The sequence below is a fragment of the Durio zibethinus genome, chromosome 10, assembly GCF_047325235.1.
Source record: "Durio zibethinus cultivar Kanyao isolate XHJ-2024 chromosome 10, ASM4732523v1, whole genome shotgun sequence".
NCBI lineage: Eukaryota > Viridiplantae > Streptophyta > Magnoliopsida > Malvales > Malvaceae > Durio > Durio zibethinus.
The window spans coordinates 26,444,105-26,687,155 of record NC_143171.1 but is presented as its reverse complement, the minus strand read 5'-3'; the positions used below and the strand labels follow the sequence as shown (position 1 = coordinate 26,687,155).

The 243,051-nt window shown below is 31.4% G+C and overlaps 20 protein-coding genes, 1 long non-coding RNA gene and 9 pseudogenes across 53 annotated transcripts; 15 read left to right on the top strand and 15 right to left on the bottom strand.

Annotated features, from left to right (window-relative positions):
- Positions 1 to 5,211: 5,211 nt before the first annotated feature.
- On the bottom strand, positions 5,212 to 7,515 carry LOC111292510 (U-box domain-containing protein 40 pseudogene; annotated as a pseudogene). The gene has a single exon (XR_016345883.1). The product of XR_016345883.1 is annotated as a U-box domain-containing protein 40 pseudogene (transcript).
- A 3,009-nt stretch (positions 7,516 to 10,524) lies between these two features.
- Positions 10,525 to 11,600, top strand: LOC111292990 (zinc finger AN1 domain-containing stress-associated protein 12-like). Its single transcript, XM_022885666.2, has 2 exons — positions 10,525 to 10,720; positions 11,087 to 11,600. The coding sequence occupies exons 1-2, from the start codon at positions 10,616 to 10,618 to the stop codon at positions 11,537 to 11,539; spliced, it is 558 nt and encodes a 185-aa protein (XP_022741401.2). The 5' UTR covers positions 10,525 to 10,615; the 3' UTR covers positions 11,540 to 11,600.
- A 30-nt stretch (positions 11,601 to 11,630) lies between these two features.
- Positions 11,631 to 14,567, bottom strand: LOC111292989 (uncharacterized). The gene is made up of 7 exons (XM_022885665.2): positions 14,192 to 14,567; positions 13,868 to 13,989; positions 13,538 to 13,587; positions 12,990 to 13,432; positions 12,748 to 12,828; positions 12,361 to 12,423; positions 11,631 to 11,949 (listed from the first exon to the last, which is right to left on the bottom strand). Exons 1-7 carry the CDS (start codon positions 14,234 to 14,236, stop codon positions 11,878 to 11,880), a joined length of 876 nt encoding a protein of 291 aa, XP_022741400.2. The 5' UTR covers positions 14,237 to 14,567; the 3' UTR covers positions 11,631 to 11,877.
- Positions 14,568 to 15,131: 564 nt separating this feature from the next.
- Positions 15,132 to 18,491, bottom strand: LOC111292112 (ferredoxin-thioredoxin reductase catalytic chain, chloroplastic-like). Its single transcript, XM_022884334.2, has 6 exons — positions 18,280 to 18,491; positions 17,847 to 17,959; positions 16,843 to 16,892; positions 16,645 to 16,716; positions 15,577 to 15,637; positions 15,132 to 15,459 (listed from the first exon to the last, which is right to left on the bottom strand). The coding sequence occupies exons 1-6, from the start codon at positions 18,374 to 18,376 to the stop codon at positions 15,415 to 15,417; spliced, it is 438 nt and encodes a 145-aa protein (XP_022740069.2). The 5' UTR covers positions 18,377 to 18,491; the 3' UTR covers positions 15,132 to 15,414.
- A 15,592-nt stretch (positions 18,492 to 34,083) lies between these two features.
- Positions 34,084 to 36,493, bottom strand: LOC111292282 (uncharacterized). Of its 2 annotated transcripts, XM_022884576.2 has the most exons (6): positions 36,216 to 36,491; positions 35,759 to 35,794; positions 35,028 to 35,229; positions 34,628 to 34,706; positions 34,419 to 34,536; positions 34,084 to 34,235 (listed from the first exon to the last, which is right to left on the bottom strand). In XM_022884576.2, the coding sequence occupies exons 1-6, from the start codon at positions 36,371 to 36,373 to the stop codon at positions 34,211 to 34,213; spliced, it is 618 nt and encodes a 205-aa protein (XP_022740311.2). In that variant the 5' UTR covers positions 36,374 to 36,491; the 3' UTR covers positions 34,084 to 34,210. The 2 variants fall into 2 exon arrangements, with proteins under 2 accessions (XP_022740311.2, XP_089623163.1); XM_089767037.1 differs by lacking the exon at positions 34,084 to 34,235 and having other exon boundaries at positions 34,415 to 34,536; positions 36,216 to 36,493.
- A 3,434-nt stretch (positions 36,494 to 39,927) lies between these two features.
- LOC111293103 (uncharacterized) lies at positions 39,928 to 41,315 on the top strand. The gene has a single exon (XM_089767035.1). The coding sequence runs from the start codon at positions 40,143 to 40,145 to the stop codon at positions 41,145 to 41,147; it is 1,005 nt and encodes a 334-aa protein (XP_089623161.1). The 5' UTR covers positions 39,928 to 40,142; the 3' UTR covers positions 41,148 to 41,315.
- Positions 41,316 to 44,382: 3,067 nt separating this feature from the next.
- On the top strand, positions 44,383 to 45,581 carry LOC111292833 (metalloendoproteinase 3-MMP pseudogene; annotated as a pseudogene).
- Positions 45,582 to 46,492: 911 nt separating this feature from the next.
- Positions 46,493 to 47,215, top strand: LOC111293417 (metalloendoproteinase 1-like). Its single transcript, XM_089766303.1, has one exon. The coding sequence runs from the start codon at positions 46,493 to 46,495 to the stop codon at positions 47,213 to 47,215; it is 723 nt and encodes a 240-aa protein (XP_089622429.1).
- A 1,412-nt stretch (positions 47,216 to 48,627) lies between these two features.
- Positions 48,628 to 49,823, top strand: LOC111292939 (metalloendoproteinase 3-MMP pseudogene; annotated as a pseudogene).
- Positions 49,824 to 51,293: 1,470 nt separating this feature from the next.
- On the top strand, positions 51,294 to 52,824 carry LOC111293021 (metalloendoproteinase 1-like). The gene has a single exon (XM_022885714.2). The coding sequence runs from the start codon at positions 51,318 to 51,320 to the stop codon at positions 52,206 to 52,208; it is 891 nt and encodes a 296-aa protein (XP_022741449.2). The 5' UTR covers positions 51,294 to 51,317; the 3' UTR covers positions 52,209 to 52,824.
- Positions 52,825 to 64,959: 12,135 nt separating this feature from the next.
- Positions 64,960 to 69,589, top strand: LOC111293416 (metalloendoproteinase 1-like; annotated as a pseudogene).
- A 59-nt stretch (positions 69,590 to 69,648) lies between these two features.
- On the bottom strand, positions 69,649 to 76,127 carry LOC111291668 (protein NRT1/ PTR FAMILY 5.9-like). 12 transcript variants are annotated; one of them, XM_089767033.1, is made up of 6 exons: positions 75,877 to 76,127; positions 74,993 to 75,242; positions 74,753 to 74,922; positions 72,676 to 72,893; positions 70,679 to 71,190; positions 69,649 to 70,598 (listed from the first exon to the last, which is right to left on the bottom strand). In XM_089767033.1, exons 4-6 carry the CDS (start codon positions 72,880 to 72,882, stop codon positions 69,764 to 69,766), a joined length of 1,554 nt encoding a protein of 517 aa, XP_089623159.1. In that variant the 5' UTR covers positions 72,883 to 72,893; positions 74,753 to 74,922; positions 74,993 to 75,242; positions 75,877 to 76,127; the 3' UTR covers positions 69,649 to 69,763. The 12 variants fall into 12 exon arrangements, with proteins under 12 accessions (XP_089623159.1, XP_089623156.1, XP_089623155.1 ...); XM_089767030.1 differs by lacking the exon at positions 75,877 to 76,127 and adding an exon at positions 73,148 to 73,243 and having other exon boundaries at positions 74,993 to 75,753; XM_089767029.1 differs by lacking the exon at positions 75,877 to 76,127 and adding an exon at positions 73,148 to 73,243 and having other exon boundaries at positions 74,753 to 74,898; positions 74,993 to 75,753.
- Positions 76,128 to 77,937: 1,810 nt separating this feature from the next.
- On the top strand, positions 77,938 to 80,963 carry LOC111291641 (putative zinc transporter MSC2). The gene has a single exon (XM_022883454.2). The coding sequence runs from the start codon at positions 78,024 to 78,026 to the stop codon at positions 80,580 to 80,582; it is 2,559 nt and encodes an 852-aa protein (XP_022739189.2). The 5' UTR covers positions 77,938 to 78,023; the 3' UTR covers positions 80,583 to 80,963.
- Positions 80,964 to 82,210: 1,247 nt separating this feature from the next.
- On the top strand, positions 82,211 to 86,512 carry LOC111291642 (uncharacterized). 7 transcript variants are annotated; one of them, XR_016345882.1, is made up of 15 exons: positions 82,211 to 82,580; positions 82,694 to 82,791; positions 83,010 to 83,110; positions 83,208 to 83,286; positions 83,477 to 83,537; positions 83,632 to 83,678; positions 83,820 to 83,912; positions 84,052 to 84,142; positions 84,400 to 84,448; positions 84,924 to 85,040; positions 85,124 to 85,271; positions 85,364 to 85,456; positions 85,544 to 85,635; positions 85,945 to 85,987; positions 86,100 to 86,512. XR_016345882.1 is itself a non-coding variant. In XM_022883459.2 (15 exons), exons 1-15 carry the CDS (start codon positions 82,523 to 82,525, stop codon positions 86,198 to 86,200), a joined length of 1,248 nt encoding a protein of 415 aa, XP_022739194.1. In that variant the 5' UTR covers positions 82,211 to 82,522; the 3' UTR covers positions 86,201 to 86,512. The 7 variants fall into 7 exon arrangements, 4 of the variants coding, with proteins under 4 accessions (XP_022739194.1, XP_022739193.1, XP_022739192.1 ...); XR_016345881.1 differs by having other exon boundaries at positions 84,921 to 85,040; XR_002690413.2 differs by having other exon boundaries at positions 84,388 to 84,448; positions 84,921 to 85,040; positions 86,100 to 86,195.
- Positions 86,513 to 86,840: 328 nt separating this feature from the next.
- On the bottom strand, positions 86,841 to 92,205 carry LOC111291640 (alpha-mannosidase 2-like). Its single transcript, XM_022883452.2, has 4 exons — positions 91,451 to 92,205; positions 90,680 to 90,829; positions 90,418 to 90,450; positions 86,841 to 90,034 (listed from the first exon to the last, which is right to left on the bottom strand). The coding sequence occupies exons 1-4, from the start codon at positions 92,021 to 92,023 to the stop codon at positions 87,293 to 87,295; spliced, it is 3,498 nt and encodes a 1,165-aa protein (XP_022739187.2). The 5' UTR covers positions 92,024 to 92,205; the 3' UTR covers positions 86,841 to 87,292.
- A 1,331-nt stretch (positions 92,206 to 93,536) lies between these two features.
- LOC111292063 (protein transport protein SEC13 homolog B) lies at positions 93,537 to 95,420 on the top strand. Its single transcript, XM_022884250.2, has 2 exons — positions 93,537 to 93,672; positions 94,361 to 95,420. Exon 2 carries the CDS (start codon positions 94,392 to 94,394, stop codon positions 95,295 to 95,297), a length of 906 nt encoding a protein of 301 aa, XP_022739985.2. The 5' UTR covers positions 93,537 to 93,672; positions 94,361 to 94,391; the 3' UTR covers positions 95,298 to 95,420.
- Positions 95,421 to 96,118: 698 nt separating this feature from the next.
- On the top strand, positions 96,119 to 100,445 carry LOC111293414 (E2F transcription factor-like E2FE). Of its 10 annotated transcripts, none has more exons than XR_016345878.1 (9): positions 96,125 to 96,561; positions 96,707 to 96,759; positions 97,691 to 97,758; positions 98,572 to 98,644; positions 98,722 to 98,783; positions 98,955 to 99,329; positions 99,547 to 99,714; positions 100,027 to 100,099; positions 100,238 to 100,445. XR_016345878.1 is itself a non-coding variant. In XM_089767026.1 (5 exons), the coding sequence occupies exons 1-5, from the start codon at positions 96,673 to 96,675 to the stop codon at positions 99,574 to 99,576; spliced, it is 627 nt and encodes a 208-aa protein (XP_089623152.1). In that variant the 5' UTR covers positions 96,119 to 96,672; the 3' UTR covers positions 99,577 to 100,445. The 10 variants fall into 10 exon arrangements, 1 of the variants encoding a protein (XP_089623152.1); XR_016345876.1 differs by having other exon boundaries at positions 96,877 to 97,758; XR_016345880.1 differs by lacking the exon at positions 97,691 to 97,758 and having other exon boundaries at positions 96,124 to 96,561.
- Positions 100,446 to 101,363: 918 nt separating this feature from the next.
- On the top strand, positions 101,364 to 103,842 carry LOC111292524 (uncharacterized). Its single transcript, XM_022884951.2, has 5 exons — positions 101,364 to 101,819; positions 101,910 to 102,177; positions 102,817 to 102,915; positions 103,032 to 103,234; positions 103,646 to 103,842. The coding sequence occupies exons 1-5, from the start codon at positions 101,407 to 101,409 to the stop codon at positions 103,719 to 103,721; spliced, it is 1,059 nt and encodes a 352-aa protein (XP_022740686.2). The 5' UTR covers positions 101,364 to 101,406; the 3' UTR covers positions 103,722 to 103,842.
- A 728-nt stretch (positions 103,843 to 104,570) lies between these two features.
- Positions 104,571 to 108,159, bottom strand: LOC111292522 (putative galacturonosyltransferase-like 10 pseudogene; annotated as a pseudogene).
- Positions 108,160 to 108,230: 71 nt separating this feature from the next.
- LOC149516623 (uncharacterized) lies at positions 108,231 to 109,277 on the bottom strand (annotated as a pseudogene).
- A 694-nt stretch (positions 109,278 to 109,971) lies between these two features.
- LOC111292521 (paired amphipathic helix protein Sin3-like 2) lies at positions 109,972 to 118,787 on the bottom strand. Of its 4 annotated transcripts, none has more exons than XM_022884949.2 (24): positions 118,554 to 118,787; positions 118,388 to 118,470; positions 117,790 to 118,047; positions 117,516 to 117,696; positions 117,340 to 117,438; positions 117,039 to 117,212; positions 116,644 to 116,917; positions 115,806 to 115,963; positions 115,580 to 115,655; positions 115,466 to 115,495; positions 115,096 to 115,289; positions 114,856 to 115,010; positions 114,474 to 114,601; positions 114,118 to 114,372; positions 113,114 to 113,752; positions 112,884 to 112,972; positions 112,042 to 112,665; positions 111,849 to 111,949; positions 111,623 to 111,761; positions 111,391 to 111,543; positions 111,086 to 111,249; positions 110,768 to 110,879; positions 110,435 to 110,596; positions 109,972 to 110,352 (listed from the first exon to the last, which is right to left on the bottom strand). In XM_022884949.2, exons 2-23 carry the CDS (start codon positions 118,459 to 118,461, stop codon positions 110,468 to 110,470), a joined length of 4,206 nt encoding a protein of 1,401 aa, XP_022740684.2. In that variant the 5' UTR covers positions 118,462 to 118,470; positions 118,554 to 118,787; the 3' UTR covers positions 109,972 to 110,352; positions 110,435 to 110,467. The 4 variants fall into 4 exon arrangements, with proteins under 4 accessions (XP_022740684.2, XP_089623151.1, XP_022740681.2 ...); XM_089767025.1 differs by having other exon boundaries at positions 118,388 to 118,463; XM_022884946.2 differs by having other exon boundaries at positions 115,806 to 115,942; positions 118,554 to 118,786.
- A 2,119-nt stretch (positions 118,788 to 120,906) lies between these two features.
- LOC111292268 (ABC transporter B family member 15-like) lies at positions 120,907 to 126,762 on the bottom strand. Its single transcript, XM_022884556.2, has 7 exons — positions 126,474 to 126,762; positions 126,279 to 126,333; positions 125,859 to 126,037; positions 125,242 to 125,699; positions 124,584 to 125,124; positions 123,351 to 124,256; positions 120,907 to 122,977 (listed from the first exon to the last, which is right to left on the bottom strand). The coding sequence occupies exons 1-7, from the start codon at positions 126,747 to 126,749 to the stop codon at positions 121,607 to 121,609; spliced, it is 3,786 nt and encodes a 1,261-aa protein (XP_022740291.2). The 5' UTR covers positions 126,750 to 126,762; the 3' UTR covers positions 120,907 to 121,606.
- A 680-nt stretch (positions 126,763 to 127,442) lies between these two features.
- On the bottom strand, positions 127,443 to 139,714 carry LOC111293413 (ABC transporter B family member 15-like; annotated as a pseudogene).
- A 6,105-nt stretch (positions 139,715 to 145,819) lies between these two features.
- Positions 145,820 to 151,520, bottom strand: LOC111293091 (ABC transporter B family member 15-like). The gene is made up of 7 exons (XM_022885815.2): positions 151,113 to 151,520; positions 150,907 to 150,961; positions 150,617 to 150,795; positions 150,059 to 150,516; positions 149,419 to 149,959; positions 147,826 to 148,740; positions 145,820 to 147,478 (listed from the first exon to the last, which is right to left on the bottom strand). The coding sequence occupies exons 1-7, from the start codon at positions 151,344 to 151,346 to the stop codon at positions 146,087 to 146,089; spliced, it is 3,774 nt and encodes a 1,257-aa protein (XP_022741550.2). The 5' UTR covers positions 151,347 to 151,520; the 3' UTR covers positions 145,820 to 146,086.
- A 17,417-nt stretch (positions 151,521 to 168,937) lies between these two features.
- On the top strand, positions 168,938 to 170,939 carry LOC111292323 (uncharacterized). The gene is made up of 5 exons (XR_002690504.2): positions 168,938 to 169,069; positions 169,258 to 169,423; positions 169,512 to 169,569; positions 170,290 to 170,351; positions 170,619 to 170,939. It is a non-coding gene; the product is annotated as an uncharacterized LOC111292323 (long non-coding RNA).
- Positions 170,940 to 171,092: 153 nt separating this feature from the next.
- On the bottom strand, positions 171,093 to 174,526 carry LOC111292321 (type I inositol polyphosphate 5-phosphatase 8-like). 2 transcript variants are annotated; one of them, XM_089767024.1, is made up of 7 exons: positions 174,003 to 174,526; positions 173,814 to 173,904; positions 173,620 to 173,733; positions 172,927 to 173,520; positions 171,849 to 172,112; positions 171,543 to 171,762; positions 171,093 to 171,313 (listed from the first exon to the last, which is right to left on the bottom strand). In XM_089767024.1, the coding sequence occupies exons 1-7, from the start codon at positions 174,115 to 174,117 to the stop codon at positions 171,290 to 171,292; spliced, it is 1,422 nt and encodes a 473-aa protein (XP_089623150.1). In that variant the 5' UTR covers positions 174,118 to 174,526; the 3' UTR covers positions 171,093 to 171,289. The 2 variants fall into 2 exon arrangements, with proteins under 2 accessions (XP_089623150.1, XP_022740370.2); XM_022884635.2 differs by having other exon boundaries at positions 171,093 to 171,464; positions 174,003 to 174,525.
- Positions 174,527 to 178,787: 4,261 nt separating this feature from the next.
- On the bottom strand, positions 178,788 to 179,550 carry LOC111293412 (Putative membrane lipoprotein). The gene has a single exon (XM_022886156.2). The coding sequence runs from the start codon at positions 179,502 to 179,504 to the stop codon at positions 178,905 to 178,907; it is 600 nt and encodes a 199-aa protein (XP_022741891.2). The 5' UTR covers positions 179,505 to 179,550; the 3' UTR covers positions 178,788 to 178,904.
- A 1,976-nt stretch (positions 179,551 to 181,526) lies between these two features.
- Positions 181,527 to 185,230, bottom strand: LOC111292287 (uncharacterized). The gene is made up of 4 exons (XM_022884582.2): positions 185,036 to 185,230; positions 184,760 to 184,936; positions 182,053 to 183,687; positions 181,527 to 181,811 (listed from the first exon to the last, which is right to left on the bottom strand). The coding sequence occupies exons 1-3, from the start codon at positions 185,048 to 185,050 to the stop codon at positions 182,077 to 182,079; spliced, it is 1,803 nt and encodes a 600-aa protein (XP_022740317.2). The 5' UTR covers positions 185,051 to 185,230; the 3' UTR covers positions 181,527 to 181,811; positions 182,053 to 182,076.
- A 7,340-nt stretch (positions 185,231 to 192,570) lies between these two features.
- Positions 192,571 to 194,666, top strand: LOC111293411 (inactive LRR receptor-like serine/threonine-protein kinase BIR2 pseudogene; annotated as a pseudogene).
- Positions 194,667 to 202,950: 8,284 nt separating this feature from the next.
- LOC149516622 (inactive LRR receptor-like serine/threonine-protein kinase BIR2 pseudogene) lies at positions 202,951 to 212,666 on the top strand (annotated as a pseudogene).
- Positions 212,667 to 243,051: the final 30,385 nt, after the last annotated feature.

Here is a 243,051-nt window from a genome sequence, read left to right as displayed (position 1 = left end):
AGAAACCATTTCCTAGAAAGCAACATGATTTGGATGCAGCTGTGGTTTTTTACTTGAGTTTGAAAACCATTCGGATGATTGGAACTTCATTGAAATTTGAAACTGCCAGCTATGCATGAACCTGACCATTACGCTTATCAGTCCTTGTCTTCAAAGCTTGTGCTTCCATGTCATGAATTGAACTGCCTTTTTACCATCACTCCATGACCCCAATTATTTCAGAATGCTAACAGCAACCACCATCCCAACAGCATTAAGGAACACAATATATTGGGAAAGAACTGATATTAATATATGTTTCTTCGTTTGTTTCTCTTTCCCATAGGAAAAATTCATTTTGAATGCTTGAACTGTTTCCTTTCCAAGCCTTGGAAAAATTCAACTTCCTAGCTATTGTTGCGCCTGAAGCAATAATCACAACAATACAGAAGCAATAGACAACAATCAATAATCAAATACGCAAGAAAAATAAAGCACACCAAGATTTACGTGAAAAACCCTCCAGTGTAGAGGGAAAAACCACGGGCCACCAGAAAAATCTTCACTATCAAATAATAGTTATACAAAGTTTTTCTCTAGCTAAAACTAGAGCTAATCAACAACTAGAGAAACAATTGGAGAAATCTCACTAAATAAGTGACTCAACAAATACACCCTGGATTTGTTCCTAGAGAGCTTCAAACCCGATCTTCACCATTCAGAATGTATAACTCTGAATCATAAACCTCCTGACAAGGTTCCAACTCAATTGGACCACGGATCGACTTCCGTTTAACCAACTCTCCCTTCTCCTTTTTCTCTCTCTGCTTTTCTTGGCTTTTCTTCTTTTTCTGCTTGGTTGTCGACACACACCTTAAACAATCCCACCTCTTTTTTATTAAGTAGCTAGGGCTCTGTGTAAAATAAAAGATCAAGGCCCATGGCCTTTACTTGGTCCAAAACCACTTATATGGGACTGGATCTCATTTTTCTAACAATCTCCCCCTCCAGCCCCATTAGGAGGAGATTCATCACCATAGCAGTTTCATTTGGAACTTACCTTGGCCAGGGAACTCATTCCGGCCAAGTTACTATAAAGCTCAAGCTTTTCCCTGAGAAGCTTAACAAGATCATAAGTATCATTCTTTCGCAATGACTCCATCTCTTCTTTCATTGCTTTTAACCAGTGCTCTCTATCCCGAGTAGCCTGCACATCTTGAAAGCTTTCTGGCTCTCCTTCACTGGTAACTAAAATAAAATCTGAACTTGGATACCTGGTAGATGGCCTGCGCTCTCTAATAGATCTCCTGGGCTGAGACTCTACATCATTTGATGCTGAAGGTAGCTCCCCCTGTTCAACACTCTTAGGTAGAAAGGATTGCTCCCCCTGCTCAAAACTAATAGCATCTGGCTCATCACCAACTATGGCTGGTTCATTCATATCCTCAAGTTCTGTTTCTGGCTCATTTTCACTATCTGTGGCTCTTTCTTGTGAAATTCCTGTCGGTGTTGAAACATCATACTCAACAGTAACTCGTGTAGTCTTCTCATTTTTCTCAAGGTCTACTATGGTTTTTTTTTCATGAAAGATCACATCTCTGCTTCTGACTGTCTTTCTCTTTATTGGATCCCATACCCTGTAGCCAAATTCCTCATCACCATATCCTACAAACACACACTGTGTAGCTTTACTATCAAGCTTTGACCTCTGCTCTTTTGGTACATGCATGAATGCTTTACACCCAAAAACTTTCAAGTGAGAGTATGAAGTATTTTTTCCTGTCCACACTCTTTCTGGAATGTCAAAGCCCAAAGGAACTGATGGTGACCTGTTAAGTAAATAACAAGCTGTGTTGACTGCTTCACCCCAGAATGGCTTTGGTAATTTTACCATCCTCAACATATATCTGACTTTTTCCACAATGGTGCGATTCATTCTTTCAGCTATACCATTATGCTACGGTGTTCCAGGTTCTGTCCTCTCATGCCTGATCCCATGCTTTGAGCAATACTCTTCAAAGCCTTTAGATGTGTATTTCCCATCATTATCAGTTCGAATACACTTCAAGGGTAACCCTGTCATCCTTTCAACCATGGCATGAAATTTTTAAAAATATTACAGTACCTGACTTTTGTATTTCAACATATACACCCAAGTCTTACGTGAAGCATCATCAATAAAAATAATAAAATATCTGCTACCACCTAATGACTCAACCTCAATGGGACCACATACGTCAGAATAAATTAATTCCAATCTATTTTCTTTTCTCTGAGAACTTTTACGAAAAGAAACTCTATGATGCTTACCAAACAAACAATAATCACATGAATCGAGAGACATACCTTTGGTCAAGAGAATGAGAGACTGTCTTGCCAAAACCTGTAACCCTTTTTCACTCATGTGTGCCAGCCTCCTGTGCCACAAGTTTGCTGAAGCATCATTTTCAACGGTATTTACCTGGTTACCGTTCAATTGCATCCATGTCTTATATATTGTGCAGCATAGTTTTCTCCTTGCAACTACCATAGATCCTTTGAGAAGCTTCCACTGTCCATTCTTTTGTCGGCTTTCATATCCCTCCTTATCAAGGACATTAATAGCAAGCAAGTTCATTCTCATATCTAGAATGTGTTTGACATCCCTCAAAGTCAACATGCAGATTGTACTAGTTTGTGCAACAATATCACCAATCCCAATAATCTGTGACACACTTTTGTTTCCCATCTTGGTACAACCAAAGTCTCCTGCTTTGTAAGTTGTAAACAACTCTCTCTTAAGAACACAATAATATACCGCTCCTGTGTCAACTATCCACTCAATGTCAGGATCATTAACATGATTACAATCACCATGTGTACAAATCAAAGTAACTGAATCACTATCTGAATTCACTACTGCAACATTGCCATCATCTGAACTCTTGCCTTTCTCATCTTTTCGCTCTTGCTTCAAGATTCTACAATTTCGTTTTATATGACCCGCCTTACCACAATGGAAACACTTCACTTTACCTCTAGACTTAGATCTATGTTTAGACTTACAAGTTGTAATCTTTTTAACAAGCATAACTTTATTCATACCTGTTTTTCTCTCATACAATGCTGTCATTTTTCTCAAACAATGTGAGCATCTGATTCCTGCGCTACATGATGGAACACGCTGATATCAACCCATTTTTTGATTGTAGCCAGTGTCTTTCTACCTAGTTTCTTCCAGCTTTTATCTTTCATATCTGCTGGTTTAGCCGAATCACCCAATACTGGCTCATACAAATCTTTACAGTATAGATGATCCTCCATCATAGGCTTCCAAATTGAATAATTTGATGCTGTCAATTTTATCATGAAACCTGTATCACCCTCCATGATCTCAAACAGAATTTACTTCTATCCTGAGTTGCTTCTGTATCAATGTCTCAAAATAACTCTCGCTCTAATACCACTTGTTGCGCCTGAAGCAATAATCACAATAATACAGAAGCAATAGACAATAATCAATAATCAAATGCGCAAAAAAAATAAAGCACACCAAGATTTACGTGGAAAACCCTCCAGTGTAGAGGGAAAAACCATGGGCCACCAGAAAAATCTTCACTATCAAATAATAGTTATACAAAGTTCTTCTCTAGCTAAAACTAGAGCTAATCAACAACTAGAGAAACAATTAGAGAAATTTCACCAAATAAGTGACTCAACAAATACACCCTGGATTTGTTCCTAGAGAGCTTCAAACTCAATCTTCACCGTTCAGAATGTATAACTCTGAATCATAAACCTCCTGACAAGGTTCCAACTCAATTGGACCACGGATCGACTTCCGTTTAACTAACTCTCCCTTCTCCTTTTTCTCTCTTTACTTTTCCTTGCTTTTCTTCTTTTTCTGCTTGATTGTCGACACACACCTTAAATAATCTCACCTCTTTTTTATTAAGTAGTTAAGGCTCTGTGTAAAATAAAAAATCAAAGCTTATGATCTTTACTTGATCCAAAATCACTTATATAAGACTGGACCCCATTTTTCTAACAGCTACATATGTTGATTCGGAATGTGTCAATTCCCTTTCACTGTTATGAGAAACCCTTCTCAGATCTTTGCAATGTATTGAAATGAAACCATACAGAAGATGCCGAACATGACAAATGGCCCTGCACCACAACCAATTAGCACTACTACTCACCTGACAACTTTGTCCCCTAGAAAGAAAGAAAACTAGCTGCAATTCTTTTGATGCTAGTGGCTATTATAGACTTGCCGACGATATTTTTTTCTTTCATGTTGTTGATTTTGAAGGGCTACAGTAAATAGTCATTACTCGGTGTTCCAAAATGTCTAAGCTCAGACCATTTCCAGACATATTTATTGTTTATCAGCCCCACAACCTCAAACCATTTGTGCTTGAAGACATGGAAAGCACAGGCTTAAATATTTTTACTGCTTGTTGCTTTTCTCACCTTAGTTAAAAAGGGGCCAAATGTACCCAGTAAAAATGGAATGAAGGAATTTCATCCAGTCAAAAGCATTACTGATTCACTTGTGGTCAATTTCACTCATTTCTTTGACGTTACAAAGCTGGAAGTTATGAATTGAAAAACCAAAGAAAAGGACTAAGCAAATATTAAATTTCAAGGTACGTTAGCATACTGCCATGACTGCACTTTTGGATGCATGATTCACCTTTTTATCTTTTGCTAATGCTTGGATATCATGGTAGGCTTTTTCACTCTTTCGGTTTGGTTTTGGTTCCCTTGCTTTGTGCTAAAGCTGATTGTTCTTTTATTCATGGGTCAACATAATTGCTGAGTGACAGATTTTGCTACTCAACTCACCAGTCATCAGCCCAAATAATGTTTTTTTACCCAAAACCTCAGCCCAATATGGCTATGTCCCAATAAAAAAGCCCACCAGGCTGCCTCATCTTTCAGTCAACAACAAAAGCCTGCTCATTTACTTGGGTTCAGCTAAGCATAAGACATTCTGTGTGGTTACGATCATGTGCCACTATGGCCTTAGGGAGGCGAACTTGTTGGGTTTCAATTTGACCCGGATCGATTTGAAATTCATTTCGAGAAATTGGTATGAAAAATACCATCCAGCTAAGAAAAAGAGTTTGCCTTCCTTTTTTTCCAGAATCAATTCTTCTTCACAAACATTTTCCTTCATTTATTTACACCTTTATCACCACCCACATTAGTTTTTGAGAGGAAATTTTATTGAAAAAAGCAAGGGAAAAAAGCAAGAAAAATCTCTATAAATGAAAAAAATTCACCAGTAATTACAAGCCCAAAAAAAAAAAAAAAAAAACTCAAAACACGGATGAGTTCACACATGACCTGGTCTTTCCTCCGCCGAGTCGAAAACGGCTGTGACTCAACCCCAACTCAAGCAAAGCCTCCCAGTCCACATCCTTTTCCTCCTCCTCCTCTTCACTCTTCCCTTTCAATATCTCCAACATCTTCCTGGCCTTCTCCCTCGCTGGCTTGCTCCCCGTCCTCTCCACCTTCAACAACTCCTCCACCGCTCCAGCTGCCTTCGCCAATCCCTTAAACCTTAACCCCCCATGACTCAGTCCATACAAAACCGCCACACAACCATCCCGAGTCGACTCATCCAACTTACTCCCCCTCAACAAACTCACTAAACACTCGACCCCACCCGAATCCAACACCGCGTACCGCCCGTCTGGACCCGAAGCCAAGTTACTTAGTATAAGCAATATCCGACCCGTCATGTGACCCGATTTAACCATATTTAACAAAACCGGAACCGATCCAATTTTAACCAATTTAATCCTATTACTCTGAACGAGTGAGAGATGATAAAGTGCCAAGGCCGAGTCATGCCGAGTCCCCTCGGTCCCTGATCTAAGCATGTGCACGAGTGGTTGCAAAGCTCCCAAAACTCCAATGGCGGTCCGATTATCATCATCTAGAGCTAAGCTGAAGAGTGCACCACAAGCATGCTCCTGCGCCTCAGGGGATCCTCCCTTCAACACATCAATCAAAACGGGAACCAATCCTGATCGTACAATCTTAACCTTATTGACTTTTTCTAACGACAAATTCACCAAAACTGCAACTGAGTTCACTTGAATGTTAAAGTACCTGGAAGTAATCAAAGACCTGAAAGCTGAAAGTACACGTGGCGTGCAAAGAACAACCCTGGAACTCTCTTGGGTTCTTGTGATCTTCCTTAATGCTACCAGTGCTTCTTCAACGTCGAAAACTTGAGGGCTGTTCAGTTTTGTAAGAAAAAACTCTTCTTCTTCGTTAGTGTTAGGGTTTAAGGTTACGATTTCGGAGGAGGATGAAGCGGATGAGTAGCAACTCGGACAAGTCGCGAGTTGCGATCGTGGTGTTACAACATTGGTGGTGGTGGTGGTGGTGGCGGCGGCGGCAGCGGCAGCAACAGATTCCTCCGAGCTTGAGTGGAAGTGAGTTGGCCTCCGAGTTAACTCAGTGACTGCATGATCCAATTTCACGGAAGGACTATCTTCAACCCCTTGAATCAACTCTTCCCCTGAAGTGGACACCTTTTTTTCTTCTTTTGCAATCTGGGTATTTGGATTACTTGCCATTAATGTACGGACAATTTTCTCAGCTGTGGAAAATTCCAGGGGTTTTGGAGGGTTTAAGGAATGATTTTGACACCAGTTGAGAATGGTGGATTGAAGGGCCAGATTAGGAATAATAGTGGAGAAATCAGGGATGGAACCATCCTGGAGATTTGGTGTAAACTCGAAGGATTTACAGGCTTCAACACAGGCTCGGTCAAAGGTGTGACCTGAGGGAACTATAACCGGGTCAGCCATTAAAGACCCTGAAATTGGACAAGAAAATTCTTTGGGAGTTTGCTTTGGTTGAGCCTGAGATGTCTTCGAAACGTTAGCTGATGATGACCTGTGAAATGAAATCCTCCATTTTTGTTTGGTAACTGCACCGTTTGTAACTTTCTCTTTTTCGTTCGCTGAAACTTGAAAAAAATCTTTATGATGAGTTGGTGTTTTATGAGCCATTAACTTCATCAAAGCTTCCTGGAACTCCATGTCGAATCTTTTCCCTGAAAGCCCAACACTTTCCCAAATCTCAATGAAACTTTAAACCTTGTATCAACGTATCAATGAGAAACATTAAGAGACGTTGCTGAGACTCCAGGATTTCAGGGAGGTGAAAAAACAGGAAACCAAAGAATCCAAGTTTTGTTGTTGAACAAAATTCAGGGGACTAAAAGGGATCAAGTAAGTTCCTCCAATGCAGATCAGGAAGACAGAATCACGAGGAGAGAGTTAAGGAACGTGTTACTATAGACCAAGTCCTATTCTGAAACCAAATGAGAGAGAGAGAGAGAGTAGAGCGGAGAGGTTGCAGTTGCCTGTTAGGATTCGGATTCCTTCTCTCGTTCCTTGAATTCAGGCCAATGATAGAGAAGAAAAAGTTGCTATAAGTAACTTCTCAAACTCTAGACTCCATACTGCTACCCTTTTTACTTGCTTTCAAGTTTGAACTTTCTTTAACTTTGATCCCTTACTTTTTCTTTTTAGATAATTTACTAATTTTATATTAGTCAGTCTTTTTCAATTGTAGATTTTTTTATAAAATTATTAAAATTAAAATTTTAATATTTTACCGACGGATCACAGGGTTCAAATAGTTTCTTTTCCTACGTGCTAGCGTATGATAATAGATGAACAGACAATTAATCATGGATTATTATTAATGAAGCATTAATTATCTGACGCGGAAACATCACATCAGTTGGTAACGTTTATTCTTTTGGAGCAGTTACTGACTAATTTCTTTTGTTCTTTTGGTCAATTTTCTTTTTTTCTAGATTGCAATTTTTTGGTACTTCAGAAGTTAGAGCTAAGCCTGAAACAATGGTTGCCAAACTTGTTGGATGTATAGGGATTTACATTTATCCATTAATTTTGAGTTATCTTCTTTTTTTAATATGATTTATCAACTTTTTTTTTTTTTTTTGTTTCTATCTAGTTATTCAAGATCAAGAGTACAACTGTTTTTGTAAAACTTTTGTAGTTATATTTGAGAAGAGGTTTTTTTAGATTACTATTGAAACTTGAATTTGACATCATCAATTTTAAAAAAAAATTCTAAGATTGCAATATTTTGCACTTTATATCATTAATTTTAGTACAACTGATTCATTTATATTTATAAAAAGTTTATAGGATTGTTATATTTTGCTTTCTAGATCATTAACATAATCTTTTTTTTTTTTAACTCAAGAACATGGTTCAATGGCAAATGCATGTAATTTGGAATCCTCTTCTCGAAATTATAAAAAAAAAAAAACCATAATTTTCATCTTTATGTAAAGGCAAATATGTATTTATACATTCTTTGTTTATTAATTAACCTGTCAGAAGCTAACAACAAAGCTTGTCAAGCCAAGTTGTTATCCTCCCATACTGCTTTAGTAAATCAAGAATCATCACTTCTCAAATCTGTTGAAGCAATTGTTAATGCTATTGAAGCACACAACAATCTTCACAGCTTTATTTGCTGTCAAATTCTCAGTATAATGATAAAAAAAAATACACTTTATCTGGCTTAAACATGGCTTTATTCCATTAGTTAATCAACAAGCCCCTTTTGCCAATATGCACAAATGAAATTATTTCCATTGTTCATCTTCAAAAGAAAGATTGGTTGTTTATGAGACAACCCATGGTGCTGCTTCAGTCTCAGTTCAATAAATTCCAAAAGGCTACCACTTTAACTTTGCATGGAGCTGATAGACAGAACATAACTAAATTATTATTGAATTCTTAATTGCTAAGTTTTTGCATAATTGGAACAGTGATTTTGACTTTTTAAGTGTTCTAGGCTGGATTATTTCTCTTTCTTTCTTTATCAAAGTGTTCATTAAAGCTCATTCGCCATACCAATCCCATTCATTTAAGAGGAATTTGTTTTCTTTCATATTTTTCTCCGTTTCACATTACATGTTTTGTTGCTCAGAGTATATACATTATGAGATTTTATGCCCTAGCTTTATGATTTCTTTTCGATATTTATCATTATGAAACATGGTCCATCTTTTTTTTATTTAAAAAAGTTAAGAGTAAGGAAGATTATCTCATTTTTAAAATTAAGATAAACCGTCGATCCAATTATAAATTTTCATTTATAAATTTTCGAACTTATAAATTACCTATCAACGAAATACCATAAAAAATTCGAACCTAAATACTAATATACCCAACATTCATCTTTTACTACTTTTTCCGATCCTTGATGGGTCAATATTCACTTTAGAATGTTTATCTTTTTCCAATTCAAAAAACCCAAACTTATTTTATGAAAATTTGCTTTTATTTTATGCTATCTTTATCATGAAAAGGGCCAGGTGTCCAAAATCAGCACAAGCAAGTGCCCAATGATATTGATACTAATAGATTGGGCATTTGGTTTTGGATTATTAGTAATTCATCTCCAAATAAAGATTGTATCTTACTGTTATTATAAATCATTCAACAATATATACTTTTATAAAAGTGGAGTTCCCTGCCTTTACAAATTGGCTGGCATCATTCACCTTTTTGCTTGTATATAAGTCAAAGAATGATACAACTTGCCAACAAACTCTTGATCGATTGATTAAAAAAAAGTTGTGATATGTTATAAGGTTTAGGTTTGAGTTCAAAAACCCTAATTTCCATCCCAATATAAGAAAGAAAAGATGATGAAGACTCCTCTTACCCAATGGTAACTAGAATCAAAAAGATGAAAAGAAAACAAAAGGAAACTAATTGATGGCTTAAAAGGCAATTAAAAGACAGAGAAACCAAAATGTCAAACTTAGAATTCTAATGATAGTTAACCAATATCTAAAAAGTATTAGCAAGACTTGACATAAAGAAAATGCACTTTTTCCTTAATCTTTATTTTTTTTTTCAGTAATTGAAGTTAATTAGAGACAAATGATTTTTTTTTTCTCCTCCTAAATTAATCCCCATTAAAAATTAATGAGGATAAAGCATGAAATTTGGTAAAACTTTGCCTAATTAATATGCTAATGAATCATCACCCTTTAATTTATTTGATTCGATAAGGTCATTAAAATTTTATCTGGGAGTGATTAAATCCAATTATTATTGGATCTTTATCATTAATAATTGAAAAAATTTTAAAATATATATAAAATTTTTTTAAAAAAAATCATCCTCTTCACCGTCCAACGAGATTAGAGGTTATCACATATTTTTATTGACTATATTAAAAAATAAAAATTAATATAACAAAAAAAATGTATATGATAATTTTTTAATATCGTTTCCGAAAAATAGGTTGATATGGGGTCTCCTAATAAATTCACGTTGACCCCAATTCAACCACCGAAGTACTTGTGTAATCATGGTTCAATCCTTTTTTCCCGGGGTGACGTGGCATTTTCTAATTGGACAGTTTACGACCTGTAGAAATATAGATAATAAGCCTACACCGGTATTTGCCCTGGAAGTTTCCAACCAACTATAAAGCACTATTCAACACGGAATTCATATTCATGCAGGAATTGGCCTAGACCACCAGGCAAGCTTTATATATAAGAAACCTCCCCCTCCTGTATGTCTCCAAACATTCAAAACTCTAATAATCTTTGTTGAAATTAATCATGGCCGGCGGAACTGAAGCTTTTCCTGATTTGGGAAAACACTGCCAACATTCAGATTGTCGTCAATTGGATTTTCTTCCTTTCCAATGCGAAGGTTGCCACAAGGTACATATACTTTTATTGTTGTTTTTTTCTTCTTCTTTTTTTTTTTTTTTTGTAATTCTATTTATATGAATCAAATAGAACAGTCTGATTAAAGAAAACCGATTCTTGATTACATTAGGAAAAGAGGGTTATGTTTTTCATATGAATCCAATAGTGTTTGATTAAAAAAAAATCGAATTCGGAATGTATTAGGAAAAAAGGGTTATGCTTTTCTAATTTTGGCTTCAACTTTGTAATGAAAAAAATCGTCATGTGAATCAAATGGAACTTGTTTGAATCTATGAAGTCGAATCCTGATTGCGATAGGAAAAGAGAGTACGTTTCTTTGTTGTTTGTTTTAACTTTGTAATGGAAAAATATATGTAGGTGTTTTGTTTGGAGCATAGGTCATATAAGTCTCATGAGTGTCCGAAATCGGATCATAAGAGCAGGAAGGTAATTGTTTGTGAAACCTGTTCGACCTCAATTGAGATAGCAGGGAAAGAGGAGGAGGAGGTGAAGATAATGTTGGAGAAGCATGAGCAGTCAGGGAATTGTGATCCAAGGAAGAAGAAGAAACCTACTTGCCCTGTTCGGAGGTGTAAAAAGACATTGACATTCTCTAATACAATCGTTTGCAAGACTTGCCAATTGAAGGTTTGTCTGAAACACAGGTTTCCAGATGATCATGCTTGCAGACAGGATTCCATCACACTGGCACCGGCTAAAGGAGGAAGGAATGAAAAGTTCTTGGCTGCTTTAGCTTCAAGGAACGGAAAAGATTGTGCCCAGAGTGGGCAGCGGCCATCACCAACTTCTCCATCTGTAAAGGCCTATTAGGACGCACATTATTTTTCTGTTTTTCTTCTGTTTAATGCACAAATTTTCTTGTTTCGTTTTAGGAGTACCGAAAACTTAAACCAGCAAGGGATCATGACAATATAATCTTCTTTGTTAGATCATAGGAAAGGAACAATATATCCTAAATACATACCAATTAGAAATTTGTCCAGATACATAGATCAATATGATAATCCACCTATTTTGCGAGACTAAAATGAAGAGAACTTTCAAATGATGGATAAAACCACCACTTAGAAATGAAAAAGCAACCTGTTACGATACGTTCTAAGATTCTCAAACTTGCAAATGAAAAACTCCACCAACTAAACAGCAAACTAAAGTCGCATGCGGAATAGATGACGCCTTGAAGGGGGTGTAAGAGCAAGGAGAAGTTTCTTTCTTGGTCCCTGGAAATCAGGCGGAACTAGTCAGAACAAAATGAACTTTTAAAATGCACATTGCTGTGAAATGATCATTATAACAGGTCATCATTCAATTAATTATTATTATATTCCAATAAGTATTAATATCTCAATCAAACGTTCCAATTCTCCATGCCGTATCTCTATTTTTCTCCTATCTTTTCATTCCCCTCCTGCGAATTTCTTTAGCAAGTTTGTTTGTCATTAAACAGTCAAATTTTGTAAGATTATGTAGAGCAATGCACTGGCGCTCTAGCTAAATGACAGGTGAAAGCAGTAAACTTATGTAATAAACCAAAAGCAGTAGTCACATAACAAAAAAAAGAATAGCTGTGAGAAGCTCTATGTTCATATACTTCTAGAATGACCAAGTACAAAAGTATGCAATGACAATACCATTGGTATACCCAACTCTTTGAGGTCCCTGTCTCCCATTTGCCTTAATGCAGTCATATCCACCTGTAATCACACAATTCAAGTGTCAAATAAGTAGTCATTAAAAGAAGGAGGCTGCAATCAACCCTGAAAATTTAGAAGAAAATAGAATTTAACATGCCATGGGACCTTCTCATCAAACAGGAAAACTACAGATTAGTTGTGGCAATGAATGTGCCTCAGGTCATTAATACAAGTCAATAAATACAGGTGTCAACTTCCTAGCTAGAACAGATAAGTTGGTTCCTTCAACATATAGCAGACACAAGAAACAAGTCAATTTGGGCTATAAGAACACATTCAGAGGCATCCTTCTTTTGAGACACTAGATAAAAGCAGTTCACTTACTTCTTCAGCCTTAAAATGATTGGTATATTGCCCCAAACCAAGTGAGTTCAACAAGGTGGCAACAGCGAAAGGTTCCTCATCCTGTGAAATTCCAAGAAAGTGAAAATAGTTTAAAGTAAGACTTGTAGCTGAAATAAAAATGCCTAATGGTCATAGCAATAATTTTACATGAGAAAAGTAGACTAACAAAAAAGATCCACCAAATTAAGGAAACTCGAAGCTACTGCAAGCAAGAAACATACAACATGTGGCTTTCTCTGCATTATGCTGCTCATTGGTGCTACATATGTGACCGGCCTGGCAGGTATCACTTTTTCTGTAAAAGGTACAAGACCGGTCTCCCTAGAAGGATAAAAAACTCCATTGCTCGAAAACAGATTAGCCCTTGCAAGGGCAGTTGGTACCATTTGTGGCATGTCAGAAAAACCTCTTGATCCATCCATATTTTGCAAGGAAAATTTATGCAAACCATCTGTAATGCCATTGTGAGTAGTTTGACCTAGATTCTCGATTCTGTTTGGTTCTAGACTACATGGATGCTTGCTAAGATTTTGCAGCGGCCTAATATCTTTTGACAGCTTTCCAGAATTCCTCTTTCTACGCTCATTAAAAGCACTCCGAAAGTGATGAAGTCCATGCTTGCGTATCAGTTTAAATCGGAGGTCATTTCCAGCAATCCGAGAACCTTCAGTAATCTCACAGCACCATAATCAGTCAACAACCATATTTAAATAGCAAAAATGAGATATATCAAGCCTAGTTGAATTCAAAAATAATAGCTAACAATTACCTTGTCCTGTACTGCCACCTGATCTGCGTTCAGTAACATTTCCTCGATGCCTGGAAAAATGACACGCAAAACTAATACATAAACCTAAACATAGAAATTTATTTTTCATCATATTTATGAAAACAAAAGATTCAAGCAAAGGAAAAATAGTCATACCCGGAATCCAATCTCAATACAAATTAATGTCAGTTAAAATAACAGATGAATTTCTCACTTACTAAGCAAATACAATCACCTAAAAGTTCAACAAGAACTAGCCAATTAAACAAAAAGTTGAACGCAGAAAACAATATGAAAATTAATAAAAAGCAGAAATAGACAACAACCAACCTTCTGTTGCTCGAAATGAAGTTGCTAGCACCACCATCACTCCAGGGTTTATCATGTCTGAATCTTTTGCTTCCACTCATTCCTCCATGATCAACCACGACATCATCTCCCTTCTTCACCACCTAAAACAAAGATCATTTTACCAGAAAAAAGTTATTCTATTTATTACTTTAGTCCATAGTTGTATACCAAAAAATATGACTCACATGTCCCAAAAGTACTAGTTTTTAACAAAAACAGAAGAAACCCACTAATAATTGAAGAACCCTTGACCCCAAATGATCATAAAAACTGAAATTTGAGAGTAAATGAGCAGATGGGTACCTTGCCTGAGCCTCCCAGGGTGATGGTAACTCTGGGTTTTGCCATATATTTGAGACCTGAGAAGTCAAGAATGAAACTTTGGGGGGGTTATATTGTCAATGTTTCTTTGCTATGTAAAATTCAACAACGTTAAAAGGAGGCATTCTTGATGGTGAAATTTGGACTTCAGGAAACTGTAAAGAAATTACACGGCAACGAAGGAGAAGAATGAAGGAAAAAGGGAAGTAAATGAGGGTATAACCTTTCTGGTTTTGCCATGTATAGAAGGAAGAAGGCAAGCGTTTGTCCTTGTGGGCTCTACAACACTTTTGGTCAAGTCAATGCCCCAGGATTATCGAATTCTCATTGTCATATAAATTTCTCACTAGTATTTTTCCTAAGGCAGTGTTTGGTAGCTAGGAAAGAGAAAGAAAAGATTAGCAAAAAGTGTAATTTTCATTATATTTTTAATTTTTGCATTAATTTCTGAAATAGAAAAAAAAAAGTCATTTTATTTTTTCTTCAAAGAATCTCTTGTGCTTCAGCTGTACTGCTTTTGTAGCAATTCTTTTAATCGAGATCATAGAATCAAATCCTGCTCTTGTTATTTTTATATCCACAAATTATTAAAAAAAGAGTTGCTTGATAATGTTTATTCCCACTACTTCACCTTGTCTAAGCTTCATACAGGATCAAATATGGAGTTGTATAATAAAACCATTATCAAGAAACTAATGCATATTTTAAGAGGTTGCTTGATCCCAACTAGTTAGGAAGTTACCGGGGGAACAATATGTAATAATTGCCAATGATGCTACAAGTTTAAAACAAAGATAACTCTCAAGACTTTGATTGTTCAAGTAACCACGTTGGCAAGAGGAACTAAAAGTCCAAGTTGTGTAGGATGGAGACTTTTGAGACCCAAAACTATAACAGCTTTAGCATTCAATAATTTGAGTACTGATTCAAAATATATTACTCATGTTTATTGCCAAAAGAATTCCAAAATCAATGCAGCAATTAGAACCATGATTGCTATAGCAGGAGTTGAAGCAAATCAGAGTAGGCTGCATCTGAACAGGGTTCATGAAGGAGGTTAAAGATCATAGATACAAAGACATGAATTTATCCCCTATTGACATACAAATATACATATGCATACAACCTCTGTTGGTTTGTCTTCTTTCTTGGGGCCAAATACAAGTTATGACTGTTTAGAGAAGTAAAATTGGAAATGTCAAGAGCTACATGTTTGCTGTTGTTTCCGTGATTTCTTCCAATGTGATGGACTGCACATCAAGAAAAAAAAAAGTATATTGTTAGAGCAAAAACAGCAAGAAAATGTCTGCTAAAGATATGATGCTTGTAATTGCTGAGAAATAAGATTTAGCAACCCAAATACGTACCTGATTCTTGCCAGCAAAATCATTATCTGGAGTGAGAAAAAGCATGCAGTGACATTCTTTCCTGCCAAACAGTTGTAAATTTGAAAAAGAGAATGTAGATTAAGTTAATGAAATTAATATAGTAACACTAGATTCACCAAAATTAAAAATATCTGAGTGATGATATCGTGGTTCTCAATCTGCATTCAAGCAACCAGCTTTTATTTTCTTTAGGGCAACAGCCCTCAACAAAGACATGTTTTAACTGTTATCCGTAATATTATGAACTGCTAACTTTCAACCCACACAATAATTTGCCTCACTAGAAAGAGTAGTAGATGTAGAACACACCAAAGTAGTTCTTAATTTTTATTTTTCAAAAGACTTTGTGCCCTTGGAAAAAGAGAAATATAGCTTGAGTTTTTCATAGTACAACTAAGAATGCAAGAAACATCAGTATGCATAAATGAATCGGAACTCCAAGCCATAGTAAATTGTTAACACCCTTTGCCATGATATTAGAGATGACACAACAAGGAAACTCATCTTCCAAGGACAATTTCAACTTCAACACAGATCTGCCTTTCTTGGCAGCAAGTTTCTTGTTCAATTATTTATATGGTAGATGAGATTCAAAAATATCCTTGCATTTGTTTTGATATTTAGAACATTGTCCTTGTAATGGGATTTACTTTAAGTAGTTAAAGATTATGGAAATCTTTCCCCACTTAATACCTTCAATACTATACCTATCTGCTGAAGGTGCTTCAAAATCAATCTCAATCATGAGATTAAAGTAATGTTACTTAATTTCAGAAGATAACTAACTAGTTCTTCAGAACAGTGAGCTCCAGTTCAGAAGTTTCCACTAAGTTAAAATCAGCAAGTTGACATGCACCGTTTTTTACAAGGGATCTCGAAAGGTTTTATGCCATATAACGTAGGCACTGGACAATGGGTTAGAAAGGCACTTATCATCTATGCCTTTTTAGGATGAATCAAATATCTTTTCACTTCCCATACAACTCTTGCAGTGAGACCATTTACATAAGGAATATAGATTAAACTATTTTGTGACAATATATTTACCTCTCTCTCATAGGAACGCATGGACAATTCCAAAAGCCTTGCCCTACCTCAGCAGCTTTGTCATCATAATGCCTGTAATTCATTTGATTTACACTTGAATGTTATTAAATCTGATATAGCTATAAATATCAAGATATGAAAGTGTAATAGGATTAACAATTCTGAACAAGATTGATAGATCACGAAGGAAATATTTACCTACAAGGGCAGAGTGGTGCACCCAATGTATCTTTATGCTCCGCCAATCCCTGTTCAAATATCGAAATGAGTTTTTTTATTTCCCCCTTTTAGAATTTTTTTTGTATCATATTTTGAACAGACGACTGAACAAGATAGATCAAATAAAGAATTAGAACTAAGATAAGGTTTACACTCTTTTCAAGTAGGAGTTAGATTCCGTAAGAAAATAATCCAACATTCAGTTTCATGTTTCCAAAAAATACTTCACAGTCAACATGATCTGAGATAGTTGGAACAGTTGAGTATAGACATATAGTTATTCTTCAATCAATCTTGTTTTATCATGAATGAACAAGTTGCAAGTCTTCCATCCATTGTTGGCACACAAAGAACTGAAAATTTTTGAATTCAACTTCTCCAGAACAACCCAGACATATGTGGAGTTCTAACAATAGAACAACTCAATTGGAATTGAGTCGAAAGGAAGATTTTTCTCACTTGTTAGCCTTAGAAGACAACATTCAGTTCCTTCCAATTGCAACCTAGGTTCACCAACTCAGAATAACTAACAATTCTGCTATGAATGGTCTAGGATAAATACTAAAGGATGGGACTTTTTCTACTTACTCTTCCCAATACCTCACTTCATGAAGCCATAGCTAAGTAATGGCCCTTGAATTTTGGTACAATATGCAGCCTAAATAATAGCTAAAACAAATTTCTTGCTCAAGGTAATATCTTGCAATTGAAAGAATATGACATTGCTTCCACCATCAACCATATTCGCCTACCTTAATAACGCTTTGCATCAACCTCTAAGACTAATATATGAAGCTTTTTGAGCTGCCATATTAGCAGATATGCTGAAGTGCGTATCCTCAGCAATTCAGCCCTTTGAATACCTCACTTAGGTGGGATCAAAACCGGGTAATGACTCATATGTGAAGATTTTCAGAATCTGAGATGCAAACTGAAATGAGAGTATGGAGTTAAATCCATAATGAGCTGAATTTAAAGAGCACCTTAATTACAACGGAAGTCACTCCCTTATCCATACAGAAATATGTTCCTGACCGACGTGCATACTGTTCTGAGAATTTCCTCATTATTTCCACAGATTTCTTTGATGGTTCCACTGAAATAGAACACAAAAAAAATAACAATAATAAATAAATAAATAAAAATAAAAAAGACAAATTTTGACTCGTATAATCACATAACATCGAGACCCATGAATGATATCAAATAGAAAACCAAATTTACGGCTCTTACTCATAAAAACAGCATCAAATTCAAGATATAAAAAGGAAGAAAGTTTAACTCACATAATCACATAACATTCAACCCCCAAGACAAAAAAACAAAAAGCAAAAAACGCAACTCAATTCATCAAATTCAAGCTAAAAGTGATGATACGAAACTTGAGTCTTCAATAAAACAAGCAAAAGTAATTACCTTTAGCTCTGATTACAAAGCGGTGACGGGAAGTATTAGGAGGGCAAAGAAGAGATGAAATGCCTCCATAGTTACATGAAGTTGCTTGAAGAGCCATGGCTTTTCTTGGCTAACGCCTTACTGCAATAGAAATTAAACTACCTCTCACTTTTCTCGAGTACAACTGACATGTGTCTATCTATTTGATTGTTTGTTGTTTTTTTTTTTTTTTAATTTTTTTTTTTATAGTTTCAAGTACTTATTTTTTCTGTCCGTTACTGTTTCGATTTTGGCATAGGACTACTTGATTTTGGGTTTTAGTTTCATTCATGATCTTTCTTTTTTACCAGGACGGCGATCTAATCCGTACCGACGAATTTCGGTCGATCGAATCTTATAAGATCGATTATTTTTTTTAAAATTTAAATTTTAGATCAAATCGAATAAGATAAAATTAAAAAATAATCAAAATCGATTCAAATTTATTTAAAATTCAATCGACTCGACTTGATATTATATAAAAAATATTTTTTAATTAATTTTAAATTTGTATTTATATATATATTTATATAATAATATTTTTAAATATTTATATTTAAAAAATAATATTTTATATTTAAAAAATAATATTTTATTAATTTCATGTCGAATCGAGTTATGTACGATTTACATAGTATCGAATCGGATTCGGATATAAAAAATTTAAAAAAAATTTAGAATAAAATCAAATTCAAATTTAATAAAACATAAAATCAAATCAGATTCGAAGAAAGTAAAACTCATCCTAAACCCGACTCGATATCGATCCTACTTTTTACTAGGGTTTTTTAAAGGGCTGCCTGCCTCCTGCGGTTGTGAAAAAATCAAGCATCAAATTGCACGAAACCACCCAGTTCTTTTTTTTTTTTTTTTTGCGAAAAAAGTTAAGACTGATAGGTTATTCAATTTTTTATATCAAGATAAAATAATATCATATTAAATAATTTTAAAACAGGTGATCGGAAATCATCAATTAAATTCAAACCTAAAATTATTTTATAAAAGAAAACAAATCTTTATCAATTAAACTAGCCTGTTTCAATTTTCAGGATTTTTGGGCCTTGTTGGGCTGTGATTTGGTTTATATTTTAGTTTGGTTGGGTTCACTTCTGAAATCGCATCAATGTCCATCGCCATCTCCAACATCTCCTAGTTGTTTAATTTGAACCATTATTGCATAAATCATTATTTTCTTTTCAATTTTGGTTCATATATGAATGTATAAAAAAATCCAACCTAGATAAATTAGTTTGGATTGGACCCATTTGAAAAAGAAATGTATTAAGCAATTCAAAAATTCTTTGTCATTAAATAAAAAAATATAAAAAATATATGTAAGAGGATAGCAAGAATTAATTTGTATGCAAATACACCATGAAAAATCATTTGAATAACTGGTTTGGATGCGATTGAGCACAAAAATTTTCACCGTACTGCTAAACTTTCACCAAAGGAAAAGAGTTCTATGAGATTTTTCATTTTTATTGCAGTGATTTTTTTCAAAATAGACTTTGCTTTAATATTTTTTTTACCTTTTAATTATATGTTAGGGACATATGATGGTTAAAAAGATATAATGATCTTTTTATCTCTCAAAGCCTTTAGCAGACAACTAAAGATATCTTGATTATTTATACCAACCTAACATGTCAGGTCAGTTTGACAGAATCAATGCCACCTCAACTCTAACATGGTTAATATCACCTCAACTCGACCTTGTTTTAATTATCTCTTTATAGTCTCATTTAGCTTACTTATAAATATGAAGATTTAAGCACCATGAAGTCAGGTTCATCTAAGTCGTACTTTTCTCTCCTTCCTACTTTTTCATTTTCTTTTCGACCTAATCCTTACTGACTTAAGCATCAGAGTATAAAACGTAGAGAACATCTCTTGCTTTTACCTCTAACCATCCCTTTCTTTTGTCTTTACAAGAATACCCTCAGATTGGAGCTCGGTATCAAAACTATAATGCATTCCTTTCATAAACTTTTCTTTGTCAAATTTTTTTTATTTTTTAAAACTTTATTTTGAATAAAAATAATTATTATTTTGATATATAAATGATTATTATTTTTTCTAAATTATCATCAATTGTGTAAAGATATTACTATCAATTTTTTTTAAAAAAAAATATTTGATATCATTTTTATTAATTTTAATTATTTTTTAATAAAATTATTATTTGACATATAGTAATTTTAATAATTTATTAATTTTATAAATATCAAATAATTTAAATTTTATATTTTATATAAATTTAAATTTAATAGATTTGATAGTTATTTTTTTCATTGCAATTCAACTCATTATCATTGTTGATATTGATATCCAAACATATATCTCACCACTAATTTTAATCTCATTATTACAATAATCAATCTCATGATTATATTAACTAATCTTATCTCAACATCTATTTTCAATATTGCTAAAATTAATTTCACTGTTCATCTTAGACCATTAGTCTTTTGAATGCAAATCCATGAAGCCAGAGTATATACTATATATTGGATTACTTAAAATGTAAAACAGCTAATAATATTGGCAACTTTCAAATTAGAGTATCAGTTTTTAGACCCTCTTTAGAGCATAATTGGCAAGATGACTGGTTATCATCCCTGAAAAAGGTCTCAAAGCACTTAATTCTTGCAGTTAATTCATTTTAGTTGATCACCCAAAGGTTTCAAAAGTGCTATCTTTCTAAGTCCAATTATTGGTACTGATCGTCAAAACGTATAAAAACCAAAGCTTGTCCATGCACTTGAAAGAATGAGAAATGATCGATGGTATCAAGATTGTACTAATTGTTCGTATATACAGGGATTGGATCTACGTAGAAGCATGTGGGGGTAGTTGCCCTCATTGAGTTCATAAAATCTTTTGGGTTTATTATAAAAAATACCAAAAGTTTTGAAAATTTAAACTTTTACCCTTATACAAAAATCTTTGTGATCATATTTGCCCTCACTAAATTAAGGTTCATACATGACATTTTTCATTATTTATCTAATAATTGAGCATTAACACTATGAGTGTAATTGAGTGGAGTCGAGACAATACAATAAGAAGCTTGAGCTCGATTCCCAACTTGTAACTCGATATTCGATTTAAACTCGATCAAGTTTTATTTTTCTAACTGAAGTTCAATTCATGATAAAAATAAAAATCTTTTATTTTTCAATACAAATATTTTGTATCAATTAAATCTGATATATTTCAAAATAATATCATAAAAATAAATAAATAACCTAATACAACAATCAATCCAACTTGAATGTGCAAATGAAAGATAAAATGACAAAGTTTAAAGCAGTCGAAAACTAGGGTCGACAAATTTACCCGAATCCGTCGGGTTCCGACCCAACCCGATAATTTAGGGTCGGGTTTTTTTCTTAAAAAACGGGTTTCGGGTCGGGTCGGGTCGGATTTAATTTTTGAAATGTCGGTTTCAGGTCGGGGTCGGGTTTATATAAAACCCGACCCGACCCGAGATATTTACTAAAATACCCTTAATATATATATATATGTAATTTTTTTTTAGGGTTTCTGAGTTTCAATTGCTTTCAATGTTTTTGTTTTTCGTCCGTCCTATCCTTATCATCTCTTTCGATTTGTTCAAAATTTCTCATCCACCTATCCAATTCTAGCCATCCCACCTGTTTTCATCCATTTAACTTCCATCTATTTAGCTTTCTTCCTTCAAATCTTTCCTCTATTTCAACAAAAAAAGCCATCAAGCTAGAAAGAGTAAAGTTAACAGGACAGAAAGACAGACGAGTCGCAACCATTTATAATCTCCACAGTGCCAGGATACCAGCAAACAGCAGTTTTGAGGTAAGCCAAAATCATCTCCTTACCCTCTACTGTTAATGTTATGTCGAGCATGTTGAGTTTTTACAGAGACTTGGATAGTTTCAATTTTGATTTCAGACAAAGCTGAAACTCTGCTAACTGGCTGTTCTGGTTCATGTTCTGTTGCAACTTGCAAACCATGTTTTGTTACAAACCATGTGCTGTTTTCGAAACCATGTTCTGTTGCAAACCATGTGCTGTTTTCGAAACCATGTTCTGTTGCAAACCATGTGCTGTTCAAAACCATGTTCTGTTGCAAACCATGTGCTTGCAAACCATGGGAGGGGTTTTAGATAAACTTTTTGCGTCTCTAAAGGAGTTGAAAAAGGTTATGTTTTAAAAATTGGTTTTGTAACTTTTCAAGAACAAAGTAATGCCCTGCAGAATCGGAAAACCTTAGCTACAATTCTAGGTTTTCCAAGAATCTTTTCGGGTTTCTTTTTCTTTAAGAACAAAAAAAATTTAAAAAATCCCTGCAGTGTAGACTTGTGGTGTATCTACCTACAACTTTTGTTTTTGTTAAATTGAAGGTGCTGGTCATGGACTAACGAATACGAATATGCACCCTCTATGACAACTGAAAAGTCCCTTCTTTCAGTTTCAATCTGAGATGTGGAAATTAAGACGAATCAATCTTTGGTTAATTGGCTTTTGCTTATGTTAATTGGCAGCAAAAACGGTGGCCTCTACTACTAATTTCCACCTTCCACAGATTAATTAAACATAGAAATTAAAATAAAAACATTGCTTTCAACTCCATGCATGAATATGAATGAAGTTAATCATACATACTTACATGTAGAAATATGTATGAAAATGACACAAATGTATGTGTTCATGAACAGGAGTTGTATAAATACAGCAATTGTGCAAAATATCTAATCTTTTTTTGTTTGCATATAGTCATCATTCCTTTCTAGGCATCCCAGTTGAAGTTTCTCTTTACAAATAAAACGTTAATTTCTACAAATGTTAACAAAAACTGATTGGAGGTTGTCTTCGAAAAGTTTTACAATTCATACCTTTTATATTATCCATCAGCATACATTCTTAGGACTCTTGCAACAGTCATTTATAACCTATTAATGCCAGTGCTAAATCCAAACTTAGTGAATATAGAAATCACTGAAAAGCAGAAAGTGTATGTTTTATTAATTGCAATTTAGCATTTTCACACCTAGTAATCCCTTTGCTCTTGCTTTTTTTCCCCATCTTTTCGAGGCTGAGCTTATATACCTAGTGTAGGTTCTACACCAGTTTATGATAACATGTATCCACCTAGAAGGTAAGATAAAAGCTAACTAAATAAATCCTTAAGATAACATATACCTCTCAGAAGTTACAGATCAACATCATACCATAGCCATGACAGTTTACTAAGTGACATATTAACTTTTATAGGGAAAAGAAGTTACAAGCAAAGGCTAAAATTGTTCCAACAGCTTGAGACTTACATGTTTATGAAAAGAAGAGCATGTTTCTGTGCAACGATCGTTGTGTTCAATAAAAGCCACTTAAGCTTTGAAATTCATTCATTACATACACATTTATCAATATACAATCTTAAACCATTTATGCCTTTTAGAAATATCTTGCTTGTAGAAATATGATTCTCTTACATTAGTGAAGACAAATGAAGATATTTTAACTTGTTTTATATGTTAATTAGCCTCCTTATTTGGCTAAAGTTGCATGTTAAGTGAACAACCTAAAGGTGCATGCTAAGTTGTTCATGGTAGGATTATCTTTTACTTTATTTTTTATGAAATGAACTTTTCTAATTTTTTTGTTACTTGGATTCTAAGTTTGTTTTTTAATTATTTCAGTAGAATTAACTCTAATTTTTTTTTTTTATGAATGAAGGTGAAATGTCTAATTTGAGAGATAATTCATGTTCCCCAACACCTCATACTTCTACCTCACATCAATCACCAATTCAGCAAGCTCTCATTCCAACATCTGATGAAAATACAACTCCATCACTAAGTGTGACTAACGATGGTATTGAAGTTGATGATAGTGGGTATAACTCAAGTAAGCTAAAATCAGAAGTATGAAAACATTTTAAAAAAGAGAAGATCAATAATGAATGGAAGGCAATATGCAATTATTGTAAGAAAAAACTTGGTGGTGCTTCTAAGAATGGAACAAGTCATTTGCGTGATCATTCAGAGAGGTGCAGCAAGCGATTTCAAATGGATATTCGTCAACAAGTGCTGCTAGCAAATCAAAGAAAGGCAGATGGAAAAGTAACACTAAAAAACTTTTTCTTTGATCAAAATGTCACAAGGAGGGAGCTTGCCAACATGATAATCATGCACAAATATCCCTTATCAATGGTTGATCATATGCAATTTAGAAAGTTTTGTTACAGTCTCTAACATTTGTTTGCTATGCCTTCTCGAAATACTATAAAGAATGATATTTTGAAGATTTTCAAAGAAGAAAAGGCAAAAACAATATCCAAATTAGAAGCTAATGAAGGGAGATTTGCTATTACCACTGATATGTGGACTGCTGATCACCAAAAAAGAGGATACATGACTGTCACTGCTCATTACATCGATAATCAATGAAACTTACAAAAACGCATCATCAGGTATATTTTATTAAATTGTCTTATTTTGATAGTATTTATTTTTTATTAAGTAATTATTACTATTGAATTAATTATTAAATTAGTGTAAATGATTGATTATTTAATTAGGTTTGAATATGTGCCAACTCCACATACGAAAGAGGTCATTGCTTCAAGTTTGATGAAATGTTTCTTAGATTGAAATATTGATAGAAAACTTTCATCCATTACAGTGGATAATTGTAGTGTGAATGATGGTGTTATTGAGTTGTTAATTGATAGAATTGGTTGTGATGCACTTTTGCTTAATGGGAATTTTTTTCATATGCGTTGTTGTGCACACATCTTGCATTTGATTGTGAAAGACGGATTGAGTATGATTGGAGATGGAATTGAAAGAATTCATGATAGTGTCCTTTTTTGGGGTGCTACACCAAAGAGGTGGGAAAAATTTGAAGAGGCAGCACGTTAATTACGTATTCCAACTTTAAAAAAGTTGTGTGTTGATGTCAAAACACGATGGAACTCTACTTACTTGATGCTTCAAACAGCTTTATTTTATAAAGATGTTTTTCCTCGTTGTGTGCAATTACATGGTGATCCTTTATATAAATATTTACCAACTGAAAATGATTGGATCATTGCAACTGAGGTTTATGAGAAGTTGAAATTATTTTATGATATCACTGAAGGGTTTTCTGGCACAAAATATGCTACTGCAAATCTCTATTTTCCTAATATTTACAAAATCAGATTGGCATTGAATGAATGGATTATGCATTCCAATAGAATTATTTCATGTATGGCTGTGAGTATGTTAGGCAAATTTGAAAAATATTAGAATGATGTGCATGGTATAATGGGTGTTGCCACAATTTTAGATCCAAGGTACAAAACAGAGTTGTTGGAGTATTACTTTGAAAAGATTTATGGAGAAAATGCTGAATTTGAAATTGAAAGGATTGTGCAAGTATGTCGGGATTTGCTTAAGGAGTATGAGGAGAAATTGGTTTTGGAAAAGGAAGACGGACCTTCTATTTCAAGCTTTTCATCTTTAGATTGTGTTGGTGCTACTGAATTGGGAAATCTGGGAGACTATGATGATTTTGTTTCAAGGAAAAAAAAGAAGAAATCAAAAGTAAAATCAGAGTTAGATCGTTATTTGGATGAAGAAGTCATACCAAGAAAAGAGAATTTTGATATATTGAATTGGTGGAAACTAACTGGACCTCAATTTCTGATCTTACAACTTATTGTTAGAGATATTTATGCCATACCAATTTCTACTGTTGCTTCAGAGTCTACTTTTAGTACTGGAGGGAGGTTGGTGAGTGCACAACGCAATAAACTTCATCCATCAACTATAGAAGCTTTAACATGTTGTCAAAATTGGTTATAGGCTAAAAAAGAAGGTACAGTAATGCATCTCATGCAATTTTATTTTTTATTTTAACATATTGTTAGTTATTATATTTTGTTGTTATATATTATTTGTTAATATTTTATTATTTCATTTGTAGGGTCAATTTCATTAGAAGAAAAGTCTTTCTATGAAGATATTGATGAGAGTGAGATTGAGGAAAAAATAACTAGTTTGGTAAATAATATTATCCTTTTTGACTAATTCATTTTTTATGTTATTATTTTTAAATATATTATTTTATGAGATTTATTTATTCATCTTATTGTTTTATTTTATAGGACTAGTGTGGTTAGAGGAGAATGATGATATGGAGCTTAGTGATGATGAAATGATTTATTGTGATTTGAAAAAAAGGTACATGACACTTCTATTGCTATTGGTCATGCCGATGAACTAGGTGAATATTATATAGTGTATCACATCCAGCTTTACTGCTTTAGCCTTTTTCTCATTATTTATTGGTAATCTAAAAACTGATCATGCATTTCTGTTATTTAGTGGATAATAAATGGTGTGCATTCTCCTTTTAATAATGTTTAAAATGAGCTTCATTTATTTCCATATTTTTTAAGAATAATACAATATTTTTAATAATAATATTCTCAAAATGGTTAGTTTATTGCAGAGAAGGTGTTCTTTAGAAGATTGGATAGAAAAACTTTTATCAGATATTAATATTTCCAGAAGTGCCTTAGTGACAACATTTTTTGAGTTGAAAGCTGTTGTGTTTGAATTGGAAGCTGTTGTGTTTGAACTGAAAGCTGTTTTGTTTGAATTGAAAGCTGTTATGTTTGAACTGGAAGCTGTTGTTGTGTTTGAATTGGAAAACTGGAAGCTGTTGTTGTGTTTGAACTGGAAGCTATTGTGTTTGAACTGAAAGTTGTTGTGAGGTCTTGTAAGTTTTTACTTGATGCCTTTTGTAATTGGATGAATATATACTTGTATTTTTAACTGCAGTTATAGTTAGAATTTGACTATAAATTCATATTAAATTATGCTTCATGATCTAAATGTGTTTGTCTATTACAGCATTTGAAAATTTAAATTTAACTATTTTTATGGTTAGAATTTGACTTAAATCCACATTAAATTATGCTCTATGTTCTAAATATGTTTATCTGTTACAAATGATGTTTTCATTTGAAAATTTAAATTGGTAATAAACTGAATTCGGGTCGGGTCGGATTTTATTCGGGTAAATAATATTTGTAACGGGTCGGAGTCAGATTTTTCACTAAAACCTCCGAACGGGGACGGATCGGGTATCGGGTAGAAGCACTAAGGCTTCGGGTCGGAGACGGGGAAAGCAAAAATTCGACCCGCCCCGCCCCGCTGCCATCCCTATCGAAAACTAACAAAATTGGAAGTTTATAAATTTTTATAAGGTGATTCAAGGTATTTTTGGATAAAAATACTTTCAATAATCCTCAAAAAATTTTTAATGGAGTTATTGAAGGCAGTTCTGGCAAAAAAGTCTTCAATAATGCCTTTATAAATTTTTATGAAGTGATTACTTAATACGTTTTTGGTCAAAAATGCCTTGAATAATCTCCTTCATTTTTATATTAAAGATTATTTAAGGCATTTTTTTTTTCAGAAAACACTGAATAATCCATTACAAAAACAAAAATGGGGTTATTCAAGGCTTTTTGGCTAAAAACGCCTTTAATAATCTTTAGTAAAAAAAATTAATAGGATTATTGAATGTGTTTTTTGGGTTTTTTGCCAAAAACGCCTTCAATAATCCCATTTAATTTGTTGTATGGGATTATTCAAGATATTTTTTGGTCAAAAATATCTTGAATAATTCATAAAAAAAATTACGAGGGGATTATTGAAAATGTTTTTGATCAGAAACAACTTAAATAATCCTATTCAAATTTTTTAAAGGGAATATTTAAGGTATTTTTTGCCTTAAAATTTTTTCATAAAAATTAATGAGGATTATTCAAGGTGTCTTTGGCCAGAAACGCCTTCTATAACCTTATTCAATTTTTTAAGGGATTATTCAAGGCATTTTTAGGCAAAAAATGCCTTGAATAATCCATAAAAAAAATACAAGATGATTATTTAAGCATTTTTAGTCAGAAATACCCTGAATTATGCAATTCAATTTTTTAAGAAAATATTCAAGGTATTATTTACCAAAATATCTTGAATAACCCCATTCAATTGTATAGGATTATTTGAGGTATTTTTTGAGCAAAAATGCTTTAAATATTTTTTTACAAAAAATTAAATAGGATTATTAAATTGACGAAAGTTATTGAAGATGTTTTTCATAAAATTTTTTTGTAATGATTATTCAAAATATTTTCGAGTTTAAACACCATCAATAATCCCATTTAATTAAAAATTGGATTATTTAAGTTTTCATCATATATGTCAAGGATATTACAGTAATTATTCAGGATTTAGTATATGTGAATTCTTCCAAACTAAACGAGTGAATTTGAACACAATATATCCTAAAATTGGAGGAAAATCTTGGGTATTACATTTTTTCGAGGATCATACTTTTCTTCGGAATCTACGATTCCTCGAACTAAATGTTCCCTTATGGTTTTTTAGGTTAACGGTAAGATAGTAATTTTATAAATAAAATAATAAAAAATATATATAATAGAAAAGCTTGATTAAGCTTGCGAGTTATTCGAGTCGGGTACTAATATGCTCAAACTCAACTCATTCGATAAGTTAAGTTGCTTGAACTTAAGCTTGGCTTGACAATTATCAAATTGAATTTGAGTTTTAATCGAATTGAATTGAATCCGAGTAACTTGTAAATACTAATGTATTATTTACATCCTTAATTAATACTTTAAGTGCTAAGCAATATCATTATAATATATATATTTATATACATATTTTTTGAGTTTGCAAAAAATAAAATAAATTACTTTTAAAGAGTTTAAAATTGCTAAATTTTTAATTTATTATAATAATTTGTTTAGATTTATGCGAGCTAATCTTATAGGGATAATGAGATATGAAGCTTGCACTGCTTAAATGATTTAACCACTTTTTATCACAAAAAAATAACATAAATATATGAAGTAATAAAATAAATAATTATCTTCAATCTTATTTTAATTGTACGTGAGAAAAGAATAATTTTTTTATTTTTTAAATTATAATGAATAAAAATTAAATATATTTGTTTATTAAATGTAAATGATAAAACTAAACATATTAAAAGTAAATAATAAAATTAGACATGCTAAATTTTATTTCATTTTTTCTTATATTATATTTATTTTTAAGAATTTTGTAAGTAAAATTTTATTAAATTAATATATTTATATATGTGTGTATCTATTATGATAAATAATTTATCTAAATATTATTTAAGCTATGTTCGTAAAAAATCATATAATTAATTATGCAAATATTATTTATATTGCAAAAAATATTATACATACTAATTTTATTTGGAATTTTTAAAATAATTTATAATTCAATAAAAAAATTTTAAATTAATTTAAAATATTTATCCCCACTAAACATAAATCTCAGCTCCGTCCCTGCGTACATAGAATTACTTAGTACAGACATGTAAGGTAAGAGTTTGAGATATTAAAACTGTATATTATGAATTTAAATTTAATTTAATTAATATATAAAATCAATTTTAAGAGATGTATCTAATTTATCTAAAATCTAAATTTTCTATTGTTTCTTTTGTTTTCATTCTGCGATATTCTTTAGTAAAAAAAATAATTTTCTTTTTCACCTTTAATAATGGATGGAGTGTTAGAAAAGAATATAAAAAGGACAACTGGATATACATGCATGGCCTCTGCTGTTGGTGTCTCTTCAAAAGGATGATTAACCATCAGATTAGAAAAGACATAGCTTTGAGGATCTAGTTAAGTTTCTTTTCATGTACTTAATTTACAATGTTGCAATTAGAGCAGGAGTTGCCTGAAATGTCTATAGGTTAATAACCTGAAGCCCATCCTCATCATCAAACAACATTTGAAGTTGTGCAAATTATTAAGAATAACTTTGTTCAGGGAAAATTTTCCCTCAAGATGCATAGTATTACCATTTAGACAAATATTAACATATTTTTGAATCTCCTGTTTGATAGAGAAGAGTGAAAAAAAAAAAAAATCAAAGGGAAAGAAATCATCCTACATGGTCTATTAAGGGAGCAAACATGATCAGATAGCTAAACATATGTGTGATCTTTTTCCTCTTAAGTGGATCAAGATACATCATAAGCAAGTGAAAATATGTCAAACCCTGTGGAAGTATAGTTTCCATTTTCTCCAAACTCAGAAGAAAATATGTGTACTTGAATCAACAATTGCTTAAAAAAATTCAATCCTTTAAATTTGAAGGTACTTTAATGTTGTAGCTTCTCAAAAAGAGAATAGATGGCTACTCAAAAACAAAATTAAATGAAAAATAAGTTACTATACCAAATAAGATTATTTTCTGGAGCTTAGATAAACCATATATATATCATCCAAGAGTTTCTTCTCCAATACATATGATCTATTTCAATATAGACAAAAAGAAGGAAAAACAAATGCATAAAAGCAAAACTGATGGTCAAATGATTGTATATTACCTTTGTTTTCTTAATTTATTGATTATGGCAAGCTCATGATGTGAGTTCAATAATAAGATCAAGACAGTACTTTTGTAAGAAATTTTTGGCAGGGGATAGGACTTGGATGGTACAAACTGAAAAACCCTAATACAAGAAAAGCTAGTCTAACATGGTAGATCTGCTTGATAAAGCCATTGAAAGACAGATCAATATAGGTAAATATTTCTATCTTAACTAAAAGATCAGCATGGAAGAAGAATAGAAGATGAAAGTAGGATGAAAAAAAGTTCATATATAGAAACAAGATCAAGTAAAGAGAGAGATCTCTTAAAGAACCTTGTGAAAACACACAAGGTTTTGCACTTAGTTGTCTTCAATAACCTTGAAAACCATACAAACCAATAAAAGCTAGTATTAATAAATTTGCTTTGATCGAGCAAAGCTTTCGGACCAAGATGCTTGATTCCCCCGAGAAGTTAGAGAAAGAAAGAAAAAAGACTTGGAAAGTCTGGAGAAGAGAAACGACCCATCACTCAAAACCAAGAACAAAGCTCAAAAACAAGAAAAGCAATAGCTTGAAAAATCGTTATTCTTTGCTTTCTTCCTGATGGTCTCTCCCCACTTGAAAGCAGATGTCATTCGATAGAGCTTCTGACTTCTTTTTCTCATCTTTTTCGTTTGATGAAATGATGACATGCTTTGAAGATTGTGGAAGGTAATGATGATAAAAGGCAGTGGGTTCCTGTGGGAACAACGATTGCAATGGAGAAGATACAGAGAAAGAGAACATCATGATTGCCGTTGGGGCCTCTCTCTCTGGCGTTGAAAGAAAGAAAAGAAAGAAAATTCAAGGTTTTTGTGCTGTCTCTCTCGTTTGTCAAATGAGACGGACGAGAAAGAGAGAGATATCCAAACCCAAGATCCCTCCATAATAAAATAGCCCATAATGTGTACAGTTTAATTTTTTTTTTAATGAGTTGACGAAATAGTTAAAATTTAAGCATAAATGTAATGTATTTAGATTTAAATTTTATGATGTTGACAGGTAATTTATAAATTAAAAAAAATTATAAATTTATAAATTTTTCCATGAATTAATGATTTATCTTAACTTTAAAATGAAATAAATTTTTTTACTCTTAATTTTTTTTATCCAAAAATTTTTTTTATATTATTTACAGCCAAAGAAAAAATATTGACCAGGGAAATAGTTGAAGAATTTTCTTGGTTTCTGAGCCAATCTTAGACAACTGATTTTGCTTCACATCATCCTGTCCTGCCTTTCGAATATCCATTCTTTGCTCATGTATTTTGGGTATTTTATCATGCAAGAAACCAAGAATAATCATAATGTTATCCGGTGCAATTCCCTGTTTGGTGCTGAAACTTGAAGATCCCTTTGGTACAAGGTGAAAATCAAGTGATCCTATCAAACATCAACTTTAACTCTAGAACATGAATTCAACCTCTCCTTGCTACACTGCATATAGGCATGTTAAATGTGGGTCATTGGGAGGATGGAGGGCTGAAATCTCAGAAGTATATACTAATCAAATATTACTCCTGATGGCTACTTTTATCATTCTTCAATGCTCAAATAGTGTAATTATTGGATTTATTCACTTAAATACTTATCTATAAAGAGTGATTGAGCAGCAGAAGGCAACGAGAGGAATCTGGAAGCTTTGGAATTGGGAAATGGTCACTTGGCCTTGAAAAAGTTGCAAAAGATTATTTGTTTATTTGGTTACAAATTGAAAGTTAAAAATTTATTTGAAGTATAATAAAAATAAAGGAATATGTTTTAATTTTGGCCAAATTCGTTGAATGATCAGTTTGACAACTAAGAAGTTTGATGCACATAATTGGTGAAAAACATGACAGAAGCAAGTTAAATATGGAACCAAATATTCAAAATTGACAACCAGCTTATTCAAAAGAATTAAAGTCCTGAGAACGTCTAACAAGAATTTTTCTCAGGTTTTGAAAATAATGGTTACAAACAAACGAATTGGACAAAGACTTAGACTTGATAATTCAACTATGCTACACAGAGTGGATGATAGACTCATGCACTTCATCCATTATCGACTTTATTGACAATGGGGCATCAAAAAGGATCTCTAATTTTGAAGCATAGAGCAAGATGTCAAAATCACTTGATGTTATGCATGTGGTAAGTGGCCGGAAAGCAGTGAGAACACACCGAATTATTTGAAGATGTAAGATCGCAATCTTGTTCGTCGATGCAAACAAGTGGAGAGTGCATGCGGAGAGCAGTACCAAGACAACTAGAACCAGACAAGTGTCCTTACATTCTAGTTGAAGAATGATGAATATATCTGCACGTGCACGGTACTGATAGAACCACCCGCTAATATTTATAGCATAAAAAGATATCCATAACAGGCTGATTGTTAATTTTCTGAATTGAAGACCCTCTTACATATTAACTTGGAATCCAAAATGGAGTCTGCAGGATAAAAAATTTACAGCCATAGCTTTTCCAATGAGCTTGGAATGACCATTGGATTAATGTTGCGTGCATTAAAAAGCATTCATCTTATATCACCGGCCTGTGTTATCTTATGCCACATGCATCCTGGAACCGCATATCCCTGGCTTCTTGCAAGGCAAATTTAGATACTAAATTGCGATTTTGGTTATTAATCCTATGCCCTTTCCTTCTTTTTTCTCAATAAATCTCTTTAGCTTTGCAGATAACCATTATTAAACTTGTACAACTCATTCTGTTCAATATCCGTATTCGAAATCCTCAACCCTAATCTGATGAGAATTCATGGCTGCCAAAGTCTAGCAAAGTAGAAGATAACACTGCCCAAAAATGCAGGGCTCAGCCACTAGAAGATAAAGAAGAAGATCCTGCTGTTTCTTATGGCAGGATCAGTATGGCAGGATCAGAACAGGGTGGAAAGTGTGTGTGTGTGTGAAAGCATAGGTTTGAAATAGAAAGCTATAAACTTTCGAATTCAAGTATATTAAGTAGCAAAAATGCATCAGAGATTAACTCAGAAATTTAGAACAATGATAAACTATCTGATATGATCATGCAAAGGGAACATTTGCTTTCGAATACTACGGCATACTGATCTATATGCTGCCTGCATATCAGGCATCGGTTCAAACTTTATTACTGATCCCTCAAAGGTAAATTCTCACTTGTTCTATAACAGCAATGACTTACATTTAAAAAGTTACAGGTAATCACATAAATCAACCGCATGCTATTAATTCAAAAGAGCAAACAACTTCATGTTTTCCAGATTATGATTAAATAAAAAGAAAGCCATAGAAAAATTCTTATATTAACCGTTTTATTGCTTTTGATTGTTTCAGAATGCAATAGGATTAACCATAAATAATAAGAGCAACTGTATTGGATTTATTTACAAGATAGTTTTCATTATACACAGTTTAAATTCACGTACATATAGAACCATGTAAAAGAATGGAGTTTAGTATTAAGTTTCACTTTTCACAGGCTGACGCCAAATTTGTTCCTGTAGATGGCAAAGACCCACATCAGGGAGGAAAAATTAATTAGCAAACATCAAATAACAACTACCGCATGAAGTTAGGTTTATTCATTATGACTGATGATTTGACAGTACAAAGCATATACTTGGGGGAACTTTTAGCATACAATTGCAAAAGCAAACATGGTATACAGCTTTGATACTCACATTTTGTAGTTGAGATACTGTTCAACTGTGAGAGGCTTAGGGCCACCAAACCAGTTAATCATAAATATGTCTTCGATCTCCAGTTTGAAGATCTCAAAGTCATGACCCTTAGGCCACCCTGTCCACCAACCAATGCAAACTTGGTTACTACAAGTCTAGACTAAAGAAAGGAACCCAAGTGAATACCAATTATATGGGTTAAGAATTACCCTTCATCTCGGGATGCTTTGTGAACAGGGCAGTTTGAGCAAATTCTGCCTCTTCAGAGTTAGCATCAACTAGTACCAACTATAACACCACAAGGCACAATAAAATTAAGTTTAAAAATCATTTAAAAGTCATTTCATTCATCTTTTCTTCTTTCTTTTTCATTCCAATGGTTCTAGTAATAAAAAACCAGTATAACTTTATCATATGAATCAGATTACCATACATAATTTAATATTTATAAATCACACAAGTGAGACAAAAGCAAATAACAATAAGAAACATGAGAGTGAATGTATATAGACACCAAACAGGACACAATAATATTTTCCAAATGGTGACTTGAGAAAAACTAAAAGCATTAAGTTCTATGAGGATAAAGTACTAGATTTAGCAACGAACCCTTCCCGTGAGTGTGATTTTTGCACAAACAGGGCTCTCTGGATCTGCTTTGCCACAAGTTCCAAGTGGATACTCACTGATTGTAAGTGACGACCTATGGTCTTGCAATGCATTTCTTGCTGTTGGATCAAGGGTTGTCAAATAGAAATATGGGATGCCAGTACTTTTGTCAGGTAACCCATCACTAAATGAAACAACATTCCTGCAGCACAAGTTAACATTCTTGTTGAGCAGGGAAAAGGCAGGACCATGAGAGAGTGTCATGACATGTTCAAACAACTACCTTTGAATACCGAAGGTTTATGGAAACCTATTGTTTAATTGTGAGACATTACATTGCAAATATGCATCTCAGAAGAAAATGTAAAGATAAACACCATGCCAATTTTCAACCATAGGTACATAATTATATATCAATGTCCACAGTTAAAGCATTCTTCTGCTTTCTCAATGATCGTGTGTTGGTGAATTGTAAATGAAAGCTCCTAAAATTCTTAAAACAGTAATCATATCTTTTCGAACTCTATTCCCAACTAATAAAACCAGAGATTTGAAATAAGAGTCAGGTTAGCTGAGATCCTTTCATTCCAAGAAGTTTTCCAACTTGGCTTATAAAGAAGGAGAAAATACAAGTACAAGCCAAAGAAAGGAACATAAAGTTTTGAGCTTAAACAGGAGGAATAGCCTCATTTTATTAACTGACTATAAGATAATATGTCAGAAAAGCTTACCCAAATGGTGCTCCTTCCAACTCAATTGATATTGTACTGCAAAATTAAAATGAGAAATGAGCCAGGCCTACAAAATCAATGAATTCTAAGCTGTTGATGCCAAGCAACAAATATGATCCATGGAAAGTAAAAGCCAATAGAAATTATTAAAACAAGCCCCAATATTAAAAGATACATAGGCAAAAGCATTTTATTATATACTGCAAATTTTGCATTTTTTCCTTCATTTCCCCCTTGTGTCAGCAAGCATAGAATTAATCTTTAAGCAAAAAACAAAAAGAAGTCAAAGAAATTGCTTAGAAAATTTTTACAATATCAATCAATTGGGTCATCTAATCAAAAGTTAAAAGTATACAAACAAACACAGAATCCAATTTACAATCTCAAAACAAGAATCACAACAACAAATTGGAACAACAAAAAGTAGCAGAAACCAGAGAGAGAAAAAAAGTATTACTTTAAAATCCCCCAAGAATTCTGGGACACCAACCAACGAGCATATGCAGCAGCATCATCTCTGTCAGGTTTTGATGCTGCTAACAACCTTCCCTGAACACAATCTTGAAAACCCAGAAAAAACAAGACCAAAAAACAGTAAAGGCCTTTGGTTTTCATCTTCTTTGTTTCTCTACGACTCTTTTCCGACAAAAACTGCGTAGGAAGATGAAGATAATCAGGACAGTATCTGTATATATATAAAAAGTTTTGGAGATTGAGGCAGCAAATCTATCGTTTAGGTTGTGTCAGCTTGCAAGTTTTCTACACCAAAGGGATGGGTTGTTTTAATCCTACGCAGTCAAGCACACGTTATGAAACAATCTTTTGGCATTGAATAATTGTACCTTTTGTCTAACTCAACAACTTAGCCCAAGATTTACAAGCTTAAATACTTATATGTTAAACTTGTCTGATATGTTGTACTTCCAGGTCGATGTCTACCGTTGTATCTCTTGTAGTGAATTGTAGCAGATTTGGTAGTGGAAACTTAAAAGGATTAACTTGAGCTGGATTTCAGGGTCCCAACATCATTGGTAGCTATCTTGTTATTGGCTTTTCAATCTTTATTATAGGTTAATGACAAGGATTAAATTCGATGCGGTTTATTCGGTTAATTTTAAATTATATTAATTATTATTTTATTTTTATTAATTGAATATAATTTTTTAATTTTAAAAATTAATTAATCTAAATTTCGAACAATTCAATTAATTTTTTCAATAATATAATAATAAAATTATTAAACTAGTTTTTTAACCCGAACAATGTACCGAAATTTTTATTAAATTTTTTATAATTTTAAATTTATTTTTTAATTATTTATCTAATATATAATTATATATTTATAAATGTTAAGTTACAATTAAATGATAATTTATACATAATATATTATAAAATGATATTTTTCATTTAAAAGAAGTTTAAATTTTTGTAAATTTTTAAAAATTATAAAATTTTTTCATTAAAAATTATTTTCTTCAATTTATTTGCTAAATATTAAAAATTTTGCTATCACTTTTTTCTTATTTGATAAAAAATCAAAAATCAATATTTAAATAGTTAAGATTAATAATTGTTTTTATCGTAATCTTGATTGGGTAGTATGTGTATATATATATATATATATATATATTTGATCGAATAACAAATCACAATTATTAATTTTGCTATAATCATTTGCTTTTTATTAGTTTTTATTTTTGACATACTTCAAGTAATTATTACACAAATATATTAGACTAACAATTATTTCTATATATGTCAACAAATAAAGTTATTTTTTAGATAAAAGGGAAACAATAATTCTTTATGTTATGCTTAAAAAACTTTTTGAAATATTTTTTATTTTTAATCATTTTTAACATAATTGATAGTATTTTTTGTGAATTAGATATGATAATAATCATCATTCTTCTCATATCATCCACTGTAAATAAAGAAATTCAATAATAAAAGGTAAAGCAAAAGAAAATAGAGAATATAAATTTACATGTTAATTTGTCAAGGTTAAATATATACAATAATAAAAGCAAATATATTAATAAATTAACAAAGAATAAAAATATTGAAAAAATGAATAAAAGAAAAAATATATATAATACAAAAAATTAATTATAATAAATCTAAGCAAAATTAAAAAAAGTTATGGACTAAAAATAAACAAATAAATTAACCAAATATATAATATAAAAATATTGAATTATAACATAAATAAAATATTATATTTGTTTTCAAAGCAAAAATATATTTTTTATCTAATTTTTTTATTAACATTCAAATGTCTAATATTTTGATATAAAGATGTAAAAATTTTATTACTTTAAAAATACATACTTTCTAGTCAATAATTCATTAACTTATCTAAAAATATTAAATTTAAATAATCTATTAAATAATTTTCAATTTTTGATAAATTTTTATTTAAATTTAAATAATTATCTAAAAATATTAAATTTAAATAATTTATTAAATAGAATTATTTGATAGAAAATAAAATTCTATTAAGTATATATATTTGGAATTGTTATTAAATTAAAAAAAGATAAATTATGATTTAATATATTTGAATTTAAATCTTAGGCAAAAATTTTAATCTTGGATAGATTTTAATTTCAATTTAAATAATTATCCAAAATATTCAATTTAAATAATTTATTAAAAATTTTTATTTGATAAATAAAATAATATAAATATTATCTTATGTGTCATTAAAAGAAATTATCCGCTTAAACAATCACATAAGCAATTTTGATCATGTAACCTTGTATATTGTAATATAATATATATTAGATTAAATTTTATTTTAAAATTTTATTTTTTCATATGTGAAATAAATTAAATAAAATTATTCAATAAAAATATTAAAATATTAAAATATTAAATTAAAAACTCTAATAACTTGAAATGAAATAAACAAATTCATATATTTTTAGTTTTATATATAGGTTTTATAATATTTTGGTTAAATTTCGAATAATTTGACATTTACATTTTTTCCTCATTTTTGTTTGGATATCTTCAAGTAAAGCACCAATGGTTTTTTTTCTTTCTTTTTTCCTTTGTTTTTTCCTCTTTCACGAGCTGGTATCTCCATTGGTTTCATGCCAAAATCCTCCTTCTTGTGAAGAAGAAAGCCATCAAAATATCTATTTAAGATTAAACCAAAGTCTTAAGATTCAATCTCATCAAAGGGTCAAATTTTTTTTTTAATTTTTAATTCAAAAAACAATTTTTAGCCATTAAATTAAAATTTTTTATGAAATTTAATGATCCATATTATTTATTGTAAAGGTTGATTAATTTAGTTTTTAAACCAAATTAAAAAAAAATTTAAAATTTTAAAAAATTATTTTCAATAATCGATCAAAATTAATTTAATAACTGATTGATTAATTGAATTAAATCAATTTTATCGATTAATTCAATTAAAACCAAATTATGAACATTTTTATGGACCATCCACCCATTGAGCTTCTTGAGTGTACATTCTTTATATTACCTTTGGTTACAATCAATAGATAAGTATGTAAAGACAAAAGTTTCAAAAAAAAAAAATGTATATATATAAAAGCATGTTGAATTAATATAAAATAAATTTAAAAATAAATTAAATGATTGTAAGTGTTAATATTTAAATTATTAATTTATTAAATATTATTTTAAAAAAAATAATTATAGAAACCAGTTAATTTAAATATTTTTAACTTATAGGTGAAGGATAGCTTTTCCTTGCCTTGTATATTTAGTAGCAGAGATAAGCAATAATCTTATAATTCCAAAAGAGCTACAAATCTATCAAGAACCGAAATAAGCTGCTTTATTTATCTCATTTTGTAATTTCTTCTAATTATCTTATTATTCAAATTGATGAAAAGTCATTTTCTATTAACAATTTGAATTTAATTTTTTTTAAAAGTTTCAATTCAATATGTTACTCTTTGTCAGTGGATGAACATACTATGAAAAAAAAAATTAAAAACTTATTTTTCTTTATATTATTCACGAAATTAGTTATTATTTGCATTTTTTTTTAATTTTAGTGAATTAATTTCTACAATTAGTAGCACAAAGGAAAAGCAACAGGCCCAACTCAAAAACAATTGGGCTTTGGTCAGACCGGATCCAGGGAAGTTTCCAAGAATCGACATTTTCTTGAACCAAAAAACCAAACAAAAAAGTCAACTACAAGAAATCAGTCATCCAACAACCAACACCAATGTTGGACTTCATCATTTGTTTCAGAATCTGGTTTTCCCAGGAAAACGAAACCCAACATTGAAGATCTTAAAAATTGTTCAGACAGAAAGCGAAAAAGCAGCAAAGCTTGCACAAATTCAAAGAAAAAAGGCCAGAAAAAGAAGGTTTGCAACTTTGTACAACAACAAATATGGAATTTTTCACCTACGCCGTTACCGGCGTTGGTTTCATCGTGATCGGATTCTGGGAATCCATCAATTCCTTAGACCCGACCCGAAACCCGAATCCAACTCCATCTTCTTCACCTTCAACCCAGATAAAGTCTGCCTCTATTTCAAAAACTAAAGAAAACTCATTTCTCTGTTCATCATCTTTTATCTTTGTATCAGTCTTCTCCATGTTGATCCTCTTAAATTCTCTGGTTTCAATCTTTGATGCTTTCAGTTCAAAGGATCGGGTGGGGTTGGTGCTCCAATTACAAGTACTCTCAATTGCTCTGCTTTTATTGCTTTACTCTGCTTTGGGTCTTTTAAATAATAAGAAAAGCTTATGTTTTTGGCCTGATTCTATCCTTGAATTAGTTCTGCTTTTAGCTTTTTTTGAAGAGTTTTTGTTATATTACTTGCAAAGGAAAGATAAAAGTGGAATTGAGAATAGATATTTTGATCTTTTATGTGTTCCGATAGCAATTTGTGTGGTTTCTACAATGCTAGAGTTGAGGTCAAAAAGGTCGGTTTACTCGAAATTGGTACGAGGCATTGGGTTGATTTTACAAGGAACATGGTTTGTGCAAATGGGATTATCATTTTACACTAATTTGATTGTTCATGGATGTAGTTTACATGAAAAAAGTAGAGGGAATTATACTATTAAGTGCAAAGGTCACCCTGAGTATCATAGAGGGAGAGCCATTGCGACGTTGCAATTTAATTGCCATCTTGCTTTACTTGTGGTTTTGGTTGTTGGGATGTTGTCAATTATGGGTAAAAGAAATGGTGTTGGTGTTTCGGGGGATGGTTTGCCGTATAGGCCACTAGGGGAAGAAATGCAGAATATGGATAATAATGTGGCGAATTTTACTTTGAATTCTGATGATGATCTCGATGATTGGATTAACGAAGAAGAAGATGATAGGGGGAAAGAAAAGGCAACTGTTGTGGAATTGAGTGTCAGTGGTCATGGTTCACATGCTTGAGGTAAAATGTTTAGTGGTTTCATTTTTAGTCGCTGGCTAAAAGCATTATAGTTTATTCTTTTGTAATGTTATTATTGAGGAAGCGATGATTCACTTTGCATAAACAAATTGGGATCAGTTTGTGTGTTGAAATTTTGTTCAATGAGATATTAGTTCTTTTTCTTGTTCTATCTGTTTCTTATTAGTTATTGTAGTTTTCTAGTTTAAAAATAGCACTTAGTGGTTGCCTGTATCAAAGTATTTTGACATAACTGGAATTCTTTTGCCTAACAATATAAGCAGGATAGTTGAACATTTGCTAATATCCAGTCGCTAGAATAGTTGTAAGTATCATATGCACATTTCATCATTCGATTTTTTCTGGATTTGAACTTAGCTTTTATATTTTCATGATTCGATGCATCTGTATTACCTTCATTGAAATTAGGAGGTGTCTTATATCAAATTGTCAGGCTAATTACTGGAAAAAAAAAAAAAAAGTTCTTTATATCATGATTTGACCACATTTTGGATTTTTGTTATGTCAACATAATTACAATTTCTTCCATTACGACGTCCTAAAATTTTCTGGGCAACTGTTACGGGAGCTTGGCATTTCATGATAAAATGAAGGACTTTACTTTAAACAATAGGATGGTAAAATTATCATCATCATTTAGCTTTTTTGGAATCTTTTAACTCTTTTGAGCTCTGTTTCTGCATGGTTGTCACCTGCATATATTTAAATTCTTAAACGTGCCCTGTCTAGATACAAATTACAAGGGTATGCTGGTCAGTGGAAGTCCAGCGAGATATCTGATCTTGTTGAATTAATCAAGAGCTCATAATTACCTAAAAGCTGTCAAGATGTGTACACCTTGGCTGTGGTTAGCATCCAGTGGTGTGCGATGGGCTATCATGTACTTAGGATGCACATAACACCATTTCTATATATGAGTCATTTGTTGTGAGCCTTCATTAAGTGGAAGATTAGAGTTCAAGACCACTTATTCTGCCAGCCTTTGAATCTGCTGGGCTTTGAATGCTTAATCTCAATGTCAAGCTGTATCCAATCATAATGAAAGGATAGAAGAGTTAGACGTTAGGAATGCCTCCTTGGTTTATGAAGATCTTGGGATCATAAAATTGGATGTTACGGTTTGAAATGATGCTCTTTTTGTTTCGGAAGTTTTATGTTTATGGCCTAACCTGTTTTGACCTCTTGCATCTTGGATGTGTATTGGCACTAAGGGTTCTGCATGCTCCTGGCTATCATGATTCTCTTGAAGTTGCATTCTTTCCATCGTGCATATTTGACACTACAACAGGCATTTTTATATTATTCTGTTTTTCCTAAGATGTTGAACTTGGAAAGCCTCCCTTTCTTTACTGGTATTTTGATGGTTATGCAAAAAGTGTTGTGGTTGTTTGTCGTAAAACATGCAATTATAGTATGTGCAATTTAAAGTTCTTTTGAGAAGGAAAGAAACCAATGGAAGTAGTTATTATACCAAATACCAATGGAGTGTAAATTTCAGAATACATAGTTAGCAGGCTGTACTCAAGGCTGCATCACCTTGTGTAAAATGATTCTATTGTTTTATTTAATGTATCTAATCCAAAATTTTGATGGAGTTGGAATGGTTCTTGAAGTGGTTTTCCTGTAATGTTGATGATGTATTTGACAACTTTGGCTTGTACTATTGTTTTTCTAGAGTCCTTATCTCTTTTTTTTTTTTTTTTAATTTTTTTATTTTTCTGGAAAGAGGGTGTCAAATTTTCGCATTTGTTTATGTCGGTAAATCAATTATTCAGCATGTTTGAATCCACTATCAGGTTATTAATCCAAGAGTGAAAAACCTATTATAACATGTCAGGCAATTTCAAAGCAAAGAAATAAATGGCAAAAAAAAACAAAGTTACTGATCCAAGAACAACACAGAATTTGTTGTTTTGTTTTCTTATTTTCCTCGACGATGTTTAAATTCTTTCGTTCATGATGAAAACAAGCTGATTACTCTATTTTTTTTTTTTTTCAAGTCTGCCTGCATGTTTTTGAAGAAAAGATCTCCCTTCAAGTGTGTGAAAAACTCAGGGTTAATTTGTTTTAGCTTGAGCATGGATATTGGATATTATATAGAAATGAAACACCATAAAAACCAGACGAATTTTTACAATGAAATGCCCAACGTATACTCCAAAAATTTAGCCTCCTGCAATGGGTGATCACCATCAAAGTTTTAATTTTTATATTTCCTGGAAATAAAGCTTAAGGTAAAATTTTGGCAATGTCCAAATACGAAAACCCTGGGAGTACTCTAAAACTCTGAAGTTGCAGTTTCCGATACCCTTTTCACTATTGAAGGGAGGCAGAACTTATATGCAAATTTTTAAGTGAAATTTATTAAGTTTTTTTTAAAAAATAATTTAATAAAAGCTTTATTAATTGATAAAATTCAATGTGAAATTTAATAATATATAAAAATATTTTTAAATTTAATCAATACTTATTCAACAGTAAAAATTTCGTTAACATTTTTACTAAAAATATCTATCTAAAAATATTTATCAAAATTTATTAAATTTTTTTCAAATTTTATACATTTGATTTATGTAATAAAACATTTTAATTTATTGATTTTGATTTTTGATTTTAATTTTTATTTTAAGAACTTCGTCTAAAAAACTTCAAATAAATCTTTTACCTTAGAATGGATGCCAAAAGGGGACAGACTGCAATGAAACTTGACTTTCCTTGCATCACTTTTTGTTCACATTTGAAATAAACAATTCTAAACTTGTAATCTAACAATCAAGTCAAAATTATGTTTCGTTCAAAGTCTTTGGGAACCAAATGTCTGTTTTTTCCTTGTAATTTTCGTCATTACCAATGTGTTATGTATGTGCCTATGGTTGAGGAGATGGAAACTTCTTCCTTCTTTTTTTTAATGAATTTTTTAAACTAATTTCAACTCCGGGGTCTTCCATGGATGGTTTCTTCCTTTGAAATGTCATTAGACTCCTGTACACCAGTTCTATAGGTTGAGAATTCGTCAGCTGATGAATTTTATATGAAGCGTTTACTCTTTCCGGGGGGAGAAAGTAAATATTGAGAGTCTTTTCTTCACATATTAAATGTTGTCTTCATTTGCATGACCTCGTAAAATCCTATTACAAACAAAGACTGACTCAAGATCTCTGATTTTCTGCTCAGACTATTCAAGCTATTTATGGCTATAAATAGGCAAAAAATATGAGCTCATTTCACAACAGCTAGAAAGATTTCTCTATAGCTAAACAAAATCATGGGATCAAAAGCTTTTCCATTCTTCTCATTTACCCTCCTCCTTCTCCTTCCCTTGTTGTTTCAGGTTGGTTTAGCAGACTTGAAAGACAAAAAGCCATCCCCATTTGAGTTTCTCCAGCACCTGCAAGGATGTCACAAGGGAGAAAAGGTTAAAGACATACATAAACTCAAAAAGTATCTGGAAAATTTTGGTTACTTGAGCTATAAGAACAAGACTACTCATGCCAATGATGATGATTTCGATGATTTCTTGGAGTCTGCAATCAAAACTTACCAACTCAATTATCATTTGAAGGCAACTGGGACTTTGGATGCGCAAACAGTGTCAAAGATGATGACCCCGCGATGTGCGGTAGCAGATATCATCAATGGTACTTCTAGGATGCGTTCTGGAAAGAAAAGGCACCACCATTCAGGCTCTAAATATGTCCATACAGTCTCTCACTATTCATTTTTTCCAGGAGAACCCAGATGGCCAGCTTCCCAGTCCCATCTCACCTACGCATTCCTTCCAGGGACCCGAGCTGATGCCATTAGCCCTGTCGCTAAAGCTTTCCAAACATGGGCTGCAAATACACACTTTAGCTTTTCAAGGACTGAGGACTATGTCAATGCTGATATCAAAGTTAGCTTTGAAAGGGGTGATCATGGAGATGGATTCCCTTTTGATGGCCCTGATGGAACCTTAGCTCATGCTTATGCACCAACTGATGGGAGATTCCACTATGACGCAGATGAACAATGGTCTGTAATTGCAACCCCTGGGGCATATCACTTGGAAACTCTGGCATTGCATGAAATTGGACACCTTCTTGGTTTGGAGCACAGCTCCATTGAGGGGGCCATCATGTATCCCACCTTCATGCCAGGAGAAAGCAAGGGTTTGCATGGGGATGATATTCAAGGAATCAAGGCTTTATATAACTATTGAGGAAGCTATAGAGCAAGTGAAATCCGTAAATCAATGTAGAACAGCATTGTTGCATTTTTGGTATGCCAACATTTATTTGGTTTTCAGATCATATAGAGATTAAGTTTAGTCCACTAGAATAAGTCTTCTCGAACAAAAAATAAAATAGAGATGAGGAGAAAAGTCTTTGTATTTTCCGGTTCGGTCGTAATAATTACTAGTACGATTTTACTTGCTAGTTTGCTTCTGCTGCAGTTCTCTATCCTGGTTATTTTATTTGCAAATTGGAACTCTAAGGGTTAGTTTGAATTTCTGATCTTATCAATCAAGCTTGGGTGAACTTAAAATAAATGTTTCAAGAAAAAAAACAACAAAAGCAGACAGCCCAACATGATTAATCAAGGTGTATATAATGTTGTCAAGCCAACAAGCAGTAGAAGATAATAAACAATTATAGAAGTAATTAGTTCATGTAGGAAATGGATGATCATTTCATAACTGATTGACATGTGATTTTTGAGAGGGCTAATCAAATCAACATCATCAATTTATAAACTGTATTTTGAGGCTGACAGAGATATTTCTTTGCAAGGCATCTAGTAATCTTTTTTTTTTTTTTGGTATAATGATATAATAAAGTTTTCATACAGAGTTTTCTTCGGCGTAGATAATTAGGCAACTTGATCATGATGGATATAGAGAAAGGAAACAATTTCATGGCCTTAGAATCATATTTGAAGATGAACATGTCAACTCAAATGGCCCCATTACTAAAAAATAAAGCCAAATAAGGTTCCATGGCTCTAAAATCTTTTTGCAGGAAACAATTTCAACAAATTCAGGCCAAAAGGAAAAATCAGACGTGATTGATTAAGTTGCCTGATGTGTATAAATTAATAGCCAATAGAAAGAAAATTCTCCAATGCAAAAGTAAAACTTGCATATGACACCTAAATTCTCTCATCTTTAGGAGTTTTCTGTGTCCTCTTCCTTGTACTGTTTCTTGTAGAGGTTAGGTGTAGAACTCTAAAACCAGCTGAGTTTCAATTTTCCAATCTTCTCCAAAATTTGGAGGGATCCAGCAAAGGGTAGACCCTGAAAGAGCTTCATCAGGTCAAGCAATATCTCAATGCCTTTGGATACTATCAGATGGAAGAAGAAATCAATCTGACTGCTGAATCTGATGAACAATTGGAGTCTGCTCTAAAAACATACCAGAAAAACTATCATATCAAGAAAACAGGGAAGATTGACACTGATACCATTAAAGCAACGAAGATTCCTATATGTGGTGTCCCTGATATCATCAGTACAGGCATTGGTGAAACTAAAAGTAGCCATAAGACTATGAAGTTCCACTTGATTTCTGTTTATAATTTTTTCAATGGAAAGCCTAGATGGAGTACATATAAAGTCACCTATACTTTTCGTTCCAGCGTCCAAGTCATTGATTTGCAGGAACTAAGGTCTGTTTGCAAAAGTGCATTCAAAAGATGGGCGGCTGTTTCCCCATTCCAATTCCAGGAGGCACCACAAGGCACTCGAGCTGACATCGTAATCGGATTTTACAGCTATGATCATGGGGATGGTCTACCTTTCAATGGTCCACGCAACATTTTGGCTCATGCTTTTCTGCCAAAAGAGAGAAGATTCCATATTGATGCAGATGAGAAATGGAGTACTACTAATAATCCTGGATCGTATCAGGTGGACCTGGAATCAGTAGCTGTTCATGAAATTGGACACCTTCTTTGGCTTGCATATAGCCAGTATCCAAATGCCATTATGCATCAAGGACTTCCACCAAGAACTCTTAGAAGGGAGCTGATACAGGATGATATTGATGGCATTCATGCTTCATATTCTAGCTGATAGCATAACCTTGCACTAGTGAATGTGAGGCATGTAGGATTGTGATCAAGGTAAATAAAATGTGTTCAAGAAAAATTGTATTGTAGGAAAGTGATGTATTTAGATGCTGTACTCACTGTGTAAAAGAGACATTTTTTATTCAACAAAAATCCAAGGTACAAAGATAGAAACCAGAAGAAACTGATCATATTACATAAACATAACTGCTAGTGTGGTTTCAACTTATTTTCGAAGATCAAATCAACAAGTAGTCCCTGTTTGTTTTCCTGTCAGAAATGATAATGTAAGTGGTCTTATGTTTAGCTGTTTACTTTGTTTGTAAAGTGAGCAGAGAGCCCTCTCTTTTATTCATCTTGGTGATTAGCAGTCCTTGACAGATTAAAATAAAGACTAGCTATTTATTTTTCTGTACAAAAGAAGCCTCAGCCTGGGGATAAGGGAGAAGGGGTTGTAGGTACTGAGATTTTAACCCCAGACCCGTTGGACGTAAGTTCCCGGTTTAAAGGCTAGTTATTTTGTCAGGGAGATATCTCTTTCTTTGACAGAGTAACTTAATAACTGTAGTTTATGTCAATCCCTTGAGTTTTCTTCTTGCTTTTGTCCATATGGTATATGACAATTTTGACGGTTTCTTGCCTGCAAAATTGTTGTTTCTCAAATTTTAATGCCTACAAAGGAACACAAAATGAGCATTCATCTAGACTAGACCGTGAAATCAATAATAGGGCAAGACAATGCGAATATTCAAAGTGACAATCACATAGAGAATGTTAGATTGTAGAAGAGTTTCAATGTAAGTGTGTTGAAATGAGTGTTAAAGAAAGTATTATAGGTCTCAATTGGAGCTTAAGACACCTTTTAATAAATAATCATGTCTTACATGAACAATCACAAATATTGGAATGAAATATTATGTCCATCGGACATAAATTTCAATTTCCAGGTAGGGAAATCAATTGCGGTAAGCCGGCAGTGGGCAACCTGTAGATATCCTACATGACATTTTTGAAGCTTTGCTTGCCTGCAAACTTTTTCTTTCTGAAATTTTAATGCCTGCAGCAAGTGAATGAGCATTTCATCTAGTATTTAGCTGGAAAATGGGGAAATGACAATGTGTCATTGTGAAAACAATTTTCTGAATATTTAAAGTGAAAATCAAATAAAAATTCAATTCTAAAATCTGCAAACCAATGAATTTCTCAAGTAAAATGCATTGCACCAAGGGTAACTTGACTTGCAGGCCGGGGCTTCCATGTGGAAAGCATCTTCCTTCTCGAAAGAGAAACGTTTTGACTGACTTCCATGTGGAAAGCATTCTTCCAAGGAATTAGGTGGCTTTTTCTGCCACTTAGAAGACCTTGTAAAGTCATATTTCCAACAAAGACTGGCTAATGACTTCTGTTCATAATCTTTGAGACGTTTTTCTTTTGGTTTCTGTTGCATAAGATGGCTATAAATAGGCAACAAAATATGAGCAAATGCCACATCCACCAAAGAGAGCTTTTTCTTATAGCTTAATCATGGCATACAATGCAATTTCATTCTTCTCATTCTGCACTCTCCTCCTTGTCCTTCCCCTGCTGTTTCAGGCTGTTTTAGCAGACTCAAAAGACAAAAAGACATCCCCATTTGAGTTTCTCCAACATCTCCAAGGATGTCACAAGGGTGACAAGGTTAGAGACATATATAAGCTCAAGAAGTATCTGGAAAAACTCGGTTATTTGAGCTATAGAAAGAACAAAACTCATGCCCATGATGATGATTTTGATGAGCTCTTGGAGTCTGCCATGAAAATTTACCAGCTCAATTTCCATTTGAATTCCACTGGAACTTTGGATGCCCAAACAGTGTCAAAGATGATGATGCCTCGATGTGGGGTGCCAGATATCGTCAATGGTACATCCTGGATGCGTTCTGGCAAGAAAAAGCACCACCCTGGAGGCTCTAAATCTATCCATCAAGTCTCCCATTTTTCCTTCTTCCCTCGAAGCCCCAGATGGCCGGCTTCCCAGTCTCATCTCACCTATGCGTTTCTTCCAGGGACTCGTGGTGATGCCATGAGCCCCGTTGCAAGAGCTTTCCAAACATGGGCTGCAAATACACACTTCAGGTTTTCAAGAATTGAGAACTACAGAGATGCCGATCTCACTATTAGTTTCGAACGTCGTGATCATAGAGATGGGAACCCTTTTGACGGTCCTGGTGGAACCATAGCTCATGCTTTTGCACCAACTAATGGGAGATTCCACTATGATGCAGATGAACCCTGGTCCGCAAGTGTCAGCCCCGGTGCCTTTCACTTGGAGACTGTTGCATTGCATGAAATCGGACACCTTCTTGGTTTGGGGCACAGCTCAGTTGAGAATGCCATTATGTACCCATCCATCTCGAATGGAAGATCCAAGGGTCTGGATAGGGATGATATTCAAGGAATCAGAGCTCTATATAACAGATGAAGAGTTAAAAAAGTGAAAACCTATGCATTGATATTGATCAATATTAATGCATCAAAAGTTTTCATCGTTTTTCACTTTGGTTTCAAGTCATATAGAAAAGAATTGGCCATGAGAATAAGTCTTGTTCGACAAAACAAGTTAGGGAAGAAATAAGGAAGTCTTTGTATTTTCCTGTTTTGTTATACTTAATTAAGTTAATCTACTGTTTTCTATATTAATTTCCAAACTCATTTGGTACTTTAATCTTAGGTTATCAACTTTATTTCTTCATCTTTATCACATTAAAATAAAAAAAATTAATTTTATCATTTGATCAAAGTATACAGACGATCGTATAATTTTAAAAAAAATAAAATAATACCAACATGGTAAAAAATTGTCAAGTTATCACAAAAATTATTACATTTTTGTTTTTCCCTTTTATTTTTAACATATTAAAACCAAAATTATTACATCTTGCAACTAGCACAAGAGAAAACCAAACTAAAGGGATTCTAGAGTTGTTCAAGAGTTCATTGTTCAACCAATTCCATTGGAGGTTTAGTCATAAACCTAATTAATGATAATTATAGAGGAAATGTGTGTTGAGACAAGTAATTAGTTATTAATAATAATTTTTTTAATGATAATTATAAAAAAAAATTAAAATAATATACCTTATCTTAGACATAAATATACCTCCACAAATAGCTCAGCTTGTACACAATATCAAACATGTTAAAACATAGGGTTTGGTTAATAGGTGTCTATAATTTAACACTTTTCAAGAGATCAGTTAAATTGAAATTTTAGACATCATTATCATTTAACACTTTTTTTTTTTACCAAAATTCAAGAAAAACCAATACTTTAATTGCTAAAATACTAAGAAGATCCCCATACTTTTGTAAATTTCTCAAACAAATTATTAAACTTCTATTGTATCCAATTAAGTCTTTGAAATATCATTTTATTTAATTAAGTCCTTATTTTACATAAAAATCACTAAAATCCGTGCACAAGTAAATGTTTAATTTTAAAAAATAGTACTTTATGGGTTAGGGTTTAATTAGATAGAATAAGTGATTTGAAGATTTAATTAAACAAAAATAATATTTTAAGAATATAATTGAGTACAATAAATAAATATAAACTTATTCAAGAAATTTAGAAAAGAGCAATTTTTTTTTTAGTATTTTAGCAAAAAATAAAAAAATCATTGTATTTCCCTAAACCTTTGAACTAATTTTTTAAATTCATATTTAGAAAAATACATGAATTTTAAAAAATAGTATTACTTTGATATGTGAATAAAATATATAGAACTTATGGTTCATATCTAATATGTTTGGATTCGAATTTTAGCACATGTGATTCATTTCTCTATATGTGATTACGATTTTTTTTATTAAATAAGATAAATAATTTGTGTCCACTTCAGTGAAAAATTATCCAAACTTACATCTAGAGGCCTACTGGCCATTAAATTTTCTTTTGATTGTCTTTCATCATGAAAAAGTAAAATTGAAGGCAAACCTAACTTAATCAATTCTATACTCAATTTGTGTAAAATAAAGTTATGAACGTTCCCCAAACATTTAATAAAGACAAGCACCAAATTTGAGTATAAATAATAGATTCTTCTTCTATTCATTCTATCAAAAGCAATGGCCCCTAAGCTTTCTCATCATCTAATTTCATATGCTTTCTTTCTTCTCCCCCTCCTAGTTCAAGCTTCAGTGGTCAAGTCTGAATCCCAATTTTCCAAATCCCTTCATTTTTTACAGGGAGCTCAAATAGGTCATGCATTCAAAGGGCTCAATCAGGTCAAGCAATACTTCAACGCCTTTGGCTATTACCCCAGTGGCATCAATCTCACCGATGATTTTGATGATTTGTTAGAATCTGCCCTGAAAATTTACCAAAAACAATACCGTCTCGAGGTAACAGGGAAACTCGACTCTGATACCATCGAAAATATGTTGATCCCAAGATGTGGCGTCCAAGATGTTTTCAATAAACCAAACGATCTTGTCGAGTTTGACATGGTTGCAAACTATACTTTTTTCAATGGGATGCCTAGATGGAACACTCGTCAACTCACCTACACGTTCCGTTCTAGTGCACAAGTGATTAGTGTTCAACAATTGAGGCCTATCATTGCCAGGGCATTCCAGAGATGGGCAGCTGTTTCCGGATTTACATTCCAGGAGGCTCCTCTATTCACCCAAGCCGATATCGTAATTGGATTTCACCGACTTTTTCATTGGGACGGCTACCCATTTGATGGCCCTGGAAACGTTCTGGCTCATGCTTTTGCTCCACAAGATGGGAGGCTTCATTATGATGCAGACGAGAATTGGAGTACTACTAATCTTACTACAATAAACCAAATCGACTTGGAATCCGTAGCTGTTCATGAAATAGGACACATACTAGGCCTTGGACATAGTCAGGATCCAAGGGCGATTATGTTTGCATATTACATGCCAGGAACCATCAAAAGGAATCTAGGCCAAGATGATATTGATGGCATACGAGCATTATACTTAGGCTAGTAATAAAATGAGCTTTTATACTTTTTCTTTGGTGTTTCAGGCTACAACCGAAGTTCGAATTCAATACCCTTAACTTTGGAGATGAACTGACTCCATTGCCACAGAGCTAACAGTTTGTTGGTAGCTTTTTATACTTTGGTTAGTAATAAAATGAGCTTCCATGGGTTGGGGCAGATTAAGATCCTCTTCCTTATTTTTTTTACTTGTTTCTAGGCTGAAAATGAGCTGAATCCTGGGGAGATAGGAATTTTTTTTATTGCAAGAAAGAGGGAAAAAAAAAGAGAATTAATAAAAAAATAAGTTGTAATTAAAAGTTTGGAAATTGCGATAATATTTCATTAAATGTTTGCTCAACTTTGCTTAAATAAATAGTTTATTCAAGTTCTCATATAGATCAAACATTGTTTGAATAACATAAACTTAGTTTGTACACTTGGTTTGATATGAGTATGAATCACTATAAATTTAAATCAAGTTCGAAATTTGAGTTCAATTTCAACCTTATCATCATGGGATATGACTAAACATTTAATAATCCAATTACTTTTTTCTCTTCATTAATTGTTAACCTTAAATTAGTGTATAGTACGAGTTCTTTACCTCTTGATAAGTGTCCTTTATCTCTAACTTTGAATCATGAATTAACGTTATGACTTGCAGAATGGGACATTGTACAAAAGTAGATACGGGGAAAAAAAATCTTCGTTTTAAAAGTTTATTTTTAAGATGTAGGAAGCATTTTATTTATAATTTTTTTATTATAATTTTATAATTGGTCAGTTATAATTAAAAATTATAGAAGGGTCTGTTACTTAAAAGTATTGTCTCGACATAATATTTTGATAGACTTTATATAATTTTAAATTATAATTAATTAATTATAATAAAATAATTTAAGTATGCTCTTTATATGCAGATATGGTAAATAGTTTATTTTTAGTTCCATACATGGTTTCCATTGAACAAATTATCTAATAATAACCTTAGTATATATGTGGGCAACTAAAAGTTTAAAATTGGGTAAGACTTAGGTAAATTTTTTAAGTGAAGTTTTTAAAGTTTTTTTAATAAAAATAATTATATAAATATTTTTGTTGAAAATTAAAATTTATAAATTGAAATATTTTCATGAGAAGATTAATAATATATAAAAAAATTATTAAAAATATTATTTATAGTAAAAATTTAATCAATACTTATTAAATGATGAAAATATGTCATAATTTTTAATAAAAATAGATATCTAAAAAAATATTAAAACATAATTTAAAAATTTATATACTTAATTTCCATAAAAAGATCTTTTAATATAGAGGTTATAATTTTTTAATTAATTTTTATTTGATTGTTTTTACTCAAGAAACTTGAAGAACTTCACTTTGAAAAAATTGACCTAAGTCTTGTTCAAAGCTCCACTTTTAAAATACATATATTAGGGTAACATGAATTATGCAAGGATATATATATATATATATATATTTATATATATATATTCATTACATCCGAGTTCAAAAAAGAAATTACTAGGACTGAGCTGAAATTTAAAATAAAATAACTTCGACGGAGTTGACAGAAATTGTATAAAGATAAAAACATCCATTATGTTCGGGTTTAAAAAAGAAATTATTTGGACTAAGTTGAAGTTTAAAATGGAATGGCTTGGATAGAGCAAAAGTAAAAAAGAATTACTTGGATTGAACTGAGGTTGAAAAATAAAATGACATGATTTGAACTTAGCCGAAGTTTGAAAATGAAATGACATGGATATAGCTAAAGTAAAAAAAAAATGACTTGGATTGAACTGAAATTGAAAAATAAAATGATATGATTTGGATTTAGTCGAAATTTAAAAATAAGATGACTTGGTTTTCACTGAAATTAGAAAATAAAATGATTTGGTCTTAGTTAAAATACAAATATGAAATGATTTGAACTTAGCCAAAGTCAAAAAAATGATATGACTTAGATTTAGCCAAAGTTAAAATATGATATGACTTGGTTTTAGTTGAATTCAGAAAATAAATGTGATCGGACTGAATCAGGATAAAAAATGAGAGTGACCATATTGAGCCAAAGTTGAAGTGAAAATGATGGGATTGCATAAAGGTTGAAAATAAAAGTGATCGAATTGAGCCAAGATAAAAAAAAAATGAAGGTAGTCAGATTAAGGCAAGGTCGAAAATGAAAGTGACCAAATGAGCTAAGGTAAAAAATGAGATGTGACCAAACTGAGCCAAGGTTAAAAATAAATATGATAGGACTGAACCAAGAAAAAAAATAAAGGTGACCAAATTAAACCAAAATAAAAAATGAAGGTAATAGGACTGAGTTAGGGTCAAGAATAAAAGTAACCATATTGAGCCAATGTAAAAAATAAAATGACTAGAGTGAACAAAGGTTAAAAATAAAGGTGACTAGATTTAGCCAAAATTAAGAATTAAGGTAATCGGACTGAGTCAAGGTTTAAAATGACTAGGTCTTGACCTAAGTCGAAATATGAAATCAAAAGTTCTTAAAAGTAATTACTACAAATTTAAAGATTATGCCAGGAAGTCTTGAAAATTATGCTTAAAAGTTTTAAAAATTATATCTGAAAGTCTTACAAATCATTCTTAACATTGAAAATGTTCTTTCAAAATGAAGGCTCCACAACTTTAAAATTTGAAAAAACATTTCCCTCATCCAATGAGAAAAAAAAATCTCATCATGAAAAATCTTCCTCATTCAAGGATTCATAATATCATCCTAAAGAAGTTTTCCTCATTCAAGGAATCAAAATCTCATTAAGAAAAAGTTCCCCTTATTTGAGGATTCAAAATCGTATTTTGAAAAGCTTTCATTATTCAGGGATTCAAAAGTTTAAAATCTATTCTCATGAAAATTCCTAACCTCTTATCAAAATTAAAATTTTGTATGCAATAGATGCCATTTTAATAATTCAAATGCCTTCTAAATAATGCAAATGCAACAATTCAAATTCACACTAAATGATACAAATCCATATCCTAAACAATAATGTAGATGCCATATTCTAAACCATGATTGAAATGTTTACTACATGATGTAAATGCATGTTCAAACCATGATGCAAATGTAATTATCAAAACAATGATTCAAATATTCACCAAATAATGCAAATTCATGGTCCAAACATTGATGCAAATGCAATACTCTAAATAAGGATCTATATACTAACCAAATAATGCAAATGCATAGTTCAATTGATAATGCAAATGTGACATTCAAAATTATATTCCTACTTACCTTTAAAAAGTAATTTGTATCTTATTGGTCTTAAAATCATATTTCATTCATCACAATGTAACAATTCAAATTTGAATTTTTTTTTAAACTCACAAATGAATGCAATAGCAATTGCCCCAAAAAGATTGTTAGAACCTCATTTCTAAAAATTATCATATTCTCTTCCTAAACTTATTGAATGATAATAGAAATTTGTCGCACATAACTTATTTTTCATGATCAAGATGAAAATGAGTAAATTCTTCACTTATTTTAAAACATGTGATTGAATCATTTAGGAACTAATGATTACTACTAAGAAAGAATAGGGTGAATTATAACTTGGACTTTCCTAAATGATGAAATGGTTTGGCATATCAAAATCTTAAATATCAAAAGAGACTTAATCATTAAATGAGAAAGATGATGTCTTTTTATCTAGGCTCACAAATGAAAGTTGTCTTTTAAAGCATAATTTTTTTGTCAATCTTTTAAGTTCTTAACATGTAGCATTTTAACAAATATCAATACTAGTTATGATAGGATTAAAATTTTGGAAGATTAAAAAAAAAAAGAGATAAATTATGAACACTTCTTAAAGGTAATGTCTATATCCTTAAAATTTTCAAAGGTCTACAAATGCATATATATTCTTTCAAGCTCCATCTCCTTCAAAAGCTTCTTGCTACACCTTGATGTCATACATAAATTGCTTTTAATCTTACTCTAGACTACCCTTTTTGAGTTTTCACCCTAAAGCTTTATTATTATTTTTTTTTAGTTTGTTTCACTATACATTTAAAAAATTCAAAATTTATCCCAAATAAAAAAGTAATGATTTCCTAAGGAATAAACTTTTCAACTTAATTATCCATGTATGATCAAAATATACTTTTCGAATGACATAAAACAAGCTAAGGTTTATAAAAAAAAAAGGATAACAGGTTCAAAAAATGTATTTAAAGTGATCAAACTAAGGATAATTTTCTTTTATAAGGACATCTATCCTTTCCACTTCCCAAACATGTTTTGAATTTTTTCATTTCTCTTTTTTTCTTTACATGCTTCCATTTTTTACAAGATGAGTTTAAAATTTTGGAACTTAACTTACTTAAAACTTACCCCTTAACATAAAGTATCTTTCTTAACGCTTAACATAAAATCCAATGTCATCTTGATGAGATCCTTTTTTAAACTCACCCCAAATATAGAGAGTGATCTTTGGTTAAGGTTTACTTAAAAGAAAAAAAATTCACAAGCTTAAAAAGGAAAAACAAAAAATTGATTTCTTATTTTGTGAAAGGAATAATGAAATATGGTTATTTATCATTTTAAATATGGATACTTCCATTGAAAAAGAATTTCAGGAGATAAATTTCTTTTTTTTTTCTAATTTTGGATTCATTTGAATGTGACTCATGCATGATATTATAATTAATTCTCTTTTTTTCATCTTTTTTTTTCTTTTTTCTCTTTTTTTTCATAATTTATGCTTAGAATGCACTATCTCAACTTTTTAATCAAGCAATGGTCCAATGTAACAGCCTTCATTTTCAAGTACATTTAGATTGTTCATGCAATCTTTGTTCAATGACAATAAATGCCACACCAATCAAATCAAAAGATATTGTGGATATTAGATAATTTGGCTTTTTAGGTAAATTTACCCCAAAATGTAGGTAAAGGGAAACTTTGGGAAAAATATAAAAATGAAATGGATGTTTTACAAGCCAAAATGTTGAGAACAAATTGTTTTTAGGTAATTCTACCTTCAAGGAAGGAATTAAACAATTTGAATTTCATAAAGAAACTTGGGTATTATTGTGTTTGAAATAGCCTCAACACTTATCAAATTATCGTAATTTAGAATCTTTCAGAGATTGTCCCATGTACTGGCTTGCAAAGGATTTTCAAAATGATTTTGTAAATTATCATCCCTTTCATTACTATAGCCTTAATGAAGATCATGATCTTGGTCAATGAAATAAGGTTTATGAAAATTAGAAATTAAAGCTTTCTAAGTGTTGTGCCATTTCTAGTGAAATGACTAGATATATTCATTCTTGACACTAATCACCAATTCTCTCAAGATTGTTATCACAAGGATTTTCTTCTTTTTTTAAAAAAATTATTTTCTTTAATCAAGAAAAAAAAATCATGTGGATCACATGGATTAATTATGCCTAAATTCAAAAGATAAAGGAAAACAACTTTCAATATTTACAAATCCATTTCGATTCACGGCAACATGTTATAATACTCAAAAAGCTTTTTCAAACAAATAAAATAAGATTTTATTTTCAATTAAACTATGTACAAAGCTAAAGATAACAAAAATTGCTTCAAACAAATGAAAATAATGTACAGACAAAGATGAATACATAGATGAAAAAAATATACAAATATATGCATGGAATACATAATGAAAGAACAAGAATTGATTTTCAATTAAAAACAATGTGCTAAACTAAAGAGAGCAAAGAGTACCCCAAACAAATGAAATAATTTACATACAAAAACATTTACATGGATGAAAAGATGTATGTATAGTTATATGTATGCGAAGCAGTGATTCAGTTTTAATTATGTACAGAAGTAAAGAAAGCAAAAATTACCCCAAATAAATGAAATAGTATACATACAAAAATATTTTCTTGAATGAAAAATATATATGTGTAAACACATGCATCCATGTAATGAAAATAATATATATATATATATATTAAGAATTATATACAAAAATAAGGATAGTCTATGAAAATTGTATATACAAATATGTTCGCATGAAAAATATATGTGCAAATACAAGCATATTGATGAAGTGTATAATGAAAAACAAGATTTATAATTAAATTAAAAACTAAAAAAAGACAGAGTTGCCCCTAACTGATGTTTACACGTTTACATTTTTTCCATATATATGGACAAGTAAAGTAATGCTTGTACAAAGTATTAACATAGATAATGTAACAAATGCATGTATATAATGAAACAATATCATATGATGCAAAATAATTCCAACTCAAAATCTTCCATTTTTTTTTTCAAAGTAAAAAGACTATCTTTGGAAATTTTTTTTTTATAAATTTAAATTACAAAAATTATCTTAATAAAAATGTTAACAAATACAAGATTAATACAAAAACATATCTTACATAAGAGATTGACAGAGCTATACCTTAAGGCTGAGTTCTCTTAAGTTCTTTATATGCTTGGTTATGATGTTTCATAATCTAAAAGGTCTTCAAATTATTCCCTATTATCACTAGCCTATTCAAAGAAATAAAACCTCACGAAAATATAGGTACTCTACTCTTTTTTAAGGGACAAAGCCTGAATATAAAAATCATGTTATGAAATGCATATAAATGACATAATAATAAATGCTTGAAAAATAAAAAAAAAATCATTTTAAGGAAAACGTCAAATTTATTAGGCTTGGATAACACAAATTTATTTGTTAGCCTAACTCTTAACTGTCCATAGTGAAGTCATCAAATTGTCATTACGTATAGATACATAAACCTATTGTTACACATGACTTTAGGTGTCGCCATCGATCTTTTTTATTTAGGTCCGATTGACCAACTAACTGAATTTATCTCATTTTAAAGAAATGTCCCTAGCTTTACTCAAATACCTTTAAAAGATAGATTCTAGTCCATAAAACTAGATCTAGTTCAAGGAGTACAATTACGTATGAAGAAAGTTATAGCACCTTCACAACATCCATCCAAAATATGATACTAGTTGATTTCATGTTATCTAAAACCTTAAAACATATTTGTAGTTTATCGAGCAAATTTAATATTAAAAATTAATCTTAAAATTACGTCAATAACTTGGTAGCAATTAAAAAAAAATTTTTCACCTTAAGAGTAGTCATGAGGACTAGTATCCCACTCTAAAGATATTTCGTTATTGGATTCATTAATGTGTTTTCAAGAAATTCATTATTTTCAAAATTAATAAAATCTTCCAACAATTTAGTCAGATTTTATTTCAAGGCACATCTTCTAATATTTTGTAGCATTTTTATTCAAAATTTATTCATGAATTAAATCTTCTAATCATTTCGTAAGAACTAGCTTTGAAATTTAAATTCTTCAATAGTTTAATATGATCGAAAATTTTATTTTTTGCAAAAACTTATTAAATCTTTCAATAATTTAGTAATATTTAATTTGAAATTTAAATTCTATAATTATTTAGTAGGATTGAAAATTTTACTTTTTTTTAAAAAAATATTTACACCTTCTAATAGTTTGATAAGATTTAACTTTGAAATTTAAATTCTCCAATAATTTGATAGGATTAATTCAAAAATATTTTTAATTTAATTTTCTAATGAATTTTTTCAATAGTTTGGTAAGATTCATAATTTGAAAAACACTTTAAACCCACAAAAATCCTTCACTACTTTGGTAGAATTCATGAATTTATTTAAAATATTTTTAACAAAAATTAATTTAAACAACATAAATAAATAAAATTTACGTAAAATAAATTTAAAAAAATAAAATTACCAAAAAAGGGGTCAACGACTTGACTACAGAAACAAATAATAGTCCGACGATTTGATACACAACTCAACTCAATGATTGTGAAATGTGAGTTACTAGATCTTGACGTTATAGGTTGGTTTCGCAATTAGGTTGACACTTGGGTCAAGTCCAATCGGGTTAACGCTTGAGGAAACTAAGAATCATTGTCTAAAATTGGAAATATCATCGGAATCCTCATCAGGAACTTTAATGCTCGCTAAAATATATCACCGAAGCCTAGAAACCTCACGAGGAATCGTCAGAAACTGGAAAAAACCTAAATTTTGAATTTGAACTACCTAAAACATTTTTACTCTCAAGTTCTCCTTTGTAATTGTTGTCTATTGATTATGTAAACTTGCAGGGTATTTATAGGAGTCTAGTCCCAACTTGATAAAAACTCTTAATTCCATAAAAAATTATTCTAAAAATTATCTTCAAAATAATTTTAGAATTTCATTCACATCCTCACCAATTTTTTCTAAAATCAAACTCCTTAGATTTTATTAGCACATTTTATATCTGACAATGAAATTGGTTTTGGTACAAAACCATTGAATTGAATGAATTCATATCCTTCAAGAATTCATCCTCACCTACACCTCTTTTCAATTTTTTTTTTGTTTTAAAAAGAATAAAAACAAAGATAAAATAAAGTACAGATAATTAAGAAATAAATAAAGATATATAAAAAAATCACTAAATAAGAATAAATAATGAAGATAAATAACTTACAAAGATAAATGAAAATAAATGATAAAAAACTTAAAATAATAAAAAGAAAATGAAGTTCTTAAGCTTAGACCCAAATTAGGTCAAATAATATAAAAAATCAATACTTTCCTAAAAGTAATTTCGAAATTTTAAATTTCAAATAAAATGAGATGTTTACAACTAGTAAAATACCAGTGTTCAACATTACTACGAAACTAAAAAATATACTGTCATCATACATTTAACATTCATTATTGTTTGTATCAACATCAACAAATAATTGTATAATTAATTAGTTGTCATCATACAAAAAAAAATTGTAAAGCACATTAGAATATTAACATATACAGGTAGCATAAACAACAAAAGAAAGATGGTGTTTATCTTTATATATAAAGGTCATATTGCTTTCTTTCAAATACATACACTATTTTTAAACTTTCATTATCACAACAATCTTATCAAGTTAACAGTTCTTAAACTAAGAAGTGACAAACTACACCTATTTCATCTTATTAAAAGGGAACAAGACATCATGACCCTTTACAATGGAAAGTAACATGTTCTAATAATCTTTTAGGTTGATTTTGGTCAAAATCTAAAGCAACATCAATTAGCACCGAGTCAGAAAGAAACATTTAAAGAAAAAATAAAAATAGGAAATAACACAATATCATTTAGTTTCATGTATAATTGTACTTTTACTTACAAATAAGAAAATTCTTTAGACACTTGTGATACACAAAAAATATGGTTCTATAGACTACCAAATACATATTGCATCTAATTTTTTATAAACATTCCAAGGAAACAAGATCAAGAAAATGCTCAATAGACCATTTCTCTATTAGAACATGTATGCAATGCTATATATGGTGAATTTTCCATTAGCTTGAGCCAATAGTTGTTAGCAACAATAATATCAAACTATTAAAAGATACATACATGTAAGCAAACATATGTCTAGTTTTGAATTTTTCATACTTAATTTTTGTAAAATTTAAGATTGCATAGAATACATACCTTTGAAAGATGCCAACAAATGCAAGCTAGTTGAGTTTCATGATTTGGGAATGCCTATTTTTAATCAATAATTACAACATACATAAAGTTCTTAGTTCTTGAAATCTTTCTTCAAATATGCTCTATAACAATACATGCAAAATGGTATGAAAATAGAAGTGCATATACTCACAACAATAATGTCAACCCCATACTTCTGTGCCAAAGCAACAGTAGTTGTAGTTGGTTGCGAAAAATTTTAGATTTTTACCCAAATAATGATTACCCAAATGCAAATAAATATTGCACATCTTAAAAAAGTACTTTTTTCTTTTAAGAATTTACATTTGGTGTTTAAAAATGTTACTTGTCTTGTTCTTTTCAAAAATAAAGATTCGTTGGCAGTAGCAGATGTTTGAAATGAGTAAATGCATCTACTGTCACAATCACTTAAGATCTTAAGGTTCAACTTTGGTTGTTCACAATTAGACCAACAATATAGAAAATATCAAAATTGTAGCTTGCAATAACAACCATAGTTAGGTTAAATTTTTCATTAAATTCAACAAACTTAGCAAAGTTCAACAAATAAATCCTTATATTTAAAAGCAACACAACAAATCAAATGGAGAAAAATGAAAATTTTGAGTAAAAAAGATAATGCAATTAAAGAGAAAATTTAAAAAAAAAAAAAACCAAATTGAAAAAAAGATACATGAATAAATAATTTGGAAACATTTGTAAAGAAATTTTCAATGTTTACGCCAATCGAAGCTATAATATAACAAAGAGAAAAAGAAAACCAAAACATCCATTCATGTTCTTTAAGCAAGCAAATAAATCATAAAACTAAACAACCATTCTTTAATCACGTAGAATAATAATTTTTTCAAATAAAAAGAGAGATAGATACTCACTCCTTTTTATAATGGTAAATTTTTGAAAATTTGCAGCTGTAAAACTAAATCATAGAAAAATAAAAAAAAAAGGAAAAACTTTATTTATATACCTAATCTAAGAATATAAGAAGCTCTAAACATATATTAATCAATTAATACAACTTTCAATTTGTAATATCTAAGCTACATTGATTTCTAATAATCTCCTGTAACTTTTCTTATTTAATAAACAAATATGACATCAAAACTTTAAGCTGAAGGGTAAAAATCCATTCCCTTATACTAACAATGAATGGAATGTTCAACATTTTCAGTCATATATTTCTATTACTAAATCAAAAGCATCTTAATTAGAAATTCAATGTACAATAGACTTAAACTTTTAAAAGGCAAAAGATAAACTCAAACTCGAATAAAAAGCCATAGCTTAAAACTTTGTATATGTTCATGATATGTCAAAGAACTCCAATAACATTGCATCCATCCGTAACACATACAAACAACCTTTTAACAAAAAAAATGGTGAGAAAAGCATACCTAAAAAGCTTGAAAGTGTTTTTCTACCACCTATTTTTTTAGTAGTTGGCAACTATTTTGTCTAATCATACAATAATCTCTGAAAAAACTTATTTAACAACATGTTTTTCATCACAGCATTCTTTGATCACCTATATATTCCAATTGTATTAAACCTTAGAATATTTGTATATTCATAGTCTAATACACAATAAGCCTTAGGTGGCACATGTTTTCTTCTAAGAAGAAAGACATGAAAAAACAAATCTTGTTTTTTCTTTGAAATTAAATTTATAAGGAACAAAAACAATAAACACATAGACATACACAAAAAATAACATTATCATTAATTCAATGAAATTAAAAGTAAAAAGCAATAGAAATATACTTTTTATCTCAAATTTGAATCTTACCCTCTAAAGGATAACTCTTTCACTTATTCTTAAATGGCAAGCTCTTTCCTTCTAAACACATCAATTTCATAGCCTTTTCTACGGCCTTAGGATGAAACAATGGTACTTCTCCACAAATCTGAACATATTAGAAACTTCACTTGAAATTAAAAATTTTCAAATAGATATAGCCACCAAACAAAGCCTTAAAATAACAAAAATTAAAAATAAAAATAAAACCCCAAAACCAAACTAATCAAATAACAAAAGCTAGAGTTTTTATAAACCCAATCATAATCGTACCGAGAATATGTCTTTTACAAAGCACATGAGGCAAAAAACCACTTGAATATCGATTATCTTATTAACCCATCTCCATCTAACCTATTTTTTCATCCTCTTTGATATAGGTAGGTCATAAAATTTCCCCACTCCTATCTATCTTGAAAATAAAACAAAACCATTTTAGAAGTCAACAATTTGGCTAATTGGCGAGCTGGATTTAAGTGGGTTGAAGGTTAAAATGTTAAAACTTGATTCGAGTTTTTGGGTTTCTAAGATAACAGAGGAGTGGCGAAAGAAAGGTTGATGATTTTGCTCTTGAGAAAGTAACAAAAAAAATGAAGGAGTTTAGATAGAATGGGAAAAAAAGGGAAATAAAATAAAAGAAATAGGAGGTTGCATATAGAGAATAAGGGAAAGAAATAAGCGAAGAAGAAAAGAAACAATATAAAATAGAAAAAATGGGCATCTAATTAGAAATGAAAGAAATAAAAAGAAAAAAAAAAGGAAATGTATGTAAAAACCAACTCCATCTACTACTATTTCAATCAAAGAAATAAAAAATAAAATGAAAAAAATAAAAAAAAAATTGAGAGAACATTCAATAAGAAATGAAAAAATAATAATATAATAAAAATATTTTTAAAAAAATTTTTGAAGTTGTATGAAATTGATTTACTTACCCACCACCATCTTTATCATCTAATTAAAAAAATAAAAGAAAATTTAAAAAATCAAAACAAATTAAATAAAAAAAATCTAAAACTTTAAAAAATAAAGATATGTGACGTAGACAGCCCCAAAGTTCTTCATTCTCTACAAAATTCATTGTATAAATTATATTAATTACATTATTATAGATAAACTAAAATTTTAACATAATATTAGTAAAGCACTTGAGCATTTTGATTAACAGTAGATATATGTATTTTTCATTCAAAAAGTAAGCTTGAAATTTTATCTTTTCGAACATAATATATAGCTAAATGAACATGTGACAAAAAAAAAATTGGTTTCTAAAATCTTCTAAATTTTCACACCAATGTCTAAGATAATAATAGCTATTCATTTGCATTCCTAACCATATATCAAAACAAAATTTTCAATTAATTAATGAATTGTTAATATATAATCATCAAGCTTAATTTCCACATGACTAATGGCTAAATATTACTGGATACTTTTAGATTCATATTCAATTTTCATTCCAAGGAACAAGCAAAAGGTATGCCAAACTAAAATTATTAATATTATATTCGACAACGTTTCAGTTTTTTTTTTTAAATATGGCATATGTGGATACTAGTAGTTTCAATATATTATTTTAGATTTTTTTATTTAATATAAATATATTTATAAATATACATAAACTTGTATATTATAATACTATTAATAATTTGCAAAATACATAAATAATATCTTCAAAAATTAAATAAATTTAAAAGTATAAAAAATAATATCATAAATTTTTTTATAATATTTTTAAACACTTAATTTGACTATATAATATCTAAATAAGTTTTTTTTTATACAAATATAAAGATAAAAACAATGAGATGCAAAAATTAACCTTGACTTCACAATTGTTAAATTTTAGAAAGGAAGCACAATTCTGTTAGCCTTGAATTGATTCTTATTTTAAAATGATAAAATATTAAGCTAAATAAGCTTGATCAAGATTTTGAAAAGGCTTTATTTAGTACATGTTTTTAAGTTTTATATTTTGGTACTAAATAAATAATATGATTTTCAAAGCTTAAACAAACTTTTCTTTGTTTTCATATTTCTCAAATTAAAACTATCTTTAAACATTATTTATTTGAGCTTAAATGAAAGTTTAATTATTGTTTTTAAAGTGAACTAGTTCATTTTGAACTCAATACAATTTTGATAATATTGATTTTGAGAAATAGATTAACTTAAGAAAGTTATTTTATAAAAATAAAGTTTTCCAATATTGAACTTGTTTTATTTTTCTGTATTAATTTATAAAGTTTTAATATTTTAATTTTATATGGTTGGAAAGCTCTTTGAGTCTACTTTCTAACACATCAAACAAAATCAAAATCCAAATTTTTAAGAAAAGATTTTGAATTTTTTACTAGATACTTTGCAGTTGTCTAAAAATTACACAATAGGTAGATTTAAAAATTCACTATAATTCGTACACAATGAATTAGGTGATGAATTTTAAATGGATAGAAAGCTCTTTAAGTCTAGTTTCTAAATCTTCAAACGGTTTGTGATTTGAATTTGTATAACTCAAGATATGATCAAATTAGTAAGTATAGTGTAAAACAGAATATGTTCACCTAGATGGACATGATCGATTCCCTCAGAGACGGGATCGATTGATTTTTCTTATAGAAGCAATTTTTGTCTTAAAAAGGCAAGAAGGGATCAATCACCCTATGTAAGGGATTGATCACCCCTTAAACCAATCGATCCCCTATATAAAGGGATCGATCGGGTAATGCTTACAAGGCGTGAATTAGCTTTCAAAAATGGACCAATTGATCCCCTCATGGACAAGATTGATTAAGTATGCCTTATAACAACTCCAATGGCTAGTTTTTCATACTTTCAATGGCTATTTTCTTCTTCCAAGCATCTCCAATGGCTAGCTCTTCAATTTTTCTATATATTGACCATTCCAACACACCAAAAAAGTTAATAAATCAAGAGAGCAAGAGTCAATAATCTATATTTTCATTCTCTTAAAGAATAAAAAGTTTTTAGAGCTTTAAAGTCTATATCTTTGTATTTATTGTATCCAAATCATATTTATTATTCATTCATCATTTTCTTATACTTAAACTTAGCAAACACTTACCCTTAGAGAGATTGTTCTATTATTTGCAAAATTACCTTTGATATACAAGGGTAAAAAAGAACAAGAGGTAAGGTATTCTCTTGAGAGCTTTATAGTGAGATTAAGTAAAATACTACAAAAGGTAGATATTTTTATCTTAAGCGTTAGAGAGAAAAAGATAGGGTTATAATTTCAATTCAAGAATAGTGAATTAAAGCCTTGGTATGAACAACTAAGAGAAATGACGTAGGTGCTTTATGGAGAATGATCAAACTTTTATAAATCCTTGTATTTGATTTCTCTATCCCTATCTCTTTATTTTGATTATAGTTTATATTTGCTTATAATTCATCAATTCACTGTTATTTGTATCATATTTTGATATTAGTTTTAATTTTCATTTAATTATATTAGAATCATTTGTTGAAAAAGAATTTGAAGAGATTCAATTCACCTCTCGCTTGGATCACCATCTCACCTAAAAAGCTAACATTTTCTAAAAAGAGATTGAAATATTTATGAATTTTTGTTTGAAAGAATAAAATATAAAAGAAAACAAGTTACAATAAAAAATAGAAAAATTCAACTTTTAAGAGTTATTTGGTTAATTAATTTTATTTTTATTAAGTTGAAAATAGTTAAACAAAATACAAAGTAAATATATGAAACATATTTCATATTCACGTACCGGCCGAAATAAATTAATCCATCAAAATTAACCAAAACTAATGAAAACAACTAATATTATCCAATATCAAATTCGGTACAAAAAATTATTTTTTTAAGCATACCATATTTTGATGCATACCATATTTTGATATAACTAAAATTTATCAATCGATACAATCGGTATCGAAACGAAATTAGCAACTATGTGCCAAACTCTATCCTATTAACTCAACTTCCAACAATTAAATAGAGGTATAGAGGAATGTAATTCTCCAAAATTTGAGGAGTTACTTCTTTAAGCTTTGGCTTGATATAGTTTCTCTTCCCATATAAATTGAATCAAAGAGAATCTGAAATTTAATTCATATGATTCATCCAACTCAATTAGTAGATGGATTTCTACAAAACTAAAATTCGATCGCCAACCTAGTAAATATAAGACACCCTAAGCATGGACATGTTTCATTTGCTATCAAAGATAGAAGCTTAAGGAGGCTTCTTGCTAGGTAAACAATCTATCAATGTGGAGATAATTTCAGTTTTTTCTTGTAGTGAGAAATATGAATTCACCTTTGATACCTATGTATCCCATAATACCAAGTCATAGGATCAAATTGTTAGTCAAATGTATATTCTAATATTTAAAAAAGAATTAATTATATTTTTAGTATTTGAACTTTAATAAAATATTTAAATGATATCTAAAAAATTATAAAATATACAATTTACACGCTAAACTTTTAACTAATATATCATTTTAATTTAAATTTTGGTATTATTAATTTAACTCACTTATTTGGTATTTGACCAATATAATTATGTTATATATATGTCATTTATTAAATAAAAATATTAAATATTTTATAAAAATTTTATGTGGATGTCACATAACCAATAATAATTGATTGATTTTGGACAAATATTTTTATGATTCAATAAAAAAATTTATATATTTTAAATTTATATTAAAAAATATTTATAGTATAAGTGATGAATACACAATTTGATAATATTTGTTAAATGTTAAATATATGAACTAATTTGATTAACATGATTAAAATTTGAGTTAATATGATATATAATTTAAAAGTTTGAAGTACAAATTATACAATTTATTTATTTAAAAATCGATTTATATATTTTCTCAAAATTCAAGTACCTAAAATATAATTAAACTTTAAAAAAGGATTGAACCTAAATAATATGTCAAATAATGGGTCCATGAACTAGAAAAATCAATCAAAAGTGCATTAACTAACATGTAGTGAGCTAATGGCCTATTGAGTTTTCTTCTCTTATTCTTGCATGTGTTAAATTTCCATGCATTGGCCAAAAAAAAAACCCAAAATTCTATGCTCCATTTGGGTATAAATAGGCATGGAGGAAAGCACCAAAACACACCCCAAAACACCGAACAATAGTTCATCTTACTACTTCTAGCAGAGCTTGCAATGACAAACCTTTTGTAGTTAAGTCTAGACCTCTAAAACTGGAAACCCTTCAGAATCTTGAGCAAGCACAAAAAGGAGACACTGTCAGTGGGCTTAATCAAGTCAAACAATACCTCAAGGCCTTTGGCTACTATCCCACTATTCCCATGGCATCAATTTTATAATTGATGATCATTTTGATGACTCTCAGGAGTCTATCCTTAAAGCATTTCAGGAAAATTATTATCTCATGTAATAGGCAAGATTGACTATAATACAATCAAAGCAATGATACCCCCTGGTGTGGTGTCCCCGATATCATTCGTAACCGAACTTCTAATGGCACTAACTGAACACGTGGTCATAACCATGGCATGTTTCACTTGGTTGCTAACTTTTCCTTTTTCCCTGGGAGTCTCAGAAGGACTAGGTATCAGCTCACCTATGATTTCCTATCCAATTCTCTGCAGGTGGTTAATTTTCGAGTACTGAGATCTGTCATTGCCCTGGGATTCCAAAGATGGGCAGCTGTTTCTCCATTCAGGTTCCAGGAGGTAGATCAAGGAACCAGAGCTGATATCAGGATCGGGTTTTACCGAAATTATCATGGGGACGGTTCTCCTTTTGATGACCCTGGAAACATATTGGCTTATGCTTTTCCACCACCAGATGGTAGGTTCCATAATGATGCAGACGAAAATTGAAGCTTTAATCCTACTGCACCTAGCCAAGTAGACCTTGAATCAGTAGCTTTGCATGAAATAGGACATGATCTTGGCCTTCATCAGAGTTTGGATCAAAATGCCGTCATGTATTCAACAATTCCAGTTGGAACTATCAAAGGGAACCTGCTACTAGTTAGAATTTTGCTGCATTGAGACCTCTGCAGCTTTGCTGATATCATAAGCTTAGCATATTAAATAAGTGATTAGCACAGTGGAAAAACTAGAATAAGTTGTTATATGTAAGCAAATATGAATGTCATGAATATTTACATATCAACAGAAATTACTGCAAAAAAACTGTGTCAAACTGATCAAAATCGAAAGAGTTTATTTACAGTTGCCATTTTCCAATTCAGTCCTACTTTTGAAGCACTGGCACAAAATTGCGTAGAATAGTAAGCTCAATGCACTTGCTATGGCTAAAAGCCAGTAGTATTTGTTTAGTCCATCTTCCTTCATGTCATCAGAGAACCAGCTTTGTCTTCCTTCTGAATTTGTGAAGGCTTCAATGATTGAAATCATCAAGGCACTCAGGAAACTTCCCACCCCAAAAACACTAGTATATAGCGCAAAGCCCATCGTTCGCATCCTGACGGGTACTTCATTGTAAAAGAACTCCTGCATCCCGACAACAGTGAAAATGTCTGCAATGCCTAAAAGAATATATTGAGGAAGCAACCAAAAGATGCTTAGTGGCACTGTTTCTGATTCCAGGATACCTATTTTCCTGCTGAGCTCAAGTCTCTTCGTTTCAACAACTGCAGCTATGATCATAGCAATGATGGACAGGAACATACCAACTCCCATTCTCTGCATTACAGTAATACGTTCTTGATTACGAGTAACCATCTGAGTGATTGGGATCAAAACTTTATCATATAAAGGCATCAAGAGGATTATAGACAGTGTAATAGAACTTTGTAGCGTCGCTGGTGGGATCTTGAAGTTCCTGCCAATGTTCCTCTTCATCGTCATGCCTTGTTTGGTGAAAAATGTAGCAGGCTGTTGGAAAATTACTGCAAATATTAGTAGCATTGTCCATATTGGCAAAAGCCTGAGTACTATTTTTGCATTTTCAAGCAGGTAAGTATCATTTTTTGGATTCCCATCCAAGCCCTCATTGCTCCGCAACTTTTTATCACAAAGAGGTTTCTCTTCAAGCCTATAAACAAGTAAGAATAACTGTCAGAACTCATGCACATTACATGTGAAGCATCCTCAAAATCCAATAAGAAAACTTACTCTAGCTCAATTACATCAGATCTGTGATTTGGTAAGGTGACTCTGCCATTGATTAATTTTAATGCTGTCACTTTGATGACTCGAAGTATGTTGCGAAGGGGCTTACTATCGATGGTTCTATCTGGTTTATACGCATAAATCCTGCTACCACATGTGAAAAATGCAACTGATATAACCATAGCAAACATGGGGATAGCAAATCCTAGTACCCAACCAAAGGTATCTTGGATGTAGGACATAAGTACGACACCTAAGAGGCTGCCACTACAAACCCCAAAATACCACCACTGGAAAAATGAAGTCTTTTTTTTAGAGTTTTTGTCATCTTTGCTGCAAGGCAATTCCTCATCATGGTCAAGTTGGTCAGCCCCAAAGGCTTGTAAAGATGGGTTATATGCACCTTGGCCTAATGAAATCAAACACAGGGACCAAAACAGGAATGCAGAGGAGCTTGTCTTGCTTGGAGGAGACCATGTCCATAGTAATGCTGTTGATGCCACTGCTCCAAGGCCCTTAAATTATTAAAAAAAAAAAAATCAAAACACACAAACTTACAGCAAGAAAAAGCACATTTTTTCATGCTACTTGTACCATTACTCTTTCAACTAACACTACTAAGTTACCAGATCATATAGTAGAACACTGTCCATTTCTGGTTAGTCAAACAGGTTCAAACACTTTTGAAAAGGTTTTAATCAAAGATGTTAATATCGTACCGGATAACATTTCGATTTTTTTTTTTTAAATATGGTATATACCGATATTAGTTTTTTTGATATATTATTTTAGCATTTTCAATTTAATATAAATATATTTATAATTATACATGAACTTGTACATTATAATATTATTAATAATCTACAAAATAAATACGTAATATCTTCAAAAATCAAATAAATAAGTTTAGAAGTATAAAAAATAATATCATAAATATTTTATAATATTTTTAAACACTTAATCTAAACATATGATATTTAAATAAATATTTTTTATATAAATAATAAGATAAAAACAAAAAGACGAAAATTTAACCTTGAATTGTTAAATTTTAGAAAGAAACACAATTGCTTTCTTGAAAGAAATTAAAATATTTATGAATTTTGATTTAAAAAAAATAAAGTATAAAAAAATAAATTCCAATAAAAAATAGAAAAACTCAATTTTTAAGGGTTATTTTGTTAATTAATTTTATTTTTATTAAATTAAAAATAATCAAACAACAAAAAATAAATTAAAAATTATAAAATATATTTCATATTCACGCATTGATAAAAACAAATTAATTCATCGAAATTTATCGAAATTAATCAAAATTAACAAAAACAATTGATATTATTTAATATTAAATTCGGTACGAAAAATTATCTTTAAATATAATATATTTTGGTATAACTTAAATATACCAACCGATGCTACTATGTTTAAAAGATGAAAAGTAAGAGGGAATTTTTTTTACTAAAAACTTACTCTAAAAAAAATTTACTTGACAAGAGGATAGGTTTGGCCATGAATCTTGAAAGAGCCATAAGATAAAAGGAAAAAGTAGGAGCTAATTGCTATCCGTGACAGCAGAGTCCCATCAAACTAAAAGCCATCTTTAATTCTAAAAGAATGTATAACTTGACTGCACAAATTCAGTCCAGAGAATCCTTACACAATTAAACAGGAATTGACACACTGGATATGCCACCCAACATAGAAAACTTGGCTTTGATTTTTGAATTTCCACACTCACCAAATTGTTAGATTAAATGGCAGTTTAAGCACTTTAAATTTACACAAAAATAGGATTTTTTTGGCAATTAAAAAACTATAAGAAAAATTAGAAGTGGTGATGACTCAGTGTCCAACATCTCTAATGCCTAGTGGTGTAACCCCTTTGCCTCTCATTGACAGTAAACAAATATGTTTCCAAAAATGAAACAATTCTAAGGATCTTAAAATGCAATTTCCATGACATGCAAAACCTCAAATGAGAACAAAGAAGAGTGACTCACCAAAACATAGAGGAAAGAGGATGTCAAAATGGTTGAATACCTATCCCAAAATAAGTCAGCCAGGGGTGCAACCAGCAGTGGCAAGATTGAAGTCAATCCACACCAACTGTTAACAGTCTTGGCTGCTGAAGAATTGCTCATCTTCACAACATCTGTGAGATATGTAATCAAATTGGATGCCACCCCCTTGAAAGCAAACCTCTCCATGCCAGCAAGCACTATCAAATAAATAAACACAGAAATGCATGCAAATGTTCATTTACTTATATTCTGGTCATTCAGAAAGAAAAAAAAAATGAAATTGTTATTGAGGGATCATTGATGTAGAATGGCAGTTTCAAAACTTGCTGATACAAGTATTAATTGGATTGGGACCCCTGAAAGCCCGGAAAGAAACAGGTTTTTCAGGCAGAAAGGCACGCTGGCTAGCTCATGTTAACAGAGAGAAAAAAGATGATAGAGTACTAGTTACCTATAAGAAGAATACATGACCTGCTAAGTCCTTGAGATCTTCCTCCTCCAGCCATGTTAAAGAGAAAACAATGTGCTGAGTGAATTGAGAATGGTTCTGAGATAATAAGAGCAAAAGAAATGACCAAAACAAACTCAATAGGCTGGTGCCTCTAGTCAGAGGTCAGGGGCTGCTAACTTGAGTGAGAAATTGCTGGTTTCACCCCTTTAAGTAGTTACAGGCCTTTCAACAAGACACACTAAGTCAGTAAGTCTTCTTAATTAATTACGGTCTTGTAGTTGTAAGCTCATCTTTTGCCTTACAGAAAGGTAGAAAAAGCCATTTATTTTTGTTGAGTAATGACACATTAACACATTAGATAGCCACTAAAAGCAAGCTCCCCCAACAGCATTGCTTGTATTAATAAACAAACAACTATTAGGGCAAAAAAGGTGAACGCACTTTCATTTTTGTGTTACCAAGAAAAAGCAGTATGTCGACATGTAGCAGAACTCTTTTTAGCAACTTAATTCAATGAGGCATACACATCTGCATCTTTGACAGATGGTCACAGCTAAGCCGGGTAATCCAGATATGAAGTTCCCAAAGTTTTACGCAAGTGACAACAAGCAGATAATTGTGATAACAATGAAATGACAAGATAGAAACAGACCAAAAAAGAAAAAGAATGAGGAACCAATTGCCATGAATATTCCATTTTTTTACTTCAAAATCTGTTTAATTTCTAATTTTTTGCCCTCAGTTCTGAAAGGCATTCACCTAGTTACTTTTACTCTCTGAAGAACCAACTGTAGAAGATACTGCTAATTGTTAACCAAACAAATCCATTTAGATTCATCTTGAACTGGCATTTGCTTTGATTATAGTTTCAGGCTAGATCAGAAATGTTGTTTCCCACCAGAAATGAAACATTAAAATTGTGAAGACCAATAAGAATACATAGGAAATCAATTGTTGAAGTGGTACTTTCTTTTGACAAATGATTATGCTTTATTGGATTTGTTTTACAAATAAGTGGCAATTTGAAAATAAGAAAAGAGATTGTAAATATTAGAATTTGAACTCTAAACCTATTAGATATCACTTCTTGACTATGAATGCACACTGAACTAAATTTTCTTTATGATCATCACTAAGAAGCTAGTTTCTTTGTTGTCATATTTTTTTTCATTATTGATTGTGGCAACCTTTTAGACTGGTACTTTATCTCCAAACTAAAATCATTAAAAAGAAACCATCACTCAACCAAAAATTTTTGCGTTTCAAACTTTCTAATCTCTGAGTTACGTTCTGGACTCATACTAAAAGACACATCAATATACCATAACAAGTTCATCAAAAGTTGTTCAGTCACAAACTGTCTAATCTGAATCATCATACACATGACAAACATACACAAAATATCGATAATCATAAAACACCTGTGATTGAATCCAGAATTTTGCTCTATTAGTTCATATTTAAAAAGTAACATCTAATAAGTTTAGAATTTAAATCCACCTACTGTAACTTTTTTTATGCCTAAATTACAATCTCTTATGTAAAAAAAAAAAAAACTGGTGATTTTTTTATTTTTTTCTGTAGTATTTGTCGAAAGTTGATTACCTTAAATCCCAAGCATGGGATATGACCACAGAGATGCCCACACGAAAGCAACATTCAACATGAACAGAGGCACACACTTATCATGAAGACATAAACATTGGGTGCTGGGTGACGAGATTTTCCACCGGAAGCAGTAGCAAATCAGCCTAGTTCAAAAATCAACCAGATACCTATAAAAAAAAGATGACCAATCTGTTTTTCGTTTTATTTTTTGGCATGTTCTTTGGAGACTAGAGTTACCTAAAATGAATCACTTGAAATTTGGAAAATTTCAGTGGTTTAATGAGACGGAAATCACTTTGCTTTAGGGTACCACCACAAATTGGACAAAAAAAAAAGCAAATGGCCAGTGAAAGATACGGCAAAAACTCCCCATTAATCTCCCCACTTTCTGCTACATAGTATATCCTTAGATTCTTTGCAAATATTTGCTGGTGTAGTTTTCCAATCCTGCATGCTTTGGCTTTTTCATTTCAAGAGTGAGAAATAGCTATCAAACAAACAATACTGTCAGCACCCTATTAGATATCATCGGATTCAATCAGAGCTCTGGAAAGTAACCAACACACTTGGATATGAGAAAAAGACTTATATGAAGTTTTTGGGGTAAAGTTTGCAAAGTTCTTTATTAAAAATTGTTCAATAAAAACTAAAATCAAAAATCAAAAGCAATTTTATAGTTTGATCTTATCTTTGTGAAGCATTTAGGCAATGACATAAAATAAACAAGAGTCCTGCTCAACCATCGCATGACATGTATAGCTTTATCTAATCTTATCTGCTGCAAAGCAAAGTTTAAAGTTTGCTACAGTTGAAGCACCAAAAAAAAACGATAAGATTTTATAATTCATCATACAATATACTCAAGGCGGCCAATTCGTATCTCCTTTTATGTATCCAGGCAAATTGTACAATTTTGTTTAACATTAAAACGTATGTACAAGGGAAAAAATGTGGGAATTGTCTTGCATTGATTGATTGCAATAAATAGATTAGATTCATATATGAAACAAGAAAATTATTTTACCAGGCTAAACCCAAAGCCAACTAAATTCAGTAGATTATACAAACAAACAAGGAATTTCAGTATCAAAAAAGGAAAAAAAATGTGGGAATTGACTTACCTTGAGTCCTGCTTGAGAAATGCCCAAGAATTCCAACCAAGAATCTTTTCAGGAAATGTTAGCTTGGGTTCTGCAGGATGTTAATGTGAAACTAAAACTGCCTCTGAAGCTTAATTTGTCCATTCAGTACCATCCAAGAGTTGAGTTGTCATTAAAGTGACCTGAAATTATGGACGTATGGAGAAAGAGTCACTTAAGATCAGTCTTCGAAACAGCCACCTGTTGCAGATAAAAGATAAAAGAAACAGGTTTGGCTGGTTTGTTGAGCATACGTTTAGGATGATGAAATTGATCCCCGTTGGAAACTTTCAAACTCCGTCAGAAATTCTGGTTAACCAAAAGAGTGGAACACATTCCATGTGTATGATACATAGAAGTTCCTTGTTTTCCTGTGTAAATTGAAATTTGAAAAGGACTTGTAATCTAAAAAACTGGCAAAGCCTACAGGATTTCTCGACAAACTGTACGTATTTTTTATGTTTACTGTACCCAATATATTTGGATTTTCTTGGCTTGTCTAGTGCATGGTAATGATTTTTATGTTGATCAAATTTGGTTTTTGGTGAAGGGTATGATTTCATTTTCAAAAATCTTTTTTTGGCTAATGGTATATATGGATCGTTACCATAATGTATATTTGAATTTCATTTTTGTGCATTAATAATGATTGCCAAGCAGTTCCATGGAATTGGCTTCAAATCCAATAGCGAGATCTTCCAAAGATATTTGAATCTGATCAATCTAAAACCTACGAATACTTTGGAACAACAATATTTTTTTAATTAAATGGCCAAAATCCTATAAAGCACGGATACTTTGAACCTCACACATATCTGTATGCGACAGTTTGATACTTATGACATATCAAAATACGTGTTAAACTTGATCAAATATTACAAAGAAAAAATGAAGGGAATGAGAAAAAGGTGAGGAAAGGAAAAAAAAAGAAAAAAAAGGAGGGAATGTCTTTTTTTTTTTTTAATTTTATTTGGTAAGAAAGATGGAAACTAGAGAAAGAAAAAAAATTAGAAATAAAGTTGTAAATAAAATTATTAATGTAAGTTGAATAAATATTTTTTTCTCACCTTTAAAAGGATAGAATTTGGAGGAAAAAAAATGTGCAAATTAATCCATATTTCTTCTTTCTTCCTATTTCTCTTTTATCAAACTTAGAAAATAATGAAAAAAAAGTATGTTTTCCCTTCACCCTCTTTCTTTTCTTCCTCTTTCCCTCCTACCAAACACCATCACTGGTAACTTTGATTGGTTTTGATACATATAGAAATAAAACCTAGATAGTAACTGTACCATGATCTAAAACCTAAAATATCATTAACTATAATTATTGATCTAAATGCACTATCTCCATGCTTTGTTTTGTTCAAGGTTAATTCATAGTCAATGAAGTACTTGACTTGCATGGATGGATCTACCACCATGGTGGGGACAGTTGCCATAAATCCAATTAACTTCTAGTTCTTTGAATATTCCTCCAAATTTGTAAAAAAAAATTTGTAATCCTTCCTTATATTTTAAAACAATGAGGGTATGTTGATATAAAATAATTTCTATATTGTCAAAAGTCTAAGATTATGTTAAATTTTTAATGTAAAATGTGTGTTTTAAAAAGATGATAAAAAGTTCAATTTATTCATATATTTATTCAATTTTCATATAAAAACTTGACAAATGATTGGACACATAATATATTTATATAATAAAAATAATATTTTTTTAAAAAACAAACGTAATAAATAGATGCAATTTTATTTCTTTAATTTTATTTTTATTTTAAAAAGCATTATATTTTTATATTTAAAATGTATTGGATCAATTAAAATAATAATTGAAAAAAATAATGAATTATTGCTTTTATTGTACTTGTGTAGGCTCAAATTTAGAGCCCAAGATTGATGATGGGTCTTAGCCGATAAATTACCCAGCAACCCATGTCTCTCCATGCTCATGGGAATCAACCAAGACCGTCCAACTTGACTGACTTACAACAACGTGAGCCCAACTCCACTAAAAGGTCAAAGTCTTCCTTATGTGACTCAAATGCCAATACAAGTCATAGTTATCAATGTCCTTGGCAGATCGGGCGAAACTTGCATGTAATTTTCGTTGATCCCAAAATCACCCAAGGAATGGCCGATCACCACCACCACCATCACCACCGTCCCAACCGCCTCTCGCTTCCTCCACGCGCCACCTTTTTTACCACCCCCACCACAACAGCAACCACCCCAAGATCTTACCCTCTGTATTCCTATCCTTCCATCGCAACCCCAACTCCAACTCCCTCAAAACACCGCCTTTCCCTCCAATCTGCCAAACCATCGTCTTCCTCCTCCTCCTTTTCCTTCCTCCTTCTCCTCCTCTTTTCCCTCCGCTCTCTTTACTCTCTCCTCCCTTTCCTCCGTTCTTCTCCTCCTTCTTTCTCACTCTTCCCTTTCTCTTTCCTCATTTCCTTCCTCTCTTTCCTCCTTTCTCTCTCATTTACCCTCTTCTCCAATAAACACCCCAGAAACCATCCAAAATTTTCCCTTTCCTCTCTCTCCAACTCTCAGCTCAAACTTTTACTCTTAAAGTCCTTCCTTTTATCAATTATCTTCCTTCTCAGGTTCCAAGCTCTTAGATACTGTGGTACAGCTGCTATGATCTTAGCTGAACTATCCGGAAACCTTGCTGGCAGGTTATTTTCCGTAGAGAAAACCCCGAAGAAAAGGTCCTTTTTGTCGTCTCATTTTATTGGGTTTTGCTTTTTATTTATTGGTTTAATGTTATTATCTTTAAGTTGGGATAGAGTTGATTGTTTTCCTATAAATAAGACTGGGTTTTCGATTTATGCTAGAGAAGGTTGTGTTAGAATTTGGCCCATGTTATTGCCGTTTTTATCAGGATTTTTAGGTTGTTATGAGAAGGTTTCCATGAACTCGGGGAGCATTAGGCTGCTTGGTCGAAAAAGGGTTCGGTTGATTTCATTGTTTTTCACTACTGTTATGCTTTTTGTTCCTGCTGTTATTAGTTTCCTTTTTTATGAAATTGAAGGAGGAGGAAATATTTCTATTGAGAATTTAGGTTGGCCTCTGGTGAATACTGTTGTTTTTGGAGTGCTTTTGAGTGAGAATTATAATGATGACAATGATAAGTTAGTGAGTTCTAAAGATTTTCAAAGGGAGTTTGTGGTTACTTTTGTTTATACCATTGTTTTGGAGTTGTTTTATTTCGATGAGTTATCTCTCTCGGGATTGTTGTTGTGCGGTTTATTGTTGTACTTTGCTGTTCGAGAGCTGGATCCTGTTTATTCGAGTTATACTGAATTGGGGATAGAATCTTCAGAGTCATTTAGTATGTCGATAATGAAACCTATTCGGCATATTTTGAGTGAGCGAAAGTCTCGGAAGATTGCATTGTTTCTGTTGATTAATACTGGATATATGGTTGTGGAATTTGTTGCTGGCTTCATGAGTAATAGTCTTGGATTGATATCAGATGCATGTCACATGTTGTTTGATTGTGCTGCGCTGGCTATCGGGCTTTATGCTTCGTATATTTCACGGTTGCCCGCTAATAATCAGTTCAATTACGGTAGAGGCAGATTTGAGATTCTATCAGGGTACGCTAATGCAGTTTTCCTAGTTCTAGTCGGGGCATTAATTGTGTTGGAATCCTTTGAGAGGATTTTAGATCCACAAGAAATATCAACTAACAGTATTTTAACTGTCTCAATTGGAGGGCTCATTGTCAATGTGGTGGGTTTGATATTCTTTCATGAGGAGCATCATCATGCACATGGCGGATCATGTTCGCACTCACATTCCCATCCCCATCCCCATTCTCACTCTGATGACCACCATCATCAGCATTCACATGATCATGAAAGTCATGTTCAACACCATGAGCTTATAAATGTTTCAGATGGATGCCATGAATTGTGCTCTGGCCGTGAACAGCATCACAGTAACCAACATGGCAGCAACATTTACCATGCTGAAGATCACAAAAAACACACTGAATGTCATGGCCACCATGACCATGCTCACGATCATGCCCCCCATGATTGTGCCCACCATCATGATCACCATGACCACAGACACCAAAGTGATCACAAGGATCATCATCATGATCAAGGAGCAGGCTTGCACTCCCGTGCTCACTATTCGGAATCTAAAGGTCATTTATTATTGGCACGTAGTAGATCCAAACAGAAGCAACTTCCATCTGAAGGGAAGGAACCACAGAAGCACCATCATCATCACATTGACCACAATATGGAAGGAATCTTCTTGCATGTTCTGGCCGACACCATGGGAAGTGTTGGAGTTGTAGTATCTACCCTCTTAATTAAGTACAAAGGATGGCTTGTTGCTGATCCTGCATGTTCAATATTCATTTCAGTTTTAATTATATCATCAGTTTTCCCATTACTCAGGAACTCTGCTGAAATTTTGCTTCAAAGAGTTCCTAGGGCACAGGAGCAGGGTTTGAATAAGGCCATGAGTGATGTTATGAAGATGAAGGGCGTATGTCGAGTTCAGAACTTGCATGTATGGAGCTTCACAAACACAGACATTGTGGGAACAGTCCACCTCCATATATCAGCAGAAACTGACAAGGCAGCTACTAAAGCAGAGGTGTCGCAGATCTTACATGATGCTGGAATCAAGGATTTGACATTGCAAGTGGAATGTGCGGAACTATAGTAACTGGTCTTAGGTGAGACTAGCTCATTCATTTTTAGGACGGAATCTTTTTATGATCAAAGGCAACAGATAGCTTCAATTGATATACTGTTGTTAAGGAGTGTGGCTTTCTCAATGCTACCTTGGCGCATGTATATACACATAAGAGTTGAGTTCAACATTGATATTTTTCGTCAAGCAACAGAAAAGAAACAGGTAAATGTTTATGTTCATTACACAGTGTCTTACAAAACTAAAGGATAGTAATAATTTTCTCATAGGTTCAGGTGCCTAAAATCAAAACAAGAAGATTTAACTGGTTATGTAATGAAACACAGAGCTACATTATTTTCTTATGTAACCTTTTTGCTTACAAAGGGGAAAACTTGTTTTTATGGTTCATTTGGATCCAACTGTCAAATTTATGTTATAATTTTGGCTTGTTTATTGAAAGTATAGTTCGATCAGAAACAAAAAGAATGTTGAACTACATGTTTTGGAAGCATTTAGATACATCAAAATGCTTGTTGCCGGCGTCAATATCCTAAATTCTCATTATTGATAATGAGTAATGGACAGATTCCTGCTTTCCTGTGTTTACCATAGCTTCAAAGTGAGGAACTAAGCCTGTTTCCAGCAAAGCCCTGTATACCTCACCAGTGTTTTTTGAGGTTTGATTAGGGAAGGTTAGACAGAGACCAGGTCTTTCCTAATTGAGACGTTTTAATCTTCTACTTGGGCTGGTTTTGGAATGAGTCAGCTCTTCATTTTTCATCTTGAAAAGGCTTCTTTAACATCAAGAGATTGACGGAATAAGTACCAAATACTTCATAAAATCCATAACTGAGAAGTCAATTTCTAGACTTTTATGCGGACTTTGGCCTAACTTATTTTAAGACGGTTATCACTAATTACACTTCCTAAATACTCATTTGAATGTTTCAAAAGTATAGGATTTAGTTTAATTGATTTATATAATTTTTTAAGATTTATATTTCGATATTTATAAAATTTTTTAATTTTTAAATTGAGATTTTTGTTATAAAAAAAAATTATCAAGTTTCATTTTGGTGGAATTTGGATCCTCCGTCACAATTTAATTTTTCTACCGCATTTCCCACTACTAGTATTTCTAAGCTTAAAATTTAATTCCACATCAAAAGGAAAAAAACTTTTAATAAATTGAATCGGATAGAATTTGATCTATTTTTTTGGATAATATATAATATTATAAAATTTTAAAATTTGATTCAAATATGAATTTATTTTTTTTAAATTGATTAAATTTGAATTAAATTTTATTGATTTGATTTGGTTTATCAATTTTTAAATTTTAAATTTTATATATTATTTTAATAAATGTATATATAAAATTGTTATTTTATTTTATAAAATTTTTAAATATATATAAAAATTAATAAAAATATATAATTCAATTCGTTTCGATTTTTATTATTTTTCATATTTTGATTCAAAAATTTATTCAAAATTAATAAATATTTAATAATTAATTTTGATCCAAATCGAATAAAAGATATTGAATCAAACCAAACATTATAATATTAAATTGATTTTTAATTTTTCGATTTTTTTTCACCGCCAAAAATCCCGACATTAGTTACTTCCTACTCACTGTAAAATGTTAAAATGTATGCATCCACAAAATTTTCGTATGATTCGAGTCAATGGAATCAGAAACTCTTTTGACTCGTCGACTCGTAGTTCAGTTGAAACAGTGGTATACTAATACGGCTGCAGACAACATCGTATATGGTCTGTACCGAGTTCGTTAAAGTGCCACGCAAATCTAACTCAAACCAATTGAACTGCTTACCGTCCAACTAAAATCCCAGAACTGGACTGAACCCTACCTCACTTAACTTAGATTTCCCTGATTTGTTACCACCAGAAACAAAGCAGTTAAGCCCTTTTTTTGAGGAGAAGATCTAGGGTTTTTGGAAATGGAGAGTTCAGAGGAGAAGGTGGTTGCTGTGATCATGGTTGGTGGACCCACCAAAGGTAATAAACTTTGCCCTTTTTGTCTTGGTATGTACAATTGAGGCAATTTTCTTGGTGGGTTTTGGATTTTGATTTTGATGATTCTTGTTTTATTGCTTGGATTCTTTTTCCAGGGACTAGATTTAGGCCTCTATCATTCAATACTCCAAAACCTCTGTTCCCTTTAGCAGGACAGCCTATGGTTCAGCACCCAATTTCTGCTTGTAAACGGGTACTTTTTTCACAACTTTTTTTCCTCTTTATTTGATTTCTGAAGAAATTTCAAAACAATTGTCACATAATTGTATTTTAATTGTTATTTTAATCTTTTGTACCATAATTGCAATAGTTTGTTTTATGGTTTTTTTTTCTTTTTTTTTTTTGTAATTCGAAGCATAATTAATGTTTATATTTATTGATTTCCTATACCTTTGTTCTGTTGTTGAATAGATACCCAATTTGGTTCAAATTTTTCTAATTGGATTTCATGAAGAGAGAGACTTTGCATTATATGTCTCTTCAATCTCTAATGAGTTGAAAATGCCAGTGAGGTGATTACTGCACTGATTTATTACATTTTTCTTGTTTTTGGCCTTTTATTCTATGGTCGATCTCACATTTTTTTTGTTCTCACATCGGTTGAGGTAGGTACTTGAAAGAGGATAAACCCCATGGTTCAGCTGGTGGCCTTTATTACTTCAGAAATATTATCATGGAAGATAACCCGGTTTGAATTCTGCATTCCTTTTTCCATCCATTCATGTTCATATAATTTTGTTCTTTTTTGCTTTACTATCGTGCTATTATTTCCTTTTCCTTTCGAAGTTCTGATTCTCCATCCTCTGTAACTCTCAAACAATGCTAATTCAATGTGCAGATGCTTTGATTTACTTCTCATATATTTTCTTTTTCTGCAGTCGCATATCTTCCTGCTAAATTGTGATGTTTGTTGCAGTTTTCCATTGACAGACATGCTTGGTAACTTTCCTTTTCCTTATATAAGGTTATACTTTGAGTGTGCTTGTGCTTCCCCTTCAAAATGTGAGCTTTAGTTAAATGCTCATTTATGCAGAGGCTCACAAAAGATACGGTGGGATGGGAACAGTGTTAGTAATCAAGGTTAGTTCTTTTCTTTTTCCTTTTTTTCTCTTATTCAATTTTTAATTATCTGTAGATTGATTTTTAAAATTTACTTTAATTGCAAAATTGTTAGTCTTTGTTGTGGTAGTTTTTAACTTTTTCTTCTTGTTTCCTGTGCAGGTTTCTGCTGAATCAGCTAACCAGTTTGGCGAGTTGGTTGCTGATCCGATCACCAAAGAGCTACTGCATTACACTGAAAAACCTGAGACTTTTGTATGTGCATGGTGCAGTTTTAACCTTTCACTTTTAGTGTATGAGGAATTTATAGCTTGATTAATAGTCCTAATGATTTAGTAAAAATGTTGCTTCTTCCACTTTTTTTCCTTAGCTGTTTATATTTGATGGAATGCAGGTAAGCGATTTAATTAACTGTGGAGTTTACATCTTTACCCCTCATATCTTAACTGCCATTCAGGAAGTCTCCATGCACCGGGAAGGCCAAGGTTGTACTTGTATTTGTAATTACAATTTATGATGCCTTAACAAGCATGATCTAATCTTTGTATGATCTTGCAAAAGATATGGCACTTGAGGTAAAAAAATTAGCTTTGTTCTTGTGGGAGTCTGTCACAAATAAGATATGACTAAGGTCATGTTGCATATTGCAGTCTTCATGCTTTTACAACATGGTTGTTTCCTAATATACACAGAAAATTTTCTTTAGATATCAGTAAATGATTTTTTTTAGGTCATATTGCAGCTAATATACGCCATTTGTCAAGCTTTGAAACCCTGCAGTCTCCAACAAGGTTGTCCTCTTTCACTAGTCTTACTGTGCTTAAACGGTTCTCTTTTACATTTTTATATTCAAATATCTAGGAAAATGGATGAGAGACGTTTCATGTTTATAATTTGGCTTTTGTATACATGTTGATGTTATTGGTATATCTGCTAAGAGCCAACAGGTTCATATCATATGCAATTGATTTTTTAATGTAAGAGAAAACATACTTTTGCACATAATCCTCGAGGGTGCTCAATCAATCTGATAAGTTACCTCTCAAATATTTCTCCTTGAGCTTCTATTTTTCTTTAAAAGGTCAAGACCATATGTCTTAGTGTTTGATAATATGATTTTTCTTTTGCCCTCTCTTTTGTGTTCTGCTCCTAAGAAAATGTTGTATATCTGTTGGTTTTTCTTTTTTTTATTTTTTTGGTTACATCTTTTCATTATGGAAGGCTGCAATTCCAATCATAATGCTGATATCTCTTTCCTCTCAGTAGGGCCCTTCCCCTAGATTTTGTTAGATTAGATCAAGATATTTTGTCCCCTTTTGCTGGAAAGAAGCAGTTGTATACATACGAGACTATGGACTTCTGGGAACAGATCAAGACGCCAGGGTAAAATGTTATTTTGTGTTTGTTTTTCAATGAATTAATATTGATTGTCTTCTGCATATCCAAACCTGTTGTTATCTGTACAGGATGGCTTTAAAATGTTCTGGTCTTTATCTTGCCCAATTCCGCTTTACCTCATCCCATCTATTGGCTGGTGGAGATGGAACTAAAAGTGCTTCAATTGTTGGTGATGTTTTTGTGCATCCCTCAGCCAAAGTACATCCAACTGCAAAGGTATTCCAGCTTGTCTTTTTATTCTAGCATTTTTCAATATACTCTTTGTTGTCCAAATGCATAACCAAGTTCCGAGTCACTTTCATGAACAGATTGGTCCCAACGTCTCTATTTCAGCAAATGTTCGTGTAGGAGCTGGCGTAAGGCTTATAAGTTGTATCATCTTGGATGATGTTGAAGTTCAGGTAAGGAAGTGAACGTTTGAAAAGAAAACCTTCACATTTTTCTGTGTTAAACCAGTGCAAGTATTTATTCATTCGAGGAGAATATAGTTTGCTGTATTTTCTCCTGGCAGGAAAATGCAGTTGTTATTAATTCGATTGTTGGATGGAAGTCATCAATAGGGAAGTGGTCTCGTGTCCAGGCAAGTTTAGTACCTTTGTGTTGTAACCATATTATATACATATACACACATCATTCACACCCACATACATATAGATAGATATAGAATTGAGCCAATTTGTGTTCAATTAGCCTTATTTATTATCATAGCAGGCATGAATTGTTTCCTTGGTAGGGTATAAAACATGATTGATGATTATCAGAAAACAACTCTATAGAAATTTGTTGGAAGAAACTAGTAAATATAGCACAAGTTCATGTTTGAACATCACTACAAAGAACTAAGGTGGATTATTTTGTTCAGCTGGCTGATGGTCAACTTATTTTTCAGGCTGATGGAGACTACAATGCAAAGCTTGGAATTACCATCCTTGGTACTTTTCTGTACGACTAAATTTCTAGACGGTTTGATATATTATATTTTTAGTGGATAAAATCTCCAATGCAGTTGAAAAAATGTTGAGTTTGAGTTTATTTCTATTGCAGGAGAGGCTGTAATTGTAGAAGATGAAGTTGTTGTGATCAATAGTATTGTTCTTCCGAATAAGACCCTTAACTTGAGTGTGCAGGATGAGATCATTTTATGACAGTGAGGCTTCTTCTCACAGCCATCCTGATCATTTTACTTCCAGTTGGAGCATAATTGAGGCAGAAGTACAACTGTGGAATAGATTTACCACCAAAACCTTTTGATTTAAGATAACAGTTATAATTATCAATTTGAAGTTTAGAAATTTTCGAAGTCGAAGAGATAATTCTTTTGGTTGCTTTTGATCCTTACTGGTTGCTGCTCTTCTGTATGCTTCTAGTTTGGTTCTGTTGCAATATGTAGTTGCTGTTTCCTTGGCTGAATAGGATGGCAATTGCATCCAAATGAAATAAAATAGAACTTAGACAAACTCAATCTTTCCGGGGAAAATGCTCCAACTGATTGTGTTATCTATTTGGATACAAAACATTCCTTGAAGAACAAATAAAAAATAGCATATTATATCATTGGAATCAAGGAAACCCATTGCTTTCAAAGTTCCATCCAAGCAGGCACCATTGTCACTTGGAGATATTATCGAAAACTGGTAACTGGAGGACAAGAAACAGCAGGAAATGAACCAACTGCATTAAATATCATTCTCAAAACAGCAAGCAAGAAAAAGCCCATTCTCTGCAACTTTAGATACATTTGGAACTGACTGCACTAATGCTAGCACATTCTTGATTCTTAAACTTACTCCGGAGAAACGATCTTCATAAAACACAATGATATGAGCAAAATTTGAAGTTGATTACGGTCCAACCGTACAGCTGGAAGGGTTTACACAAACCTCAGTTCCCGAGAAGAATTCAGAAAAATGAATTTCTCAGTGTTAAATTAATAATACTAATTGTACACAAAACAAAAACTATCCTGATATCTTTCTATGGTAATCGGATGAAGGAAACCTTACGGTTCCACTAGATCACCCATTCCTAAGGCACACACTTCCGGGAAATGTCTTTACTTTCATCTAGTCTTTGAGTCTCTTGACTTGGTCAGAGATTTCATGAGATAGCAGCACTGAGTTGATTACCACTAATCATAATTGTATTGACAGTGGGAATACAAGATCTGCTCTCCTTTGCTACTAACTCTATTCAATCAGCACCAGAAGGAAAGTAGTAGTCAAATTAGCCCTTTGCATTTACTGGTGTGGCCTCAATTCCAACTTGTATGCTTGTATTTCCATGGGAGGGATAATTACACGTCCATCTTGAGCAACATCACCAACCTGCTCAGTGTACCCTAGCATCTCTGTGTCCTCATGCAGAAGATTTAAAGAAGTTGCTCTTGCATTTAGCACCGCAAGACCCTTGAACATGTTGAATAGGTTTACAGGCTCATCAGCCACACTTATACATTGAGATCTGGCCTTCTGGCAGTAAGAAGAATCCCAATTTCGCCTATGCAACGTTAAAACAAATCTAGGATCTCCAAGCTGCTGTTGAGAATATTTTGAAAGTTGGGGAACTTTGAAACTCACAACATGCAGATCACATGGTAAGGGAGTAGCTAGAGGAGAAAAGGATCTTGAGAGTGTCTGCACAGAAATTTCTTGCGGCTTCTTGGCAATGAATGCATGTAAGGGATAATTCAGGTGAGCACTAACACAATGAGAAAGAAGAGATGGACTCAGAGGAAGAGGGTTGGAAACAGGATTTGAAGTTGAAGAAATGTTGGATTCCATCAGGATATGGAAAACAACATTCATGACACGATTGTCCATCACTCCTTGCCCAAGACCACGCCCATCATCTCTCACCAAACGACGATCAAGCATAATCTCTAGCCACCCCTCTTGAAGGCTTGCTGCACCAACTGCTTGTCGAGAATGAACAGAAAACCGCTGGCCATTTGACCCTTGCATGAAAGCAAGGGAGGACATGGGATAGTAATTTCCCTGCAATGGAATCTTATCATATGTTTCTCTCCGGCTCATTTGAAAGCCATTCAAGTCAGAGTAGAAAATTCTTTTATTATCAGTATCTGTCTTATATCTAACAATTAATTCTCTGTCATTAAAATCCTTGCCAAGAAGCTCAACATGATATTCCTTCTCAATCAGAAACTCCTGTATTGTATTGCCTCCATTGTAAATACGAGTATAATGTGAGATGGGGGTTTTCTCCCATGAGGTCTTTGGGTAAGAGTACACCTCTTGCATCAAGGGACCCTCAGAGATAACCAGGTGCCCACCAGACTGAATTATAGGCTGAGCATCACCATCAGGTAAGAAAAGGTATGCACCTCCTGAACTTGAGTAAAGGCCTAACTCTTCAGCCACAACATTTTGGGAACCATTTTTGTGGGTTACTCTATGCAACAAACCATGCTTGACATCAAAGGTGAGAGTTTGATGCCGGTTCACGATTTCAACCACATCTCCTTCTACTTTTGAGCAAGCATACGGTGCAAGGCACTGAATTGAACTCAACTTTGAGAAGAATTTGAGTTTGGCTGGTTTAGCTTTTTCACATCCAACAAAGCCATTAGCAATATAATATGCCTGCAAACCCATGGCAGGAACAGAAGCTTTCCAGTGGACACGATGCCTGCCTGTAAAAACCTTGCTTTTGTCATGCTGCAATTCAGGAGAAACCTGGCTTTGAACACAAGTCCAGTTAGAATCCAAAACAGTAATATCTGGTCTGTTAACAACTACCATCACAACCTCTTCTCTTGTTTGCTCGAGAGGATTAAAGAATACAACTGACTGTGCAGTTCCTTTGGGAGCACTGATCGCTCTATGCACAGGCAGGGCATCATATTTAGATCTCAACTGTTCAGGATCAAACTGGGCAGGGGTCTGATCAGACTTCTCTTGGCGAATTCCAAGCAATACTTCAATTGCTTTGGACATGAAAATCTGCAGGTCCTGTAAAGAAGTGTGCATCCGATTTCCATAATCCAGAACAACATGATCCTTAGCAGTTCCAGTCACTCCATCATGATGCTGAAAAAGAGCTAAATTCCTCCTTGCAGCTGTAAACTTATAAGCATACCCCATTGGCAACTTCTCACACTGTGCTCTCTGGCAATGACCAAGTAAGAATGCCATGAACATTTCTGCTGCACGAAGTGTTTGCTCTAATACCCGATCAACAGCTTTGAAGAAAGGTCTCGACACATAATAGCTACTCCAATAATACTGCTGCCTATCAGCATAAGTAAAGAAGTCACCTGATAAAGAAGGAAAACCTCCAATCTGACCAGAGCCGATTTCTCTAGGAAGGGAATAGTTTATTCTGTCAGCCTCATCTCGAAGGGTCTGGAAATAGTCATCCAAAGTACCAAATTTTGCTTCTGCATTTAAACTGGGACTAGAGTTAATGTAATCAAATATCATTTGATAATTTCTAAACTGAGCTTCTGCTTCATCAATGCTGACATAGCGGAAATCATCTCCCAGAGGTACAAGAAGCGTATTGGTCCGGTATAGGGTTGACTTCTTCCGATATTGATCTAGTAGTTTTAGTGCCCTCTCCTGCACATTTTCTTGGTTAGTCTCTACAGGATGTTTGCCCCACGGACAGAGTTCATAAAAGAAGCCATGTCCACGTGTACGAGCAAAATCAAACTGACAACAAATTGCAGGCTCTGGTCCACAAGTATGTGGAATATCATATGAATAGAATGGCATCATATGCACAAAAATGTCAGTAGTTTCCTCAGCATCCCAGCTCTGACGCCAGATATATTCCAAATTTTTATTCCAAGCAAGTTCCTTCTTCAGTTCATAATGGGTCCTTTGAATAAGCATGTTCTCAAAGCCCATACGACGGAGGAGATAAGCCATGGTAGGTGAGTAACCAAATGGATCTATTGCCCAAGAATTTTTGGGGACAAACCCAACGGTGTCATTCAGCCACATATTTCCTTCAGTTATCTGTTCACAAATATCAGAAAGTCAAAGTAAATAACAAGGCATTAAAGAATTTTTGAGGATAGAACACTAAAAGAAATAGAAAACCTTGTTCATCATTGATGAAAATTTAAAGAAGACAAGGAAGCAAGAAAGAAAGTCATTTTAATGGATTTCCCAAATGCATGAGTAAACCCTGGTTTTTCAGGAGGTTTACTCAAACACATCTAGCATCTTTTCAAGTGCGAATCCAAAAATATAGGACAAGTTGATATTTTCACACACGACATCATGGGTCACAATCATTGACATATACACAAAACACAAGACCTCAGCATACCAAAACCTTCTAAAAAGATGGTCATAAAGCCAAATACAATCACCAAGAAACAAGGTTCAAGGTATACCTGCTCGATTATGGCAAAATAATGTGAATTAGCCTGTATCAAGAAAAAAAAAAGGTTGTTAAGTCCAAATGCAAACTTCATAATCTGAAATAGCTACATTGAAGTTTAATTCTAAGTACGGGACTAAAATAACCAAAAAGAAAAGAGAGAATTAGAGAAAAAGAAAACAATGTTGAACTAACCCCCCCCCCCCCCAAAAAAAAAAAAAAAAAAAAAAACCACATGTATGAATTTCTAGGATTACATAAGCTTGTGGGGATACCTCATCATTCATCACCCAGCCACCTCCTACTATTTCTAACTGGCCATTCTTCACCAAATTTGTGAAAGACTCCCTTTTATCCACTGAGGCATCTCTCCACCATCTTTCCAAAAATGACATCTCTTCCCATATGAACTTCCGCCTATTATCCTGCAAATACAATTTCAAACAACTTAGGAAATTTAAAAGGCTGCCATTTTCTTTTAATCCGAAAAAAGAAAAAAGAAAGTTAATATTTTCTTGTTTCTCCTCAATTTAATAGTTATAAATAAGTCTAAGTGCACAAAAATCACCTTTGTGTAACATACATATTCCAAGAAGCAAAACAGCTTTGAACTAAAAAGTTAAAAATACATTTAACTATTTCAACACAATCCATTAAAACATATCAGCTTCAGTAATTACTCCAATAAACATCAAAATTTACTTCCCAAAGGAATCAGAAGGATTACTGAAATTCCATTTCTATGCAAACTAAAGGAAAGATAAAACATTCCCACTATTTCATTCACTTGACCTGACTTTAGCACCATGGATCCATAAAACACTAACAAGCTCAAAAATCAAATCCCAAACAAAACTCTAACTTCATTCAACACTAAATATCAACAGAAAAAAGAACTAGCAAGCTGAACAACCAAATCCCAATCAAAATTTAACTTTATTCAACACCAAATATCAACAAAACAAACAAGCTCAAAATCAAATTCCAACTTTATTCAACCATTAAAAAACCCCATTAAAAAAGGAAAAAGAAAAGAAAAACCTCACCTTTGACAAAGTGTCAACAATGGTATCAAGTATAATCCTTGACTGCCTCTCATAATACTCTTCCACCGTGAACTTCCACCCTGGATCATTATGAGAATGAGGTACCACAAAAACCTTCAATTTTTCGCTATCCCATTCATCTCCTTTATAACTAACTTTCCACCCTTGTGTCCAAGCCCCTCCAGGTTTATCCAAAAACTCAATTTTATCATACAATTCTTTAGTCGTTATATCCACCGCGGCACCGTTCTGGTTTGGATTCAAGATGGGATGTTTTCGGATTACTGGTTTCCGAGTCTTGAGCCTTCTGGTCATGGATCGGGCCTTGAAGTGGGATGAAATGGGTTTTGGGATTCCGAAGAGGAGAGTTAAGAGGAAGAACATAAAGGAAAGGGAAAGAGCTACGGTCAAGAAGTTGGTGAAAAGGAAGCTAATCAGAGCCGTCCGTTTTCGTGACTTTCGAGTAGAATGGGCTTTCGGAGTTGATTTGGCGGTGTCTGATGAAGAAGGGAGTAATGACTGTGCCCATTCTCCGCCACTGCGGGTGTCGCCAAGGTAGGAGGACAATGGCATGTTTGGGATTCTCTAATTAGCGTTTGTTTCTTCTTTCTTCTTCTTCCTCCTCTTCCGTTTTCTGCTTTTCCTTCTTTCAAACAGAGCTTCCTCCGTTTTTCTCTCTGTTTATTTTTTTTTATGTGATGGGAAGACATGGCGATTTTGGCGCCTTTCTGTTTTATTTTGTGTCGTTGTAAAATACGAAAATGATCACGTGATAATTCCTATCTACATACGCACATATACTTAAATTTTATTTTTTTCGTTAAATTATGAAATATTTCATATAATATTAAAAATTACTTTAAAATTATATAAAATATTTAATATGATATCTCAATTATAAATTTATTAAATATTAATTTCAACTATAAATCAAAATGATATTAGCTCATATTGACACGTGACAAACAAATAATTTTTTTAATATCATATTAATTAATAAATTTATAATTTAAATATCATATTAAAAAATTTTAAAATTTTATATCATATTTATTATAATTTAAAAATCATACCCCATAATTTTTTTTTTACTATCGTTTTATAATTATCCAATTTTAATAAAAAAATTATATAAAAATCATATAAAATTTTGATGAACTTCATAATTTTTTTAATTATAATTAATTGTATTACAATAATTATAATTAATATACTCCTTAAATTTATATATAATTTTTATTAAAATTTCAAATCATATAACTTTTGTATTTTTCTATATCAAATATATTATGTTTAAAATTATCATATCAACAATCAAACATTTTATTTTTATTTTTTAAAATAAAAAAAGAAAATAAATTTATATAACTTGAATTTTGGTGAAAACATTTTTTAGTCTTTCTTCTTATAAATGTGGATTCTTCCTAATAAATTTGTACCAAAAGATAATGATTTGTGTTATTATAACATAGTAATCTATTACATTTATTGAGCCTTAACTAAATAATAATACTAGCAATGGATAAATTGTAATCATTATCTCATAAATTTACTAATAAAAGATAAAATGGTAGGTATCATCTCATGAATTTTATTTCTCATCTTACATTTTTTATTCTACATTTTAAGAGAAATTTTAATTTTAAATTGTTTAAAGGTAAATCCATAAATAATTGTTCAATTTAGATATGTTAAGACTCCTAGTTAATTATTTTCACTTTATCTCTAGATTTTTTAGAATAATTTTTTTTTAATGAGAGTTAAAGTTACAGCTCAATAAAATAATTCCCAAAAAAAAAAATTATTATATTTAGTATAATATTTAATTAATAAATAAATATAAAATTAAATTAAATTCAACTATGATTGAATTCAAACTTAATATTTTATGATTTTAAAATCTTTTCCTTGTCATAGAGAATTTATAGATTTGGGAATTAGCTTGATTAAAATGTTTTATTTTGATGAAAAATTCACTTAAAATGTTTAATCAGTAATAAAAAAATGAAAAATAAAAAGAGAGTTGTTTGGTGGATTAGCTTAAGCTAACTCTTATTACTGTTTGGCTCCAAATAACAATCCACGCGTCCAAACAAAACGGCCCAGAAATAGTTTTAATACAGTTTGCCACTTCTCCTTTTCGCTCGAAATTTTACAGTTTCAGGCTGGTCTCTAGCCTAGCCGTTACCAAACTCCTAAATCTCCCTTTCTCTCTCTATCGGGTACTTATTTCTTGATTTATGCTTTAATTTTCAACCATTTGTGTTGTTTCTCAAATGTATTATATGATCTTCAGATCTGTTTTGTTTATGGTAATTTAAGTTTGACTTAGATTCATAGTTTCTAGACTGAAGATCCTGTGGATATGAAAATTGAAATGAACCCAATTTTGAATTTTTGATTCTGGTTTGTTTTGATTTTAATTCCTTATGCTATAAAATTAATTGGGTTCTATTAGAAAATGATCTTTTTGTTATGATTTCTGGGATTGATTTTGTTTGGCGGGTATCTCTTAGGTTTTTGTATCTTTCCCCATGAATTTTTAGGAAAATTTGTTTCTTTTTTGTTTGGGATTATCATTTGCTGCATCTTCGACGTTGCTCTGAAGCCAAATCATGCATTTTGTTATTCAAGAGAGTTAAAAGGTTTAAATTTTAATTTTTGAAAACATTTGGTTGTTTCTGTACCCAAAGATGCTCCTTTGCTGAAAGGAAAAGCAAGTAGCAAATGAATAATCAAATGGAGCCTTAGCGATTTCTAATTTGGTATAAATGCTCACAATGTCATATATTAGATATTTAGATTGCTATTGCACGTAAAAGAGTTTGAGAATTACTTGAAATGACTTGGGTGGTTTAAATATTATCGATCAATGTATATTTGATATGATTTTGGATATTGAAATTGAAGATATAAGGAGCCGCCACTTGGAGTTCGAAAGATGCCTGCACAGAAAATTGAGACAGGCCATAAGGACACAGTCCATGATGTTGCCATGGATTATTATGGAAAACGTTTGGCAACTGCCTCATCTGATACTACCATTAAGATCATTGGTATAACCAGCTCAGGTTCACAGCAACTTGCTGTTCTACATGGCCATAAAGGACCCGTTTGGGAGGTTGCTTGGGCACATCCCAAGTTTGGTTCAGTGCTTGCATCCTGTTCTTACGATGGCCAGGTGATAATCTGGAAGGAAGGTAATCCAAATGAGTGGCTTCAGGCTCATGTTTTTAATGATCATAAGTCATCTGTGAACTCCATTGCATGGGCACCCCATGAAATTGGCCTCTGTTTGGCTTGTGGATCTTCTGATGGGAATATCTCGATCTTCACTGCTAGGGCTGATGGTGGTTGGGATACCACCAGGATAGACCAAGCTCACCCTGTTGGAGTAACCTCAGTTTCATGGGCACCATCAACAGCACCAGGTGCTTTAGTTGGATCTGGTCTACTGGATCCTGTTCAGAAGCTTGCATCTGGTGGTTGTGACAATACTGTGAAAGTATGGAAGCTGTCTAATGGTACTTGGAAGATGGACTGCTTCCCTGCCCTCCATATGCACACTGATTGGGTGAGGGATGTTGCTTGGGCACCCAACTTGGGGCTTCCTAAATCCACTATTGCAAGTGCTTCTCAGGATGGGAAAGTTGTTATTTGGACTTGTGCTAAAGAAGGAGAACAATGGGAGGGTAAGATTTTGAAGGATTTCAAGACCCCAGTTTGGAGGGTCTCATGGTCGCTGACCGGAAACTTGTTGTCTGTTGCCGATGGGAATAACAACGTAACTTTATGGAAAGAAGCAGTTGATGGTGAATGGCAACAAGTTAGTACTGTTGAGCCATGAAGTTTTGAGTTTTTCTTTTTCATCTCTCTACAGTCATTTTAACTTCTTTTTATTCTTAGTCAGCTTCAAGTTCCTCAGTCTGTTATCACTATTTTCTAATTGATTTTTGTTTGAATACTTCCATTTGCGTTGTTGTTATTTTTTCTTGGCATGGTGTTGATCTATACTTGGAAACTACTTTTGATTTGTTCTTTTTGCAACATTGGAAATTTATCGAGAACTACTTATGAGTTCAACATAATTATGTCACTGTTGGCACCCAATCCATAGCTTTCAATTCTTGAAACAGTCCAATTAAGTGGATTTCATTAATAGATTTGAATTTGACGGGTGAACTAAATCGATTCGAATATTTGTATCGTGTAAAATATTATATTAATGTTATATTTTATATGAAAATTATATTATAAATTATATTAACATAAAAACATGAAATATATTTTTTTAATTATATTAAATTTATTTATGATTTTTATTAAAATTTTATATAATATTATTGTTATATTTTTAATTTATATTATTTTTATATCATGTCGTCGTATTATATTTTAAAATTTAAAAATTTTTATTTGAAAAATATCTAAAATCGTTCATGACCAACGTTTTAATACGAAAAAAAATAAATTATATGTAATTTAATGAACATGAGTCAAAAATTTTAAACTCATTTATAAAAATAAAAAATTCTTTTAAATTTGTTTGTAAAATTAAAGTTTTTTAACGTGGTTTATTAAATAATAACTCTTTTTTAGTACAAATAATAATACAAGCCCGAGCAAGAGGTCAAGCACAAAAATGTGAAAGTAAAAGCGCGGTTCAAGATCTCAATTTGAATTCGCGCGACCCACCGAACAGCCAATGTGAAAGAAAACAAACACCAGATCTGATTTCACATTTGGATTTACAAACCCGCCAACCAAATTTTCTCTCTCTTTCTCACCGACCAAGCACAAAACAAGATTCAACTTTCCTTCTTACGTCTTCTCTTCTCTTGATTCACTTTTTATTGCTCGGGAAAACATCCATGTCTTCATTTGTTACCCGACAATCTGAAACTAATTCAAGAACTCTTTACCGTAGCAAAGAGCAATCTCTCGGCCTTTTGTGCTCCAAGTAAAATCTTTTCTTAGCTCCTTGAAGTTTCTTGGATTTGATCTTGTTCAATCTTTAAACTTCTTAACATTCTTTTGTATCGGTTTCATGGCGTTGTATAATCATGGCGATGTTCAAACGATTGGACTCGACGATGCCGCTTAAGAATTAGGTCTTTTATCTAATTTTCTATTCCTTGCTGATAAAATGAAAATGATTACTAATAATTCCTCGCCCCAAAAGTTGGAATCTTGAAGATCAACATTTTATTAGAATTAAATTAATGGGCTTTATTGAAAACCTCCTGGATATTTCAGGAGTTGAACGTCGTCGTATCTATGATGTGGTGAATACATTGGAGAGTATTGGAGTAAGATGCAATTTTTTTTTTTTGTTTTACACTCATTTTTTGTTATCATTTCTTTTATTGGTTTACTTGGTGAATGGTATAGCTTGAGTTGGTTATTGGGTTTTTATGTTTATTTAGGTAGTGGCAAGAAAAGGGAAGAATCAATTCTTACGGAAGGGTAATGGAGAAATTCCAAGGGCTTTGGAGAAACTTAAGTAGATTTTAAGTTTCTAATTTTCATTTCATTTTCACCTTTTTTATAATTATTTTTTAACTGAAGAACCGGACTTGTCATTTTCCTGCTTACAGGAAAAGGCTCTGAAACAGAATTTCTGTATTTCAGGTTGCAACAAATCATTAAGGGTAGAATTCTGTTGTAGTTCCTTTACTTCATTTGTTTGCTGAAAATTTTAGCCCCAAAGAAACTTAAGCAAATTGGTTTTTCAATGAGTGGAACTGAGACAGTTGCTAACATATCTTAGTGATGTAATATAAAGGGGAAACTGGGTCTATTATATCTTATCAATTTAGTTTGATTCAGTTTATGCCTTTAATTTGAAGTAGGGTTAATACGTAGTTTGGCCTTTGAACTATATTATTTTTAACGATCCGGTACCTATAGAACCATTGACTAACACTGTTAGTCAAAATGCTGACATTTTCTTGTCAATATTCTCGTCTTTCCATGTTTAAATAGCGGAGCTATTTTGTTTAAGTCTCAGATGAAAATGAAAGTAGACTGTCATTAGATATGAAGATTGAAGAGCATGATATTCCTTCAGAATCATCTAAACATAGCCTTTTTATTCTGTCTTTTGATATGCTAGTAAATTACTTTGCAATACAGATCATTGTTCTACATACAGTCATTCATGCGTGGAACACAATTTTTGTAAAACAAATTTTCATTTGTTTATAGTATTTTAGCCAGCATTGCTGTTTATTTGCTTAGATACCAGAAGAGAAAAATCCCTCTGGCTTATCGCGCAGAATTTTGTCAAGCTTTTTCTTTGCTAAGAAGTAAGAGAACTTCTCTTTTATGTGGGTTTGCTGTTATGAACCGTTAATTTTGTTGGGAATATTGACTCAAATCCCATAAGAGATTTGTTTGAGATTTGTCAGATATTGCTTGATGGACAAGAAGACTTGCAAATGAAGAATTCAAAGAGAAAGAGGATTCTTAATAGGTAAATTTAACTTGCAAGAGAAGAATTCTAAAAGGAAAGGGATTCTTAATAGGTAAGTTTGCCTTACAGGAGAAGAATTCTAAGAGCAGAGGGATTCTTAATGGACAAGTTTGTATGGTTATAAATAGGTGAAATCTCTATAGGGTTAGGTATGAGAAAAAGATGTAAGAGAGTTATAGGATTTTGTGGGATAGACACCCCATAGGAGTATTGAGACTCTACGTCTTATGGGTGTGTATGTTTGTTTGTGAGTGGACTAAAGGAGATTGAGAGGGTTCACATAGGTATGATCTATGGGAACATATGGGTATGTGTTTGGTTGTGTTGAAAGGGTGCACAAGAGTTTGGATTTGTGTTTGTTTGGATTGAGAATACTCCATAGGATTAGAGGAAATTGAGAGTGTCTTATGAGTATCGATTGCTGAGTGAGATTGATGATATGATGTATGTTTGTAATTCTCTACAATTAGTGGATCTTGTTTCTCATCCGTGGATGTAGGTCAGTTGGATCGAACCATGTTAAATTATTGTCTCTTGTGTGTTTGATTTATTGTTTGATTTTGCTTCCGCTGTGTGTGATTGGATTAGAGATTTTTAGCCCAACAAATTTGTCCTGTATGTTTAATATCTGATTTCTTTTCTACAGGCTGAAATGATCACCCTTGATAGTGCTGCGGTTGCTTTGCTGGGTGATGTCCACAATTCAACTGCTATGAGAAGTAATGGAACTCACCATTATTAACTTCATTTCTAAATTTTATTAATGTCAATCATTTGTGCTTTGCTATGGTTGCAGCAAAAGTTAGACGATTGTATGACATTGCCAATGTGCTTTCTTCCATGAATTTGATAGAGAAGGTAATGACACTATCGCAAAAAGCACATCCAAATCCTGCAAAAAAGAATTCCTTCTTTTCCCCCCATATCATGCCCAAGGATCATAAATCATAAGCGACCTCAGCCCTCAAAGAAGCCTAAAACTTGTCCCGTGCTTCTCACTAGTTCTTTATTTGCTTGATCGATTTGCAGACCCACCACCCTGATAGCAGGAAACCGGCATTTAGGTGGCTTGGATGGGGAGCCAAACTTCATAATGGATCAACGACAGCTTTGGTTTTGAATGAATCAAAGAAGAGGATGTTTGGGACTGAGATTACAAACCACAGATTAAAGAGAACAAAGGCAAACTCAGTCTATCAGAAGTTAAACCAAAAGGAAAATATGGCAATGCATATTAAGCATGAGAATGCAGATAAAATGGAGCAGCATTCAAAGCAGAGCTCCAAGGGTTTTGTATTTGGCCCTTTTACTCCTGCCAGTATGCCCTCAGGAAATAAAAATGTGAGACCAATTCGGACTGGAAGAGCCTTGCGTCTACTTATAAACCTCAGTATCTTAATCAAGGTATATTACCTTCTTTGATTCATTATTTAAAATATATATTACTTTCCTCAGTTGTTTCAGCAGACAGAATGAGTCCTTTTCCTTTTGGATCATGTATAAAACATAATGGCAGCTGCTAGTGGGATTGCTCCTGTCTTGCATATCAGGCGTGGTCATATTAGAATCCATATAATTGCCATTGTAATTGTATGATATGGTTTTGTTAATGGTGTTGCAGCTCTTAGTGATCTTTTGGCTCATTACATGAAAGCATGGAAGTCTTGGTATGCTGAAGTTACCGGAAAAGAAGAGATTCGTTTAAGTCCCCGATCCCCCTTTCTGATTCTCTAACATCAAGATGACCAAATACACATGTTCAAAATGGAACGCAACATTTTTTTTACAGGTATATGACACTTTGTTGGGTGTATTTTCTCTATCCATCCCTCTCCAGTAATCATAACCATTCACTTGATGCGTTTCCTAATGCCTTCTGTGAGCTTCGAGCTCCTTTACATTTTTCTTTCCTTGTTTAGAAACTTGAACATGCAATAAGTTACTGAATTACTGATCAAAGAAGGAAGAAATTATTATGAATTTGAAGAGTTTTTCATAGATTTAATAACCAAGATAGCTATCATGGGCTACACAGATTCATCGATATCGATCTTGTCACTTTGTCTTTACATTCATTTCCTCTCTTGTTTGAAATTGGCAGCTAAGTCTTATGAACTTCAGAATAATTACAGGACCTTAAAAGCTATCATATCATTATTTCTATGAACATCTTGGTGAGTTTGTCCTTACTTGAAAGAAGAATCCTTATCTTTTCTATCCTCAACCAATTCCAGGGCTTTATCAACATTCATTTTCAAGCCTTTATCATCATATATATCTAATTGATTTAGTAGAATTTTTAAACTTTGCAGATATTATTGGGGCAAAGTTGCGGTATACCATAAGGTGGGGTCAAAATCACAGGGTTTTGTGGTTCTAAGCCTTGGCTAAGAAACCATTTGAGCCACATGCACCACCTCCCCACTTGTTCATTGTCCTACTTGTGAGAAATGTGATTTAGTGAAAGAACAATGGGCCTACATTGTTTAGTGATTTTCTTCAACCATCAATTTTTTTTCCCTATTTTGGCTCTTGTTTTTCTATGATAGACTGACTCCTGGTTCGAGCTTTGATGATGACATGATCCTTCATTGTTTTCATATTAAGATGACGCAAACCATTAATGAGTTAAAAGTCCTTTTCTTCCCCTCTTAATAGGCATATACCAAAGCAAACTTTCTGTATTCACCAACATTTTCTCTTTCAAGTGGGAAAAAAGATGTTGATTTGATCCCAATTCCCCTTGATCCTTTCTCATTTTTAAGAAAAAGTTAATATACCAAAATTTGCCCCTAGACCCATTTTATTCTAATCTTGTCAAATCCAACCGCCAAATTATTTCTTTAATCACTCTGTTTCTTAATATTAGATCGAGTAATTTATATATTTATATTATATTTTATATAAAAATTATAAATCATAATTTTTATTGATATAAAAATATAAAATATTTTTATTAAAATTTTAAATTATATTATTTTTAAATTATATTTAATATTATTAGGTTTACTTAATTCATGCATCCAATTGAATTATATTTTATTTTTATAAAATATGATAATATGTAAATAAAGCAAAAAATTGTAAGTATAATATTTAAATTTTAAATAAGTATATAAATTTTTATAAAATATAATTATATGAATTAATTGAATTAAATTTTAATTTTTATTTAAAAAATAAAATGTTAAATCATTTATTATTGGGTAGAAGATACAAATTTTAATATATTTAAATGTTTTAAAATAATATTAATACGAGATTAATTGTAATTAATATTAACATAATTTTTTATAAAAAAATATAATGCTTACATGTAATTATCTCAAAATAAAGGGTTATTTTCTCAACCTCTCGTGTCTCGTCGGCCTAAAAAAAAAAAAAAACCCTAAAAACGAGTTTTAAATAATAATAATACGGTGAAAAAAAGGGGAAATTAAGGGGAAAAAAAAAGAGCTCTTGAAGCTCTCAACTGCCTCTGATGGCATCGACAGCCACAACCCGAGCCGTTATCTTCTCCCGCATCACCGCCTTGTCAGCCAAACCCCTTCCACCTTCTCTCTGTCGCTACCTCCCCAACCGACGCAACCGTTCTTCTTCTGCTGTAACTGTGAGATGCTGCTTAAACGGCGGCGGAGTCTATGACGACTACTTCGTGTCAACGCATAAATCGAATTTAGATCGTGGATTCTTAGTGATAGCTAATATGTTAAAACACATCGAACCTCTCGACACTTCCGTTATTTCCAAGGGGGTTTCTGATTCCGCCAAGGAATCGATGAAGCGGACTATCTCAACTATGCTAGGGATTCTCCCATCTGATCAGTTTTCGGTTTTGGTTTCCCTCTCGAAACCTCCTCTTCATCGGATTCTCTTCTCTTCTATCATCACAGGGTAAAATTTTTTAATTTCAACCTCAAAAAAGAAAAATTTTCTGTTATAATTTATTGTTTTTAGAATAAAAGAGATTATTTTTTTCTTTAGGTATACGTTGTGGAACGCGGAGTATAGGGTTTCCTTGATGAGGAATCTAGAAAGAGCGGCGCCGGCGGAGGAGTTGGCCAAGGAGACGGAGGAAGACGCTAGGCGGCAGCAGAGTGAGGTGGTTGAGGAGAAGAGGGAGGATAGAAAGAGTGGAAGTGGTGAATTTGAAGAGTTGGAGAAGATAAGGCCGAGGGTTTTCGGGGATTTGTCGCCTGAGGCTTTGAAGTATATTGAGAATCTGCGGGCTGAGTTATCTGATTTGGAGGAGGTGAGGATTTTAGATTTTTTTTTTTTATAAAAATGTTAAACTTTTTTAATATATGCTTTAAAAAGAAATAGGTTGTGGACTCATAATTTTCTTTTTATAATTAAGGATTGGAAAGATGCAAAATTTGTAGTAAATTAGTGAAATGGTGTTTGATGGTTATATGGAAAAATTGGAGGAAGTTATTTCTTTGAGAAAATAAAATTAAGGTTTTCTTGCTTGGAAAATTGGTTATTAAATTCTGGTTTCTTTATTGAGTTTGTAGTGATTGCATTTTATCTTCCTGACTGTATCTCTGGTTATTAAAGTACGTTAGCAGCAAACATGTTTTGACAATATATTTTCGACCGTCCCTTTCTTGTTATGTGCTAATAAGAATGTTTACATTGAACTTTGTCATCCTGGTTTTCAAAGTTTGACATATCCAAGCAGTTATTTAATGGTGAATCCATCTTTCCTCCATTTGGTCATCTTTCCTCCATTTGGTGGATCATAATACTAATAGTTTGGTATATATACATGCATAGATATGTCTGTTCGACAAAAAAAAAAAAGAGATTAATTCTTTATTTGGCTGTGTTGGAGTTTTATAATGTGTTTCCTGTTTTCCTTCCATATAAGCTAATTACTGTATGTTTTCAGGAACTGAATGCCCAGAAGAAGGAAAATGTGCGAATAGAATGTGACAGGGAAAACAGGAATGATTTGTTAGAGTATTTACGATCCTTGGATGCCGACATGGTGATGACCAGCAAGTGTTTCTTTATTATATTATCTTGCCATGGATCTGAATTATCTTAGTTTGATTCTGCAATTAACTTGAAATGTCTTCACCTTCTATGTAATTTTTTTGCCAGGTTATGGAGTTATCCCAACCATCATCAGTACAAGTGGAGGAAATAATCCACCAGCTTGTTCAAAATATACTGCAAAGGTACTTTAAGGATGACCTTATGAGAGATTCAGGGATGGTAAACACAGGAAATCATCAAGATGCTGCTGATGAAAATTGTGGCACTGTTGGCACCTCCCGTGATTACCTTGCAAAGCTGCTTTTCTGGTATGGTGTTTTCTATTTTATTAATCAATGCTCTTGCTTTTTACAAGCTAGTTCCAAATGTTTAGGTGGTTACAATAGGCTTTTCTTGCAGTCAAAGACCGTGCTAATGTACATACATGCCTATAGCCATATGCATGCACCTTGTAGTTGTTGAGGTGAAGGATGAATAAGAAAAAAAATCTATGGGGCTGTTTGATTTGAAAGAGATTCCTGGTTTTCATTCATAACATAACTGAAAACTCAACAAATTATTGTTTCGAATAAAAGAGATTGATAACCGCTCCTCTGTTATAATATATCAAATGTACCACTTTTCTTCCCCTTTCGATTTCTTCTTTTCTTTTGTGTTTTCTCCCATCATTGTATTTGCGTTACAAATTGTAACATTAAGATTGGCTTTTCTTCTGGCAGGTGCATGCTAATGGGCCATCATTTGAGAGGCTTGGAAAACAGATTGCATCTAAGTTGTGTTGTTGGATTATTGTAAAGTAAGAATTATGACAAATGTATATAATTTTCCTTTTTGGCCCGGTGTTTTTTTGGTTAATCCGATAATATACATTCTTTTCCATTAAAGCTATTAATGATTATGACATCAATTTTCTTCAGCATGCTTTCACAGAAATATTGATTCATTATGAGAACCTTTTGAAAAATCTTTGGTGAAGTAACCAACCTATTTGCAGTTGTGTCGCTGAGTACTGTCCCTAATATCAAACCCTATTCATTTGAAATTGTTTCTCCCCATATATCATCTACATCGCATTGTGAAGCCAGGCATGAACGTTTGCATGTTTATCTCAAATTCTTTGCCTATCTAGGGCAGGCAGCGATGGATGCTTTGTTTGATGTTTGTATTCAAAGTTTCAATATAATGATTACCTTCAATTCCTTTTCTGAAAAGGATTATAGAAGTAATGCTGCATACTTATAACAATCCTATGCTCTTCAGTAGGTTTGTTTGACAGAAGTTCGAATTTGAAATACAAGAACAGGCAAAAAAAAAACCCCTGAAAGATATCGGGCTTGTGGAATTGGTAACTCCATTGGATGAGCAAGAAAAGAGGGAAGCTTCAAATTGTGTAGTTTATGGTGCTTCATGGATTCCCGAATGGTAGAGTAAAAACTGAGAAATGAAGAAAATATAAAGAGGGGAATTCCAGGAGTTTGATTGCATAATTTTGTTTCATCAGATTCTTTATACTATCTACCTCACGACCATTGAAAATTTCAATGGAATCTACCATTAGGTTTTTAAAATATAGAATTACTCAAAGTAACCAAAATGGTTTGCATAAAAAAAAAAAAAAAAAAAAAAAACCCTTGATACAAGAACTGAAACAATATTCCGCAGCTTCTTTTGTGTCTATTTACACAACCAAAAATGAAAACTTAAGGTTAACAAAAAAGAATAGAAATGGACTGAAATGAGGTGAAAGATGTAGAAATAAATCACAAAGAATCAGACGCAAATCTAGGCAATTCTTGCTGTTGTTGTTTGTTGCTGTTGGTGAGGATATTCCCGAAACTTGTACAGATCGTACGGTGCCCAAAGGAAATCAACTGGGCAAGGTCTATCTGCATCTAGCCTTACCCATGGCTTCCCTTTACCACGCCAATGCAGCAAACTTTCAGGACCTGGATGCAAAGGTCTGCAACTTTTCACCAAATTATCTCCACCAAGCTCATGTTGGTTCCATCTATGATCAATGGCCTCAACGTCTCCACCAAAAACCAACAAAAATGTTGGAAGAGAACCCAACTCATAAATCCTTCTCTCTTTCTGAATTCTCATCCATCTCTCAGTCTTCCTTTTGTAGTCACCTTCTCTCCACCTTACCAAATCCAACACCATCACACCTGTATTGAAATAACAAGGCTTTTTCCCTTCAAAAACCCTGGATAGCTTTGGGTCTAACCAGAACTCACTTGTGAAATACTTGGCAAAATTTGCATGACAGTATTCTGGTGCTCCAATGGTTTTTGATCCAGTCAAAGTTATACTCCATAGCTATTGGATGTCATCTACAACAATGGTATCAGAATCTAAGTAGATCACACGTTCAATGCAGGCCTCAAGTATATCAGCTAAGTAACTTCTTGCATAATTTAGAGGGTTGTCGAGCTTGGCGGATATAAGATGAGATAAGATTCCTGACAAGAATTTCCTGGAAGATATAAACCTCGAAACTCAAAGACGGAAATGCAGACTTCACAATTCTATTAAAGTCATTTACGTTAACCAAGCTTGAATCCGGGGCAATGAAGTGAAGGAACACATTTTCAGGACAAGAACCATCCTTGAGAACTGAATGGATTGCTGCTATGGTACCTCTCAGATACTCCGTATCAATTGTCATTGCAATATGAACAATGGAAGGGTCACCAAACTTTCTTTAGCCAAAACAGGACATTCGGGACCATTCTGATACTCTGGGGCCTCCAAGAACTTCATGAACAAATCTGATCCTATTTCTGTTTCATCCCCACATCTACTTGTCACGTTTTCTGTAAACAACCTGATTGCATTTACAGGGAAAAGAAGCAAAGAAGACAAGAAAAAAATTCCAAAAACTGGCCTTAATATAATCATGATATCCAAATATGAAAGCAAAGTAGGAACTGGGTTTTTGTTCTAGTTTCTTATGAACTATGTCTTGGAGAACTATTGCTCCAAATGAAACTGAAATGAAGAGACAAAAAAAAGTAAGTAATTATATGAAGATAAGAAGATTGAAAGATCGACCCAGATTCAGAAAAGTCCAAACAAGTCTGCTTTTCCAAAGAGGGACGCGGCTACCAATATGCACAACATAGCAAGGAAAATGGATTTCTTTTTTTCTTTTTTTACTTTCCAAAGACAGAAAAGACATTGATGGATTTAAGCTTTAAATTATTTGTACAAAGTTTTTCCAAGTGTGCACAGTCACCTAGACAAACGTGAATATCTACAGGCTTTCAACTATTTTTTTTCTTTGGGTGTTCTATTTTGAAAATTCCCATCACAATTCACATGACAAAATAATTTTCTTTGACCAATAGAAGATATATCCTTTATTCTCCTTTTCTTTCCTTGCCAAAGAAAAGTATTTCATACATTTCTTGGATTATTCTTAACCAACCTCAGTCCTTTTGGAAAGGAAATTGAACTGTGTAGGAACTATGTTGATGGCTCCCGACGGTTGGAAGAGTCTAAGAAAGCAGAGCAGGCGACAAGAGGGGTATACAGCGAAGGCCAATTCAACTTTTTTGTTAGTGAAGGATTCTTTGTTCTATCCTATATTTTTTTTCTTGGTTGATTTAAGTAAATTTATTTATATCAAATCTAACCAATTTATGAAAAAAAAAATACTTTTTAATAATCTCTCAATGATTCCAATTCAAAATAACAAAAAAAAATCTTTCTTGCTACTTGAGTCAACATCAATAGAAAATTCAACCATGCATTAGCTCCCTGCTAGCAAGCCAAAACTAGAATTTTTGCAGGACCAGCTTTAACTATTTTAGTGACTCTAAATTTGAGTTTAGACACCCAGACATGGGTTTGGACAAGTAAAACAATGAAGAAGGTTATCTTTGTTAATATTATCGTCTAAAGAAATTAGCACTTAGACTTACCAGTTGTCACTGTTTGCTTAGAGGGTTTAAGATCCCGCATATTGTATTTGAGTCTGCCAATGTGATAATCCATGTGATAATCCAACAGTTGGTTTTGAAACTTTCAGCTTCTAAATCTTAACTTATATTGAAGCTCCTTAGGCTTCATTTGAATACGTGATGAAAGTCCTGACCAAAACCTACATTTTATGATTGGACCATTTGAGATTATTCTTTTTGTATATCTTAAGGCTTAATGTCTTCATATGTACTTTTCTACTTTTACAACAAGGAAAGAAAAACATATCAGCTTGGATTCATAATCTTATACAAACCTCACAATTGTTCATGATTAAATAGTTAGTTCATATCAAATTCAGAGATGCAGCCAATGCAAGTGATGTGGGAAAGGAGAGAGATAACAAGAGCAATGCAATCTATATGGAAGAATCCTTATCAACAGTCAATAAAGGGAGAATTTGATTTTATCAATAAAATGGACATAAAGCAGCCTGACATGGAGGGATTACAGCAAAGTTTTTATCCTTCTTTGAGTATTTATAGGATAAAGTGAGATGGTACCATTTCAGACTAAACAAATGAAAGAAAGAAACTGCAAATGAATATATACCGTAGTAAGTGTGAAAAGGGGAAGAGTAGAAAACTGCAGGAGATGGTACCTTTCATCATGCCAAGCCATTAGTAATCAGGGCGATTGCAAACACAGTTCAGCCTTCCAGTCTGATATCTTAACCTGTAAAGTCTCTGTCTATACATTACATGTATTAATCACAAGAAATGCCATGATTATCGATTCGTGAATGCAGCTCAGAATGTTAGTTTATCAAGTAGCACTATAGCAGATGCATGCGGTTTCTCCACTTTGGGCGAAAGGAATCTAAGGGTCAGTAAATGATAATTCAAAGGGGGGAGAAAAACCCAAAAGCATTCTTTACAAGGAAGATAGAGCAGCGGGTTGACATCCAAGTAACAACTAACAAAGGACATCTGAATAAAGTGCCAAAGTCCTTTTGACTCTTTACGGTAAAAAATCCAATATACATATGGAACACATTAAAAAAAATACAATAAAAACAAGGGAAAGAAAAACAATACATACTCTATGAACCAGAAGGCGAGCAATGGCGAGCACAGAAAGTAATGGATTGTACGCAATTATCATAAAACTAAGATCACCAACCAGAGTACTCAGATTCAGATTCAGATACCGATATCTATTTCTTACACTTAAGTTTGCAAACATTATGCAAGCAGGAATGAAACTAATCATTGGTTTAGTCCAGTTTTAGGAGGAAAAAACAGGCGAGTTGAAAATGCAGCCTCATCTAGTGAAACATATATTCCTGTTACTGATATCATAATGTTTCCTGCATCCAGGATATTGCACATCTACTTCAGGAATCCTTTTGTGACAGAAGAGGCAAAGCTGAAATCCGCATGAACAGCAGATAGGGCATGAAGAAGGGTCAGACAGTACTTCCTTCTGCCCAGGTGATAGCCCCATGACCATTATGTCAATCTGAATTCAAAGAAATATTATGCTGTTGTGATAGGCTGGGCGACTTCGACGACGAAAAGTATTGTCAGGTCTCCGTGCTGGACAATTCCTGTTTAAACCACAAACTGTTCACCCACTTTCTGAATTCGACTGATTTATTCCTTGGTCCTTGATCTGTTGGTCAGCACCAGATTCAACCGTAGTTTCAGATTTGGCAGGAGAGTACATGGCTGAGTGATGTTGATTGTCATCTGCAATCTAGGCATCTGCAACATCCTCCCAATTGTCTAGGAACCCATCCTCTTCTTCCTCACTGACAATTCCACAACAAGAACTGCTAGTACTACTGCCAGTGCTACTGCCACTGCAGCTACTCCCAGTAAGAGCTTTCTTTGAAATGCTTTGAATGGGGCTGTTCATCAAGGACTCCAAATCACTGTCATGGATGCTTAACTCCTCTTCCGTCAACTTTGTTACCAAATTGTGCAACGATTTGCTTTGGTCATCAGCTCTTTTTATGGATAATGAAGGAGACTCAGCACTCCCATTCAAATCCACTTTGCAGTCCTTGTTCTTTACTGCATTACAACCCGACTCCATTATGAACAAAGGAATTCATGAAAATGTAGTAACTTTGTAAATGTTTTCCGAGCTGATAGCACAAGCCATCTTATCAAACCTTTTTCTTCCAATAAATAAATCATAAATGAGATAAAAATCCCTTCTGTCAAATAAATATCCTAGATCCTACCTATGAAACTGATCTTGGATTGAGAGCCTTGTGCTGTGATCACAAGTGTCTTCCTATTGTTCTTCTATATATGTATTGCTATGCAGCATGTGCATCCATCACTACTTCAAATACTACAAAATTTCAAAAAAAAAAAAAAAAGAAGAAGGTTTTTTTCCAGTTTTTTTCTTTTGAAAAACAAATTCATTAAAACTAAGTCAATTAATTGCATTATGGGTTATGGTTTATTAAAAAAAAATCCCTAACAAAAAATTATTCCAATTTATTTTTTTAAAAATTCAATTAAGATAATTTCTTTACCTTCAAAAACTCACATTCAAAAGAAAATAAATATAATTGAAATTAAAGGAAAAAAAAAAAGAAATTACCTTCAAAATAAACAGTCAATGAATAATGAATTATATGATGTCACTTCTACAATGATGATTCATTAATAATGTATAAAATCTATACACTATACATCAAATATAAACTTAATCTTCTAATTCAACAAACAAAATTTTAAAAAATCCTTGTATCTTAATTTATTATTTAATATATTATTTTTTTTATCATACCTTAAAAAAATATATTTGGCTAAAATACACTTCCCTAATCTCATTTTATTAGTTCATTTTTCTTTTTGTAAATGTCTCCAAGTTATATCTTTTTAGATACATTAATGTCTTTTGTTAATATTCTAAAATTATTTTTTATGATTTTTTTTTTACTTTTTATCATTATAAATTATGAAATTTCAAATTTATGAAAAACATTTTTAAAAAAATCCATGAAAACCAATTGAAAACTAATATCATGGGACATGGGATAGAGGAGGTAATAAATTGTCATTTGTCAAACAGCTGATATATAATCGAGAGAGAGTGTGGGTGAGAGGGAACTTTTCAGTTAATTAAAATCCTACTTCAAAGTCGTTACAGTCAGGAAGCTCCACCATGAGCTAAGATGAGCAGATTGGAAGCAGAAGCCGGGAAAAGTGGGGGGAAAATAAAACATGTGGCCCCTGTAAATAAGAAAAACTAATAAACAGGAGAAACAACAAAAAAAAACTTTCTTTTTTAACAAAATATCATGCAATCCTATTTACACAATAATGGCTCAGATCCCGCTTCTTACAAATATGCTACATTTCTTAATCATTCTTCCTTTCTTCAGTGCTAGTATGGCCAACTACATTCAACTATGAACATACAAGAAACATGTCTCCGGTTTCCAAAGCCTTTAGAGGTTTGGTTGCACGACCAAGGGCTTCTGCAAGAAAAAAAGTGAGGGTTATTGCCGTCTCCGAAAACTCTCAAACAAAAAGTAATTTAAATGGTTATGAAGATTTTACCTTTTGTGCCAGTCTGAGAGAAAGAATGCTAAATTATTGTGACGCGGATAAAAATCTATGAAACCGTTGTGCTCTTGCCTGATTATTATATGAAGATTTGGGTTGTCGTGAATTTCTTCTCCTACGAAAGAAGAAATCTTCGGTGTCCAACACATAAGAAATCTGCCGACATATAATACACAGATCATAAGTAGAGAAAAGACCCAAGGTAAGCAAACATTACGTGCAAAAGCAATTTCTTAGTGCTACACATGCTGTGCTTCCATAGTCCATAATATGCCATGTAGGAAAGAACGGTAAAGATTAAACCAGATATTAAAAACAGCGAGATACCTTGTATGAGTTGCAAGCTATCTTGTTCTCTAAACCATTAACCAGTTCAACACCTTCCATGGCCATACAAGTAGCAGCAAATTCATCTAGAGTTGCATAACTCTTCTTGTTTCTGCAAATATCAGTAAAGAAAAGCAAATCAAGAATTAGTTGTTTCATGGCATTTCCAAATCTTTCCTTTGCTACAATCATCTATAATAATAATAACACGAGGTTGGCAGAACCTAGCATTTACACGCTACATTTTATTTTAACACCAGATAAAAGTTAATTGCAGAACTAGTGAACCTAAGTAATTCTAATGTTATCAGTTATTACCTCTTTAGTGTAATGCCATGTGGCTCCTTTTTGCCAGGAAAGACTGAAAGAAAATCATTGTGCAAAAAAGCTGAAAAATTGGGTTCCATGGAAACAGCAAATGCCTCAGGCTTTTCAATGACATTGTCCATCAGCTGCATAGACAACCTGGATGGAGAAGATGACTGCAAAAAAAGCCCAGACAAAAAAATTATGTAAACATACATACAGAGAGACAGAAGGATGGTAGGGCATTCATGTGCCTTATTATGTTCCTTTACTCTTTTTCTGGAAAGAGGTCATAGTAGAGAGACATGCAAACTTACACATTTCAATCGATATATATTCTCCTCTTGAAGGAGGACACGTGCATTCTCATAATACACTGAATCCATTGTCTTCCCATGTTTCCGGGATTTTTCATACTCAAACAATTGGAGAAGCTTATTATCCATCTCATCTGCTGCAACAGCTTGAAGCTGCAATGAAAACTATAATTCAGAACAGTTGCAGGAAAAATGTGTAAGAAGTAATGAAAGCCGATCAAAGAAAGCAAACCTGCTTAACCAATTTATATATTAACTTGTCCAATGTGAATAACACATATGACTGGTTTCCTATTATAGCTCGACATTCATCCTCAAACTTCGCATTATCGGCAGATCCATCAAGCAGACTGTATAGTGCACTCATAAATCTGTGTAGTACCAGAGATGAAGTTTTCCAAATTAGAATGCATCAGACCCTACATATTGTTCAGCAATAAAATTTATATGTAAATTACCTGGCATATAAATCTGAAGGACTAGCATCTTTTGAATTTTTCCACCTTATTTCAGAACCCGTTGAATTTGTTTTCGCTGACACTATTCTTTCATATAGAATCTAAATGAAAATCAAAGATCAAAGAATACTTATTAGAATATAGACGGAAAAATTAGAAGAAATTACTAAAAAGATTTAGAAGTCCTACATACTTGATGAAGTCTGAAAAGAACGTAGAAATCATCATTTGCATAAAAAACCCAAGAACTGTTTCTATCTTCCTCAGGTAAAACTGCAGGTACGTGCTTTGCAAGGGGCTTCACTGTAAAAAGAAAACGTTCTGAAAATGACAAGGAAGTGCCATCTCCTCCCACGTGTGTATCAGCCATCCCTTCGGCCTCACCTTCACTCTCAGCTTTACCATCAACTTCATCACGGTCTACCTCTTCCTCCTCTTCATGCTCTTCACGAAAGCATTCATCACCTGCAGACTCGCTGCCTGATGCATCATCACCAGCCTCTGAGGCATTTTCACTATCCTCATCATCAGCATCTGCATCATTTTCTCCTCCAGCATCTTCATAATGCAACTCTTTCCCATTTCCAGAACAGTAGTGTCTGTTTTCAACTCCGTGCTTTGCCTTTGGCATAGCCTTTAGACCAGTATCACCATACGCAACAAAACTATCCTCCTCAAAATCACCATTAGGTGATAATTCACCTTCTTCTTTTTCAATTTTGGTGGGACCAGCAGATTCTTCATGATATCTACTAGCATTTGAGCTATCTGTAGGCACTCCATTTGCTAATAAAGCATGTTTTGTTACATCACCACCCTGAAGTACCAAGTAAATTTGTATAAGCATATTACAACAAAAAACCAAAGAGAGGACCTCTTTGCTTTTCCACCTCAACAAGGAGGAGGTGAACAGAATAACCAAGGAAGCAAGACCAAAAGATGTAAAGTATAGCTACATTTTACCAAAACCAATTAGTGCTATCAGCTTCAGCCATGCTAAGTAGAATACAGTAGTTGGTATGCATAAATTCATACCTCTGATGAATGGACAAAATCAGCATTAGCTTCAGGTTCATGGTCCTCACCAGCAGCAACGCTAGGTCTAGATGCAGCTGCACCACCCCCTTGAAATTCAAACTAATCTCAGTATTGCAACATGATTTTGGAAAGGAAGGAATAATAAGAATATCTAACGTCATAACAGAACAAGATCAATGAACAAGAAAATCATTGACATGATTGTCATGTAGCGTTTTCTAACAAACCTGATGCCTCTTCAACATTGTTGCTGTCGTGATTATTTTCTGCTTCAAATGCAAGGGCTCCAATTCCAATTGCAAGCATGTTAATTCCAGGCCTTTTATCAGATATAAATTTGATCTCTTTCTCTAGCATTGAATCATCTCTAGAGACACGACCTGAGTGTTCTTCTTTGGCTAAAGCTTCCCCATTTGTCAACCCATTTCTGCAAGAATTAGTTAGTTCTGGTGAACCGTTCTCGTCCCCATCACTGGCAGCCTTTTGTTGCGAATTAACAGCAGCGTCAGCTCCAGGACTTCCATCACTTTCAGCAATGTTTGATGCAGTGCAGTTTACAGCAGGATTCTGAGCTTTACCATTATCATCAGTACCCTCTCTGGCATTAGGTCGAGGAGGAACACCCAACATTGGCTCCAAGAAAGTGGTCCAAAGCCTCATGACTTTATTTAACTGTTCTTTGGTCAAGCACATCTCTTCACATGAATATTCTATAAGTTTATATAGGTCTTCATGAATGTCAACATCCAAATATTCATATTCAAGGTGTGGAGCTAGGGGTTGTCTGTGACCAGCAATGCTAGCAACAAGAACATCATCCTCTTTCTGGTTCTTTTCTTTCAACTCCTTGATTTCAGCCACTAAAGCTGCAATTAGAAATAAGAATCAATGAGACTAGACAAACCAAGTAATGAGAATATAGAAGAGCATAGAAATGAACAGCCTATCCTCAAGAGACCACAGAATACCATGCAACCATACTTTCAGAATCTAACAAACTTCTGGACTCAGTACAAATGAAAATAGTCCCTCAATCCTTCAGCCGGATAGTAAAACATTCAAAAGATCAGTATTAAAGATGTAGTTAAATGGTTTTGCCAATGGGTTCTAAATCTACTCAAAGACAAAATATTAGAACAAATTGTTATGAATATCCATCAATCTTTAAAACAGATTTTGCAACTTTGGAAAATGCAGCATTTTGCCTCTTTGATATGGAAATTCCACTTACATTTTCCACTCAAGTTCTTCGAATCCTGCTGCTTGAAATAGAAGCTGCGGTGATCAAGTGATTTGTAATGGTTTTTCGTATAAATTTCAGCCCAAACCTTGTTAAAATCTAAACGGCACTTTGTCCACTCTTCTTGCTTCTGCTTCAGGCGAGTTAAAATGACAGGCAATGCAAGAGCAGGATTTTTACGTAATATTTCCATTACATCAAGACCATGGTCACCATATAAACGCTCAATGCACCTTAAATTTAAAACTGCAGTAAATGGTACAAAAGAAGCAAAAGTTGAAAAGATGAAAAATGTTCACATAGCAGAGAGTCACACATAATTTAATAATCTACTAATAAATACAAACCAGTAAACTGGTCGTCTACACGAACTGGATAATCCATACTGATTTTATTTTCATTAATGCTGTTCAGCAAGTCCTCAACACGCTTGGCAGTTGAGCTCACAGATTCTAACAACATGTCCAGCTCAAATCTAAGAAAATGAAACAAAAAGTCTGTTATGTCTAGAAGGGGATAATATATAGAATTTCCAAAGGTATACAAAAAATAACTAATCGGTGCACATTGATTTTTCTTCGCAAAACTCATTCTCACCATCACATGTGGCACATAAACTTGTAATGGGAGTAACAGAATGATCAAATTACAAAAGAGAGAGAAAAATAATCACTATATTGATTACACACAAGGTACCGGGACATATAGAGGAAGACCAGTAAATTTTACCTATCATCCTCACATCTGAACAAACTCTCTTCATACTGATTTCTGCGCATGTGCTTAAAAGAATAATCCTCACTTCCTGAAGTCACAGATACCCAATGATCATTCAGCACTTGAGCACCAAGCTCTGATCTCTGACTTGCTGAAGGTATTGGATACTGACAGACAAACACCATACAATGTCAAAATCAGTACCAAATCATGCATAATTTGCAAGTGAAAAAAATAATCAAAAGTTTATACATCATCAGGCAGAAGCCGATAGCTTGGAGTACAACGCTGGCAGTTAGAAAGGTCAAGCTCCTGTATGGATTTTGCCATATACTTCTCCCTGAATCTCTCCTTTTCCTTAGCTCCCTCCATTTCACGTTTCTGCTCTCTATCTTTTTCCTCTAACTTGAATGGCCTGGATGCATGTCCATCACCACTAAGTGATTCTGCAAACAAGAGATAAAAATCAATGCAGTTTACAGATACATGTATAAGAAAATACTTTGCATCATACAAGAATAAACTATGTACACACAAGGTTATGGAAAATTAGAAAACAGCCAAGAAAAATAAGAAAATGTATACCAAAATGACAAAGAAAATGAGGCTATCAGTTACATACTCTTACTAATAACACCAGCAAGGAGCCCATCTGCAGGAGAAATTTAGATTAGAAAGAACCATAAGGATAAAAATTAAAAATGAAACAACTGAAAAAAGAAACTTCAGCAGTTACCAGCATTCTCACAGCGCTCCAAGAACTGATTGAACTCATTCATAAGATCTGAATACTTGCCAAGTAAATCAGTCACCTGAAAAAGGCAGAACGCAAGGTAACATATGATTAAACTACCAGCAAAGGTAGAAGGTGAGACATGTGCTTCTTGATAATTCTACAAAGATAAGTAGATCGAATGATTTGGAAAGTCAAAGATAACTGCTAGAGATGTTGTAAAACTTACCAAATTTTGCAAATCATTTCTTTTGATTATTCCATTGCTATAAATATGAAGGCACTTTAAGAATGCCTGGTAGTCATCTGAGTTGCATAGCCTCTCTTTAACTTTCTCACAGAATATGAATCCTTGGTTGCACATGCCTGAGATTTGAATAGAAAAACCTAAAACTTAAAAGGTTGATATGCAAAGGACAAGAATATGTACATTAACCTCAATCTCGTTACACAAGCAAGGCAAAATATTTGAAAACTTCAAAAGACAGGCTGAAAAGGCTCATTAACAACCATCTTGGAAAACAAATTCAAAGGACTACCAAAAATTTTTCCCTCAGGTTAAAAAATAGATGCCATTTACCTACATTATGATTACACCGCAGCAGAGCACATAAAACAAAATATTAAGAGGTGAGTTTGCTAAGAGCATCAATATGCAAACTCATGATAGATAAGCTAACCTAATATTGCTTCTCCCAGACACCGATCACTTCAAAATCACAGGTTACATATATCGTATACCTAAACAGCTTCCTTATGGTCAAAGCCATCATCGAAAATTGCAACCAAGGATGATGTAAGCATATCTCACATCTGCATCTATGCATAAATAAAACTACAAGCTGATTCGCACCAGTAAATGACACTAATGGTTGATGGAGAAAAGCATTTAGAAGAATTTATTAAGACTACTTTATTAGCAATTTATAGCAAAAGAACAACAGAATTGTCTAACCACTATAAAGAAAACTATATAACTATAATAAGTTAAAAAAAAAAAAAAGTAAAAGTGATACCTTGCATATTATAAACAAAAAAAAAGTTGTCAAAAAGGTTGACTGACTCACTTTTTAAAGTATCCCTATCATCATAAGAAGCAAATCCTTCAATCTTCCTTCCAGATCTCTTTTTGTCAGGAAAACGCTGCAAGTTAAAATCCCTATTGTTGTCATGCTCAAGATCATCCTGATCACGAGTTCTCCGATCCCTATTTTCCTTTTCCATGCGTTTTCTCTGCTCCTTTTGCGTTTTCACCATAGCTTTGTCGTCGTCTAGGTCAGGACGATCAACACTGAGATCCCGATCAGCATGGGAGGTAATAATCCTATCCCTCCGACGTTGCTGAAAAAAAAGATAATCATTATTTCATATAAAAAAAATTAAAAAAAGCAAGAAACAACAAAAATAATCATAAAAAATAGAAAGAAACAAGAAAATAAATATTAAAAAAAAGAACAGTTACCTTGTCCATTTGTATATGCCGCAAGGTGGGTGTAGCAGAGCTTCGCTCATTATAGCACTGAGTTGAGTTTCGATCATATGGAACTTGTTGTGTCAAAGGTGCTGCTGATGAATCTGGTAAAAATCTAGTGAACTCCTCAAGCAGATCTGGATGGTCCTCAAAAAGAGAAGCAACCTGATAGCAATGAAACAAAAAAAAGTAATGGTTTCTGAAAAAAAAAAAAAAAAGTTTCCAAGAGATTAAGATTCAGCAAGTACCAAAGAGCCAATGAACACAGGTAACAATCCAAATAAGAAATTACCTCACTGTAGACCTCATTTATGTCCTTGTGCTCCTTCCGGTACATATTCAAGATATCCAGGAATGATTTATAAACACGCTCATCATTTTGGAAACGTTTCTGCGTAGTAAAATGGATAATTAGATGGCTAAACATGGACATTGGTAAGGCGAAAGATTACACCACAATGATTTCACCTTTATTTTGTTTACAAAACTGATTGCTTCTTCAAATTCAACAGTCTTTTTTGGAGGAGCTTCATCCTCATCAAGGGTTATTTCATATCCCTTTGGCAGGAAGGTATTAAATCCATAAATCAAGTTGTTATGCCCTTTGAATAATTCCTTCACTCGGGCAATGACACCAACTGTGTCAGTCCTGCAGAAGAGAAAAGACTTATTGAACATTTAGTAGTTTAAAGCTCGAATCCATTGTTTATTGACAAAAAGTTGCCATTTCAAAAGGGGATACCTTTGAGCCTTAAAATCCTTCATGACTTCAAGGAACATGTCATACTTTTCCTTTTGATCCTGAAACATCTCCTTGACTTCCTTTAGATACGTTAAGGCATCATTTGTAGTCAGTTTCTGTGACATAGCTCCCCCCCCTGTTGCTCCGCCTCCCCCTCCCCCTCCTCCTCCTCCTCCTCCTCCTCCACCTCCACCTCCACCTCCACCTCCACCTCCACCTCCACCTCCACCTCCACCCGACATTTGGTTTTGCCCATAACTTCATAGGTAGAAAACAATAAAAAAAAAAGAAAATTCAGAACCACAACCATTTGACTAACACCAATCAAAAACTTTAAAATTCTGTGCTAAACCTAATTTACTTTCAACAGATGATAACTCTTAAAAAAACCTAAAGTTTTCATAAAATTAGAAGTAAATTTACGACATATTACAAAACCAAGTGATAAATCCTACTTAGAGCAATGATCCCAGAATCACAAAAACCAACATATAAGACAAACCATAGCAAACAAACCCTCAAAACAAAGCAAGCAACTTTAAACAGATTTAAAAAAACAAAAAAAAAAAAAACAAAGCAAAGAAAAAAAAAATCTTACGATTCAGCCTTCACGGAACCAAATGGACGCTTAAATTGAGAACCAGAATATATATCATCCCGTATTCGCTTCATCCCTATAAACTATAAAAAGTAAAATCCATCAGGAGCAATCTTTGAAGAAATAAAAAGAAACCCATTTTAAGAATTGGCTTAAAGAAACTTACTTTCCTCTGTAACAGATCTTAGAGGAGGGAAAGACAGAAAAACCAAACCAGTTATTTTTTTCGGATCCTTTGTGTTTAGTTTGGTTTTTAGGTTGGTTATATAAAAGAGAAAAAAAAATTCAAAGATATAGAAGAGCGATAAAAGAGGTAAAAGAGAGAATATATGGTACGTCAGAGTCCAAATTTGAATAAAAAAATTAAAAATGTTTTTCAAAAACTGGTGAAGGCATGAGAGATGTCTTATGTTTGGGCTTTTTAACGAGTTTGTAACTAGTGTTTTAAATTTGGAAACACCTTTTGAGTTTTATGTTTTGGTTTTTTTGTCGGCTTTTTTTTTTCAAATTTAATCCTAAAATTTTTTAACTGTAATTTAAAAATATATAAATTCATGTAATAAAATTTAAATTTATATAATATTATTTTTAAGAGTGATTATATAAATTAATTAAATTAAATTACAAACTAAACTTAAATAATTTTTTTTAATGTTTGTTTTAAGTTGATTTAGAGATGGTTTGGTTAATGACAATGGAATTGACTTTCATGAATTAAGATTTTGAGAAAGGTTGACCCGATATAATCTCCAAGTTTTTTTTTTTTGTGAAAATATATATTTAAAAATAAATTTTTTTTTCAATTTTATATTTTATTTAATATGTGTTACTTGAATTAGTACATTTTTATAAATTTATAATAATAAAATTATAAATTTTAAAATATTATTTTTTAATTTATATAAATTCATTACAACTGCTTATTATATAATATGATATTTGAATTTTAGTTATTAGATTTGTAACTATTTACAATATTTTATTTGAATTTTATTAATTCAAATTTTACATATTAACTATTTATATATAAAGCTTTTTAAATTTTTTTAAGTGTGATTGTATAAAACTAATTATATTAGAAAACACTTATATAAAGTTTTTTAAATAAAATTTACGTAGTTTTGTATTAAAAATGATTTAATAAAACTTAAAAATCAAAAATCAAAATCATGAATTGATAAAGTTTAATGATAAGGTCAATAACATGTAAAAAAATTATTAAAATATCATTTACAATTTAAATTTGATGAGTACTTATTTGATGATAAAAATTCTTTTTAAAATTTCTACTAAAATTACATATTTAAAAAATATATCAAAATTTACAATTTTTTTAAAAAAATTTTGCATACTTAATTTATGCAATAAAAATTTTCAATCTATCTATTTTATTTTTTAATTTTAAATTTTAATAAATCATTATTAATAAAAAAAATTTCATGAATTTCAATTAAAAAACTTCACTTAAGTATTTTCAATTAAATTAAATACTTTAACCAATTTCATATCAAAAGTTATTTTCAACAATAAGTAATTGACAATTACCCATTTTTTATAAAATAACAAAACATAATTGTTTGGTTTTTTTTTTTTTTAGATTTAATATCATTTTTTTTTTTTGTATTTGAATTTGTGAAGATTTAAAATTATTAAAATTAAAAATTATCAACAAAGAATTGATAAAAGCCTATTGTTTTCTTTGACAGCACATCTATAATTGACAACAAGACAATGAAATTGTCTAATCTGTTGGTCTAATTAGGATTAGATTTAGAGATTACCAATTTAATCAAAAAAAAACTTTTTTTTTTTTTTTAATTTGGTTAGGTAAACTGTGCAATTTCTAAGATTTTGAATTAGAACTGAGACACCAATACAAATATGGTGGCTCAATTTAGTCAACAATTAACAACTTCGAAAACGTTTGTAGTTATTAATGTTGGGTTTTCTTTGTTGTTGTTCGATAATTTAGAAATGATGAAGAAAAATTTTCCATATTTTCCCTTCTATCATGGTAATTACAATCAAAAAATTATTTTTTTTTGGAAATAATAAAATTCTAACATGACCAACCAATATGAAGTATAGATACATATAAATTATTTGTGTATTTATATCGTATTGGTATCGACATTTTAAAATTTTTAACATATTAAAATATATATTAAATTTGATTGGATACGCTAAAGAAAAAAAAAATCAATTATTATGGGAGTAATGATAACTATGTTCTTTTATTTTTATCTATCATCAATTTTTTTTTTATAAAAATAATTATCTTTTAAAAATTTAAACTAATATCTGTTATATATTCTTAATCGATGATTATAATAAATAAAATTAATTTTTTATAATTATATCTTATAGTATTTTTATTTTATTTTTTAAAAATTATAATGACATGGTGATTATATCATATTTTACTTATACTATATGTTGGTATAGTGCTTCATAAGATAATAGTTTGTTTAATCATTATATAAATGGAACCCTAAACCATCCCTGTTGAAGCAGTAAAGGTACCTTTTATCTACTAATTAAATGTTGATATAGATGATTTGAAGTGTTAAGGGTTTTTTTCCTTTTCTTGTTATATTCTTTTATACTTTTCAAACAATGGGTTTTCTCTTAAATTATTGGATCATTTCTTGGAAGGAAAATTGGTTCAAGAATCTTATATTCTCTCTCTTTTATCCTTTTTTTATTTTTAATTTGAGGACATGAACAAGACAAGCTTATCCAGTTGCTATCTTTCTCATCCCTTGCTTTGGAAAAGCTTAAATTGTATTGTATTAACCAGCATCTTTGTCAGAAATTCTTATTATTTTTTTAGAAATTTTTTTATACATAACAGTGGAGGTTTTTTTTTTAAAAAAAAAAAAACTTTGGAATTAAAAAACTAACACATATATATTTGATAATTTCTCCTTCTTTATTGCTGTATCATGCATATTATTACTTCAAATTAAAGTCTGATTTCACCATGTTATTTGACAGATAAAATCTCTTTCAGTCTTGGATGTTTGCTTTTGAGTACTCTGGGTCAGTTGTATGATCAGAGATTCATGTTATTGTTCAAGATGTTGTCAACTTCAAATCCACGCATTTGTTTGATTAAATGATATAATAGATGATACACAAATATGATGTCTCTTCAGTGATGATTTTCATGGTATCAAAAGTTGTTGACTCGATTTTTCATCTAAAAATACACAGAACTTATTCGAATGACTGAGTAGAATGATTAACCAAAGAGTAGTAAGCTCCGGTTGGCCCCTTGGCCAACAAAGATGAATGGTTACCTTTCTCCACCACCTTCCCTTTGTCTAACACAGCAATAAGATCACAGTTTTGAATGGTAGTTAGCCTATGTGCCACAACCACACTAGTCCTCCCCACCATCACTCGCTCCAATGCCTCTTGCACCACTTTCTCTGATTTACTGTCAAGTGCACTGGTTGCTTCATCTAACAATAACATTGTTGGATTCTTCAATATGGCTCGGGCTATGGCGATCCGTTGCTTCTGGCCCCCAGATAGCTGCACACCTCTGTCTCCACACCAGGTATCATAACCATCTGCTAGGCCTGCAATGAAATCATGTGCATTGGCTGCTTTAGCCGCTTCAATGATTTCAGATTCATCAGTTTTATCAGATGCTCCATATAAAATGTTTTCCCTTATTGTGCCAGAAAATAGTGTTGGTTCTTGGCTAACAAGTGCTATGTGTTTCCTCAATGACCTTAGGTTGTATGACCTTATATCTCGACCATCAATCTTCACTACCCCTTTGAGAGGATCGTAAAATCTCTCAATTAAACTAATGATTGTTGATTTACCACATCCACTTTGTCCCACCAATGCTGTTGATTTCCCAGCTTCAATGGTGATTGAGAAGTCTTTCAAGACGATCACATCAGGCCTAGCCGGATATGCAAAATCGATGTCCCAAATTTCTACATGTCCTGTAATTTCTTCAGGAAGGTAACCATTAGAGTCATCAGGTTCAATTCTTGTGTAGCGGTCTAATATAGCAAACAAAGATTCAACAACCTCAGCGCTCTTGGCCAAGTCTGATGTCATGCTTGCAGCTTCAGCAATGACAAGGCCGGTGCTAACCAAAACGAGGAATGTTTCAATGAGGGCTTTTGCATTGATATATCCTTGAGATATGAGTTTGCCACCATACCAAAAATCAAAGGCCATAAGGCATGCAGTAAGCAATTGAGCTGATCCAAGTCCAAGACCTGCAAACCAAGATTGTCTAACATTCTCTTTTCTTGGGCCTTCGTGAGCCTTTTGCAGCATTTTCAGGATTCGGTCTTGAGACGAGAAGGAAGTAATGGTTCGGTGGTTGGAAACTGCCTCAGCAGCAAGCTTGCTGGTCTCTTGTTGTGCTTTGATGGCTTTCCTGGACATGCTTTTGAGTAAGGCCTTTTGAGTGTACATGCTGAGGATGATGAGGGGTTGGACTGCTATCATGACAACGGCAAGTCTCCAAGCAATGAATAGGCCCATGGCACAAGCTATAGTTACACCTGAGATGGTTTGCACAAGAAGAGATATTCCATCATCGACTAAAGATCTCACCTGCAAACATCCAAGATATATAGTTAGGCAAAGTCTGTAATCAAGCATGTTGAAAAGAGAACTCTTACTGATTTATAACTGGTAATCGAAAATTTCATTCAATATCTTTCATCTTTGAATTTTTATTAACAATTTTTTCAGTTATGCAGTATGCTTTGAGATCAGATAGAGATATGATATTGCAAGGGATCATGCAGTTGATTCACATATGAATCATCATTAAACAAATCAAGTTATTCCTGTCTTGTTTTTAAGATTCACACAATCTATAGCCAGATGTTTAAACAAGGTTGCTACACGAAACAATTATAGGAACATGCTAACTCAACATGATTAACATAAAAAAGGTAAGAAAATGGAAAGAAGAACATACCAGACTGGCATCTTTTGCTAGTCTAGCACAAACAGAGCCACTGGAATTCTCATCTTGGTCAAACCACCCAAGTTCATAAGTCAGTATCCTTGAAAGCATCATCTCTCTTATCCTCTTTGTCAAGTGCTCCCCCATGTAAGCAAAATTATAATGCTGAATAACATTAATTATCAGTGAAAACAAACAAAACCCAAGGAAACTCAAAGCATAAACCTTTGTCTTTTCTTTAATTTCATCATGATCCGTGAGAAAAAATATTGATATCATTGACCCCATTGTGAAAGCTGAAAGTGGTTGCACTGCACCAAATAAAATTGCACTTAAGTATCCCAGGGTAGCTTGTTTCCACTCTGGTAAATTCAAGGCCAACAATCTCCTGAAAGATGGTGCAGACAATTTTTGTTCCTCAACATTCATTTCTCCAGCTAGTGAAGCATGATTTGGTGCCATGGAGTTGGCTGAACTTGTCCTGCTGACTAAAGAAAGTCTACGACTGCTAGCAATATTGATTTCCATGTTAGTTATATAAGCTGAGGCATTCATATGTAAATCTTTGTTGCCTTTTTCCTGGGCTTGTTCTGTTTGTTGAAGTTGCACTAGCATGGGATAAAAGCCCTTTTCATTTACCATTAATTCATCATGTGACCCGGTTTCCAAGACGTGGCCATCTTGGACAACGGCAATTAAATCTGCATGTCTAATGGTAGAGAGGCGGTGGGCAATGATGATAGTCGTACGTCCAATGGAGGCCTTGTCAAGAGCTTCTTGCACAATACGTTCAGATTCAGAGTCTAATGCACTTGTTGCCTCATCAAGAAGGAGGATTTTGGGTGATTTGATTATGGCTCTTGCTATGGCAATTCTCTGTTTCTGTCCACCAGACATTTGAACCCCTCTTTCGCCAACCTGTTTATATATATCTTAGAACATATATGATGCATAGCCTTGATCAAAATATACTAAGGTAATGACAGATAATGGACTGTGAAAAATGTTGCTATTCAATTCACAAGTTAACAGAAGTCAAAGGAACCCTTTTACTATTCTATCTAATTCCATACATAGGCTTGTTTGACTTAATTGTTTTAATTGATATATGAAGCATTCTACCGATTTCTGTGTAGGATAGCTTTCATAGGACTGCAGATTGTCATATAAATGCCAATAATGAAAAGTGTGTGCATTATAGTTGATATGCTTATAAAATCTAATAAATACAATATGCAGACAAACCTGGGTGTCATATCCTTGAGGCAACTGGGATATGAAATTATGGGCATTGGAAGCTTTAGCTGCTTCAATAACCTCTTCCATTCCAGCATCCTCCTTCCCAAAAAGTATGTTCTCTTTAATGGTTGTTGCAAAAAGTGTAGGCTCCTGACTCACCAACCCCATCTGTGACCTTAACCACTTGAGCTGCAATTTATTGATAGAAACCCCATCAAAAAGTATGTCTCCTCCAAGTGGGTCATAAAACCTTTGCAACAATGAGATCACTGTGGATTTTCCTGATCCACTGCTACCCACCAAGGCCACAGTCTTTCCTGCTGGAATTTTGATACAAAAATTCTTGAATATTATGCTCTCAGGCCTTGAAGGGTATGCAAACTCAACTTGCTTGAATTCAACCTCCCCTAAAACTTTATCCAAAATCTCCCCTTCCATATTGTCTAAATCAATCTTTGGGACTCTTTTTATCACTTCATTTATACGATCTGCAGCTGCACTTGCTTCGGATAAGGGCTTCAGGTAAGATAAACTAGCACCAAGTCGTCTGTTCAATAAGATAAAAAATAAAGGAAAAGTTACATTAAAAATCTGAACGAAAAACTATGCATCAAATGGAAAAATGATTTATTGTCTCTATCTAAAATAGCATCAAAACTCTTACTGTCCACCAATAGCAATGCAGGTGCCCACTATGAAAATAGTTCCACCCTGAACTCCATGGTACATGACCATTCTGCTACCATAGTAAGTAACGAAAGCCCAAATAGCAAAACTAATGCCATTGCTGCCAATGGCCAAGCCTTTAGCCAACCCTTGCCTCAACCCTAACTTCACAGATCCTTGCAGAGTTGCAGAGAACTCGGTTGTGGTTTTGTTTTCAGCAACAAAGGCATAAACAGTTCTTATAGAAGATACTGCCTGCTCAGCTACTGTGCTGGCTTTATTGTACTCCACCCTAATCTTCCTTGCAAGACTCAGTAAAATATTTCCATAAATTAAAGTAGGAACCACCAGCAACAGAAGAAAAGGAAAAACCACAAGAGCTAATTTCCATACTATCAGAAAAGCTGCTATGTATGTTCCAATAAATGTAGCACCTCTTGCTATTAAGTTTGGGACCTGATATATAATAAACAAGTCAATCAACTTACAACTTGAAGGAAAGTAGTTGTTTCTGCAAAGTAATCTTTTGTTTTAAAAGTTGAAGATTTAAAAATCATTTTAAATCACCATCTAGTAATGATGAGATCAGATCAATATTTTAGATGCATTGACAACCTTCTCACTGATAACTTCTTGAATTATCAGACTGTCATTGGAAACGCTTGTGACTACTTCAGCTGTGCTAGTTACATTCAAATCAAAGTAGCCTACATCTTGTCTTAGCACAGCTTTCAAATATCTAGTTCTCATTCTTGTGGCTTGTCTTTCACCTGTTCTTGTCCAACAATATCCTTCTGAAAAATTAAAAATTAGAGAGCAAAATGAGAATTAATATATGGTTAGTTCCCTTTACTCAGAATCACCTAGCTGGCAAACTAGGCTGTAGAACTCTTTTTTGATACAAAGGAGGCTGCAGCCTGGGGATATTGAATCCCAAACCTGCTGAATGCCACCTTTTAAGGATGACTACATAAATCAACTGAGATATACTCCCGGTTCAATAAGTCGTAGAACTTTTATTCACTTCAAACTCACCTAGGAAAGACCCAACCCATCCCCCACAGGCAGTCAAAATCAAAAATAGAGCAACCTGCCACCCATGGAAACAAACCAAAAGGTTGTTATCAGGTTATATACAGTATTCTTGTTATATTCTGTTTATGGAAATGTTTAAGCACAAAAACAGAAAAAAAATTTATTACTTGACTAAGCATGTAAGTAATAATGTACCTGGCGAATGTTGTGGGCGAGCATATCAGCAGATGAAGCTGAATTAGCTCCACCAACATTGTTAAACATATGGCCAGTCAAATATATAATCAAGGGTGCAACAGTGCCATCAACAACAGCTCCAATGAAGCCTGCAGCCATCAAACACATATCTACACCATCCGCATGCATGAAAATGGAGTGTATAGATCCATTTTTCTTCTTCTTCACAGGGTTTCCAACCTCTTTACTGTTCATTTTCTTATCTGCCATTGCGTTTCCTTTCTCCTCCTTCATTGGCTATATATCAGTTGATATAATTAGAAAGCAGCTGTGCACTCATATTCGCTGCCTGACAAATGATAGCTTAACGACCATGAGCCATGGATTTGGAATGATGCTGCAATAAGATGCATTTTCTTAACAAAATAAAATAATGTAGGTGCCAAGCAAAGATGATTGACTTCCATATTCTTTTTATAGATAGTAAAGTGTTGTCGTCATAACGATGTAAAATAAAAAATTAATGTGGTTAATTTTATATGACAGTTAATTAGCAACTTGTGGCATTTTTTAGTTTAATTAGATGAAACTTTTAGATCACTTCGCCAATGACTCAGATACTGGTCTAATGAAAAAACTGTTACTAATTAGTCATTAAAAACTGTTTTGATTGAAAACAGATTTAATTTAATTGGTTCATGCAGTTGAGGCAATAACCAGCAGATCTGGTGTTCAAATCTCAGTACTTGCAACCCTTCAACATTTTTCGTAAAATAAAAAAGAACTGTTTTCATGATATTTGGCACTTAATATTAACAAGAGTATATATGTATGGTACATCTTAAGTCTAGAAAGAATGTCATGTCCAGTAGTTGGCAATTGAATCTTAATTCTTCTCTCTACATTTCAATATATAAGTTAATAATTGAAATAAAATAAAAAAAATCAAAAGACATAGTCATACTACATGAAATGGTATCTACCATTTCAGATTCCCAGCCGAAAATGAACAAATGCATAGGAAAAGCCAAAAGGAGGTAAATGATGAAGTAAGCAGCATTGATGGTCAAATACTTTTTGGCAAATATTATAAACCTTTCGTAAATGACAGAAGACCATTTCGGCCAAATGAGAAAGAAACATGCAGAAGCTTGAAGGTTCAACTTTGAAAGGAATCAAAAGCCGTGAACAAATAGATTGAATGATGCAGTCCTTGTCAAACTTCCTTCTTTCATAAATGAAAGAAGGCCAGTTCGGCCAAAAGATAAAGAAACATGTAGAAGCTTGAAGTTTCTGATTTGAAAGGGGCCGAAAGATGCAAAAAAATAAATTGAATGATGCAGTCGACTCCTTCATGTTAAATTCCCTAGCCAATTGTGTGTTTAATTTTTGGACTGATTTATGTTGGCACCTACGACCAATATGTCATCCACGTACAACAGCAGGATGATAAAAGTATTTTCTTTAAATCTTTTGTAATACGTACAATAGTCTGAATTAAGTCTGCTGTACCCAAGACTGATCATGAAGGAATCAAATCTCTTGTACCAATACCTTGGTGCCTGTTTTAGACCGTACAGAGTTTGTTCAAACTGCAAACCAAGTTCTCTTTGCGACAAAACCTTTTGATTGGAGCATATAAATTTTTCCTTCAAGTTCTCCGTAAAGAAATGCAGTCTTAACATCTAACTGCTCTAAGTGAAGATCAAATGTAGCACACATAGCTAAGCCTACTCTGATCACTGGTGAAAATATTTCATTGAAGTCCTCTTCTTGAGCATATCCTTTTACCACCAATCTCGTACGATAACGCTCCACTTGGTCATTGCCGTAACGCTAGTGGTAGCGGAACAAGATCCCACGTCTTGATTTTGTGTAAGCTTCAATCTCCTCTTGCATTGCTTTCATCCACAGAGATACATTCAAGCTTTTGGTAATCTGTTGGAAAGTTGATGGCTCTCCATCCTCTGTTAGAAGATAGTATGCAATATTACTCTCAATAATGTATTCTGAGTGCCAAGTTGGAGGTCTTCTCTCACGAGTACACAGATGGACATCAGAAACTTCAGTCTCCACTTGTTCTTGTGCTTCAAGCTCTGGTGTAGCTTCAGAATAGTCTGAATCTTCTCCATTTTGAATATCTCCTACTTCAATTGATGTAGTCTCTATTGGAGTGCTTTCATTTTCCTTCACCTTATTTTCTGCAAATATTACGTCTTTACTGATGACAACTTTGCCAGTAGTGAGATCCCACAGAAATACCTTTAATTCCATCAGCATATCCCAAGAATAAATACTTTCTGGAATTTGGATCCAGTTTAATTATTTGCATGACAAACACAGGACTCCCAAATGTATGTAAGTGAGAATAGTCATGTGGTTTACCTTCCACATTTCCATTGGTGTTTTCAGATCAACTGCAGTTGATGGAGACTGATTGATCATATAACAGGCGATTTTGACTGTTTTAGCCAAAATGACTTGGCTAGTCTTGCAGCCCTTAACATTGCTGTAACTCTTTCCCATGGTGTTTTGTTCATCCGCTCTACCACTCCATTTTGTTGTGGTGTGAATGGCATTGTGAACTAACTTTTGATTCCTTCCTCTTGACAGAATTCATCAAATTCTTTGTTGGTATATTTCCCTCCATTATCAGTCCTCAAACATTTGATCTTCTTTTCAGATTCAAGCTTTATTCTTGTTTTAAAGCTTTAAAGACTAGAAACACATCTGCCTTACTGTTGATTGAATACACCTAACAGACTAGTTGTTCTTTAACAAAGTTAGGCATTTCACTATCAATTAGTTAATAGATAATGTGACGGGGTTCCTTTGGAAGCTGAGTAATGAGAAGTAAGCTCCTGCTGGTCCCTTTGCCAACAAAGATCGGTGAGTTCCTTTCTCTATTACTTTCCCTTTATTCAACACAGCTATTTAATCACAATCTTGTATGGTACTTAACCTATGTGCAACAACTACATTGGTCCTCCCCATCGTTACAGTCTGTACTGCCTCTTCCACCATTTTCTCCGATTGACTGTCAAGTGCACTGGTTACCTTATCTAATAGCAGCACTGCTGGATTTTTTAGGATGGCTCGGGCTATTGCAATCCGCTACTTTTGGCCCCCGGAAAGCTGCATTCCCCCATTTCCAAACCATGTATCATAACCATCTGTTGGACTTGCTATGAAATCATGTGCGCTGGCTGCCTTGGCTGCTTCAATGATCTCTGATTCATCAATTTTATCAAATGCTCCATATACAATGTTTTCTATTATGGTGCCAGAAAATAATATTAGCTCTTGGCTTACAAGAGCTATGTGTTTCCTTAATGGCCTCAGATGATATGACCTTATGTCTCGACCACCAATTTTCACTAAACCTTTGAGAGGATCATAAAATCTCTCAATCAAGCTAATAACTGTTGATTTGCCACTGCCACTTTGTCCCACCAATGCTGTTGATTTCCCAGCTTCAATGTTGATTGAGAGGTCCTTTAGAATGATCATATTAGGCCTTGCAGGATACGAAAAGTCAATGTCACAAATTTCAATATGTCCTGTAATATTTTCAGCAAAGAAACCATTGGAGTCTTCAGGTTGAATGTTTGTATAGCGGTCTAGAACTGCAAACAAAGATCCAATAATGTCAGAGCCCTCAGTCAGGTCTGTTGTTATGCTTCCGGCTTCAGCTATGATACTGCCAGTGCATACTAAGATCAAGAATGTCTTGATAAGGGCGTGTGGAATGATGTTACCTTGGGAAATGAGTTTACTTCCATACCAAAAACCCAAGGCAAACACAAAGGCTACAATGAACTGAGATGTGCCAAATCCAGGACCTGCAAGCCAAGATTGATGAATGTTCTCTCGACTTGGAACTTCATGGACCTTCTCGAGCATTTTCAGAATTCTATCTTGAGATGAGACGGCGGTGATGGTACGGTGGTTAGACACTGCCTCAGCTGCAAGCTTGCTGCTTTCTTCCTAGGCTTTGATAGCTTTCTCGGAGATGTTTTTGAGCAAGACCATTCGAGTGTACATGCAAAGGATGTTGAGGGGCTGGGAGGCTATCATGACAAATGCAAGCCTCCATGCAATGATCAGGCCCAAGGCACACGCTATGGTTGCAGCACAGAAGGTTTGCACAAGGAGAGACATTCGATCACCCACCAAGGATCTCACCTGCCAACATCAGAGGGCATTATACTTCCATTTCAGTAATATTCTTCTTTGAGGAAAATACTCAAGTTATGTTTCATATAGAAGTAGAAAGATTATTAAGGAAACAAGTGGACAAGAATCTTACTACACTGGCATTGGCTAGTCTAGAGCAAATGGTACCGCTCAAATTTTCATCTTGATCAAACCAGCCAACTTCAAATGTCAGTATCTTTGAAACCATCCTCCCTCTGATCTTCTTTGTCAAGTGCTCAACCATGTAAGCAAAATTGTAAAGCTGAATAACATTGATTTTAAGCATAAAAACTGAGAACCCAAGGAATCTCAATGCATAAACCCTTGTCTTCTCTTTAATCTCATCATGATCTGTCAGAAAAAATACTGATATCATTGACCCTAGAGTGAAAGCATAAAGTGGTTGTACAGCACTAAATAAGATTGCACCTATGCATCCCAACGTCGCTTGTTTCCACTCTGGCAAATTCAATCTTAACATTCTTCTTAAGGATGGGACCAGTAACTGATGATTCTCAACATTGGTTTCTCCACCAAGAGAAGCTTGATTTGGTGCCACTGAATTGGCAGAACTTGTCTGGCCATCTAATGAAAGTCTGCCAGTGCTAGAATTGTTTATGTACATGTCTGTTACATATAATAAAGCATTTGCGGATAAATCTATATCAGCTTCTTCAGAGGGTTTTTCTTTTTCTCTTTGCTGAAGCTGGACTAATGAAGTATAGATACCATCTTTTGTTTTCTAGTAATGCATCATGTGAGCCAGTTTCCATGACCTGGCCATTTTGGACAACAGAATTAAATTTGAATGTCAAATGGTGGAGAGACGGTGGGCAATAATTATGGTGGTGCGACCAATGGGAGCCTTTTCGACAGCTACTTGGACAACAGTCCTTGATTCAGAGTCTAATGCGCTTGTTGCTTCATCAAGGAGAAGAATTTTGGGTGCTTTAATTATTGCCCGTGCTATGGCCATTCGCTGTTTCTGTCATGTTGAACACCTCTCTCGCCAACCTCTTTATACATAAAAGTTAAAGCTTCATATTTTGTGTGGTGCTTACTCAACGCCAAAATATGCTGAAACAATTTGCACATGCATCTATGGCAATAGATTTAAAAGGTAATAGAGTTCACAGGCAGTGCAACCCCATAGTTTAAATGACATATCAAGCATCTATGGCATGTTGGATGAAGTGTCTGACACTTATTGCAAATGACAAAAGAGAAATTTGTTTAGCATTGTTATAGAATTTGAGACTAATGGTAGTCTCTTTTTTTGTGTATTAGTTGAAACTAATAAAGCCAACTGAGATGCAGACAGAACCTGGGTATCATATCTTTGAGGCAACTGGGATATGAAATTATGAGTATTGGAAACTTTGGCAGCTTCAATAACCTCATCCATTTCAGCATTTTCCTTACCAAAAAGTGTATTCTCCTTAATGGTTGTTGCAAATAATGTAGGCTCTTGACTCACCAAACCTATTTGTGATCTTAGCCACTTGAGCTACGATTTGTTTATAGAAACCCCATCTAGTAGAATGTCCCTCTCAAGCGGATCATAAAACCTCTGCGCACAAGTGATATCACTGTGGATTTTCCTGAGCCACTGTTAGTAGATTTAAGAAAAACAAAAATAGTAAGAAAGAAAAAAATATGGCTTTGAGGCGTGAATAATACTATCTTAAAGGCAATTATGTCTATAGGATACAACAAAGCTTTAAAATTCTCTAAATCATAAGTAGTGAAATTGATCAGGCAGAAAGATCTATTTATAATAAATGAACAATCATTAATCAAATAAATTTAAAAAGTCATCACATTTTGTATAGTCATATTTTATTATTTAAATAAATTTTATTTAAACAATCATGTCTTTTACTGTTCAAATATATTTATTTGAAATCAATAATATTTCGAAATAAATAAAAATAAAAATAATTATAATAAAGATTTAAAAATTAAATCTATTTGCCAAACAAGCGCAAGTGCCCCAATCAATAATATTTCGAAATAAATAATAATAATAATAATAATAATAATAATAATAATAAAGATTTAAAAATTAAATTTATTTACCAAATAAGCCCAAAAGTTCCAAGTGCCCATCTTTGACTTGTATGCAATAATTTTTTCTAAGGAGTTAAAGGATGATTTTATTATACCAAACGAAATATCTTTGATGGAATATTCGCCAGAGAGACATAATAAAAGGTGCTGTGCGTGCCCAAAGACGTAAAATAGTTAATGGGGAACTGTTTCAATCAAATGTGCATTCCCCACTTTTTTTTGACATAGTAGACAGCCTCCCAAGTGCCCAAGTACCCATCTTTGACTTTTAAAATTATCCAACCCACTAGGAAAACTCCTAGCAAGCTCAAATGACTTAGCACACTCCAACACTTAGCTCAATTACTTAAATAATATAAGTAATTTCTTTTAAACCATTTATAAGTGATCTTTCTACTCAATGTGGGATACATCACATTCTAAACTACCAACAATCTCGCACTAGTTTGAAATGTTGGTGCTTAATCTTTAACCTTTCACACAAATAAAAAGGTATCTTTCGATTTAAACCTTCAATTAGCGTATATAACTTAGAATTCTAACAAAGTTGATGGTGTCTGCAGATTAAACATCAACTCCTAATGTTAAAATTGAAGATATAACACACATAATATTTATTTAATATTCTGTCAAAGATTTATAATCCCTTTAGCACTATTATGGCCATGTGCTTATCCTTATTCATAAACATTTACAAGAAAGTTTCCAATTTTCTTGTTGAAGCGGCACCATTTCTATGTTTATATAGGTGGAGTTTCTTATTTATGTCTCTATTGTTATAGACATTTAATTATTAACTCCATTAAGAGTTCAATCCCATCCTCCATTTACGTAATGGCTTACACTAGTATTCCAAATATATAGAATGGGTTGACTAGTGTTTATAGACACATAACAATAATTTGTTATTACCTATTAAACTTTGCAATTAGAGGTTACTAATTCAAAGTTAGGTTCCCATTATTGGTGTCTAAAAGGAATTTTAAACCCATTCCACTTGTGGTGCTTCTTACCAAATTTCTAGGTAGCGCCTTGGTAAGAGGATCTGCTAAGTTTTTAGTAGATTTAACATATATGATGGTAATTATCCCATTTTTTATCAATTCTCTTATATAATCATGTCTTAGACTAATATGTCTAGATTTTTCATTATAAATTTCACTATAAGCTCTAGACATAGTAGCTTCACTATCACAGTATAAGGAAATGACTGTCATTAGTTGTGGCCACAACTCTATATCCATTAATAAATTTCTTAGCCATTCAGCTTCCTTGCTTGCTGCAGCTAAAGCTAAAAATTCAGATTCCATAGTTGAATGTGAAATGCAAGTTTGTTTCTTGAATGCCTAACTAATTACACCACCTCTAGTGGTAAACATCCATCCTGAAGTGGATTTATTGTCACTTATACTAATGATCCAACTTGCATATGAATATCCTTCCAAAACAGTCGGATCTCCGGAATAAAATAAACCAAAATCTTTAGTTCTTTTAAGATAACCTAGAACTCTTCCTATGACTTTTTAATGACTTATACTAGGCTTACTTGTATATCTCGATAACGTGCAAATAGCAAAAGCTATATCTGGCCTAGTACAATGCATAGCATACATAATACTTCCAATAGCACTAGCATATTCAAGTTGTGTAATTACATTATCTTGATTTTCTATTAATTTTATACTTGTATCATATGGAGTATTGGTTTCTTTTATATTGAAATACTTAAACTTATTAAGCAGTTTCTCAATATAATAGCTTTGATTAAGAATGAAACGCTTATTATATCTCTTAACTTTAATTCTCAAAATGGTATCAACTTCATTTAAATATTTCATTTTGAAATTAGAAATCAGATACCTTTTGGTTTCATTCATGCCAATCATATTAGTACCAAATATTAGCATATCATCCATATAGAAACATATTATAACTCCATATTCTTTAGCAAATTTTGAGTAAATGCACTTATCTGCTCCATTATGTTTAAAACTATTGGCTACTATGATTGAATCAAACTTTTCATACCATTGTTTAGGAGCTTGCTTTAGCCCATAAAGTGACTTAATTAATTTACAAACTTTATTCTCATCACCTGAAGAATAAAATCTTCTGGTTGTTTCATGTATATTTCTTCCTTTAAGTCACCATTTAAAAAGGCTGTTTTAACATTCATTTGATGCACATGCAGTTTATGAATGGAAGCCAAAGCTATAAAAACTCTAATGGATGTTATTCTAGCTACTGGAGCATATGTATCAAAATAATCTATGCCTTCTTTTTGTTTAAAACCTTTTGCAACTAATCTTGCTTTAAGGTTTGTATAGAACCATCTATATTATATTTCTTTCTAAACACCCATTTACATCCTATAGGTTTAGAACCTGGAGGTAAATCTACCAAGACCCATGTATTATTGGACATGATTGAGTTCATTTCATCATTAATAGCTTCTTTTCAAAAAACAACATCTTTTGAAGTCATAGCTTCATTAAATGTTTTAGGGTCTTCATCTACATTTAGTAGAATTGGTGTTTTCTTAAGCACTTTGATTCTATTCTCTTTTACTATGAATACTATAGAATCTGAAGAAACAAAATCAGAAAGCAAAAGATTATCTTTTCTAACTCTTTTGCTCATTCTAATTTCAACATAATCATTACTTTCTTTTCTTTTATTTCCATTCGTAAGAATCATTTTAATTTGTTTCTCCATATCAATTTTGGTATCACATATAAACTTATTTTCAAAAAATTTTACATGAATAGATTCAATAATAACATTAGTATTTAAATCAAGAAGTCTATATGCTTTTTAATTTTGTGCATAACCAACAAAAATACTTTTAATACCTTTAGGTCCTAATTTTGATTTATAAGGATGAGGTATTTTATAAAAGGCAATGCACCCCCACACTTTAAAATAATCCAAATTTGGTTTTCTGCCATGATTCCAAAGTTCATATGGTGTCTTTAAGAATTTTTTTAAAAGAATTCTATTATGTATGTGGCATGCTGTTAAAAGTGCATCTCTCCAAAGATTCAGAGGTAATTTAGCATTTAACAACATACTATTTACCATATCAACAAAGATTCTATTTTTTCTTTCGGCTAAACCATTTTGTTGGGGTGCATAAGGGGCTGTCCTTTGATGAATAATTTCATTATCTTCACAAAAAAGATAAAATGAATCTAAAAAATATTTTCCACCCCTATCTGTTCGAAGAATTTTGATTTTCTTCTCTTTTTGATTTTCAACAATTGATTTATATTCTTTGAATTTATCAAAGGTTTCATATTTTGTTTTCATTAGATACACAAAAGTATAACGAGAAATATCATTTATAAATGTTATAAAATACCTTTTTTCTCCCCTTGTTAATAAACCATTTAGCTCACAAATATCAGAATGTATAAGTTCTAATAATTTTGTATTTCTTTTAGCTTTAGGAAAAGGTTTCTTAGTCATTTTTGCTTTGACACAGATTTTACATTTAATGTCATGATTTTTCTGGTATGTTATATAACCATGCTTAGTCATATGATTCATATAATGATAATTTAAATGTCCTAATCTAGCATGCCACAAAAAAGAAGAATGCTCAACAATATAAGTAGAAACATTATTTATTTCATCAATGCTTAGTTTAAACAAACCATCATTGGAATATCTTTTTTTCAATGAATACACCATTTTTAGAGACTATAACTTTATCAGACTCTAGTACAATCTTAAAGCCTTTTTTACGTAATAGATTTGTAGATACAAGGTTCTTTCTACTATTAGGAACATGAAAAACATTAATTAGAGTTAGTTTCTGCCCTGAGGTGAATTTTAATTCAACCGTTCCTTTTCCAATCACTTTGGCAAGAACATGATTTCTCATAAGGATGTTTTCTGGTTTCTTGCATTCTTCATAAGTCTTGAATTGCTTTTTGTTATTGTAAACATAAATTGTTGCACCAGAATCTAGCCACCAATCAGATGACTTATTTGTAGTAGCCATATAAACTTCAGTGATCATTCCAATTTGCATGTCAGTCACCATTGCAAAAAATTCATTAATTTTTTACTCAACCAGATTTGTCTTGCTTTCAGAACTAGAACCAATCTTAATTCCAACGTTTTTTAAATCTGTAATCTTTAATCAAATGTTTTCTTTTCACAATAGAAACACATTTTGTTCTTGTTAAATTTGGACTTCTTAAATCCATTTTTCTTGACTTTAAAATTGTTTTGAAATTTACCAAATGACTTGTGAGTTTTTTTAGAATTTTGTCCATTAACGTAATTCACATTAGAACCTCCAAGAAAGAGTGCATCTCTTGCACGATTTTCTGCTTCAATCTGTATGTGAGTTTGAAATTCTTTAATAATGAAAGTATCTGTTGAATGCAGAACTTTCTTCCTATATCCATTCCATGAATAGGGAAGTTTTGACAAAATAGCTCCAACTTGAAGTGAATCAGGAACCTTAATTTTCAGCTCACTTAACTTAAAGACCAGAATTTGTAACTCATGCACTTGGTCCATGATTGGTTTATCATCAGTTATTGAAAATTCAAAGTATTTCAAAGGTAAAAACTTATCCGTACCTTTTTTTTCGTTCATGTATTTGTGCTCAAGAGTAGTCCATATCTCTTTTGGTGTTTTTATATTTCTGTATAGGTCATATAGACGGTCAGATAATGAATTCAGAATATAACCTCGACAGACTAATTCATCTTCTTCACGTTTACTTCTTGTTGCCTTAATAATATCAGAATCTTCGGGAGTTGGTTTTGAAATTGGTTCCAAATTTGGATCAAGTACATAAAACATCTTCAATGCTGTCAATAGAAAAATTATTTTGTCCTTTCACCTAGTGTAGTTTGATCCATTAAAATGATCAAGTCTGATTAGATCTTGATTTTGAAAATGAACCTTCATGCTTGATTCCAAATCTATAGCATTAGTAAGGACAATAGTAGATGTAGTATCCATAATTGCCTTTAAATTGTTAGTAGATTTAAGAAAAATAAAAATAATAAGAAAGAAGAAAATATGGCTTTAAGGCGTGAATAACAGTGTCTTAAAGGCAATTATGCCTATAAGATACAATAAAGCCTTAAAACTCTCTAAATCAGAAGTAATGAAATTGATCAAGCAGAAAGATCTATTTATAATAAATGAACAGTCATTAATCAAACCAATTCAAAAAGTCATGATATTTTGTATAGTTCTATTTTATTGTTTAAATAAACTTTATTTAAACAATCATGTCTTTTACTGTTCAAGCATATTTATTCGAAATCAATAATATTTTGAAATAAATAAATAATAATAATAATAAAGATTTAAAAATTAAATCTATTGCCAAACAAGCCCAAGTGCCCCAAGTGCCCATCTTTGACTTTTAAAATTGTCCAACCCATTAAAAAAACTCCTAGCAAGCCCAAATGACTTGACCCACTCCAACATTTAGCTCAATTACTTAAATAATATAAGTAATTTCTTTTAAACCATTTATAAGTGATCTTTTTACTCAATGTGGGATACACCACATTTTAAACTACTAACAGCCACTGCTACCCACTAAGGTTATAGTCTTTCTTGCTGGAATATTGAGGCAAAATTTGTTGAAAATTATGTTTTCAGGCTTTGATGGATAATCGAATTCCACGTGTTTGAAGTCAACTTCCCATAGGAAATTGTTAAAAATTTGACCTTCCATATTGGGTAAATCATTGGTAGGAACTCTTTTAATAACTTCTATAATACGTTTTCCAGCTGCATCTGCCTCAGATAAGGGCTTTAGGTTTTATAAAGTAGCACCAAATGACCTATATAAGCAGAGAAAAACAATACTAATAATTCTTTGAAGGAAAAACTATATAAAAGAATAATGATACAAAATCAGGATACTATAAAATTATGTTAGTTTTTTTTAGGACAAAACACTTGTGAGAATGAACAATGAGAATATGAAACTGAAAATGTTATCTCATTTTTTCATTTGATGCAACATCCTTAAATACAAAAAGATTTTAACCTAAAACTAAAATAACTACTAGTCACAAGGCATGATCTTTCTATTTACAAGCCATAAACAAAAACCACTAACACACACCTAACTTTTATAAACCACTAACACATATCTAACTTTCATAAACCATCAACAAACATCTAACTTCCATAAACCACTAACACACATCTAATTATTCATCATACATTAACAGTCTATGTCTGCATAATGCAACTAATAAGGTATTCTTGCAACACTCTTTCTTACCTTAGTAGCTATCAAGACCTAGTTTACTTTTTAAAGCTTCAAATCTAGTTTTGGATAGGGCTTTGGTTAACACATTTACAATTTGATCCTCAGTTCTATAATAAAGCAAACTGACTTCACCTTCTTTTTACATTTTTTTTAAGAAATATAATTTGATCTTAAAGTGTTTAGTCTTGCCATGAAAAACAGGATTATTTGATATTGAAATTACATCTTGGTTGTCTATATAAATCTATGTTAGCTCATTTTCTTTTATGTGGAAGTCTGTAAGTATCTTCCTGAGTCAAAGTGCTTGATTCACAGCTGCAGTGGCTACAACATACTTAACCTCAGCTGTGCTTTGAGCTATCACTTCTTGCTTCTTTGAATACCATGAGAACATTTCTGATCCAAAGCCAAAATAAAAACATACTGTGCTTCTCCTATCATCAACTGAACCTGCCCAATCATTATCAGAGTAACCATGGAGCTTAAAATCCTGATAATAAAAATATTTGATACCATAATTTATTGTGCCTTTAATATATCTGACAATCTTTTTAGCAGCTTGAAAGTGTACCTTACTAGCATAATGCATGAATTATGAGAGCAGGCTCACTGCAAACATAATGTCTGGTCTGGTGGCAGTAAGATATATCAAACAATCAATCAAACTTCTATACTGACCTTCATCAATTTTGTCTGACTTATCATCTTTGCTAAATTTTTCCTTTTGATTCATTAAGGTGTTTGTGCATTTGCAGTCCTTTATATGAAAATTTTTAAGTATTTTCCTTGCATATTTTTTTTGGCATATGAAAACTCCATCTTGATTTTACTTCACCTTCATACCAAAAAAATAAGACACCAGACCAAGGTCTATCATCTTAAATACTTTGAGCATTTCGGCCTTAAACTCTTTTATTAGCTCCTCATCACTTTCTGTCACAAGCATGCCATCAATATAAATAAAAACTATGATTAGATTATCATCAATTTCTTTTACATACAATGTAGCCTCACTTAGGCTTTTAACAAAACCAAAACCTAGTAGGTGTTCATCAATCCTGCTATACCAGGCCTTGGGAGCTTGTTTAAGGTCATACAAGGCCTTTTTTAATAAGTAGACCTTTTTTTCTTGTCTCTTGACTTGGAAACCTTCTGGCTGCTCTACAAAGATTTCTTCATGTAAATAACCATTTAAAAATGCAGATTTTACATCCAGCTGGTAAACTTTCCATCCCTTCTGTGCTGCCAAATCAAGTAGCTTGTATCAAGTCGTGCTACTAGAGCAAAGGTCTCAGAGAAATCTACTCCAAACACTTGAGTATATCCTTTCACAACTAATCTGACTTTATATTTATTTACAGAACTATCTGTATTAAGTTTGGTTCTGTAAACATTTGACACCTATAGGTTTTTTGTGTTAAGTCTGTCCACCAACTCTCAAATGTCATTCTTTTCAATCATTCTAAGCTCCTCATTCATTGCTTTAATCCACTTGTAATCCTTCTCTGCCTTTTTAAACTCTGCAAGCTCAAAAATAGCAACATTATACCTTTCATAAATATCAAGCAATGGCTTTGTACCTCTGACTGGTACTTTATCTATGTCATCCTCAGGATTTTGCTGAAACTCTGAGTGTTGCTCTTTTTCTGACTCTTTCCAGTTCCATTGTCTATCCTCTATGAACTTAACATCTTTACTCACAAGAATTTTTTCATTTTGTGGTTGAAAAATTCTGTAAGCTTTAGATGAGTTGCTATATCCAATAAAGACTCTCGGTTTTATCTTTTTGTCTAATTTATCTCTTTTTACTTGTGGCACATAAGAAAAACATTAGCAACCAAAGGTTTTTAGATGTTGCAAGTTTGGTTTATAAACAAACCATGCTTTAAATGGAGTTCTCTTCTATAAAACTTTGGTTAGTAGTTGGTTTAGTAGAAAGACTGTTGTATTTGCAACTTCTGCCCATAATTTTTTTGGTAGCTCTTTTTCATATAGCATACACCTTGTCATCTTCATTTATGGTTCTATTTTTCCTTTCACTTACTTCATTTTGTTGTGGAGTATAGGGTGCCGTAAGTTGGTGCTCAATACTAGTTTCTTCATAAAATTTGTTAAACTTATCAAAAACATATTCCTTCATATTATCTGACCTTATTACCTGTATTCTGCAACCATTTTGATTCTTCACTCATACTTTAAATTTTTAAAATACACCAGCAACCTTAGATTTGAATTTAAGAAAATAAATCCAGCAGAATCTAGTATAATTATCAATAAAAACAATATAATACTTATTGTCATTTAAAGATGATATTTTTTTTTAGGTCCTCCTACATCTATGTGAACCAATTGAAGCTTATGTTTTGCTTTCCATGCAATTTGAGGAAAGAGACTTCTGACTTGTTTGTCATATTGACAAGCCTCATAATCTACCATCTTCTCTTCCAATAATGGTACTCCTTTCACCAAATCGTACTTTTGTATATAAAAAAATTCAGCATGATGGAAATGTCCAAGCCTCATGTGCCATAATTTGCATTGCTTGTGTTAAATGGAAAGGCTACATGCTCTTTCTCCATTAGATTCAGAGTGAAGCTTTTTCCTCTCATTTTTATCTTAAATGTATATATGCTTCTTGCATCTTTGATCTTACAACATATGTCTTCGAATAATATTTTGAAACCTTTCTTAAGCAGTTGTCTAACACTAAGTAGGTTTTGATAAATATCAGGCACATATAAAACATCAGCAATGCATTTCAAACCTGTTAAGCTCTCTGTGACCATTGTTCCTTTACCCTTGATTACGATGTATTCACCATTTCCAATCTTGACTTTAGAAGTGTCAGTTTTATCAAGTTTTTTAAAAAGTTTTTGATCATTTATCATGTGGTTTGTACAACCACTATCAATAAGCCAAGAGTCACTAGAACTGCTATTTGTTGCAAAGCATGTTGCAACAGACAACTGCTCCTCCTAATATTGTTCAGTAGCGACATTTATTTCCTCTCCATGCTTATGTGACTTGCAAATCTTTTTCATATGCCCAATCTGACCATATTTTTTATATTGAATATCTAGTCTCCACCAGTATTTCTTCTACAGATGATTGGTCTTCTTGTAGTGTGACAAGGTGGATAAGTTCCATCATTGCTTTTATTGTTGCCTACATTATTGCTAGGTTTATTGTTGTTCTGCTTCCTATTATTCTTTTTTTCTTTGCCTCTTTTTGACTTATGTGCCTTTGCTTAAAAAGCACATTCCATAGAATTCTCTTGTTTCATCATCATTATTTGTTCTTGTGCCTGCAATGCATTCACCAACTCTGCTAAAAAAATACTTAAGAGACCCTTTGACTCTTCTAAAGAAGAGATTTTAGCTTCATATTTCTCAGGTAATGTAACCAAAATTTTTTGCATAATTTTTCCATAACAAAAATTCTTACCAAATAGTCTCACCTTGTTCACAATACTAAGTAGTTTGTCAGAGTACTCTTTGATAGATTCTGACTCTTTCATTCTTTGTATCTCAAATTCTCGGATCAAATTCAGCACTTGCATATTCTTTGTCCTTTCATTGCTTTGGTATTCCTTCTTGAGATACTCTCAGATTTTTTTGGCTGATTGTAGGTTCATGATTCTAGTGAATATTGTGCTTGAAATAGCAGAATATAAGCAAGCTTTTGCTTTTGACTTTTTGATTCTTTTCTTCTTATGATTCTTGAGTTGAGCAACTGTTGGATTAGCAAGTAGTGTAAAAACTTTATAGTCATCCTCCACTGCTTCTCACAGGTCCAAAGCATCTAAATGTACTGTCATTCTAACAGCCCAGGCTTAATAGTTGTCACCATCAAAGACTGGTGGTTCAACAAAGAATGCCTTATCTGACTCTATTAGACTAAGGGTTTTGTGTGTTGCTATGTTTGTACAAAAGATTTTTGTTTGAAATATTTTTTTTTGTTCACTCAACTCACAGATCCCTCAAGAAGCTTGGCTCTGATACCAACTTTGTTGGTTTTTTTTTAGGACAAAACACTTGTGAAAATGAACAATGAGAATATGAAATTGAAAATGTTATCTCACTTCTTCATTTAATGCAACATCCTTAAATACAAAAGGATTTTAACCTAAAACTAAAATAACTGCTAGTCACAAGGCACAATCTTCCTATTTACAAGCCATAAATAAAAACCCCTCAAGAAGCTTGGCTCTGATACCAACTTTGTTGGTTTTTTTTTAGGACAAAACATTTGTGAAAATGAACAATGAGAATATGAAACTGAAATGTTATTTCACTTCTTCATTTGATGCAACATCCTTAAATACAAAAGGATTTTAACCTAAAACTAAAATAACTGCTAGTCACAAGGCACAATCTTTATATTTACAAGCCATAAATAAAAATCACTAACACACACCTAACTTCCATAAACCACTAATAAACATCTAACTTCCATAAACCACTAATAAACATCTAACTTCCATAAACCACTAACACACATTTAATTATTCATCATACATTAGCAGCCTATGTCTGCATAATGCAGCTAATGAGGTATTCTTGAAACAAATTAACATAAACACCATGGCTATATATTAGCTTGAAATTAACACCAATATGGTAATGGTTATTGATTTGATGACCTTTTCACTTATAACCCCCTTGAATGATAAGAGCGTCATTGGAAACTCTTATGATTACCTCAAATATGCTAGTGACATTCAAATCAAAGTAACCTATTTCTTGTCTTAATACTGCTTTCAAATATTTGTTTCTCATTCTTGTGGCTTATCTCTCACTTGTTCTTGTCCAACAATATCCCTTTACAAATTTATTAAAAAAGGGAAAAGTTTAGCATCATTTAATTCTTGTAAACAATAATTAAGTAAACAATTAACTTCAAAAGAAAGAAATAGATAAGAAATGATTACCATCACAAACCCACCTAGGAAGGCTACAACAAATACCCCATAAGTTACATACATCACAGCCATAACAACCTTTTAATCCATCAAATCAAACACAGTTGACATACAACAACATAGTTACGCATTCATGCTTCTGTTTTTTCATAACTTCAAGATAAAAGAAAGACTACTTTATATTTGATGCACTATCAATTTACAGATTTTATACTTTATTCATTCGTTAGTTCTTAATTAAAACTAAATATTAATGCTAATAGTACAGCAAATATAAATGCTACTGGGGAACTTGTTGATGTTATGCATGAAGGTATTTGAGGCTAAAGCTGATGTACCACCAACATTGTTCATCAAACGACTGGCCAAATATATATGTAAGATGCAACAAATCCATTGCCAACAGCAACAAGTAATCCTATTGCCATCAAGCACAAATCTGCACCATCTGCATGCATGAAAATGGATAATATAGAACCTTTCTTATCTTCTTCTCCACTCTGATTCCTCTATTTTGATCCTTTTTTTTAAGAAAGAAAAAAGACAACAGCATAGTAATATTCTCAAGCTGAGAAATGCTTTCTTCAGCTCCAAGAAGAAACAAATAAAGAGAGAAGGAATTACTATTCTAGTCCATGGCTATAGGAGTTTTATTATGTTTGTAGGAAATTGCCACCCATGATGGGTGAGCAAAATCCTATGTGATAAATAACTATCAAAGGTATTTATGAGTGGCCTATGTGATAAGTAACTATCAAAGATAGTTATGAGGGGTTTTTTTATTTAAAACAAAATGACTACACTTATTGTCTTTTAACTAAAATGTACAAAAACCTCAAGCCCTTCTCTTCTTCATGAAAAATGTCAATCGATTATATGAGAAAAGCATGAAAAAATTGTTCTCGAAACATGAATATGTCGTGATCTTTTCTTCTCTCAATGAGACAAGGAGTTCGGCCATGATGAGAAACAAAAATATGACTATGTTCATCCAAATCAAGAATAAGATAAGTCTTGTTCATGTGAGATTATGTGACGAGTTATGTAAAGAACAAGAGAGATCAGAATAAAGAAGTAAACTCTCCAAAAAATCTTATGTTTCAGTGTTTAAGGACTTATGTTATGGATAGAGGGTAATTTTCAAATGAGTGATCTTGTCCCTGACTAGTGAATTAAGTTGCATTGCTTTCGCAACATTTTTACAAAAAAATTTCCGCAAATTAATTAAACCTTTCGCACTATTTTTGATATATGAGCTTGTTTTTATATTATTAGATTATCCTTCAATATTGAAATAGTAAAAATACATGTTCTTTTCAAAATAAGAAGACCAAAATAATTGAAAATAAAGCATGTCAAATTGACAATGCCTTGGATTGTTCTTCTATTGGAAATGGCTGTTGGTGACACTGAATTATTGTAATATAGTTTCATTTCATTTTTACTCAGGGTCATCTTTCCTTTTTTTATATTGCTATATGATTTATATTTGTTAGCTAACATATTTGTACTTGTTAACAACTTGAAGCTATTTTTACTTTGGAAAAAGAAAATTCTATAATTACAATTCTTAATGATTCTGTCCATGTCAAGCTGTTGTCCTGGTTCAAACACAAAACTTAAGTTGGGTATTCTAATGATGTTGATAAGTTCTTATTTGGGTTGGAAGAAAATTTGATTACTATATTCTGATTCATTTTGACTATTGTTTCATTTGGATAGTCTATAAAAAAGGATTCCAACAACATCATCACATCATTTTATTATTAAATCGAAGCCTGATAACTAATAAATAACCATAGGAAAAAGTAATTCCTCCTCATGTGGTGCCTTTGAAATAATTGAAGTAAATCAACAAGGGAATGCATGGATACATGTAATAAAATCTAGAAACAAGTAAATCAACACATGTCACCATTTGTTGGCAAAGCATGCTAATATATTACTTTTGTGGTATTTTTAAACACTTTTACGCATAAAAGTAAGCTTTTATTATTACATTTGAAAAATCAAAGCTCATAGTACAGGGATTGCCATCTCCCTTTCAGTATCTTCACTGAAGATGTACAAAAGGGAGGGAAGAAAAGGAAAAGTTGGGAGATAATGTTGTAAATAAGTTAGGCCTTTCACCATCAAAATTTGGATGGTTACTATAAAAAAAGCCTAATCTAACCTTGAGTAGTTTTAGTTGATTGTGTGAGTTGTGTTGTTGGGAGGTCTAGTTTGGAGGCTGACCAATGAGAAGTAAGCTCCTGTGGGTCCCTTGGACAACAAAGAATGATGGGTCCCTTTCTCCACCACCTTGCCTTTATCCAACACAGCAATTTGGTCACAGTTTTGAATGGTGCTCAACCTATGTGCCACAACCACACTGGTTCTCCCTACCATCACTCTCTCAAGTGCTTCTTGCACTGCTTTCTCAGATTGGCTGTCAAGTGCACTTGTGGCCTCATCTAAAAGCAAAATTGCAGGATTTTTCAGTATGGCCCTGGCTATTGCAATGCGTTGCTTTTGGCCCCCAGATAGCTGCACTCCCCTGTCTCCACACCATGTCTCATACCCATCTTTTATTCCTGAAATAAATTCATGTGCATTGGCTACTCTGGCTGCCTCAATGATCTCTGCTTCATCGACCTTATCAGATGCTCCATATGCAATGTTTTCCCTGATTGTTCCAGCAAATAATGTGGGCTCTTGGCTAACAAGTGCAATGTGTTTCCTTAGTGACCTTAGGTGGTATGACCTTATATCTTTACCATCAATTTTCACTACTCCCTCAAGAGGATCATAGAATCTCTCAATTAATCCAATGATGGTTGACTTACCAGACCCACTTTGTCCAACCAATGCAGTTGATTTACCTGCTTCAATTTTGAGTGAGAATCCTCTAAAGATCATAACATTGGGCCGGGCTGGGTATGCAAAGTCTACGTCACGAAGTTCAACATGGCCCGTTATCTTTTCGGGCTTGTAACCGTCAGGATCTTCGGGCTCAATACTCGTGTATCGGTCCAATACAGCAAAGACTGAACCAACTGCATCCGCACCCTTTGCAAGATCGGAAGTCATGCTTCCTGCATCAGCTATTACTCGGCCTGTGCTTATTAAGATCATGAAGGTCTCAAACAAAGCCTTTGCAGTGATGTAGCCTTGAGAGATGAGTTTACCACCATACCAAAAGTCTAAGGCCCAAGTACAAGTTGTTAGGCTTTGAGATGTGCCAAGTCCAATACCAGCAAACCATGATTGGCGAATGCTCTCTCTTTGTGGTCCTTCTTGGGCTTTTTCGAGCATTTTCAGGATTCTGTCTTGGGATGAGAAGGCAGTTATGGTTCGGAGGTTGGAAACTGCCTCTGCAGCCAGCTTGCTGCTTTCATCTTGGGCTTTGATAGCCTTTTGAGACATGCTTTTAAGCAAGACACGTCTAGTGTAGAAACAAACAATGATGATGGGTTGGACAGCTATCATGACAAGCGCAAGCCTCCAAGCTATGACCAGCCCCATGGTGCAAGCTATGGTTACTGCTGAAATGGTTTGCACAATTAGAGCCATTCTGTCACCAACCAAAGATCTCACCTACCAGAACAAACAAAACAATTAGAACCTCAATCTGGTTCAGCTCAGATTATTGGCTTATTGTCTTCTTAACTCATAGATGATAATTATATATTATTGATCCCCCTTCAAACCTCCAAAACCATTGTCACAAGTTGGAAAATTCAACCTAATCAAAACTTAGCAGATATTATTGTTCCATGTAATTAAGCAATAGAGCAGACCTGAATACAAAAAAATGCATAAACTTTCCATCTCTTTTTAGTTATCAACCGGGGATGGCAAACTGGTGCTGATTATTTCAAGACTTGAAAATTTATTGGATAAGCAAGATTACTTGTAACAGATTAGAATAAGAAAATACATACCACATTGGCATCCTTTGAAAGTCTAGAGCAGATAGCTCCACTTGAATTCTCATCTTGATCAAACCAGCCTACTTCAAAAGTGAGTATCTTTGAAAGCATCCTCTCTCTAATCCTCTTTGTCAAGTACTCTCCCATGTACGCAAAATTATAATGCTGACTGACATTAATCAGCAATGAAAACACTGACAACCCAAGAAAGCATAAGGCAAAGATCTTAGTCTTCTCCTTAATCTCTTCATGATCAGTCAAAAAATACACTGATACCATAGATCCTAGTGAGAATGCATAAACAGGTTGAACTGCACCAAATAGAATTGCACTTAAACACCCCAATATTCCTTGTTTCCATTCTGGTAAGTTCAATGCCAGCAATCTTCTAAAAGATGGCACTGGCGATTTTTTTTTATCTTCCACTAGAGATTCTCCAGCCAGTGAAGCATGGTTTTGAGAAAATGAATTGGCGGAACTAGACCGACTAACCAATGAAAGTCTACGACTACTTGTGCTGTTAATATCCATTTTTGAGATTGAATATGAAGCATAAGTAGATAAACTTGAGTTAGCTTCTTCAGGGGTCTTTTCTTTCTCTGTTTGCTGAAAGTGGACTAATGAAGTATAGTGACCATTTTCATTTTCTATCAACTCATCATGTGATCCGGTTTCTATAACCTGGCCATTTTGGACAACTGCTATAAGGTCAGCATTGCGAATGGTGGAGAGGCGGTGGGCGATTATTATGGTGGTGCGGCCAATGGCAGCTTGGTCTATTGCTTCTTGTACAACTCGTTCAGATTCCGAGTCTAGTGCACTTGTTGCCTCATCTAAGAGAAGGATTTGCGGTGCTTTTATTATTGCTCTGGCTATAGCAATTCGTTGCTTTTGTCCACCAGACATTTGAACCCCTCTTTCACCAACCTATTCAAAATAATTTTACTCTTTAGCATGTTCAGAGTCATTGAAAACAATAGCTTAAACATTTGATCACAGGACAAAAATCTGTTTATTTTTTTAATGCATAAAACTCTCTGCAACAAAAGAAATTGATATATTGATATGAACTTATAAAGGAAGACCCACAAATCTTTATTATGTTCTAGAACAATGGTATGCAACAGAATTATTTGTATAAGAAGAAAGTAATATGGGGCACTCATTTTAAGGAGAGGGGAAGAAATTGCAACTCAGTGAAGGGCTAGGCTCGTTGGGAGACCAGATTACTATTCAATAACTAGATAAAAGAATAAAATACAAAATATGAACAGTAAAAAAACAGAGTGCATCACATTGTGACTTGAAATAGACTCATTCCTATCATTACTCTTGAAGAATTTACAACGCTATCATATATCATTCGCATAATGAAAACAAAACATCGTGTTGAAATATGAGTAGGAAGATGCTGATGAGCCGTAGACTTTGGTCCAGCTGAGGAAGAAAGGTGATCAGACATTTCTAAGAAGCATATGTTTCAAATTATTGTTTGAAATTTCAATGGTCTAAGAAGTGTTTTTTTGCTTAATTTAAGAATGAAACTAATGATGCTGAAATATACTTTTGTTTTTGTGGATGTCCTGCTAAAAGACAAGGACTAACCTGCGTGTCATAACCCTGTGGCAATTGGCATATGAAATTGTGGGCATTTGAGGCTTTGGCAGCTTCAATAACGTCTTCCATGCTAGCATCTTCCTTGCCAAAAAGTATGTTTTCCTTTATGGTAGTAGCAAAAAGTGCTGGCTCCTGACTCACCAAACCCAACTGTGACCTGAGCCACTTGAGCTGCAACTTATCTATTGCAATCCCGTCAAGGAGTATCTCTCCCCCTAGTGGGTCATAAAACCTTTGCAGTAGTGCTATGACTGTGGATTTCCCCGAGCCACTACCACCCACTAATGCCACAGTCTTTCCAGCTGGAATGTTGAGGCAAAAATCTTTGAAAATCATGCTTTCAGGCCTTGATGGATATGCAAATTCAACATGCTTAAATTCGACTGCTCCTGAAACTTTGTCCAAAATTTGACCTTCCATATTGTCTGAATCAATCTTGGGGACTCTTTTTATCACTTCCATTATGCGTTCTCCAGCTGAACATGCTTCAGAGAAGTACTTCAGGTTGGACAAACTAGCCCCCAATGACCTGATGATCAGCAAAAACAATAAAAATTACTATATGTTTGAATTTGTTTGTTTTATAAAGCATAAATAATTCAATGTAGAAAAGTTTAAAGAAATTTACAGGCCTCCCATGGCAATGGCTGCACCAACAATGAAAACAGTCCCTCCACGAGCTTCATGGTACATGACCATCCTGCTACCATAATAAGACAAGAAAGACCAAGTGGCAAAAACCACCCCATTGCTTCCAATTGCCAGACCTTTAGCCAAACCCTGCCTTAACCCCAACTTCACAGAACCTTGTAAAGCTGCAGAGAATTCTGCAATAGTCTTGCTTTCACCAACAAAGGAATAAACTGTTCTTACAGAAGATATTGCCTGTTCTGCTGTTGTACCAGCCTTATTATATTCATCCCTTATCTTTCTAGCTATTCCTATCAGCCCTCTTCCATACATTAAACCAGGAATCACCAAAAGAACAGCAAAAGGAAATCCAACTATTGCTAGTCTCCATAGCATTATGAATGCTACGATGTAGCACCCAACAAATATTGAAACATTCATCAGAAAATTTGGCACCTGCATAAAATAACATCCCATTAGCTTCTTCTTTTTTTTTTTTTATAAATAAAACTACGTGTTTTGATCATGAGATTTCATCAAATTTGCAAATTAAAACCTTTTCACTGAGAGCATCTTGGATTACTAGACTGTCATTTGAAACACTTGTGATGACTTCAGCTGTGCTGGTAACATGCAAATCAAAATATCCCACATCTTGTCTTAAGACTGCTTTCAAATATCTGGCTCTCATTCTTGTTGCTTGCCTCTCACCTGTTCTTGACCAACAATATCCCTCTGAAAAAAAAATTCAATGAAAAATGAGTATAAATAAATTCACTCATAATTATAATTTAGCTCCAAATAATTAGTCCTTGTAAAAACAAAATATTGAATATAAAAACCTACCTAGAAAACAAGCAAGCCATGACCCACAAGCCAAATACAACAGAGCCACCGAATTCTGCCACCCATAAAACCAAATCTGTTACCTTTCTGCTTGTGTTGACATGCCTGTCAGGTTCGTTTGCATGTGTGTGTTTGTGCATGCGTGCATTTAAAAAAAAAACAAAACCAAAATTAGAAAGCAAGAGAAAAAAGAGAAAAAGAGAGACCTTGTTGATATTACGAATGAACACATCTGCGGTGAAAGCTGAAGCATCACCAAGATTGTTCATTAACTTGCTGGTAACAAGCAAAACAAGAGGTGTACTAAAACCATCACCAACGGCTCCGATGAAGCCAAGAGTCATCAACCACATATCTACACCGTCCGCATGCATGAAAATGGACCTTATGGACCCATTTCCTTTCCTGACTGCACCAGTTTTATGCTTCTCATGACCCATATCTAAATTTGAGAAACAAAACAAACACCGAGATTCTCAAACCACTGAGGATTGGTTTAACTTGTTTTGTTTCGTTTCTAACAAATTTTTTTTTTCCTTTGCTCGCCTCCAAAATAGTGTTGTCTCTCAAGGCAAGTGAGAAGGAAACAAGTGCCCAGGTGATGTTTTTTGCCTAAGCAACAAACATGGGAAACGTCTTGTATATATACGTGTTCTTTGTGGGCTGGTACAAAAATGTACAATTGCTACTGAAAACCACAAGAAAATATTTTTTGGGAAAATATTAAAAAAAATTAAAGGTTGGAAAAAATTAAAGATATATAATTAGTTAAAATTTTTTAAATTATATTTTTTTATAAAAGTAATGAAATACGAGGATAAAAAAAAAGTTACATATATTAAAATTTGAACTGTCAATTTATTAGATATGATATTATGATTGCATGAATTAATTAAATTAAATTTTAATTAAAAAAATATTTATTATATGAAATTTAAATCACTCAAAAGAAAGTTTTTTAAACTTAGACAAATCAAAAGAAAGTGATTCGTAGTTGAAGCAAGTCCATTAACTACAAAATTAAAGTCACATAAAATTGTAAAAGTTCACATTTTGATCAATTTGATATAAATATTCATAGCAAGTCAATTAATTACAAAATTAAAGTCACAAACCTTTATAAAGTTTTACATTTTGATCAATTTTATATAAATATACATATGGTTTAAAAATTTATATGCATGATAAGTATTAAAATATTATTAAATTTACGTTTTATTTCTTAAAATATTATTTTTATAAAAAATACATGAATGAGTATAAAATTTATTAATTTTACAAAATATTATTGAAGTCTTCTTTGAATCTCTTAATCCCACATCAAAAGTTAGTAAAGTTTTAAGAGTTGAGAATTTGTCTTATATCCCTTAAGAGTTTAGTAAAGATATAAGAAGTTTTGCCCTTATAAATAAGATATTTTAGTTTTAGTTTAGTAACCCCAGATAGTTAGATATCAAGAGAATAGCTAAGTAGGCTATTAAAATGGTGTAATTGAGTTTTGAGTTAAGCATTGAGTAAAAGTTTTTTGTGACTTTTCTCATACAAAAAATCTCATAGTTATACAAATTTATTTATTAATAGATTTGATCTATTTTTGTATGTGTGGTGCTGCACGTGATCGTAAAGACAATGCAAATATTTCAAAATGTCTGAAAAATATATGTCTAGTATGTTTATGCCCAAGTTTGAGATCTTTTATTTGATGAAAAATGTAATTTTATGTTATGGCAAAGTACGATTCAAAATCTATTAGTATAATAAGGATTAGATTATACATTAGAGAGTGGTAGTTTGCCTGAAGAAATATCTGACAGTAATTGAAATAGAATTTAGAAGAAAATTGTTAGTACTATTAGATTAATGTTAGCCCCAAAAGCAAAGTATAATGTGTTAACTTAGAGAACTACGAAAAGTTTGTAGGATAAGCTAGAGGATATTCACATTTCAAACTCGTTGACTAACAGATTATATTTGAAGATGTATCTATATTATCTGAAGATAGAAGAATGTATGAGTTTAATATGTTTGTTTTTCGATTGCTATGAGTTTAATATGTTTGTTTTTTGATTGTTGGCGATTTCTATTGATCAGTTAGAAGATGAAGAGAAAGCTTTAATTTATTATCATCTTTGCCCAAATCCTATAGACGTTTAGTTCAGACTTTATTGGCAGGTAAGTTTATTTTAAAGTTGGATGATATGACTGATTTATTATGTAAAAATGAAAGATTTATAGGAACACAAAACTCATCACTTGAAAAAAGTGCACTACCTGTAGAGGGTTATAATCGAGGAAAGATTCAAAAAAGATTTGATAGATCAAGAGGGAGATCCAAGTCAAGAGACAGAGATTATAATGATATAGAATATTATTATTATAGTGAAAAAGGAGATATATCCAAATGCACTGCAAGAAGTTGAGAAATGATATGGTCGTTTTTAAAAGGGCTAATAACGAGAAAAAATCAAATGAAAGAAAGAGTGATCTATTATTATTGTGTCTGATGATGATGATGTCATTTTGACGACTTGTGTGGATGAGACTCAAACTTTAAAAAGTGATAAAGGGTGGATTTTAGATTTAGCTGCTACAGTCCATATCTATAATGATAGAAGTTACTTTGTGGAGTTGAAAAAGAAAGAAAAGTATAGGGATATTATAGTTGCCAACAATAAAAATATGCAGATTCAAGGCATTAGGAGTGTTAATCTTAGATCTCACAGTGATGTTGTTAGGATATTTCATCATGTAAGGTATGTACCAAGTTGTAACTACAATTTGATTGCTTTGGGTAAGTGAGCTTCTTGTGGATATACATACTATGGACGAAATGATTGGTGCAAAGTGAACAAGAATGGTAATGTGATTATACAAGTGAATAGGGTCAAAAATCATTTGTACGTGTTTAATGAAGGCTCAGTTGTTAGGATTCTTATGATGAAGAAAAATAAAAAGGGTAAACATGTCAGTTTTGTAGATACTGTTAAAGTATTTGAAGATTTAAATCAAGGAAAGATTTGTACGTGTTTAATAAAGGCTCAGTTGTTAGGATTCTTACGATGAAGAAAAATAAGAAGGGTAAACATGTCAGTTTTGTAGATACTGTTAAAGTATTTAGAGATTTAAATCAAGAAAAGATTTGTTAAGGTTTGTCTTAAATCTCTTAATTTCACATTGAAAGTTGAGTAAAGTTTTAAGAGTTAAGAATTTATCTTGTATCTCACATCAAAAGTCTAGTAAAGGTATTAAAGGTTTCACTTTTATAAATAAGATGCTTTAGTTATAGTTTGGTAATCTCAAATAATTAGACACCAAGAAAATAGCTAAGTGAGTAGGTTATTAAAATAGTGTAATTGAGTTTTGAGTTAAGTTTTAAGTAAATGAGTTTTTGATGACTTTTTTTTTTTCAAAAGTCTCACAATTGTAAAAATTTATTTGTTAGTGGATTGGATTTGGAATATGTCATTTTGTGCATGTGATCGTGAAGATAGTGCAAGTATTTCAAAATATCTGAAGAAAATATGTCTAGTATACCTATTTCCAAATTTGAGATTTTTTTGTTTGATAGAAAAAATAATTTTATGTTATGACAAAGTATGATTCGAGATTTATTAATATAATAAAAATTAGATCAGACATTAGAAAGTAGTAAGCCTAAGAGAATATCTATAGTAATTAGAATAAAATTCAGAAGAAAGCTATTAGTACTATTAGATTGATGCTAGCCTAGAGGTAAAGTACAGTATATTGATTGAGAGGACTCTGAATAGTTTGTGTGATAAGCTTGGGGGTATTTACGTTTCGAAATCATTGACAAACAAATTATATTTAAAGATGGATTTGTATTCTCAAAAGATAAAAAAAAAAAAAGTATGAGTCTTCAAAATCACTTTAATGAGTTTAATAAGTTAGTTTTTCAATTCTTTATGATTTATGTTGATGAGTTAAAGATGAAAAGAAGGCTTTAATTTTATTGTCATATTTACCCAAGTCCTAAAGACCTTTAGTTCAGACTTTATTAGTAAGTAGATCTACTTTAAAGTAGGATGATGTGACTACTTTATTAAATAAAAATAAAAAGTTTATGGGAACACAGAACTCATCACCTAGAGGAAGTGCACTAGCTGTAAAGGGTTCTAAACTAGAGAGGACTTAGAAAAAGGGTTGATGGATCAAAAGGAATATCCAAGTTAATAGAAAGATATTACAATGATATAGAATGTTATTATTGTAGTGAAAATAGGTATATTTAAATGCGCTACAAGAAACTGAGAAAGGATATAGTTAATTTTAAAAGAACGAATGACAAAAAAAAATCAAATGAAGAAAAGAGCGATGCTGCTGCTATTATGTCTGATGATAATAATATCATTTTGACAACTTGTATGGATAAGACTTAAACTTTGAAAGGTGATAAAAGTTGTGTTTTAGATTTAGCTACTACAATCCATGTCTATAATGATAGGAGTTGTTTTGAGGAGTTGAAAGAGAATGAGAAGTATGAGGATATTATAGTGGTCAATAATGAAACGGTGTATATTTAAGGCATTAAGAGTGTTCGTCTTAGATCTCATAATGGTGTTGTTAGGATATTTCATCATGTAAGATATATACTGAGTTGTAACTACAATTTGATTGCTTTTGGTGAGTTAGTTTCTAGTTGATATATATATATATATATTATGGACAAAATAATTGATGCAAAGTGTATAAGAATGGTAGTTTAATTTTATAAGGGAATAAGGTCCAAAATCACTTATACATGCTTGATGAAGGCTCAATTGTTGGGATTCTTACGGTGAAAGAAAAGAAAAAGAGCAAGCATGTCAGTTTGTAAATACTGTTGAAGTGTTTGGAGATTCAAGTCAAGGAAAGATTTGTTGAGGTTTGCCTTGAATCTTTTAATTCCATATTGAAAGTTGAGTAAAGTTTTAAGAGTTAAGAGTTTGTCTAATATCCCACATCGAGAGTCTAATAAAGGTATAAGAGGTTTTACCCTTATAAATAAGATGCTTTGGTTTTAGTTTGGTAATTCCAAATAGTTAGACATCAAGAGGATAGCTAAGTGAGTAGGTTATTAAAATAGTATAATTGGATTTTAGGTTAAGTTTTGAGTAAGGAGTTTTTAGTGACTTTTTTCATTCCAAAAGTCTCACAATTGTAAAAATTTATTTGTTAGTAGATTGGGTTTAAAATAGTCTATTTTGGGTTGGGTTGAAATAAATATATTTATGTATTATTTTTTTTTGTTTTAAGCTTACTATATGTCGATATTGTGCGTGATTGTGAAAACAGTGCAAATATTTCAAAATATCTCAAGAAGGTATGTCTAGTATACATTTTCCCAAGTTTAAGATTTTTTTATTTGATGAAAAGAGTAATTTTATGTTATGGTAAAGTATGATTCAAGATTTGTAAATACAATAACGATTAGATCAAAGATTAGAAAATAGTAAGTTTGAAAGAATATCTGACAGTAATTAGAATAAAATTCAGAAAAAATCTATTAATACTATTAGATTGGCACTAGCCCTAAAGCTAAAGTACAGTGTGTTGACTATGAGAACTTCAAAAAGTTTATAGGATAAGCTTATCGAAGTCGTTAACTAATAATAGATTATATTTGAAGATTGATTTGTATTCTCTAAAAATAAAAAAAAAAGTACGAGTCTTCATAATCACTTGAATGAATTTAATAGGTTAGTTTTTCAATTACTTGCAATTTTTTATTGATGAGTTAAAAGATGAAAAGAATGCTTTAATTTTATTATCATTTTTACCTAAGTCTTATAGACCTTTAGTTCAGACTTTATTAGTAAGTAAGTTTACTTTAAAGTTAGATGATATGACTATTTTATTACATGAAAATAAAAGGTTTATGGGAACACAGAACTCATTACTTGGAGGAAGTGCACTAGTTGTAGAGGGTTTTGATCGATAGAAGACTTAAAAAAAGATTGATAGATGAGGAAGAAAATCCAAGTCAAGAGACAGATAATATAGTGATATAGAATGTTATTATTATGATGGAAAATGACATATTTAAATGCGCTACAAGAAGCTGAGAAGGGATATAGTTGTTTTCAAAATGATAAGAAAAAATCAGATGAATGAAAAAGTGATACTACTACTATTATGTTTGATATTAATGATGTCGTTTTGACGACTTATGTGGATAAAACTCAAACTTTGAAAAGTGATAAATATTGTGTTTTAGATTTAGCTGTTACAATCCATGTCTGTAATAATAAGAATTACTTTGTAGAGTTGGAAGAGAATAAGAAGCATAGGGATATTATGGTTGCCAATAATAAAAAGATACAGATTTAAGATATTGGAAGTGTTTGCCTTACATCTCACAATGGTGTTGTTAGGACGTTTCATTATGTAAGGTATATATCAAGTTGTAGCTATAATTTGATTAATTTGGGTGAGTTAGCTTCTCGTGGATATACAAACTATAAACGAAATGATTATTGTAAAGTGTACAAGAATAACAATGTGATTCTACAAGAGAATAGGGTTAAAAATCACTTGTATATGCTTGATGGAGGCTCAATTGTTGGGATTCTTGTGACGAAGGAAAAAGAAAGGCAAATATGTCAGCTTTGTAAATATTATTGAAATGTTTAAATATTCAAGTCAATGGAGGATTTGTTGAGGTTTGTCTTGAATCTCTTAATCCCACATCGAAAGTTAAATAAAGTTTTGAGAGTTGAGAGTTTATCTTGTCTCTCACATTAGGAGTTTAGTAAATGTATAAGAGGTTTTACTATTATAAATAAGATGCTTTGATTTTAGTTTTTTAATACCAGATAGTTAGGTATTAATAGAATAGCTAAGTGAGTAGGCTATTAAAATGGTGCAATTGAGTGTTAGTAAGTGAATAGGCTATTAAAATGGTGAAATTGAGTTTTGGGTTAAGTTTTGAGTAAGAAATTTTTGGTGATTTTTTTCATTCCAAAAGTCTCACAGTTGTAAAGATTTATTTGTTAGTGGATTGAGTTTAGAGTATGCAATTTAAGTTAGATCAAAATAAATATATTTATGTGTTTTTTATTTTTGTTTTAAATTTGTTATTTTATGTGTGTCGATGCTATGTGTGCACATTGATTTCTCAATAGGTATAACTTGATTTCATATATATAATCATATATAATAATTTTAAAAAATTTACATACATCAATGTAAGTTTTAAACTTTTTATCTATAAATCAAATTTAAATTTATAATTAATTTGAACCAAAATTAAATCAAGGATAGAAAAGAGTGTAAAATTTATAATGATTCTTCAAAAAATTGTTTTAATTGTAAAATCATTAATCAAGTTTACGAGACCAATTTTATGTTGCAAACTCAAAGTGAAAATCAAGGCATTCATTTATATTAGAAAAATAAAAGGAATTAATAAATCTAATATTTAATTTAGTTAATTTGCATAGTTATTAAAATGATATTTAATAAAATTTAAATTTAAAATCAAAATTTTATAATTATTCTAATAAACCGCTTAAAAAAATTAAATGATTGTCAATAAGTGATGGAATTATACCTGTCAAATAAAAAAAAAAGGAAAAAAAAAAAGGGGATGAACGTGAAAAGGGAAAGAAAGAGGATATCGTAGTTGACCATAACTGTTTCTATATGTTTTAGCGTCACTACTGACGATAAGTTAGTGTATGGGATCCACAAAGGCACCACCTAACGTAGACAAATTTAATTTCTCTACCATTTCTATTACTTATTTCACTTTTAATTTTCAACGTATAAAATCAACTTTTATTATTTTAATAAAAAATGAAGAAAAATATATTTGTACTCACGAGCCAATTGATGCGTGTTCAGTTAAATTTTATTTTAAAAATAAAATAAAATTAGAAATATTTTTGTTATTTTATTTTTTTATAATAAATACATTAAAAAACCACACACCTCTTAAATATTTTTATTTATTTATTTTTACATAATTAACTTATTCTTCTTTTAAAAACACGTTTTTTTATATTCAAAACACCGAAAATGTGAGTGACCAAATTATAATACTCGTTTATGTAGTTCCATCTATGAGTAAAAACTACAGATTACGATAAAATATTAACTTTTATATCAAGTCAAGTGTACAAGAAATTAATTAAATAAAAAATTAGATTTGATACATTATTTTACACAAATAAAATTAAAAGGATGATACATGTGCATGTTTAAAAATATAAAAATTTAATTTAAAAAAGATATGTATTATTTGTTCAATCTTATTTATATAAAATTTTTATTTAAAATTATTAAAATTTAAATTCGGATCATTAAAATTAAAATTCTAAAACTTTTTTAATAGATTGTGTGAAACTTGAACTCAATTTATGAAATATTATCTGTTTTAATCGAAAGTCTTATGATTTTATTTCATAAATTTAAATTTAAATATTTATTTATATATTACAACATATCTTTAGAATTTTTCAACATAAGCTAGGGTGTTACAAATTTCCTTCATTATAGCTTGATTTTTTCGTTAAACCCAACACAAAACATACAGATTCATTGAATTATATCAAAATTTGAACAAACCCAACACTAAGTATTACAGATCACATAATAACATTAAACGTTAAAATTTTAGAAATAACTCTTGCACATAACATTCGTAATATCCAATCTGCGAGATATTATCTATTTTGATATAAAAGTTTTACAATTTTATATCACAAGGTATTTCACAAGTTTAGATTTATGTAGACCTGACGATTTGTGTATTCGTATCGTATCAAATATTAAAATTTATGTATTCATATTATGTTTTATAAAAAAATTACGTGTCATAATTTATGTTAATACGAAAATATAAAATATATTTTTTAAATTTTATTAAACCTAAATATAATTATTATTAAAATTTTAAATTATGTCAATTTTATATTTTATATTCATATCGTATTCGTATCGTATCATTATTTTATATTTTAAATTATCATATTTAAATTTTTATTTATATATTTAATAAATTTTTAAAATTTTTTTCAAATTGAAATGTCAGCAACTTGATAATTCTTTTTTTTTTCCTCATAAAATATAGTCTCTTCGTTTCTTCATCTGAGGATCAAACACAATCCACCATAATACATAGCTTAGCTGCTATCAATAGATGGTTTGTCAAACCATGTGCCTGTTCTAGCTTTTTCTGATTCTTCAAAATTCACGTGTCATTAACAACTATCCTTAAAAAAATTGTCATGTCGATTATGTCTTTATCAGCCAGTGACAGTAAGAAAAATTGTGGGTCGATGATGTCTTCTCTTACCTCAGATAACTCCAAACGCGACCTACTTTCTCACCAATCACAATATTTTATGTGATAATTAATTTATGTTTTACTTCTCATCATTGTTCAACTTAGTTAAAGGTTGGTTGAATTTGAATATATATATATATATATATTATACACAAAAGAGATTTAATTATATTAATATAATTTTTATATTTTTTACATTTTTAGCTTAAAATTATTAAATTTAAAAATATATTTTAATTCAAATAATTCATAATGTAAATAGATTTTTACTCTATATATAATTATTTTTTTAATTATTAGTTAATATGAAAGATTTTTTATGCCAATAATCTAATATATATATATATATCCTTTATTAACATTTATTTTTATCTATATAATATCTATAATTTATATAATATATATATATATAAATGTATGGAGATGAAAAATTTTTGAACTGAAAATATATATGATTGTTTATTATATTTTTAAATTATGATTTAAAAATTTTATTATTATAAATATTAACAAGATTTATTCCATTTATAAGTAAAAATTTTATTTTCATTAAAATACTTTTATTAAATAAATTTATTTGATAAACAAAAAGTGAGTTAAAATATACATTAAATTGTTTTTTTGTTAAAAGTGACAAACTTTATATTAATTTTATATGTTCGAATAATTATTATTTAAAACTAATAAATCTTAGGTTAATTTAATATATATTTTACGCTTGAGATAAACTTTATATGTTAATATACATGATATCAAAATTTTTTTGGTCATCGTATTAATTTTAAATACTTATACAACATATAACTATATATTCAATATATAATTATTACATAAAAATAAAAAATAAATATTCACATATGTAACATAAAATATTAATTTTTTTTATAAAATTTCGAAATCATAAGATTGAAATCTTTGCATATGAATGTAGGAAGTATAAGAAAAGAAAAGTTGATACTTTGACATGAAAGATTATCGTTTTATTTGACTTCCAAAGATATATGATACGTAGAAAAAAATAAAAAATATATATCAAATTGAACTAAGTTTTTTTTTTTTTTTTTTACGTAATTTTAAAGAAGAGAGTTACGTACTTGCATACGATCACTAGAAAAAGAAAGAAGCCTAATAGACGAATTTTTTATTTTTTAATTAAAGAGGAATATATCTATTTCTTGAGTAACAACATCCCACTGGCCATAGATGTCAACATTGCTTGAGTCAAGATTATTATCTGTATAAAAAATTTATTGAAACCGTACATATGCATGTGAAATTTAATTTTTTTGGCATAAAAAAAGGATGTAGTTTTTTTTTTTATTAACATGATTACAATTATTAAAATTAGAATTTAGATTTATTAAATGCTATCTTTTAAGAGTAGTTTCATAATTAATTTTCGAATTCATGAAATTTGATTTTCCCTTCAATTGATCAACTCTCATAATCTTACATAGTAATTTTTATTTTTTTTTTGGAGGTGGGAGTTTTATTGTGAATAAATATACTTAAGAAACAATTACGGGTTAACTTAACGTAGAGGTATTTATGGGTTAGATCGGATTAAGTTTGGATCGGATTTATATTTAATATTAATAGTTTATATATTTGTTTAGATTTAGTTCGAATCGAAATTTTAGATCTAAAAAATTTTTCAAACATGATCCAAATTAAAAAAAATAAATCTCAAATACACCCATTAAACTTAATTTATATAATAAAAATTAAATTTAATGAGATTATATTTAATTTACATATATATAAAAATTAAAAATAAAAATTACATATGTAAAAATTAAAAAAAATTTAATTTAATAAAAAATATATTTTTTTATTTTTTATTTATATATAATTCATATATACATATATATGTGAATATGAGTCAAACTGAACCAAGTTCAAATTTTAAATTTTTTATTCAAAGCTCGGCCCGAAATTTAAATGGATATAAAAATTGTACTTAAACTCGTTTAAAGGATTTTAATTTTTTATTCAAATCATTTTAAAACTAGAATAATTTTTTGGATTTGAACGAATAATTCAATCCTTAAACAGGTCTAACTTAACAAATATTATTCTCTTAAATAGTTAAGAAATACTATGATATATTAACCTAAAATATGGATATAAAGAATAGGAACTTTTATATGTTGATAAAAAAGTAGCTTAATTAAACAAGTTTCCTTCTTTTAATTTATAAATTAAGAATTGTTTGATGGTAACAAAGTCCACTCATACGACATGCATGGTTGGTCCCCTTGGCTTTTCTGTACACTAAATCCCAGAGATTCGATGACAACAACATTTTCGTGCATGAGGCGAATCTCTTTTACCGACTATCTAAATGAAGTATACATAATTATACAACACAGATTACAAAATACATTAATGATTATAAATATAAGCCTCAAACATTTTGGTTCATCGTGACAAACAATTCTAGAACTACATCAACGCATGTCCTGACGTTGAGGATCCACATGATTTATTATTAATAATTCATTTATAAAACGAGTTACATCAATAATTAAAGGATATAAATCCTAGTTGTGTTAGACATCAATGAAGGATATAAATAGATTTCAACTTTATAAATAGAAAGGGTAGTTATAAAAAGATATGACTTGGTGTGCCAATCATGTACATCAAGAATTATTAAAAACAATGACAGGTGATAGAAGGCTTGATCTGATAATATACCTACAAAGATACATAATAATTGTTTTTTTTTTTTTTTTTTCATATTATCGATTGATTGGGAAGCTTAGAAGAAAACAAACTTTATTATGTAATCAAATTTATAATTTTATTAATCTAGTTTTGCTTTTGTATGGCTAATATCAATCTTGGGAGATTGAGAAACTTTATATATCTGAAATTTTTGGATTAATAATAAATTTTAGATTTATCGAAAGGATAAAAATGTTTTTTAGGTCAACTATGGTTCGATCTTTATAGATTATTTCAAAAGTAAAATTTTAAATGCATGAGTCTAATATAAAAGATAACATCTTTGAAATCATCCAAAAATGAAATTAGATACGAAATAAAATCTCAAAATAATAAAATCCGAAAGTAGAGACATGTTTGCAAAATAATACTTATTTTACGTATGTATTTGATTGTTTGTGTAATTCAATTGTAGCAGTGAATTCACTGTTTCTTAAATAACAAAATACAAATTTATCCAACAAAAAAAAAAAAAAAAGATCTCAAAACACCCTATTACCACTTGAGCTAAGTCCAAGTGGCAACTTTCATTGTATCTTTGACAATGAGCATATGCAACAAGAGCAGCCTTCCAAGCACTCTAAGGGCTACTAAAAAAGAGTGAGGTTAAGAGCTTTATCAAATTACTTGGTAAAGTTAAAAAAAAAAATCAATCAATTCTTTAATATACTTAAGATCTTGCCTAGGAAAGGAAGATAATTATTACCTACAACTTTTGTGCCACTTTGAACATCACAAATGTCTCCAACTAGTTTCTATATACAGTTGTTCTGTTATTGAAAATGAAAGAAAAATTGAAGAGAAATAAAACATTGGGGCATCATGTAGTAGTCAAGCAAGACCAGCTGCTCCCATGCTGCTACAGATTTATGATCAGATATCTTCAATTTGAGATTGATTAAGCTTATTGCTTTTATGACACAATCTGCACTTAAAATATTACATTGTTTAAAGAATTTGAGGTCTTTGCACTAATGATATTAAATATATATTATATAGGCCAATGACCATTTTGAAAAGTTTTCAATCAAATATTACTGATCCTTATGGAGTATAGCTGTTAGCCTGTTACCGTTGTCTAAGCTCAACATAAGGAGAAATCGTTGTTGAAATAACTTGAGGGGATTTTTGTGCTCCCTGAATTTGTAGTGAAGATTTCTCTTTTGTTGGATTTAAAGACACACTTAAGCATACAAGATTTGTTTCATTGGAGAATGGGAGTCCTTTTGAACAATGCTGCAGTTTTTCATTTCTTGTCAATAAGACATCATTATTTGTAAAAAATCATTAGCAGATTGATTCGTTTTCCTCTCTTTTTTCTAGCACATCTTGGTTGAGGTTGTCTTGTAATGGCGATTGATTTTGGTTGGTGTTAGTCAGGAATCCCAATAGGCAGATGCATTCTAATGAAAAAAAAAAGCAACAACCACTTTATCAAATTCACCTTCATAATGTGCTTTTATAAAGTGGTTGTAACTCTCAAAGGCCAAAGAATGGAAGGCAAATTGCCAAGGAAAAAAGCTAAAATTTTCCTCCTTGGAGAATGATGGATGACCTCATGAAATTTCTAAAGGACTATATTGCATAAATACCTGCCCAACTTTTTCTTATTTTTGGACTTTAGGGCTTACATGGGAATCTTATTGGTTTGGTTTAGTCCAGAAGAGAAGTCATTATTTGGTGGGTCATTGGGGCATGCTCCTCCAAGAAAATTTTTTTTCTGACAAGGTCAAATTGTCTGCATGAATTATGGACAGAAATGTGAAAGTACTATTTGTAAGTTATAGCTTCTTTTGTTGTTTTAGAAACTGTTGGTGGTGGTGGAAATGATGGTGGGGAATGGAGATGGTGGTTGTGATTGATATCTTGAAAGCTATGCATTTCATTTCCTGCTGGTTTTAGGGTGGTGGGAATGGTAGGGAATGGAAATGCTGGTTTTTCCTGCAAATGGGAAAAGATTCTACCAAAAGCTAAGGGAGCTGTTCTTACGGATTCGGAATTGTGATAAAGCTGTGGTGGAGCTTTAGATATGCTTCTCAATGGCTAAGTCTAGTCTTGTCCCTTTCTTTGGGTAGCAGGAAGGGACCCCTACCAGCACTTTAACTGAATTACATTGAAGCGGATTCCATCATTCGCACTTCTCAGAAAGTGATGGGTAGATCAGCAAAGTTTACTTGGAGTGCTAAAAACAGGTCCACAATTGTCGTTGTTATGCCATTTCTCTTGCATAACATTTAATATCCAGCAGCATTTGCAACCTGTTTTACTGATTTGCAAGATCAAAAAATGTTCAATACTTTGCCATTTTGTGTCTATTATCAAACATCAAATAATGGATGATGGCGAACCCGAAGTTTAGCTCATATTGCTTATGTAACCATCCTTAATTAGAGATAGCATTCAGTAGGATTCGAGTTCGAATCCCAGCACCTATAACTCCTTCCATTCTTGGGCTATGGTTTCTTATGTACCAACAAAAAAATAGGGGATGACTGCGACCACCTAGAATTGCAGCACAAATACCAGCTCGTATCATCATATTAAGCAATAATTCTGATGACTCTATCTATGTGCTTGCCCTGGTTTGATGTACTCAAATTATTGCTATAGCCGCACTGTTTCATGACGAAGAACAAGAAATATCAGCTCATACTATTACCACCATTTGATGAAGTATTAACTATCAATTCATAGTAAGGAAATTGGAGAAATTTGGATGGATAATAGAAAACTTTGCCAACCTCCACCATCATCAATTAGTTAACATCAGTCAGAGCCTCACATCAGACCAGACAGTTTTTGACTTGTGATTAGGCTTAGGCCTATTTCAAGTATCCATGGTGAGTGGTGACTTAAATATATGGAAAATAATGCAATGAACGATCCTGGTGATCGATTCTGCCTTGGAATGAAATCCATTCTGCAAAAGAAGTAAAGATGGTATTTCTTCCAATTGCTTAGAGAGGTACTTGGTTTCCAAAAATGACAGTAGACAGTAGTTTTACTCCCACTGAACTTTTCATCTGTTGCAGAATAGTTGCAGCCTATAACTCAAATCCAGCCTAAAGACGGTATATATTCTCAAGAATATGAAATTTCATTCGTAAAAGCTGATGATTTTGTTGGTGGTGATAGTATATACTTGTTATGCAGAAGCTTTATGAGAAAAGATTGCCTGATTGAGCTGAAATTACAATGTGTTGCTCATTCAGCACAATAAAGTTGGTGGATTCAGTGTATTGTACTTTAATAGTGGAAAAGCAATGTCTTCACTTTTGCTTCTTACTGTCACTAGTGACTCATGATTATTCTTCCCCCCATTGAAATTGTGCATATATATTTTCTCCCTGTCCTGTTTTTTTCTTCCTTTTTTCCACTTTTTATCTTCTTCACCCAAGAACATGACTGATCCCAAACAAACAAGATTAATTTATACACACTCAAAGATTGCAAGTACAATCCTAGATGATAAATGTATTCATCTAACAGCGAAAAGGGTTTTGATTTCTCCATATTATATGCCTTATGGTCTGCCAATTATAAAAAAATCAGATTGTTTTCACTAATCAAAACACAGATAAATGTCAGGTGAGGTATGCCATGATCAAAACAGGCTGTTTGGAATGGAAGAAACTGATGAAAAAGAGGAAAAAAAAAATATCTCAATACAGTGGAATATTGCACTAGAACAACACAAGTCACCATCTCCCATCATTTTCTTTCATTAATTTCTCCACAAAGAGCAAAAGGTTTGATCAAGACACAAAGTTTTAATAAATAAAAAAAAAAAAGCTACTCCCAAGTGGCGTTTGTCGGGTTCCCAGGTGTTCCGGGTGGACCGAGTTTTCAAATCAGGGAAGAGGAAAAAAAAATTACTGAAAATGCAAAAGAAACTAAGTCACATGGAAGTTGATTTCTTAGGGATGTGACTAACAAGTTCATTCCATTTTGATCACCAACAACAACAATTTTTTTTCTGATGAAAACTGATCAATGCTTTAATAATAAATCTGACAATTTAAAATACGATATAAATATGATATATAAATAAAATATAAAAATAATACGATTTAAAATTATAATAATATTTATATATAAATTTAACAAAATAAAAAATTATAATATATATTTTTATATCGATACAAATTGTGATACATAATTTTCATATAAAATATTATACGTATATATAAATTTTAATATTTTACATAATATGAATAATCAAATCTATTTCATAAAATATAATGAGACTGCAGAAAATGTTTGCTTAGTTAGCCTTACGAGGAGTGTGATGAGGATACAACTTAGGTGTTGTGCTTGAATATGGGTGCTTTTCAAGCATGCTTGATTATGGACAATGTTGTAGAAACCAGCAGCAATATAGGTTGTCTGCACCAGCTATTGCAATACGAGTAATAGATTTTTCCTCTCCAATCATTAGTTCAGTTGATAAAGAAAAGAAATTTTCTTTTTCAATATAGATTTGAACTAAGAGCATTTTAAAAAATTTTAAATGCAATTAATTAGGAATATGCTTTTCAAATCCCTTAATTAAACTCAAATAAAACGTGAGGAGACTCATGATTATATAGGGCTTAACATTTGATGTATGATCATTGTGAACCCACTATAAATTAATTATTAAAAAATTTAAAATTTTAATATCTTTAAAAGTAAAAAATTTTAAAATTTAAATATTTAATTATATTAAAATAAATTAATGATGTGATGAGTTATGATATATCTATAATATATAATTTTTATATTGTATCAAATATAAATTTATACATTAAAAAAAATTGAATGAAAATAGACACGAATATCATCATCTTATGTGACAAAATGCATACCATAGGATGAGTGGAGCCAAGAATATCCAAAAGAACCAAACACGTCTTTGAACGCTTTCCAAAGAAAGGTTAATAAGAATATAATTCTTGTAAATAGCTAATTTTAATTTTTTTTAAAAAAAATATGTAACTTAAAGGTAAAACAGTAATTATAAGTGTTAAAATTTAAAATTTAAATTTATTAGATATTATTTTTAAAAATGATTATATAAATTAATCGGTCTAAATTATGGATTAAATTTTCATTCCTTCAACTATGTAAAAGTATTTGAAATAAATGAAAAGGTTTAATGATTTAATTGAATGATTGAAAATAAATATAATAATTTTAAATAAGACATAGTGATATAATACGAAAAAATATATATCAACAATTTATTGATTTAATCAATTATGTTCCTCTTTCTCGATGAAAAAGTCTTGGATTCGAGTCTTATTGGTGGTCATTTATTATGATCATTTCGAATGTACGACCTGCAATCACCTATCTTAGGCTATCAGGTATAATATATCTTGTCTTAACCTGAGAGACTGAATAATCTATCTACCCTTATTTTTTTTTACAAAATATATATATGAAAATGATATGTTTTAAAATTTTAGTAAAAAACGTGTATAAATTTAATAAAAATAAAAAATTATTTTATTTTTGATGTGTGGACACGAATTGTAATTCAATAATTTTTGTATTAATATATATATATATATGAAAATGATATATTTTAAAATTTTAATAAAAAGCATGTACAAATTTAATAAAAATAAAAAAATATTTTATTTTTGATGTGTCGACACGAATTATAATTCAATAATTTTTGTATTTTAAGTGTGTTAACACTTAATAGACACAACAAAAATACAAAAATTGTCAGATCTATAAAAATTTATAATAAAAATAAAATATTATTTTCTATTATTAGCATATGGTGCTTTTTAAATGTCTATAAAGATATAAAGTTTATAGAACTAACATTAAATTTTATTTATATATTTAGAATCGGGCATAGGCCCAAAATAGATGAACCTTTTATATATTGGGCTAAATGTAATTTTCACCCACATTAGGCCTAATTTCAGCCCAAGGTTCAACCTCATAGAGTGCAGATGTAAACTTTTAAAGCCCAGTTTAAATTTTCAATTAATTATTAAATTATTTATTAAACATAATTTTCTTCGCTTTCCTTTTCAAAAGCTCTTCAAATTTCTTTAACGAAATACAGGGAGCAAAAGCAAAAGCAAAAATGGCGGGAATTGATCCACTAAAACATCTGCTTCGCTTCTGAGAAATCTCAAGGAGGTAATTGCTTCCTTTACATATATCATATATGTTTCTGTTTGTTTCCGGAGAAAATGCTAGCAAAGAAATGAGAACAGAATTTAAGTTTCCTGTCGAATCAAAGCTTTCTTCTCTTCTTTTTTTTTTTTTCCTACATTTTCTCTATAAAATAATGGGAAATTTTTTATTGAAATGTTTGGAGTTGATAGAGAAAGTAGTTGGCTTGAAGAAGCAAATCGAAGAGCTCCGATCATAGATTGAAGCAGCGAATTCTGAGATTGAAGAAGCGAAACGTTTGAAAGAAACAACTGAACAAGAGCTTAAACGTTCGAAGTTGAATTAGCTTTGAACGAAGCTTCGATTCAAGCCCTAGAGGTTCGTTGTTTTTCGATTTATTTTTAAACTTTTCGCTAATTTATCTTAAAACTTTATGTTTTATTATTTCAAATTATTTGCATGCCAGTATTGCTCCGATTCAAGATGAAATATCCACTGTTGGATCTGAAATAAAGGAGCTTAAGGTACTAAAACGACCTTGTTTTTTTGATTTATTGCATCTGAATTAAATATTAATTTTTGTTTTTTTACTTTAATTAAATATTTATTTGAAAATTTTTTATGAATTATTTAAAGAATAAAGAAGCAACATCGAGGTAAAGAAATCACCTTTTTTAATTTTTTATATTTCTAAAAGATGAAGAAGAATTGCTGATTCTATTTCTTGTTAATTAGTCAAATGGTTGAGTTCAATTCTGAGATAAGGTTTGGTGTAAATTATTTGAATCCTTTCATAAGCTTATTATATTCTTCTTTCCATAGATATGCAGTAGCTGTGATCTAGCTGTTTGATGAATGGATTATCAGATTTTTCATTCTCACCGATATACATTAATAATTTTGAATGTATTTCTTTCTTACCATGGACCAGTATGTAGTTGTGGTTAAGTGCCTCTTTTGTTTGAGATAAATGCCAATACAATATCCTCATGAAATAGTTTTATTTTACCATCTGATATGGAAAAGAGATCAATGGAGCTTTAAAACAAGGGTAGGGAGAACCTAATAGCAAAATAGTAGTTGGGGATGTAAAGGATTGTTATTATTAAATTGTTCATTCTTTGCACCAATATTTGATGGTATGTGATTAGCCATGAGTGTAGGATTCTAATATATTTTGGTATGCACCCTTGTTGCTTACTCCTTTAAAATGACTTATGTATGAGATGTTACTTGTTACTCAGGAAATTCCCAGATACAATTGCTTCTGGTTTTCAGAACAAGAATACTGTTGGCAATGCAGCAGGTAGTGGCCTTTAAATTCATCCTTTTTTCCCCCTTCCCAATTTTTTGGACTTTCTTAAAGGGTTTCCCCTTTTTTATTTTTTCCCCACCTATACTGATCTTATTAAGGGCATTAGATTTGTTCTACTTACTTTTTAATTAAAATAAATCATCTTACTTCATGACTATGTGTCTTCTAGTTAAACATTTTGATCTTCCATTTATAATGGTAAGCTTTTATATTTGTTACACAAATCTATAACTTTATGCGTCTTTTTTTTTCTTGGAGGTGCTGCTCCAGCTAACATCTTTTGGGAATGAAAACTAGTACTTGTAATATATCTCCTTGACTGGAAACAAGCAGACTTCTGAACAGGAAAAGATATGTGCTTCCCTCAGTGAGAAGTTGCAGAAGAGGTGTATATGTCCTTGGGTGGAATTCTTCAGGGAAATGATGCAAATTGATCCGTTGTAAGTCTTTTACATGCTAACATTGCAGCCGTCGTATTGATGTCTTTGAATATAACTTGCGCAAGAACTTTTCAGACTATACATTAATGGCACTTGATCATATGGTATGGCCACGATTAGTGCCCTAAAGTCAACGGATAAAGACATAATACCTCTGATTCATTAACACACAAGGTGCAAAAGAAAATGCCATTGTTTGAACTCATTTTTTCTTGCCAAAATTTCATATATAACTATTTCAGCTTCTTGTTGACAAAATTTGAAAAGAATTAAAATGCTCAAACCTTTAATATTCTCTTTCAAAAATCTCTTATCCTACTCAATAAGAGGTTTGATGTATCTCAGTTCTTACTCAATGTTCAATTCGTGATAAGTTTTTATATTACATTTATTGAATTATTAACACTCGTTTTCATCTGTGGATCTAATTCATAATCAAGTCATATAATCCTGTCCAAAGAAAAGTAAGAGAAAAAGAAGATTATGAACTCATCGTGCCTCCTCAAAGCCAACCTGCAGTGAAATAATTTAGCTGAAGATCAGTTGAATCCGCTCTGGTAAGGTTTATCTACAGTTTTTGCATGTGTTGTGAAGATGCTTCAGTATCCTTTATAATCAAAGATAGCAATGTAGGTTTGCCCTCTTCATCATTACTGCTCGTCCCCTGTAATGAAGGTACAGTCTATCACACCATGGTTATACACAGTCCCCCTGTAATGCTATGGTAAGAATGAGAACTTACAATCTGTTCTGGAGGCATAATGTTAGGATTAATGTTGTCCTTGTCAAAAAATCTTGCATTGGTGGATTTCATGACTTCTAATCTTGGATTCATGGATTTCATGACTTCTATCTGTGTCGAGAATAGGGCAGAGACAGGCCGATGATCAGAAAACTTACTTTCACTGCGAAAGTAGGATAAAAGTTTCACTCCTTTCCCATACCACAGAATTCTATCACACCTGCGACCAGACACATAAATTTGTCATACATTCAGGTCTTATATATAGTGTCTATATATGTGCCTAATTGACTGCAAAATCTTTACCATGCTGGTGTCCTTTGTTTCTCTCCTGATCTGTAGGGAAAACCGCCCGAGTATCGGTTGCAATTCAAGGAAGAATACTTATATGTTGGAGCGAATTCGATATTCCCCTCTCTCCAACCTTGGAACACTCCTCCATCTTCTTGTTCCTTTCGAAGCTGATCAAATTCCTGCAGTGCTTTCCAGTCTTGTTTCTTTATCAGATCCCTAGCTAAATTGTCTTCCAAGTCTAACCTATAGTTGAGATCCCCGAACCAGAATATTCGACTGTTACACAAAAATGATACAATTTTATTTAATGAAGTTGGATTTTTCATGCAACTGATTTGCATAAACTTTTTTCATTTTGAGCCAAAGTGTAATTGATAAACTTTTTTGAAACTAGACAAAATTTCGTTGAAAACAAACCATATCATTCATGTATGGACCATTATAAATTTAAAATGTCAAATTAAATGCTCATTGAAGTGATCTTGAAATTTGGAATTTGTTGGGTGTAGGACCAATTAAGAACAGACTGGTAGAAAATTTCTAAAGACTGCAAGGTTGTCAAATCATGTAAAAAATTGGATTTTTGCTATCAATGATGATATCAAAACATTATTATTAATTGTTCATTATTGTGACTAGAGCTGATAACTTTTAAACATGGTGTGACATTAAATAATATAAAAAAATAAAATTATAATAACCGTATAAATTTGATAAAAATAAAAAATATATATGATACGAAAATATTTGTGTTTTACATAGATATGATTAGATACATGAATTATTAAATCTAATTATGGTTGAATAAAATTTTTTTTGTTCGAATTTAGAATAATTTTGATCGCTTAAAGATTTAGATTACTAATTGCTATATCTTACAAGCCTCCTCCATAGGTCAAAATCTCTTTTTTTTTCAGTGAAAAAGTGAAGAAAATTCATGTCCAAGGATGTTGATATAGGATAGGGAAGAATATCATTGGCATTTTTAGAGGACATTTAACATGTGGTTGAAATTTTGGTTAATCTAGGTATCGTTTGGGGACCAATCTCATTCATCCTTTTTGTTTGTCTTGAAGAAGAATCAACTTACTCGTGTCCTAAGATGGTGAGAGGATGAGGATTGTCGTCGTCTTTGGCTGATCGAGGAAAACAAGTTCGCTTAAAAATCTCAGAAACTTGACGATTCCTTCTACCTTCATCACCATTCTTCTCACCAGAAGCCAAATGAGCAGCAATGAAGCAAAAGCTGGTCCCTTCGATTGACATTCGAACAGAAACTGAACCTTTGTTTCCCAAATAACCCATGATTCCACAAGCCACTGAACTGACTTTCACATTTGAAACGCAGTATTTGTTGAGCAATTCCTTCTTCATCCACACACTTATAAAGACTCCAACCATTTTCTTGCTTGCCATTAGCTTGTACTTGCTGCCCCCATTAATGTATGGTCGCTGATGGCGTTGAGTACTAGTTATGCCACTAAAACTTGCTCTTCTTTCAGAACCAGGGATTCTTACATAATGGTAGTTGTCACTCGAGATTGGATTCAACATGGGTGTCAACCATGGGCAACCAAAGTTTTCGTTTAGTGTTTTTCCTATTAGCAGGTTCCAGTTTGTTGCTTCAGTCGGATCTTCTGCTCCGATTACGGTTCGAGTTATCAATGGTACAATCTCTTGAAATCTGCAGGTTGAAATGTTCTAAATTTCAATTTGCTCTTTCTTTTGATTATAATAGAAACTATATATAGCATTAATACATAAATTTTCGATTGTTACATACCCGAGAACATATATATCAGCAGCAGCATCCTGGGGTTTTAGCCACTCATCTAAATCAACAGCTAAACTTCCTTCAGGAGATCTTCCAGCAACATTCCAAGTTCCCACAAAAATCCTGAAACATGGAGGAATGGTTAGTAAGTAATCGATCTTCAACCCCTTTTTTCCTTAACCATTTAAACCTGTAAAACTCACCTTAACTCATTGGTTGATGTGCATGGATCCATCTCAAAAGGACTAACGTAAACATCTTCCATGAAATCATCACCTTCATCTTCAGCTCCATCTGCAAGAAAATATCAAGCGGTCAAAACCAATCGAAAACTCACATAAAAAAGAAGCAAAACCAATTATGAAAAAGGAGAAATTAAGAAACTTAAAAACCTAAAAGTTCATCCAGGAAGTAATGAGGATCAGGCTGCTTGTGCTTGTGACTGTGCTTACTTCTGAACCATTGCCGAAATCTCCCAGAACGTGACTTGGGGTTCTTGTCATCCATTATAACTCCTAAATAAAATCAAGTCCATACCCAAAAAGAAAAAAAAAAAAAAGAAAGAAAATGGAAGGATAATGGCAATTATAAATTAGTGCAACTTCTCCAATTACTTTCTTCCTGTTTCTTCTTTGTCAGGTTTCCAGGTTTCATCGATCTCCATAAGAAAACTGTAGAAATGTAGTTTTCCCTATTGGATATCATTGTGTTCATCGCCTGGCAGCAATAGATGAGGTTGAAGGAAGTTTAAAACAAGGAAATAAACCCACGAAGCTTAGAGTACATTACATATATAATTCAAGCGATAATCCCAACAGATTGAAGCATATGAGAGAGGGACATAAAAAGAAAACTACATTGAAAAGTCAAGGTTTGGAAAGATGAGGGGAAGAAATTTCCTGTCATTAGATATACAATTGAATTATTTCCTGAATTTCAAGGACCAAAAGAAAAAAAAAAAAAAACAAGATATGGACCTCACATGCTTCTATCAAATAAGAAAGAGAAAATTTTTTCTGTCTGATTAATTGCTATAGCTGTTAGGTGATGGTGCTGGTCACGTATGTCTTGTGTATAATTGTTATGTGACAAGTTCATTTAACAATCTATGATATACAGTAGCGGTACACCTATTAAGAACCTTTTTCAAGCAATTTGACAACACCCAAATGCAGGTTTCCTACGTAAATTTTACTAAAATATATTAAATACTCCATGCGTATTTCTATTTCAAGTCAACCTGTCAGTTTTGCATTTGAAAGTTTAATTTATTAATTTCATTATGCATCATAAATGACTTTCAAGATTAATAAATTTTATTTCGATAATCAGTTGAAAGGTGGAAAAAAAATTTGCATCATCGTTTTAAGATTAAAATTTTAAAAATTTAATCTTATAAATTCTTAATAAAATAAAAATTTTATCTCAATATAAGGATAATAATTGATCAAGATGTAATAAGTTTTTATTTCTTTCAAACCAGATTCAATTTTATATTCATGATTTTCAAATCCGATTTGATAAATTTTTTATTTTTTAAATTCGAATATGACTCTATTTAATATTATATAAAATTGTATCTAGCTCGAATTGAAATTAATAAAATAATATTTTTTAAATATAAAATATTTTTTAAAATTAATAAAATAATATTTTTTAATATAAAGTATTTTTTAATGTAAATATAAATTAAATAAATATAAAAAATATAATTAAAAATAATTTATATATATATTTGATTGGGTTAAATGGATTTGTTTCAAACCTAACTCTAATTTTTTTTGTTTTTTACTATTACCTAATCCAAAATTGATTAAAAAAATGATCTTATAAAATTGGATTTGGATTGAATTAAAAGTCGCCGAAGATAGATTGAGCTGACATCCTTGCCCATATGTCATTCAAATGATACAATAACAAGCAATATGATCTTAGAGGTTCCAAAGGTGATTTCTTTTGGTTTGCTTAGCTGAGCAAGTCCTTTTTAAGATTGATTGACCCCCATGAACAAAGAAAAACAAAAGATGTCAATGCATTGATGTTTCATCACCATTAATACTTGGCTTTGGTTAAAGTAAGGAGTAGATTCTTCTCTACATTTATGCAAATTGAATATCAGATATCTTCTCTGATATGGAGCTATTTTCTTTTCAGATTCAATCATTTTCGTGCTGACCAATTATTGCGAAAACTGATATAGGCCATAAATAACCTAAATTTATTCATTTAGATTTTTTTTTTTTTTTTACTTTATATCTTGGTTCTTCAATCGTCCAATTGATGGGCACATTGGGAGTTGCTGGCCCCAACCACAAGAACTGAGTGTCACTCAAAAATCAGTCCAAAAGGCCATGTTGACCCATATCAGTTAAGACTACACCAACCACTTGTGTGGTTTGATTGGATTATTTCATGCTTTTGTCAACATAAAATCATGGTTTTTGTCACACCCCACCCTTTCAGACTCCTCAGTCCTGAATGGCCCATTTTCTTTTTTGTCATTTTGTTGCTTTTAATTTATACTGGTTTGGTCAAGTAATTCATTGGAAATTATTTACATTAATCTTCCATTTCTTTTTTTAGCTACTGTCTTACTGAATTCTTTGAGTTATAGATTCTTTCTTTTCTAATTAACAAAAAAAAAAAAAATCACTTAGCCAAATAGATTGATCGAGTTAATAATTTTCGAATATTTCATTTGTGAAGTTTAAATTCGAGTTTTGTTATCTGTAATTTTTTTTATGAACGGTTTATAAATATAAATCTAATATAAGTTTTGACCGTTATTTTGATTCTAAAATAAAAAATTTCTATCTGCCCAAAATTTATATATATATATAGTCAATTGTAACACTTATCATATGTCTTTTGCATGTAATATTCAATGGTTAAATTTTGAAATTTTATTTTAAAGATTTCAAATTTGGAGAGGAAAGGGGAAATCTATGAGATTACTTTTTATTATGTAACTCAAAAATATTTATGTGTTTTCCTATCCAAGGGGTTTCAAGGATTATCCCAGTCACATGTGGTGCCATCAAAAGGAAATTTGCTCTCATATGTGATACAGTTGCTCACATGCAGCAGGTCCCGGAAAGCAACTATCAACTATCAAGGTCCACTAGTTTCTTCCTTCCATATTTTTCCTGCATTTACTTTTTTCAGTCCCTTCATTGGGGCATTGAACCTTTCCATCTCGTTTAATTTAAGATTTTCTTAATAAAAAAATAAAAGATAAAGGAATTACATGTACCGAAATTTGAATGTTAAATCTGGTAGATTTTTTTAAAATGATTATATAAATTAATTGAATTAAATTTTTTATCCATAAAAGATTTTTTTTTTCATTAGAATCAATTCTTACGTACATTAAATTTTTGTGAAAAATATTATGAAAAAAATATTAAAGAAATCAAATTTTAAGATCGATCGAAGAAAACATTAAATCTAAATAAATTAATTTGGGAACAACTAATATCATTTAAAAAAAAAGGATGTAACACTGATATCAATCTTGGGATAAAAAAAGATGGTACTATATAGTATTTGATCATCATTTTAATTAATATATTCTTCAACAACCATGCAAAAGTGTAGATAGTATTTAACATTTGAGAGAAGGGAAGGTATATATTTAATAGATGTAGGGAAGGATTTGATTTAAATTTTGGAAGAAATATATTAAGAATTAGGGCATCGAAAGAGAGTGGGACAGAGCCATAGCTTTCATAGGTTGAGACATTCTAACAAGAAGCAAATGAGGTCTGCTGTTTGTAGATATCTGTCTATCTCAGTGAACCTTGACCTGCCCTTATCTATTGGGGGACCTATGTGTTTTTTTTTTAACTATTTAAGTAATTAAAAGATAAATTAATCGGAATTGACGTAAATGATTAAAGATTAAAGTTTGAATGTAAAATATTCATATTCGAATTCTTACGAATCTTTATTAGTAATCTATTTATAAATTTAAAAAATTTTAAAAATTCGTAAATTTTTTTTATGGATCGATAATTTATCTTGATTTTGAATATAAGATAATTTTTTTCGTTCTTAAATTTTTGTGCCCCAAAAAAAAGTAATGAAAAGACAAAAATATTGTTTCATTCATGGAAATTCAATGCAATTATGATAATATTAAGATAAATTTGAGTATATTATTGAGTTATCCATTATCGAGAAAATTTTAAAGAAATTTGAAGCTTTTGAACTTTCATGGACTGATTAAATTTTGAGAATTGAACAATTTGATCAATCAAATGTTCAATTTAGTCTAATATATGATTATGGGTTTAGGCATTTTGATATTATTGAATTTTTTTTCACTTTATTTGATGGTTGCATGCATTGATTTTGATTAATTTTATCTAATTCTCTGTTTGGTTCATAAAATTCGAACCCTAGACTTCAATTCTTTGATACCCAAAAAAATCCTTCACAAAACCTATTGAATTATTAGGAAAAAAAAACTCTAATTTAATTCATTAAATTGTATCTTTTTAATTGGTCCTTTAATTAATGAATAAATTTCATAATTTCATATAGAATACTTTAAAATTCCAAAATTTTAGACTTTCAAAGAGGGATGTGGCCCAAGAGATTCTAATAATTGGGCTTGTTTTCTTGGTGGGCTAATTAAAGGGATAAAGGAATTGGCCCCAATCTTTCTCCATTGTCCACTCTTCTCAGCCCAAGTTCAAAACTTTTCTTTTTTTTTTTATTTCCAACAATTAAAAATTAAAATGTGAAAGGGAATATATTATCATAAATTTAAGCTCAACCAAAATTTAACATTATTAATAATATTTTAGAAGTGTATTTCTCCTTTCAAATGAATAAAAAAAAAACACAAAAAATCGAATTTCATTTTACTTTTTTTTTATAATGGTTATTGTTAAAGATGATTATGAATCGAATCAAATTAAATTTATTAAATTAAATTTATTTTTAGAACGAAACTTAAAACTCAATTAAGAGGAAAATAAAGAATGGATAAAGAAAAAATAAAGGGAACCATAATCATTTTTAGAAAAAAAATACAAATTAAATTTGTGAAGAATTTGATCTATTTTGGATTAATTTCACGATGAAGGTGAAAGTAGAAAGAATGGCCTTCATATTGCTGACTTTACTTTTTTACCTTTAAAAAAATGGGGGAAAACTGAAATTGGAAGAGTTGTTCGGATAATAGAAAATTGGTCATTCATTACCAAAAAGAAAAATGGGAATCAAATAAAAATTTAAATTCTAAATTAGAAGATCCAAAAAAAAAAAAAAAACAAAAAGGAAATACATTACCCTTGAACTTTCAAAACTAAACAATTTACTCCATCAGATGAAAGGGTCATGTGCTTCTTCATATCAGCTGGTTTTCTCTCTGCATGAAACTTGTGGTCTCTTCCCTTTCTTGCATCTAAAGCCAAATGCTGCCTAAACATGGCAATGAAAGCTTCAACTCTCTCATTCAGCTCCTCCTTTGACAGCTTTGGAGGCTCAATGTTTTCTTCTTCAACCAGCAGTTGATCATTTTCTGGTTTCTCTTCATCAGCTTCAGTTTTGCTTCTTTTCTTTGAGTTGAGCATCAGCTCTTTGTTGCATGCTTCAACATCATTGCAATTTCCCCTTTTCTGCTTCATTTCTTCATCATTTTTCTTGCTTTCTTGATGACTAATTTGGCTTGAATTTGGGTTCATGGAAGTGAAAAAAATGGCCAAAAGCACAATGTTTAACACAAGAAACACCCAAGCTCGCCATTGTTCAGCAAGAAACAACAGTGAAGCTCGTTTCAAACACACCATCAAAAGAACTATGCCTGCTGTAAACAAAGCTGTATTCACATTCTGATCATTTCCATTTCCCCTTTGGCAGTAGTAAAAATCTTTCTTCTCCGCCATATTTTTGCTTCAAAAATCTTGGGTTTTTAACTCTTTACATGTTCAAGGTGAACAAATTGAGATATATATAAAAATGGAAAACTAGAATCACCTTGAAAGTATGGTTAATTTGCCAGAATGCCACTAGTGGGAAGCTCTGGGAACCCCTGGCTCCATCAGCTGTGAAATTCAGAGGCAAAACATGGGAAAAGGCTGTGAAGAAATGAGAGTGCAGTGAGAAGGGGAGACAAGAAAACATGATATAAACAGGCAGCAACAATAAAGTTACCTTATGATTGCTCCAACTTAGGATTTAGTCATGTAAGTTTGTGTATGTAAGGGCTTGGCGTGCAGAGTGCAGAGTGCAGAGTGCAGACTAGTGGGCCTAAAACCATTTTTCCCTGCAGCTTTCATTGGGGTCCGTATCAATGAAGTTGTGAAACATTCCACTATCCCATGTTGTTTAGGTTCATTTTTTTTAAATACCCATGTTGACATGCAAGAGAAACCTAGGAATAGATACCCAACTTTGTAAATATAAAAAATCTGTTCGTGCCGGATACACATCTATATCTGATACTAAAATTTTTCTTTAAAATCATAAAATTATCAAAAACTAAAAGATCAGTTTGACATGAACAGATTAAGAACTGAGAATGTCATAAAGTTATATGTTGTTCAATGGCCTCAATGATGGATATTGTCTACAAAGAAGTAGAGAAATGGCAAGCATGATTGTTGATGTAATTGATGAAATGCTAAAGTAAAGAACATACCAATCATGGGTTAAAAAAAAATGTTGGTAAATGCGGTAATGCTAATGCATTTCAATTTTTCAAAAAGGCTTTGAGCCCTGCACGCCTTTTTTTGCCAAAGACAGAGATTGGAAAGGAGAAATGGGGAGCAGAGATTTTGCCGGTTTATGACAGTAACAATGGATTGGAAACGTGAAGGTCCTCAAGCACGCTTGCTTTTTAAAATCATGTTACAGAAAAATAATCCGTACGTAAATTTAACGATTTATATATTTATATCATATAAAATATTAAAATATATATATTTATATCGTATGAAAATTACATATAATAATTTATATTGATATAAAAATATAAAATATTTTTTTTATTTTCTTAAATTTAAATATAATTATTACTAAAATTTTAAATTATGTTATATTTATATTTTATATTCGTATCATATTCGCATTATCTTTTAGATTGTTAGTTCCACATGTCCCATTTCTCAATAAAACAACCAAATTTTCATTAATTTTTTTTTAAAAGGGTCTGTTGATTCTCGACTTTGGCTGCTTTTTTTTTTTTTTTAATTCTAAAATATACTTTTTGTTTGTCTTGTATAATAGAGGAAGAGAATATTTCCTATGGAAAAGAGAATGTTAAAAGCGAAAAGAAAAACTCCAAAAGCTGTTACTTGTTTTTGTCTTTTCATAAACTTTATTTTTGTAATTTTTAACTTCATTTAGTTAGCATCATAAGTTTTTTTTTTTTTTTTTATTTGTTACTGAATTATGAGTCAATATTAAATTTTATCATTATACTTCAATTTCATTGAATTTTGTCATTCTACATTTATATTTTCAATTTCATTAAAATTTATTATTAAATTTTAAATTTTTTTTATGATTAAAATGATAGAAATCTATCATTTTTATTAAAAAAGTACTAGATTTAATATTCTAATTTCATTATTGTTTATCAAAAAATTAAATAATAAAATTTCATTTACATTAATAAATTATTATGTAAAATAGTTCACCTCCATTACTTTTTATCCAATAACCAACGAAATTGAAAATATATAATGACAAAATTCAATGAAATTAAACCCATAACGAAATGGTAAAATTCACCTTCATTTTTTTTAACTTTTTCTAATATAATAGCTGTCTTGTTCATTTATTTATTCTTTGTTGATTGATTTAGGCGGCATTTGAATAATCTACAAATCGAGAATGCATAGGAAATGAATGGGAACAATGGCTACTCCATTACTTTTTGAGATTTTGGCCATTTTGACAAACTATTCAATAATATTTTTGTTAAGATTAAATGGAAGGGAATGCCAGAGAAGTTAGGTTCAACAACAATATTGTTCTAAAAAAATGTAACAATTATTTGAAAGACTTGTATAAATGGTGAAGATTACCAATTCGGTCTCTCTATAATCAACAGCGGTAGCCGTTTACTCCCCTTTCATTGGAAAAGCATACATCAAGAATCACCCATCACCTGATCAAGCATTCCTTTGGTTAGATTAATGTGAAATTAACCTCAATTACCACCATCTTTTGCCTGACAGAGAAATGAGCTGCATGAAAGAACAGAAAGACACTCATTAGGTTACATCTTCGACAGCGAAAGGGGCGAAACAAACCTAGTAGAACAAATACAATTATGATAGCCATGTCACGAGGTGGATCTTGTAAGTTCTACAATCTCAAGTCAATGCATTTATTGAAGCCATTAACACAGATATGAAATCATAGCAAGATGACTTGATTTAAAAAGCACAATGAGTAAAAATGTTATATGGAGAAAAGGAAACCAACCTGACGAGCAACCTGAGCCAGTCATCAACTGTCCCTAGAAGTTTCATTAACCAAGTTACAGTTAGCAGTTTCTTGTAACCTAATTTCTTTCTCCCCAGCCCTCCTCTTTAAATTGCTCTCTTCAGATGTCTTTGCATCCTGGTCGCAAAGGGATTCCTTCTTGCGTTTCCTCTGGAAGGTGTATTTAAAACGTCTATCATTCACATTATCCACCTTAGTTGAAGATTCCTTAGTTACATTGGATGCTTTGCTACCTTCCAAGGCAGAATGCGCGATGGAACCATTGACCATAGTGGAGCTCATTTCTGAAGATGGAAGTGCTGAAATCTCCCCAGAGTTAACTTCTTGTCTGACCAAAACAGACTCATCTCCCAATTTAATGTCATTGTCAGCAGCACTTGGAGCAAATCTAGAATTATTAAGTGCCTTGACACTTGCAGTGACATTTTTTGATCCTAATGAAGGATCCACATTACATTTAATAAGTGCTAACCTAGGATCCAAACGGGCCAATGCCTTTATCTTATTCTCAGTGTCAGCTGTTTTCAATCTATCTTCATTTGATTCAACATTAAAGCAGACTGAATTCGAAGTCTTAGAACAGCTAAGGGCCAATGAAGGTTGACAAGGCTCAGTGAGATGATCCAGGAGAGACTGGAATGAAGTAGCAATATCATTGCTACCTTTCACTTTTCCATTTCTTTTTCCATTATAGCCAGCCACAACATCTTCATGGCAGCTGCTTTTGTTCTGCAATTCTTCTTCCAATTCCCGAGAATTTTTTGTTGTATCCATATTACCAATAGAGTATACAGTGTGAGTACCTGCACAAGATTTAACATTTCTGTTGATTATATAGTTTCTGCAACCGGAAAGGACAGAAGATGATTGACAACGTGTCATGTGCTGACTAGGACGAAATCTACATGATCCAGCTTTGATTCTACTAAATCGAGTCTTTCTCCTCCTCCTTATTGTGCAGACTTTGACAGATTTTTTTGTTTCTCCAGAGAAGACCAATGCCTTCAAGTTCTTTATTTTAGGAGAGTATCCTGTATATTGTCTTTCATCTTCAGCGCTTGTTTCCATGCTAAACTGTTTCCTCAAGAGAGAATGTTGACCATCCAGACCTCCAGGAGTCAATTTACCATCCAGAAAGTTTCTTTGAAGAGCACTAATTCTCTGTGTACAACCATTTCTGTACAGCTCTGGCTTCTTGTTTGCCATAAGTACAGTGGCCAAGTCAGAGTTATGAGAACAATAACTCTCAACATGAGAAACATTAGGTTGATCAATTTGCTTTGCAGAATTGCAGCATCTACTATGGGAATTTCCCTGATTCAATAAATAGTTTCTCATGTCAGATTCTGCAACAGTCAAATATCCTGAGGCTGAATTTAATGGAGATTGTACAGTGGGCTCGAGCGTTGGATCTTGAAGAGAAGATCCATCCTCACTAGGGGTTTGTCCATTTAAAGGCTTCACTTCAGTGTTCTTTGCTCTCTCCAGCTTATCTTCTAGACAATTTAATTCAACTCTAAGATCTGTTATGATATCCTCTGCTTCATGGAGCTGTGCTTCAAGCTCATCAATCTTTCTCTTCTGATAGAAGGATGTTGTCTCTGCTTCAATTGTCTGGAAAAATGCAAGCATTTGAGAGTGGAATATTTATTTCCCAAAAGAAATGAGAAATAAACCAAAATGGGAGAGTGAAATTCCAAGTTCTTTGCAAACACTAATTTCCCTGATTTTACTCTCTAGCTTGTTTAAAAAGACAAATCCAATATTCATGTCGAGGACTTGATCCTAAGTTACTTGGAACATAGGATTGTTGTGTATAGCATCCATTAACTAACGAGTAACAACTACTTAGGATATAGGCAGGCTTACCCGCCAGCATCTTTATACTGAGTGAATGTTTGAATGCAACAAGAAAAACTTATGTCAGTGCTTCCACAGTAACAGAATGAAAAAACTTTATTTAGCCTAGGGCTGAAACATATAGGATAAAAGGTATATCCATAGATGAATTCTGGCTTCTGTGACTACAAAAAATATTCATTTGACAGCATGACATGATTTGATAGCACAAATCTGAAACTTAGGGTTCATTTGATAGCATGGTGGGAGGGACTCCCACCGCACCATGATATTACTTTATAACTGGAACCCTAAAACACAGATGTGGCGCGGTGGGAGTCCCTGCCACCATGCTGCCAAATGAACCCTTATTGAGGTGAAAAGGTTCATCAAGTAACCCAATCAATTGAGAAGTACATCCCTAGTGTGATTTCAAAGAGTTCCAACACCATCTAATGATTAAATATATTACATATATCCAACTGGAAATTCAGATTTTGGTAAGAAAAATCAAATTCAGCTAATTAATAGAAAAAAAATAAATATAACGTCATTCATAAATAACAAAAAAAGAAATTTAAAGTTCACTACTTTAATAAGAGTCAATAAAACATCAATATTCAAAAACTTGATCTCTAAATGAACCACATTTACAAAAGATTCAAACAAATATAATGTTCATCCCAATCGATTTTACTTTGGTCACATTCAAATAATTCATGGAATATTCAAAAATCTATAAATTGAAAGAAAATTATATTCAAACTAAAAATCAAATCTCAGAACGCTATTTTAGTATTTCTATAGAAATTTTTAAAAAACTAAAAGAGACAAAAGAGGAATGTACCTTGGCATCGATCATGTGTTTCAAGCGAAGAAGCACACCAAGCGACTCCTCCTTGGAGCAATTCAGTTGATGCTGAAACGACGCCGCTTTTTTCTCCGACACCATCACTCTCGCCGCTGCTTCCTTGGCCGTGTTCAGTATTATCTGCGCGTACGCCAGCTTCAACGCCACCGTTTTCTACACCAAAAAAAAAAAAAGAATCACATTTCAAAAAACAAAGATTTAAAATAGTAAAAGAAAAAAGAGCCGAATGCAAGGGGTATTTTCGTAACTTACATCCGAATCTCCCATGGCGATTTGGGAGTTGATGATCTTCCCATGGGCGGTCTTTTCCAGAGGAGAACGGAGCTAAGCGAGGAGGTAAACTGAAAGGGAAATGAAAGGACATTATTGCCCTTGTTTTTGGATTTGAATTACGAAAAAGGAAAAACAAAACGTCTGCCGTGTCCGACGAATAACAGCCAGTTTGTTGATTCCTATTGGGTCGTTACTCTTTAATCCAATTTTGAAAACATCTCTATCGAAAGAGTTGAAACGCTGCCGTTTCTAAGATGCATTAAAAGCGCGGAGTGTGGGGTCCACAGGGGAATCCTTATTTAAAATTTTTTTTTTCTTGACGCAATGATTTATTCGGCTTTTTAAATTTTGAAATTTGGAATACTGGTAAAGTGGTGGGTCCTTCTCTGCGAGAGAGGGTTAGGATTTAGTGAAGAAGATGATCTTTAAGTTCTGGCCGTTTGATTGATCAACTCGGCAGCGGGAAAAAAAGTTAGATCGGCAATGAAAATTTTTCTATTTACCAGCATTTAAATTTTTAAGGAAAATTTACAGGTAAGTGAATATGTGTACGGGTTTGGGCTGGATTCACCCGATTCTCAGCCTAATTCTATTAACAAGGAGGTAAAAGAATTTGGACCGGAGCTAACATTATTGTGACTTGTGAGCGCCCATAAGTAATTGCATTTTTTATCAAAAGAAATTCGAAGCTGATTTTTTAAATAAAAAATATATTAATATCATGAATAATTTTAAATTATAATAAAATATTTAATATGAAATTAAAATTTTAAAATTTTTATTATGATATTTGAATTATAAATTTATTAATTAAAATAATATTTATTTTTAAAATGACTAACTTTAAATAATGACACATAAAATTTTTAAATATTATATTAATTAATAAATTTATAATTTAAATAATAAATTAAATATTTTAAATTTAAATATTAAATTCAATATTTTATTCATGTAATTAACTCATAAAAAATCAACGTGTTTATTATTGATCTAAATATTCTTATGTATCATAATCATTTGTTTAAGATACAATAAAGAACATCGATAGAATAAAAAGTGATAAAAAATTAACCTAAATATCAAAAACTTATGAATTATAATTAAAAAAGTCATCAAAGCTTTATTTTTTTTTAATTGTAATTAACTAATTTTTTGTTTGAAAAAATTTTTGGTTTTCATGTTAAGAGGGGATGGGATCTTCTCGGTGATGGTTCGATGGGTGGCTAGAGATTGGTGCAAGCAAATTAAGTGCTGATGAGAGTGTTAGAAAAAAATAAATAAGAGAAGAGAAATAATAAAAAAAAATTTTGGCTTTGAAGCATGAAAAATACTTTTTTAAAGATAATTATGGTTTTATGATACAACAAAATCTCAAACTTTTTAATCAGAAGCAATAAAAATTGCTATACTGAAAGATTTATTTATAATGAGTGAACGAATATAAACTTCTATTCAGATGATTATGACTTTTTTGTATAATCATGACCTTTATGAATAATAATCTATTTATATTCAAACAATTATTATCATTTGTCATATGATAATTATTTTTGTTTAAATATAATTATTTAAATATGAATAAAATTAATACAAAAATTAATTTTATTCATCAATAATTAAATCTTTCTATCTAATGTGAAATGCACCACATTCTAAACTATCAATAATCCATCACTAGTTTAGAATGTTGATGTTTAATTTTTACCTTTCACACAAATAAATATTATAAATACAAGAATGTATCTCTTGATTTAAACTTTTAGTTAGCGTATATATCTTAGAATTCTAACGAAGTTGATAATATCCGCAGATTAAACCTTAACTTCTAATGTTAGAATTAAAGATATAATACACATAATATTTATTTATTCTTCTGTCAGAAGCTTATAACTGCTTTTAGCACTATTATGATCATGTGCTTATCCTATTAATAAACATTTACAAAAGAAACTCTAATTCTTCTTGTTGAAACAACACTACTTTTATATTTATATAGGTAGAGTTTTCATTATGACTCTATTGCTTTAGATATTTAAAACTCCATTAAGAGTATAAAAACTCATCCTCCCCATACAATAGATCACACTAGTTTCTAAAATTCAAATGGATTTTACTAGTGCTTAACAGACACATAACAATAACCTGTTTTTATCCATTAAACTTTGTAATTAAATATTACTAATTCAAAGTTGGGTTCCCATTATTGGTGTCTAATAGTAAGGGTTTAACTCCATTCTACATGTAGTACTACTAATCAAATATCTTGGAATTTCATTTTTTTTAATGATAATTATTTCCACTTAAGATTGAATTTCTAATATAATTACTTTAGGTAATATGTCCAAATTTTTCATTTTACATATCATTTATATGCTCCAGACATTGTTGCTTCATTTTTATCATTTTAAGAAATAGTTAGTTTTGGTTGTGGTCACAACTTTATTATCATTAATTTCAACCATTCTATTTCCATACTTTTATACATTTTTAAACAATTATACTTATAGTACAATTGGATAAATTCAATGAATAAACTAAACCATTTTAATTATTCTAAGATTTTTAATGACCTTTTTATGATTTTACTTTAGGCTTCTAAACTTATTGGTTTGCATAATTTGCTCATAAAATTATACTAAAATATTATAACATTATAGTGTCAATTTTTATTTCTTTTGATTCTTATCACCCCCTCCATGTACAAGTATGCATTCTTTTTATTAAAGAATGTCTCATTCAATTGTTTAAAATATCATATATACTTAATCAAAGTTGTCATTTCATTTATCTCTTCACTATTAAGGTTTTTTTTTTTTTTTAAGTAAGAAGTCTTCAAATCCATTCTTAGTGAAATATTTCTATAAAAGTTTCAAAACTTTTATATTTTAACTCAATATAAGAGTTTACATTAATAGGCAGATTTTAAATTTAATCATGCTTGTATAGTGTTTTAAAGACTTTTTATGTGAATTCAAATACTTACATGAATATATTTCATCATAGACACTATTAATAATTTTTTATTGCCATGAACAAATTTATTTTTATCACCTAAATGGATCAAATAGCATTTTTTTTTGCTAGTATAAAAGTTTTCAAATTCATAAGATTTTTAAATCACTCATGGCTTCTAAAGTAAATATACTTTAAAATTTTCACTATATAAAACTATAGATGATAAATTATTTGTAAAATCCATGAATTAGACCATATACATAACAAAAAAATTACCATAATGTGATTAAGATTGTGGCATCAATTTTGGCATATGACTATTTTAAGCCAACCATAATAATCTATATCATACCTACAAATCATGTAGATTTGACTATTGAAATTATTTCATTTATAATGATGGCTTTTAGTGAACATCAACTATCTCAAATATTATCATGATTTTTTAATGCATATATTAATTGTCCAATGGTCAATTCCAAGTTTATGATAAATTGAAATCTCTAAATTTGGTTTCAAAATTTTATTAAAACTTTATTTTTTCACCATTGTGCAGCCTATATATCTTTCTTATTTACTACTTTTAATTAGTCATAATATTTTCAGATATATAATAAATTCAAACTTTACTCATAAAACTAATATGTCAATATATAATAAGAGTCCATAGTATATTTAACTCTAATTTCAAATACTTTCACAGTCATTTTGTGATTAATATGTTCATATCTAGATCACCACATCAATGCAAATCATGAAACATGAATCTAAAGAATCATTTTCATTAAATAGTATAAACAATAATTATAATATGAGTTTACTCAAAATTTATGTAAAAATTTGTGATAAATTTGCATTAGTTAAATCATTGATTGGCTGATTCTAAGACTTATGGCTTTCACAAATGAATATTATTATTTAAGCCCATATGTTAATATGATGTTTAACTAATCACATCTTTGTCATTGTCATGAAACTATTGAAAACCTCATAAACTTGTTTACTTTTCATTTTAATAGCTTGCAAAAGGTCATTTTTTCAGGTACAAAAATAAAAAATATCTTTATTATCTTTAACTAATAATGTATTAATTAGATGATAACATTCTATCTTCATAGTTTTATATTTTTCTTAAATGTAAAAGAAAAAAAATTTCATTTCATTCAGCTCATTTTCATAATATATGGCAAAATGTACTAATATTTTTCATGCCATCATAAAATGGAATTAAACACATGTATGTATGGGGATGAAATCAAAGAGCTGGGAATAAAGAAAACAGTATGAAAAGAAGGATTTTTGGGGTTGACAAAAGCTTGCTGCGATGCTTAAGTTTCAGAGTTTCCTTTTGTATTATTTGACTTTTCTATATTAGAATTTTGCTTTTCCCAGCATTTGGGAAAAAAGACAAAGGCTACTCATGGGCCTAAATTTTATTTCTAGCCTTCAAACTTATCTAGCCCAAATTCATAAATTAAGTCCATATTTGAATTATGAAGAACCTAAAGAAAAAGCTCAAAAAATAGGCCCAGTAAAAAATGACATAAGCCCGGAACATATTAAATTAAAAAACATAATTAAGCTAAAATCAATAACTCAACCAAAAATTGGATCAAATCATATTTGATTGTTGAAAAATGATATGCAATTATCCCGGAAAAATACATCTTTTTTAATTATTAATTTAAATAGATCCAAGAGATGAGGGAAACAAATAAAAATAGAAAAAAAAAAGGTTTAATCTCATCTTTTGGATATGTTGAATTGGTTAAAAAAAAAAAATGTAAAACAAAAAAAAAAGTTATACCATATAAATTGATCCCTCCTTTTATGTTTATATTTATATTTAAAGTTTGTTTTTTACATTATTAATGTAAATTTTTAATTTTAAAAAATAAAGTTACGAGATCAATACACATCTCATTCTTTAATTAATTTTTTATTTTATAATATACCTTAAAAGATATGTATTGTCTTATTAATTTTATTTGTAAAATTTAAAAATTCTACTAACAATGAATGAAATAATTTCTCTTTTATGCATATATCCAAGACTCCAATTGACGGGTTTTTGGGTGCAGACTTTAAATTGATTCCTATTCCTAATTACATTAGAAACATCAATTATCAGCCAATAACTTCTAGGTCAAATTATTGTGTTTTGATATTTTGAGATATATTTATGATTTTTCAAGGTCTTTGGTTGATTATTTGTTGGCTTCCTTGTAGATGATGTTATCAACTAAAAAACCCAAGTAGTTGGATAAGAAGAAAATTGGTTAAGAGTCCTGATATAACTTCCATTTTACTTCAATTTAAAAGGTGTTGCTTCACCACACCAACCATATATCTTTTCATAGCATCAACTTTTGGCCAAATATGCCAAAGCCATCTCAAACAAATAGTAAAATCTTCTTTTCTAATCAATTAATTCAAAATCCTAATTGGCAAGTGAGTTACTATTAAAGGTGATAGTTTGATAGTTTGGTTAAGATCATTTTTGATTGAGTCATTTAAATTTAAATAATTTTCGGATTTGAATTGATATTAGATTGGATCAGATTCATATAAATTCATATAAATTGGGTTCGATTTTTCGGTTTGGAGTAGCTCTAGTTATAATTTATATGTCTCAATTTAAATGATAAATGCATATAAATTCTAGAATAAAATGCATTACATATATAATTTCATTTTAACTATAGTATACAAATTGGTGTAACCTTCACCTTTTAAATATGATAAATGTTTTCAATCATTTAGAATGTTAATTTAACTTTAAAGTAAAAATCAAAGACTATTGCCCATTGGACTAAATTTTTGGTGTGTCTCCAATTTGCATTATAGCCACACAAATTAATGTTGACATACCAATATGTGGTGTAGAAAAAATATTGAGTGTTTGAAAATCCATTGTCATATAGTATTGCTATCATATATGGTTGAATCCGGTGATTCCATTAAGAATTTATTTAGAAAAATGATGCGATTAATTTTGATCAGATTAAAAATAACAGTGTTATTATATTAAATATTATAATGATAAAAATATATATTTAAATACAAATTTAGTGATGACGATGAAATTGAATATGATAATGATTGCTTGATCAAATGCACCTCTCTTGTCGTTATTAAAAAATATTTTCCATTTTAATTTTATATTAAGACAATAGCTGCTTTAGAATCAATGAATTATTGGATTTTTTTTCTCTAATCTCTAACTAAAGAGTAGTACAATTAAAACATCAATTGCATAATTCAAGTGTTATCCAAATGCATCTCTCAACATAATTGAAAAAAAAAAAGTGCTTAGATTCCATCGCATTTTCCTTGTGATGAACTATATAATTCAAGTATTATTCAAATGCATCTCTCAATATAATTGAAAAAAAAAATGCTTAGATTCCATCGAATTTTCCATGCGATCAACTATATAATTCAAGTGTTATCCAAATGCATTTCGCAATGCAATTGGAAAGAAAAAGAGTGTTAGGATTTCATTGCATTTTTTGTGCAGTAAAATCTAAATGCACGCTAAGTAAAATTTTGAAAAAATATTTTTTTTTGGGAAAAAGAAGGAATTTTCGTTTTCTTGGAATGTTGCAAGAGACTATTTTTGATAACGGGGCCATGGATCACCATAAAAATGATTAATACCTTCTACTTTCATTTCATAAAAGATATTATTAGAATCTGATTAATGGAAGCAAACAAAATTTGGGCAGATACAAATCTCAAGATGCTGATTGGTTTGTCTGCAAATTTTTTTTTTCTTTTAGAAGGATAGATTTAATTAAGATGTAGGAGTAAAATCCTTGAAAAAAATATTATCTTAAAATTAAGAGTTAATTACATTTTTTATATTTAAATTTTGAAAAAAAATATAAATTAGTATCTAAAAAAAATAAAATATATAATTTGTACTTGAACTTTCAAATAATGTATGATTTTAATTCAAATTCTAATACTATTAATTTAACTTACCTATATACATGGTATCTAATTAGTATAATTTTATTATATATATTATTTGTTAAATAAAAATATTAAATATTTGGTAAAAATGAAAATGTGAATTTTACGTCACAAAAATATTGATTGATCTTAGATAATTTTTATGATTCAAGTAAATAGTATAAAATTTTTTAATTTATATTAGAAAAAGGTATTGATAATATGTGTCTGAACACATAATTTGATAATATTAATCAAACGTTGTATATATAAATTAATATGAGTAGCAAAATTAGAGTTTGGATTAATATAATACATAATTTAAAAGTTTAAAATGTAAATTGTATATTATTTAAAAGTTTAGGCTGTAAATTATATATCTTATTTTCTTGGTATTAATTTATATATTTTTTAAAATTTAAATACAAAAAATGTAATTAACTCTAAAATTAAATTAGAAAAAGGAGCGAGGAATATTTGGTGCATTGTCCAATTAGACCATATTTAGTGGACCATGGCCATAGTTTCTTGGTCGACAAATTCTTAATTAATCCTTCTAAATAAATCAAACTTGCAGTCAAACAAGCTGTAATTATCAAGCATTATCACCATCAAATTAACAATTTTCTTTCCTTTTCTTCAACGAAAATCACCCACAAGAAAAAATATATATGGAAATATTAGTATTAGAGAAAATAATCAAGTCAATCCGACTGTTAACTGTTAAGCAATTGTTTGGTAATTTCTCAATGACATTTCTAAGTCAATGACCCTTCACAGGCTTTTCCTCTTTAGACCATTCCACATATTTTACGCGCAAATCTGCTAGACATTCCTTCACACCAACAAAATGAAAAAGCAAAAATAAAACTCTTGAGGGTTTCTTTTTTGGGTGATAAGCTATGAAGGGATCTTTTTCCAGCAGGGTAAAGATCTTCAGTTTTTTTTTACCATGGATGTTTTTGCCAGGACTTGTTTTGTCAGCTGTACGTGAGGATGATATGAAGTGCCCGGAAGGTGTCGAAAATTCTTTACAAGACCCAGATGGGAAGTTAAGCTCGTGGACTTTCAATAACAATTCGGTTGGATTTATGTGCAAGTTTGTTGGAGTTACATGTTGGAACAAACGGGAAAACAGCCTGTTAAGTCTTGAACTTCAAGAAATGAATGTCAGGACAGTTACCTCAATCTTTAGAGTACTGTAAGAGTTTGCAGACTTTGGATCTGTCAGCTAACAAAATTTCTGGTACGATCCCTCCACAGATATGTACTTGGTTACCTTATTTAGTAACCCTTGATCTGTCTAACAATGATCTGTCAGGTCCCATCCCTCCTGAATTATCGAAGTGTGCTTATTTGACTAATTTGATTTTGTCAAATAATAGGCTTTCAGGGTCAATTCCATACCAATTATCCGGTTTAGGTAGGCTGAAGAAGTTTTCTGTAGCCAATAATGATCTGACAGCTGCTATTCCTTCAGCTTTTGAGAATCATGAGAAGGCAGATTTTTCTGGGAATAGTCTTTGTGGGGGTCCTCTTGGAAAGTGTGGGGCTTCGAGTAAGAAGAATCTAGCAATTATAACTGCACCTGGGGTTTATGGTGCTGCATCTTCAATGTTGTTGGGATTTGGGGTTGGTGGTGGTATCATTTGAGATGGATAAGGAGGAGGAAGCAGGGGTATATTGGAGGTGATGACAGTTGTTGGGCTGAGAGGTTGAGGGCTCATAAGTTGACTCAAGTTCACTGTTTCAGAAGCCACTTGTGATAGTTAAGTTGGCTGATTTGACGGCTGCAACAAACAATTTCAATGCAGAGAACACCATAATTTCCACTAGGACGGGAACTACCTATAAGGCAATGCTTCCCGATGGCTCAGCCTTTGCAATCATGAGTCTCACAACTTGCAAGCTTGGTGAGAAGCAGTTTCGTTTGGAGATGACTAGATTAGGCCAGCTTAGGCATCCAAATTTGACACCCATTTTGGGATTTTGTGTTGTGGAAGAGGAGAAGCTGATAGTTTATAAGCATATGTCCAATGAGACTCTGTATTCCTTGTTACATGGTAGTGTTGCTGCCGTAGATTGGCCAATTAGATTTAGGATTGGTTTGGGTGTAGCTAGGGGTCTAGCTTGGCTGCACCATGGGTGCCGGCCTCCATTTCTGCAGCAGAACATCTGCTCCAATGTGATTCTTATTGATGAGGACTTTGATGCTAGGGTAATGGACTTTGGATTGACAGGGCTTATGACTGCCTCGGACGTTAATGAGACTAGTTTTACGAAAGCGGATTTAGGTGAATTTGGTTATGTAGCTCCAGAGTATTCAAGCACTATGGTTGCTTCACTTAAAGGGGATGTCTACGGATTTGGTGTGGTACTTCTGGAATTGGCAACTAGGCAAAAACCCGTAAAGTTAATGCAGGTGAAGAAGGATTCAAGGGTAATTTGGTGGATCAGGTAAATCACCTCTCCAACTCTGGTAGAATCAAGGATACTATCGACAAGGCTCTCCGTGGAAAGAGGCACGATGAGGAAATTTTGCAGTTCCTCTAAATCGAATGTAATTGCGTGGTTACTCGGCCAAAGGACAGATGGTCTATGTACCAGGCTTATCGGTCATTGAATAGCATTGCTGAGGAAAATGGTTTCTTCAACAACATTAATTTTTCAATGAAACGTAATTTTCTTTCTTGAATTCGAATTAGTGTAGAGATTTTCACAATTCAATAATTTTTTCAAACATGAGTTATTTGTTTTTCACAAAAAATGTAATTAGTTACTAAAAAGAAGTTAAAAAATGATTAACAAAATTTGTCCCACAAAATAAAATTCAATAACTAAATAAAACAAAATATTTCAACAAGTATAACTTTGAGGGTCTCTTAAGAATTGGAATTCATTATTAGAAATGAAAGAGGTGATGATTTTTTTTTTTCAAATGAATTGAAAGTCTTAGCACATGGAAATTTCAATTTACTCAAAAATTTTTCACCACCTAAAAGGAATAAAAATGAGTGTATACTTTTTCACGCATACTCATAAATGAGACATAAGTTTGTCTAAAGTATGAATCCTTGAAAATCAAACATTTCAACACTTTTTTTAGTATTCAAATATGCCCTTTTGGTAGATGGTAAGACTTGTAAGAGGTTCAACATTTTGAAAGGTCATTTAATGAAAGGAAAGATGGCTCAAAATTTCAAAATTAATTCATTTTTATACATTTCAAGCTTCTAGGGTAGTGAATCATTGCTATTATTGTTGTAGGTGGTGGCTCTACTATTTTGCTTCTCTGCCTTCCCTTACATAAACAAAAAAAAAAAAAAAAACCTTTTTAGAGGCATTTGGTTCGTAAATTCTTAAATTCTGGGAGGGAAATTGATTTAGGAAAAAAGTAATATTGAAGGGAAATGTGTGATTCTTGAGTTTTATTGACTTAGGAAATGTAAGATTTTGTGTTTGGTTCACAAAAATGTAAGAATAGCTAATAAAGACTTTTATTATATTGTCCTTAATAACATGTGATATTTATAATATTGACATATGAATAACACATAATACTAATATGTGAATAACACATAATATGTGAATAACATGTTGTCTTTGTTGAAACTCAATAGTTCTAAAAAATATATTTTTTTTTTTATATTTCAACAAATATGATCTTACAATTTTAATTACTATCTTAACATTGATTGTCCTTAAGTAAAGAAAATATGTGAATCAACCTTAGATTTTATAAGTAATAATATTAAGTAAAAGTATTTTACATTTTTTTTTATATTTTCAACAAAGACTACATTTTTATTGTAGAAGTATTGTCTTTTAAACAAATATTGCATTTTTTATCTTAAAAATGTCATTTTTGTTCAATTATAAATAATATTTTTTTTTTCATATTTTTAACAAAGACTACGTTTTTATTTAAAAAAAAAATCTTTTCAACAAAAATTACGTTTTTATCTTAAAAATGTTATCTTTTCAACAAAGGTGGCATTTTTATTTAAAAAACCATCTTTTTTAAAATTTAAAAAAAAATTTCTATATTATCAACAAATACTGTGTTTTTATATTTGAAACGTCATTTTTTAAATAAGGATTGCATTTTTTTTCTTAAAAACATTTTTTTTGTTAAATTCTAAAATATAATTTTTTTTATATTTTCAATAAAGATTGATGCTGTTTTTTCAACAAAAACTATATTTTTTATTTGAAAAATGTCATTTTATTAAATTCTAAAAAAATAATTTTTTTTTCATAGTTTTAACAAAGACTACATTTTATTTATTTTTTTGTCTTACAAACATCATTTTTGTTGAATTAAGGAAATAATTTTTTCATCTTTTCAACAAAAATGTTGTTTTTAATCACAAAATTTTTGTGAGAATTTCAATAACACAATGTTAAAAAAAACATGATCTTTGTTTCAAATATATTAAGAAAAAATTATTTCCATAATATTTTATAAAAAAATAATTAAATTTCTAAGGTAAATAACGTTATTTATATAATTTGAATATGCAACTAACTGAGGATAAATAGGGAAAAATTTCACTTTTCCCCCGGAATATTAAAAACCTTAGAGAGAGGAGAGTTTTTTATTCCCCATATTTTTCCTCTTCTTGACACTGTTAGAAAATTTAAAAAATTTAAAAAATTTCAAGAATCACATTTCTATAAAACCAAACTAAAAAGGGGTGTTTTAAATACACCCCAAAATCTTCTCTATACGCCATTTAAATTTTCTTCCAAAAATATCTACATAGCAAATACTAATTTTAACTTTTAGTAAAATGATAAAAATACCCTTAATAATTTATACACTTAGCCCTTCTTCTTTTTCTAAATTCAACGGTGGGGATAATTACATGCGTTCTTGAAAATGAATTTTCGAGAATGCAATGTAATTACATGTATTATTTACATTGCATTTCTTAGAATTACATTGCATTCTAGGAAATGGAAAATTGAAATTTACATTATATTCTTGTAAATCTATTTTTGAAAATATATAAATACATTTAATTTTAAAATAAATAAAATAATTTTATTAAGACAATAAAGTAAAACAAATACGTTTAATCTTAAAATAACTAAAACAAATGTAGGAATATTGGAAACAAGTTCTCGAGCAAGTATGGGTGGGAGGGATCGAGTCATCAATGTGCTCATTCTTACTTGATCATATGTGCAAATGGAAGAGATATGTTAGTTCTTAAGTATGTATAGGCATAAAGGTGTTTTTGTCTTGAGACCAAAAACCCAAGAACACATTTTTGCCTATACAAAACCAGAAAATCAAAAAAATGGTATTATTAGTTTTCTGAAGTCTCAAGAGAAAGAACAAGTTTGTGCCATGCATACTTGAGAACATCAATTTCAGCTCCATTCACACACATAATCAAGTAAATGGATTCAAAATAGCATATATTTTCGATTAAGTTATTTTCAATAACTCATGGGATATGAATTTGCATGATTAAGGTTTCCAATGATTAAAGGTAAGAAATCCACTGTTAGAAGTGAAATTGAATTTCTTGAACATGGATATTTGAGAAACTTTAAAACTTCTCTAAAATAGATTTTCAAGAAGACTTAAGATTTTTTGAAAATGGATATTCAAGAAGACTTAAGGCTTCTCGAAAATAGATATCTAAAAATCCTTAAATATTTTTGGAAATGAATTCTTTAAGTTTTTCGAATATCCATTTTCGAGAAATTTGATTTCAGAAAGTGAAAAGAGAAAAAAAGAGAAAGGATAGGAAAGAAAAATAAAAAGTGAGGGGTAGGGGTGTTTAGTAGAAATAAGAAATTGTGTTTTGAATATGGGGTGTATTTAGAAGTGGGGTATATAAAGTAATAAATGACGTGTAAATAGAATTCTCTAACTAAGAAATCAAATTATAGAAAATAAGATTTTGAAAAAAAAAGTTAGTTTCTCCTGAACCAAACACCTAATTAAAGAACTCTTCTACTAAGAAATCAAATTATAGAAAATAAGATTTTGAAAAAAAAAGTTAGTTTCTCCTGAACCAAACACCCAATTAAAAAACTCTTCTAAACCTGAAAATAACCCAAAAATCAATACCTTTCACAGGCAGTGGCTCTATTACTTTTCTTCTCTGCCTTCCCTTGCATAAACTGAAAGGAAAACCCTTTAGAGTGTGTTTGCTTCATAAATTCCTAGATATCGAGAGGGAAATTGATTTAGAAGGAATGTGTGATTCCTAAGTTTTGTTGACTTAGGAAATATAAGATTTTTGTAATTGGTTCACAAGAATGTAAGATTAGCTAACAAAGTCTTTTATTATATTATCCTTAATAACACATGATATTCATAATATTGATATGTGAATAACATGTAATATATGAATAACATATTATCTTTGTTAAAACTAAATAAATAATTTTAAAAATTTTCAAGAAATATAATCTTACAAATTTAATTATTATCTTAATATTAATTATCCTTATGCAAAGAAAATATGCGAATTGGCCTTAGATTTTATATGTAAAAATATTAAGTAAAGATATTTTACCTTTTGTTTTCATATTTTCAACAAAAATTATATTTTTATCTTAAAAGCGTTGTCTTTTCAACAAAAACAAGATTTTTATCTTTAAAATGTCATTTTTGTTTAATTTTGAAAAATATTTTTTTATATTTTTAACAAAGACTATATTTTGTCTCAAAAATGTTGTTTTTTCAAAAAAAAAAAACTACGTTTTTATGTTAGATTCATCATCTTTTCAACAAAAATTACATTTTTTATCTTAAAAATATTATTTTTATTAAATTCTATTTATTTTTCGTATTTTCAACAAAGACTGCATTTTTATCTTTAAAACATCATTTTTTTAAAACAAAACTTGTATTTTTACATTAAAAATGTCGTCTTTATTAAATTCTAAAAAATAATTTTTTCATATTTTCAACAAAACAGCGTTTTTATCTTATAAACTCATCTTTTCAACAAAAATTACATTTTTATCTAAAAAATGTCGTATTTATTAAGTTTTGAAAAAATAATTTTTTCATATTTTTAACAAAGACTACACTTTTTTATCTTACAAACATCATTTTTGTTGAATTAAGAAAATAATTTTTTTCATCTTTTCAACAAAAATCATGTTTTTAATTATAAGTTTTGTGAGGATTTTAATAGCACAGAGTTAAAAATGTGATCTTTGTTTAAAATATTTTAAGAAAAAAATTATTTTCATAATATTTTATAAGAAAATTATTGAATTTCTAAGGTAAATAACATTATTTATGTAATTTGAAAATGCAATTAACTGAGGAGAAATAGGAAAAAAATTTTACTTTTCCCTTGTAATCTTAAAAAATCTTATTGAGTAGAAAGTTTTTTATTTTCCCTATTTTTTCACTTTTTGACACTGTTAAGAATTTTAAAAAATCCAAAAAATCACATTCTTATTAACCAAACAAAGAAATCAAATTACAAAAAGTAAGATTATGAAAAAGAAAATTACTTTCCCTCGAATCAAGCGCCTCCTTAAAAACCTCCTCTAAACCAAAAAATAATCCAAAAATCAATACCCATCTCTTATTTTTGGTTTTTTTTTTTTTTTTTGCTTCATTGTATTGAGAATGATGTTGTTTTTTTTTTTTTTTTTTTTTTTTTTAGTTTTTTGTATTCTAGTTGTGAGTTTTTTAGGTGGAAAAATAGGATTCTTTGGTTTTGAAATAATGGTGAAAAAAGGTGGTTTCGGGTCTAGTTGGTAGTTTTTATATGATGCTAATGGTGAGGGAATTTGTGGTGGTCATTGGGGGCATAGTGATGGTAGAAATTGACAGTTTAATAAGAGTAAAGGGGCTTTAGTTTAGTAGGAGTAAAGGGGCTTTGATTAGTCTGTGATAATCTCAGCAATGGTGGTTTTCACTTGTGGAGGGGTTGGCGGTGGCCTGGGTGTTGTGTTTGATAGTGACACAGGTAGAGGGAGAGGGGCCTTGTGATGGTTGCAATTTGATAGAGGCAGAATAGTAGGGTTAAGATGGCATGAAATTGATAACCAAATGGCTTTCAATTGCCTTTTAATAGAGAAAAAAATTGTTGATGTGGTGTTAAATCTCTATTGAGGATTGTCATGGCCTATCAAACTTTAACATTATGTTATTAATATGTAAATAATTGAAACTAAGGCTTGCTGGGAGCCGTTTATTATGACATTATCAAAGCTCCAATGGAAATCGTATGTCTTTTCCTGTAAATAAGATTATTTTTTATTAACAAATTATGTTTAGAGGAGGAGTTAATTTATAGTGTAATTTTTTTTTGGTTTTGTATAATTTTTTAATTATTAATTTCAATAAATTTAAAAGAGGAAAGAGACAAGCAAAAATAAAAAAAGATAGTTTCATCTCATTTTTTTAGATATGTTAAATCAATAATTAAAAAATATATATATATAAAAAAAGAGAGTTGCATTGTATAAATCGATCACTCATCTTATGTGTATATTTATATTTATATTTAAAGTTTATTTTTATAAATTATCAACATAAATTTTTAATTTCACAAATTAAGAGATCTCATTTGTTTTAATTTTTTAATATATCTTAGATGATATATGTGATCCTATTAATTTTATTTATAAAATTTAAAAATTCTACTAATAATAAATGAAATAATTTCTCTTTTATTTTTACATCCTAAGACTCCAAGTCAATTTGACGGGTTTTCCGGTGCAGACTTTAAATTGATTCCTATTCCTAATTATATTAGAAACATCAATTATCAGCCAATAACTTCTAGGTCAAAATATTGTGTTTTGATATTTTGCAACATATGCATGATTTTTCAAGGTCTTTGGTTGACTATTTGTTGGCTTCCTTGTAGATGATGTTATCAAATAAAAAACCCAAGTAGTTGGATATAAAAAAAAAAAAATGGTTAAGAGCCCTGATATAACTTCCATTTTACTTCAATTTGAAAGGTGTTGCTTCACCACACCAACCATATATCTTTTCATAGCATCAACTTTTGGCCAAATATGCCAAAGCCATCTCAAACAAATAGTAAAATCTTCTTTTCTAATCAATTAATTGAACACCCTAATAGGCAAGTGCAGTACTATTAAAGGTGATAATTTGTTAGGTTGGTTAAGATCATTTTTTATTGAGCCATTTAAATTTAAATAATTTTTGGATTTGAGTTGATATTAGATTGGACCAGATTCATATAAATTGGATTCGATTTTTTAGTTTGACTTACGTTTCTTAAGCTTTTAATCTAGTGGTTAAAGGTGTTTGAGGGGATATCAAGGGGCTGATTTCGAATTAGGTCTTCTCCTTCTCTCTTATTTATACAAGAACTTTGCTATTATGATGTAACAAAAAAAATTATGATTTATATGTCTCAATTTAAATATTGGGATGGTAAAAATATATATATTTAGATACAAATTTAGTAATGATGATGAAATTGAATATGATAATAACTACTTGATTAAATGCAACTTGCTAATCATAATTAAAAAGTAATTTTTTATTTTAATTTTATATTAAGACAATAACTGCTCTAGAGTCCAATGAATTATAAGATTTTTTTTTCTCTAATCTCTAACTAAAGAGTAGTACAATTAAAAAATTAACTGCATACTTCAAGTGTTATCTAAATGTATCCTATAATGTAATTGAAAAGAAAAGAAACGTTTGGATTTCATCGAAATTTTCAAGCAATTAATTGCATAATTCAAATATTATTCGAATGTATCCTATAATATAATTAGAAAAAAAAAGTATTTAAATTTCATCATATTTTTTAAGCGTTAAAATCTAAATGCACCCTAAATAAAATTTTGAATTTTTTTTTTTTGAAAAGCGAAGGAATTTTCTTTTTCATGGACCGTTACGAGATACTATTTTGGATAACGGGGCCTTGGATCACAATAAAAAAGATCAATACCTTCCACTTTCATTTCATAAAAGATATAATTAGAATCTGATTAATGGAAGCAAACAAAAATTGGGCAGATGCGAATCTCAAGAACCTGATTGGTTTGTCAGCAAATTTTTATTTTCTTTTAAAAGGATAGATTTAATTAAGATGTAAGAGTAAAATCCTAGACATAAAAATATATTATCTTAAAATTAAGAGTTAATTATATTTTTTATACTTAAATATTGAAAAAAAATGTATAAATTGAGATATGAAAAAATAAAATATATAATTTACATCACGAAATTTCAAATAATGTATAATTTTAATTCAAATTCTAATATTATTAACTTAACTTACCTATATATATAGTATCTAATTAGTATAATTTTATTATATATATTATTTGTTAAATAAAAATATTCAATACTTTGTAAAAATTTTCATGTAAATGTCACATGACAAAAATAATTGATCAAATAATTTTTACTATTCAAGTAAAAAATATAAAATTTTAATTTGTATTAAAAAATAATTGACAATATGTGTGGTAAATATATAACTTGATAATGTTAATTAAACGTTGCATATATAAGTTAATATAATTAACGAGATTAGAATTTAGGTTAATATCAAACATAATTTGAAAGTTTATAATGCAAATTATACATTATTTAAAATTTAAGAAGCAAATTATATATTTTACTTTTTTAGATATTAATTTATATAATTTTTTAAAATTTAAATACAAAAGTGTAATTAAATTAGAAAAAGAAGTGAGGAATATTTGGTGCCTTGTCCAATTAGACCATCTTTGGTGGACCATGACCATAGTTTCTTGGGCAACAAATTCTTAATTAATCCTTTTAAATAAATCAATCTTGTAGTCAAACAAGCTGTAATCATCAAGCATTATCATCATCAAATTAACAATTTTCTTTCCCTTTTCTTCAACGAATATCACCACAAGAAAAATTATATACACAAAAATTAGTATTAGAGAAAATAATCAAGTCAATCACACTGTTAACTGTTAGCAATTGTTTGGTAATTTCTCAATGACATATCTAAGTCAATGACCCTTCACAGGCTCTGCCTCTTTAGACCATTCCACATATTTTACGCGCAAATCTGCTTCCTTCCAAGTCATTCCTTCACACCAACAAAAGGAAAAAGCAAAAATAAAATTCTTCAGGGTTTTTTTTTGGGGTGATAAGCTATGAAGGGATCTTTTTCCAGCAGGGTAAAGATCTTCCGCTTTGTTTTAGCATGGATGTTTTTGCCAGGACTTGTTTTTTCAGCTGTTCCTGAGGATGATATGAAGTGCCTGGAAGGTGTCAAGAATTCTCTACAAGACCCAGATGAGAAGTTAAGCTCGTGGACTTTCAATAACAATTCGGTAGGATTTATATGCAAGTTTGTTGGAGTTGTATGTTGGAACGAACGGGAAAACCGCCTGTTAAGTCTTGAACTTCGAGAAATGAATCTGTCAGGACAGTTACCTCAATCTTTAGAGTACTGTAAGAGTTTGCAGACTTTGGATCTGTCAGCTAACAAAATTTCTGGTACGATCCCTCCACAGATATGCACTTGGTTACCTTATTTAGTAACACTTGATCCGTCTAACAATGATCTGTCTGGTCCAATCCCTCCTGACTTATCGAACTGTGTTTATTTAAAAATTTGATACTGTCAAACAATAGGCTTTCAGGGTCAATTCCGTACCAATTATTCGGTATACGTCACCTGAAGAAGTTTTCGGTAGCCAATAATGATCTGACAAGTGCTCTTCCTTCAGCTTTTGAGAATCACGATAAGGCAGATTTTTCTGGGAATAGTCTTTGTGGGGGTCCTCTTAGGAAGTGTGGGGCTTTGAGTAAGAAGAATTTAGTGATTATAATCGCAGCTGGGGTTTCTGGTGCTGCAGCTTCGATGTTGTTGGCATTTGGGGTTTGGTGGTGGTATCGTTTGAGAAGGATAAGGAGAAGGAAGAAAGGGTATATTGTAGGTGATGATCAAGTATCTAAATAGTGATCGTGGTCACATTAAATTGTATCATTTTATCATGTTTTTAAATATAATGAATATCATTGTGATTATTGAGATTATTGTGATCGTGAATTTTTTTTTAATTTTATATAATTTATTATAAAATGTAATAATTAAATTATAATTTAAAAAATTTTTATTTAATAATTTTTAAAATAGTTTATGATACTATATATTTTATTTTCTAAAACAATTATTCACAATTTTAGTTTGATTATAATAAAACATTCATATTTGATTTAGCAACAAAATTTTTACATAAACTAAGTTTATATCCAGTATTAATTCTAAACAAATCAAAATATTAACAAAATATAATATGGTAAATACCAAGCATCTATTTAATAAAATTACAAACTTAAAAATATAATAGTTTCAAATTCTATCAACTATAACTATTGATATATATTTCAAATTTTATCACATGATAAAATAACGAGGAGAATCAAATTTTCTATTTTCACTTTGAAAGTCAAGTTAACTCCATCTCTATTCCTGTGGCCTTTATTCTTGATGCATTTAAGGTTGATGATATATTTGTGGATGATACATTTGTGGTGGGGATACATTTGTAGTAAATGATACATTTGAAGTAGATGATATATTTGAGGTGAATAATACATTTGTGGTAGATAATAACCATATAAAGGTGGATAACCATGAAGATGTTAAAAATTAGGTTGTTTTGGTGGATATTAACATCCTTGAGTACTAGCAAATGATTCATTATATTCGAAGTTACTAAAATTTGGTCTTCTACCTGAATATGAAGAACCTCTAAAAATATAATAGTGGTGCTTCTTGGCTTTTCCTTTTGATCGAGCTGTACATGCACTTTAACCCTTATTAGATCGACAGATGGATTTACTCCTTATTCTACTATGTTAATGAAAAGTCCACCAGTAGTAGCAAGCTCAAGTTCTTTTTCAAGTGGGCTATAAAGTCGATTTGCATCCATATTACCACAAATATTTGCACCATCACCATCACCATTACCATCACCATTACCATCACCATCATCTGGACTTAAACCCCTACAATCATCACTCTGACTTGGTGTTAGACTTGAACTTGAACGAGACACATTCATTTATTGAGATTAGCATGATTGTTTAACATTCATTTCATTGTCAAAATTATTTGCAGGCAATCAATTAGAGTTTTGACTATCTAATAGAAGATTTTGTTTCTCTTGTAGCTATTTTGTTAGTTAATCATCATCTTAAAAAAATATGGTTAAGGCTAATAGGATTAAAACTATTATTTATCTCGTCAATGCTCACTATTTTTTAATGTCTTATCTTCAGCCTCATATTGTAATAGGTATATACAAGTTTTTGAAGTCTTTCAAATTTCAATATGTTTCTTGCTTTAGTGTGAATATAGATAAATGTGCTCCAGTTACATTTACAATTTGTTGCAAATGATGTTTGATTAAGCACTTTGATTGCTAGTTTTTGTAATTAAGGAACACAAGTGCCATATATCATCTACCATTTAGCAGTATAAAATTATTGAAATTAAATTTGAATATGCTATTAAATTAAATAATATAAATAAATTATAATTATTTAATTTACTAATTATCTGGTTTCATTTGCTTTCAAGCTCTTTGTGCTTGTGGAATACCAAATGTTTCATGCTTGTTTCGAAATAATAGCAACTACATTGAATGAAGATACAATAATAAATCAATAAATAAAAAATAATTCTATTTTTAATACATAAAATAAATGCCAAAGTTATAAAATAGTATTAAAGACTAACCTGATTAATCATTCTGATTTAAGTATCTATATAAGGTTCTAATCTTTCAATAACTGCTCTTATGCCTTCTAATGTTTCTTTAGGTACATTTGTAGAATGCTCCACTCCAAATTAAAATTGTGGATTTAGATTGTAACTTAAACATAATTCTTAATAATATTATATTAAAGTAATAAAAATAAATATATAAGCAATTTAAGCATAAAAAATAAACATATTTTTTAAAATACAATATATATTCTTGGTTTACTTACTAACTGAATGTAAGTCAAAATGCTTGAAACTCTATTTATTATCAATAATCTTTTCATATTCAGTAAAATAACGATAATTTTGCTAAATTATTTGTTTAGCTTTATCCATAGCATCATAAATAAAACCCATTATTGATTTTTCATCACCATCCATAAGGTGTAACACTTTTATCAAAGGCTCATAAACTTTTATTATATGACTTGCTTTTTTTCAAAAATCTTTTTCCAAAATGATTTTTTTGGCTTCATAAGCAGGCCTTGATTTTTATTGTTTCAATTTTGATTCTTTAAATTTCTATATATTCATCAATAAATTTTTAGAGTAATATATTTTAAATTAATATTTTAAACAATGATATCATAAAAAGATGCTAGATTTAAATATTTGTACTAATTACTCAGTACTAACTTTTGAATCAAACATCTCTCTCAAACCTTGCTTTTGCCTTGTTATTTTTTCTAACTATATAAAATGAACGGCAAATCGGGTAAGAGCAAAATGAAATATTTGCTTCTCTTATATATATATATATATTTTCATCAAATTAACAGTCTAAATATTATTGTATATAAAACAAGTCATTTTTTTTACATCATCTAAAACCTTTGCCACTTTTTTTTCTTGCTAATATCCTCAAGGCACAAGTTAAAACAAAATGTTGTCTCTTCTCTATTAATTTTTTTCTTGCAACCTTAAATGTTGCCTCATTATCAGTGACTATTTGAATAATGTATTTTTTTTTTAATTTTTTCCATAGCTTCATCTAATAATCTATAGTCAAAGTTTGCATCTCTACTACAAACACTTGTGACATCTATAGATTTTCAAAAAATGGTTCTTTTACTACAGTAAACAAGAAAATTAATGATATGTATTTGATTCAAATTGTTGGTCCAACTATCACACATCAAAGTGGCACCCAATTTATTCTAGTAAGCTTTTAATCCATTAATCCATTCATGAATTTGTTAATACTCAGACTCTAAATACACATCTAAGACCTTATAAGGTATTGGAAGTTTCACATGTTGGCCAATTTTTGCTACCATGAAAATCAAATTATGTAACCATAGAGAGCTTGCTAACTGAAAAAGAAGCCGATTATATATAAAAAATTTTAATACTGATTCACCTATCTTCTTTATTAATGTCTTTAAAAATAAATCACTTATATTAGGTTGTTTTGGATTTTTACTTCTAACTAATTTAGGTATAACTCATCTTAATCAAAATTCTAACTGATTTGGAGTTGATTTCCTTGTTTTTTTCTCAAAATATTCAGCAATTGAGCCATGAGAGCTTCATCCCTCTTCACGTATGTTACTCCAACCACCAAATTTTTATCTTTTATGCCACTCATATTGTGATTGGATATTATCTTGCATGGCTTGTTTAGTAGCGATGTCTTCATCAATAAAACCTTTATAGTCATAGTCTTCCCCTCTGTGATAAGAATTCATCATTTCTCCTTTTGTTATTAACTTTCTTTGATTTGCTTTCTTGAAAAAGTTTTATCATACTTTCTTTTACTATACCTATTAATAATATAGTTAAGAAAAAGAGAAAAATTACTTGCACATGCTTATCTAATTTTATAATTTTTATTGAGAAATTAACAATAATATTTTCAAAGGAATTCTAAAAACATAACATACCAGTAATGTTGGGATGTAATGCAACATTACTAGTTTTATGAGTAGTGTGTTCCTTGAAACATATTATTTCTTATTTTACAACTTTATCACAAAGTTTGCATAAAATATTTCCTTTTATATTTGGCACAAGTGTTCCAAAATGTCAACCTATATTATCACTTGGTACGCCCCCTACTCCTTTGCTCGGGAACACTTCACATGGTGGCATGCTTGCTATTTTATATAAAAAAAATAAATTTATATTTAGAAATATTAATTTTACTTATTTCATCATTAAAAATTGAATCTATGTTAAATTTTTAAAGTTTTAGTTTTTAATCTTAAGAGTAATAGATCGTAAAACATTAAATTTATTAAGTAACTTAATCTTTTTGATACACTAATTGATGTAAAATTTTTTTTGTTATAAATTACTTTTAATATATTATATAATAAATAGAATCTTCAATAATTACACAAAAACAAAAATAAATTAATAAGAATTAATTTAATAGCAAAATAATTGACAACAATATAAATACCAAAATAACAAAAAAATTATTAAATTTTAAATATAAAATTATAAATTAGTAAATTACAAAATCAAAAATAACATTTAATTTTAATTATTTTTCATCTAACTTATACAAAAAAAAAATATTTAAAAATTTTCATCCAAAATCCCTATATATATCATATTAAATTATTAATCTCTTAATTTTTTTTATTATAAATTCTCAATCTCTCTAACTAAATTTTATCTAAAAAAATTTTAAAAATTACAAAATTTTAAATTTATATTTTAATAAAATTAATTACAAAATTAAATAACATGGTGGTATGCTTGCTATTTTGTATAAAAACAAATAAACTTATACGTAAAAATATTAATGTTACTTATTCCATCATTAAAAATTGAATCTATGTTAAATTTTTAATTTTTTAATTTTTAATTTTTAATCTTAAGAGTAATGGATCATAAAACACTAAATTTATTAAGTAGCTTAATTTTTTTGATACACTAATTGACGTAAAAATATTTGTATAACAAATTACTTTCAATATATTATATAATAAATAGAATCTTCAATAATTACGAAATAATATAGATAAATTAATAAGAATTAATTTAATAACAAAAGAACTGGCAACAATATAAATACCAAAACAATAAAAAATTATTAAACTTCAAATATAAAATTATAAATTAATAAATAACAAAATCAAAATCTAATATTTAGTTTTAATTATTTTTCATCTAACTTATACAAAAAAATTTATTAAAATTTTTCATCTAATATCCCTATATATATCATATTAAATTATTAATCTTAATTTTTTCAATTATAAAATCTTAATCCTCCTAACTAAATTTTATCTAAAAGAATTTTAAAAATTACAAATTTTTAAATTTATATTTTAGTAAAATTAATTATAAAATTAAATAAAAACCACCCACTCCACCCCCCAACACCTTAACCCACCCTATTCTGAGACAAGACTCCAGCAACCCTTCCAAATTTCACCCACTCCATGATTCTCTCTCCAACATTTTTCCAAATTTCCCTCTGGTTACCAAAATCCCTCATCATCAAACTTCTTCATAGCATTGCCTTGGGCTTCATCAAATCAACTCAACCAACCTTATTCAAGTCTTCTTTTTCTCTTTTTTTTTTCTTTTTTTGCATCTCTCACACTCTCTCGCATACCCTCATCTTCTCATTTACATTCTCACAAACACAAATATCAATATTATTCTAAAAAACTTTTATAAAAAAAAAAGCCAAAAAATTTAATTTTTTCTTCCTTCTTTGATTTTGATTATTGATTAAAGATTTAAGGCTGATTTGAATTTTAGTAGCTGTCGATTGAATGATTGATACTAATTTCTAACTTTGTTTAGACTGATTTTGAAACTGAATATAGACATCCATTTGTGTCCGAGGTTAATCGGATCGATTTTGGTCATTGATACTATTTTTGCTATTATTTTATTACTATAATATAGTATATTATATTATTTTATGTAAATATATTATATTATTTTGTATATATCATCATCGTCATCATCATCATCATTATTATTATTATTATTATTATTATTATTATTTTATTATTTTATTTTATCTTTCTGTTCTTTTTTGTTTCGATCAATGGCGAGAATTAAGGAAACTGAAACTTAAATCTTGAATTCCATTAGTGGTCAAAGAATCAAATAAGAAGTTTTAATTTTACCCAGACAAAATAGCAAGGATATAGCCAAGGATCATGCTTGAGCAGAATCTAGTCTCAAGATTCAAGCATAGATTGATTCTGCTGTACCCTAAAATTTATACTAAAAGGGCTTATAAATTGGACAAGATACCATAAAATAACACACGATTAATTTTAAAGGTTGATTTTTTTAGGAAGGGAAATCTTGGTTTTTTGAAAAATTTTTTAAGTAGCAGAGAATTTATGAGATTTTGATTTTTGGTAGTTCTAGGTTCGATTTGAAGTTTTTGGGTTCAGATTTTGGATTCTAGAATTAGGTTTAGGTTTCTGGAAGATTTTTGAGGGGATTTGGAAGAATCTAGAAAATTCTGAGATTTTTCTAAAAAACTGAGTTTTTTAGGATGAACACTTGAATTTTTCAATGAGTTTTTTGGTGAAGTTTAAATTTTTCAGTGGGATTCTGATAGCTTTTCTATAAATTAATGAAAATTTCTCAGTTTTCAATGGGGTTCTTCGATTATTGTAGAGAGTGGTTAGATGATTTCAGAGTTAAAGAGAGAGAGAGCAAGAGCGTCTGAGGAAAAAAATAGAGGGAATTAACTTTTATAAGGTTCCCAAACAGTGTCATTTTGGAAGTTTTAAACCTGTGAGTAGACCCATTTACTCACATGCTGACTTGCTCGTTGACCCAACCGAAATCACAGGTTTTTTTTTTCTATTTTTATTTTATTTTTTTATTTCATTTTTCTTTTCATATATTTATCTTATATTTTGATTTTGATTTTTTGATTTTATTGGTTTTATTATTTATTTTGTAAATAAAAAATTTCCTTTCTGAAAAATGATAAAAAAGAATAATTAAAAAAATCTTTTTATAATAAATTTATGAATTCTACTAAATTATTGGAGAATTTTCATAGATTCAAATTTTATGGAATTCATCAAATTGTTTGGAAGTTCCATAAATGAATTTGAGAAGAATAAAAATAATTTTTTCTTTTAAACGATTGGAAGATTGGTTTTTAAATTATGTTTTACTAAACTATTAGAAAATTTAATGAAATTCTAAAAAAATTTTACAAATCTGTTTACAATAAAATCTCACCAAACTATTGAGAGATTTGTTTTAAAGTAAGTCCTACCAAACTATTAAGAGACTTTATTGATTTTACCCTAAATAAAAAAAAAATCTCAACAAATCCTATAACAGAGCCTTTTCATAGTAGGACACTAGTATTTATGAATACTCATGAGGTAAAATAATTATCTTAAATTACTACCAAACTATTAACATAATTTTAAGGTTAATTATCAATATTAAAAATTTTGGTAAAGCACAAACATTTTTAAGGCTTGGATAATTTGGAATCAAACTGGTACTATTCTTTGGATGGGCTCAATGAGAGTACTATAATCTTCTTCACGTGTAACCGCATGCCCTAACTTAAAATCTGATTTCATGGATCAGATTTGATGAGGTGACCAATTACAGCTAAACAAAAAATATTGGTGATGAGTCCTCTAATCCATGTCTAGTGATAGGTCCATGGATCTATATGCTATGACACCGAGAATATAAGACTGAGTTATCTTTTAGCTATTATTTTTACTTTTACTTTTGTAGTCTTAGTCGTTTTATTATGATTTTTTAAAATCTTAGCAGATTGTGTTGAAAGTTTATTTTTTAAAATTTGTATTGATGATGAAAAAATGGGATAGCGGTAATAACGGACCGTTATTGTCATTATTCTCTATTACGCTATTTTTCAGTGGTTGCTACATATTGTTTCGAGTGTAATGAAAAATTTCAATCATATTTTCCTTGATAAAGATGGCAGGTGATGGTGCTATCATAATTTTGTGACTGCTATTTCGCTATATCATCGCTATTTGAATCATTGGTGATGGCAATAGTTGGGCTGAGAGGTTAAGGGCTTATAAGTTGACTCAAGTTTCACTATTTTAGAAGCCGCTTATGATAGTTAAGTTGGCTAATTTAATGGCTGTAACAAACAATTTCAATGCAAAGAACATTATAATTTCTACTAGGATAAGAACTACCTATAAGGCAATGCTTCCCAATGGATCAGCCTTTGTAATCAATAGGCTCAAAACTTGCAAGCATGGTGAGAAGCAGTTTCATTTGGATGAATAGATTAGGCCAACTTAGGCATCCAAATTTGACACTTTTTTTGGGATTTTGTGTCGTGAAAGAGGAAAAGTTGATAGTTTATAAACATATGTCTAATGAGACTTTGTATTCCTTATTACATGGTAGTATTGTTGCCATAGATTGGCCAACTAGATATAAGATTGGTTTGGGTGCAACTAAGAGTCTAGCTTGGTTGCACCATAGGTGCTGGCCTCCATTTTTGCAATAGAACATCTGCTCTAATATGATTCTCATTGATGAGGACTTTATGCTAGGATAATGGATTTGAATTGATAGGGTTTATGATTGTCTTGTGTGTTAATGAGACTAGTTTTATGAAAGGGGATTTAGGTGAATTTGGTTATGTAGCTCTAGAGTGTTCAAGCACTATAGTTGCTTCACTTATAGGGGAAGTCTATGGATTTTGTGTAGTGTTTCTGGAATTGGTAACTAGGCCAAAACCCCTAGAAGTTAATGAAAGTGAAGAAGGATTCAAGGGTAATTTGGTGGATTGGGTAAATCATCTCTCCAACTTTGGTAGAATCAAGGTTACTATAAACAAGGCTTTCTGTGGAAAGGGCCATGATGAGGAAATTTTACAGTTCCTCAAAACTGCATGTCATTGCATGGTAACTCAGCCAAAGGACAGATGGTTTATGTACCAGGTTTATCAGTCATTGAATAACATGGCTGAGGAAAATGGTTTCTTCAAACAATATTAATTTTTTAATGAAACGTATATTTCTTTCTAGATTTGATTTAGTGTAAAGATTCTCACAATTAAATAATTTTCTCAAACATGATTTCTTTGTTTTTTTATGAAAAGTATGATTAGTTGCTTAAAAAAAAGTTTAAAACTGGTTAATAAAATTTACCCCAAGTAATTAAATTTAATAACTAAATAGAATAAAATATTTCAACAAATGTGACTTTAAAAATTTCTTGGGAATTGATGTTCCCTATTAGAAATGAAAAATGTGATGATTTTTTTTTCACTTGGATTTAAAGGTCTTAGCACATGTAAACTTCAATTTACTCAAAGTTTTCACCATATAAAGGGGATAAAAATGAGTGTATACTTTTTCATGCATGCTCATAAATGAGACATAAGTTTGTCTAAAGCTTAAATCCCTTGAAAATCAAACATATTTGATACTTACTTTAATATTCAAATGTGCCTTTTTCATAGATGGCAAGGCTAGCTATAAGTGGCTTAAAATTTTGAAAGATCATTTAGTGAGAAGAAAAGATGGCTCAAATTTTTAAAATTAATCCCTTTTTGTGCATTTTAAGCTTTTGGGGCTGAAATCATTGCTATTATTGTCGTGAGTGGTGCCTCTACTATTTTTTTCTCTACTTTCCCTTGCATAAAACAAAAAGAAAACCCTTTAAGAGCATTTGGTTTACAGATTCTTAAATTCTGAGAGGAAAATTGATTTAGGGAAATGTGTGATTCTTTGGTGTTATTGACTTAAATAATGTAAGATTTTTGTGTTTGGTTCACAGGAATGCAAGATTAGCTAATAAGGACTTTTACTGCATTGTCCTTAATAACTTGTGATATTCATAATATTGACATGTGAATAACACGTAATATTGATATGTGAATAACACATAATACGTAAATAACATGTTGTTTTTGTTAAAACTAAATAATTCTAAATTTTTTTTATATTTTAAACAAATATAATCTTACAATTTTAATTACTATCTTAACATTGATTGTCCTTACATAAAGAAAATATATGAGTCAACCTTAGATTTTATATGTAATAATATTAAGTAAAAATATTTTACATTTTTTTTTTCATATTTTCAACAAAACTATGTTTTTATTGTAGAAGTGTCATCCTTTCAACAAATATTGCATTTTTTTTTATCTTAGAAATGTCATTTTTGTTCAATTTGAAACAATAATTTTGGTTTTCATATTTTCTACAAAGATTATGTTTTTATTTTGGAAAAATCTTTTCAACAAAAATTGTTTTTTTTTTTTATCTTAGAAATGTTGCTTTTTTAACAAATGCTGGATTTTTATCTTAAAAAGATCATCTTTATTAAATTCTAAAAAATAATTTTTTTTCATATTTTCAACAAATATTATGTTTTTATATTTGAAATATCATTTTTTATCTTTGAAACTCATTGTTTTAACAAAGATTGTGTTTTTTATCTTAAAAACGTCATTTTTGTTAAATTCTAAAATATAATTTTTTCATGCTTTTAACAAAGACTATATTTTTATCTTAGAAATGATGTTTTTTGAACAAAGAATGTATTTTTCATTTGAAAAATGTTTTATTTGTTAAATTTTGAAAAATAATTTTTTTATATTTTTAACAAAGACCATTTTTTTTTGTCTTACAAACATAATTTTGTTGAATTAGGGAAATAATTTTTTTCATCTTTTCAACAAACATGTTGTTTTTAATCACAAAATTTTTGTGAGAATTTCAACAATGCTATGTTAAAAAAAACATGATCTTTGTTTAAAATATATTAAGGAAAAATTATTTTCATAATATTTTATAAAAAATTACTAAATTTATAAGGTAAATAATGTTGTTTATGTAATTTGAAAATGTAATTAACTTAGGACAAATAGGGAAAAATTTTCACTTTTCTCTCAGAATATTAAAAACCTTAAGGAAAGAAGAGTTTTATATTCTCCTAATTTTTTTCACTTCTTGACACTGTTAGAAATTTTAAACAATTTCAGGAGTCACATGCCCATAAACCAAACCAAAAAAAGGTGTTCTAAATATACCACAAAATCTTCTCTATACGCTTTTTAAATTTTCTTTCAAAAAAATTCACATAACAAATGCCAATTTTAACCTTTAATAAATGGCAAAAATACTTTTAATAATTTATACACTCAACCTTTCTTCTTATTCTGAATTCAACAGTGGGGAAAATTAAACTGCATTATTAAAAATGAATTTTTGAGAATGCAAAAGCATTTTCAAAAATGGATTTTCAAGAATACAATGTAAATATTGGAAATCTATTTCCCAAAATGCAATGTATTTACATGTATTATTTATATTGCATTTTCAAGAATTACATTGCATTCTAGGAAATGGATTTATGAGATTTACATTGTTTTCTTGAAAATTCATTTCTGAAAATATATAAATACATTTAATCTTAAAATAAATAATACATTTAATTTTAAAATAAAAAAATAATTTTATTAAGACAATAAAGTAAAATAAATAAAATAAATATGTTTAATCTTATAATAAATAAAACTAATGTGGGAATATTGGAGACAAGTGCTTGAACAAGTATGGGTGGGGGGTCAAGTCATCGATGTGCCCATTCTTACTTGATCATATGTGTTAATGGAAGAGACATGTTGGTTTTCAAGCATGTATAGGCATAAAAGTGTTTTTGTCTTTAGACCAAAAAACAAAGAATACCTTTTTGTCTATCCAAAATCAAAAAACCAAAAAATGGTGTTATTAGTTTTTTGGAGTCTCAAAAGAAAGAACAAGTTTGAACCATGCATACTTGAGAACATTGATTTTGGTTTCATTTGCACACATGATTAAATAAATGGATTCATAAGAGCATATATTTTCAATTAAGTCATTTTTAATAGCTCATGAGATAGGGATCTACATGATTAAGGTTTCCAATGATTAAAGGAAAAAAATCCAATTTTAAAAGTGAAATTGAGTTTCTTAAAAATGGATATCCGAGAAACTTTAAGGTTTCTCTAAAATAGATTTTCTAAAAGACTTAAGATTTTTTGAAAATGGATATCCAAGAAAACTTAAGACTTCTTGAAAATGGATAACCGAGAATCCTTAAAGCTTATCGAAAATGAATACTTTAAGCTATTCAAATATCTATTTTCAAGAAACTCGATTTTAGAAAGTAAAGAGAGAAAAAAAGAGAAAAGGCAGGAATGAAAAATAAAAAGTGAAGGGTAGGGGTGTATTTAGTAGAAATAGGAAATTAAGTTTTGAATCTGAAGTGTATTTAGAAATGGGGTGTATAGAGTAATAAATAGAGTGTAAATATAATTCCCCAACCAAGAAATCAAATTATAAAAAATAAGATTCCAAAAAGAAAAGTTAGTTTCCCTCGAACTAAAGGCCTACTTAAAGAACTCCTGTAAAGCCAAAAATAACCCAAAAATCAATGCCCTTTGCATTCAATGGCTCTACTATTTTTCATTCTCTACCTTCCCTTGCATAAACCAAAAAGAAAACCTTTTAAGGGGTTTTTGGTTTGCAGATTTTTAGATTTCATGAGGAAAATTGATTTAGGGAAAGTGATATTAAAGGGAATGTGTGATTCATAAGTTTTGTTGACTTAGGGGATATAAGTTTTTTGTATTTAGTTCACATGAATATAAGATTAAGTAAAAAAGTCTTTTACTATATTGCCATTAATAACATGTAAATAACATGTGATATTCATAATACTGACATGTGAATAACATGTAATATATGAAAAACATATTATCTTTATTGAAATTAAATAATTCTAAAAAATAAATTTTTTTCATATTTTTAACAAATATAATCTTATAATTCTAATTATTATCTTAATATTAATTGTTCTTACGTAGAGAAAATATGTAAATTGGCCTTACATTTTATATGTAATAATGTTAAGTAAAGATATTTTATGTTTTATTTTTTTTTCATAGTTTCAACAAAGACTATTTTTATCTAAAAACATTGTTTTTTCAACAAAAACTCAGTTTTTATCTTAGAAATATCATTTTCATTGAAGTTTGAAAAACCTTTTGTTCATATTTTCAACAAAGACTATATTTTTATCTTAAAGAGATTGTTTTTTCAAGAAGACTACATTTTTATCTTATATTCATCGTATTTTCAACAAAAATTACATTTTTTATCTTAAAAATGTTATTTTTATTAAATTCTAATTTTTTTAAATATATTTTCAACAAAGATTGCGTTTTTATATTTGAAACATCATCTTATTAAACAAAAAATGTGTTTTTTTATATTAAAAATGTTGTCTTTGTTAAATTTTAAAAAATAATGTTTTTATATTTCCAACAAAACTGTATTTTTAAGACTTTTTTCAACAAAGACTACATTTTTTAACTAAAAAATGTCATATTTATTAAATTTTGAAAAAGTAATTTTTTTTCATATTTGTAACAAAGACTATGCTTTTTTTTCTTACAAATATCGTTTTTGTTGAATTAAGAAAATAATTTTTTTCATCTTTTCAACAAAAATCATGTTTTTAATTATAACTTTTGCTAGGATTTCAATACCGTGGTGTTAAAAACGTGATTTTTGTTTAAACTATATTAAGAAAAAAAATTATTTTCATAATATTTTATAAAAAATTATTAAATTTATAAGCTAAAAAACGTTATTTATATAATTTGAAAATGCAATTAACTAAGGAGAAGTAGGAAAAAAATTTTACTTTCCTCTCATAATCTTAAAAAATTTTACGGTGAAGAAAGTTTTTTATTTCTCTTATTTTCCCACTTCCCACTTCTTGATACTGTTAAGAATCTTAAAAAATTTTAAGAATTACATTCTCATGAACCAAACCAAAAAATCAAATTATAAAAAGTAAAATTAAAAAAAAAAAGTTACTTTTTCCCAAACCAAAACGCCCCCATAAAAATCCCCTCTAAACGCAAAAATAACCCAAAAATCAATACCCATCTTTTTTTTTTTTTTTTTTCTATGTTGCTTCATTTTATTGAGAATGCTGCTTTTTATTTTTTTTTTTTCTGTATTCTAGTTGGCATTTTTTAAGATGGAAAAATAGGATTCTTTGGTTTTGAAATAATGGTGAAAAAAGGGTGGTTTCGGGCCTAGCTGGTAGTTTTTATATGATGCTGATGGTGAAGGAGTTTGTGGTTGTCATTGGGGGCATAGTGATGGTAGAAATTGACAGTTTACTAAGAGTAAAGGGGCTTTATTCAAAGGAGTGAAGGGGCTTTGATTAGGCTGTGATAATCTGAGCAATGGTGGTTTTCACTTGTGGAGGGGTTGGCGGTGGCTTGGGTGTTGTGTTTGATAGTGACACAGGTAGAGGGAGGGGGGCCTTGTGATGGTTGCAATTTGATAGAGGCAGAATAGTAGGGTTAAGATGGCATGAAATTGATAACCAAATGGCTTTCAATTGCCTTTTAATAGAGAAAAAAATTGTTAATGTGGTGTTAAATCTCTATTGAGGATTGTTAAATCTCTATTGAGGATTGTCATGGCCTATCAAACTTTAACATTATGTTATTAATATGTAAATAATTGAAACTAAGGCTTGCTGGGAGCAGTTTACTATGACATTATCAAAGCTCCAATGGAAATCGTATGTCTTTTCCTGTAAATAAGATTATTTTTTATTAACAAACTATGTTTAGAGAAGGAATTAATTTATACAATATAATTTCTTTTTGTTTTGTATAATTTTTTTAGTTATTTATTTTAATAAATTTAAAAGACGAGAGGGATAAGTAAAAATTAAAAAAAATATTTAATCTTTTTTTAGATATGTTAAATCTATAATTAAAAAAAAATTACACTGTATAAATCGATCACTCATCTTCTGTTTATATTTATATTTATATGTAAAGTTTATTTTTATGAATTATCAACATAAATTTTTAATTTCACAAATTAAGAGATCAATATACGTCTCATTATTTTATTTTATTTTATAATATATCTTAAAAGATATATGTGATCCTATTAATTTTATTTATAAAATTTAAAAATTCTACTAATAATAAGTGAAATAATTTCTCTTTTATTTATACATCCAAGACTCCAAGTCAATTTGACGGGTTTTCGGGTGCAGACTTTAAATTGATTCCTATTCCTAATTATATTAGAAACATCAATTATCAACCAATAACTTCTAGGTCAAAATATTGTGTTTTGATATTTTGCGACATATTTATGATTTTTCAAGGTCTTTGGTTGACTATTTGTTGGCTTCCTTCTAGATGATGTTATCAAATAAAAAACCCAAGTAGTTGTATATAAAAAAAAAAAAAAAATGGTTAAGAGCCCTGATATAACTTCCATTTTACTTCAATTTGAAAGGTGTTGCTTCACCACACCAACCATATATCTTTCCATAGCATCAACTTTTGGCCAAATATGCCAAAGCCATCTCTAACAAATAGTAAAATCTTCATTTCAAATCAATTATTTGAATATCCTAATTGGCAAGTGAGTTACTATTAAAGGTGATAATTTGATAGGTTGGTTAAGATTATTTTTCATTGAGTTATTTAAATCTGAATAATTTTCAAATTTGAATTGATATTAAATTAGACTAGATTCATATAAATTGGATTCAATTTTTCGATTTGACGTAGCTTTAGTTATGATTTATATGTCTCAATTTAAATGACAAATGCATATAAATTCTAGGATGAAATGCATTATATATATAATTACATTTGAACTTAAGTAGTATATCCTTTTAAATAAGATAAATGTTTTCAATGATTTAGAATCTGAATTTATCTTTAAAGTGAAAATCAATGACATAGCCCATTGGACTAAATTTTTGGTATGTCTCCAATTAGCATTATCGCCACACAAGGTATTGTTGGCATACCAATTGAGTGTTTGAAAATCCATTATCATACTGTATTGCTATTATATATATGGTTGAATCCGGCGATTCCATTAAAAATCCATTTAAAAAATATTGATAAGATTATAAATAACGGTGATAATTATATTAAATAATGGGATGGTAAAAATATATATTTAAATACAAATTTAATGATGATGATGAAATTGAATATGATAATAACTATTTGATTAAATGTTATGATGATAACAGGTCAAGTTGGGGTTGATTTTTACTCGTTCTAAATACGATCCGATTATATATATATATATATAACTCAAATCCGACCTAACTCGATATTATATAAAATCGTATTCAACTTCATCTGAAATTAATAAATTATTATTTTTTAATATAAATATAGAATTAAATATATAATTAAAAAATAATTATATATATATATATCTATTAGATCTGGTAGGGTCAGGCTTGCTTAAAACTCAATCTTAACTCAATCTTGATTTTTTTATTATATTACTTAATCTGACCCGATACCCGATTTAAAAAAAAAAATTTTGATCTTAAGAAGTCAGATTGAGTTGAAATTTGTTAGATTCATATTGAGCAGGCAGCCTCCAGTTATAACATCTTCACACCATATCACACTGGTATGCATGATACTCCTTACCAAGCCTATACTCCTCATCCATTTCAACCATACAATCCTCTAACCTCACCTTTAAAACCTTTTTTCACACCTTTTCAGTACAAACTTCCCTCAACATCAATCCCAACATCTTCACAACCAACACAATACTTCACTCCTATCTTAGACCAACTAGAACAACCTCATTTTGGTACAACTAAAAAATGGATTCACAGATTTCGAGAAAAATAATCAGTTGATCCAAAACATAAAAGAGTAACAGAACAACCACTTTCTCAACCTTCAAAACCAAAACCTAGCTCAAGTTCTACACCGTAAAACCCTACACCACAACCAAACCAAAAACCTGTACAACTTATGATTTCTCTTACACAAACCCTTCCAGAAATACTTCACTAGATGGCACAAAACAACCTCCCTCAATTCTCCCTTGAAGATATTTTTCCTTCTACCTTTGAGATCGAATCTCACATAGATATTGTCAACTCAGATAAATCAGTTGAAGCAGATGATACTGATGACTCAGATGAAATGATGCTCCCTCAGATTTTCATGATAGAACCTACAGTTAAAGTTTCAGATGATACTCCAGAAGTTCATAACCCTGATGCAATGGATGCTGAACAACACCCTCCTCCACAACAATCACATGTTTCTCCTTCGACATCAAAATTCTCAGTTTTTACCATTGATGATGTTCCTCTTTCAAAATGACCCTCAAGATTTCAAGAGTTCTTAGCATGGGAACTCGTTGAATTAAACTCTCATCCCAATGTTACGATGAACACAATTTTGATCAGATTTATTTCTAGACTAGTTGAAACCCTAAAAAATTTTTAGGACATTGGTGAATACAGACAACTCCAGTTTTTTCAATGCCTAACAATCACAGAAGCTGTCTCTCAATTTGCAGCAATCTTTTGTGGACAAGAAACTCACAGATTGGAAAAGATCAAAGAACAATTCTTCAAACTCAAATGCTGTTCTCTCCATCCAAAAGACCTTGACAGACATTATCAACAATTATCTCAGTATTTTTACATACTTGGTGGATTCGATGATGTCAACTTAAAGCAAGCCTTCCTCAATTCTGTTTCAGAAGAACTTGCACAACAAACAATGACCCAGTTGAACCTCAGATCTCTTGATGTTAAATCTATGACCCTTGGAGATATCTACAAGATGATGTTGAAAGCCCTTGATAAGATTTGCAAAGAGCATAAATACATCAAAACCTTGGTGCACAACTCCAAAAAACTAGAAAAGCCATATTTTTACTCCTCATCAGGACTTCAAATCAAATGTTCTTCCAAAGATCCCACATGTTTTTACAGCAACAACAAAAAGAAGCATTTCAGAAGATTCAGACTTTTCAGACCTCTAATTTTCTCTAGACCCAGACATAAAAAGTTTTTCAGATATGCTGATAAGCCCAGAAGATTTCAAAGATTCAAATTTGCAAGAAAGAAAAAAGATCCAAAGATCAAAAGCTCAAAATGTTTTCTCTGTGAAAAACTAGGACACTTTTCAAAGAATTACCTAAAGTCAGTCAAGATGATCCAAGATATTGCTAATTTCTCAGGTATCAATCTCTCAGATGATGATCTTGAATCAATTTTCTCCATTGATAATGAGTAGAATGAAAGATCCTTATTTATGATCAAGTAATTTGATGATGATGAGTATGCAGATTCAGATTACTCAGAATACTCAGATGATTTCACAGATGATCAATGTTATGAGTATATGTCAGTCCAAGAACTCTAAAAAATCTAAACACTTCAACCTCCACAATTGCCTTTAGCTCCAGTTCAGATCTTTCCTCACAAACATTTCCCTCCTATAATAGTCACAGCTTTTTTTGATACTGGTGCAGCCCAAACCATAGCAAACCCCCTTGTCTTACCCAAAAGCCTTTGAAAAAAATAGAAAACCTTCTTCAAAACCGTTGATGAGAATGTATTTTCTATAGATTTTATCAGCAACCCTGTTACCCTTCTGTAGACACCAAATTTGGTCCAGGTCCGGATCAATTGGGCCTGGCCCAAATGGATAAGCCCAATTCGGTTCTTATTTTGTATTATTTTTATTTTTTTTCTTTTGTATTTTATGTATTTTATTATTTATTTATTATTACTATGTATTAATATATGTATATCTTTATTTTTTTTTGTTAATATTTATATGTATTTTATTTATATAGTTATATATTTATTATTATATTATAATTTATTTATTATTATTATTTTTTTATCTTGTAATATTTTTTGGATTTATCTTATTTTATTTTTAATTATCTGTTAAATTTTTTTATTTTTTTCGTTTATTTGATTATTATTATTATTATTTTTCTTTCTTCTTTCTTTTTTTTTGGGGCTGTGATTGAAGGCTGAAGAATCCTACTGTGAATAGGGGTTCAATCAGAAGAGTCTAGATTGGATTCAAAGATTGAATCTCCGTCCAAAGAAGAATTGGGATTGATCAGGAACTCCTGATCAATCCCTATAAAAGAATCCTCTAGAACAGAAGCAAGATACACAGAAAAAATAGTGAGCAAAGCTACTGATTTGGGAGAAAAGGGGCGTATAGAAAGCTAAGAAAAGGTTTAGAAGGGTTTTGAAAATTAGCAGAAATTTTTTGAAGATTTTTGGTATTTTTTTTTTGGAAATTTCTAGAAAATTCCAGATTCTGGTTGAATTTTCCGACGAAAGTTGCATTTTTCGACGAAAATTCCGACCAGAATCTGGAATTTTCCAGAAATTCCCAAAAAAAAAAAAAGCCAAAAATCTTCAAAAAATTTCTGCTAATTCCCAAAACCCTTCTAAACCTTTTCTTAGGCGAGCTGCCCAGTTTTCGACGAAGAATCCCAAAAATTGGTGAACTTTTGATGAACTTCCGGTGAACTTTCGACGAAAAACCTAGATTTTGACGAAAAATCCCAGAATCCGGTGAATCTTCAACTAGAGTTCTTTAGCTGTTTAGAGAAAAGAGAGAGAGGGAGGAAAGAGCTTTCTATCGAAAAACAGAGGGAAGAGCCTTATATACCCTTCCAAAACGATATCGTTTTTGCCTTAAGTGACCCAGAGGATCCGCGCGTTTCACTGAGATCCGACCCGACCCGAGCGTCAACCCGTTTCCTGACCCGCGCGTGTCTCTCCCTCTGAGTCGATAGCCGAGCCGAGGTTTCAAGCCGCTTCTCCGAGCCGTTTTCTCTTCCTTGAGCCGAGCCGTACACCGAGCCACTCCAGGTTTTTTTATTATTATTATTTGTTTTTTTATTTATTTTATTTATTAGATTAGATTTATTTAATATTCTTTCTATCTTTATTTTAATTTTATTTTTGTTTTACTTTTCTTTATTTTATTTTTTATTTTTCATTTTTATTTTGTTTTATTATTCAATTTTATTTAAATAAAAATAAAAAAAATCTTTTGGGGAAAAGTTGAAAGTATCAATTTTCCTTAAAAATAAAATTTCAAAAAAAGGTTTTTTTGAGGAAAAGTTGAAAGTATCAATTTTCCTTAAAATAAATTTCAAAAAAAGGGTTTTGAGGAAAAGTTGAAAGTATCAATTTTCCTTGAAAATCAAAGTTTCCAAAAAATATTTTTGGGAAAAAGTTGAAAGTATCAATTTTTCTTAAAAATAAATTTCCAAAAAAATATTTTTTGAAAAAAGTTGAAAGTATCAATTTTCCTTGAAAATAAAAGTTTCAAAAAAATATTTTTGGAAAAAAAGTTGAAAGTATCAATTTTCCCTGCACAAGAACAAACATCATTTCCTTCCCTTTTATTTTGATTTTGATTTTGATTTTTTTTTTAAATAATCTGATGACGGAGCCTCTGCAAATGAAACTGTAGTTTTTCTTGCATACTCCTGAGGTGAGGAAATTTTTTTAATTTTTTGCTAAAAGTATTAGAGTCAATTGAGAATAATTTCCAATAATTAATTACTTAATAAAATTTTAAGGCTAATTGGATAACACAAATTTAAGCTGGTACCATTTTTTGATTGGCATTGTGAGGGTGCTATAACCTTCCTCACACGTAACCGAACTCCCAAACCCTGTTCTGGTTAGTAGATCTGAACCTATTCTTTTAGGGATCCTTAAACTTAGGTGTTCCCTGAAATGACAGATTCCATAGGTGGCCAATCGCACCTAGATAAAAAAGATTGGTGGCGACTCCCTTAAGTCAATGTCTAACGATAGATCCCCGGATCTAGACGTTATGACAGCTTGGTGACTCCACTGGGAACTTTGAGAGTCAGGCCAGCAAATAATTTGTGTTATCCGAAAGCCTAATAAAATTGAACCTTGTTGTATATATGTGTTATTATTCATTCATGTTTATTTACCTTGTTAATTATGTCATTCATATGTATGTGCATAACATGAGCTCTACACCCGAGCTCCGTCCCTCTAGGAGGGAGTAAAGTACCTATTGCTTTCGTGAGGTCTAATGCCTCTGCAGTGGCTAGCGAAATACTTCTACTCAAATTGAACTTTTTTCGCTTGTAGCCTGTAATGGGTGAGGATTAGGGTGCCTTACTAGTATGTGATGGACAAGGATGTAAGGAACAATTTGAGGACCTTTAGACTTTGACCTCAAAACCGCATATAGTGAACCTTAAGAGTGCCTAAGCCTAGGATAGAGCCCTTTCTACCCAATGATAGATATACCCTGAAATTAAGACACAACAAAGGTGTTTATCTAATCATTTTGATTGTTTAACTTTGTGTATCATTTTCATTATCATATGTAACATTATGCATCAGCATCACTTTCATTTCATTCATGGAACTAACTATGTTGTTTGTCTGATTGTATGCATATGCATTATTTTCATGATCATGTTTTAACACAATCATTTGCATCCATTTCATACTAGATTTCATTCAGGAAAATGTGCATTTCATTCGTACATTAAAGCATCATACATAAAGCATATCATAACATTTATAATCATAAGTAGGGTACTCAAGGTCCAAGGATAGCTCCATCTAGCGAGAATCCTGCTCATCGATACAACATAAGATCCAGAGCAAGACAAATGGAGCAAAAAAATTCTCACAGATTCGAAAAGATAGAAAAAGCACAAGAGAAGATTGAAAGTGAGCTAAGCAAGATTCTGGAGGCTCTTAATAGACTGAATAAGGGAAAAAGAGTTGAAGAAGATACAAGCCAACAAGTTCCCCCATTGCAAGAAGTGGCTGACCCTTTATATCCTCCAAGCTTTGACCCACCTCAAGCTCAGTCTGTTCAAAAGGTCTCGTCATAACACTTCGCATATCCAACATATCTTGGAATGCCATCAGCTTTCAACCCAGGACAGTATAATAGCTATGTAAATCTTATCTTCACTGAAAAGGCAGCAGAACCAATTCTTGATCTAGATTATTTAAAGGAGAAAGAGAAAGAAAAGATAAGAATGGAAGTTCAGGAAAGCTTCAAGATTAGTATGCTAGAGCAAATGTTACAAGCTGTGAAAGGATTTAGCTTTTATGGGTCAGTTGATGTTGCTGGGCTCTGCTTAGTCCCTGATGTGGTTATTCCCCATAAGTTCAAAGTACCAAAATTTAAAAAATATGATGGTACAAAATGCCCCAAAACCCACATCACCATGTATTGTAGGAAGATGGCAGCTCATGTGCATGATGAAAAACTCTTGATGCATGTTTTCCAAGATAGTCTTACTGGCTCTACGGTCAGATGATATGTTCAGCTGGATAGAATTCGCATTCACTTTTGGAGCGATATGGCACATGACTTTATCAGTCAATATCGACATATCATCGATTTGGCCCCTGATCGTTTGTCTTTACAGAATCTGGAGAAAAAGGTAAATGAGTCTTTTAAAGAGTATGCCCAGAGGTGAAGGGATGTTGCTTTTTAGGTACAACCTCCTCTAACCGAGAAAAAAACTACAGTGCTATTCGTTAGCACTTTAAAATCTTCCTGTTATGAAAAGATGATAGGGAATGAAATAAAAAATTTTACTGATATGGTAATCTCGGGAGAAATCATTGAGAGTGCCATCAAGAATGGCAAGTTAGAAAGAAATGAAGCATCTAGCAAAATAGTCCCAAAGAAAAAAAAAACTGAAGCTCAGGCTGTGAGCTTTGATAGATAGCAACTTAGAGGTTATTCACCCTACCCACCACCAGAATATCTGCCATATCACCTCGCTGTAAATAACACTTCCTTTCACCCATACTAACCATTTGCACAACCATCATATCCCCAAACATATCAAACCTCTCATAGACCCCAAAATACCTTGTACAGTCTTAACATTCAACCTACCCCAAGACCTCAAAATCGCCCAACTAACCCTATTGGTGGCTCACGGGAGTAACAAACCACTCGTGAAAAACCTATTTTTAACCCAATTCCAATGACCTATTCAAAATTATATAAGGAGCTCTACAACAATCATTTGATTGCTTCAAGTAAATTGGAACCCCTCAAGCCACCTTACCCCAAGTGGTATGATCCCACCGCCCACTGTGACTACCATTATGGGATTGCTGGTCACTCTACTGAAAATTGCACTACCCTGAAACATAAAGTGCAACGGTTGATCAAGGATAGGATGATTTACTTTGATACTAGAGGGATGACTGCACCGAATGTTAGTGGCAATTCTTTGTCGAATCATAATATGAATGCTATAGGTGAAGAACAGGAGCGCCATGTGAAGAAAAAAAAGGTAGATATTAAGACACCTCTCAGCCAACTGTTTGATATTTTACGAAGAGTAGACATGATACAACTGGTAAGTCCATATAGCTATCATGGAACATATATAGCTGGCACCAGTTGTAAGTATCATAGTGGGGCAATGGGCCATTCCATTGAGACCTGTGAGTAGTTTCACCAAGAAGTGCAAAAACTCTTGGATTCACATCAAATGAAAATTTATGAAAAAAGAAAAGACTTGAAGAATGCTGAAGTGTACATGACTGATAGGCCTGTAAAGTTATTTCTAAAATCAGTGACAATTCAGTGTGGGAACAAACCAAAGTTAGTCATAGATAAACTCCTCTCCAGGCTGGTAACTTTTAAAGTCTCGACTCTTTTTCCATACAAAGATGATAAAGCTATATCCTGGAGATATGGCTGTGACACTATAGTTCAGGAGCAAAAAGAAGAAGTCTTCAAAGTCGATGCTTCCAATATAACTGGTGTAGGAGGCATTACTCAAAGTGGGAGATGTTACACTCCAAAAATGTTAGAGAAGACTAGAAGGGAGAAAGCTAAAGAAGGAGAAAAATGAAATAATCCTGAGATAAAACCTGAAGAAGATCAACCGAAGTCAGTATCAGAAAAAGAGGTTTGTGAATTTCTGAAGCTGGTAAAACATAGTGAGTATTCTGTTATGGAACAATTGAATAAAATGCCAGCTCGATTCTCATTATTATCATTGCTGCTGAACTCAAAGCCACACCGAAACGCTCTGCTGATAGTGTTGAATCAGGCATACATGGCACATAACGTATCTGTTGAATATGTGAACCACCTGACTGGAAATCTAGTCATGCCAAATCATATTTCATTCAACGATGATGAGATTCTTTTGGAAAAAAAATGCCAAGGCTCTGCATATCACAGTCAAGTGCAAGAGCCATATTATAGCCAAAGTCCTTATCGATAATGGCTCTGCTATCAATGTCATGCCTATGTCAACTTTGGCAAGGCTACCCATTGATTACTCTCACATGAGGGACATTCAGATGATTGTGAAAGCTTTTGATGGGACCAGAAGAGAAGTCATGGGGGATATTGAGATACCCTTACAAATTGGGCCATGCACCTTCAATATAAAATTTCAAGTGATGGATATCTCTCCATCCTACAGCTGTCTGTTAAGAAGACCACGAATTCATATGGCAGGAGCTGTGCCCTCTATTTTGCATCAGAAGATCAAATTTAATATGAAAGGTCAATTAGTAGTGGTAGTTGGGGAGAAAGACATGTTAGTGACCCAACCATTGAACACTTCATACGTAGAGACTGCCAAAGAAGCATTGGAATGCTCTTATAGATCTTTTGAATTAGTCAATTCTGTAGGCGAAAGATTTCAAAATCAGCTTTTTTCAAAGATAGTGGTGAGCTAAGTCATCAACAAAGGTTGGTACCCGGGATTGAGGCTGGGCAAAAACTTGCAGAGAATTAAAGAACCTCCGACAATAATAGACAATAGCGACAGGGTAGGTCTAGGCTATGAAATGGTAGAGTGGGAAGTCAAAAGAAGGTCATCAAGAAGGACAGCAAGACTGATGTTTATTCCACACTTGTATGAAACCTTCAGACCTGGAGGATTCATGTACCCAGATGCAAGAAAAAGTGTGGAAGACGCTTTTACCTAGTTAGCTATTAATGTTGTTGAAGATGAAGTGGGGATTAATCAAGAGGAGTGGGTTCGCCTTTGTCCACCAAATTTTGAGCTTAATAATTGGAGTGCCATCGAGATGTTTTCGACTTTTGATTTTGATGCAATGTAATTGTAACATCTCAATAGCTATTGCCCAAGGCATTGGGGTGATCTTTTTGTTTGGGCCATTCATCATTTATTATTTTTAATAAAAATTAAGAAGAATGCATTTTCATTCACTTCTTCTTATGTCTTCATTATTTTCATCTTTCTAAGCACATTTTACCAACATATACCATTTCATTCAATTGTAGGTCTTTAAATGAATATAAAGATAATCATGATAACAATCAAGAGGTTAGCTTTGAGAATTCAATTAACACTGATGAACTTGACAATGAAAAAAATTTTGAAGAATATGTTATGCCTCCGGACCTAATGAGGATGATTGAACAAGAAAATAAGTCAATTGAGCCTCATCAAGAGGTAGTGGACTTAGTGAATCTGAGAGATGAAGAGAATAAGAAAGATGTCAGAATGGGCACTTCACTTTCATTAAGAGATAGGTAACGATTGGCAGACTTTTTTCAAAAATTTATAGATATATTTGCTTGATCTTACCAGGATATGTCAGGGTTAAGCACAGAGATAGTGGAGCACAGATTACCTCTAAAGCCAGAATATAAGCCAGTTCAGCAGAAACTAAGATGGATGAAGCCCGAAATGCTACTAAAGATTAAAGAAGAGGTGAAGAAACAATTTGATGTAGGTTTTCTGCAAGTGGCTAAGTATCCAGAATGGGTAGCCAATATAGTTCCAGTTCCTAAGAAAGATGAAAAAGTACGAATGTGTGTAGACTATCAGGACTTGAATAAAGCTAGCCCAAAAGATAACTTTCCTTTACCTTATATTGACACATTGGTAGATAACACGGCTAAGCATTCGATTTTCTCTTTTATGGATGGTTTCTCGAGGTATAACCAAATAAAAATGGCTGCAGATGATATGAAAAAGATTATTTTTATGACTATGTGGGGAACCTTCTGCTATAAAGTCATGCCTTTTGGGTTAAAGAATACGGGGGTAACATATCAAAGGGCCATGGTAACACTCTTCCATGACATGATGCATAAAGAGATCGAGGTATATATAGATGATATGATTGCAAAGTCTTGTAAGGACGAAGATCATGTCACTAGCCTCAGAAAGTTATTTGAGAGGTTGAGAAAATTTTAGCTCAAATTAAACCCAGCTAAGTGTACCTTTAGGATAAAATTAAGAAAGTTGTTAGGCTTTGTGGTCAGTGAAAGAGGAATTGAAGTTGATCCCGATAAGATACAGGCTATTCAAAATTTGTCACCTCTCAGCACACCAAAAGAAGTTCGAGGTTTTCTAGGGAGATTGAACTACATTTCTCGGTTCATCTCTCAGCTTACTTACAAATGTGATCCCATATTTAAGCTTCTCCGTAAAGATAATCCTGGGAAATGGAATGAAGAATGTCAAGAGGCGTTTGATAAAATTAAGCAATATTTATCGAACCCTTCAGTATTGGTGCCACTTGTTTTAGGGAAACCTTTAATCTTATACTTAACGGTATGTGAAAGTTCAATAAGATGTGTGCTAGGACAGTAAGATGAGGCTAGCCAGAAGGAGAAAGCTATTTACTATCTGAGTAAAAAGTTCACAGAATATGAATCCAAGTATTCTTCATTAGAGAAAATGTGTTGTGCATTAGCGTGGACTGCCAAAAGACTCAGACAGTATATGCTCTATCATACTACATGGCTCATAGCAAAATTGGATCCAATTAAGTATATCTTCGAGAAGCCTTCTTTGTTTGAAAGAATCGCTAGATGGTAAGTAATGCTCTCGAAAAATGATATTATATACGTGAGCCAAAAAGTAATAAAAAGAGGCGCTATAGTAGAATTTCTTGTAGATCGTGCTACTAAAGAGTATGAACCGATGAAATTGGAATTCTCTGACGAAGATTTAATGACTATTTCACAATCGAAGAAAGGGGAGCATGTAAGAAAATGTTGGAGAATGTACTTTGATGGAGCTGCTAATGCTTTGGGGCATGAAATTGGGGCAATTTTGATTTTTCCAAAAAAACAATACTGTCCTGTAACAGCGAGGTTAAATTTCAATTGCACAAATAACATCACTGAATACGAGGCATGTGTCATAGGCTTACAAGCTGCTATAGATAGAAAAGTGAAAGTACTAAAAGTGTTTGGAGACTCAACTCTAGTTATATATCAGTTGAGAGGAGAATAAGAAATGAGAGATTCAAAACTCGTTCCATATCATAAGTATATTCTAGAGTTGACGAAATAATTTGAAGATATCCAGTTTGATCACTTACCTCGAGAAGAGAATTTAATTGCTGATGCATTGGCTACTTTGGTTGCAATGATTCGAATTAATGACAATACTGACATTCAACCCATCAAGCTAGATGTTAAGGATATACCAGCTTATTGCTCTAATGTAGAGGAAAAAAAATATGGAAAGCCCTGGTATTATGACATCCTACAGTATGTTAAGGATCAGTAGTACCCAGTTCAAGCAGCAGAACATGATAAAAAGGTCATCCGAAGATTGGTTATGAGCTTTTTCTTGGATAGAGATGTCCTGTACAAAAGAAGCAAGGATCAAGTATTATTGAGGTGTGTAAATGAGACTGAAGCGAAGAAAATCATTGAAGAGATGCATGATGGAATATGTGAGGCACATACTAGTGAATATATGATGACAAGGTAGATCATGAGAGCAGGATATTACTGGTTGACGATGGAGAGTGATTGCATTGATTATGCTCGTAAATACCATAAATACCAGATATATGCTGATAAGATCTATGCTCCGTCATCTGCTTTACATGTTATGGCACCACCATGGCCATTCTCAATGTGGGGCATGGATGTCATCGGTCCAATCACCCCAAAGGCTTCTAATGGGCACAGATTCATTTTTGTGATGATAGATTACTTCACAAAATGGGTAGAGGCAGCATCATATGCAAATGTGACACGCTCTGTGGTTTGTAAATTCATAAAAAAGATCATCTGTAGATATGGACTTCCAGAAAGAATTATTTCAGATAATACCAAGAATCTAAATAATAAAATGATACAAGAAGTATGTGCTCAATACAAGATCAGGCATCATAACTCGACACCATACCATCCGAAGATGAATGACGTAGTTGAGGCAGCCAATAAGAACATAAAGAAGATTTTAGAGAAAATGACTAAGACTTATAAAGATTGGCATGAGAAGTTACCATTTGTATTACATGCATATCGAACGTCAGTTCGTACCTCTACTAGGGTAACCTCATTTTCTTTGGTTTATGGGATGAAAGTTGTACTACCAGTAGAAGTAGAGATCCCCTCTTTGAAAATTTTAAAAGAAGTTGAGTTAGAAGAAGCTGAATGAATTCGAGAACATTATGAGCAGTTAAATTTCATAGAAGAAAAGAGATTAACTGCATTGTGCCATGGTCAGCTGTATCAAAGAAGAATGATGAGGGCTCACGATAAGAAAATTCAGGCCTGTTACTTTCAAAAAGGAGAGTTGGTCTTGAAAAGAATTCTCTCAATCCAACACGATAGTAGAGGAAAATGGACTCCGAATTGAGAAGGACCGTATGTGGTAAGACGGGCTTTTTCAGGTGAAGCGCTAATACTGACTGAGATGGATGGAAATGATTTACCCCATCCTATAAATTCTGATGCTGTAAAGAAATACTATGCTTAAAAAATGAAAAAATGAAAAAAAATTAAAAAATGATGAAAAAATTAAAAAATTAAAAAATTAAAAAAAAAAAGTGAAAAAGGAGAACTTAAGGCGAAAACCCTAAAAGGGCGGTTTGAGTCATAGGGTGTTTGTCTAAGTTGAAAACCTAAAAATGCAGCTTAGATAAGGAGAATACAGCATTGAATTTAAAAGTCCGCTGATATGGAGGCTAGCAAATTCGAAAGAGTTTCAAGTTGTTAAATACATCAGAAGGTTGAGTTTTCAGAAAAACTTTAAGATGTGTTATCATGATTATTTGATTGTTCATTTTGGGCTTTGTCCCCACACCTATCCTTGTAATTCTTTCTTGGCTAAAGTTTGCCAATATTTTGCTAATAAGAGACATTCTATCTCTTTTTTTGTGTCTTTTTCTTATGACTGTTTCTCAACATTCAGATTCTTTTCTTTTTAATACCCCACCATTGAAGAAATGTGCAAATGCATTTTTACTTTTTGAGTTTGAAATAATGAAAAATGAATGAATAACAACATGAAAGATTTTTACATTACATTGAATAAGTCAAAAGTGAAAAAGGCAGAATCGAGATGTTTAGCTCTTGATTAGGACTTTGAATCTAGGAAGAGATTTTTTATAGGAAGAATGTGAATGGAAAAAACAATTAAGAGCTACACTGGTTTGAGCTTAGAAGAGCAGTGTAATTGGATCTTTGAAAAATCAAAAGCTTGATGCCCAAGAAAAAGCTTGAGAAACTTGAGTACCATGTATTGAACAGGAATTAATTGGCCAACATTTGCATAGCATGCATTGAAATTCATATGCATTTGCATAGCATACACTACTTTTAAGAAAGTATAGTGTATAAATTCAAGAAGCAGGGGTGCTCCAACATCCCACATAGAGAAGACAGATATGAAGATATTTTGTAAAATTGAAAAAGAAGAAACTTGTCAGGTAAGTTCCTAATCCTTGAAATAGGATGTCTTTTGGTATCAGGGTTGATTTATAAGACCTTTGGGCATAATCTCCTGAAATTCCTTCAAACACAACTTTCAACTCCTTTGGACATGATTGTCAATGAGCAATTTACTTTTCAAAGTCGTGGTGCCTCTATTTAGAGGAGCAATTTACTTTTCAAAGTTGTGATGCCTCGGTTTAGAGGAGTAATTTACTTTCAAAGTCGTGGTGACTCTGTTTAGAAGAGCAATTTACTTTTCAAAGTCGTGGTGCCTCTGTTTAAAGGAGCAATTTACTTTTCAAAGTCGTGGTGCCTCTGTTTAGAGGAGCAATTTACTTTCAAAGTCATGGTGCCTCTGTTTAGAGGAGCAGTTTACTTTTCAAAGTCGTGGTGCCTCTGTTTAGAGAAGCAATTTACTTTCCAAAGTCGTCGTGCCTCTGTTTAGAGGAGCAATTTACTTTTCCAAGTCGTGGTGCCTCTGTTTAGAGGAGTAATTTATGTTTCTCAAAATCGTTGAGCCTCTGTTTAGAGGAGCTTTGGTCAAAAATAAAAACAAAAAAAAAACACAAAAACAAAAAAAACAAAAAATGAAAATGTTGAGTTGACTCTTGATTGGGTGTCTACGTCTTTGCGCAATTTCTGTTTCACAGAAAATGTGCAAAGAGGGGCAGCTGTAGACACCCAATTTGGTCTAAGCCCGGATCAATTGGGCCTGGCCCAAATGGGTAAGCCCAATTCGGTTCTTATTTTGTATTATTTTTATTTTTTTTCTTTTGTATTTTATGTATTTTATTATTTATTTATTATTACTATGTATTAATATATGTATATCTTTATTTTTTTCTATTAATATTTATATGTATTTTATTTATATAGTTATATATTTATTATTATATTATAATTTATTTATTATTATTTTTTTATCTTGTAATATTTTTTGGATTTATCTTATTTTATTTTTAATTATCTGTTAATTTTTTTTTTATTTTTTTCGTTTATCTGATTACTATTTTTTTTCTTTTTTCTTTTTTTTGGGGCTGTGATTGAAGGCTGAAGAATCCTACTGTGAATGAGGGTTCAATCAGAAGAGTCCAAATTGGATTCAAAGATTGAATCTCCCTCCAAAGAGGAATTGGGATTGATCAGGAATTCCTGATCAATCCCTATAAAAAGGACCCTCTGGAACAAAAGCAAGATACACAGAAAAACAATGAGCAAAGCTATTGATTTGGGAGAAAAAGGGCGTATAGAAAGCTAAGAAAAGGTTGAAAAGGGTTCTAGGAATTAGCAAAAATTTTTTGAAGATTTTTGGCATTTTTTTTTCTGGGAATTTCTGGAAAATTCCAGATTTCGATTGAATTTTTCGACGAAAGTTGTATTTTTCGACGAAAGTTGCATTTTTCGATGAAAATTTCGACCAACCTTGAAGTTTCCGGCAAGCTGCCCAGTTTTCGGTGAAGAATCTCAAAAACTGGCGAACTTCCGACGAACTTCCGGTGAACTTCCGGCGTAAAACTCAGATTCCGACGAAAAATCTCAAAATTCGATGAATCTTCAATCGGAGTTCTTTAGCTGTTTAGAGAGAAGCGGGAGAAAAAAAAAGAAGAGAGAGAGAGAGGGGAGGAGCTTTCTGTCAAAAAATAGAGGGAAGAGCCTTATATACCCTCCTAAAACGATGTCGTTTTTGCCTTAAGTGATCCAAAGGATCCGCGCGTTTTACTTAGATCTGACCCGACTCGAGCGTCGACCCGCTTCCTGACCCGCGCGTGTCTCCCCCTTCGAGCCGATAGCCGAGCCGAGGTTTCAAGCTGCTTCTCCGAGCCGTTTTCTCTTCCTTGAGACGAGCCGTACACCGAGCCGCTCCAGTTTTATTATTATTATTATTATTATTATTATTATTTGTTTTTTTATTTATTTTATTTATTAGATTAGGTTTATTTAATATTCTTTGTATCTGTATTTTATTTTTATTTTTGTTTTACTTTTTTTTATTTATTTTATTTTATTTTTTATTTTTCATTTTTATTTTGTTTTATTATTCAATTTTATTTAAATAAAAAAAAATCTTTTGGGGAAAAGTTGAAAGTATCAATTTTCCTTAAAAATAAAATTTCAAAAAAAAAGTTTTTTTGAAAAAAAGTTGAAAGTATCAATTTTCCTTGAAAATCAAAGTTTCTAAAAAATATTTTTGGGGAAAAGTTGAAAGTATCAATTTTCTTTGAAAATAAAAGTTTCAAAAAAATATTTTTGGGAAAAAGTTGAAAGTATCAATTTTTCTTACACAAGAACAAACATCATTTCCTTCCCTTTTATTTTGATTTTGATTTTGATTTTTTCTTTAAATAATCCGACGAGGGAGCCTATACAAGTGAAACTGTAGTTTTTCTTGCATACTCCTGAGGTGAGGGAATTTTCTTAATTTTTTGCTAAAAGTATTAGAGTCAATTGAGAATAATTTTCAATAATTAATTACTTGGTAAAATTTTAAGGCTAATTAGATAACACAAATTTAAGCTGGTACCATTTTTTGATGGGCGTTGTGAGGGTGCTATAACCTTCCTCACATGTAACCAAACTCCCAAACCCTGTTCTGAGTAGTAGACCTGAACCTATTATTTTAGGGACCCTTAAACTTAGGTGTTCCCTGAAAGGATAGATTCCATAGGTGGTCAATCGCACCTAGATAAAAAAGATTGGTGGTAACTCCCTTAAGTCAATGTCTAGCGATAGATCCCCGGATCTAGACGTTATGACACCTTTAAATCTTTTCAGGATGTCAAATAACTCAAAAGATTTTAAGATCTTCACTTCCCTAAAAAGACCTTGTTATTGGTTTTGATATCATTACCAGTATACTACGTTTAAAGCTCAGTGAAAAAGGTATCAAGTTTGAAAGTTATTTTAGACCTTGGAAAAACCTTCTCAATCTTTTCACCCTAACCATTCAACCAAATGTTTTTCAAGAATTTAGACATAAGTTCATTCACTTTTCGTGTCTAGATAATCATTCAGATTTCCTTCAAAAATGTACCACCCACTTGGAAAACCTTGAATTTTTCATTTTCCTTCACTTCAAAAGAGATGAAAATGCCAACCCTACAAAAGCTAGTCATTCAGGCATGAACCCAGATCATTTCAAGCAAGTAATCCAAGAATGCTCCCTTCTCCAGGCTCAAGGATTAATTGAACCAACCTCCTCTCTATGGGCATGTGAAGCATTTTATGTCAACAAATATTCAGAACAAGTTCATGAAAAATTAAGATTGGTAATCAATTACAAGCCTCTTAACATTTTCCTTGCAGATGATAAGTTTTCTCTTTCAGACAGAAAAACTTTGTTTGCAAATTTGGCAAATGCAAAAGTCTTCTCAAAGTTTGACCTCAAAACAGGATTTTGACAACTAGGTATACATCCACAGGACAAATACAAAACGGCATTTTGCATTCCTCAACACCATTTCCAGTGGACAGTAATGCCTTTTGGATTAAAAGTTACTCCTTCAATATTCTCGAAAGCCATTACCAAGATATTTGCTCTAATTCCTAATAATTCCTTGATTTACATTGATGATATCTTACTATTCTCTCCAGATGACACATCTCATACACAGTTATTAGATAAGTTTCAACAAATTGTTCAACAATATTGGATAATGCTTTCAGAGAAAAAGATGATCATTGGTGCTATAAAAATTGATTTCTTAGGCATGCATCTTAAAGATGGTCAGTACATTGCTCAACCTCACATTGCTCAATCACTTGTAGATTTCTCTGATGAAAATCTTTCCAAAAAGCAAATCCAGTAATTCCTCAACATAGTCAATTACATGAGTGAATTTCTTTCAGACCTTGCACAGTTAACACATCCACTTAGACAGATGCTCAAGAAAGAACCACTCACGTGGTCTCAGATTCAGACAAATGCAGTACAAGCCTTGAAGATAAAAGTAAAGTCACTTTTCACTTTAAAGATTCCTTCTGATGGAAAAAAATATTGTAGACAGATGCTAGTGAACAATTTTGGTCAGCAATCCTTTTAGAAGAAAAGATGGAAAAAGATAAATCTGTGGTTATAAGAGCAAAAAATTCAAAGATTCGAAACTCCATTATCACTCTACACTAAAAGAGATTTTAGCTGTAAAGTATGGAATCCAAAGATTTGAATTTCACCTCATTAGATATCACTTTCTCATGGAATTAGATATGTCAGCCTTTGATCAGATGTTCAATTTCAAAAAGAAAAAAATGCTAAATGCACAATTACTCAGGCTGTCACAGTGATTCTCACAGTACTTCTTCACCATCGCACATATAAAAGATAAAGATAACCTCATTTCAGACATGCTCACAAGACCTACTTCAAAACCTCCTTCAAATATCTTGCAGGTTATTCCAGTTATTTTCATGATGAACCCAACACTTTCTTCTTCATAAGCCTCATCATAAAAAAACCCTCTCTTTTTTTTTTTTCAAAAACCTCACATTGATGATGAATTTGATTTACCTGATGAATTTCTTAACTTTTCAGTGAAAAATCTTCCTCCAAAGTTACCAAAACTTTTTGCCACTCAAACTCTTGACCAAAAAGCCTTACATATTTTGCTCAAATACCAATCCAAAACACTCAAAAAGTTTGGAGACACCTCAATTCAATCTCTTGGTATACACCCTGACTATCCTTTCATCCATCCCTTTAAATTTCCTGAACCTCTTTGTTTCTCGAAAGAAATAGTTTGTTTTATATGGTACTTTTGTCACTTTCACTATATTGCTATAGAATTTCCACTCCCAAAGCTCAAAACCCTTCTCCACCTTTTTCAGTAGTCAACCATTAATCCTACCAAACACCAGTTGGACCCCAGTCAACAACATCTTAAGTTTTTCTTCACCTGGTTTAGACCCATTCCCATTTGGATCCAATGGATTGAAACCTATGAGAGATATACAAAAGTTCTTTCTGATCCTCATATTATTTTAATCTTTCATAGATCTTGCAGCTGTTTGACAAAAGACCCCAAGTATTTCCCCATGCAGTAATTTACAACTCCCAAGGATATTCGCTATTTGATTCACAGTTTGATCACCCAGTTGAATACACTGAATTTTAGAGATAAATTTACGAAATAAATCATAAATTTTTCAAGCAAAATTAGCTCGAGCTCCAAGATGAAGTTTCACGAGGAAACTATCTTTCAGAATACAATTACCAGCTTAAAATTGATAAAAAAATTTATGAAACCAGACTTGATGGTACTTGGACAGAACTTCTTTCTGATACTATCAGATTTAAACTTAACCATGCAGGCCCAGTCGAATGGAATCCTTATTGAAAACGTCTTAAAGTTCTACCACAAATGGAATGGTAAGAATCCCAAGACCGTCTTAAAGATTTTGATCCGGATCAGTGGTTAAAAAATATAGGATATGATTTCACACTAGACGTAGACAATTCACTCTTCAACCTCTCTCCAGAACACACTCATCGTTTTCTCAAATGATGCTGATGACATTCATGGTGATACAAGACAGAAAATTTTTTGTTTCAGTCCAATTATGTATAATTACACGTGATAATTTCAGTTTTCTCCAGAAGACTCCAAAGAGTTGATTATGATGCCTCTACATCAAGATAACTTTATGTCAAGTCTTCATCAACTTTATGTCTAAGTCAAGTCATGATGATTCACTTTTACTTTATATCAAATAAGTGATGAGTCATTGTACCCTAATGATGAGTCATTGTACCATAGTAATGAGTCACTATTATGAGTTATTGTACTATAGTAATGAGTCATTGTACCATAATTATGAGTCACCGTCCTTTAACTTTATCTTAAGCCACTTATAAAGTTGTAATTATGTCTTGTCCTAGCCTTGTCCTTTTAGGTTACTATTTTTTTTCTTGTATAAATAGGATGATACTTCTCAAAGAATGAATCATCAATTACCAACAACAAGACTTCTCCTTTGTAACAAAAACTTTTCTTTATAAAATATGTTTGACTAAAAACCTCTCTTCTCTTTTGGTAATTCCATCTTTTTTTTTCATAATTAAATCTTTTAGCTTCATGATCTCTTCAAGCTATTCATAGTTTACAGTGATTCAAGTTGAGTATGCTCTGTAGTTACCATATTATTATGGATCTTTTGCATAAAAAATTTTTCTTAATATGTTAAACAGATCATTAATCCCTTTCCTTCAGCCAAAGAAAAGTTATACTAATCCAAGATCATACTGATAGTAAGTTACTATAGTGAAAGACATATCTTTATAAAAGTCATGCCCCTAGTTTGACGTTAAGCCAAGAAAGTGCCAGAATCTTGAACACCGGCTAGAATACCTTGGTTATATGTCTGATCTATAAAACGTTTATGGTTGGTATTATCTTGTCAAGTTTGATCGATCTACACGCTGTTGTCATAGTACTAGATAGTATTATCAGAACTCTACCACCTGGAGAGCCTGAAACTGAAGCCATGTCAATTGTCAGAGCCTTGGCCATACTACTTACCGTTGTGCTCTGATACTATTTCTATACACAGTGGTAGATAGTACGACCAAGGCTCTGATAACTGACACAGCTTCAGTTTCGAGCTTTTCGAGTGGTAGAGTCCTGATAATACTATCTGGTACTATGACAACAGTATGTAGATCGATCAAACTTGGTAAGATAATATCAACCATAAGCATTCCATAGATCAGACATATAATCAAGGTATTCTAGTCGGTGTTCAAGACTCTGGTGCCTTCTTAGTTTAACATCAAACTGAGGGCCTGACTTTTATGGAGATATGTCTTTCATTATAGTAACTTACTATCAGTATGATCTTAGGTTAGTATAACTTTTCTTTGGCTAAAAGAAATGGATCAATGATTTATTTAACAGATTAACAAGAATTTTTTATGTAGAGGATCCATAATAATATGATAACTACAGAGCATACTCAACTTGAATCACTGTAAACTATGAATAGCTTGAAAAGATCATGAAGCTAAAAGATTTAACTATGAAAAAAGAAAGATGGAATTACCAAAAGAGAAGAGAGATTTTTAGCCAAACATATTTTATAAAGAAAGGTTTTTGTTACAAAAGAGAAGTCTTGTTATTAGTAATTGATGATTCTTTTTTGGAGAAGTATCATCCTATTTATACAAGAAAAAAGTAAAAAAATAGTAACCTAAAAGGACAAGGCTAGGACAAGACATAATTACAACTTTATAAGTGGCTTAAGATAAAGCTAAAGAACGGTGACTCATAACTATGGTAAAATGACTCATTATTATGGTACGATGACTCATCATTATGAGTCATTATGACTTGACTTAGACATAAAATTAATGAATACTTGACATAAAGTTATCTTGATATGGAGGCATCATAATCAACTCTTTGGAGTCTTCTGGAGAAAACTAAAATTATCACGCGTAATTATAAATAATTGGACTGGGACAGGAAATCTTTTATCATGTATCACCATGAGTGTCATCAGCATCATTTGAGAGAACGATGAGTATGTTCTGGAGAGAAGTTGAGGTGTGAGTTATCTGCGCCTGGTGTGAAATCATATCCTATATTTTCTAACCACTAATCTGGATCAAAATCTTCAAGAGGGTTTTACGATTCTTGCCATTCCATTTATGGTAGAACTTCAAGAGGTTTCCAATAAAAATTCCATTCGACTGGGCCTGCATGGTTAAGTTTAAATCTGGTAGTATAAAAAAGAAGTTCTGTCCAAGCACCATCAAGTTTGATTTCATAAATCTTTTTATCAATTTTAAGTTGGTAATTATATTTTGAAGGATAGTTTCCCCATGAAACTTTATCTTGGAGCTCGAGCCAATTTTACTTGAGAAATTTATGATTCATTTCACAAATTTATCTCTGAAATTCAGTGTATTCAACTGGGTGATCAAACAACGAATATCTTTGAGAGCTGTAAATTACTGCATAAGGGAAATACTAGGGGTCTTTTGTCAAACAGCTATAAGATCTGTGAAAGATTAAAACAATATGAGGATCAAGAAGAACTTTTGTATATCTCTCATAGGTTTCAATCCATTGGATTCAAATAGGAATGGATCTGAATCAGGTGAAGAAAAACTTGAGATGTTGTTGATTGGGGTCCAACTGGTGTTTGGTAGGGTTGATGGTTGACTGCTGAAAAAGGTGGAGAAGGGTTTTGAGCTTTGGGAATGGGAATTCTATAGCAATATAGTGAAGGTGACAAAGGTACCACATAAAATAAACTGTTTCTTTCAGGAAACAAAGAGGTTTAGAGAATTTAAAAGGATGGATGAAAAAATAGTCGGGGTGTATACCAAGAGATTGAATGGAGATGTCTCCAAACTTTTTGAGTGTTTTAGATTGGTATTTGAGTAAGATGTCTGAGATTTTTTGGTCAAGGGTTTGAGTGACAAGAAGTTTTGATAACTTTAGAGAAAGATTTTTCACTAGAAGGTTAAGAAATTCATAAGGTAAATCAAATTCATCATCAAAGTGAAGTTTTTAAGAAGAAGAGAAAATATGGTTTTTTGAGGATGAGACTTGTGAAAAAGAAGGTATTGGGTTTATCATGAAAATGACTGAAATAACCTGTAAGGTATTTGAAGAAAATTTTGAAGGAGGTCTTGTGAGCATGTTTGAAATGATGTTATCTTTGCCTTTTATATATACGGTGGTGAAGGAGTACTGTGAGAACCACTGTGATAGCCTGGGTAATTGTACATTTGGTATTTTTCTTTTTAAAATTGAACATCTGATCAAAGGCTGACATATCTAATTTTACGAAAAAATGATATCCAATAAGGTGAAATTCAAATCTTTGGATTTCATACTTTACAACTAAAATCTCTTTAAGTATAGAGTGATAATGAAGTTTCGAATCTTTGAATTTTTTGCTCTTGTAACCACAGATTTATCTTTTTTTATCTTTTTCTTCTAAAAGGATTGCTGACCAAAATTGTTTACTAGTATCTGTCTATAATATTCTTTTTTCATCAGAAGAAATCTTTAAAGTGGGAAGTGACTTTACTTTTATCTTCAAGGCTTATACTGTATTTGTCTGAATCTGAGACCACGTAGGTGGTTCTTTCTTGAGCATCTGTCTGAGTGGATGTGTTAACTGTGCAAGGTCTGGGAGAAATTCACTCATGTAATTGACTATGCTGAAAAATTACTGGGGTTATTTCTTGGAAAAATTTTCATCAGAAAAATCTATAAGTGACTGAGTAATGTGAGGTTGAGCAATATACTGACCATCTTTAAGATGCATGCCTAAAAAATCAATTTTTGTAGCACCAGTGATCATATTTTTCTCTGAAAGTATTATCTCATACTGTTGAACAATTTGCTAGAACTTATCCAATAACTGTGCATGAGATGTGTCATCTGAAGAGAATATTAAGATATCATCAATGTAAATCAAGACATTATCAAGAATTGGAGCAAATATCTTGGTCATGACTTTCTGAAACATTGAATGAGCAACTTTTAATCCAAAAGGTATTACTGTCCACTGGAAATGGTGTTGAAGAATGTAAAATACCGTTTTGTATCTGTCTTATGGATGTATACCTAGTTACCAAAATCTTGCTTTGAAGTCAAACTTTGAGAAGACTTTTGCATTTGTCAAATTTGCAAACAAAGTTTTTCTGTCTAGAAGAGAAAACTTATCATCTGCAAGAAAAATATTAAAAGACTTGTAATTGATTACCAGTATTAATTTTTCATGAACTTATTCTGAACGTTTGTTGACATAAAACGCTTCACATGCCCATAGAGAAGAGGTTGGTTCAATTA

Bases quoted from the DNA above. Each gene is read 5' to 3' on its own strand.
- LOC111292990 (XM_022885666.2), top strand. From the start codon at position 10,616: ATGGCCGGCGGAACTGAAGCTTTTCCTGATTTGGGAAAACACTGCCAA. The intron at 10,721-11,086 runs GTACATATACTT...AAATATATGTAG, and splicing joins AATGCGAAGGTTGCCACAAG to GTGTTTTGTTTGGAGCATAG.
- LOC111292989 (XM_022885665.2), bottom strand. From the start codon at position 14,236: ATGGCAAAACCCAGAGTTACCATCACCCTGGGAGGCTCAGGCAAG. The intron at 13,433-13,537 runs GTAATTGTTAGC...AGATTACTGAAG, and splicing joins AGGTGGCAGTACAGGACAAG to GTTCTCGGATTGCTGGAAAT. The intron at 11,950-12,360 runs GTATTGTCATTG...CCTGATTTCCAG, and splicing joins AAGAGTTGGGTATACCAATG to GGACCAAGAAAGAAACTTCT.
- LOC111292112 (XM_022884334.2), bottom strand. From the start codon at position 18,376: ATGGCTCTTCAAGCAACTTCATGTAACTATGGAGGCATTTCATCTCTT. The intron at 16,893-17,846 runs GTGCTCTTTAAA...ATATTTGAACAG, and splicing joins TGACTTCCGTTGTAATTAAG to GGATTGGCGGAGCATAAAGA. The intron at 15,638-16,644 runs GTAAATATATTG...ACTGTTTGGCAG, and splicing joins TGCGTTCCTATGAGAGAGAG to GAAAGAATGTCACTGCATGC.
- LOC111292282 (XM_022884576.2), bottom strand. From the start codon at position 36,373: ATGAAAACCAAAGGCCTTTACTGTTTTTTGGTCTTGTTTTTTCTGGGT. The intron at 35,795-36,215 runs GTAATACTTTTT...TTAATTTTGCAG, and splicing joins AATTCTTGGGGGATTTTAAA to TACAATATCAATTGAGTTGG. The intron at 34,236-34,418 runs GTGAGTATCAAA...TGCCATCTACAG, and splicing joins CAGTATCTCAACTACAAAAT to GAACAAATTTGGCGTCAGCC.
- LOC111293103 (XM_089767035.1), top strand. From the start codon at position 40,143: ATGGAATTTTTCACCTACGCCGTTACCGGCGTTGGTTTCATCGTGATC.
- LOC111293417 (XM_089766303.1), top strand. From the start codon at position 46,493: ATGGAAGAAGAAATCAATCTGACTGCTGAATCTGATGAACAATTGGAG.
- LOC111293021 (XM_022885714.2), top strand. From the start codon at position 51,318: ATGGCCCCTAAGCTTTCTCATCATCTAATTTCATATGCTTTCTTTCTT.
- LOC111291668 (XM_022883523.2), bottom strand. From the start codon at position 73,202: ATGGCTGGAGGAGGAAGATCTCAAGGACTTAGCAGGTCATGTATTCTT. The intron at 72,894-73,147 runs GTAACTAGTACT...TTTATTTGATAG, and splicing joins GTCATGTATTCTTCTTATAG to TGCTTGCTGGCATGGAGAGG. The intron at 71,191-72,675 runs GTGAGTCACTCT...TAATAATTTAAG, and splicing joins CCTCTTTCCTCTATGTTTTG to GGCCTTGGAGCAGTGGCATC.
- LOC111291641 (XM_022883454.2), top strand. From the start codon at position 78,024: ATGGCCGATCACCACCACCACCATCACCACCGTCCCAACCGCCTCTCG.
- LOC111291642 (XM_022883456.2), top strand. From the start codon at position 82,523: ATGGAGAGTTCAGAGGAGAAGGTGGTTGCTGTGATCATGGTTGGTGGA. The intron at 82,792-83,009 runs GTACTTTTTTCA...GTTGTTGAATAG, and splicing joins CAATTTCTGCTTGTAAACGG to ATACCCAATTTGGTTCAAAT. The intron at 84,143-84,387 runs GTTGTACTTGTA...GATTTTTTTTAG, and splicing joins CATGCACCGGGAAGGCCAAG to GTCATATTGCAGCTAATATA.
- LOC111291640 (XM_022883452.2), bottom strand. From the start codon at position 92,023: ATGCCATTGTCCTCCTACCTTGGCGACACCCGCAGTGGCGGAGAATGG. The intron at 90,451-90,679 runs GTATCCCCACAA...TTCTTGATACAG, and splicing joins GCTGGGTGATGAATGATGAG to GCTAATTCACATTATTTTGC. The intron at 90,035-90,417 runs GTATACCTTGAA...ATTTGTGAACAG, and splicing joins ATTTTGCCATAATCGAGCAG to ATAACTGAAGGAAATATGTG.
- LOC111292063 (XM_022884250.2), top strand. From the start codon at position 94,392: ATGCCTGCACAGAAAATTGAGACAGGCCATAAGGACACAGTCCATGAT.
- LOC111293414 (XM_089767026.1), top strand. From the start codon at position 96,673: ATGGGCTTTATTGAAAACCTCCTGGATATTTCAGGAGTTGAACGTCGT. The intron at 96,760-98,571 runs GTAAGATGCAAT...TCTTTTCTACAG, and splicing joins ATACATTGGAGAGTATTGGA to GCTGAAATGATCACCCTTGA. The intron at 98,784-98,954 runs GTAATGACACTA...ATCGATTTGCAG, and splicing joins CCATGAATTTGATAGAGAAG to ACCCACCACCCTGATAGCAG.
- LOC111292524 (XM_022884951.2), top strand. From the start codon at position 101,407: ATGGCATCGACAGCCACAACCCGAGCCGTTATCTTCTCCCGCATCACC. The intron at 102,178-102,816 runs GTGAGGATTTTA...GTATGTTTTCAG, and splicing joins AGTTATCTGATTTGGAGGAG to GAACTGAATGCCCAGAAGAA. The intron at 103,235-103,645 runs GTATGGTGTTTT...TTCTTCTGGCAG, and splicing joins CTTGCAAAGCTGCTTTTCTG to GTGCATGCTAATGGGCCATC.
- LOC111292521 (XM_022884949.2), bottom strand. From the start codon at position 118,461: ATGAAGCGAATACGGGATGATATATATTCTGGTTCTCAATTTAAGCGT. The intron at 112,666-112,883 runs GTATGAATTTAT...TTGGTACTTCAG, and splicing joins ATTTTGTCCATTCATCAGAG to GGTGGTGATGTAACAAAACA. The intron at 111,762-111,848 runs GTAATTTACATA...GGTACTACACAG, and splicing joins CCTTCAGATTTATATGCCAG to ATTTATGAGTGCACTATACA.
- LOC111292268 (XM_022884556.2), bottom strand. From the start codon at position 126,749: ATGAAGGAGGAGAAAGGAAACGCAATGGCAGATAAGAAAATGAACAGT. The intron at 124,257-124,583 runs GTTTGTCTGCAT...ATATATAAACAG, and splicing joins CTCAAGGATATGACACCCAG to GTTGGCGAAAGAGGGGTTCA. The intron at 122,978-123,350 runs GTATGTTCTTCT...GGATGTTTGCAG, and splicing joins TAGCAAAAGATGCCAGTCTG to GTGAGATCTTTAGTCGATGA.
- LOC111293091 (XM_022885815.2), bottom strand. From the start codon at position 151,346: ATGGGTCATGAGAAGCATAAAACTGGTGCAGTCAGGAAAGGAAATGGG. The intron at 149,960-150,058 runs GTAAATTTCTTT...GCTGATCATCAG, and splicing joins GCCATTGCCATGGGAGGCCT to GTCATTGGGGGCTAGTTTGT. The intron at 147,479-147,825 runs GTATGTATTTTC...TTGTTCTGGTAG, and splicing joins TTTCAAAGGATGCCAATGTG to GTGAGATCTTTGGTTGGTGA.
- LOC111292321 (XM_022884635.2), bottom strand. From the start codon at position 174,117: ATGGATGACAAGAACCCCAAGTCACGTTCTGGGAGATTTCGGCAATGG. The intron at 173,734-173,813 runs GTGAGTTTTACA...TCCATGTTTCAG, and splicing joins ACATCAACCAATGAGTTAAG to GATTTTTGTGGGAACTTGGA. The intron at 171,465-171,542 runs GTAAGTTCTCAT...CCTTCATTACAG, and splicing joins TTATGCCTCCAGAACAGATT to GGGACGAGCAGTAATGATGA.
- LOC111293412 (XM_022886156.2), bottom strand. From the start codon at position 179,504: ATGGCGGAGAAGAAAGATTTTTACTACTGCCAAAGGGGAAATGGAAAT.
- LOC111292287 (XM_022884582.2), bottom strand. The intron at 183,688-184,759 runs GTACATTCCTCT...GCATTTTTCCAG, and splicing joins AACACATGATCGATGCCAAG to ACAATTGAAGCAGAGACAAC.